The sequence below is a fragment of the Cucumis sativus genome, chromosome 2 (genome assembly GCF_000004075.3).
Source record: "Cucumis sativus cultivar 9930 chromosome 2, Cucumber_9930_V3, whole genome shotgun sequence".
Classification (NCBI taxonomy): Eukaryota; Viridiplantae; Streptophyta; class Magnoliopsida; order Cucurbitales; family Cucurbitaceae; genus Cucumis; species Cucumis sativus.
The window spans coordinates 20,879,944-21,102,105 of NC_026656.2; the positions used below are offsets into that span (position 1 = coordinate 20,879,944).

Sequence of the window (222,162 nt, forward strand, 5' to 3'; positions counted from 1 at the left end):
CATCTGCATGTGCTGTGGTTGTTGTTGTTGTGGCTGTGTTTGCTGCTGCTGCTGTTGTTGATGTTGCTGTTGCTCTCTTGCTTTTATTAATTGTGTCTAGAAAGTTCATTTACTGTAAGTATCTTTTGCAGAGGAATTTCATGTCATGAGGGAACATTTTAATGGTATTTCTGGTATCAAATAATAAATTTGCACAGAAAAAGTGACTCAAGTTTATTTTAAGAATGGTGTTTCCTCGTCCAATCTACAACATTTTCCCTAGAAAACAAAATCCATAAACAAAATATGTGAAAGAGAACCTACACATTCTAAAACTGCATTCTTTATACATATAGGATAGGATTAAGGAATAAAGGGCATGTCATGAGAAAACAATAATTTGCATGCACTTGGGAATTGCTTCAATAATCCCTTGTGCAGACGAGGCCATCAGTGGTCAAAACAATAATGGCAGGTATAATACAGACAATTTAAATATTTAATAAAACAATACTCCACAGTTGACCTATTGCCAAATCTGTCTATTTAAGTTAGCCCCAACGTCATATGCACAGAAAGGGAAACTGAAGTTGTGGGTTCCAATTTCAATCAAGAATATGAAGAAGGTAGTAAGTTTGACCAATACAGACTTAAGTCAACAACGGCATATCCAACTCCAAAATGTTAACAAGAAAGAAATTATTTCTTCAATGTGAAATTAGGACGAAATATTAATAGCTTTAAACAGGAAACTCAAATGCAGAAGGTACATTTCCGAGTTCAATTGTATCAAAAGAATGCAAGGCTATGCAACAAACCTCAATATAAGATGCAGCAACATCAGAGTGCTTCTCATTAGTTCTGGCAATGAATATATCCCAGAATACCGACCACCATTCAAACAGAAAGCCACCAGGCGCATCAATAGCTGTAACCCCATAACTCAAAAAATCATTATCAACGCGAACACGAGTAAATGGTAAAATACCAGTCCATACTGAACCAAAGAAATGAAACAAAATCCAAACATACTCACCCACAGGATCCGAAGAGACTTTTCCCTCTGCTTGAAAAGCCTGAGCAGTAGCCTTCAAATCTCTTTTTACCAAATAATCATGAATATAAACATCTAACCTGTTGCATAGGCGTACGCCCAGTAAAAGAACAAGATTCCAAGTTAGGGGGTTATTGAAATTTCATTTTCAGTAAGCAGATAAGAAACCGAAGAGATGGAAAGCAAACACTGAGTCACAAAACTTCTAACAACAGACTAAGAAAATGAAGAACTAAAATAAACCCAAACAAGGGTTCGTGTAGAGTAAACACAAATAATCGGCTAAATTGAAATCAACTAATTATGAGAAACCTGAACCCTAAATCCTCCATAAAACGAAGTAAGCCCAATGCCAAAGGTTTGGGCGCAAAATTTCAAGAAAACAAGTAGAAAGATCGAAATTTGTAATGCTATAAAGAAGCAACAATAAAATTTAAGAAACCCCAATACGAAATCAACAACGAAGAAGAGAAGAAAATCCATTGAAGTAACAAAAGAGATAGAACCCCAAGTAGAGAGAAAACGGAAATAAGAAGCAAAATACACTAAAAACTTACATTTTATCAGCTTCCCAGTTGGTCTGAGACATCTTTTACGAATCCAGACACTGCAGAGGAGTGGATAAAATCAAAACAAAGTGTTAATATCTTGAAAAACAAGTTCCTCCAGCTGTTTTAGAGCTCTTCCTGGCCAAACCCACCAAACCCAGAAGCGAAAAAACAAAACCCTTTTCGCCAAAACCTTAGATTAATCCAGAAAGAGGAAGGAAATTAGTAGGAAGTGCAGAAGAGAGAATCTACGCAAGAGAATAGAAGCAGAGCCTCTGATTCCAGCAATGAAAGTATAGAGAATGTAAGGCCGTATTATTATTACGTCTACCAAATTTTACATTTTTTATATATTTATATATAAATAATATATGTGTGTGTATATATATATATATATATATATATATATTTCAATTTGAAGGAAGGATCGAAATAGATACCTGCAATCCAAAACGTATTTTTGTTCCGAAGCTTTTTGCTTTTATTTCGAGAGAGAGATGAAAAATAATTTTGCTGATAATCCGTGGGCCTTGGACGAAATAAGACTTGTTGTTGCTCAATGTTTCATCCATACAAAATTACGGTTATAGGGTTATACCCGTATAGTAAAAACTAAAGAAATTGAGTTATATAATACCGAGAATTTAGGTAGAGAAGAAGGAGGGTGTTTTGGTACTTTCGGTCTGGCTTGATCTGCTGTTGCTTTTTCATAGTGGTGTTTAAACTTTAAGGTAATTACAAAGATGGCCCATGATACTTTTAATTTTGGTATTTGTAAAACCGCCTCGTGTTTTGTTTTAAATTAATATTTGGTTCCCATGCGTTGGGTCATCGCTTCTGCTTCCTCTCACTCTCACCCTTCCCCTTAACTTTTTTTCACCTTCTCTTCTTCCTTTTTCTTTTTTCTAATTTTAATTTAACTCATTTTCTAAATTACTCAAATAAATTCTCGACTTCCACAATTACCTAACTATCAATCGATAGAATCTGAAATTTGAAATTAATTCATGTTAATTTCTTTTATACTGGTGAGTGTTTGCATCAGTTTGTATACATTTTACTAATCGAACGAGATAACCTATCGACCTTACAATATTTTGGTGTTAAGAAAACTTAAATTTAATAATTTTAAGAGTGTGGGTAAGTAATTGAGAGAGATTATTTGCTTTATTCTTTTTGGAATGCTTTAATTTTATCATATTCCATTTGATTTGTGGGGTTTCTTTAGAATATTGTCTTTCAAATAAAAGAGACTTTGATGGAAATTTACTTAGGTATTTTGACTAAGATTTCATTATCCTATTCATCCTTACAAAGTAGTTTTTCTTTCTTCTATATGTTTTCACAACACTTTCTAGCTATTTGATAATTAAATATAATGTTATTATATGTTCATATTTTAAAATATTAAAGAAGTTATTGACAATTTTAATAGAAATGTGTTTGATTGATCTTGTTTTCTTAAAGTACAAAACAACTAACTTATTGAATAGTAAGAAGTTAATAATTAAATGAAAAGAAAGACATTTAACTTAACCTACATTTTTAATATTATTTGCGAATATAAAAGTGGATATTACGTATAGTTACGAAAAAATAGTAATTTTATATGAAATGACCAACCAAGTGTTTCTCATTGTTAGAACAATTAAATGATAAACCCTAATTGGCATGCTAACTACTTTAATTTTCGATATTTCTAATCGGAAAAAACATGTATATTTGTGTAATCAATATAAATTTTCTTTTTGATTTTTAATTTTCAATCGAGTTTTTTTACTAATAATTAATTGAAAGTTAAACACGTAACACCGAAGATTTGATTTGTGGGCACTTAATTCATAAAGTTATACCATCTTGAAGAGTATTTGGGTAGCTTAGATCAGAAAACATGTCAATTATATTATATATTTTTGCAGTCCAATAAATCAAGCTTATAATTATATTAAATAGTTAGCAAAATGAACTTAATTATTTATAAAATGTAAGAAAGTAGTGCAAACTATGTCATACGATACATGCATATTAGTCTAACTAGGTTTATTGTGATATTTTGTTGTATTTTTAAGTATTTTCATAAGAGTTATGTCGTTTAAAGAAATTTTCTTTATTCTATAACGTATACTATTATTGTTATTGTTGTTTTATGAGTTCATCACATGCTACGTCTCCTCACAAGTCACCAAACTAAGTTTATACAGATGCTAGTAAAATTTATTCTAACACCGAGGAAGTCTAATGAACTTGCAACAATAGATAAGAAAAACAAAACTACATTCAAATATTGTTGTTATTATCATTACTACAACCACTACTGATGTATGCACGTATGTGTGTAAATGTCAAAATTAAATAGAAAATCTAGTCTTATTATAATAGTTGAAACATATGTCAATTATCATCCAACTACATGCACGTTGGCTACTTTTCTAATATAACTAAAATAAAACGTTAGTTACTATTTTTCTTTCTCTTTTTCCTTTCATTTTTTAGACTATCAATGTAATTTTTTTTTTATATATGTGTATATATATATATATCATATGTCGTCATTAGATTAAAAATAAAACTAGTTAGATATAACTACGACCAACATATTCAAATTTTGTAATGACACATTTCCTAATATTTTTTTCTATTTTCATAGTTTAATATCGATCTATTTTAAGGATGCAACAAAAAAAAAAAACTAGTCGTAATAATTTCAACCAGTTAGACTAGAACCTCAACAAATCTCAGACGAATTTTAATTTTAGGTTTGATTTAATTTGTGTTATTACCTTATCGCTTTCTACACAAAACAAGGTAGATTAAAGTATTAGGTGATAAAGTGGTGTATCCTTGTGTATTTGTGTATTTGGTGTAGTCTATACCACAAATACAAAACACTACATCCTAAGCTCCTAACATTGTAGATATGTTTATTTACTTTCATTCCATTAGTAAAAACTACTTACATAATGTAAGAAATTTTCCCATTAATTACAACATTTTAGAAGTTTTATTATTATTGTTGTTATGTATTGGTGTACTAATCAGTAGAATGAAAATTGAGGAAGCTTTTGGATGCAATGGAACTACCCATTGAGATCACACAAACATATCCTACGTTAGGTTAATTATCTTATCTAACTCCAATGATTTCCCACATATGATGCGATTTTATTTCCTTCTGACGTTTTGAACTCGGTGAGTCCATAAATTTGTCTTGGGCCGGCCCATTAAAATTGAACCCAATTATATCCACCAGAATGCATTGGGCCTCGGCCATGTGTCTAAACTCCGTCGATTTGCCTCGTACACAGAAAGCACTTTTTTCTTCCATTCATAAAAAATCAATAATTTGAATTAAACTCCAACTTAAATAAATTTTAATCTAATTATAAAAAAAACTAATTCTTACACGAAATTACAGAATTCAATATCCAATTCACTTTACCAACTATAATCGATTTAGTAAATGTTCATGGGATTTTGTTGACTTAAAATTTTAATATCAATTCAATAGGTTGGTTTCGTTTTTCGATAGATTATACTCACTCCTGCTTAGGTTAGGTTGAGACGTATGATTAGATGAAATGAGATATATTTAAAAAAATATATATATATATATTAAAATAAACATAAAAAGAAATACGAGGTACTTTTGGGGGAGAGGGGGATAAGTAAATATGTGTATTTAAAAAAAAAGGGGGGAGAAAAAGAAGGAGCGTTGAATAGGAGCATTGAGAGGTCTTTCTCTTGGAATAACAATACGCATGGTGTCAGCTTAAGCCAAGCTGCCACCAAAAGCAACATACCACTGAGATCACAATGTGGACCCCTCCCTTCCTCAAACTGACCCCACTCTACTTCTTCCCAGTTCCCCCACATCACGTGACTCTCACACTCCCCCCGGCCCTTCTATTTTTAATATTATTTATTTATCGATATAGGTCATGAATGCGACCAAAATCTCACACTTGAGACTACATCTCACTAAAAGACCGTAGATAAAATAAGGTATATGTGTAGTATTTCTCATTGGTAGAGACGTTTTTGACAAAACCAAAGGCAAAAGTCTACTACATCAATTTGACAATTTCTATCTAAAAGGAATAATTTCACATATATTGAGATACGTGGAGATTCGCAAGACTGAACATGGATTGACTGATACGTTTGTACATCAATAAGAATAACTGTATATCTATAGTTTGAATCCCACGACCTCTAATTCGATAATTATAATGAAAAAATAGATATGTGGAAGATAATTATGGTGTCGTTGACAATTTCTGTAGTTAATATAAATAGTGGTGAGAGGCTTTCTTTTGTCCAACTATGGAAATAAACGAATAGAAAATGAAGAGATTTGAGAGGATAATAACAGGACATACATATACATACAGAAACAAAGCAGAAAACAAAATGTATACAACTCGACTAGTTTTTGTTGAACATATATAATAGTATAAAACATGTGATAAAACTGTGACGACCTGATCGACTGATCGAATAATTTTAAAATAGAAGAGAGTATGTATAATATATTTGCATGGGGGGAGGGGAAGAAGTAAGAGAGGGGGGAGAGGGGAGAGGGGAGAGGGGGATGGGATGGCATGCATGCAGAAGCTCCAGTGATTGATGAGTACAAATGCATGCCATGTCATGCCAACTTATACTTTTTTTTTTCTTTTTAAAGAAAAGAAATTTAAAGGAGAAGAAACTACACATCGATCCCCAATGGCACTCACTTTGAAAGCGAGTGTAGTTCACTGTGGTAGATGATAAAGAATGGGCGTAGAAAGGACGCGCAGGAGGAGATTAGAGTTAAATAATAGTAAAAGCATGCAAAGAAAATTAAAGAGAAAAAAGATGGAATAATGAGGTAAGAATGGACGTAAGGGCGTGGTTGGAAGCGTGTGATAGAGAAAGGGGTTTTTGGGATAGTGTGAGTTTTGGTTTCAAGTGGCGTATTGGATTTGGAGTTTAGCATTAGCTCACACCTTGTCTTATGGCGGCAGAGAGAGAACTGCTCAGAGCCCCATCATTGTCTCAATTATCACCTCTTTTTTCTTTTTTACCATACTATATTTACTTTACCAACTTACCCACTTACCCTTTTTCTTGTTTTACCCCCTCTATTACTAATATTATTTATTATTATTGGTTCATCATTGTATTATCCATCTTTTTTCTGTTTGACTTAAATGACTTTCAGTTGTCCACATATCTCCCCATGATCTGATAATATAGCATTATATATATACATAGATGAAACTTAAGAATATGAAAGGAGGGGTGACTTTGGAGTGAATATAATGGAACTAAGTTTTATTATTTTTCATCTTTTCACATCTCCATCTTATTCCATCTTTTTTACTGTAGTTTTGAAACATGTCAAATCTTATTAAATGTCTTCTAACTCTCAATAAGTTATTGTTTGGAGAAAGATATTATCTTGGATTGATATTAGCAGGTGAAGTAAACATGTGGTATATGCCATATGTTTCTAAATAAAAGAATATAATCTAGAAGCTTGACAAAGGGAAAACAAAACACGACATGACGAACAAACGAGAAAAACTAGAGTTTTATTCACCTTATCCGAACCTTCAACTTATATGTTAATTTATAAGCTTATTTGGAAGCAGCGCTAATGTGTTGATTAATTAATTCTTCCATTCTAGAGGGTCACATCACACTCTTTTTATTTCCTAGATATGTCTAAATCTCTCTCTCTCTCTCTCTCTTTTAATTGAGTTAATTAGGTGTTGCTCAATTAGATGGACAAAATAGAGAATGGTTAATCCATTTTATTAAACAAATAAAAACAGAAACAAAAAGTAATGAAAGGGGGCTTTGCAGAAAGGATGCCCAAATTTGAAACAAAATTGAGTTCGTAATTGGATTGTTAGATCAGTTGGACAGTCAGAAAAGGCTGGATGTGGGAATTGAAAATGGATAGGGCTGAATCACAAAATCATAAACACAAATGAGAGAGAGAGATTGACCCAAAAATGTCACTTTCCCTAATCATCATCTCTCTTATTCCTACACTTTTCCCCTAATAATTATCAAATTAATTCCAAACCCCCCTCTTTCCCCCTCTTTTATTTTGTAATATATTTATTACAATAAGCAACAAAAATAAAAAGGAGAGAGCAAATAATTAAGATTATTTGTGGACCTATTGAAAAATAGATACATTCTATTTGAGATTTCCCCCCCTTTTGTACAAAGCTTGCTTAAGATTCATTGACAACAACACATTAAAAATTAAGAAAAGAAAAGAAAACTCCCCATGCAAAATTGTTGCATTTACAAATCAACCCCAAAAAAGAAGAGAGAGAAAATTACAAAGCCCTTTGGTTAGGTGTGGAATAATGACTAATTACTCCTTCTCCATGTAATCTCTACTAATTAATCCAATCCTCAACAAAAAGCCTATAATAAAGCCTTCATTTTCGTATGGATTCTTTAAGGACTATCACGTAAGAAGTAGAACAATGCTTGCCATCTTTATTCCCAGCCATCCGCCATTGCTCGGCTACGTCGTTGGCGATTTTCATAGCGTCTGACGCAGTTCCGAGTAGTCCCCTTCGAGTAAACCCGACGGTGTACAACCCCCTCTCACCTTTCCAGCCGTTTGGAAATGGGGTTTTCGGCATTCCATCTTTAGTGAAAAAGTCACACCCCTGCTGCAATTCAATATCCACATATCCAAAACATGTATCAGTTAACCAAAACTCAAAATCTTCAATCCTTAAATCGAAAAGTTGATCATTCAAACAGAAACAAAGACGGACTTTTCGGGCAGAGACAAATTGGATTTAGAAAAAGAAAATCTACATAATGTTATATGTAAATATTGCATCATAAATATGGGAAAAAGCTGGAAAAGGGTAGAAAAAAACCAAATAAACCCAACTGACATATTCTATTTTGCATGGAGAAAAGAATAGGTTTGTAGGGTTGTGCAGTCTGTGCATGAGTCCAATGACCTAGAAAGTGATGGGTGATTCATATAGAGATAAAGCAAAAAACTAAAACTTTAAAGGCACGTTTGATTTTTTTTATTATTATTAAAAAAAACTAAGTTTCTGTATAAAAACCTTATTCCACCTGTAATAATCTTGAGATTTTTAACTAAAATTTCAAATGTTTATTTAAAAAACGACGAGAATTATAATAAAGAATCGAAGAAGTCGAAAATTTTATACTTTTGGATTTTATACCTTTAGCCAACTTGGCACATTGCTTCTATACCCCGTCGCTAAGATTATTGAATCGAACTCTTTCTCTTGTCCGTCTATGAACTTCGCTCCATTTCTCGTTATCTCTTTTACCCCTTCCATTACCTTCATTCAAAGAAAAAATTACGACCGTGTTCGAATTAAGTATACAAACAAATCTTCTGTCATTGCAAACTTTAAAAACTAATAAACTAATTGATTACAAATTTACCTTGATCTTTCCTGATCTAATTTGCGACAGGGCTCCAACGTCGAGAACGGGGGTCTTTCCAGTGGCGTTTTTAAGCTCGATTGGACCGGTTTTCGGTCGCCGGAGACCTAAATGATCTGTATTACCTAGAGTCAAGTTGGCTACTAAAAGAAGAATCTTATCCACCAGTCTTAGAGGTAGCCATTTCATCAGCCCCATGGCAATTCCAAATGTCGAGAATCCGAACATTTCTCGCGGCAACACATGAACCTAAACGTTAAGAATACGAATAAACGATCAAAATCGTAGTCTATTTTTTTTTCAAAAAAGTAATTTTCTGTAAAATTTACCGTAATTCATGACTTGAAAGAGTAAAAAGAACAAAGAAAAGAACTTACTGTGTTTCTAACAACCATATGTGGAATGGCATTTTGTCTACAGAGATCTAAACTAACTTCCATACCGGAATTCCCACAACCGACGACCAAAACCCGTTGGTTTTTAAATTCCGAACCGGACTTATACATACTAGTATGAACAACGGTTCGAGCAAACCGCTCAATCCCCACAATCTCAGGAATAACCGGCTCTGCATTTTCCCCTGTAGCGACGATGATCCATCGCGAAATGTACTGAGAATCCTGAGTGGAGACCTTCCAAAACCCAGAAACGGAGTCGAATTCAGCGGCGAGAACGGTCTGATTGAAGCGAGGATGGATGGAGAAATGAGAAGCGTAAGATTCCATGTAAGAAATGAACTGATCTTTAGAAGGGTACTTGGGGAAATTTTCAGGGAAACCCATAAGAGGAAGCTCACAAAATTGCTTGGGGAGATGAAGTTTGAGACGATCGTAAGTGCGATACTGCCAAAGAGAAGCAATACAATCGGATTTTTCAAGAATGAGGGAAGGGGTTTGATTGTGAGAAAGACAAGCGGCGGCGGCTAATCCTGATGGCCCTGCACCTACAATGATAGGGCCGTGAACCCATATGCATTTGGGGGGTGGTTCTTGTTTGTGATGATCATCTTCTTGGTCTTTGCAAGAAGCCATTAAAGTGAGTCTGTGTTTTGGTTTACTCTGTTTTTTGGGTAAGTGGAAAGTGAAAGAAGAAAGAAGGAATGGGAGAGATTTGAGGAAGTGTGGAGTATAAATGCATGTAAAGAGAGAGAGAGGGAGAGAGAGAAAAAGGGAAAGAAGGGGTTTTAATGGAGGCGTGAAGGTAAAGGAAAGGGATTTGGTTCAGTTTATCTCAAGGCTCTTTCTTCTCAGCGACTCTGTTGCAGAGTTTTTCTGGGAGGTGTTAGTGAATGAAGTGAGGTAATGACGAACCTTACATACATATAAATACATTCTTTTTTCTTTTTTTTTTTTCTTTTTTCCTTTTACTTTTTCATTATATATTTGTTTAAAATAAGATAAATAACCAAGCCAACTTTAAATATATAAAAATAAATAGAAATATTTATCATATAACAAAATTTTATAGAATTAAAATTCTCTTTATTTTTCTAAAGATTTTTAACAACGTTTTACCACCCATGACGAAAGGAAATAGAACGAGACTCATGAATTAAATGAGTTCAATTATAGTATTGTTTTTAGATAGGTTTGTAAGTCTTAGTTGGATTTTAGAAAGATTGGTTTTTTCTCTCTTTAAAATAAAGGTTGGTTTGGATTTTAAAACGTAGATTAAAAAGAGAGAGATAGTACAATTAAATAATAGTTTTTGCAAGTTTAATTTTAAAATGAGAAGAAAAAAACTAAATTAAAAGTGTTAATATGGAACTCACCTACTCACGATAATTATAAAAATTGAACTCAATAAACTCATATAATAAGAATAATTTATAAAAATCTATAAATTTAACGGTTAAATTTTAAATTTTGGATAAGTTAAAGGTAACTATTGTCATACTTTAAAGGTGATTTTTGTCATTTGTCTTTTTTTATCTATAGTTTATAAGTTAATTAAAAAAGAAAAACTAAAACTTCTAAACGTTAGATGTTCATCGTTAACCTAAACAACATATATTTCTTAATATTTTATAGTATTTATAAACATAACAAAATTTAGTGAACATTATTTTATGGTACTTATAAATATATATTTGTTTGCCTTGTTTATATTAGAAAGTTTAAAAATGAAAAGGATTATAGAAGAAAAGAAAATAAATTAGAAAGGAAAATAAGGAGAGTTAAATTGTTAATTCCTTTTGTTACATTTTTTTCCACCCACGCATTTTCAAATGCTTGAAAGTTACGCTCCAGAAATATCCCTCATTCCCGCCTTCTCTTTAACTGTCACAAATCACTTCTATTTCTTAATTTATATCATCTATCTATATATATATATATATTAAATGAAAGAGCCTTTTAATTTAATATCCAATTTTAGACATCAGCATTAACATTGCTAAAATTAAATTCAGATTTATTTAATTCCCAACTAAGATTTCTATTAGCAAAAAAAAAGAAAGAAAAAAAAAAAAGCATAAAATCACTCATAAATTTACAAGGAAACTCAATTAAAATGTTACATACATAAAGATAAAATTGTCGATATTTAAGCCTTATTGTATGACCTTAGCTTTAAGAACCTTAATTTTCTTTATTGAAAAAAGAGATCCTTACAAGTTACAACAATGAATAAATTTTACCCAACGATATAAATGCAACTCTTGACCTCCTTAAAGTTTGATTCGACACGAAAGTTTATATTTTAATTCGACAAGTTCATTGATTTTAAAATATAAAAATATATTTATTTGACACATAAGTTAATTTGTTAAATAAAAGATGGAGATGAGTTAAATACAAATCTAAAATTACAATCTTAGTTTATTTATTTATTTATATATATATATATTTTAGAATATTAAAGTATGTGGTTTTGTATTCAACAATCGTGATGGGAAGAAAAATAAAACAATATGGTTAACGATTATAATACAAAACGTGGGTCAATTTTTAAAAAGTCCATTTTAATTAAATATGGTCATAACTTAAACTATATAATATTAGAGGACCTTTAGAAATTTATCTATTGAAGTTCTTATAAAATAAGAATATTATATGTTGAAGTTGAGTTCAATATTTAAAATTCTTCAATTTTAAAACAAAGACTACCATGATTATTCTAATTAATTAATAGTGCCTTTCCACTTAAAAAATAAAAGTTAAAACAGCTTGTACCAACTTAATTATTATATATCCTTCTAATAAATTTTTTTATATCTAATTTTGATACTTCAAAAGTTTGCAACAACTTCATGAACGTATTATAATTCAATTACTCAATATATATCATTCAATCACCTAAATGTGATTTATAACCAATTTGAAATTTGTAATAAGAATTTTGTTTCTTATTTTACGTTTTTTAAATAAATTAGACAAGTTCGTCTATGCTTTTTTTCTCTCCTTTTTGTTTAATCCTTTCACAAGTTTATTCCTTTAGTATAAAACAATTTAGTGTAATAATTAGATCTTAACTACAAAATTTAAGTATCAATTTCCTAAATATATATTTTGTTTATCAATCCATTAAATTGAGAGATTAGATTCTAATTTTTTTTATTTATTTAGAAAAAAATATAGTTAACTAAATATGAGAAAGAGATGTTCATTAAATATTTAGTAAATTTCATAGTTTATTAGACAACGATAGATACAAATAAATATCTATTGATGATGATAGTATAATTATGTATCTATGTATGTGTATATATATAGAGAGAGATTTATTTATTTATCGTTTCTCTAAATATATTATTCGGTAAGGTGATAACATTATCTACATCAACAAAACGTTTGGTTAAAGGTTTTATGCAAAAGACAAAGTGGTAGAGTTGGTGTATAGTTATTTGGCCAAATACAATATGACATTCGAATTAATTAAACTAAGGTTAAAATTTGGCAGTTGTGTTAGTATATATGATATAGAGAGAGCTTATATCTACGTAGCATAGAAGACAAAATGGGTTTATCATCACAAGTCGTTTTTCGTTCTTACGTAATATATGATGTGTTCAACTCGTTTATTGTTCAAATAATTTTTTCATGCAATGAATGTTGAACCTTATAAAAATTGAAAAGTCCATTTTCACGTGAAATAGACTTAAAAATTTTAACATTAATTAGCACCACTCGTAGTTATCCATTGAAAAATGAACGTTATTCAAACAAATATCAAACGTTTGAAAAATTGAAAGAACAACTTTCGTTTTCGCAGACCTATTTCCATAGCCCCATTGATTTCCAACTTCTCTTCTTCTCATTTTTTATTTTAAACAATATCAATTCTCAATCCATTGTTTGGTAAGTCTTCACCCTCATTATAAAGAGATGGGAGAGTTTATATAAATTGTGTGGGTCACAAACTCAAACTCAATAATTATATCTCATCATCATTATTCTCATACAACGCTATCAATCTTTCTCAAAGTTTCTTCGTTGGATTTTTGTCAATCATTCAACTTTTACAAGTAAAGACCTAGACACCGCGCATGTTTTAAAATATAGTATTGCAGAGTCAAAAACAAAGCAAATTAGAGGACAACTACCTATATATAGTTTATCATAATATCTATAGTATATAATCAAAACAACAAGAAGAACACAAATTTTTTTATTCAACCTTAAGCAAAGTTAGTAAATATGAGAAATATTATTGGATATATGGTAATTGCTAACTATAAAATGAAAACACATCATATCATCATATCATAACTAAAGAGATGAAAAGAATTATAATTATACGAGCTAGGTAACATAACCGTTAACAAGTTCATAAGTATCTAACGACTTGAAGTGTACAAACTAAGATATAGTGATCGTGAGAGCAAACTATCGGAACATGTTTTCATTGAACATTGTTGGAAAACTTTTGTTAAAAGTATATATGAAAGAAAGAAGAAGGTTGGTAAAGGGTAACTAAAGAAGGACATAGGCCTACATGATATTGAGGATCTAGGGGTGGAGCTTATTCTCACTAACACATTACCTAACTTGATAGAGAGAAGAAAAATGTAGGGTTGGAAACTTTGAATCTAGGCCTAGCTCTTATTATTTTCCTTAATGGACTCTTTGCATGCCTATAAATTAAAATACCTACACATTTTCTTTTTTCCTTTTCATTAAAAACATATTTGAGTGTTTCTTTATATCTATATATAAAAAAATCTTCTTCTTTATTTTTTTTTTAAGTTTTAGGTGGAAATTTGTTTTGAGAATGTAATTAGCAAATATATATGATATACAAAAGTTAAGGGTACTTTTAATTATAGTCATTAAAAATACTATTTTCGTTTATTAACTTTAATGTACTTTCAAATGTTAATTTTAAAAAGTTTCAAATTTTAGTTCTTATTATTCACTTGTTTTTACTTTTTTATTTTATTTTATTAACATTTCCGCAATAAAATGTTGATAATATATTTATATTTAACACTTCCTTGCATCAAAATCATTAATCTTATTTAACTAAATTCGATAAAAACTAATTATGGCGACAAAAATTAAACAAAATTTGATGAAAATGTTGTTTTAATATATTTAGTATGTCGTAATCTTATAGATTAATATTTTTATAAATATTTGTACTAATTTTTTAAATATATATATATAATGAGAACAAAATACAAATCACCAATTATTGCCAGTAATTGACTAAGTCGATCAAGTCAAAAAAAAGAAAAAGAAAAGAAAAGAATGAGTGGATTATTCTTTTCAAATTTTATTATTATAGCTTTTGTTACACCACTGCAAAGTACACATAACAATCTTAAAAATTCTTAACTCACCTTTTTTTCTACACTAATTTCCCAACCTTCACAATACCCTATTTTGGAATCATTATGGATTTGGATTTGTACAATATCTCTGATGCAAAAACTAACTTTTATAAGAAACCCAATTTCCAAAAATTCAGAAACCTTTTCTCTTTTTTCTTTCTTCTTTTTTAAACAAAAAAAGAAAAAAGAAAAAAGAAAAACGACCTTTAAGTTTAATGCCAAAATAAAATGAAGAAGAAAAATTTGGAGGCTATGAGTTTTAGAGATGGGAAAGATCTATAGGACTTTTTCTTGGATCTTCATATCTCTAATTTAGCAGCTTTTTAGGCATGCCTTCACTTTGTTTTATTCCCCTCCCATACTCTTCTTTATCCTTAATTCTTAATCTAAACCCCTTTCTTCTTCAAATCATTCATTTTCTCTTAATCTAATCTTTTCTTTAGACTTTTTTTGACACCTTTTTTTTAAAAGAAATATTTTGTGAATTGATTGATCAATTCATATAGTTTACAACTATGGCTTCGTTGATTTAAATTCACTTAGAATGTAAAATCTAAATGAATGAGTTTTAGTTCGAATAAGTTGGTGGATGTAGAAATTTAACCTCCTAATCACCATTTGATAACCCATTTGTTTTTCTAAAAAACATACTTGTTTTCTTACCATGTTTTTTTTTTTAATTTCAACAAGTCCTTAAACAACTATTTTGAACAATATCAATAATTGACAAGAAATATGTATTAAATAAATATCGACTAAGATATAAAATAAACAAGAATTGGAATGTTCAATCTCTTCATGAACAATTAAATTTATGGTAATACAAGTTAATGTCATATATATAGCATAATCTTTTCAAAACATTAGATAGAAAGTTGAAGTGAAGTAATAACTTATTTTAAGAAACATAAATACTTCCACCACTAAACTAAACTAAACTACATGTAATTTAATAATTAAAAATAGAAAGGAAACAAAGAAAGAGAAACACTCTATGGATTGAAACTTTGTATATTTATAAACTAAAATATGAACACAGCATTCTCTTTAATGATTGGACTATGTGGGATGTTGCCTCCCTTTTCTTACCAACTTTGAGTGTTCCTTTGTCAAAATAAAATAATAAGTCTTTTTTAGGCAATTTTTAAAAATTATTTCTTCATTTTAAAGAATTTTCCAGAGGACTTGGAGAGAAATAAATGGATCATATTGTGATTGTGAAAAAGTGGTTTGAGATTTTTTTTAATTTTTGTTCTCAAGCAAATCATTGCTATCATGTGTTTCTCTTCATGCATTCTACCTTTTTTACAATTTTTATTTCTTAACTTTCGGCTCAATACAATTAAATTTTACTTTTAACAATCAAAGTGAAAATTTCATAATAATAATAATAATTTTTAATTTACCTTTATCGTATAGTTAATCCTTTGGTCGGTTATATCACTTCATCAATTCAGCTAGTGACTCTATAAATTCACTTTTAAGATCGATTCATTTTAAAGTTACAAAATGTATAGTTGGCTAGTAATTTTTATCTCACTTTTACTAATGGATGATGAACAATAATGATTACAAAAGTTTGTGTGTTATGAATTGCAATATAATAAAAATATAGAATATTTATTCTTAAAATGGAAATGAAATCATTATTCTTATAGATTATAATATATATTTTCTTTTGAGAAAGACATTTTTTTTCTTCTAACGATTGGAATGATGTGTGTTTGGTGCATATATTTTATACTAATTTAATTCATTATATACCATATCACTTAATAAATGAAGATTTGCTACCAAATCTTAGATTATATATCCTATTACCGACCTACCTAAGGGCTATATATAACAAGCATGATCTAAAATAAATAAACATTTAAGTCGGTCCTAATTACTCATTAAAATTCATAATTAGAACCATTTAATTTATTTCATCCCATCCTAGTTTAAACATACTTGTTAGTTTCTTTGAAATGAAATGTTAATTTTAATTGTCAAACATTAAGATTAATATGATTTAAATGAATACAACTTGTACTATATAAATATAAGTCAAATATTCAACTCTTCATCTTTTATACAATAAAAATAACGATAATTTTAAGTTATTTATATCTATTTAAAAATATAATTAGTCAAAGACGGAATATTAATTTTGTTCATTCCCCTCCTATTTATAGATGATTGTTTTCTCCTATGTTAAATAAATATTTAAATGTTTCTCAAATTATAAAAATTGAAAATTATTTTTTCTTTTTAATTTAAGTTTACAAAACTTGCTCATTTTTTTTATAAGGTAACATTAAATTTTATAAGTTCAAGTAGTACAAATAAATTTAATATTTTAAAAACTAATGAAAGTACACCCATTTATAAGTTAAAAAATACTATAATATCTAAAATGTCTCAAAATAAAACACAGAGTATAGTTTAAATTTAAATAAATATATACTAACAATGAATATAGTTGGAGTCTCTCAATCTTATAATAATAAAAAAATATTGCAATTGATAAATGGTGGATTAAATTACCATTTGTTTAAAAAAGTTTGTGGTAAGAAATCTTCATGTTAGTGAACTTTAAATTAACAATTTTTTCGAGTCACTCAAATTTTGGAGGATAATTAGTACTTTATTTCGTAATTCATGTTTAAATTACATTTCATAACAAATCTTATCACTATTATTTTATTTTTTATAGGTAAAAGAATCAAATATATCATAAAATCAAGACGAATAGTATGTTAAAATTTCATGATGTCTATATTTTTATAAAAGATTATTTTATATTAACTCTAAATCCTAAGCCCAAGATAAAATAAAACAAAAGAGATCTGGCAATTGCATGATATAGTAAAGTGGTTTAATACAAAAATTTTATTTTTTAATACAAATATTCTCAAAATTAAAATTAAAACAAAACATTCTCTTATTAAAAAGAAAAAAGAAAAAAGAAGAATTGAAAACAATTTTGGTAGGAGTAGGAATTCGTAACGGTAACGGTGGAGTTAGCGTGACCGGTGAGGTTGACGTCACGTAAGCAATGAAGACCGTCACAGCTGCCCAATCAGAGAATCAGGTGGGGTTAGGGTGGGTCCACTGAGCAACTTAAAGCCAATAGTATATGGGCAAGTGGACCCCACCGTGTATCTCTGACAAACGTAATGACCAAAACGACCCTGACAACGGACGTTTGAGTTTGATAGCCGGATAGAGCCCTCAGTTTTTTCCTTTTTGTAAAAGGATTGGTGAATTTTGATTTGACGGTAAAGGGTACTATCGTCATTAAAAAGAGCTTGCCACGTGTCAGTTATTTAATTCCAGGTTCCTTCTTGTGCAAATAATTTTTGACTGCAGTTTTAAGTATTAATGAAAAAAGCCTTCCGATTTTTTTTTAGATCCTCCAGTTTAATCCTTGAATCCGGACCGTCCGTTGCCACATCAATCACGCGTACTTCAATGTCAATCCCACGGTCAGGGTTACATCACAACGGACTTTTGATATGTATATATTTTTTCCTAAATAAAACAATTTATTTTGTTTATGTATGTATAATAAATAATGACGCAACGTTGATTGGTATAGTTGATTAAATGGATCTCCTGATCTGATTTGTTTCAATTTCCCCAAGATGATGACATCACTTCATATTTTTTAGTCTTCTGACATCTTTTCTATTGCCTCATTTTTCCATAATATTATTAAATGCCTCACTCATTCAATACCATAAAACGTGGATATTTATACACATAAATTAATTCCAAAATATTTAATTTCTATTGGGCTTGTATTTCTCGGCCCAATAAAGCACATCCAAAGCCCAAATTAAAGAATACCGCCGAAGGCCCTAATACGCTAATACAACGGATGGAGGCAAATATAATAATTACAATTATTAAGGAAAGTTACACCGACAAAAACATTTAAAAAATAATTAACGACACATCTTTTATGCATATTACAAATATGACAAATACGACAAGTAATTAGTTATATCATACAACTATTAGATGGCCATCGAAAAATTATCGACTTTTTAATTTCCTACTTTTGCAATTTTAGACCTTATTATCATAAACCTTTTTGCTATTTCGATAAACAGCATTTTTGAAAAATGACAAATACTGTGTAATTTTTTAGAATATATAAATGTGAAAAGTCTATTGACAATAAAAAAGTATATTGGTTATCCATTTTACTATATTTGTAATTATTTTAAAATGGTGCTAATAACTCTCTTATATATATATATATATTTTAAAAACAAAATTTCAATTAAAAAATTAATTAGGAAGTTTTTGGTTTTAACATTTAATTTGGGGGAGAGATTTGAAAATGTAAAGTATATTGGTCAAAAAGAAAATAAAGAAGAAAGAAGAATATTGTTTTATTAATTATTTGAAGGATTTGCTTCTTAAATGCAATGCCATCTATCTATCACTTTTGTTCATACTTTTTGCAAAAGTGGGGGTGAGAATTTAAATGGGTTTGCACTAAAAATGGGAATCTCAATAGAAAAAAAGACCTCCGCAAACTTGGAGAAAGAATTTACAAATACTTCACTTGCAATGATTTGCCTTGTGTGATGCAAAAACCTTCTTCTCCCATTTCTTTCATGGATCGAATATTTCTTTTTATCCTCTCGACAATAAAAATAGAAAATTGTCAGAATCATCTATCGTGATTTAGATATTAAAAGATATATATTCTTTAAATATATGTGGATCACCATCAATCTTAATGCATCTCAGCTAAGATATATGTCAACAATCAAAATTAGGTCATTCATAACTTTTTAATCGAACCTCTAACTTTGAAGTTGATATTACAAAGCATATTTCTTGTCAAAATTAAAGAAAAATATCATATTATTGTTGTTATAATGATGAGTTGGAATTGAGTCGAGACAGTTAAAACCCATTAAAAAAAAATGTAAGTGGGAAAACTTATAATCCAATATTGCAACACATTTGTGTGGAGAAGACATGGTTGTATGTTCCCAATTTGGGTACACCAAAAATCTAGAGAAGTACTTCTCAATCTATACATTCTCTTGAGACAATGATTGGTGTTTTGAGTTAAACTTAATGTCTCCCTTTGACCAATATAGATTGGGCATTACGGTAATTTAGGGTTTGTTTTCCTACTTTGGTGTAAAATCATTACATATAATGCTTGTACTTTTTATATATATATATATAAAATGTAGTAATTTCATTTTCATCCTACTAAATATTTGTATTATATATATATATATATAGATGAATGAAAGAACATTTGGGTTACCTTTCTTGTCAATATAATGATCATTACATCATATATGTGGGTTGACAGCCATTGTTCTTGTGTGTGTATATATATATATTCTAATTTTTGTTTTTAACTTATAACTTCTTATTATCAAAATATGCCTTTTAGGACAGTGAGCTTCAAACCGTTGATATGAAAACGATAAAGAAAATTATACCAAATTTGAATTTTGTGGTTTGATATATCACGCCGAATAGTAACTATTGTTGAGTTGGTAGATTTTTAACGAGTAAAATATTGTGTAGTTTGTTTTGTTGGAAAACAAACACTTTAGTTCAATTTTGATACTCTTTTAGTTCGAAATATACTTTATTTTTGTTTCGGTATTATTCTATGTGATATTAAAGCGCAAAAGTCAAATTCGTTATAATTTTTTTTCTCATCGTAGTTCACTATACTGGCTAGTTGAGTTGTTGGTTTATTTTTAGAAGCAAATTGTTGTGCAATTTGGTTTGTGGAATGTCAAACCGTTTGGTTTTAGTCGACGTTATTTCTTTGAGATTTGTAGGTGTTTTCTTACGTATCTTTTCTCAAAGAAAGATAATTATCTTCTTGTACAAAAATTGTTCTCATTGCCCTTATATAATTGGAGGTTGCCCTTCTTTTACCGTTAGCTTTCTTGTTGTATGGGAGCATATAGTTGGTATGAGGTGCTTATCGTTGCGAAGTTTACTGTGAAGTTGTTGCACATGTTGTAGTTGTGATTGATCAGTTGAAGATTTTAGATCAATTTATTACTTTTGTGAAAAGATTTGAAAGAACCATATCCTTGGAAGAGTTAAGTTTATTTGTATTAAGAGAATCTTACTCTTTATATAAAAGAATCCTAAGTACGTTTGTTTAAGGTGTGTTTCAAACAAGACTTAGAAAAGAAACGTCATAGTCGTTGTAGGGAGGGGTTTCTCAAGCTTAGAGGAAGCTAAGTTAGACACCAAGGAGTTTGTCGTACACGAGAGTCAATGTAGAAATGTTATATATATATATAAAATAGAGATTAGGCCTTTGTTGTAATCACTTAACTCTTTATTAGTCAAATTTCTTTTCAATCAACCACACCGAGTCCATACTTATTTTGCACTAAACTAGATTACAAATCTTAATATCTTTCCATTTTGTTCCCTTCTTAGTTTGCCTTGATATGTCACATTATATTACACAATATTATTTGTGTTGATTTTCTATATTAGATTAATCTAATTTTTACTTTCAACTTAATAACATTATAAAGCACAACTAAATTTTATCGACAAACATTATTCAATAAAAAAACATCATTGATGGAAAAATATATTGTCTAAACATAGGAGTCATTTTAATCTACGAAGACTTACTATTATAATAATGAATGGTGTGTAGTAGTCAGTAGTAATGAAAGTTATTGGATTCGATCATTAAAGAAATTGATGTCGGTTTGTTAAGAGAAAGAGAATATATTAGTTGATGAAACTAAAACAAATATAGTATGATTGTAAGAGTATATATATATATATATATATAATTTTGATTGTCCATATGAAGAGAGGTTTGAAATGATAATAGATAATATATGCAGGGTTAGAAGGAAACATATATGGGAAATGGCAAAAATAAAGTTTGAGAATTGAAATAAATAGAAGTAAATATATTTTTCTTTCTTTGTTTGTGTTCAAGGGAGGTGTTGACTGTTAAATGTTGTATTGTTGTATGCTTATCTCTCCCTTTTTCTTTTCACTACAAAAATCTCTAACTTAGATTCTTTCCCATCACATCACACCTACCTCTCCACCCCCACATTTCATCTCTTAACCCTACAAATGTGTACCTTATACTCATCTTTACTCAACTATACTTCTAACTTGTAATCAATAAACATATGTGATCATCATGGAATTAAATTGTTTGCTTCTAATTGAACCTTAACAAAATGTCTTGATGAGGTTTATGTTTCAACCAGAGACAACAAGGGTTTGCCTTCTTTTCATTTTATTACTCTCGTGTTAGGAATAGTGTTAGCTCATCGTATAGTTCGTTATAATGTTGGTTTTTGCAATTTTCTCTTGGAGAAGAAGTTGGGTTTTGTGGGCATTATTGTTATTGGTGACTTGCTGTTCCCTTTGCCTCTTTGAATTTTGATTTTATCGAGACTCACTTTTATTGTTATTCTACGTTAGCCGGCCGGTGTACTCTAACTAGTGGGAGTATTATTATGAAGAAAATAGAGATGTGTGTTTACTACATATATTATATTATATCGTGATCAAATTCACTCAATCACTTTTTAAAGGTGGAGATTGATCCGCCAAAAGTAAACTTAATCAATTAGCATATTGATAATTGACAAAACACTTCAATCTTTTAAAAAATAGACACATTTCATATTTATTTGAAGTTAGAAATTCGATTCTATTCGTACATAAAGAAAAAACACTATTTAAAAGTAGCATTATTAGGACTTCGTGTCTCCTATATTGTTCTCCACCATACCATACGTACTGATGAATCGAATGATATTAGGGTTTACTTTCGTGTACTTCAACCTCAATATAATGTCTTTTCTTCTATATAAAACTTCCAACCAATCAAAGTTGAATTAACACTCTTTCACCACCCTCTCTTGCTATAAGTATTAATTATGTTTAATAAACATATATAAGTAGCCTTTGTTTTGATTTGCGATTTAGACAATATTTTGGAATTGTACTTAAAACACCTTCTAAAAGTAGAAAATTTTGTTTATAATAATAGGATATATGTCACTACATTTTCTAAAGTCCAAAAGTAACAAATTTAGAAGTCAATAACCATTTAATTACTGTTTGATCTCACTAATTTTGTCATATTCACAATATGCAAAAAAAGTAGGTGTCATAGGCTGCTTTTTTCTAAATGTTTTTGTCATTTAATGCAATTTTCTTATTTAAAAACTATTATTTAAAAATAATAATAATAATTATTATTTTGAGGCTAACAAACATAGTTAGCACTAAACTACCTACAAATATTAAGCATTAAATGGTTTTGTTTATTTCTCTTTTTTACTCATTTATCTATTAATTTCTTCTTCCAACGAGGCATTTAACTACAAAAACTCGATTAAGCATTCCAAATAGTTTATTTGTTCATGAGGTTGGAAATTGAATCCTCAACATAATTGATGGTTTGTCCATTCAATTATACTTAAGATCGTCATAATATTAATTTCAGAAAACACTTAATAATTTTGATATTTCCAAAACTGGGGGGATTGAAACAAATATACGATGATCTACATATTTCAACGGTCAGCCCATTACGTTTCAAAATTATGGGCCTACGGCCCGATTGTTGGTCCAATGGCGACCATAATCTGATCTGGCCCAACTCGTTTGTGTATTCTGGGCCTCTTCAATGTCATTGACATTATTTACTATTATTATTTTCTTTTTAATACATTTTTTCAGGATTGTGGCTTAGGTGATCATAAAATTTTAGGGTAATTATATACTTCTCAGATATAATAAGTCTTAAAAAATTAATATAAGAAAACCTATTGGTCATATACTTTAAAAATTGAATCTAGATTTTGTTTGGTTTGTAACTCATTTTTCATATATATTAATAATAATTTAGGTCTAATTATTTTGAACCTTTGAATATTAGTTATTTTTCAGCACTAAGTATACAAACAAGTAAAAGCATGATAATTTTAGAAATTATAAGTTATTGTTTATTCCACTGCAATATAGTGAATTACAATAGTATATAAATGTATAAACGAAGTAAAAAAGGAAAGATTAAAAAGAAGTAATTTGGGGTTTGAAGTAATTTTACACTTGAAATTTTAAATCTTAATCTTTTGTAAAATGGTATATGAAGAAATGGTAAATTTGTCTATTTGGTTATTTAGTTATTTACATAGAGAAGCAGCGAGTAGACAGGGAAGTTGTATTGGTGGTTCGGAGTTGAGGGGCCGGCCTCGTCTGAGGAAGGGCGGCAGGGTCCCATCTCCGGCGAGCGGCGGGCCTCGGAAGATTCTCCGGCACGATTGTTTCGAGGGAATTGAGGCGCCACTGTGGGCACATTCTCTCTTCGCTCCATTTTCTCGAATCAACAAAATTGAGATTTTCCATTTCTACGCCACTGCTTTCTCCGCTCATTACCAGCGCCGTCATCACTCCGGCAGCTCCTAAAACGCACCGTTTTCGCCACCATTCTCCATTTCCATTCCTGTTCAATTCAAAAACGGGTGTTTGTTTAGTTTCAGATATTCAATCCTCAATTTCTAATTTAGTTTGATAGCTTATCGATCAATTCCTTCAATTACATTACCATAATTAATCGAAACGATCACATTGTAGGATATTATTTATTATTTGTTGGACTGATAGCAATTTTATTTTTTTGTTTCTTTGGAATCTAAGATTAATTACAAATGAGAATTCAAGAAAAAAAATTATTTTTTTGTTTGATCTAATTGAATGATGATATTTGCTCATCAATTTAATTGAGCTAAAAAGTAGGTTTTTGTGTTTTTGTTCTGAATGTATGGCTTGAAAAACTACCATTTTAATAACAAATTCGATACTATTTTGATAACAAATTAGATACGACCTTAATATGAATCATGTAGTGTTTAAAGTTAAGGCTACATCCACCCTAAATGTATAATCTTTGCTCATCAACGAAGAGAAGTAAAAGAAATATCGTTTTCTCTAACTTGCTCGACCGCAAACGACACAACATACGAGTAGAGAGGGACTTAACTACCACTTTTGAAAGCCTTTGGTGTATATATATACACACTTCAAAATATATAATTTTCACACGTGAGACAACTAAAATCTTTGATAGATGTGAAAACACACCAAAAAAATTCAAGTGATTTGCAAGTGTTACTCCAACCAAAATAAAATCTAGAATCCAATTAATTAAATCAAGAATCATTCAAAATTGCCTTTGGATATTGATGAACACTCGTATCGTTTTGATCTAAAATAAAGCTATTGAAAGACTTTGAAAGCTTTTAGACATAACAAACTTTCCATTGCTATAGAGAAAATAGAAGAAAGAAAGCTATATTGTGTGATTGGTGTTTGTAAACAAAAGATTTCAAATAGAAACGAAACGATTAATGAAAGAATTTTCTTACGGTGGGAGCAGTGGGGCGTTGGTGGATGCGGTGGAATTTTGATGCAAACGCGGCGGGGGATTGAGGTTGTTAAGACAGCAGGTAGTGGCCATACCCATTCTTTTCTTCTTCTTTTTTTCCTCTTTTCAAATGTATTTCTGTGTGGATTTTGGGGAGAGAGGGAGATGGGATTTGGAATAGTTAAAAAGAAGAAGGAGAAGGAGGAGGAGGCGGCGGCGGTGGAGGTTGTTGGTCAGCTCACGGTAGTTGAGAACGACGGCAAGGGAAGTCCAGAAAGTTTGGAATTCCCCCAAATTGGGTTAGAAATTTTAGTTTGATTGGAAACAATCTTCGTTTTGACAATTTTATGAAACAACTTTTTCAACTTTCGACTTCCTAACTTACTCCAAAGAACCTTGGAATAGTGTGGCCCACAATTTAATTTTTTTTACGTTTTGAAAAAATCTTTAGATTGTAGAACATTCTAAAAGGGTAGATACCATTAATTGAATCAGATAATCTTTTAGTCCTTTACTAAGGTTATGCCCCGCATTAAAAAAAAGGATTTTATTTTGAGAAAAAATATGGGTTTTTGTTTGTTTGTTTGTTTTGGGCATATTTAAGGGTGTAAAAGAGAAACAATTTTTAGATACCCAAATAATTAGGGATGGAAATTGGTTGCTTGCCGTCTTGAATGACTTTAAGAGACGCGTGCTGGGAAGCCTTTTCTTTACACCAGGACACAGCGGTCATTCTCTCTCTCTCTCTCTCACATTGCTTCAACTTCAACCCTCTCAATTCCCATGCCTTCATACATTTTATTTCACATCTTTTTTTCCCTATTTAAATCATGGAAATTTGATTCTCTTTATTCTTTCGCTTGCCATTTTTCTGCATCAACTATCAATTTTGTGCACATTTTTATGAAAGGAAAAAAGAATCCTAGTTGTTAACTATGGTATTGTGATTCTCATTTGAATTATAATGAAGAAATGTTTACATGATGACATCACCTTTCTGTTTCTTAGAATCTAAATACATTATATATTTCTCTATTTCCCTTCTTTCTTTCTCTATTGAAAAAATCACAAGACACTTACTTAAAACATGAAAACTATAGACCTTGGTTGGACATCCTTTGTAATTTAGTGTAGTGTTCCTATATTTAATGACAAAACTAAGTGGGTTGTGTGATGGGTTTTCATTTTTTTTATCTTTTTTGGAAATTAAATGCCTTTATTGAGAAGGCAAAGATGAATCCAAAGAGAAGTGACATCCCAATATGCACCACACCAACAATACCTAGAAAATCCTGCCTGTACCCAAAATAATTTCTTATAAATTCTTCTACAGTTTCGCCTGATTGAAGGGTCTCCTCAACATCTCCAAACTGAGAAGCAACCAATCCATATAAGGTCCATGAGACTGGGCATCCCCAAAAGTACCATCTCCACCATATGGGAATCCTCTGCCATTAATTTACATCATGTAGTAAGTTTCAAACTTCTACAAAAAAGCTATATGTAAAAAGAAAAGGTAATCGAGAGTGATTTTGAAAGGACTAAAATCACTCCCAAATATATATGCTTTTAATTATTCAAAATCAATTAATTTCAGTAACTTACTGTTCGAGGAATGAGGAACCCTGAGAAAACGTTCCATATTGCATAGAACGAAGCGGAAACTATGCTAGAGATCTGGTGGTTGGGTGTAATTGCGACAGCCATCATTCCGTAGAAAGTGAAGTACAATAAGGTGAAGTACATGAAGAATAGATACCAGAAGAACTTGATTGCTGTCCACTCGAAACCGATCATAGCATACACGATGACACTGTAGATGGTCGATTGAATGAAGACATATGGGAGCTCAATGACAATCTGCAAGGCACATCTCTTTATTCAGTTAACTCATCTTTTACAAAAAAAAAAGCTACAACTACAAGTGTAAGCAGCAGGTAGTAGGAATAATATTGTTAATGTAACCTGTCCGAACGCATATGGCAATGCTGAGTACATTCCTGCTGCTCTTTCTCTATAAAAAACTGTTCTCTCAATGGCCACAACTGGTTGAACGGAAGAGGAATTTTGTGTACCAATGAAGAGAACAGCGACATACATGGAACCTATTGCATTGAAAACATCTTGCCGTGTTTTCCTGCATTGGCAAGGGACTAAAGTGAAGCTACCAACTAGAGATTTAAGAAATTATGACGAAAATAAAACTGTCCAAACTCTTTGCCACTAAAGCTCTCTGTTTTTCCTCCATTACCTTCTCGAGCCAAGGTCCCAAAATATTGTCCCAAATAGAATGGCAACAAAAGTTGCAAATATAAGTCTCACGACGGTGTATGGTGGGTTACGCCAATAGGAGAGGTGCTGTTTCCATAGACATGCCATGCACTGGTTAAGGAAAGATTGAGAGTATTGAGTAGGAAACAACAAGTCCTTCGAACCTGGTGAAGGCATGCTCAGTTCCTTGATCAAGGCTTTGTTTCTCCTGTGTCATAGTCATATCTGTATATTATTAAATAATCTAAAGGAAGATGTAACATAGGACTTCCTTTAATGCCATTAGTTTCCATATGGCATCAAATAAATTGCATAAGACAAACTTTTGACCCAATGAAATCTTGGTGTTTACTCATTTAGACAGTGGTGGAAAACTTTAGTCATGATTAGGAACATAATTAGAATGTACCTATATAGTTCTGAGTTCCTATAGATGTCAGTGAAGTTAACCCCAAGAGCAGCTTCCTGTGCTGGTGAAGTGATATCTAACATCCAAGTTGCAGGATTGTAACCATCCTTGATCTTTGGAACTCCTTCAATTCCCTTGATGAAGAAAAATCACCGTGTTTAGAGATTTAAAAAAAACATGGTATTGATTTCAACCACAAGTATGGATTATCCTCACTTCAAAGTATTCAATTAAGTGGGAAGAATGGCGACCAATCGGACCAACGTATATTGCTTCTCCTCCTCTTTTCAAGAGAAATAGCTGCAATGAGGCATTCCAGGATTTTTTTTCCCTATTAATTCCATTATGAAAGAAAGAAAAAAAAAATTAACCAACTTCTCAAATGAAAGGGTGTTCACCTCATCAAAAGCATCAAATATATCAATACTTGGTTGGTGAATAGTGCAGACTACAGTTCGTCCAGTGTCAACTGTGTTCCTCACAGTTCTCATGACTATTGCTGCTGCCCTAGCATCAAGACCAGAGGTTGGCTCGTCCATGAAAATTATAGATGGATTAGCCACGAGTTCAACTGCTATAGTTAGCCTCTTGCGCTGTTCAGTTGTAAGTCCATTAACTCCAGGCAATCCAACAAGAGAATCTCTCAACGGGGTTAACTCCATGAGTTCCATGACTTCCTTGATAAACATCTGAAATGCACAATCATTGAGTTAATAATCATAAAATAAAAGATATACTTGCAACTTTTTCTTAAGAAAGGAGAGAATAAAGATGGATACATTTTTAGTGGCTGAATCAACATCAGAGGGTAATCTGAGCCATGCGGAATACATCAATGATTCATAGACTGTAACATGTGGAGAGTGGATATCAGTTTGCTCACAATATCCTGAAATACGAGCAAATGTTTCTTGCCTCTTTGGAAACCCAGATATTGTGACTTTTCCATCTGTAAATCCACCAGTTTTCCTTCCAGCCAACACGTCCATTAGAGTCGTTTTACCGGCACCACTAACGCCCATTAAAGCTGTTAAAACACCTGGCCTGAAAGCACCACTGACGCCCTTTAGCAATTCCAATTTGTCCTCAACGACACCTTGAGCTTTCATTTCCTAAAAAAAGTTAATTTCGAAAGAAGCGTTAGTTTTAAAAAATTCTGACATGGTTTCCGTTTGAGAAAAGGTGGTTGTGTTGCTGTAACGATCATTTAATATACCATTGTGCATCATGGTTCACTGAAATTCAAATAAATACCTGTGGCATGTCTACAGCATATCTGATTTCGTCAAAAGTGATAGAATGGGGTTCATAAGGAAGAACCATCCCTCGGTTGTCATTATGTTTAACTTCATTGGTGCTCCCAACACTGGTAGCCAATGTCCTGGACGGCATATTTTGACTTTCTGTTTCTGCATTATAAAGATATTCATCAGGTATTCTAATGGATAAAGCTAGGCAAAATATCAATCTCAAATCGATGACCCACCAAAGAAGATGTTTGTCTTTTTTGGTTGTTCTATTTTTCCAGTTCTGTTCGCATTTTTCTCAGCCAAGGTATCTTCAGATAGCACCGCTTGCGCCTGACCAAATGCTGCAGGAAATTAATCAAACTGTCAGTAACGTGTACAAATTAAAGTGTCAAAATTGTACAAAGTGAATGACTTACGATCTAAGTAATGCAAGGCCAAAATGAAGAGAAAATTGAAAACCAAAACGTATCCAATTGTTGCTCCTACTCCAATCCAATACCAATAAGCTTCTGGGAAAATCCCTCGAGACTTCAAGATTGAAATGCCCAACGGTTCTGAGGAATTAGAAGGCACCTGCAGTACACAAATTCCACATGTTTATCGGTTCTTGCTGATGAAATTTCTATACAATGTTACATCTATGAATCAGAAGATCATTTTCGTACGTACATGCCTCCAGCTATTCCCAAGAAATTCGTTTACTGCTATAGCATTCTGTCCATACATCATTGGTGAGACCCAATAGCCCCACAACCACCATGAATGTACATCCTCTAATAAGAAAGGACAGATTAGTTTTTCTTTACAAGTCAGAAATGTCGGTCACAATATATTCTGTAGGTTGTATTCAAAATAAACATGGAAGCTACCTCGAGCCACGATAAATCCACCCAAAACCATAACTACTGGTAGAGCTAATGTCGCACATGTGGTAGCCACGATAACATCTCTTCCAAGACCTGCTGCTAAGCGAAATAATCCTGATGCCATTTGGTTGATGCAGAAAAGTAAAAGAAACTGTTTGAAAAACCTGAAAATGAATGTTCTTTGACGTTTCGTGAACTGGATAAAAGATTGGTCTTGAATTGTAAAATTGGCTAATTTTACTTACCGTTCAATGTTTGGATCAAACCCTATGACATAATATGTCATGACGACCCAAATGCCAACTTCTAGACAGGTGATTGGGATCTTGAGTATCCATGTTGGCAGAGCATATGCCCAAGATGGATAGAAGAGAAGGTCTCTTTGCTTATAGAATACAGGAAGTTTCACAACAGTCATAGCGAGTTCAGAGAATCCATTGAACATGATTACAACAAGAGTAAAAAACAGGGCACCCATATAAATCCCTCCATCGATTTCAGAATCTCGATGCAGCTCGGTTCGTAGGAAGAGTGTCATTGTTATCAATGCCATTATAATAAGCTGAAAGGAAAAAATAAGTGAAGTTGAAAATGAGAAGAGCTCAAATATTATACATTAATCTCGTGTGGTGTATTTGAGCAATTTTTTTTAGGATAAATGCCACTTACTTGGAACAATTTGAAAATGTATACAAAAGAATTCCTCTTCATTAGCAGAAGTTCTCTGGAAATGCAGGCTTTCAACACCTCCTTTTTGCTAACACCGTATTTCTTAGAAGTTAAAGTAGCTGGGTGGCATTTGGACCTGTTGAACGGAGTGGCAAGCTCATCTCCCAGTTCTCGACCAATATGAAATGACTGAAATGCATCAGAAAATTCTTTAACTGAAACAAATCTATATGGTTCATCTCGAATTGCCCAGTACTGCTCTTGGTCTTTCCTTGAGGTCACCTAGCATGAATGAGAAGAGAACGTTCAGTATGATAGCATATAGAGTACAGTGTCTCCTGACAAACCAATGTAAGCGCAAAAGAGGTAATTACTTCTTGAAGAAAATCAGCCACCCCTTTTCTCTCTGGACACTTGAAGCCCATATGTGCAAAGAAGGTGAGAACATCTTCTCGTGGGCCTTGGTACACAATATGCCCATCTGACAGAAGGATTATATCATCAAAAAGATCAAATGTCTCTGGTGCTGGTTGGAGAAGAGATATAACAGCGGTTCCGTTAAGTATATGGATTGATTGCCTGAGAGAATTCACTATCTGGTACGTTGTTGAACTGTCTAAACCGTTAGAAATTTCATCCATGAAGAGTGCCCTAGCTGGTCCAACTAGCATCTCCCCTGTTTTTATTGGCAAGAAATTTGAGAAATAAAAAACATTTTGACAATTTTGAATTTTATGAAAGTGGATAAAAAAACTCCACAAAAAAGACTCCTGTATTTTACCTGTTGTAAGACGCTTCCTCTGTCCTCCAGAGATACCCCTTATCATTTCATCCCCCACCAAAGTATCAGCACACATCTCAAGTCCTAAAATCTGCAAAACTATACTATCAGATAGAGTGGGACAGAGTACATGCAATTCAATCTTCTTCTATGGTTGAAAGACGGTTCATCACATATGCAAATTTTGAGTTCGTACCTTGAGGATATAGTCTGTAATAATATTAGTTTCTTGCCCTTCTAGTGCTTCTGCCTGCAAGTTTTGAAGCATTGATTACAGAACTTGTAAAAGACCGAAAACTTCTTTTCCATTATGATGTGCTTCTTTCAATTCAAACCTTCATGTAGATATCAAGATCAGGGTCAGGTTTGATATTTGCAGCCTTTTCTCTCCTCGAAAGTTCTGCCAACATTTCTGAAAAAAAAAAAAATCAATTTGGAAGCAAGTAGTTAGCATCTTCAGCTAATATAAAATTTATCGTGGGATTTTAGCAACTAACCATATCGTGGTCCGACCCCTTGACATCTTGCTGAAAAAGCCAATGTCTCCCTTACAGTCATCTCTCCAATATGCAGATCATGTTGACTTATGTAAGCTGAAGTCCTTTGCGGTACGAACTCCTCCATTCCATGTCCATTGTATGAAACTTTACCAGAAAACTGGAACCCACAAGAACTCTCAACACTGTGGCATTAAAAGTCTCCAAGTATTTAGTTTATACATAAGGTTTAGGATTTGATTCTTACTTTGAGATCTTTCCCAAGTTTTCCAGCCAAAGCCAATAGTAAAGTGGTTTTTCCAGAACTTGGGGGACCCAAAAGCAACGTCATTCTGCAGAATAAGAACAACCAGCGTTATGAATAATGAAAAAGTGATGGTTACAAACAATCTTATCCTCCAGATTCAAACCATATTCTTGTTCGTTTACCTCTTAGGCTTGATGATTCCACTGACATCATGAAGCACTGATAGGGATTTCTTCTTACTTGGAAGGATGTGAAGATAATTTAGTAAACCCTGCAGACAACAGAAAGCAAGTAAAAAATGAGATATAGTTTTTAAGACATAGATATACTAATCTGAAAATTTATTTGATTACCTCTAATATGTTGAGAGAGAAATTGAACATTGTGGGCAATGCTCTTCTTCCCACATAAACTTCTGCTTCAACATTTAGATGCTCAAACCGAACTTCAATTGTTGGGATTTCTAGACCAACTCTGTGTTTTAATATATTGGAACATTAAATTTATTAAATCTAAAATTTGAAAAATATTGTAAAATAGATAAATAAACAAATAAATGATAATCAACAGCTCAAAAACATAAAATCGCAACGAACAGTAAACTTCAACTTGTTAAATCAAACAATGGCTATATAAATCATAAGCATTATGGCATTACTAAATCATCATACCATAACAAAATTCGAAACCAATAGACTGTAATTAGTACTTCTCGTAAAATATGAAGACATTACGATTTCATTTCATCATCAAGCATTCCTCAACATACTGTTAGAGTTTGTGTGAGCTTCAACTCAACGATTTCAATCTACGAAGCTATTCCAGAGCACAAAAATAGCAATGTAAAGAAATATAATAACTTCTTCCATTCCAAATCATTAATCATGAACTAACCTTTCAATCCGGCCTCTAAGCTTCAACAGAAACTCCTCATTATCTTCCTCAGCAATCTTAACAAGCCTTTCCAAAACATGTCTCCTCTCCAACAATCCAATCTTCCGTATATCGATCTCCCTAGCTTCACCTTGCTCCTCTTTCAGTATCCCTCTCCGTATCCGCAAATAAGTGGGAAGCTTCTCGATGGCCGCCCATTTCAGAGCCTCTTCGTCGTCGTCTCCACAGGAAGACCTGGAGAAAACTTCCATGGCACAGAATTAATAACAATTCCCCTGAAACAAAACCTTTGAAACTGCTTCCACTGCAAAATGTGTAGAGACGATGATGGAGTAATACAATGGAGACTAGAAATTTGAAGAATCCATTGGAACTATAGGTATGTGGAGTAAGGAAGTTGGAGGGTAATGGCGGTGGCTCTTGTGAGCTTTATTTCTCGAGTAGTAGGATTGTTTGCTGATGAGATATGGAGGACAAAGAAGCCATAATATATATAAATAGATATTAAAGAGTCAGCTCAAATAATGGTATGTGTTGCGTTTTATTATGGTCATGTGATTCAATGATATGATTTGATTAGCAACAGAAAGAAAAAGGGTGGAAAAAGGGTAACACTAATCAATGAAGTCAATCTCATGCATTCTCATCTCTTTCTTTATAATTTTTTCAAATATATATTTAACTTAACTTAACTTAACTTAACAATCTTAAATTGTATTAAAAATCATGATTGTTTTTATGAATTAATCTGTAATTCTAGGGTATTCATATATAGGATTTTACAAAACTTTAATCCAAACTTAAAATGAGTTTCATTATTTGGAAATTCCACTGGACTTGCTTTGTCTCATTTTTCATATCCTTCCATCAATTTTTATTTAAACATATCACTTACCCACATGACTCACATGCTACCACATATACCGTACTACACTTCTTTGTTTATCTTTAATTACACTATTTTTTTTTTGTTTTGTTTCTTCTTCCAATAAATTTTGTTTACCCTTGTCGAAAGTAAGGTCTAAAGCCTAAGGATGGACCAAGTTCGTAGGTAATAGGAAGAGCGCGTGAAAGAATATACATGATTCAAAAGAGAAATTGTCAGGACGTTGAGATTTGGATTGATCAACAAACTGACAACCAAAAAATAATTGAATTGGACAAGGATGGATATTCTACGACCTCAAGTGTCGGAACTGATAAGAAACCTTTAGGCATTGGATCTAAGCATCATGTTAAACAACAAGACTCAAAGAACACAACCTCTTCGGCCGCAAAACAAATTTGATTTCAACTCCTAAAATAGGCTAGATACATTGCTTAGATCATCTAAAAAACCAAGGATCCGACAAAGTTAAAAACTCTCGTCAATTTTTTATCTTCAAAGCACTCCACAAGCAAGATAAATCAACCTTCACTTAAATGCTCAAAATATTCGCACATTCTATCACAATTACACACAATAGCAAAAGTTATATATTCTAGAATTTTCAGATTTTATTCATCCTAATTTTTTTAAAAAATGTGAAAATTACAACCCTATTTATACTAATTTAATTTCATTCCATTTCAACTACTGTAATAAATAAAAACACATAAATACATAATTTCTTAAATATTTAATATTATGACTTTTGGGTTGTCAAAATAAATCTTCAACTTATTCATTTGATTCAATTATGATTTCTTTCTCATCTTCTTCAAGAAGATTTGTCCTCAAATCTAATGGATCTCTTTCAAATGTAACTTCAAGTAGTCATCTTCTTTGCTCTTGAATTCACGAACAACAAAGTTCAACATAAAATCTCTAAAATCACTTCTTCTTATTTTTTCAATCATTCCAAATTCTTCTTTTTAAAATATGAAAATTACAACTCTATTTATACTAATTAAAATATGAAATGAAAAGTCCGGACATTTAATTTTACACCATTTCAATTACCATAATAAATTAAAATACACAAATACATAATTCTTTAAATATTTAATATTATAATTTTTGAGTTGCGAAAATAACTCTCGTGGTTGAAGATGATGAAGTTGTAAATAAGGTGACTGGACGGGTAGAAGTGAAAAGTGTGCAAAGGAAAGAGTTAAAGTAAGCAATCTTATTAATTGAATTGAATATGGAAATTAATGATTACATTGTCGATAAAATTGGGTGGTACACAGATTCGTACCAATCAACATGGGATTAGTCCTGTTAATGAAATCGCAATGCTTGATTTACAAATGATATTTTATTTAAGTAGAAAATCGATGAAACCTATTTTGTATTTTATTCAATTAAATTAATAATAAGGTCTATATTAAAATGAAAACTAATCCAAAATTAGACAATAATTAATAGCCTGAGGGAATCAAAGCTGAACCATGTAGGAGAAGCATAGTCGGGTGGACAGCATTACCTGACCTTAAGTTTAACAATTATAATAATAATTAAGATTCATAATTTAAAAAGTGTTTAATAAGAAAAAGAAAGTGTAAATTAGTTAGAAAGAATCTGAAGGGGTTTGAAAAGCAATCTTCCTCGGGAGGGGGAGTGGAAAGTGATAGTATTGAGTATGGTACGATGGGTTTCTAATTATGTGGAAGAGAGGAAATTGGGATATAGTAATAAAAAGGAAAACGACAGAGTTAGAGTTAGAGTTAATATTATTAGTATGGAGGGAAGGCAACATTAGAAAATATTGATGAATGTAATAATTGGGATTAATCATAAAATTAGGGCAACGGGTACAAAATCCCCACGGATCCGGAGAAGATCGGTCGGTCCATAGTCAACTATTTCTTTATTATTCACAACTCATTTCCAAATTAATCTCTTTATTTTATTATATATATATATTTTTTATTTTCTCATTGTGTATATATATATATATATATTATATGGTACAATGCATCTGATGTGGTAAGGTAAGGTTACGTTATATTATTATTGTTATTGTTATCATTATCATTAGTATTATAAAATTATTCTCTTTCATTAAAAGTTTCTTTTGCTGCTTCCTCAGGCTATATATTTCATTGCATGTTCGATATTATTTGGATGTAAAGATATCGCCTATCATGTGAGTAAGATAGAGAATATTACTTGTATGCAATATTCATTTCAAAATTTTAATGATATATATATGGACACTTAAGTGTTAAAATGCGGTGAAATAAAGGAAATTGCTTGTTTATTATATATTATATTAAACTTGTTTTCGTTTGTTAATTTTAAAATTTTGGTATTATAACATATGGTTTAGAGACGTAAGTTGTTGTTTTTTCACTGATTAATATTAATTTTTACTTGTTACATTTTATTTTAGCTAATGTATAGATGGTAAAATGTACGATAGTTAGACAGTGGAAAAAAACTCTATTATAAAATGTTGATTGTAATCCAAAAAAAGAATAATGAAACTGAATAAATCAAACTGTACACTCTCTATTGTTGATTAAGACATCTATAACTACGAGTTAGTTGAAATATATTCACTTTGATTAATTATATATATAAAAAAATAGATATATATATATAGTCTTAATTAAGATAAAATAATTAGTTTTCAAATGACTTGACCTAACGACTTTAATGTTGAACGTTCTAATTCAAAAAAGAAATAACAAAAACAACATTTTGCTTATGCGACAAAACACTCCACCGTCGTATATCCTACCCACCCGACGAAAAGAGTTAGAACCCTAACAGGATTTTAACTTTTAATGTTGATGTTTTGATTTTGAAAGATATCTTCAAACAAAAAATGATGTGTTTAGAGAGAGAGAGAGAGGAGTGTGGAAGGTGGGGGGGAGGAAAGAATAAGGGGTAGAGGATTGTGCAGGGAATCATGGGGGAAAGAATCCAGCATTCCAGCTGTTCCTTCCCATTCGTATCATCTACCTGTCCCTTCCCATTTCTCACACACCTAAACAATCTCTTTGTCAGTCAGATCCTTTCCTTTCTTTTTTATTCTATTTTCTCTTTTCTCTCTCTTTTTTTTATTACATGTATTTTGATTTCTATTTTTTTTTTCTACTGACTATAACTATATCCTGATTTCTATTTTCTTTGATTTAATCTTCATGTTTAGCTTCATAAACACTCACCATCGTCAAAATCTTGGTACAACCAAAATATTCTGCAGATGCCTTTTCTTTGTTTAATTGTTTTTAATTGTGTCTTTGAAACAGTGATATACCAATTATTTGTGGGATTAAATCAAATATTTGGTGTTTGATGTCCTTGCATTAAATAAAATTATTGAAGTTATTTTGACAAATGGTCCAATATTATATCAACACACTAGGTAGATTTTATACCTTGTAATCTCAACCACTTTTGATTATATGTTTATGTGTTGGGTTGGTATAAAAATTTCAGATTAATCCATATGTGTGTGTGTGTGTGTGTGTGTGGAGAGAGAGTCTACTTTCAAGGCTTCTTACTTAGTTACAATAATCATGGAGAAGGAAAAAGAAAATCCAACCATAAATTTAATTATACATGACAAAATTAAATTAAAATTTATATAGTTTTCTAAATTATCTTAGGTCACCAACGGTAAAGATCTTTATAGCCCATGAGCTTAGGCCCAACCCATGCACCTCATTTGTCCGGCCCATTGGATGGAGGAATTCTTTCATGTTGGGTCATATGGATTGACCCAATTCAATCCAAAATTTTAATATTATTAAAATATGTAATATAACTTATAAATATTATAATTCATAAATATGTAGTTGTAATAAATAAGGTGAATTTTGATATTTAACATATTTTAGTTATTAAAATGTGTGGTAGACAAATTTAATTATTTTAAGTTAATAAATAATATATTAAAAAATAATAATATCTTGAATTCGGGTTGGGTTGAAGATATAAGTTATCAATTTGAATTCAGGTTGATCCAAAAAATCTTTTTAATCCAACCCATTTACACCTCTATTTATTATGAATCTTAAGTAATACGTAACTTTTTCATCTTTTTACAGATAAAAAATCTCTCATTATTTGTCAAATTTTGATTAAGATAATATTAAAGTAACAAAATAATGTATATGTATATGTATGTATATTTATACATTTAATAGGTCCATGAATTTAAAAAAGTTGCATCGACCTATTAAAAACAAAATTAGAAATTCAAAGACTCACAAACGAAAGTTTATGTACTTATTAAACGAATTTAAAATTAAAGATTCACGTATGTTAGGTTGTGCTTCATGTTGTTCCATAAACTTTTTCTTTAGATTAGACCATTGAATTTTAATAATTGTTTTCTAAAAATATACTCTTTAAGATATATATAAATAAAAAATATACATTTGAATAAGAAAATTTAAAATTTATTACAAATTATAAATTAAATTTACACCCACTAAAGAATATGAACAAAAAAAATAATTTGGAATAACAAAACTTTAAAAAATATTTACAATATCATAGTGAATTTAGATTAGAAGGTGAAGTACAAATTATTTAGTTATATTTGTAAATATTGATTGGTATTAGTGGTTCGAACTATTACTATAATGTGCACGAATAAAAAGGTTTCAATATTCTCACGCGCGCGTGGACGTTTCTCGATACTCATCCGTCGATCTCCACAATCTTCAGATCAGGAACTCTATTCCTCCAGGGTTCACACCGGCCAATTTCAGATCAAATCCAATCCCTCTTTCAGATTCAAGTTCGGAGATTGATACTTAATCATGTCAACCGCCGTTGTCCTTACGCGTTCTAGCTCCTGGGCTCGCGCTCTCATCAACATCTCTCCCTACACTTTCTCCGCCATCGGTATCGCCATCGCCATCGGAGTTTCCGTCCTCGGCGCCGCCTGGTATTTCTTTACGTACACTTTGTCTTTCTTTTTACGAATGTTTATTTTGTCGATTTTGTTTTTGAATGGTGAGAATTTGCGTTTTTTCGATTTTGGTAGGGGGATTTACATCACGGGAAGCAGTTTGATTGGTGCGGCGATCAAAGCTCCTCGTATTACTTCCAAGAACTTGATTAGGTGAAGCCCTGACTCTATTTGATGAATTGTTCATATTGCTTTTGGTTGAATTCTTACTTTTATGGTAGGGTCCGGATATGTAATTAGGGGTTATGAAATGTTTAATTCTTGGACTGATACAACTGGGAACGAAGAAAATCGTTAGAATTTATTATCATTTAGAACAGAATTGAGCGTGAGTCCAGTGTTTCTGGACGAATATTGTTGAATGTAATATTGTACATTCCTTGTTCTTGTTTCTGTGGCGATTAATTTGACTATAACAACTTGAATGTTGCGTTCTTTCAGTGTAATTTTCTGTGAAGCTGTTGCTATATACGGTGTCATTGTTGCCATTATCTTACAGACCAAGTTAGAGAGTGTGTCAGCATCTCAGATATATGCTCCCGAGTCTCTAAGAGCAGGATACGCAATTTTTGCTTCTGGAATCATAGTTGGCTTTGCAAACCTTGTTTGCGGGTTTGTTGCCTTCTCTCTTACTTTACTGTTTCAATCGAAATCCTTAAATTTTGTTCTTTTAAAGTTCGTTTACTTTTTAGTTTGATGGTTTATTCTGATGAATCATTTCCGATGCTTTATTTCAAGGCTGTGTGTGGGAATCATTGGAAGCAGCTGTGCATTATCAGATGCCCAGAACTCCTCCCTTTTTGTGAAAATTCTTGTAATCGAGATCTTCGGCAGTGCACTTGGGTTGTTCGGAGTAATTGTTGGGATAATTATGTCAGCTCAAGCCTCTTGGCCTGCAAAGAGAGGTTAATGATATGCCTCTTGAATTTTGAACACGACGAGATGTTAATGTTCAATTACGATGGGAAGGGTAACTTGTTTTTCTACTCTTGAGCTCTGTACTTTACCCCCTTCGATAGATAATGATATTCTTCTTGTAAAAGCTAGAGTGGGAAGTTTGTATGCATCTTTTAATTGTCTGGGTTTCGATCCTCTTCCCTTGGGAAACCATTTCTTCATTCTGATGTTGGTTTTAAATATTCTTCTTTTTGCCTTCTTTTTTTATGGGAAAACGTCTTTATATATTGTTCTGGTTATTTGAAAATACTGGAAATATTCAATAAGAGGAAGCCAATGTAGTAGGATTGCTTCCTTTTCTAGACGTGTGTAACATAATTTCTTGCAATTTACTTCTTGAATCTTTGTTGAACCAGTGATATTTATTGTTCTTTTATTGGATAACACTCTCCTAATCGTTAATCATATGTTCAAACAAGGATATTGATTTGCCAATTCAATCAGCTATTTTGTAACTTAGTTTCCAAATAATCAACTTGACTTGCAAAATTTGTGTAGCTGCTATATACTCGAGAACTGATATTGAACTCTTATATGATGGTAATGGATATAGTTTCAACTAAACTCATTCCTGATCAATGATGCCAAAGCTGAATTTGAAGACCGACTTTTGTCGTATAGGTGATTTATTGTACTTCTTGATGGTACAATGTTATGAATACAATTAGGTGTGGTCTGAGAGAATGGACTTTATGATTTAATGAATTGATAAGACATGAATTCATTTAAGCTTTGGATTTCTAGACATTCTTTTCTATAGACTTCCTGGTGGTATCTATTAGTTGAGGAACATCATTGAAGAAAGGCATGTTTTTCTGTTGAAGTTCTAGGCAGTTCTCTGGTGTAGCTACCCTTGGATCGAAGGGTTCTCGATCAGGAAGAGCTAAACCTTGCTTCAGCCTACCCAAATACCTAGAATGCAGGACTTGCTTTGAGCTGACAGGCAGACGAACAGATTGATATTCTGCAAGGGCTGATTGTAAGTTCTCTGGTCCCCATTTCTCAAGGCATTTGCCTAAAACGGCTGCATCTAATATCGACATATTTGTACTTCTCAAGCCATGAGGAGTTGTAGGATGGGCTGCATCTCCAACCAATACTACGTTATCCCAAACTAGTTGTTCCATTGAATTTCTATCATATATGACATTGATGAAAGGCTCTTTTGTTTCTTTAACAACTTTTACGAACTCAGGAACCCAAACCTTCTCTGCTTGTTCGTGCATTTTCCTCACCATCTCATCTTGTACTCTCATCGTCATCGAGTTACCCTGCGTTTGTTTTGCTCATTCGTGTCAACCAACACAAACTAAAGAACTATTGTTGTAAAGCTTTGCTCATAAAATAGGCATCATATCGTCATTTAAGCAAACAATTACCTTGAGTTGTGGCTCTGGTTGATTGACATACCAAATCCAATTAAGTTTTTTCTTTGGAAGCTCGTAGAGCCCAATGTGAGTAGCGGATCCTAAGTCAAAATACAAGCATTTCCCAAGTTCAGGATATGCCTTTCGGATTCCAACTATAGTCTCTGAATTCTCATTTTTGGAACAATCAAGGACTCCTCTCCAAGCACAATATCCAGAATATCTACATTTATACAAGGACAATGAAGTTGTGAGCTTGAATTCAAAAATCAATGCAAAGTGGATGGCTTTAAGCATGAATGGTTGGCATGTTCAAGTGGTCGTTTTGAAACACAGTTGAATTCTTAGTCTTACACTTTTGAACACAATTTCTCTGAAATATTTGTACAGTTGAACCAAAATTTGGACGCAAAATAGAAATTGCCTCACTTTTTAATTTCTTTTTTGAACTTTTTGTTTGTGTAATCATCTAAATTATCAAAACAAAGCAAAACAACTTGATTGTGGGTTCATGTTGGGTTGTTGACTCTTGCTTCTTACTCCCTTTTCATGAAAAGAGTGAGAGCAAAGGGCAAAAACCGAAGGTGAAAGTGAGAGATCCAAATAATAAGGGAGACCAGTGAAAGCCAAAATATAACTACTAGTAATTTCACATGGATATATGATGTAACTAGAAGGTAAAAAAACGTAACTTTTTTTTATTGAAGAAAGTGATTTTAACTTTTTAAAAATCATTTATGCAATCTTTTCACGTTACCTCAACTGGAAGTTGGGAAGGAAGGTTTGAAGTACGGAAGAAAGACACCCATCAGCACCAACAAGCAAATCTCCAACTATTTCAACAATCTCACCACTTTGCAAAACCCTAGCTCTTATCTTCACACAAGATTTATCCTCAGACTTGCTTAATGAAAGGAAATGGTGACCCCATAGAAATATTTCAGGTGGAAGGTCATTGTAGAGAAGGCCATGGAGGTCAGCCCAAAGAGCTGCCCTAAAATTGAAATTCTCATCCCTACTTAAAATCCACCTCTCCTTAGTTTCCCTATCAACAGTTGCTTGATTCTATTCAAACACACACAAATCACAATTAAAACATGCCCCAAATGGATTATTTATATATAAGAAAAAGAACCCAAATGTAAAACTCTTCGAAACTCACTTGATCGACCGTAAGGGGGAGGGTGGAGTGGAGAAGAAGGTGAGGATCGGAAAGCCAGGACTGGACGAGGCTCTGCGAGAGAAGGTCGAGGCCGAGGCCAGCGCCGGTGGAACTTCCGGTAGGAGGAGTGGTTGATTTTTCAAGAACCTGAACTTTCCAGCCGGCTTTTAAGAGAGCATGAGCGCAGGAAATTCCGGCTATGCTGCCCCCAACGATTAGTGCTTTGGGGACTCTTCTCTCATTTTCATCCATTGTTGAGTTTTTGTTATTGGGCAAAGGAATAGATGAATCGGAGATTTTTCTTCTTCCCCAGTAATGGAGGCATGTGCGCCTTCTTCAGCTATCCTTCTTATATGAATATCTCACATTGTTTCTTTTTATCAGATTATTTATTATAGTGAAAATTACAAAAACAACCCCTGAATTTGGCTTGCTTACCATTTGCTTACCATTTTAATATTTAACATCTGAGTTTTATGAAATTTTAGTCAGTTAAAAGTTAAATTTGTTTCACTTTCATGGCTACAACAATTCCACAAATACTTTTGGCTCTTATTTTGAATCTATTTTTTACCAATATTATGGAAGTTGAAAGCCAAAAGATTCAACTGGGTGAAAAAAAACGTTAGATAAGATAGACTTAATTAAGGGAGATTAGGCAACCACCTTCATTTGGGGTTCAGGTTGATTAACATACCAAACCCAATTGATTTCTTCTTTGGAATATCAAAAGCAAAGTCGAAATACACACATTTACTAATTTCAGGATACGTTTTGTGGATATTCATCACAGTCTCCAAGGTTCTCCTTCTCTGAGTAATCAAAAACCACTCTCCATACACACAATAACCTGAATACCTACAATCAAATTCAAGTTATAATGAGTGTGAACGTGTACAAACATTAATGGAAAGGAAAGAATTTAAGGCCGTTCGGGGCACCAACAAGAAGTTAGCCTAAGCTCATTTCTACGTGGATGTAACAGTAAATAAAGTTGGAATTCAAAAGTTTGTTAGGACTTGAAGTGAGGAATAAATGTTTGACGAATGAAAGAGTGACAATCATCAGCTGCAACAAGCAAATCCCCAACTATTTCAACGATTTCATCAGTTTCCACCACAACTTTTGCTTTCATTTTCACACTGGTTTTGTTATTAGAAATGGTTAGTGAAAGGAAAAGATGACCCCAAAGAAATATGTGAGGTGGAAGTTCATTGTATAGAAGACTATGGAGATTAGCCCAACCCCAATGTGGTGCTCTGAAATTGAGAGTCTCATCATTACTCAGAATCCTTCCCTTCTGGTTGATGAACTATGTGGGGAAATTGTCAAAAAAAGAAGACAAAATTAGACGATTTGGGGATGAATGATTTTAAATTAAAAGAGTTTTGGAAAAAGTTGTTCTTCCTCCATGATGTCCAGCCTCTTTCTTTATTCTGATACCCACGCCTGTTGTGACTTTTTTACGCCCACAACTTTCATTAGAACCACCACAATCATAGGCTTTAGACGGGCGGCACACCACATTCAGATACATTCTTAGATTTACTCGGGTAGTTAGTGTGTTTGGATTAACTTTTAAAAGTGTGTAAAATTGAAAAAAAAAACCATTTAAAAAAAATTTAATTGTTTGGTAACTTTTCAAAATTGATTTTAAAAAAATGAGATAAAAACGATCCATTTTAAAGAAAATACTTTGAACCGAATTTTGAGAAAAATAGAACAAATGTGTAAATGTTTAAATTTTAAACTCCTATTAAATAAAATTTAATTTTAAAAAACATTATTTTTTCATAATTAAAGGAAAAAAAAAACATTCTAAGATTCTTTTTGCTAACGTTAATTTTGAATGGTTCAAACTTTTTTGGGAAATTAACAAAAGTAGGATAATTTTTAAGGGTTTAAAGAGTTTTAGGATGGATTTTAAAAAAAGATGAGATTTAGGACAAATTAACAAGGAAAAGTCTATATTACCCTTTAGTTATAAAAAAAACCTAAAAAACAATTTATGGAATTCCTTCTCCTTCTTCTTCCATTTTCTCACTTCCAAAAAGATAATTTCATTTTTCTCTCATCTCTCTCTATCCGTATTCCATTTTACCTCATTTTCACAAAACCTTTAATTTCCTTTTTCTTTCTTTCTCATTTTTCATTTACAAAACTATAAAAACAATGGTAGTTCCAGTGATTTCATTGTGTAACATGACTTGGGACTCGTGATCTTGCTGCAAAAACTGGATTCCGACGAGGAGGGGTAACAATTTGATTTTGAAAATAATAGTAAAAGTTTTGAAATGTGCAAGATAGGTGCGAGATGTGTACGACGAGATAGGTGCAAGATGTGTACGAGATACGTGCAAGATGTGTACGAGATAGGTGTGAGATAGGTGCATTCAACCATTCAATGAAAATGCACAACAACAAAGGAAATCCCTAAACAGAAAGTGTGTGGTTATAAAAAAAAAAAGACTGAGAAAGGAGAATCTTGCACGCCGCATCTTCGACGGAGAATCTTGCACGCCGCGTACAAACTGACCACCAATGGATGCCTTAACAGTTGGCAACGGTAAATGAGATGCGACAGCGACTGAGAAAGGAGAAGAGTTGAAGTCGGGCTGCCCTTTGTCTTAGTAGAAGAGAAAGTGAGGGAGAAGGAGAAAGCCGCAAGAAGAGAACGTGAGGGAGAAGGAAAAGGAGAAAATGACACAAAGTTAATTTTTAGGGTTTTTTAAATTAAAGGGTAATATAGACTTTTCACAACTCATTTGTCCTAAAAGTCTTCTTTTTTAAAATCTCATCTCAAAACTCTCACTACCCATCCAAATAATCTCATTTTTGGCAATTTCCCAACTTTTTTCTCCCAAAAGTATGTCAAAATTTTGTCATAATCTAATCTTTACCAATTATGTCGAAATCATCTTATCTTTACTTTTACTTTTATTGAATTGAAAGAAACATCATAATTGAATATGTCAACATTTTGTACCAAAAATAAATAACAAATATATCAACAATTTTGGCAACTAAAATCTTTCATACACGCCCTTCTTCATTAGCTTAAATACTATTTTGATAATTTCTACTTTTAAAATGTACTTTGGTTCAATTTGGTTATTGTACTGTTAACTTTGGTTTATTTTTGTTTTTGAACTTTCAAAAAGTGATGATTTTAATTTTCGACCAAAATGATCCATTTTTAAAAGTTTAAAGACTAAAATTTGAATTTGAAAATTCAATTTCTAACAATTTAAAAACATCTCTCGGAAGTTTCAAGGAAGCTTCGTTCTAAGAAAAAGGAGGAAGAGTGGGGATCCCTTGAAGTTGGAGAGACAAAGTTTGTTTCCTTATGAATAAGTGAAGTTTTGATTTTTGAGATTAATATCGAAAACCCTACGTCAATTAAATTCTTATCGTTTGGACGGAAGTGGGACCATAGATAATTAAACTATTACTCATTTTCGACCAAACCTCTTTCTATTCAAATTGTTCTATCAATGATTACGATAAAATATATTCTTACATTTTTAACAGTATGATTAGTGCTAGAGAATGAAGGGTTTATTGAATGCATAAAACCCAATTTGTTAAAGTTTAATCCAAATGAAGAGGATGGAAACAAGTGGAATTGTAATTTGTCATCCTTTCCTTTCCATTTTAATTTTGGATACATTCAATCATTATTCCAAATTCAATCATTTACAAATATTGGCCAATACTTCTCTTTATCCACATGACAATATTTTTCTTTAAAAAGAGGTGTGAGCTTTCTATCCTTTGGCTTCTGGTTCATTAAGTGAATTTACCAATTCATTTTTTGTAGTTTGTAGTAATTTTTTTTCCTAATGAAGATTATAAGTGTAGTTCAACATTTTTGTAAACTAAAATAATATATAACTTGTAAGACTAAATCATTATACATCACCATGGAAAGGTATATTTCTTATTTGGAGCTCTTGTAAGTTACGTGTAGTCGTAACTATATTCGGGTCAAAAGGCTCACAGTTTGGAAGTGTCAAACCTTGCTTTATCCGACCAACGAGTCGAGAATGCTGGACTTGTGCATGAAGAATAGGCAGTCGCAAAGACTGATACTCAGCAAGGGCTGATTTTAGATTGAATAGTCTCCTGTTACGTAGGCATTCACCTAAAATAGATGCATCTGATAATGTCATATTGGTGCTTCTTGCACAATGAGGAGTGGTTGGATGAGCTGCTTCTCCAACTAATACCACGTTATCCCAAACTATTTGTTCTAATGGATCACAATCATAAATGACATTGATGAAAGGATCTTTCGTTTCTTTAATCACTTTTGCAAGTTCAGGAACCCATACGTCATCCGCTCGTTTGTGTAATCTTTTCACCATATCATCGTTCACTTTCATGGTCATTGATCTTGCCTACATTTAATTATAGGCTTGTTGGTTTCAAGTGCCAATAAATAAATTAATCATATACTTGGAATAAATTTTTTAAGATTACGTTGAAATTTCAATAGTAAATACATATTCTAAACTGTGTTTGCTCACTTAATGATTTGAGATGATACAAATATTAGAACAAAAAACCGAGAGATCTGAATTATTAATGAAAAGATTAATAAAAATATATTTATAATTAACGAAAAGAAAATATGAAATATAAATTCCAACCTATTAATTAATGTCATGTTATCGAATCATAATAGATTTCAAAATCAGTTTTGTCATTTGTTACTAAAGGAAAGACAGTTATTCGAAAATTGAAATGATAATTGTTTTCATGCAAATGTCTATTTTGACTATCTGACAAATTACTTATTTAATCTTTTATCTATTGTAAGTTTCAATTATCAAATCATAGTTAATAACTTAATTAAATAGCAAGCATCTAAGAAGTACGAATACTTTCGGTTAGCTAGCATGTCCATACCCGACATGCGTTGAACATTTACACACTCCCACATTTGTTGGACATATATCGAATACTTGTTAATGCAAGATATATATGATAATAATAATAACCTTTTCGAGTGTGAAATGCATCTAACACGTTGACATGGATGTAATATAAAACCAAGAAATAGAAGGGGGAATGACCTTGAAATGGGGTTCTGCTTCATTAACAAACCAAACCCAATTGATTTTGTTATTTGGAATCTCAAACAGCAAAATATGAGTACCCAATGCCAAGTCCATATACAAGCATTTCCCTATTTCAGGATAACCCTTCTTCATCTTCATCACTATCTCCCGATTTTCTTTCTTCGAGAAATCAAAAACCCCTCTCCAACAATAATACCCTGAATATCTACATTATGCAAATGAATTCATTCTTCATTTTAACTTCTATATCAATATCAATAATGGAGATGGGATATGGGATATAGGATATAGGATGAATTGATTTACCAACCTCAATTTCAAGTTAGGAAGAAATGTTTCACGAATGGATGACAAACACCCATCAGCTGCAACAAGCAAATCCCCAACTATTTCAACCACTTCATCTGTTTTCGTTACTTTTGCTTTGATTTTCACTGAGGTTTTGTCATCGGAAATGCTTAGTGAAAGGAAACGATGTCCCCAAAGAAATATGTGAGATGGAAGCTCTTTGTATAGAAGGCTATGGAGGTCAGCCCAATGTGCTGCTCTATAATTGAAATTCTCATCGTTAGTCAAAATCCGTCCATCTTTGATTTCTCCAACGATTGCTCGATTCTATATGAAATTCAACTCAAATTCATCAAAATCGATGACAATGGATCTCAACTAATTCCTATATAAATCGAATACAACGTAAAAGTTACCCCAGCATTGAGTAAACATTCGATTTGAAATTCACAAACAGAGAACCATCGATATCAAGATAATACAACGATAAAGAGAATGATAAGAAGAGATTTGAACCTGCTCCGTCGTAATAGGCAAAGTGGATTGGAGGAGAAGTTCAGGGCGGGAAATCCACGACTGGAGGAGCTTCTGAGAGAGAGGATCGAGGATGAGTCCGGCGCCGGTGGAACAACCGGTCGGCGGCGAGGGTGATTTGTCGAGAACTTGAACTTCCCAGCCGGCTTTAATAAGAGTGTGAGCGCATGAAATGCCGGCAATGCTTCCTCCGACGATCACCGCTTTGGGCTTCTGCTCCTTCTCAACCATAACTTTGTTCGTCGTTTTGGTTAGCTCGAGGAGGAAGAAGAAGAAAGTGCTCAGTGACAAATAATTAGGAAGAATGTTTTGAATTAAGAATTAGTTAGAGGGATACTAAGGTATCGTATTTATATTGGAAGAATCAACATTTAACACCGATTCTAATATATATATATTATTTTAAAATTAATTTTCCTAAATCTAATTAGAATACCAATTAACTAGATGTCATTTTTTTTCATCCTGACCCTAAATATTCTAGGGTTATATTATATTTTAAAAAAATGCCAGGGTAATTATAATGTTTAACCATTTGAAAAATAATAATTAAAGATATAACAACATTTAAAAATAAATACAAATATAGCAAAACTATCGCTCATAGACTTGTATAACTAATAGACTCGTATGATACTAATAAATCAATATTTACAACATGGTCCATCGATAATAGACTTCTATCATTGATATAATTTGACAAATTTTGTTATATTTATAATTGTTTTTAAAATGTTGCTATATATTTAATTGTTTTGAATCTAATTGCTAAATTTGCAACAACCGCTTGTGTTAAAACTTTGTTAAATGAATAGTAGAATCTTTTCAAACTATTTCAAAAACGAAAAAAAAAACTCACACGCATGAAAAATACTCGAGGATTAATTAGCAACCATCATTCTAAGTAACAGTTTTTTTTTAAAAAAACTTAAAAGAAAAATGACAGTAGAAGAGAAAAAGACGATGAAAATAATAAAGAAAGACAAATAAAAATGAATGATAAATTCGAAAAATTTGTCAATTTTATTATGCAAACGGGACTGTTTGATTATATTTATGAAAAATGAAAAGAATATAATAATGAATATATTCATATATTCATGTGAGTAATGATAACAATGTATTGTTTAAAATGTTTGAACAATAATGATTGATAACACCATTTAACTAATGTATTTTATTATTTGAAAACACGGTTTAACTAATGTATTGTATGGTTTAAATTAACATATGAATAATATAGTAATATAAATGGACAATAACGTATTATATAGCATTTAAATATATGGAGTTTTAAGAAACTGAAATTGCATAACTAATGTAACATATTATTTAAAAAAAGATGGTTAATTAAATAGTAATGATGTATTGAAATGACTAAAATGTTTGAATAATTGAAATAAGTAAGAATGTATTATAGTAATGTTTTAAGAGAGGCGGCCCATGAATGGCACGTGCTTTGTCTGGCTCAACATCAATTATTTATATATATATATGTGTGGACGTTTTTCCCTATATTTTAGAGCCATTAACAAAAAAGTAGTCAAATATTGAAATGTTTTTTTTTAAACAAATGATAAAAATAGGGTAGGTAGTAAAGTAAATCTACAAATAAAGTTAGGGTCCCAGTTGAAACGAGTGGAGGATCACAAGAAAATTGATAATATATATATATGTACACACGTAATAGTACCTCTCATAACTATTATTATTATTATTTTAAAGAAAAGTGATGATGATCATTTATATTGTAATGTGAAAAGATGAGGAAGATATTAACATATAACAGAAATATAACTTGAGCAATCCAACGAGAATTAATAAAATATATATAAAGTAAATTAACTAATACAAAAATAAAGGAATGATTTGAAACATGCAGTTTGCATGCATATAAATAAAATAACAAACTTGATAAGAGATCTTATAAATTATGAGATAAATTGAAGAAGAAAACTCGGAGAAGTTCAAGAAGAAATTTTAAAAATTAAAATAAAATATAAGAATGATTTCAAATATTAAATTGAACGCATATAAACAAAATAACAAACTTACACAGGATAAGAAAAACACAAACAAATAAATAAAATCTTACAGTGTAAGTAACGGTGTAATTAATATATTAGGTATGTAATCTAAGATATACATAATATACCAAATGTTTCATATGTTTTGAATATATACAATATTAAGCACGAAATTTCTAGCTAGATTGTATCAGATAAGTTTTGTATTTGTCGGCTATCGAAAGTTTTATTCTTCACTGTCGAAGTCCCAATAAACCCTAAAATGTGTCACATTCAAAACTACGTTTTTATTTGATTGCTTATTTAATTGAATATCTAAAATATATATAATGTCTCATATGTGTTGAATATATACAATACTAACCTCGAAATTTTTAGCTAGATTATGTTAAAGAAGTTTTGTATTTTTGTCGGCTGTCGAATGTTTTCTTATTCACCTCCGAACTCTAAAATTTCGAAGAAAGAGTGACAACCGTTTTCGTAGAAGAAAAACATGAAAAGTTTTCCACTTCCTTCCAAAATCGTATCTCATGATTTTCTCCATTTATATATTTGACATAAATCAATTAAATAATATAAATTGATATTAAATTAATATGGGTCATCTCTTCTCCAAAACTACAATCCACTATTTTTTCCATTTAAATATTTGTTATAAATCAATTAAATAATAGAAAATAGATATTAAAGTAATTTAAGCCATACATTCATGTAATATACTAGCTCATTTAAGACTTTTATGAAATTTATTAATAATTTAGGTCATTCACCTGATATCATATAGCAATTTAGATTATATGAATTAAAAGAATCTTTAAAATTTTCAATATCATTTTTTTTAATTAAGTTTTAGATTCCATACTAAACAGACCGGCGAAAATAAACAAACAAATATATAAAGAATTTTGCTTCCAGATGGTGGCCTCATGATTTTTATTCTTCAAAAATTGTTTTAATATTTTGGTCAACAATAGCAATACATTTTAGTTTGCTTTTGTAAACCATAATCAAACACCAATTCAAAATCAAATTCAATATTTTTTGTGTTACTTTTAAAATCTATATGACCAAAAGTATAAACTAAATATTAAATATTAAGGACTAAAGAGTTAGTTAAATATTCATATTAATAAAACTAATTTAATTTATGGTGTATTTGACTAAAAAATATTTAAAAAATAAGGAAAAGTTACATAGTTAATAGTTAATTTATACATAAAGTCAATATAATTTAGTCTATCATAGTTAATTAAATAATATATAGCTTAACTAGTAGTTTTTAGTACTTGTTTAATCATAATAACTATTCTATAATTGTTATAATTTAAATTGATAAATTAATATCAATTCAAGTACATTTGATATTAACTGAGTAAAATATTGTGAGATATGAATTTAAAGAAAACTAGGCAAATTTATAAATTGAATAGTCTATATTTTAATAATAGAAAAACAACATCTCACACGTATATTTTAAAAAACAATGAAATATTTGATGAATATTCATCCAAACTTGGACGAATGAAAATTCTTGTTGAAGCGTTACGAAGTGATAAAGTATAGAGATTTTATCAACTCCGAACCAACAATACAATAAAGATGAACTTTTCAACCAACAATACAATAAAAAATTAAAATGGATCTAATTAACTTCTACGTATAAACTAATTTAAGATGAATTAAAATGTTTGTTACATTGACATTAAATAATAAATAGCTAATTGACAAAATATTTGCTTATATATATATAGATAGATATAGATTAGGTTTTTCTTTAAAAAAATATAATAAATCGACAAAATATCGACATTGTATAGAATAATTTTGAAAACGAAAAAAATCTACAGACTCACAATATAAAATAACAAAACTACCACGGTCAACACGTGATAGATCGGCCACACTTTCACGATAAACGATTGTGTAGACTTTGATACATGATATTAGGCATATCATGACTCGAGATGTCCAAAGATGAAAGAATTCTTAATTTAGTTATTAGATATTGGACCTTAGTGGCATCAAGATGGACCATAATGAAAGAATTTTGCTTTTAGTTATTTGATCTAGAGCCTTAGTTGCACCAATATGACTTAGGATTAATAAATCGTAAGGACATATATATGAAAATCCACTAAAAAAAATTATGATTATAGTATTCATGTCACTACATTTTTTAAAAGTGCTTTTGCAAAAATAGCAAAAAAATTGATGATAATAGAGGTAATGTTACAACATTTTTTAAATTTACAAAATTAACAAATTTAAAAGTGAAAACTTCTGATAGCCCTATGATTATGGTATGATAACTCTATGGTAGTCTTATGATCATGATAGTCGATATCACTAATTTTTCATATTTGTAATATGTAAAAATTTGGTGTCATGAACTATTTTTTTTTAAATGTTTTTATTATATGATACAATTTTCTCTTTTCTAAATTGCAAAAGTAATAAAATTATCTTCTGATAGCATACTTATATAGTTAATTATTTATTATATTTCCATTAATTAAAAAAAAAAGGTAAAGTCGATTACTAATATATATATTTTCTTACGTTTACAATTCTACTCTACATTTAATTATGAACTAGAAAAATGCTATGAATACTACGTTGAAGCTTAGGGTCTGAGATGGACGTGCTTTATCAACGTGGGATTCACAAATGTATGGAAGTTTTTCTTCGTAGAGCTAATGGGCCGAAAGTAAAGCAATGGAAGAAGGCCCGATTGACCGTTTTGGAGAACCGGACGATTTCCAAGTTTTCTACTCATCATTTGCAATTGATACGATCCAGCGCCTTTCATTCTTCTTCCTCTCTTCCTCCTGAACCTCTGAAACTTCTTCTTCTTCTTCTTCTTCTTCTTTGTATTTCTTCGTTTAACGGCAATGGGGGTGGGGCGCCAAGTCCCAATTTCGCTCGACGGAGTGAGGGATAAGAACTTGATGCAGCTCAAGAAGCTCAATACAGCCCTTTTCCCTGTTCGCTATAACGAAAAGTACTACGCCGACGTCCTTGCTTCTGGCGAGTTCACTAAGCTAGGTTTTGATACTTCTTCACGCCCCTTTAACTGCTTCTCTTCATTTCCTCATCTGGGGTTCTTTCTTTCTTTCTTCTTCTGTTCTTTTATCATTCTTTCTTGTGTGTTTTGCGGCGTTTGATTCTGCCGTCGATATTCTTGGATTTAGCCATTAGTTTTTTGGGAAGATAGAAGAGTGTTTGTGGGGTTTCTAGCATTGATTATGTGGTTTTAGTTCGTTTAGTTGCTGGTTTTTGAAGTCTTTTGACTCTGGATTTGGCGTTTTTTTTTCTCTGATCAGATGCTCTTTGGGACATTATATATAATATAGGATTTTGAATTGAATTTCCATTCATTTCCATTTCTAGCTTGCAGACTTCAAAAGGCAAACCAGTGTTCGTTGTAAGAAATGGCTTAGAGAAAAACTATTGGAAGCCAAAACAAAAGAATTGATTAAGTGGGCTTACGGCTTACCTTTCAAACGAGAGGTTCAGGGGTCCGACTTATGTAGGTTTTTGCGTGGTTTTAAAGGAATAGAGCCTTATAACTGATTTGCATTTTGAATTTGAGAGTAACCAATTGAAGGGGTTTAAACATCAATGCGTGATAATGCTTTCTGCTTTTAGCTTCTCTACTGTCTTTGAAAATTTTCCATTTGAGTTCTCTAGCCCATGCCCATGGTTGAGACTATTAATCTAAGCCTATACGTAAATTGTTTGAAAAATTAGATACCCATTAGCCACTATTGGTAGTTTTCTCAGATAACTGAAGCTGTCCTCTGGGTGTCCATTTTGATTGCTGTTGTGATCATGGTGAAACACTGTCAATTCTTGTTGCTTTCATTGTGTGGAAAGGGTTCTGTCCTTAATTCGTTTAACTGCAGGTTTTGTCTATTTATTTGTTTTCACGTTTGCTGGTTTGATCACATGGAACCTTAAGAAATTCGTTTGGTCCATTGGAAATACATTTTTTGGTTTCTTTGTCATTGTATTACTCCTTTTTCCAATGAATTTTTTAAGCGGTGATGTAGTTGGAATGAATATTTGGATCTTTATTGAAGGATGGTAGGAATGATCCTCGTATGCTTTCACTATTACATTTAATTATTGCACTTGCAGTTTTGTATGGGGGCTTTCTGAAACAATCCTAACTCTTAATTGTATTATCTTCATCCATATAAGTTTTAGCCTAAAAAACTGAACCTAGGAATGCATGTCAAGCATGAACTCATGGCAAACCTACTTGATTACTGAGTCCATCTAAACTTGGTAATTTTTTTAATATGCAACATTTGTTATCCCTAAACTAATTTCCTTATAATTGGTAGATATGATTTTCATGTGTTTCTGAAATAATAAAATATAACTTTGCACTTCACTGATCATTTGCAGTTTTGCAAATAAGTTAAAATCTTCCTTGCCAATTCACCAACACCGTTTTGATTTGATGGGGGAAGTTAAAATGGTTGTGCGTGTTCCATGACTTGCGACTTCTTTGGTCTCCACATACCACATGAATGTCTTATAGTTATTATTATATCGCGAATTCATCCAAAAATGATTGAAGTCAAATTTAATTATATACCACCAACACTCCCCCTCACTTGTGGGCTTGAAATATTTGAAAGGCCCAACAAGTGAAAATCGATTTTAATTGGGGAGGAAACAACAATGCAAGAGCTTAAACACAGGACTTCCCTGGACCACCTGCTCTGATACCATTAAATCGCCAATTCACCCAAAAGCTTAAACTGGTGGTTGAAGGCAAATTTACTTATATATCACCAACAGTTATAAGTCTCCTTTTCTTTTTCAGCTTTCACTTCATTTCCCATTCAATCATAATTCACTTTCTTCATCTATTAGTTTGAGGTTGCTTCTTCCGCGTCCCAACGTTTTGCATTGTGCATTTTCAATTTGGACTCATTGCCCTGGTTTTTCAATGGAAACTCGTGTGTTGGTGCAAAAAAGTAGCCTTGAAAAATGAACAATCTAGTTTCCTTTTAAAAGATTTCACATTATATCAGTAGTTTGACGACTAGTATAGTAGACCTGCAGGCTGATGCATGCCTAGTCCAGTTTAAGAATATCCTGTTTTTTATTTATACAAAAAAGATTATCCTGTCAATTCTGTCATACTTAAAACTGAATGAGTATAATGGTTACTTATTACCATTTCATCGACCTTTTTACAATTGTTGTTGTACATGAAGGAAAAAACTGCAATACTCCTTTTCCAATTGTGCTAAAGTATTGCAAAGGGCTAAAACTAAGTATTTCTATTGATTTTGCAGCATACTACAGTGATATATGTGTTGGCTCCATTGCATGTCGCCTTGAGAAGAAAGAACATGGATCTGTACGTGTCTACATCATGACCCTGGGTGTTCTAGCACCCTACCGTGGTCTAGGCATCGGTGAGTACCAACTTCATCACTTATAAGATTTTGTTTTGTTTTTGTTTTTGTTTTTTGTTTTGTTTTTGTTTTTGTTTTTGTTTTTTTTAATATCAATTTTAAATAAGAGACGTGGTATATAAGAAATAAAAAGGAAAGAGGTAAGAACCTTATGGCCAAGGAGGAGAAACCCTTATTGAGAAAAGGTTTATGATATGTTGATAATGGTATGCATCTCCCAAATTAATATACATGTGTATACACACAGACACACACACATGCTAAACTTTGATTCACAAGAGCTTCTTGTGAAGAGCGCTCCAACTTGAGTCTGTATACTGTTCAGAGTTCTCAACTGTTCTTAAGTAAAAAATGGTAGGTGTCGTGGCATTCATTTCTCTGTTTAACCAGTACGCTGCTGGTGTATTTTTACATGAGACAAGTTCGCTGAAAGGTTTGTAAGGTTTTTCTGTCTTGAACTATTATTCGGTTTCTTCCTAGCCAAAGATACCATAAGAAGTCTCTTACTGCACAATTTTAATACACTTTAGCTTCGTCTTACAGCCACCAACTGGAGAGAGCTTTAGGAAGAAAAAATTCTTACTTATCTGGAAAAACAGAGTAGGTATTAAAAACTTCAACCCACTAAGAGCATCTTCATACAGTAAAAAGGCAAGGACAAATAGATGGTCGAGAGTTTCTTCTTTTTGACACAGAGTGCAAGTGTTTGAGGAATGGGTAGGCAGTAGGCCACTGATGGAGTATTTCGTTCTTTGGGATTTTTCCTTCACATGATCTGATTGGCTCAAAGTATCTTCAACTTTTGTGACATTGAGAAACTTTTTGCACGCCTGATATAACTTCAAAAGTTCTCAGTTTTATCGCGGGGCTGAACCATCCCATCTTCTGAATTTTTTAGGCTCGCGGAGTTCACTTTTTCACTAAGATGGATTCAACTTTTGAATTTATCTGTTAAATATGTTTCTCATTATACAACCATCATAGGTATAATAAAGGACTTAAAGAAAACGAGTTCAATCTATGGTGGTCACCTACTTAGTATTTAATATCTTACAATTTTCTTTGGCACCCAAATGTTGTAGGTTCAAGTGGGTTGACTTGTAGAGTAGTCACGGGCTCACCATGTGTTCAAGCTAGTCCAAGCACTCACAAACATTAGAAACTACTGCTTAGATGCAGATGCCAGTTACAACTTTTGCATTCCAACTACTGTAATTAGTGCTTGCTTATTATACAACTAATGCAAATGCATTCCATTCCAACTACTGAATGAGGTGTGGGAATGGAATCGACCCAAACATTTTCCCTCAAATCTGATTTCTTTTGATTTGGAGCTTGAACCATTGGAAAGATATGAAGAGGTTGCCTGTTTTTTTGGCAGAATTAGACCATTGGTAATATCCTTTATTTATTGCATTTTTGGATCATCGATCACAATTTTTTTTCTGCTAAAGTCCATATTTGCTGCTACCTTGCAAAGGACCCTCCAAGAGCATTTCCTCATTTGTAAATCTCCTACCCCATTTGACTTGGAAAGTATTGTCCCCTTCTCTCAAAACCCAATAACTAGGCCACCAAAAGAGAGAGGAAGAGCAGCCATGTCCAACTAACTAGACGGCTGCCCTGATCTTGTTTGGCTCCACACTGAAAGAACTTTTATAGTCGGTCTTCACCAATCATTTTGCCATCTTTCAAGAGATTTTCTAATATTTGTTAGTTCTGTTAGATCATTGTTCTCTTGGTCATCTGGCATTTGCTAGTAATCATAGAATAACTGAAAAATTAAGAGAAAAAAATGATAACTTGTTCAAGGTGCACAAATTAAGTATTATTTCGGTAAAAGATTTTGATTTAAATGAGAGGTTTTGATTCTTTTTTGTGGCAGATTTTAGTTGCTTGGTTTTTTATGCTTTGGGTTTTATGCAGGCAGTAGACTGTTAAATCATGTTCTTGATCTCTGCTCAAAGCAAAACATTGCTGAAATCTATTTGCATGTCCAGACGAATAACGATGACGCTATCAATTTCTATAAGAAATTTGGGTTTGAGATTACAGAAACCATTCAGAACTATTACGCAAACATTACCCCGCCAGATTGCTATGTTCTTACCAAGTTAATCACTCAAACTCAGACCAAGAAGTAACCTTTCAACTTCGAGTTCATTCCTGAGTTGTCTCCTTCAAAATTGTTTTGAACAAGCTATGTTATGGGAGTTAAAGAGCTTTTGACATACAAATTTAGTTATATAAATTTAGTTAGTCAATTGGGGTCTGGATGGATTTTTGATAATCAATGTCATGGAAGTTAGAGGGCTTTTGACATACAAATTTTGTCCCGTCTCTTAAATTGAGTAAATCTTTCTGTGTGCTTCTTGAGGATCTTTAGAACAATCTATTTATTGCCTTTTCAATTATGGTCTACCTTTTCTCCCTTACTATGAAATGTTGACATTGTGATTGGGATACTGTTTTATTACTTCTGGAAGAGAGGTATTAAATTATTTTGACAATTCAAAAGTTTAGGTGGTTAGGTTAGAGTAGATCTAGCCATTCAATGATTTGAAGCTATTTACTCGTTGATTTTTGATAGGATAGTCGTCAATTGGTATCATTGTCATTGTTACATGATTAATTAATTGTGCATTCGTAATTACCAGAAAGGGGTTGAAGGTGGTAGTAAGAACATAATCTAACCTAACAACTTGGAAATTAACCGGCAAGAATACCAAAGTCTTGGTTCTCAATTTTCTGAGAAATTATTTAGTGAGCCTGACACAATATAATCGTCACTCTTGTACTATCAGAAGTACTTCAGCATGTAGATTTTCCAATGATTGATTTTCCTTGTGTTTGTCTCATTGGCACATTGGATAAATTATTCAAATGATGAATGATGTTGAAATGTAGAAACCTCTACTGGATGAATTTGCTCTCCCTTTGTGTAACCATTGTTGGGGGATTTGGTATTGATTTTTTCTTTTTTGCTTTAAATAACACATTTCTTCCTTTGGTTGGTTTGTTTTTTTCTTTTGATTTTATTTTAAATAACCCCACCTTCCAGAGACTATTAACCATTTTATTTATTAAGTTCATCCAAACCTTTGAACACAATTTCTAGATGGGTCCAAGATTAGAATATTGATGTCGATACTTCACAAGTATATTATTGTCATCCAAGAATATTTCTATTAATAAAAAATTATAACAATAATTAAATTGTTTTTACCTCTACATTAAAATTCCTTAATGTGTCGATCAAATTTAAGACGATTAGATTCTAATCTTGAAATGAACTTACTAATTTAAGCTAATCTAAAATCCTCATGTCTTAGAAAATGGAGAATATTTCTATTTCAAATGCTTCATAAGATCATCCGTCAAGAGACTTCCTTATCATTATATACATCTCTACATAAACAAACTTTTGTCTTTAGAATATTCTTGCCTGTTCTTTCTACAATCAAGATTGGAAAAAGAAAAAGATTGAAAAATGGGAAAAATATTTAAGATTGGTGATAGAGAATGTGTTAACCAGCATAGAGCCAGTAGGAAGTCCCAAGTGAGAATCACTTTCATCAATCACGCCTTCACTCATTGCTAAAAGCCAACTCTTTTAAGATAATTCAATCGTTTTATACACCAAAGTCTTCTTGTTTCTTGATGCTATCTTCTTCCCTTTCTTTTCGGTGCCCTTTTAAAGACGAATTCTCTTTCTTGTCTTCTACATAATTGATTGAAGTAACTATACTCATTCAACTGACTTTTTTTACACAACATTAATGGTTAAATATTCTACTTCTAATACCGCCGTTATATTGACAAGAACGAGAACTAAGAGGTTAGGATTTAGATGTATTGCAGCATGTTGCTTTTACTTCATCACGATACCTATCTCATTCGAGTTGATGATGTAGTTACAATATCTCTTGCCATGAAAAGTCGTACTCACTTTGGATTTATTTCTTTGTTCACATGCGTTGTTTAGCTAACTCTTTGTAATCCACAACCCTATTTAGACATAAGGATAAACAACGAAAACACTAACGATCTTTTGGACTCTAAACTTCAAGTGGGTGGAGTGGACTATTGCAGTTCACTCCATGTATGAGGTCTTCTTATGTATCATATATAACCTATAATCAAGTACAATAACATTTTTCTAATATCATCAAGTTATAACATGAGCTCAGCTCAATTGACACATGTTTAAAAATCTCGGATTTATATTTAAAATTCAGAATTATTCAAACATAATACTGGTTTTTATAGTACCTCTTACACTCTTTTCTTCTTTGACTGTCATCCTCAGTGGTTTTGAATGCAAACCCTAAGTTTTGCCCATGGTCGCAATCATAACTAACGAATTAGCTTGACCAAATGTGGCTGCCATGCCCAGAAAGAGTTATTAGCCCACCATCCAAAAGAATGGGTTCACATTATATTCAAAGCTGAACTTAAATGGTTCAACAACACTTAACGAAACAACCAACAACACTTGGTCCAATTCTTTTAAATCTAACGCCTAACTACAAACATAAAGGGATTCTCTTAACTTGGAACTCGTTTTTTTCTTTCAATTTGTGTTTATACGTCTGTTGGCTGTTTTAATAAATACTAGTTTAATTTCTGACTTTTGCTGCGTGACAAAATATCCATTCTATTCAATTGTTCAATGCATTAATAACTTCTTTTATAAAGTATCGGATCAAACTTTATTGTCTCGAAAATTTAATAAAGTAACATGTAATAATTAATATATTACTAGTTCGGTGTCTTGTATCAATTAAACAAAGCAAGTCCATACACAATTTTGTACTATTAGTGTAATACACAATTTTTTTTTCAACGCAAATATTATTAAGAGAAATTAAGTAAAATTTGGTGGACGATGGATAACAAAACAAAATTTCCAAAAAGTTGAAAATGAAGAATGGTTTTTAAAAATAATATTGTTGTTTCTAAAATTTGGCTATGAATTTATGTTTAATTTGTCAAGAGATTATATATTAATCAACTTATTTGACATTAAAATGAAATTACGGTCAACATGAGTTTTTAATTCTTTAAAAAAAAAATCAGAAATTTGTAATTTAACCCTAAAAGTTTGTAATGTGATCTAAGATTTTGACTTTGCTTTTGTGTTTATGGGGAATAGGAAGGAAGTTAGAATTGAGATTTCTACGATCTGATCTCGTGAATTTTTATTCTTTTTCCATATGGAATTTGCTCTTCGCCGCCCATGTGAATGCATGCATGTCATCTCTCACCATTTTACTCATTTATTTCTATTTTTCTTCTTATTCTTACGTTACAAATCTATTCTTTCTTTTTCTTAACTCTCTCATATTTCTATATCTTCAATTTTGTATTAACATAAATAAAATGTTCAAATTTAATTATGTATGTAAAGTTAAATGTTCCATCTTCTAACAACGTCATATATATATTGTCACAAATAAAATAACTTAAGAATTTAACAACAAACAGTGTAAAACTTTGTTTTGTAGTTATATTTTTTCAGTACTATAATTTAAATACTCGTAGAAGAAATCAGTTGTATGTGTCAATGGCGGAAACCCAACACATGGACGTACTTTCATCTTCTTCACAGTTCTACAATTTGGAACCAGTCAGCAACAAACCAAAAAGAAGATAATAAAAAACACGAAATTCATACATATCATATATAATTCCCATTTCCTTTCCTCTCTGAATTTTCAATTCAATTCCTGCAAAAAAAATCAACAAAAGATTTCACTCCAAATCAATTCCAAAACTCTCACTCGAAAAACACCCATAAAAATGGTTGTCCAAATTAACCACTCACTGCGTGTATTCGACGGTCACCAGCGGCGTATTTTTTTGAACGATCACTTTATACGCCATCCTTGACAACGTCATCGTTGTATCCGCCACCAATGCTTTCGAAGACGTCGAAACCGCACGATCCACGATCGTGATCATAATCGTCTGATCAGAAACACACGAGTCCGGTACGGCGGAACTAAAGCAACTCACTCGGTATTGTCTTCCACAAGCCGCTCCATTGTCCCATATTCCTTCTCCGGCTGCCCCGAACATGTTGTTCGTCGGAAACATCGACAGATCGTTTCCGAAACAAGCGGTGGCTGTGTATAAACAATTTCTCCTTTTCATTGATTGAAAATTTTGAAGAATAATGTGAGTGGAATAACTTACGTGTGTAAGGAGGACCATAAGTTGTTGCAGTGCCGACATCTCCATGGGATAGGTGGAAGAGGTGAGCGATGAAGAAGATGGAGAAGAGGCATCGTCGCGAGAGAAACAGAGGATTCGACATGTCGTTTCAATTATTCAATTCCTGTGGTAAAATTATCAAAATGCAAATTCAAAACCCTTTCTTTTTTTCTTCATTCCAAAAAGAAAAAAAAAAATCGAATATAGTAGTAAATCAAATTCTTTTTATATGTGAAAATTTGATAAAAACTAATTTTCAATTTCTAGACGCTCCGTTTTTCTTTTCGATTCTTTCTTGACGAAAATGCCGTATAATCGGTCACCGAATATCCATCCAATTGTGAGAAGCCACCGAGGATTTGCCGGCCCCCGTCGGTCCGACGTGGATGCCTTTTAAATTCCACATAAGTAATTGACACGTCAGGTCAGTATTTTCGACCGGCGATCGACGGTGGTTACGTGGAATTTCGGATGCATAAATTGTAATTTTTTTAATGTAAAAAAGAAAAAGAAAAGATAGGAATAACATACAAATTATATTGAAGATGGAAGATATTGATGAAGAAGAAAATTGATGGAATTTAAAGTGTAAATCTTTGAGTTTATTTGTTATGGAAGCGCTTTTATTGGCAATAACCATTTTGGGATTTTTAACCGAAGTGGGCTTTTCTTAGAACAATCTTAACCATGTACCCATTCTTGGAAAACAATCTCATGCTGTTTATTAGCAATTGAAATAATTCCTAATATATAGATTATAAATTTAATTAGTTATTATGACCTATAACTTTATTGGTCACCTTTAAACTTTCCTCCTTATCAATCATCTAAAAATAAAAACCCTCCTTATTTCATAAATAGGTACTTTAAACAATTAGTTATGTTGAGATTGATATTCACATTTTTTTATAAAAAAAAAAAAAAAAAAAGTCAAATCTTTGAATTTTCTCCTAACAAATAAAAAAAAAATAGATTATTGGAAAACATAATCTCATATGTGTTTTGCTTTTATTTTCTATTTATAATAAACAACTATTATATCTTTCTTTTTCTTAAAATATACCTATATAGAGAGAGATCCACTTACCTAGATTTCTTGAAGAGGAAAAGGTGGCAAAAAAAGTTGGTATTTTGGAAGGGTTAATATGAGAGAAATAGAGAGGGTTTTATGGAGGGATATTAATTGTTAATAAGCGTAAGATTAAAGAGATGGACTATAAGAGAAGGAAGAAGGAAGAAGGAAGAGGTAAGAAAGTTTGGGGTATTTGCTTCTAAGCATTGTATTTCATTAGCGTATAAGAGATAATCATATATATATACACATAATTGGATTGAATAATGAAATATGAATGGATAGACTTTTAATCACTTCCTTTACACCATCCATATATAATATATTCCACTCTTCTTAAAAGCTATCTATCTAGATTTCCCTTCAGTCTTCTTTCTTCCTCTTTTTTTCTTTTTATTCCTTATTATTGCATTACTTTTTTTTATTGGTAGGGATGTTTAGGAAACACAAATCAAAGACTGCGTGCGTGTAATATCACACTGTTCATTCTCCCTTTGAAGTTGTTGATTTTAAACACTAATTAGTATATGTAAAGTTAATATATATCATGTTCGTTCCAAGTAATTTAATGCTAAGACTAAATATTTGTTTGAATTGATTAAAAAAAATATTTAAAAGGATTTACATATAGTCAAACACTTCCAATTTTTTAAAGAAAAAATATATGATTTATTTTGAAAAATTAAACTAAAAACACGTCTTCTAATATCAAATAAGTTACATCAACTAAAATAATATTTTATATTACATAAGAACCTTCATTTGAGAAAATATACAATATGAATATTTTTTTTTCAAAATTTGTAAAATGAATACTTCTCTAGTAGTGTCTCTTACATAGAAGATCAAACCTTCCACTTTTAAAATAAAAAATCATATCAAATTTGTAGGATGAAAGTAAATATATAAGTTGAATAAATGTAAGTTAATTAAAATAAGAGTCTACGTTAAAGTGAGATAGGTAGGTTGGTTTTTTAAAGGATTGAGTTGATTAATCAATATATTGTTTGTGTTAATTTATGCTTTTAATTTGTTGCTAAGTAATTAATAATATTAATTAAAAGCATATAATAAAATAGTATTCTCCATTTTGTTGATTGCCTCTCCCACGTCACTACCATTTCATTCTTCTATGATTATATTTTCGTTGAAATTTTCACCTTTGATTTGAACTCAAAGATGAGATATATACTAAACCATTATTAATTTATCATAAGTTGCTATTTTTTTTTTAAAAAAAAAAGAAGATATATCAATCATTAGAATGTTTTGGATTAGTCTACTTTTTTTTTCTTATCATTTAAAGATAAATCCTACTAAAAATTTTGAGTTATCCCAAACAATATCTATACAATACAAAATGATTTGATCAGTTTTGTTTTCCTTTTTATCTTTTTGGAAAATTTTATTTATCTCATTTTTATTTAAGTTTTTTTGGTTTTGGAAGATTAGATCTTTACCTTATAAATTTATTTTCTATTTGATATGTATGTTTAAATTAGTTTCTATTGTAATTAGTGTATGAACTTTTATAGACTTTGACCTAATTTTCTCCATACTTCTTCTTAGAATGTTACTTCTAAGTGTTATAATTTTTCGTCTCCATCAAATTAGATTAATTGAAAAATCTACTTCATACTATTTTAGATTAATTAGCTAAATGTTAACCTAAATTTATCGTAAGTAAGCATACGTTGAAACATAAATTTTGAATGCATATTTGTGTTGAAACATACTAATCAAATAAAATTTATATGGATCAAATTGAGATGAACACAAAACTCAAGATTTGTAGGAGAAAATGGCATAATTATTTTGAAACATAGGAATGAAATGTGGATTTATATTAGAAATTTAATATTATTAATCGAAAGTAACAGAAAAGTGGAGAGTTTAGGCTTAGAAATGAAGTGTTCTATTTTATTTTTAAATTTATAATATGATTCAACGAAGGGACTTTTTGTGAACTTGTTGGGCTGGTAGATTAGAGATATTCCATACAAAAGCCGACTTAGCTATTTGATGTACTTTGGCCCAGTGGTCACTAAAAGCAAGAAATAAAAGACAAAATCCGACTTGATCATCAAATATTTTTAACTGATTATCATATTGGCCTATTTTACCTAATAACAGAAGGGAAAAGTAAATCTGATTTTTTTTTGTTAAATTTCTTCGCGTAGGAGGATTTGAATCCAAAAATTTTATGATCCCCAGTTGAATTAAGTTGTTGTTGAGCTATTAGAGGATAAGTATTTGGAATTGTTAGTTACAAACAGACATGCAAATGGACGAATGTACATTGAATAGTATGAAACAACCATATACAATGGCAGTTTTTTTAACCATTTGTCTAATGATTGCACTTTGGTTTAGACAAATGTGTGGAAAGTTCTGGAAATGGCACAAAAGGAAATGGGCAGTCCAGTCCGTAATAATGTTTTGGCCCTTTTGATCTCCAGGCCTGCCATGGTTGATAAACCATTCTACACCACAAGTTCTTCATTCTACAATTCTCCCACGAAAGTCACATCCAATTCCACTTCTTCCAATACTTGGTACTCCAATTCACAAATATCCTTCCTTTACTTCCTTTACTCATCTACTCCTTCTGTTAATTGTTGTGTGATTTCAACTCTTTTAACCCTTTCTGGGTTTCAATCAGCTGCTTGAAGTCTGTATTTACCTGATATTATCAACTGGGGAATTCTTTAATCGTTTATTTTTAGAACTGCCGACATTGGGTTCTTGCGCTTTGGCTGAATTCCTTCATGGGTACAGCTTCAACTGGGTACCCATTTGGAACTGCTGTTCATTCATATGGAAACTCTGCACTTTTATCTCGTAAATTGGAATTCTCGCGCTCTAATTTCCCTTTCCCTGCTGAATTTTCAAGAATCAATCCAAACTCCGGCTCTGTTTTCCATTTTTCTTCCAAGGTATTGAAGCACTTTAGCTCTTTTCTTTGTTGTGAAATTTGTGCATAATCGTTTGGTTTCTGTGCATGTGAAGTGATGATCATTAATTTTCAGTGCTGGGATGAATTCCTAAATCCCAATGGTTTCATTGCGTGTATTAAGTAGACTGTGAAGTACAGTTAGCAAATCTTTCCAATGTTAAACTAGTGAGGGTCGTTAACTTGTTTAGATGATGATGTTTTGAATATCTAAATCCATTTTCTGAGGCTGAATTCGCTTATTGGTTGATCAGGATTTTGGCAGTGTTTAGTTCTAGTGTGTGTTCATTCTATTTCAAAATTTGATTGTAACATAGTCTTCTTGGTGCAGTCATCAGTTTGTAAGATCCATAGTTTACCTGACATTGATAATATCTTCTGGGATAAAGTTCCAACGCCGCTACTTGATGTGATTGATAATCCTATCCATTTGAAGAATTTGTCTCTTAAGGTTAGTTTATGATTTCATACATATTTCTCCTTGTGGGTGCCAAAGATGATGTGGCTTCTAAACCAATCAAACACCATCGTGGCAGGAATTGAAACAATTAGCGGAAGAAATTCGTTCAGAATTGGCTTCCTTTCTTTCAAACGTACCAGCATCTTATAAGGCCAGTTTGGCAGTTGTGGAGCTAACTGTTGCCTTGCACCATGTTTTCCATGCTCCAGTGGACAAGATACTGTGGGATGCAGGAGAAGAGGTAGGAGTGTAGGACTATTTTTCTTATGCTCAATATTATTGAACTTTCTTCTGGAACTGAAATTGTTGTGAAGTAAAATATTGACACGATTATGCATACCGATATCGATATGCGACTTGGGAATGTAATGTTCATCTGCCAGACCGAGAGTGTGTGCCTAAACAATCAATATCATTAATTTATTTTGTCTTTTGCCAGACCTATGCACACAAGATTCTTACCGGAAGACGACCTCTCATGAGTACATTGTATAAAAAGAATGGTCTTTCTGGGTCCACATCAAGGTTGGAAAGTGAATTTGATCCATTTGGTGCTGCACATGGCTGCAATAGTGTATCTGCTGGACTTGGTACAGTGGACTGTTGATCCTTTTTTGTGGGGTTATAAATATTCTTTATCTATTGTTTCTTTTTTTAGTTTAACGAAATGTGGGGGTAGGAATTTGAACCATTACTTCAAGGATATAATGTCTTAATCAATTGAGTTTTTGTTTAGGTTAATCAATTTTTTTTATTGTTCTTATTGACTTATATATGACTTCAATTGAAAAAATCCTTATATTTCAGCTTTTAACAGCACATTATATAATCCTTTCCCTCAAGAAGGTGCTGTTAATAACCACATGTGATAATTAGTGTGTACACCCAACCTCTAGCATATGGAAATAATTACTTATTTTTGTTTATTTGCTCAAAAGTATTGTTTTTTATTCTTAGAATCATGTTTGGAAATTGTACAACAAATTTAATATGATCTCATTTAATCTTAGGCATGGCAGTAGCAAGGGATATAAAAGGTAAACGTGAAAGAATAGTTACGATAATTAACAATTTGTCAACTATGACGGGGCAAATATACGAAGCAATGAGTAATGTGGGGTATTTGGACTCAAATATGATAGTGATATTAAATGACAGTCGGCATTCTTTACACCCAAAACTTGATGATGGCTCTAAGACATCTGTTAGTGCTTTGTCTAGCACCCTCAGCAGGCTCCAGTCCAGCAAATCCTTTCGAAAGTTTCGTGAAGCCGCTAAGGTATTTTTCTGATTTTTCCGTTTTAATTGACCTAACACTTGGAGAATGTTCTTTGTCTTAATGTGGATGAGGAGTTGGTCTTTATTCGTATTGTTTTAGTTTTCTGAAAAGTCCTCAGCTTCATATGTTTTTTCCATGATTAGGGTGTAACTAAAAGAATTGGTAAGGGAATGCATGAATTGGCTGCCAAGGTTGACCAATATGCTCGCGGCATGATGGGTCCCTCAGGATCAACCCTTTTTGAAGAACTTGGACTCTATTATATAGGCCCTGTTGATGGCCACAATATGGAGGACCTCATTTGTGTTTTACAAGAAGTTGCATCACTTGATTCAATGGGTCCAGTATTGGTACATGTGGTAACTGAAGAAAACTATTCAGAAGGTTACAAGAGGGTTGCAGGCAGGCAACTGGATGGTATCCTTTTCCCTAACTCAACTTTTTCCTCTAGTGTCTTTCATGTGGTCATTGGACTTTTATTTTATCTTCACTCCTAAACTTCTGACTTATTTATTGCTTTAAGAGCATTCAGACTACCCTTTTTAGTGTAAGCTTCGTTTTTCAGCTCTCTGATGGAGAGTTGTCAAATCTGCTATTTCTTATTCTATCACTGGGTTTATGATTGACATTTAGCATATTAATTTGGACAAAGATGCTTCCCTAACCTTGTCGATTCTATTTATGATTGATAAGAAACAAATTTTATTATGTTTTATTCATTCTGGTTTCTTCTCATGACTCTAGGTTTATATAACATAGACCCATTGCTGTACGGAATTGATTCTCGAACGTATGGCGATTGTTTTGCGGAGGCTTTAGTTGTGGAGGCGGAAAAGGACAAAAGCATTGTGACAGTGCATGCTGGGATGCAGATGGAGCCATCAATTCAACTGTTTAGGGAAAGATTTCCTGATAAGTTCTTTGATGTGGGTATGGCTGAGCAACACGCAGTTACATTTGCTGCTGGTTTGTCATGTGGTGGATTGAAGCCATTTTGTGTAATTCCTTCGGCTTTCTTACAGAGAGCATACGATCAGGTCTCTCTCTCGAGCTGCTCCACACTTGCATTAAATGTGCAGTTGCCACTTCGAGTGTTCAGGCGTTTAACAATAGGAAGTTTTGAATTTGGTTTTCTAGGTGGTGCATGATGTCGATCAACAGAGAATTCCTGTACGTTTTGTCATTACCAGTGCTGGATTGGTAGGATCTGATGGTCCTACACAATGTGGTGCATTTGATATAACATATATGTCGTGCTTGCCAAACATGATTGTCATGGCACCATCAGATGAGAATGAGCTAGTGCACATGGTTGCCACGGCAGCACGCATTGATGATCAACCAGTATGCTTTCGATATCCAAGAGGCTCCATTGTCACCACTAACAACCTTGCCCTTGAAGGGGTTCCGATTGAAGTAACCACCTTGTTGATGCTAGTGTGCTTTTTCGAAGTCTCAATCTTCTTGTAACTTGAGAAAAAAAGAAATTAAAACTTGACATTGTTTGTAACACATTGCAGATTGGAAAAGGGAGGGTTCTTGCTGAGGGTAAGGATATTGCTTTGCTTGGGTATGGTGCAATGGTTCAGAACTGCCTTAATGCTCGGGCCCTTCTCTCAAAGTTCGGTGTCGAGGTTACAGTTGCTGATGCAAGGTTCTGCAAGCCACTTGACATAGCACTTCTCCGACAACTCTGTGATAACCATGCATTTCTAATCACAGTTGAGGAAGGTTCAGTCGGAGGCTTTGGATCTCATGTTGCACAATTCATTGCCCTCGATGGACGGCTGGATGGAAGAGTCAAGGTACGATTTCTATAAGCATTTCCTATTTCCCGTTTTAGGCATAGGCTGGTATTTCCTTAAAAGATCAAAGTTGAAATAGAAAATGTTTAGGCACTTTTAGCTCATTTCATATATGTAGAAAATAACTTCTAAGTCTGATTGTACGCTACAAAAGCCACACGAAATCAATGAACCGGGCCTAAGAGGAAAAAGTCAGTTTTTCAATCATATGCAATAAATTTACATTTCTGATGTGCCCTGTGCCACTTTCCTCAAACCATTTCACCTGCAGTGGCGGCCAATAGTTCTACCAGATAATTACATAGAGCAGGCATCGCCACAACAACAGCTCTCCCTTGCTGGGTTGACTGGAAATCACATTGCTGCAACGGCATTAAGCTTGCTCGGTCGTCCCCGGGAAGCATTACTTATGATGTGTTAGGATCTTGTATCTCTCAGTCCCTGCTGAAGGTGAAGTTTTTTAACAGTTGAATTTCAGCTAACCACAGAAGATGAGAAAAACATCAGTACCACACCACCAGCATTTTTAGGTATCAATTTGTTGTACATTCTGCATCTTTTTTCTGTGCCATTTTTAATGCGTTACTTCCCTGTTTTTTTACACAACCACTTTCACACAGAGAAATGAAAGATCTTTGATTCTCCATCCTTCTGTTTTTCTCATCTGATTACAATGTAAATGGTGATCAATCAGAAACTTGCATGTAAAGTCCAAATTTCTCCATCTGTTTCTCTGTTTGTGTAAGTAAATTCATGGATGATGGTGACCAACTCATAACTCTTCATTAACAATTTAACACAATCTCAAAGATAGAATCTGATTAAACCTTTTGAATTTTCTTAAGAGATTAACTCATGGTCCATGAATGTCTACATACTCCATTTGGTTGCCTAGAAAATGTGAGAAAACTTTACATCATATTTAATTTTTAATGCTTGGTTCTTAGATATGGAATATAGCAGACCAATAAAGAGTATTTTGTAAAACGAGTTTTGGGTTCCAGCATTTTTTAATGATGGAATTCCTTGACAACTTTACTGATAGGGGAAGAAAATAAAAACTATTGACAACTAATTTATGCATTAAGAAATGGCCTTGTTCATCATTATTTTAATTGTTGGTCTCGGCCACTATCATCTTATTGGTTCCGATGTCCATTTTCGTTTTAGCTTTTACCTCCAAATGAACAAATAACATTCGTCCAAAAATGACTTACGTCATCATTTAATATTATGTAAATCAATATCATATAATTACTTTTTATAATTAAAAAAGAAGAAGAATTATTTCATAAACCAACAAACCAATCCCAATCAATCTCAATCAAAGTCTTTCATGTTGCTATCAAAGTCCCACCAAGCCTTGTGCACTTCTGTTGCACAAGACAGGAGGGTATACAACAATTATAAACAGCTCAAGTAAACCAGTGAGCTACCAAATTAAAAGAACTATTACAATCAACAAAAGAGATGATTCTTGTTCAATTAACGATATCATATGATATAAAATTATATGTAAATTCGAGTATAATTCAATAGTTTAGTACATAGAATTATAAAAAAAAAGTCTCAATGATAACCTTTTGTCTTATTATTATTATTTCTTGTTTGTTAACATTAGACGTCTTATAGTACCTCAACCATAGTTTGTCACATGTTTAGATTAAATTTATAACATAGTTGCAATCAAGTGAGCAGATAAAGTATTATTTGGAGGTGGAAAAAAGAATAATTTATACACAAAAAGAAATGTATAGATAGATAGAGACAGGAAGGAATTGTTTTGAGTAGGCAATCATAAACACATAGCTGAAATCTCAAACTTTTCAATCTGTTATGGTATGAGTAATGAGAATCTGAGGTTTCGATATTCTCTAAGTTATTCCTTTTTGTTTGTTGTTTTTGGGTACATTATGTTCATTATGTAAATGTCGTTTTTGATCAAAATTATTAATGGCATATGAATTTCCCTTTCGTTCATCTGAATCTTTGACGATATCGCTCAATTATAATTGGATCGCACGCCATTTTGTCTCACCCAAACCTCCAAAATTAACCTTTTTTATATATATAAATAAACAATAAATTAAATTAAACGTAATTTTCTATTTCCTATTCCCTCATTTAAAATCAGCAAACCTATAATTTTATTTATTTTTTTTCTATATATATAAGAAAAAAAGTATTTAGGTTATTTCATTTTTAAAAATGTTAACTTCATTCCATTTATTGTTTTAGAAAATTACTCCTTTTTTTTAGAAAAAAACGTGGTCAGTAGCTAATTCACTTTTCTTTTCCAACAAAAATCTTGTTTTAAAATAAAATTATGAAAGAAAATTAAAAATTAAAAAAATAGAAAAGTAAGTTTTGTTTTTAAAAATAGGAAACAAAATCAGTTATTAATTAAATATATATGGTTTTGTTTTTAATAATCATATATTAAAAAATAAAATAAAAGTTTTGAAAGGGTCACCGAATCCGCTTTTAGTTTTTCAATTTTTGATTTTGGTTTCAATTTAGTTGTTAAGTTTGTAAATGTAACAATTTTATTAACATTTAAACTTAGTTTCGATTAGAAACTTTTGATTATAACATCTCTATTTTAAATGATAAAATATATAGATTAAAGGTTAATAGTTATTAGAAAATTACAAAATTAAAATCACACGAGATTGAATAAATAAACAGAGTTCTAAATTAAAGTACTTAACAAACTTGATGGACTAAAATTAATTTCAACTCAAATTCTACAACATGTTACATCAAATTCCATATTCATATCCGATAAACAAAAGGCATTGATTAGATAATCCAATGCACCATATTTTTTTATTCACTGTATAACAAAAACAATAGAAAAAGAAACAATTTATCTTCTTGAACAAAAATTACTACGTAAGAAATTTCTATAGAGTGATTGGGCTACAACTCGACACAATTTTTTTTTTCTTGATAAATTATTATAAATTCATAAGAATCCCAACATGTTATAATATATATATTCGAAACAGCTTATCGTGACAATCCAAGCTCCAAACTCGAAGTTATAAGCCATCAAATTCCATTTCAAATCACCAATAATTTAATTTTTTCCAAAAAAAAATTAAACAAAGTTATGAGCAATATTATTGTCCCTCTACCGGCCAACCTTGTGACAGACGTAGGTGATCCAGGATGGATGAGCAAAGGGGACAACGCATGGCAGATGACTGCGGCGACGTTAGTTGGACTACAAAGCGTACCAGGACTAATAATCCTATACGGGGGAGCGGTTAAGAAGAAATGGGCCATAAACTCAGCGTTTATGGCTCTATATGCGTTTGCCTGTGTGTTGGTGTGTTGGGTTGGGTGGGGTTATCGGTTGTCGTTTGGGGAAAAACTGGCGCCGTTTTGGGGGAAGTTGAATGTGGCATTGGATCAAGAGTATCTGTTGGCACCAGGTTTTGCTGGGAAGTTTCCAACCGCAACAATGGTGTTTTTTCAATTTGTGTTTGCGGCAATTACATTGGTTTTGATTGCTGGGGCTTTGCTTGGGCGTATGAATTTTTATGCTTGGATGTTGTTTGTGCCACTTTGGCTTACGTTTTCTTATACGTTTGTGGCTTTTAGTATTTGGAGTCCTGGTGGGTTTTTTGCTAAAATGGGACTCATTGATTACTCTGGTGGTTATGTTATTCATTTGTCCTCTGGTGTTGCTGGCTTCACTGCTGCTTATTGGGTATGTAATTACTCTCTTAGCTTTCCTATCATTATAAATTTTTTGTTTTTCGTAGGTGTTTTTTCATTTTGTTCTACGTTTAATTAGTTAATTTCTTATTTGTTTAGGTTTAGTTTGGTTATTATTTGATTTTTTAGCTTTTAGATTCTGAGTTCTGAAAACTCAGTCTATGAACATTTATTTCACCTCAAATTTCTTTTGTTTATTTTTAGTTCTGCTAATGTTTTAAAGAAACTAAACTAATTAGTTTTGAAAAACTGAAAAATTGTAAACTTGGTCCATTTTGAAACTAAATTTTTACAACTTTTGAAAGATGGTTGTGTTAAACTTTTAAAAATATAAACAAAAGGTAAATAAGAAAGTAAGAAATCTTGAAATAGAAAAGATATATAGGTGTGTTTAATTTTTAAAAATTAAAAACTAAAATTTAAAAGTCAATAACTAATACGTTAAATTTATTTTATTAAAATTATATATATAAATATTCTCTATTTTAAAAACAACAAAATATAGTAAAATTTTACACATATTTTAGTCTTTTTATATATTTTTTATTAAATAGTTTCAATATTTTTGTTATCTATACCACTTTCTTTCTTATAATATTTTTGTAAATAATTTTAATATTTTATAAATATTTTTAATATTTGACTATTTATAACAATTATTTCAACTTTTCAAAGTAAGAAACATAGTTTTTAAAATTGGTCTAAAAATTTTGATCCTTAAATAATAAATCACTACAAGTAAACACTGAAATAATTTTTAGAAATAGAAAACAAAAACCGAATAGTTTACAAATGGCACACAAACAATTGGTATCTGGGTTTTGAGATGAAACTGATATGTGTGTATGTGTGAGTGGACAGGTTGGGCCACGGTTGTCGAAGGACAGAGAAAGCTTCCCTCCCAACAACATTCTTCTCATGCTAGCCGGAGCAGGGCTGTTGTGGATGGGTTGGACTGGTTTTAACGGGGGAGACCCCTACGCCGCCAACATCGACGCCTCACTGGCTGTTCTTAACACCCACGTTTGCACCGCCACCAGCCTCCTCACTTGGCTCATCTTCGACATCATCTTCTTCAGAAAGCCCTCTGTCATTGGCGCTGTCCAGGGAATGATCACCGGCCTCGTTTGCATCACCCCCGCCGCAGGTCACTTCTCTCTGCAGAACTATTATCATCAAAATTAGCAGCTTATACATTCAACGTAATTTATGAAACATAATGTGTGTGTGTGTGTGTGTGTGTGTATCCAGGAGTTGTTCAAGGATGGGCAGCAATTATAATGGGAGTACTTTCAGGTTCAATCCCATGGTTCACAATGATGGTTGTTCACAAGAAATCCGCCATTCTTCAGAAGGTAGACGACACAATGGCCGTCCTCCACACCCACGCCATCGCCGGCAGCCTCGGTGGCATTTTAAGCGGCATCTTCGCCGAGCCACACCTCAACAACATCTTCTACGGAAACTACAACAAATACATCGGCCTTTTCTATGGCTTCAATACAAAACAAGTCAAACTCGGCTTCCGCCAACTTGGCGTCCAACTCCTCGGAATCATCTTCGTCACCCTCCTCAACATCATCGTTACTAGCCTTATCTGCGTCCTCCTCCAGTACATTGTCCCGCTCCGAATGTCGGAGGAGGACATGGCTATCGGAGACGAGGCCGCCCACGGTGAAGAGGCCTACGCCATTTGGGGCCAAGGTGAGAAGATGGATTCTTCTAAGTATGATATAGAGGCCCCAGTTTCCGCTAAACATAGGCATGCAGCTGGTCAGGTTGAAATGACTTGAGGCTTTTGTTTTTCGTACTTCTTTTTGTTTAGTTTACAGGCATCAGAGATTGTATCATCTATCTCGTGATTGATTAGTTGACTCGAATTTGGGTTTGCATGCTACTTGACCACAATAATAATAACAATAATGTTGCTCTCATTTAATGTATCAAACTTTCCTCATAGGTGGGAGCTTTGGTTTGGGTTTGAGAATTGGTTTCATATATGAAATGTGTTATATACATATATATATATAATAGAATAAAAGGTTAAATTTTATGTTCTCTTGTTTTGAAGATCTCATTTTATATATATATTCTTACTATTGAATTAAGATCTGAATTTTAATTTGTAATTAGGTTGGACTACAACCCTACAATTCTTCTAATGGTAAAGGTGACCTAACATGTGGACAAATTTGAAATTTTCTTTTTACTAAGTAAAATGATCTTTTACTTAAAATTAATCAAACTTGGTTTCAACCTTAGAAATCAATTTGCCTAGACATAAATTGCAATGACACCAAACAAAACAACCCTAGAGAGTTAAGGATCTCTCTTTGCATGCTTTGGCCAAATCTTTTATTCCTCCAAAGTGACTAAATTATTCAACTTTATCCGACTTATAATTTTAGGTTTAACTTAATTTTTATTCAAATTTATCAACTATGGACCAAACTTCTAACTTTTTCTCTCAGTTCAATAAATCTATCATTATGATCACACCTGGTAAAAAAGAAAACACAACATTTTTTTAAGTTAGATAATATATTTGTTTCCTAACTTTAATTTAGGAGCACACCTTAATTGGTCTTTTAAATTTTATTTTGATTAAACCGTAGGTCGTGATGAGTTGGAATTTGTTTTATAACATTATGTTTATAAGTAATTTTAACGTAGTGAAAAATTCATTTATTATTTTTTAAAAATAACTCTAAAAATATTTTTAATAACTTGAAAAGCATGTTTTGAAAATGTAAAATTAAATATTAAATAACTGTGATGATGACAAAAGTGATCTTCAAAGTCTATGTGCTTCGAAGAAATTTACCATTAACCCGACTTTAAAAGAGAGAGAGAGAGAATGAAAGGTTGGAGTCACGTGGATGAGTGAGCATCACACATGGCGCCACGTCATCGAATACAAGGCGGTGATTGGTGGACAGCGAACACTCTCCCCCAAAAATCCTCAGCAGTGGAATAATTGCTTATTCCAATCAAAATATCAATAACAATAAATTCTGTATGCTAAAAATAGCACATCTACAACTATAATATTCCGTACAACTAAGAGCTGATGGATATTTGAAAGTACAAAATCTGCTAAAGTTACATATAAAGTTATATGAACTTTATTTGGAAAGATTATGTTTATGTGTGCTATCATAATTTAAAAAGGGAAACGCAGTACGAGATTTAAGTACTCTTCTTTTTTTAATTGTATCATATTTCAACTTTAGTAGTTTGAATAATATAAAATATGTATTTGTCATCGTTAAAGTAAAAAATATGGTTAAAGTAAGTCTTGTAAAATAGTTTTAAAATATGAATAGATGATTTCAACATAACTCTTCCCTCTTTCTTTGTAAAAATAAATAGATAAGTGTTTTCACTAACAATGGATGTTTGCTCATTCAATCACTAATTTCAAAAAAACTATTATGGTATTTGCTAATTCAATCACTCATTTTAAAAATAACTATTAACTCCTTGATTTTAATAAAATAAATACTTTGTAAATTAAAAAATATTAGTTTAACTCAATAGTAATTAACTTCATTTATATATATATATATATATATATATATATATATATTCAAATAATAGAACAGAAAAAAAAGGAATAAACCTTGTCCACGAATAAGTAACTCATTCACAAATTGACCGCCTAACTTTTATAAATTGAAAGGCTTGAAATAAAAAAAAAAGTTTATTAAAAATTATTTTGCAATTACATTGTTTTAGAAGAACAACGAGGAAAAATAAAAAATTCCAATCAAATTACAGGATGTTATCACTTAATAGTAAATTATTCGAGATAGAAGAGTATGAAGAATTGAAACCTACAATCTCCATAACTTTTAGGAGAGTATCATTGCACAAGTGCTTTATGATTGATACAATTTCGTGTTTAAATTAAGATAAATATTATTTTAAAATTCAAACTAATACAAATTTTATAAAATAGATTATAAATTTAATTTTTTAATGAAAAGAAAAAGACCATGCCTTTCATATTTTAGAATAAAGTTGAAAAAAAAAATGAAATTAAAGTTGGTGAGGAGTTTGGTATGGTTTTATTAATTATTTTGAAATGAAGGTTTAATTTGATTGATTGGAATTTGGAATGTGTGGAGGTGTGAATGGATAAAGGATGAATGTTGGGTAAGTTGACCGTAGATGACTCGACTGCTTTCCCACATGTCGGTGTGGAGTGACTCATCGCCGGTGGAACTAACGACGGCGCCTTAGCTGTCAAAGATGGTGCCAAAATTTACACCTGGCCACTGCAAATACATCATCATCACCATAATAATAGTAATAATAGAACGCGGAGAAAATCACTCATTACATTTTTATCATAGCCTTCCACATTTATTACATTCGAACCCCATTCTATCACATAAGGGCCGCCTCACTGTCTTATTATGTGTCTCTTTCTCTCTTTATTTCTTAAATTTGCATTTAGAAGTTATATTATTTCACATTTCATGTTTTGAAAAAGTATTTACATAGCAAATAGTGTTTGTATTCTTACATAATTTTTTGTCCCATGCTCCCTAAGTTTCTAAACACTACTAACACAATGGTTAATTATTTATATTTTACTAACATATGAGAAATCTAATTTCGATGTAGTAATATAAATTTCACATTATTTGAGTTTATCTTTCCTTTTAGCACGTTTTTTTCCTTAAAAAATTTTAATTTATTCTAAAAACTATTTAGTATTAAATTCTTACTGGATAAATGGTAAGGCAACAAATAAACTCATCAAATATATAAATTAATAAATTATTTGATTATCGAAACACACTATGTGAATTTTAGTTTATTGATGATGTGAGAAATTATAAAAAAATATTTATCTATGTTAAAAAATAAATAGATGTACTTAATTTATCAATAATTTGTCAATTTTTTATGTTTTTTAAAAAATTTGTTATCTTAGCATCTTTTAGGTATAAATTTACTAAGTATTACTTCAACGAGTTTCTATATTTAAGTATATACTTCGTGAAAATGTCGTCAAAATCTAACTCAATTTAAACTAGGACACATTATTCTAAATGACCTTTTGTCAGTTTTCTTTTTCTCAATGATATTTTTGGAAGCATATTTTAGTTTTTTAAATTTAGCTAAAAGAAAAAAAAGAAAAAAAAATGGTATGAAAACCATGGGAATGATGTAAAAAATTAACTTAATTTTAGAACAAACGGAGAGTAAACTTTCAATTTAGTGTATTGACGGACGGATGGATCTTTGATACATTGAACCATTTTTTTCTTCTAAAAAGTAGCAGTTGTTGATTAAATGATTAGATACAAAGTTAAATTTATGTCTAATATGATGGAACATTCCTATTACATAATCATATTTAGTTGATAATACCAATTTAAAAATAGTGTACAATAGGCCAAAGAAGATTATTACAAAACATTTAATATTTAAGGTTATGTTTACCAAACTATTATTGTTTTTAAAATGTTTTAATTATTATTATTACTTTCTTTGTTTTAAATAAAAATTAATATAAATTTAACAAACAGATTTTTAGAGAAAAATTCGAATGTAAGAGTAATTTTGCAGAAATGAAAATTGGAAAGTGATTTTATATAAATTAAGAAAGGGGTTTGGTTATATATATATATACATATATATTAGTGTATCAAATGATTTGATAAATATACCTTTGAAAAATCTGTTTATAATTTAGTGATGAGTTCCAAATAAAATATATAGTTTTTCAGAGTTTTAGCAAACCCAAATTTTTTTTTTCTATTTAAGTTTATAAATACTTGTTTTATCTCAATTATTTATTTATTTATTATTTGCTTTTACTAGAAGTAATCTAAAATTTTCCATTTTTCTTTTACATAAAAAACACTGTACCTGCCTTTTCAATTTTAAATATTTTTTTAATAAATAAAGTTAAATCTTTTTGGTTTACCTTAATGTTTTTTATAATTAACAATTTGGAAAGTTCTTATCCCTAAACATCGTTACCTTGGGATTTAGAAAAACTAAACATCAAATATTAATCAGTAATTACCTACAACATGTAAACAGTTAAAATTCTCCAAGAATTCCTCTTCATCTCAAAAAGGTGCCATTGCAAAACAAACCCTAATTTAAACAAAACAAAAGGAAAAAGAGACAGCCGTTGATTACAACGAATGTCATGGATGTACGGCTGTGATGTAAGAGTTCCAGGTGATAGCTTAGTCATGGATCCAGGTTATAACAAACGAATCCAGATCATCAAAATAAAAAGAGGCCGAAACAAGCGGGCCGAAGTAACCAAATTCGTCGCGCCGAGTAATTGAATTTGCGGTCATCGCTAAACCCCGAGCCAAACGCTGGAAGGCCTGTCTTGTTCCGCACGGGACGAAACGGAAAAGTAAAACAAACCAAAATTCAACCAATCAACTTTTTTCCATTTTTTTTTAATTTTATAACTCTTTTTCTATTTTTTAATCTAAAAAAGAAACTTTAAGTCACTTACCATTTGATAGCTCTCCCCGCGTTCGCCTTCGCCGGTGATCTTCCGGCCGGTAACTGCGGTTTTCATCCCTGGACTCATAATATTCATACTATCAGCCTTTATCTTCTCTCACCCACATTCCCCTGCTTCTAGGTGATTCTCCGTTTATCCGATTACATTGAAACGCTCTCTGTTAGGTCATTAAGCTTCTTCCTTAATCTCTGCATGGCAATGCCGCATTGTTCTGTGGATTCTCTACAATGTTTTAGAACACGAGAACACGATCGCGTTAACGAGTTTTGTTTATAATCTTTCGTATTTGCGTCTTTTAACATTGACGATGAACATTCAATATACGTAATGTTTGTTGAGATTTGGTTCTTTATTTATTATGCCGGTTGGTTTACCTTTTTGGAAAAGGTTATTTAATATTTTAATCGATGACAGTTCATTGTAAGAAATTAGAGTTTTTGACGCCACCGATTGAGATTCACCTGATTGTTTATGTCAAATCTTTGTATTAATCATGCTTTTTGTTGGTATTATATTATATTTAAGAGAATTATGCTTGCTGGTTTTCTGTGTTGAGAATTAATGAAATTGTAACCACTATCACATGCTGCACACCAATACACTGTCATTCAAAGAATGTGGTAAGTTTGAAACATTTCGTTTGTTTCTTTCTCTTTTGTCTCCTGAGAATCTAACGCGGTTTTGGAGATCACATAGTATTTGGCTTATTCTTTCTTCTCTGTCCCTTTGCATCTTCAGGGGCTATATATACATACACATATATAAAGTTTTATGTCTTTGTACCTTATTGGAATTCCATGGTTGTTTCTTGTAATGTGAAAAAACTTAGCAGTTGCATCACTAGGTGAATATTCATTTTCGTAGTTGCTTTGATTGGGTTCAGTGATGGGGGCTCCGTTCGAGGGAATTGTAAAGGATTTAAAAGGAAGGGCAGCGTGCTATAAACAGGATTGGATATGTGCACTATGTTCAGGCGTCAGGTTCTTTTCTCCTCATCTTTAAAATGCAAATACAAGAATTGATTATGTATGGGGTCTTGAATTTCTTACAATGTTCTTATCTACTTGATGTTTTTTTTGTGTTTCCCAGGATTTTAGCTCCTACTATGTACATTTTCTTCGCCTCAGCTCTACCTGTTATTGCCTTCGGGGAGCAACTTAGTAGAGATACAGGTGCATCTTTATCTCTGCAATGTAGATAAAATTTGATCTGTTTTGACTATAAACTAGAAATGGGGTTCTTATTTCAATGTTTTTATCTTCGAATCCTAATTGTGCTTAGGTGGAAGATTGAGCACTGTGGAAACATTAGCCTCAACTGCGCTGTGTGGAATTATCCACTCAATCTTTGGGGGACAGCCTTTGCTGATTTTAGGTGTGGCAGAACCAACAGTTATAATGTACATTTACTTGTACAGTTTCTGCGAAGGCCGGCCAGATTTAGGAGGCAAGCTCTTTATAGCTTGGGCTGGATGGTAAGTGAATTAGTTTTCCTGGTATCAAACCGCTTCTACCCGTATCTTGGTGGAAATTTTGGGTTTTGCTTACTTTTTTCATATCTGTCGTAGGGTATGCATCTGGTCAGGAGTATTCCTGATTCTCCTTGCAATCTTTAATGCTTGCAACATCATTACCAAATTTACAAGAGTAGCGGGGGAATTATTTGGCATGCTTATTGCTGTTCTTTTCTTTCAAGAGGCAATAAGGGTATAATGATTGATTGACATTTATTACAAAAGGAGGAGAAGACGGCTTGAGTGAGACTTACTAAATATCTTAATTGCAGGGACTGATCAGCGAATTCCAGATTCCCAAGTCAGAAAAGCCAGAGCTCTTGGAGTACAAATTTGAATGGTTGTATACAAATGGTTTGCTGGCAGTAATTTTTTCTGTCGGTCTACTCTTCACAGCATTGAAAAGCAGAGGTGCAAGATCATGGAAATATGGCACTGGTACAAACTTGATTAGCTAGCATTTGCAAAATTTAAATTTACATTTGAAACCGTTCTTACTTTTTTGATATCTCTGTGTGCAGGCTGGTTCCGGAGTTTCATTGCAGATTATGGGATTCCACTTATGGTCGTGTTCTGGACCGCATTGTCATATGGAGTTCCCGGCAAAGTTCCAGATGGAGTTCCAAGGAGACTCTTTTGTCCATTACCATGGGAACCAGCCTCATTGTACCACTGGACTGTAGTGAAGGTGCGGTTTTTTTAAGCTACATTCCATTTCCCTTGCTGTCAAGTTATGGAAGCCCATAATCATTTGGTTAAACAGAGCTTTATTTATTTATTTTTATCACAATCCAATATATTTAGGAATACCATCAACTGGAATTAAAAGTCCACTTCACATGCTTGATTCGCAGGACCTGGGGAAGGTTCCAGTGACGTACATCTTTGCTGCTGCTCTGCCTGCCGTGATGATAGCAGGCCTATACTTTTTTGACCACAGTGTTGCATCACAACTGGCTCAACAGAAAGAGTTTAATCTTCAAAATCCATCTGCATATCACTATGATGTATTCTTGCTCGGGATTATGGTAAATATTTGTAACTTGGTTTCTTTTACAACTTGTATTTATCCTTTACCGAACCAGGCTCCCTTGCCCGCATCTGAAACTGCTGTGTCTTTGCTGTTACAGACTTTGATTTGTGGATTGCTTGGATTGCCTCCTTCTAATGGCGTCCTCCCACAGTCCCCAATGCATACCAAGAGTCTCGCAGTGCTTAAACGGCAGGTGTTTAAACATTGAATGCTAACAAAACTCACCAGTTCTGTTTGATATTCAGACCATTTTTAGTGGATTCTTATATTTTTATGTAAATTGCAGTTGTTTCGGAAAAAAATGGTAAAGAGGGCAAAGGAATGTATAAAACAAAAAGCGAGCAACTCTGAAATTTATGGAAAGATGCATGCCGTGTTCATTGAAATGGACGCAGCTCCTGTTGTAATGCTCTATTCTAATCACGTATCCCCTTCTTTCTTACTCCAAGAACGGGTTATCTCATGCACCTTATTTGCTCTTTTTTGCAGCCTAAAGATCTAGAAACCTTGACAAAGGCAGTAATGAATGCCGATGAAGGTGATCAAAAGGGAAAATTCGATGCTGAGAAAAATATTGATCCTTACTTGCCTGTTCGTGTGAATGAGCAAAGAATGAGCAACTTGCTGCAGTCTTTCCTTGTTGCTGCATCAATATTCGCTATCCCTGTAATGAAAATGATACCCACATCAGTTCTTTGGGGATACTTTGCTTACATGGCCATTGATAGTCTCCCAGGAAATCAGTTCTGGGAAAGGATGTTGTTGCTCTTCATTACACCTAGTCGGCGTTTCAAGTAAGTCTACTTAATTGGTTCTTAAGGTTCTGGCACCAGTCTTTAGTTGGCATGCTTTATAGTTTATTTAATATAACTGGGATTCTACTGTCTACTTAATTTTATGTTTCTTTTTCGTGTTCTAGAGTCTTGGAGGGGTCTCATCTATCTTTCGTTGAATCTGTGCCATTCAAGATCATTGCTTCCTTTACGCTCCTTCAGTTTGCATATTTCTTGTTGTGCTTTGGTGTAACATGGATACCTGTAGCTGGGATCATGTTCCCACTGCCATTTTTCCTCCTCATTAGCATAAGAGAGCATCTGCTTCCTAAGTTCTTCAAGCATAGCCATCTTCAAGAGTTAGATGCTTCAGAATATGAGGAGATTGAAGGTGCTGGACATCGCCCAATGAATCTCACAGCACCGGTTAGTTTAACTTTCTTTGCTATATTGGATCTTCCGTTGGCTTGAAATACGCTCCCTCTGTCAACGAACTTAGTCTAAATGTTCACTTCTAATAATGTCTGCATAGGAAAAGGAGCCACCTGATACGATTGCTGAAGAGAGCAATGAAGAATACTATGATGCCGAGATATTAGATGAGATGACAACTCATAGAGGAGAATTAAAGCTTAGAACTGTAAGTTTCAAAGAAGAAAGATCGTTTCAGGTTGGAAACAAATATCAAAGTCTCTAACTATTATTTTGACCAATTGTCTTTAGCTTAGCCTTAACTCATCATTATCCGACATTTGAATTTCAGGTTCATCCTGAAGATTCCCTTCGAATGTGAAGCAGATGAAAGCAAATAGGAAGGATAAAGAGCGCGTTTGATCAAAGATTCAATACAACGTTGATTATGACAATCGGTTTGCGATCAATATAGGAGAGTATACGGAAAGACATTTTTCTTCTCATATAGTGGACTGCTAACTCAAAACCAATTCATTATATAAAACTACACATGAAAGAAAAAAAGAAGGATAACAGAAAAGATTTAAATCAAGGATTTGAGATTTATTCAATTTACTGTAGGAAAAGCTTTTAGAGAATTGAATTCACAAGCTTTAGCCATTCATTGATTTGATTTATTCTTTGTGACATTGGACGGTGGGGATTGGTTAATAAGAAGATTAAGGCAAGAGAGAGAATGGTCTTTCAGACACTAAAATGTGTGCGAAGATGTAGTTTTTTTTTTTTTTTTTCTTTTCTAAATATTGTTTTTTTGTTTTTATTTTTTGTTTTGTTTTTATTTTGTTTTTTGGGGTTCATTTTATTATATGGCTTTTCAGCCAACTATAAATATATGGTGAATATAGAATCTTATATTACACCCGTTTCAAATTTTACCATCATGCTTTGTTTTATGTTTCCCTTTTGTTATTATTCCTCTGCTCGTCTGTGTGTTTGAATTTATAAGATAATAGCTTCTTCAAAGTTGGATCAATGTATGTATATAATCGAAGAGATACGGCTTAATAGGATTTGTTACATAGATTGTACAATTGTGTTCCTGAGTTCTAAATCATATAATCAAGAAATAGTTGCAAATATAGCATTCTATTATAAAATGTTACCATATATGATCTATCAACCATCTAGTTGTTGATTTTACTTTACTTACAATTATTTAAAATTGTTTTACTTGCCATGTTGTTCAACAATTTTCATTTTGTCCCTGCTCTCTGTACCTTTTTAAATTAAAATAAACGAAGTTGTAAGTTACCATTATTATAAAAAGTGTTATTCATTTAAGCCATGCTTATTCTAATGTCAATTTTTAAACATTTAAATTTAAATATGTTTGATGTCAGATATAGTAGTGGGTTGGAAATTAGTCGCAATATAAACAAAATAAAATTTGTGAACCAAATAAAACAGAAGCAAGTTCTGAATGAAATTTGAAAAGTAATTTAATTTTTGTTGTTTTTTCGATACCTAGAGAAAAACTAAAGTAATTTATTTAACCAAAAAGTATGAAAATAAGTGCTTTCTATTTATTTTTCTTAAACATGCTAAAACAACACCTTTTTATCCTTTGAGGGAAAAAAAATCTATTCAAACTTTACCTATTTTATTTTGGCAACAGCCCCTCTAATGCAATCAATATATTGAAAGGAATAGCTAAGGATAGAAAGAGATCAAATGAAAAAAAGGTAAAAATAAATAAATGAATATATATAGTTGATGGGATTTTAGGAGAAGATTTGAACAATTTCTATGCTATTTATGAGAAGAAAGTGAATAGATTGTATTTCATTTATGTTCATAGTATTATTACTCTCACAAAAGAAAATAGATTTTTTAAATTAAAAAAAAAAAAACCAACATTCTGAATATTCTTAAGCCATATTTGATTTGAGCCACTTCCTTGGTTTATGCATTTTTAAAATTTTCCCTTTTTAAAAGAGAAAAAACATCACTTTCAAACTTTTTATTTGATAAAATGAAAATTTGTATTTGAAGAAATGAAATAGTTTGATATCATGTTATTTAGTTAGGTTTATTTCTATTATGTAAAAGGGTTCAACGAGTCTTTGTTAGTGTGTAGTATTTAATGATCTCGTTTTATTATAACCTAATTCTCCAATGTTTCTTCATGTCTCTCTCCTTGCATCTCTCTTATAAAGCCTATTCGAGAATTGCTACAAGTCGACCAAACGTAAAAGAGGAAAAATCTTTGTTGGGAATGACTTACGAACTCTTAAGCAATTATAAAAAAAAATGAAGAATTTTTTAATATCACAATGTAAGAAGTTGATAAGGTATAAAATTGATGTTTTTTAGTAGTGGAATCCACAAACTCTTTGGATCAAATAAGTAGTAAAATTTACAACTCCTAGTTTACTCTTTTTCTATTATTACTTTTCAACTCCGTAGATCAAACAAATGGAGCGTACTTGTATACTGAAGTAGTGGTAGGGTTTGGGTAATCTATTGTTTGTAAAAATGAAATCCCTTTTCTTCCTTCTCTCCAATTTTCATTATTTATTTCATGACACAACTTTTATGGTATTCAACATATAACTATCTCAATTCTCAACCTCCATTTTTTGTAATAGAGACTTTTAAACAAAGATAATTAATAAAATTAATCTAAAATCACTTCTCAATTTACGCATTGGCAGCCTTTAAAATCATATTTCTCAGCTTTTAACATCAACTTACCTAAAATTGCATCTTCAACAACATTTTTAAACTTCTAACATATTTTCCCTCCCATTAAAATTTGTATAAACAAAATCTGTTCCCTAAAATTTGTATGAAACTAATTTTCATTAAACAAAAAAAATTTCGCTTTAAATCATATATTGTAATTCCTCGGTTTTGCCAATGTTCTTTTGTATAGACTATTGGGGAGAAGCTTCAACTTAGGGACGTTACTGACTTTTCACATTTTGAATGACCTGGGCCCTGAATCATGGGCTGTACAAGTTGGGCTTCAGTACATCTTTCTAAGATCGTGGGCCCAGCCCCTACACTTGAAATCCACGTTTTTTTAAAGAGCGAAAATTCGGAAATTTAAACATCTCGAACGGAACGGAAAATCTTCCATTGAACGGATAGTGGAGGAGAGGGAGAAATTTATCCTCGTTCACTAAACAGTTTACTCTATAGGAAAAAACCAACAAAATTCACTTATATACTTCTTTTTTTAATGAGTGAGAATTTAGAAAAATATATCGTTACCATTTGTGATAGTTCAAATAATACTTCTTGCCTTTACCCAAATATTTTTATATTTCAACAAAACAATAGATTAACTTCCTTTTTACTTTATATAATTCTGTTGATGAGATGAACATCTATTTATGAATTTGAAAAGTAGTACGCCTAATTGAAAACGTGAGTTAATCATACACACGGTACTTTGGTCATAACTTAGAAACAATATGCTAACTATCGTATAAGTGGGACATTATACTTCCTAAAGCTTGTTAATTCAAATATTATCATACCAACATTCAAGCACATGTTTTCAAATAAAATTAAAAGCAACATTCAATTATTACAAAATTTACGTTACCCGTTAAAATATATTAGCATTTTAAAGATAAAACAACTAGAACAAGTTTGGATCGAATTTTTATATTGTATGATATTGTCCAATTTAAACATAAAATTATTATACTGGTATTGAAATCGTTCTAAATTAAACTACCACGTACTAATAAAGAATATTGTTTTTGCGTGATAAGAATCACTTATTTTTCTAACTAGTTTGACAATATAATTTACGCTTAACTAGTCACGTGGAGGCATAATTTTCAATTTCACCTTTTCAACTCCTCCTTTCGTGTGGACTTATGGTTTTCTTATTTACTCATTCACCTTGAGTGTATTTCTTATTTGAAACATAACCAATACATGTAGTGTAAAGTGAAAATTTTAATTTTTTAGCTAACCTCTACTTTTCTAGTTTTGATGGAGAAGTTATAATTAAAAGAAAAATGGGTTTGTGGTCATTAATTGACACATTATTTAATTTCATACCCAAATTTGTGATATTTGATGAAAGAAGAAAGGATGGTTAAAGCAAAGTCAAAATGAGTGCTGAGTTATTTAGTGTGAGATGTTATTGAAGCATTTATAAAGTCAAGAATGTCACGATTCCAACATTCATCTTATGGTTTATTTATTTTTTATATATATAAGATTTAAAAAAACGCACACATCCATCTTTATAGTTCATTAGTTATTACCAAACTAAAATATTAGGACCACTGAATAGAATTAAATTCTTTTTTTAAAAATAATAATAATAACAATAAAAATATAATTAATTTCTTTTGTTATATTTTTCTCAGCCACAAAAAAAGGAAATATTGAGAGATTGGAACATAAATGTGTGCACGTGCAATTGCCCTCTGTCACTTTCCTTTTCCATCTTCGTGGTCTCAAATCAAAATGGCCGCCCAAGAGCCATTGAGTCGCCCGGAGTTCTTGAGGTCGGCCGCCGCCATATCGGAGCAACTTTAATCTGGAAACTGACGTTCCTTCTGAAATAAAGACCCATTCTCATTTTCCTTTATAACAATAATCACCAACTCTATAATCTCCCTCCTTGTCTGCACCTTTTTTTCTTTTTTTTTTTTGTTTTCTAACCAATTGATAAGATTTATAGGAAAAGTATTCCAACTCTGAAATTGTTGAAAATATTTATCTAACATTATAAATTTTATAAGCAATTTAAAATCATATTTTACATATATAGTAATAAATAAACAAAATAACACAATATGATACTCATCAAACCTCTTTTGATAATCCCAATCAGAACTTGAGAGAGGAGAAAAAGATGAATATGTATGGCATCTCAACTGCTTTTAATGTCAGTTATATAATGATACATCTTTCTTTTGATTTGTTAGGCCTAAGAGTAGGAAGGAGTAGTCAGAGATTTTATTAGCCTCTCACTTCAATAATATATATAGATAACATATTCCAACACCTAGCTAACTAGCTTATTAATTTAAGAGATGAGAATGATCTCACGAAGAAGTTAATTCATTGACTAGGCACAATAAGGTAAATACCAAATTTACAATAAATTCTTGTCTACCATGTTATGTCTAAGCTAGCTATTTCACCTAACAGGATCACATAATTAGAACACACTTGCTTGTACTCAGCTTGATGTTCTCATTTTACCTAACTCTTTTTTCCATTGAGTTCATTAATGATCTATATGATCTACTGCAGTGTTCCTCTTCATCTACTTCTTATAGAAAAAGTAGCAACTTATCTTCTACTATATTATATATATTTCATTAATTGTGAGAGTCTTGGGTAAATGTTTCTTTTAATTGGACCACTCAACAACGTTAACTAAATTTTAATAGTTATTACTTTTATCAAATATTTTATTTTTATATCGATTATTAAACAAATCATCTTTAAACTCTTGTGAAGTCGGTATAGGACAAGATTTGTCCATACATTTACTCTAGTAGATTTGAGCAAATATCCAAATATGTATCTAACAAGTAATCGAATCATGTACATACAACATTTATATTAGATAGGATTGTTTAGGTAGGAATTTGAGATGTAATTATAATAATTAAAGTATATTGAATGTTTGGAAAGGTTAAAAGAATAAGATAGGCATGAAAGAATATGGAAAATGGATTATTGGATGGAAGTTAAAATGGTGTATAATATATTGTGTGTGGGGAGGGGGGAATTTCCAAGTAGGCCTAACATCCCTTTTGGTAATCTTATCTTGAGACAACCTTAATTAATGCAATATGAACACGTGGCTACTCCCAACACCGTTAGATCTAACCAACAAAATCGCGTCGGTTGGCTTTTGTAACTCATAAAAAAAAAGGCCTTAATGGGCCATACTCACCCGGTTCAGATCTAACCCCAAAAACGTAAAATGATTATCGAGGCCCCCACACATTTTGGGCCCATAGGCCCAATATTTCGGCCCTTCACCTGACAGCCGCCATTATTGGCATTGCCTGACTTTGAGAGCTACGTGTCATGACAGTTACACGTGGTCACCTTTCTCACCTCTTGCTATTTCCAATTTTAAGTAATTTAAGAAAGATTTTGTCTTTTTATTTTATCTTATTATATATATATATGTGTGTGTGATTTTTTTATTTCATGTCTTAAATTACAATCTTTTTCTTTGGAGTAAAATAAAATAATGGTATATAATCTTGTTAATGTGATCTATTAGCATCAGCATCATGGTAGAACTCGTTACTGAAAATTATATCATGTATTAATTAATTATATATATGATAAAAATCGTTATTTAGATTGAAATATGAAATTTGATATTTTGGAAATTTAAGGATTAAAAATGTAACAAAATTTAAAGGTGTAAATTATATAAACCTAAAATCACAATAATAAAAGAAAAGAAATAGTCGGTGATGAGAGAAGGAGTTTTGTACTGAGAATAGCAATACAATAAATAGATGCATGTGTGGGGATCCCGAATCCACAGCAATGGCACATGCCCATCTTCCCCTTCATAATCAAATTCCTATCATCTAAATATAATTTATATTTATTATATATATTTCCCTAAATTTTCTCATATTTTTTGTTCTTTTTTAATTAATTCAAGATTCAAACATGGAGAGAATTATGTATTTGATCAAATCAATTTGATTTTATTGACTACAACTATAGGATCAATTCGTAATTTATTTAATTCACAAAATCTCAAACCAAACCAAACCAAATCTAGTTGTTTACAATTTCTAGTTTTTATGATTTCTCTCGAATATAGTTAACGTCAATGTATTCTGATTTTCCATTTCTGCTGATGTGAATATTTATTTCCATGGGATTCAGGTCTTCTGTTGCAATCATTTTAAAGGGAAGCAATGCCAATAATACATACGTGGTTTCTTTTCCTTTTCCCTTTTCTTCTTAGGAAATATGTGGTAGCTTTCCAGTCTTAAAAAATGTAGTATATTTTTTCTGTCACACTATCCATTTCATCATATTCTATGTCCCAAATGGGATAATATGAATTTATACATACCATTCAGGGATATATATAAATTCATCAGTTTTATTCTTTTCTCAAGTATATATACCCTTTTTTATAATGATGTCAGAGGATTCCAACCATATATTTTTCAATTCCTACCACATTTATGTTTCTAATATAAAAATACATAAATAATAATATTGCAAATATAAAAGCCTAATTATAATCATCAAAATACTATTGTTTAATCCACTCTCCAAACTAAGCCTATAAAGGATAAAGAATTTCAAAATAACCACACATTCTACTAATACTAGAAAGTCCACCATGGTTGATAACAGCTTGTCACTATTCATTAAAAGTAAATAGAAAACAAATATTTTTCTCATACATTTCTATTTTCTATTTGTCAAATACGTAAGCTAAATCATCTCAACTATACTCAAAACTCTATTCTAAAAGTTCCATTTTATTTCTTGAAGTTTGAAATTTGTTTCAAAATTAAACTAACACTTAAAGTTTTTGCCATCAAATTTATGAACGAAAAAAACTGTGCATATATATTTATTTATTACTTAAATGAACAAATCCAAATCTATAGGGAAAAAAATCTCAATAAATTTAGGAGCTACAGTTAAAAAGAATGTTAAATAGAAAAACGAGAAAACTGAGAGTGAAATTGCCTATAGATTTTAAGGACTGAAATTACCTCAGTTATAAAAATCTAACTATAAATTATAAATGAAATACATATATTAACGTGCAATACAACATCACTTGTTTAATTTTTGTTTTTTATTTTTTAGAAAAAGACTATAATTCAATGGATAAAAAACAGTAAGAAAATCAAAAGAGAATCAAATTATAAAAATGAATAATACAGAGTAAAGAACCAATCAATCTTGATTTGGGAATGTCTCTTCCAAATATAATGTCTCCATTTAATTAATGATTGAAAAGGAAAAGAAAAATGGGCAAAAATTGAGATGCGTGTCTGAACAGCAGCCGTCGATCACATGCTGTGTGTAGTCAGTGGAGATAAAGAAAAGGCGACGCGCTTTACAAGACATGAAAACGACAATTTGATCCACCGTTTTGGATTTGGATTTCGGTATTGCGAAGGCCATCATAGAGAGCCCACTTCACCATTTTCATTTTCATCCCCATAACCAATCACTATTCATCCTTCTCTTACCCTTTTTTTTTTTTGTATATAAAAGACAAATGTTTACTTTTAAGGAAAAGTATATTTTCATTTTTACTTTCAAAATATTGTATGTATTTTATCGGTAAACTTTCAAGTTTTGTTTCGATTTGAATGTGTAGAATCAATCTATGATGTATTTTATTTTGTCATATTTGAATCTTCTCACCCTTTGTTGTCGTTAATTTGACATTCAACCTGGAAAAACATGTAAGTATAGGACTTAAATCTAAGTTCATAGGAGTTTTTTATACCACTAAACTAACTTTTAAAATTGGTATTTTAATCATTTTTTTATATGTATGTAATATAAAAAACATAAGTCTAGAAGTGAGTTCAAGCTTCTTAGACTTATACTAAATTCATCGGTGATCCTAAAAATTTGGTGAGTTGTGAGTCGTGAACTTTAATAATATTTTGCTTTTAGTAAATACTCTTTTTAATCGTTATATTAACACCTAATAGTTAACTCATTGTAATTTACTAAATTCTTATCTACCTCACTATCAATTTAAAAGGTTAACTTCGTAATTATTTTATTTTAAATTAATTAACAACCATTGGGAAAAAATTAACACCAAGAATGTGAAATATTGAATTGCATTGAATAAGTGGAAATTAAAATAAAAAATCAATGGTAAATAAAAATATATACACTAGTCTAAAACATGAATAAAAATTAGACACAAATTTCATCGACATAAATGTATTATTTTAAAACGTTTAATATTTGTTTCGATCAACTAAAGAAATAAGTACTTTCTATTAAAAACGAATACGTTTATTTAAAATATGACTTTGAAATTTTTCAAAAGCTATTACGTAGTTGACAAACACTTTTTTTTTTTCAAAAGCTATTTGTTTTTAAAATGACTTATTTTCAAAATTAAAACAATTAAAAAAGCTAAGACATAAAGAGAATGTAAAATTTGAAAAGTTAAACTAAAATGACTAAATTTGATCCATTCTTTTCTAGATCGAGTTAATTTCAATATGTGGGAGTGATTATTTTTCTAATGAAAAGTACACAACAACAATGTTAATTTTTATTTAAACTTCTTTAATTAAAAAAACAATTGAAACTATTTGGAGTGACTGTCAAACAGTCTAATTTTTTTCAAAATGATTTAATTTTAAAATTAAACACTTAAGAATGTATTATCTATTATTTTTTATTTTTCTTCAAAGTATTAACTTATTATAACGTTGAGCGAAATTATTTTTTTAGAAAAAAAACAATGTAAAGTATTAAAGTAGTGTTTGGAAAAAATCATAACAAAGTAACTCGAGAAAATGTTAGTTCTTGTAATAAATTTAGTCCTAATATAAATTTAATCTTTCATTTTTATAATCTAAGAACATAACCCCTAATTATCATAATGTAACAATTAAGTTCCCATTTAACAAAAACCTTGTGAACTTTAGTTCCATGTTGCAACATGTAGTATTGTTAAGATTTTATGAAATTAGTGTCGAATTTTATTTTACACATGGTTTAATCTAATCATTAAAAAAGATTTACCTAAAAAGACACTTAATTATGATAAAGTAAAATTGATGGTAACTAAGATTAAATTATTACTTTTTAGAGGCAAATGTTTATATACATATAATTTATAATGGTTTAATTATCCTTAGTAGATCTTCTAAAAAAAAAAAAAACAATTAATTCTTATACATTTTTTTTACATAAATTTAAAACTCAAATTAGTTTAGATATTCATATTCAAATCTTTATTTTTGGTATTTTGCTATTATGGATCAATTTCACAATTTTGCAATTTTGTAATCATTATTGGAGCTCAAATAATTAAATTGAGGTTTAAACTAATCATCTTTTTTAGATTTATCCTCTAGTTTGGTAGAGTTTAAATTAAAACAAATACTTAGAGAATGTGAGAATGTAAAAATGAAACAAAATTGTTAGAACAGTAAAAAAAAAACCTCTTCAAATTACGGAACCAAAATAATAATAAGAAGATATATATATATATATATACCAAATTAAAAATTAAGTTATAGAAGTCAATTTTTGTAAGGAGTACATATTTAATTAAAATATTCAAAAAGTATTTTAGACCCAACATACAAATCATATACAAACTATAATATTTTAATACTACGTATAATTGTTTTGTAAATTTTCGAAATTATCAAATGTTTTAGATATAAGTACAAGTTTTAAAATATATTATCATCACCCAAATAGCAAATCCAAACCTATAGAAACTAGTGTGAACTTTTTTTTATTGAAATGAAATGACCTTATTGTTTTTTTCTTATTATTATTAATGAGTTAATACGGATCAACATATATATTTTGTTGTATAACGCCTTGTCATTTTTCCTTAGTCAGACTCGAATAGAATAGCTAATCAAGTACAAATATGAGTAGAATAGCAAAGGTGTGTTCGTCGTTGTTAATACGTTTGCTTGCAGCAATCGTGACCCTTACACGTCACAAAATTAGAAATATAAGATTTGGGTGAAGAAGATAAAATAAAAAAAAAGAATGTAATTGAAGAGAAGTGGTAAAAGAATAGTGTGGGTTTTAGAAATTTGTTGTTATTTAAAATGTTGAAGGCGGTGGTTGGAATGAGATGGTCCACATGGAGAAGGTAAAATATGGGTAATTAAATGGAAGGAGGCCCAGTAGGAAGCATCCACGGACTTAAGGAGGAGTAGCTCTCTCTCTTTCTTCTCTCTCACTCTATATGTATATAATAATATACATATTCATGGGATTATCTCATTTTCAGTACACTTTCGGGGCCCTACGACTCCTCGTGCTATGTTCCTCTCTTTTTCTTTCAACCTCCGCATCTCATCCTTCTTTGTTCCTTCCCCCCACCCCATTTTTCCGGATTATTTCATCTCTCCAGATCTCTATTTTTCCTTCCTTTCTAAATTACAATTCAACTGCTATAAATTTTGAAATATATTTATACATGAAAATCAATTGATGTATTATGTGTTACGATAAACCGTTCAAATTATAGAGTTCAAATCCTACCATGAACTGTTCAAATTATAACATCACTTGAATCATCGTTATTATTTTTTGTTTGATGGAGCACGTATTTGAAGCAGACGGCATTCATCATAAACACAAAAATAATAAACCCATTCTTTCTTTCTATTTGTTTCAAAAGTTCTCTTCTTTTCATAATTATTTTTTTAATTAATTATCGATTCTCAAGTTTTTGTTAATTTTTAACAAACCATTATTTAGGCGGATAAAAATACTTTTTATAATGACTAAAGTGATAATGGTTAAATTCAAGTAAAAGAACAATACATTGCATATATGAAAGCTTGTAGACTAAAATTGTAATTTGTTCAATAAAATTAAATGTTAGAAAATGTTTTTATCACGTAAACTTACACTCTCGTTCAAGTTAAATAATGATGGGACGTTTGTTTTATACCACAACAAAAAAATGTAAAACTTTAAGATTTGAATAATCAATTTTAAAAGTAGAAATTGATATCATTAATGAATTAAATTATGCTCGTGTTGAGAGGAAAATGAATGAAAGAAATAGATATTACATAAAATGAAATAAAGAACGTTATATTTTGCTTATTTATTAATATGCACTAGCTATGATATATGTCCTACTATATCAAATACTCAAGTAGTTATTATACCAAGCTTAGTTAATTAATACAACTTCTAAAATTGAACGGTAAAATTTGATATTTGTCATAAAATCAAAACACTAAATCTAGATTCAAACAAATGGGTCTAAGTCTAAGATATTCTATTTTTTCAGTATTTTTTTTAATGAGTAATTTTTATTAAAGTCGTTCAAAACTTGACTATATTTGAAAAATTATAAACTATTCATATGACATAACAAAGATTCAAATGTTATAAACTTAACAAATCTAAAAACGACATTTTTGTTCAATATCAAATTTAAAATTAATACAAATATATGTTAACATATTTATTTTTTGTTAGTTCTAAGAATCAAGTGATACAAGAGATCAAATGACAGGTCAATCAATCCCGACACATAATTAAACTAAACATCATTGATTGATGTATATAGTAACACGATTTCTTAAAAAATAAATAAAAATAAAAGGGTATTTTATGTTTAAGTAATTAAAATAACTCTATGATTAAAAAGATCCCTTGGATATATTATAATTAAAATTAAAATATGCAATTATTCCTCGATTAATGCACATGGGGTTGCTCTTATATTTACAAACACTTGAAATCTCATGCCTCGTTTTTTAAACTTATTATGTTGGAGAGATCGTGTAGAACTCTTTGATGATTAAATTGCTACCTATTAGTGCACATGGGTGCTTGGGATACTTAGCCAGTGTTAGCCAGTGTAGTTGCTATTCAAACATTTTTTCGGAACCTAATTGCAAAAGATTTTCAAATGTATTCCATATTCTAATCATATGAGATATAATTCATTTAGTCATTACTTTTTAATTATTTTGGTTACCTTAATTACTTTTCAGCTAGTTTTGAATTTTTTGTTATTAACCTTTTATTGTTGAATAAAAATTCAATTTAGCTTGTAAATATCATCAATCCATCCGAAAACCTTTTCAAGGGGCATTTTGAAAACGACATATAATTGAATTGAGTGGGTAAAAAAATTTCACTCACCGTTTGGGTGCACCAATATAATTGAAAAGGTTTATTATCTCGTTGTTTATGTTAACTTATATTTCACACACCGTTATTTGCTTCATTTCTCCTAATTACTTTTTATCGTTTCAACTAAAATTTTCATATTAAGAAGTATTTTTTTTTGTGACATACATATGGATAATTTACTGGTATTTGTTGTCTCACTCTAACAATACGTGGGTGGTTCTTCTTTAAGCTTAGAAGAAGCTTATTGTTGAGTAGACCTCTTGTTGCTTCGTTGGGTTTCGTTTGCTTGTTTGAAAAAATTGTTCATTTTCTTTGGAAAGAAAAACTTACCTGAATTAAAAGAAAGAAGATGGTGCTTCATACTAATGAAAAATTGAAGCTTTCAAAATTATTGAAACCAAGTATTAAACTTCTCATTATTTATAAGTAATTTTAAATTAAACCAAATGACATAGCCAAATAAAATGAGAAAGAAGCAACAAAGCAAAGACTACGACAAGTCTCAAGTCAAAAAATGACTTCTTAAAACCAAAATGGAGCCTTGACCAATATCAAGTATAATGCTTAAAAACGCATATTAAGTTCACTCAGTTAAGACGTTTGCTAACGAATGAAAGTAGGAAGGTGTTTGAACACAGATAATTTAATCCAAGATTCATGTGAGTTTGAATTGTAATATTAAACTCATTTTACACCGACAACTTTTATTTAAACTATATTTTTCATATTTTTCACCTTTTACAGTTTCATTGTTATTCCCTCCAGTTTACACATATTTTTGGATAGTTTTTTTTTTGATTTTCCTGTTCCAATTCTCCTAAGAAAACTGTTTGGAAAATTTTGCTTCTTCATGCCTATTTAATTTTTTTTAGCTCAAATATTTGGGATGTGTGAAATTAAATTATTGACATTTTAAATAATAATTAATATATCGTGGGATTGACAATTAGAAATGTCATAAGACATACATAAATTTGCTCATAGTCATAACTTGTTTAAGGAAAATGTTTTCTATATTTACCACAGTAGGCAAAGTTCTACATTAATTGCCTATCTCTTTCACCTTATTTTTTTAATAACTTTGTGGGTCCAATCACATTAAATACTTTAATTATGAAATAAAATTTATAGTAGAGTATACTACAAAAATCAAACAAATGTTCACCCCATAAAAATTTCTACTAATTTATTTATAAATAATCCATTTCTCCAATTTTCCTTTTCAAAAATTCTCTCTTTTATCCAATTAACCCAATTTCAGTCTATTTGATTGAAGGAAATGAAAAAGTACCTTATATTATATTTTTTGTAAAGAAAAAAATAAATTTAAAAATTGGACGGGAGATTGGATTTATTAAGAGGGTGACAGAGGAAACCATGTGATTAACAACAGGCTTTTGTCCCATTTCCATCCCATCCAATGTCCCCAACATTTCTTTCTATCTTTTATTTATCTACTTATTTTTTACTTTCAAACTATTATAAATATTAAAATTACAGTTGTAATTAAAATCAAACTTTTGTTTATAATTAAAAAATTTAAAGGATTAATTTCTAAAAATAGTTAATATTAACTAGGCATGCTTTGAAAGATTTAGGTTTTTAAATCGGGTTATGTAATAAGTTTGTATTTGTATTTTGATATTGATTTTTAATAATAAGTTTATTTGATTCTCATTATTTTCGATGTAATATTGATTTATGCTGATTTTATGTTTCACGATTTCATTTATTTGCAAATTCCAATACTTTCAATCATATCCAAACGTTTTCATTTTCATTCAAAGAACGTAAATATAATGGGAATTATCACCATATTTTAGATGATTTTTGAAATTTAGCGTTACTTAATTATTTTATTTAGCCGAGGAAAAGGACAAGCTCCTGAGATTCAGATTTTCATGAATGGCAATTTCCGTAGTTCTACACCAACAACGAGGGCTTCCTTGTATCCTTCCATGCATATAATCTCCCTCTTCCCCTCCTCCTCTCTCATCATCTCTCCGCCCCCCCTCTCTCTCTCTCTCTTTTCCTCTCTCTTTCTCTCCCTATACAGAACGTCCAACAATGCAGAACGCCGCCGTCATCTTCTTGTCGGTGCTTCTCTCCGCCGCCTTCCATCCTGCTCTCAGCCTCGTCGACGGTAAGCTTCCACTGACGTCCCCGTTAGTCTCCGACCACACACTCACCGGAATATTGCGCTTTTCTTCCTTCCATTTTTAAAAAGACTTGAATCTACAATAATGAAGGAAAAAAAAGGGTTTTTATCTTTATCTTATTTTAAAACAAAATTATTTTTTAGGAGAAAAAACTTGGGTCTGAACCAAGTTATTTGGTCATAATTTATCATGAGTCTAATATTTTTACTCAATTTCTTTTTCCTAACTTTAGAGTAGGCTAGGAAAGTGAACTTTAGTTGAAGTGACGTTACCATTTTTGTCTGAGATCAGAGCTTCAAATCTATTAAAGAAAATTTCAAAATTAGGCTGAAGATAATACTTTCAACCCATAATGTACTAAATAATTTTTCGAGATGAAATTAAAATTTTAGTCGTGTAATTTAGAAATTTACCGTTTAGACCCCATAGATCTTAAATAGCTAAAGTTAGAAGATATCTCGATTTAAGTTTCCATACCTTATTGGTACTGAAAGAAACATCATAAATAGTCTTATAGTATTGCAATATTCTACTAGATTATAATATCTATGGTGCCTATATTCAACTATAGAAATTGAATTTTAATTCTAAACGATAAAATCAAATTTCCTCTAAATTAGAGACTAAATTTAATTTGTTTCTTCTTTTTTTCAAATCGTAACCGGACCTACCTACCTTTTTATAGAAACTTTGTTTTCTGTGATGTGACCTATTTTTTATCGGAATATTTATAATATATAGAATTAGGTTTGTTAAAATCAGGAAGTCGTAGTTGGATTGAAAACATGATTCTTTACTCTCTACGAAGAATGGAGAATCTTTTTAACTAAAAAGTAAAAATTTTAAAAATCCAAAGCTTTGATTCCTCACGTTTGGTGTAGGTTAGGTAAAACAAAAGTAAAAATATGGAGTACGAATTAATAATGTGTTATATTTTTTTCCCTTGAGCGTGAAAATTACTTTCTATGGATAAAGACCAATCCGGCCTTGCTGGAAATCCAGTCGGTCACGTGATAGCGAAATATCTACAATTCGAGACCGACACGTAAAAGTTGTGTATACAGAATTCACTCATGGACGGTTCTGATTGAATCAAAGTTGGGCCCCACTGCTTCGCTGGCGCTTTATAGGCTGATGGGGGAATTGGAATCCCCAAATCCCCCACATGCTTTCTACATTTATCTTTCTTTTTTATAATCATAAACAAAATCCCCATTTCCAAGTTTTTTTTCCTTTGAAACTTTAAACTTATGTTATAAAAATATTTCTTATAATAAAGTTTTTTTTTAAAGAAAATACAGTCCTTGTACTTCTTGGGAGTTGAATTTAATGTGTGTTTTTTATTTTTACAAAAATGGTGAGTTAATATGAACTCCACAGTTACACTGCAAGTGTGGTAATTTTCTCATTTATTTCTGCTTTCATAGGGACGAAGGATTCTCTATTTATCTTTTAATCTAACTTTTCACATTTATATATAAAAAATGATGATCCTATAATTCTACCCCACAACTTATTGACCCCAACATATTACACCCTCATATTCCACTTACGTCCCCTTCAGGTGTTACTTCTCATGTTAAAAGTGATGTAAAATTTGATACCATCACTCATGGGTAAAAAATTGGGTAAATCTGATTAAAACCATATCCATTTAATTCGAAATTCCATCAATTATTACAATAAAAACAATACTTTTTGGACACATAATTGAAATGAAATAAAAAGTCAAGTGTATTTTGATTAGTGTATTTTTGTTTTTCCTTGTTAATTTAAACTAACTTTTCAAATTTTCATTTTCTTTAGGGTATTTGCCAAATGGGGATTTCGAGAGAGGTCCGAATGCGTCGGACATGAACGGCACGGTGGTTAAAGGTCCATACGCGATACCGGAATGGGAAATTTCAGGCTTCGTTGAGTACATAAAGTCCGGGCAGAAACAAGGCGACATGTTGCTGGTGGTGCCGGAGGGGGCGTTCGCCGTTCGGCTAGGAAACGAGGCATCGATCAAACAAAAGATTAAAGTAGTCAAAGGACTTTACTATTCAATCACTTTCAGCGCCGCCCGAACGTGCGCTCAAGAGGAGCGTCTCAACATCTCCGTCGCGCCGGACTGGGGGGTTCTTCCGATGCAAACCCTTTACAACAGCAATGGATGGGACTTATACGCTTGGGCCTTCCAAGCCGAATCCGACGAGGTCGTTATTCTCATCCATAACCCTGGTGAAGAGGAAGATCCAGCTTGTGGCCCTCTCATTGACGCCATTGCTATTAAGACCCTCTACCCTCCTAAGGCCTCCAATGGTGAGTTTCTGTTTTGAAAATTAATTGTTCAAATCGTGGTGATTGATTGAGTACTGCAGCATTTAAGACCTTCTGGAATACAGTAGTTGTTTGAATTTATTGTCTCTGTAACAATGTGGGTAGTGTTCATTTATTGCTCTGTTCCAACCTATTATTTTCTACGATCCTTGGAGTTTTTCAGAGGTTTGATTTGGAATCGTCGTTTTGTATTCTACAGATAATCTGGTGAAGAATGGGGATTTTGAGAGTGGCCCATACGTGTTTCCCAACGCATCATCAGGAGTTTTGGTCCCACCGAATATCGAAGATGACCACTCTCCGATCCCCGGCTGGATGGTTGAATCTCTCAAGGCCGTCAAATACATCGATTCCGACCATTTCTCCGTTCCGAGCGGGAAACGCGCCGTCGAGTTAGTCGCAGGAAAAGAAAGCGCAATAGCCCAGATCGTCCGAACGATCCCTGGAAAAACCTACATCCTCTCATTCGTCGTCGGCGATGCGAGCAACTCGTGCGAAGGATCTATGGTCGTTGAAGCTTTCGCCGGAAAAAACACACTGAAAGTGCCGTATCAATCGAAAGGCAACGGTGGGTCGAAACCAGCTGCGCTAAAATTTAAGGCGGAATCGACGAGGACAAGAATTATGTTCTTGAGCACATTCTACACCATGCGAAGCGATGATTTCTCGTCGCTGTGTGGACCGGTGCTGGATAAAGTGAGATTGTTGAGCGTTAGAAACCCTAAAGCGTGAAGAAGAATGGTGAAGAAATTAGAGGAAGAATTTCGTTGGGGGGTTTGAATATAATAGTAGTAAGAAAGTTGAAGTTGTTCTTCTCTGTGAGTGGTTTTGATTGTAATGTTGAAGACGATGATGAAGATGAAAGAGAAGGGAAGAGCTCTGCTTTTGAAAAAAGAGGGATTTTAGCGGAAAAAATCAATAAATAAAAATATATAAAGTAATTAATACGATATTTATAATATTAATTATATATATATATATAAGCGATAGGGTTTCTATATAATAGTGTGATTTCAAGGAGGGGTTTTCTGTAATCGTGATGTGCAAAAAAAAAATCGACTTGAATCGATTTTTTTCTTACTTTTTAATGAATTACAATTACCATATTTCATGAATAACTTTGGTTTTTCTCTTTTCTTTTTTCCTATTCAAATTTTAAATTCCACTTTTCTTTTAAGTTTTCCTAACTATCAAATCTTTTCTTTTATTGTTAATTTTAGGATAAATTTTCCAATTAAAAATACACCTAATTATTAATGTGATAAACGAAAACTGTTGGATTTATATTTTTTAATGTATTGAGAAACAGAGAATGAAATGAAAGTCTTAAAATTTTCTCTTCTCTCTGAGTTAGTTTCCTGGCTGCTCTCGTTGGGGTCCACCTTTCACCGTTTCCGCCGATTTGAGAGAATAAATGCAATTATTATTGTTGTTTTAGAAAAATGGTTAAAAATATAAAATTTAAATTAAACGTCAAAAATAATTATAAAAAAAACTATAAATCCTTTATTTTATGTGATTATGAATTTAAAAGTTTAGAATAAATATGATAGATAAAAGAGGTCCTTTAAGCTGTCTAATATTATAATTTAGACCCTAATTCCTAACTCTTTGGATGTGCAAATTATTTGGGTGCACTTTTGGTAAGTTTGATGGTTGTAATTTATGTTTTGGTTGGTTATAGTAATGGGTATATTGCTTGACCGTTTCGATTTTGAAAATTCGAACCAAAAATAGTATGGTTATCATGGTTTTCTAAAATAGGTAAATATAAACTTTTCTTCTTTCATGGAAGCTTTTACTTAATTGGTGGGAGTTCTCTAACTTCATTTTCAAATTGTTTTGATAACTGTAGTCTAATCAAATTATTGAAAACCGAAGAGTGGTTGAAAGACGTGAAGAATTGACAATGGAACGAAATTTGGATCGTTAAACTTGAAAATAGTAAAAGAGAAAGTTGAGACAAAAAGCAGATCATCCAACTAGGATAAGATATCATTTCATTTCTATGTTTTGGTACCAATACTTTCCTATTCTATGCTATTATTTAGGCAAAAAATTAAAGAATAAACACACTTGTGCTCTTTCCACAAAAAGGATAATAATTATTGTGATATCGAAAATGGCTACCTAACATACTAATTTTAGGAAATAATTATAATTTTTGGTTTCCACCCTCTTATAACCAATTGAAAATTTTGTTAAGTTTGTGTTTATGGGTGAGGTGGTTTTTTATTTATTTATTTTGGATTTAACATTTGGGTTCTTTGTATTACTATTATTAAATGTGTGTATGATTTATTTGGTAATTAATTAACATACACAATAATTAAATCCAGTGAGAGAGATAATATGATATTGTTCACGGTTACGAAACAACATTTATTTAAAAACAATATAATAATAAAACAAAATAGAAAAAACACTAAAAGATGACATCACGTTGAAAAATATATAAAGGTTGGGTTGGATTGAGTTGTGTTGAATTTTGTATGTTTTATTTTCGTTGGGTTGAGTACATGTTACATTTTTTTAAAATATGAATTGAACTAATTTAATTCGAATTTCTAAAATATTACAAATATCTTGACGTTTGTAATAGATACTGATTTTTAATTATTAAAATATGTTGAGATAAAATTAAGTATTTTAAGTTAATAAATAATGTATTTTAAAAAACAAATAATCCAACCATCAAATCGTAGAGATATTTTATAATTTTAGTATGGGTGTATATTTTATAGTTTTAAAATTTACACATATGATATATGAATAGCAAACATCAGCTGAGGTCAAGGAGAGAACTTTTTCAAAATTAATTGAAAAGATTAAATATTTTAATAGTTTTATATTAGATACTTTGTTTTAGAAAAACTACTTTCTTTGAAAAATTGACACGAAAAGGACAAATTCGCATATCCAATTTGGAAAGCCCACCAAAGACTGGTCCAGGCCCACTAGGAAAAAAGCTCAACTAAGTCAACAATATCGTACCCACGTGTAGGGCTGAAATTCAAGCGGACATTTGAAGCGGGACTTCAATCCAAGGGCGCAGAAAATCGCGTCGAATAAAAGCCGAACCCCTTCCCTTCACCAAGTATAAATCGCCTACCATGACCGTCGTTTACACTGTGCTTGCCTTCTGCCCTCCATTTCCGCCCTCCCTTCGTCTGTAATTTTACGCACTTCTTTTCGTATTCTTGATCCTCAGTCGCTTCTACACGTTGCCGATGGTAAAATTTCTTCTCCATTCTCTTTTTCCTGCTTTGGTATTCGATATTTTCGACGTCTCTACTTATTTTCGGTTTCATTTCTTTGCTCAGGCGCTGCCAAACCAGGCCACCGTAGATTACCCTAGCTTTAAGCTTGTAATTGTCGGAGATGGTGGAACAGGTATGGACATCCGTTTTATTCAGTTTCATTTTCTCGTTATATCTTTCAGCTCAATTTTGCATGTGTAGATTTTAGGAATCAGAATTATATGATGCTGTTCCTTGGTTTGCACTGAACCCTAGCTGTTTTAGTAGAATAGAAACTGTGTTTTGTTCCTCCGTTTTTCATAGCGTATGAAATCGATTGGAGATTATACAAAAAACTGGTTATCGGACTAGGCTTTAGAAAGGCGAAACATGCTTCATTCGTATCTTTTGATCGGAGAGTGTTAGATCTATGAATTTCTCTTTTTACGGTTTTTTGTTTTTTTGCGATGATGTCATTAATCTCTAACGGTGGATCGTGTTTTGATCCAGGGAAGACAACTTTTGTAAAACGTCATCTTACTGGAGAGTTCGAGAAGAAATACGAACGTAAGAATGAGCTTTGTTGTTAATTATTGTTTGTCGTTTAGTGTATGATATCTGTAAGGGTTAAGTAGTAAAATAGTATCTGGCCTGACTTGATTATGTTATGTATAGCTACAATCGGAGTTGAAGTTCATCCACTGGACTTCTTTACGAACTATGGAAAGATAAGGTTTTACTGCTGGGATACCGCTGGTCAGGAGAAGTTTGGTGGACTTAGAGATGGTTACTAGTAAGTGTTCGTGTGTTGTATCAACTGCTTTATGTTCACAATAATGATTTTCAGTTATAATGTGCTGGTATATGCTGTTGGAGCGCGATACTTTTTCGTGTGTGTCTGTTTGCTGTATGACTGTTTCCATTGGATTTATGCATGTGATTCATGTGCAGTTTTTTAACCACCATGAAGCAATCTTGAATGAACTTGTTCGTTGTATAGTTTTTGTGCAAGACTTTAGGATTTGTGTTTTCCCGATGAGGCATTTGACTGCTGAATATCTATTAGCTGAAATTTAGTGCTTCTTTTTGGTTTTGATTTCTATTAGTCTCTACTATGGAAATTTATTGCAGTCTGGTCTATCCAGTTCTCCTGGAAGCCTCTAGTGCTTAGCTGAGTACAGTGGGTGGGAATGTGGGAATGTTACACGATTTTATCCCAAGATGCTTTTGAATGTTCATCAACCTTGCTGAATAGTTCATTGTAATTGATGCTTAAGATAAATTTTTTGGTGGATGATTCTGCTTGTCTGATGTGTCTCTCTATCCGACTTTTTGTTTAAAAAGTATGGTTAGGCTATAATTTGGCTGGCATGATAATGTTCAACACAAATAGGTAGTCTTAACTATCCCATTTGTTAGATTGATATTTGATTTTTCTAATTTCTTTCGTTTATTCACATGACCGACCATAAAGAAAATATTGGAAAAAATTGAAAGGATATGTATAGAGATACTTAATCTGTTCGTTATATAGAGTAGCACTCCTTCGGTTTCGGTTTGAGTTGTTTAGTACTTCAATTAATTGATTGTTTTTCCTTCTCTGTCTTGCACTCGTACTCTGCTTCAGTATTCCTATGATTTCAGTTAATTGTTCTTTCTTTGTTCTTAATGCGATTGTTTTGCCAAGCTTACTTTGAGTTCCTTGTTGCTTTGTTGACACTTGTTCAATTTTATCCATTCTGACATGTTTAGTTATGTCTGTTTTTCTTTTTCGTTAATATTAATATCCTTAGTTTGTGTGTATAATCAAACTGTGCTTGTTTCTTGTTTTTGAATTTTTCAGCATTCATGGGCAGTGTGCCATCATCATGTTTGATGTCACAGCTCGTTTAACATACAAAAATGTCCCAACATGGCATCGTGATCTCTGCAGGTATTGTGTTTCCAACCCTATGGCTCTGGAACACTTGAAAATTTGCTATTTTCCTCGGAGGTTTTGATATGTTGTGTAAAATGGAGGAAAATAGTAATTAGCCGTCTTTTTTGTATAGTATGTAAGTCCTAAAGTTTGGGTTTGTCGTGCATTAGGGTTTGTGAGAACATACCAATCGTATTGTGTGGAAACAAGGTGGATGTGAAAAACAGACAGGTTAAAGCAAAGCAAGTGACCTTCCACAGGAAGAAAAATCTTCAGTACTACGAAATCTCAGCAAAGAGTAACTACAACTTTGAGAAGCCCTTCTTGTACCTTGCCAGAAAGCTTGCTGGGTACGTTCGATCCTTTAAGTTTAGTTAGTTCTTTCTGACTTACATATATTGTGGTGCCCTCTGCTGACAAATGAATTCATCTGTTATGGAACTTGCAGGAATCCAGAACTCCACTTTGTCGAATCACCTGCCCTTGCTCCTCCTGAAGTCCAAATTGACTTGGCCGTTCAAGAACAGTAAGTAACTCGAACCTGATTAAATATTTAAAACCCATATCCCTTGCCATCCACACAGTATAGGATGTCTTTTGTTACCCCCAAGTTCTGAAGATGTGTTTTCTTGTTTTGTGTTGTATCAGGCATGAACGAGAGTTGGCGCAAGCTGCTGTACAACCTCTTCCTGACGAAGATGACGATGCTTTTGACTAAGTGCCTTATTTTATACAAAGGGCGTGCATTTGGGGCAAGCTTTTGCCGTATAGTGATTGTGGTTCGTACGGGTCGGTTGGTTGTGTCTCGCTATGTCTGTTTCATAGTAGGTTTTGGTTTTGGTTATGGTTTGATATATTTTAACTACTGTTATCGGTTTACAATTTTGATAAATGAATAGCATTTGCACTTTCTTTGTTTTATCGGTAATAGTAAATATTTCGAACAAAGCAAGAAGTATTATATTACTCTCCATTAACTAAAAATGGATTCTTTTAATACAAAATTTAGTAGAAGATTGAATAGAGTATTGACATCCAATCGCTCTCTTGGTCAAGATGGCTCAGTAAAGAGATATCTGAGCAAGGGAGCAACAACGGCAATGCTCAAACTGTTCCCTAGTAGTGCGTAACTGCAAAAGAGAAAGCAAATACCCGTGTAACTATTTTGATAGTTTGAAACGGTAGAGGAGAAAAACAAAATTTTACTTCACAAACTTCAAAGACTGCTGAATCAAGTGCACGTGTGTTTAGAGACTTTTCATCAAAATCACTTCAAAATATGCTTTCTCGATCATTCTAAAAAAAAAAGAAAAATATTGAGCAAAGCAAATGGAAAGTCTAATGCCAAATTTGATTTTGAAAATTTGAGGTGATTTTGGACCTAACATTGCTTTCGTATTACAAACAAACTTCTAAACATGCCCTACCAATTTCGAAACTCACTTTCTAATGACTTGAATTTTCATCTCATGAAATCTAACCCAGCTGATGAGTGATGAATTGTCAAAGCCATCAGAAATCTGGTAGTTAACTGTTTGTTTCCTATGTTTATATTATCAAAGGAGTAAATGAGAAAGGTCCAAAAAGCCAGTCAGATCAAGTGTTCTTTTGGAGTTAATGAGAAAGGTCCAAACAGTGGAAGAAAAACTCATCGTTTTGTCATCCTAACAAATGTGACTAAAAGAGGCCTCCAGAGTTGAACCTACAAGTAATGAGAAAGGGAGGTGGGCGGTCCAAGGGAAAATGAAATACATACCGTTGTCTAAGACCGATGTGTTGGGGAAATTGAAAATCTTCCGGAAAGGAATGCAAGTTAGCAACCTAAAATTTGATAAATAAATAAAAAAAAAAGAACAAATTCTACGGATTAATTAACAGCATCAGCTTGAAGCAGAAAACTAACGAAGAATTAATCATTTTATATAAAAGTCATCCCGTACCTCTCTAGGAGTAAAATATCTGAGCTTCTGCTCTTTAAGAGAATGAGCCTTGCCCATCCCTTCAGTCTGCATTACAAGCCGTCAGTAACAAAAGTAAGAAAAATTGCAACTCTTTTGTACCCTGCACAAGATGTAGAAGACTATATATTCCAAACTATTATGTCAAGGATAAAATTTTACCTCAAAAGGTGCCAAAAGCGAGCCTGTGCCCTTAACATATCGGTAGTAGCTTTTTGTGAAACAGCAGCATCGCCTTGAATCAGGATATACAATATCTAAACTGTTTTAAGGATATAGTCTATAGTCTACAGTGAGCACTGATAAAACTATACAGATCATACTAACACTATAACAATTACGATTAAACATAAAATATTTCTGGATACCCATAGCACTGCCCCATCTGTCTATCAAACTGGATGGGACGAGATATTGATTAAAAGGTTCAATAACTTGCTCATCGGCATCCTTGTTTTTCTCCAATGCAACCTCACTTTGAATACTACTGGCATCATAAAAACTTAACTCCTGATGGTTGGAATGGTCAAGAAACCTACATATTGGCTCGCAAGAGAGCAATAACTTATCAGAAGTTGCTTGGGATCCATGAGTTTCAATGCTTTCTAAGTTAGCATCACTATCAAGTAATGGGTTTGGAGACCAAAGAAGTTGATTATTATATAATTCCTTCTCAAAGAATAAAGGCTTCCTTTTGGCCTGCAAAGGTACAAGGACCCCATATAAGGTAAGTAAGAAACACATTTTCCCTAAAATATATTAAAACACAAATGATAAGATCTCTGCTTGAAACACTTGATTCACAGAAAAATAATAACGTAGATGAGATCCATGCTATGTCATGTACCGACAGTTCAACAAATTGAACATAAACCACTGTTATAATTGTGGTCATTGAAAAAAATGTTTTTTAAAAAATCTCCAAACCGGTGGCCTTTGTCATCGAAGATTCATGATTTCTCCTCACTGTCCTCAGCCAATCAACCAGAAAAAAGCCATAGTGAATTTAATCAAAGCATTCATTTTCTTTGCCAAATGGGTGATTAATATGAATAGATTCCATCAAGGTCAGAAGAACTCCAGGCATCGCAGTGGGGCAACTGAGCAACGACAGGCAGAGCGTCTAGAAAGAACCAGCAAAAGGGTATCATAGAAATGGTGTTAAGGTGTTATTAGGATATAAAGTTTTGTTAGCAATTGCTTAGGGAGGTCCTTATGATATTTGGTTATAAATAGAGTCGAAGGGGAAGGAAGTATGTAAACATTGATTAATTGGTATAGGGCTCGAGTGATGTCAAGAGGGAAGGCTTCACAAATACGTCGAATTATTTATGTTTCAAAATAGTTGATTATGTTTTGGTTTGTATCAGAGCACTCAACAAAGAAATGCATCAATCTCCATTATGTTGGGATTGGTGTGACAGTACCTTTAATGGTTTTTTTAAATTCTTTATATTTACGAATGTTCAGGCCAATTTATGCACACATCAACTAATCTTACAAGACAATCTGTCTAACCCTACAACATTTGGATGTCAAGGAAGTCGAAGGAAATTAATTCTAGGTAGGTGGTTACTATGGATTGAACCTATGACCTCTAAGTTAGTAGAGACTATGTCTCATTTTTTACCACCATATCTTTAATGGTTTTAGATGGATATTAAGCATGAAGTGAATAAAAAAATGATTTAAAGAATTTTAACCCCATTAAAAGTGAATTTTTAGCCTAAAGTTTAGGGAAGGGTTTTAAACGGTCCTTGGATTGTTGTGCTAACATAGAAAAATGGTTAGCAATTATAATCTTTATGTAGCATCGTCTAGGTCTATCTTCAGTGCATGGCAAAACGACTATTTTCCCTCCACTTTATTGGATCATGCAGTACATTTACTTGCTTATTCATTAAAGACCTGGCCCCAAAACAAAATACCACAAATACATATGTTCCTTTGTTTCGTTCTTCACTATCTCATTCTTCATTGTTGTTGAAGTAGGCATAAACTAATAAAAAACTTGAAAATCCACAACATCAGGAAACAAGGAATTGAATCTCCACCTCCCTTCTTCCTCAAGCTACCACGTATATTAGCTAAGTATTTCCATGCTTTCCTTTATTTTAATCTTTTGTGGCAGTTGTGATATTGCATTTATCAAGATAAGGATGGTGGTCGTACAATCAAAACCCTTTTTTCAGTTTTGTTATGGGAAATTTTCAGCAGTTTCAATATTTGGTAGGTCAGTTGGTGCCATCAGGAAAACTCAATGGTGCTCTTTTGTGAAACATTTGACGTGATTTTTATTTTTATTTTATCCATGAATGCCTAGGTTAGTACGACCACATCCATACTATTCTCATGTACTTGATCCAACAACATTTAGATGACAAGGTAATTTGTGGCACGGCTTAATCTAAACCCACTCTCACTAAGACCTTTACTATTGCCAACCCATGGTGGTCTGTAAGGTTGAGGGTGCAAATCATCAAGGACAGAATGTTAAACCACATAGCTACTGAAACAAGGAATGTTATTCGATGGAATAAAAAGCTCCATGAAATTGTCATATTGGGGAAATTAAATAGGAAAGCAAAGCGCTTAACAATAAAATAAAAGCTGGGTAAGAACAAAGAGAAATGGAAGCGAGGGATGTATGCTACCAGACAGAAGTACCGCGGTCTGGAATATGGGACACCGAATTGCATTGGGCTTAAAATAAACTCTTGTGTAGAAAAACCAGTCTTTTCCAATATCTCAATCATTTTTGTATGTGTGTCAGATGTCTGCAACAAAAAGGAAGGCATCTAAAATATGATGAAGAATCAGTCAAATAAATTCCAGTGCCCAGATAAGTTCAAGCAACATACCTCAAAGCCGACAACGTTTTCCATGAATAACATTACTGGTGGCCTCGATGCTTCTACCATCAACTCAAGAATTTTGAGGAATGAAAATGCCCGAGCATCGCCAGATTGCTTTTGTAGACCTAATTACATGGTGCACAATTACCCACTTTCCACTTTATAAAATGTATGATGTACATGAATAAAAATGTAGCAGGAAGATTGTTCAAGTGAAAGGCTTGTAAATCAGGTAATGGTGTGAGCGTGTGTTTGTATATTTTGGCTGGAGCTTATAAATCAATGAAATTCTATTTAGGATGTAACTTTTACAACACTGTTACTCTGTTATGGATAAAAGATGAAAAGAAAAGGCAATTAACTGCAAGAAGTTATGAAATAATTGGTTAAAACATGGAAAAAAATGAGCAGTATTTCCTTGATATCGTCTAAGAATTCCAATATCATTTCACAATTTAATATTTTATATATTGCTGCAGATATATTTAGATAAATTGTCTAAATATATTTCATCATTGAAAAAGTATATTTAACAAAATTTTACTGTACACTTCGCTTCTCATGAATCTCCCGTTTATGCTTAACATGACTCCTGCCGTATTCAAGTGAGAATGGAAAATCATTTAAAATAATTTACGGAAAATTAACTAAGAAACTCAACTTTGTAAAAGAATATTCTCGAAATTAGAATGTAAAGTCTCTACTATATAACTAGTTCAATTCCAAAGCATGTTCCCCCAATGATAGTTGACAAGTAGAAATTTCTCACTTTATCACCGTGCTTTACGAATTACGAAGTTTACAAAACTGTAGACAATATAAACTATTTATTTACAATCAATCATCTGTAAAACATACCTTGTCTAGTATATGGTTGGCAAGGAGGTGAAAGAAGCCAAACATGAGCTTGGTAGCTGTCGATATCAGCAGCAGTCAGACTTTCAATGTTACCCTATCCAAATAAAGTGCTTAGAAAAGACTGACATGGCCAAATTATTTTAACATATCAAAGTTTATCCCAGTTTTATGCAAACTGAAGCAGCCTAAAATAGAAACCAATATATCACTAGTTGTTGAATAATGTCAAGCTGTATGCTCGGTTTTGTTCTTGCCAAAGATAACAACCTAATAAATGTTAGCTTTGATTCCAAATGCAGATAAACTTGCACAAAGATAACTGAATCAAACATTTGCATTACATCAACATTACAAAAATTCATATCATCTCTTCGCCCACCTGAACTTAGTGCCGGTGGTCAATTTATTGCACCCACAGGAATTAGGAGTGAAGTGATCTAATTTAGCACAAACCAAGGATAAGGAGAGGAGAAAAAGGCGCTCCAGCTGTTCAATTACACAACTCTTCAGTGTGGTTAGAAAGAGTGACCAAGGCAAGCCTAGTAAAGGTCTTGCTCTTGCCTTGCCTACTAATACGAACAGCTTTTCCTATTTCTCGAGTTCCAAATAAAGAACATAATAACTAAACTACGTATGGCAAATGACATTGGTCCATTAGTTGAGTTGAAGCAGCAGATTAACTTTAGTTTTACTGCAAAGGCAATAATTTAAAAGGGATCAAATCTCTAGTGACTTTTGATATGCACTGGGATATTCCTGCCTTGCCTCCAAGACCCATCACATATTCAAGGATCAAGTAACTACAGCTAAATTTTGATTGTGACATACAAGTTGAGGTGATGATCAAATAGGGAAATGGTAAAGATCTCTAAGCATGGTGTTTGATGAAGATACTAGAGGAACGGGATGATGAAACTTATGTCAAATAGAAATTTACTATTATAGATGATTTTTTCTAAGGATCCTAAACATCTAGACTCCAAATTAGATTATAGAACCAAAAACTAAGGATGCTACCATGCTGGACCTATGTAGTTGGGAATAATGAGAAGTCAAGGACTCTCCAGGGCTTGCTTTTTAATTTTAAGTTTGGTGTATTTCTAATAGCTCTCATTTGCTTTCTCAATCTTACCATTAGCTAGACCAAGGACACAGGTTTCTTTTGACCATAACTAAGCTTATAAGGAAAAACCAACACTCCTAGTTAAAGAAAATTTCTTCAGTATCTTAAATGTCTAGAGTCCAAATTTGATAATATATCCAAGAACTAAGGATGGCAGACCAGGGAAAATGAGAACTCAATTAAAGCCACCATGCCACCTGTGTTGTTGTAAAATTCAAGGACTGTCATCCCTTTTTTAGACTCAATTTTTAGTCCTTCTTGTAGTTCCTTTTTCATTCTGAATCTTACCAGTAGCTCAACGTAACCAAGCACACAGGATCACTTTTGACCACAACTCGTATAAGAAAAAAAAAAAAACACTCCTACTCAAAGGAAGTCTAGCCTGAACCGTTACATGTCCTGGTTTGTATAACGCTTATAGTTTGACAATTCAAAAGGAAATAAATAAATAGAAGAATCCACAACAGAAGTCATTTGAATGAGAGATTCCAACACAAATGCTTCATATAGTTACCATATTCTCCACTACGCTGTGAGTTCATGCTATATTTAAATTGTAATCATATCGCTATAAAAGTACGTTCATCAGAAAGAGTGATGTAATTTCCAACAAGATAGATCAAGCTTGGTTTCGACATTCAATAACCTCAACTTCAATCTACTACTTAAAACACGATCGAGAAGAATTGAATTAGCATCTCATTTCTGAATGAACAGAGTAGTTTCGTTATCTGTACTGAGAAGCAGCAAGACTAACCTCCTACAGAAACATAATGGAATTGTTTTCGGGACAATAAATATAATGGGGAAAACAATATCAACAGGATTTAGGACGCTTTTGCTTTGAAATTTCAAAAGGAACTCCGCAGCTGTAGACATTTGAATCAGATATTCCAACAAAAACACTTCATATACCTATCCTACTGTCCGCTTACGTTGTGAATTCATACTAGCTATACATCGTAATCTTTATTCTTATCACTTCAAAAGTATATCCTCCATTGTGCAGGAACTAATTTCTCACAAACTACAAAAGCTTTAGTTCCAATACTCGACAATTTGAGATTCAGTTTACTTCAAACGTCACTGGAGGTGATTTATTCAATTCCGTTGTTTCTAATGAGAAGCAGCAAAAACATAACCCTGAAGTAGAAAGCAAATCGTTCTAAACACGAGATAAAGAAGAAGATTCTGCCATACCTGGTATGGACGATCACCGAAATTGTGTTCGTATACATCGTTTGCTTTGTCGTTAATATCAAAAGCTTGTACCACTTTCGCATGGATGCCAGCACTCAGTAGCGAGTACCTCTGTTATAATTCAATGCACAAACAACGGCTATGTAAAGATGTGCGCCCGAGAAAGAGATGAAGGCAGAGAGAGACGTAGGGGAAAAGAGTACCATGCCACCAATGCCGCTGTAGAACTCGAGGACTCTCCATGGTTCGTCTTGCAGCTTCGGAAAAACCTTCTCCATTTACGCCTGATTATACCGCCCCGCCGGCACCCAATCTTTGTCCAGCAGTCGGGTTGAGACTACCGTGGGTCGTCTAACATTTTAATTATACTTATATCGATTCAGAGCTTGTGTTTTAAAATTAAATAAATAAAAATTAGGGAAATTGTTTTAAGGACAAACACTGTTCAGAATATTTACATAATATACATAAAAAAACGGATCCCAACAATTTTTTCGGGTTGGATTGAGAGTTGTTTTTCTTCTTTCTCTTTATTTCAAACAAAATTTTTATATTATTTTTAATAAATAGTTTGATCTCATCGGTCGAGTCAAACATACTTTTTACTTACACATTATTTTAGCTATAATTAGTGCTGCTATGCTACCAAACTTGTCCTCCAATTTATTCGTGTTAAAAGATTTAGATTTTGCTCGTTTCAATTACCCGACTAAAGAGTTTGATATTGCTATTTATTGCCACTACCTTTCGGATTGGGTAATTTACGTATGTCGTCTTTATTTAATGTGGTAGCCATTTATCGAGCTCCTTATTCGAAATTGAACCCTAATTCTTTGTCACCCGTCACCACCATAGTAAGCCACTATCCTACTATCGAAATTTGATAGGACATAAATTTCATCCCTATACATGTGTTTGTCTTGTTCACAACAAATGTGAGATATTATTGACCTATAATGTCAAATATATCTTTTTTATAATTTGGTTATTGGTTACTAATAAACCCACATAGGGATAAATATGATAGATAAAAGAAAAGGTAAGCTTATCGATCAAAATCAAAACTGTCTATATTCTTACAAAATTTAAAAAGTCGATCAACAAACTGGTTTCAATCGATCTATGTTCACTATTTGAATAGATAACCATTGACGTAACTGATGAAATATTGGATGTTACGTGGTACGACTACAGTTTAGCTAGAGATACAAACCTTAGCCCATGATACAACATAGAAGATATATTTCTCAATGGAGTTGAAAAGGATAAATCAAATGCTGAATTTTTTGTTTACAAGGTGTATTTTATTTACATTTATTACAATGGGCTGACAAAAGGACCAATGGGCTACTTTATAAGCCCAAAAGCAAAGGAATCCCGTTAAAGGTGAATCCATTAAAAATGGAAGAACTCTGAAGTCCAGTGAGCATCTTAATTCTCTTCTATATTAACCTACACAATACTTCCTTCTCTCCTAGCCTTCGCACTCATCTGGGTTTCACTTTATTCTGTGGTTCTGCGTTTTTCAGGTGATATTAGGGTTCCCACACTTCAATCTCTAACTCATCGACATTTGTTTCCAATTCTTCTTTGATCTGCTTTTCATTTACTATCTTCAACTATCTTTCATTTTAGGTTGGGTGACTTTATTGTTTGCCCCCTTTAATTTTAGTTTCGTTACGTTCTTCATGCATCATAATGTATACTTGAACTCCATTTCATTCAAGTTCACACTATATTTAGTATGAGCGATTAGTTATTTTTATCTGCATGTTTTCTTTGTATTATATAATATAAAATCTGTTTAGGGTTTAAGGATTTGCACTTGATTATTGAATAATATGCTTTACCGGGGATATTGGTATGGACCAAATTGGTTTACTGATAGTTTTTTCTTTACTGTAAATCCAGTTATCGGTTGCTTTTGCTTCTTGCGTACCCACACGAGTGAGTGTCTAGAATTTTTTTTTTTTTTTTTGTCAATATTTTGCGTCGTTTTCACGTTGACGAAGGATTGCTGTTTATTTTCTTCATGGTTTAACTAAATGTTACCAATTTATTTTTCCTCCCTTTTTTGAGTTTATGGTCATGTGAAAATTCTTGTGGGTTCGACCTGTTTTCTTTTAGTTATCCATTTTGATCCACTTCTAAAACTCATTATATTTTTCCTGCAGTTGATTTCAATCATTCGTTTTTTTATTTGATTGTCGATGGAATTTGACCATAGCGATTTCACACTAATGTTTGATGGAGAGAATTCTAGTTGATTTGTCATGCTTTAATACTTAGTATACTATATTGGAAGTGCAAACAATGTCTGCTCATCTACCTATATTCGTGAAACATGTTCCTTCCTAGGATGAAAATTTCTATGTACGTAGATTTAAGGAAAAAATAACTGGCAACAAAAGTATGGGAAGTACGTTTGTTATAAACGTTAGATGTCTATTTATTTTGGTCCTTTAAACTATCAGACACTCTATTGACGAACTATCCACGATAATCTATTTAGTTTTGGTTGCTATCAGCTAGGTATGTTTCACCGAGAATCTGGTCCACTCGTGCTTCCTTTCTTTTTATCCCTCCATTTCTTACTTAAGCGGCCACCCCCACCTCTCACCTTCTTTGCATTTTATTTTTTCATATTTTATTATCATTATCTATTTATCTCTTTTCCTCCATTTCTTCCTACTATATTTGTCAATTGGAATGGTGCTGACCTCTATTCAGCTCTTCAATTCAGGTCTATGGTCGTAGTGCAAATTTGAAGCTGAAGGAAGTTTAAGGAAGAAAATGACAAAGAAGAAGAACCTTTTGGTATTTCTGGATGTTTCAATTGATGGAGACCCCAGGGAAAGATTGGTTTTTGAGGTATTTACCCATTAAGACCTGCATAACTCATGGATCGAGAGCTTTGAGTCCTTGGTTGCGTGATACTTATTGGAGCCTTTGTTTGTTTAATTTTCTAATGAGAAATTTTTAGTTTAAAATTACAAAGGTGGCTACTCTTTTTGAACAGAAGAAAGGGTTAAGTTTACTGTTGTGGCCAGTGTTAACTTTTTAATATGGTTATTTTTGCAAGAGTAGATACTTATTCTTTTTTTTATCATGCATGGTCTTTTCAGCTCTTTTATGACGTTGCTCCAAAAACGGCGGAGAATTTTCGTGCACTGTGTACAGGTAAATCCTATGCTGAATATTAATGATTTTCTTAATGCAAACGCCACATTCCTTCTGTCACATCATGTTCGTAGTGTACAGGCGATATCATCTTATTCATATATAGAATTATGCATGTGTAGCAATATTCCCTTTTTTTACCTACTAATGTTGGTGGTCATATCTTTGTGTAAAATTAAGTTTATTTAATTTAACAATTATGGTGAACGCCAAGGACATGCCCTTCTTGGTTATAACTATTTACGTAGTTTTGGATTACTCATGTTGTATAACATTGTTTTATTTTACTTTTAGGAGAGAAAGGAATTGGCCCTAAAACTGGAAAACCACTACATTATAAGGGATCTTTTTTTCATCGGATTATTGGAGGTTCTATGGCACAGGTATGTTGATTTCATTGGGATGGACGTTTCCCTTAAATGTGATGGACTTTATATTGGCTTGAATGCTATGTTTTCTAGAATATGCCTTAGAAGTGGTCTGTCTTTTAGTCAGTTACCCTTGTTTATGCTGTAGGCTACAGGGCTGATGGTCAAGAATCCTTTTCTTGTGATGTAGTTTTAAGGTTGTACTTGTTAAGTTGTCCATCACAATTTTTACTTAGTTCTCATCTATACCTAAGTAATTTGTAGACATGTTATATATTTTCTTTAATATGAATTAATGGTTATTTTCTGTATCTTTCCAGGGTGGAGATTTTGTCAAACGAGATGGTATGTATTTTCTTTGGCCTGTTTATTTTTCTCATTGTGTTGTCTGTTGAAGTCATGTTTTTTTCTTACTGTTCGTTCATTTTACCTTTATTCTAAGGCTACAGCAATAAGCTTAACTCTGTAACTGGGTAGAGATGCCCTAACAATCTTTCTAATTGTTAACTTTCCTTTTTGGTTTAGTTTTTTTTTTTTTGAAGTTGTGCTTGCTGGGGGAGTAAAATGAATAAGTTATTCATGCTTAATAGGTGCTTCCAATTGATTGATTCAGCTGGCTGCTTTTTAAACCATAGTAATTATTGCGTTAAACTGTTAAACTGTAACTTGTATTTTTAAGAAAAATGAATTAGCTAACTTTGTAAATTCAATTAGGCAACACCTATTACTTTTTATTTCCTCTCCATCTCTTGACTTAGGATTTGGATTAATGTAGGATAGTTTAATAGTGTATTTTGTTTTGTCCCTTCAAAAAGGAGAAAAGGATGATCTGGGAGAATTTTGTGAGAGGTTTTTGCTAGAATTGATGAAAAAGAAAGAAACTGAAGAATTTTTTAAGATAAGGAACTCCTCTTTTATGGTGTTTTTGATGCTATAATTAATACGGTTTTGACTTGGGGTAAATGTTTTCCCTTATTGAACCACTGTCGCTTTATGACTCTCCTTTACAATTGGGAGAAGTTTTTGCATGTTTGTGTGTGGATTGATAGCTACCCTCCGATTTAATCTTATTTTTTGAGAAACCAAGACTGTATCAAGTAAATGTGAAATGCTGGGCTCTGATAACTACATCTTCCTAGGTGGAGTTACAAGCAGTGGTTTCTTTGAAAAGTTGTTTGAGTTTGACTATTCTATAGAGATTGTAAGAACGTCAACCTTTGACCATAGAGTTATTTATTATTATTATTTTTCGGATTGATAGCTGCCCTTGATTTGATTTATATTTTGAGAAACCTTGTTGAAGATTGTATCAAGTACATGTGAAGTGTTTGACAGCTGATAACTACATCTTCCTTTGTGGAGTTAGAAGCAGTGTGGTTTCTTCGAAAAGTTATTTGAATATAGTCTTTTTGTTATTCTGTAGAAGTTGTAAGAATGTGGACCTGTGAGCAGCAGTATTGACTGTTGTTAGTTTTTTGCACGATAAATTAATTTTCCCCGCTCTTATCTTACTCAGGTACAGTTGGAGAGAGCATTTATGGTGGAAAGTTTCCAGGTAAATTTTGCATTTTCTAAACATTATTTTGTTGCTTTTCAGGATGAAGTTTCAACATGGTTTCATTTAGCTTGTATTTACTGTTGTATTTAGTGTATGGTTTGGTAAGGGACAAGAGATCTGTTTGCTGAAATGGGCATTCACTTTTTCATTTGTTTCATCCCAATGTGACTAATCTTCAAATTCTGAGTTTGAGAGTTTTGAAGGCAAACATCCTTGTTTTTGGCTTAAGTAAAATATGTTTCTTTTCTCAAGTTTTGGTATTACATATGAGGACCATGCATATAATTTTTTGTTGCTATGGATTTCTGTCACTGATTCTTTTTTCATCCTTTGATTTTTTTTTACTTTGCTTGCATGGTTGCTTTATTGTTGAAATGGTCTGGTCTGCTAATGAAAGTATTGGTGATTGTTGATTTCTATGGTATTCTATATCTATACAGTTCATTTAGATTCATTTCATTGTCATGATAAAGAATATTTTGTTAAATAAGAAAATGCAGGTCACGGAGCCCCACTTGTTGTTTTCCATGAGGTTCTTCCCCTACATTGATAGGTTTCCTTTTCATCCAAGTATATTACTGCTTTATATTCTTTTATAGACATTTTACTGAAATAACTTCTTCACGTGATACCAATCTTGTTTCAGTACTCTTGTTTCTTAATATGATATTATCTTAATTCATCTGTTGTAATTTTATGGGATAGGTCTGCAGTGTCTAACGCTATGTTTATTTTCTGACTGTTACTGCATGGGTTTCTTTAAGTGCATCTCATGCTTTGTATATAGATTTTCAGATGCATCCTTCTGCTTAGATACAATTGATTGTTCTTACAAGCTATTGAAAGAGTTTTCATGAGCATCTTATTTTGGTAAAATTGAGGGTAACAAACGTTTGAGATTGGTACAGATGAACTTCCTCGACTAAAGCATGATGGACCTGGTCTTCTATCCATGGCTATTGCTGACCGTGACACTTTAGGCTCCCATTTTCTTATCACATTTAAGGCTAATAACCATCTTGATAGGTTTGTTACTGCCTATTGTGGATATTTTTCTTTGTTTCTTGTACATTTATTTCTAATACTATTGTGCATATTCAATGGAGGTGACTTGAACTTTGATGAATTGCAAATATTATTTTTGTTGACTTGAGCTCTCAGTCTGCCTTCTATTCTGCTCTTTTAGGAAGCATTTAGTGTTTGGAAAGCTTGTCCAAGGTTTTGACGTACTGAAAAAGATGGAAAGAGTGGATGTAGAAGATGGCATTCCAACTGTTACAGTGAAAATTGTTAATTGTGGCGAGTTTAATGAAGGTAAAAACTACCAAACATATCGATGACTTGTTATTTATTTTATTAATGTTAATTATTTTTTGTGAGATAGTTTGTTGACCCTAAGCCCATTCTGTAAACAGCAAGTTGACTTTTTAATGCGTTTTCCCCCCTTTTGAGTTAAATTCTTTGTACTATCATTGAACTTTCCATCTAATTATCATTTTGCATGCAGAAAAAAGAAAGATAAATAAAGTGAAAACAGGAAAAAATGCTTCGGATGATGATAGTCAAGAAGAAAAGCGAAGAGGAAAGCCGAAAAAATCAAGGGAAAGGAAGAGGAGGAAGAAAAAATACGACACGTCCGATTCAGATAGTTCTTCTGATTCAGAATTAGACTCAGACTCAGATAGTGATTCTGACACCGATTTGTCATCATCCTCATCATCTTCTGAAAGTTCTTCCAGTGATGACAGGTCTAGAAAGAGAAAGAGAACTTCTAAGAGAGGAAGATATAGGCGTGGGAGGAGAAAGGATAAGAGACGCCGAAAGAGGCGGAGGCATGATAAGAAGTCGAGAAGAAAATCTAAAAGGTTCTTGATATTTTCACTTAAAAGTACTTTTCTATTATTTATTATTCAAGAGAAAAATTGTTTGTATAATTTCACATATTTTCAGATGCAGCTTTAGGACATCAATTTTGTACCCCCATCCAGTTGGTTCGTATAAAGGTCTAGAAGGGAGTTGGTGGGGGGGGGGGGGGGGGGGGCGAACTTGGAGAAGTTTGATAGATAGGGCTTTTGAGCTACATCATAACAGGTGCAGCTTTAGTTTTCTCTTAATTTAGGGCAAATGACATGATGTTGGTCTTGAGTAAGGTTGATGCCTTTTCCAGTTATGGATCTACAATGGGTTATGGTGGAGGTTTTTTAATCATATGATTATTATAATGTTTTGTTTTACTAAAAGCAACTTTGTTGAACGAGATGTAGAAAAGAAAAGAGTTCACTCTAAGTTTGGACAATATCTTCAAGCTTGCGAAAACAAACAAGATAGTGTAATTGGAAAGGGAAAGGGTGTACGTCTAATTGCTAGAACAAAAATAAACCTTTCCTAGAACAACTCAAGGGAATTTTCCTCACTCACTAACACATCATTCTTTTCAAAGTATATGGACTAGAAGAAAGCTGTAACATAGGCAATCTCTTATAATTGTTGCTCCCGAAATTTCATTTTTGGTTTGATACGAAATTGTGAATTTCAAGTAAAAAAAAATGGACGTACAACACTTGAGCCTGGTCTTTGGGATGGGGGTGAAGAGACCTTTGATGTCATTTGAAATAGGGATGACCTTCCAAGAGACTTAAAACTTAGCTCCAAGAATTGCTTAGCGCAATAGGAAAGAAAAAGAAAAAATGTGATTTTGAGACCCTCTATTAAATATTTAGAATTGCTCTGTATTTCAAGACATTTCCTTCGAGTTGGAAAGAGAAGATTAATTGGTGCTGGGGGCTTTTAGGACATCAATTTTGTGATGTGTTTGCTAGTTAACTTAAGAACTTCTAGTTTCCTCCAAAGATTAAGTTTCTTTCAATCGATTCTTATGCAAGATGGCCATTATTTAACACTCAATTTTTTCTCATCACAAGGGACTTGGACAGTCTTTCAGATACTGAAAGTGATAGCAAGAGCAGAAGCACGTCTGAGCAAGATGGCCTTGATGTTCAAGGAAAAGATCTGAACCGCAAAGGCATATCCGGGAAATCTGGTAATTTTTTCCCTTCATCCTCCATTGTGATAAATTATGAAGTTGGGCGGTTTTTCATTTCGTATCTAGTTTTTCTCAATCATTATTTGATTTACATGCATTATTCTGGGTGTTATGATGTCTGGCAGCTGAAGATGTACCTCAAGCCTCAGATGCCCGCCACAGAAGGAGAGGAGAGGCGGATGTGGTGGAAAATGATGGGGAGAGATCCCCCAAGGAGAATGGTGAGCGGAGGAGCAATGGTGTTGCTGCTGTGGATTCTAAATCTGACAGAAGCTTGGAAAGACAGCCTGATATTGTAGATGACCACCCTGGAAAATCTAGGTCCACTCTCCATTCTTGTCACACCTCCGTTATTCTTTGTAATTGTTCCAGATCTGGTATTTTATTAAAAGTTGATGAGCAGGAGTCGAAGCATTAGTCCTAGAAGGACAATGAGTAAGAGTATGAGTATTAGTCCCAGAAAGACTCACAGCAAGAGCCACAGTGTTAGTCCAAAACAAAGTATGAGCAGGAGTCGAAGTGTTAGTCAAAGCCCACCACAAGCACCATTGAGGAGCAAGAGCATCAGTAGAAGTCCTGTTCGAAATGGAAGCAGGAGCGTCAGCAGAAGTCCTGTTAGAAATGGTAGCAGAAGCCCAGGTAGAAGTATTAGCAGGAGTCCAGGTAGGGGAAGGAAAGGTAGGAGTATCAGTAGAAGCCCATTACGAAGCGGGCATCAGAGAGGTATTAGCAGAAGCCCCGTGAGATCCAATCCACAAAGAAGTCCAAGCAGGAGCCCACCTAGAAGAGCCTCTAGAAAATCAATTAGTAGGAGTCCTGCAAGAGTTTCCAGAAGTGTAAGCAGAAGTCCGGTGAGATCCTCTCGTCAGAGTTTGAGCAGAAGCTCAGGTAGGGCACCATCCAGGAGGAGTATCAGTCGAAGTCCTCGAGCACCAGCTAGGAATCGAAGGAGCTACTCTAGGAGTCATACCCCCATCCGGAGGCCAAGGTCTCCGACATCTGATAGAGGGATAAGTGCATCAAGAAGTGTTTCTCCAGAAGGGTCTCCGAAGCGCATCAGAAGGGGGCGTGGTTTTAGCGAGCGTTATTCATTTGCTCGTAGATACAGAACACCTTCTGCATCTCCTGTCAGGTCATACCGTTACAGTGGAAGAGTTGAACGTGACAGGTGAGCTTTTTGATCAGCATTCAGTTTGTGTTTATCACGCTCCCAGTTTTCTATGCTTCTCAGTGAAGTGCTCAGATAATTGATCTTTTAAATGCTTGCTTTTGTTATTAGATATTCAAACTACAGAAGATATTCTCCTAGGCGCTATAGAAGCCCTCCTAGAGGAAGATCTCCGCTAAGGTCTGTCGTCTCTACCATATTTCACTATTAAAGTTCCGAATTAAATTCATGATCACTGGTGATTCTTCCCCATTTGATTGAATACCACACCGTATTTTCAATTTTGAGGCAATCTCTTACCCATGGCCAACTTAAAAGCTTAAATCTTTTAAACCATTACAAATTGCTATGGTCGTGCCAACAGTCTTTGATTTTAAGTTGCTTGATAACTTCTCATTTATACAGATACAGGAACAGCAGAAGAAGCAGGACTCCCTCTGCATCCCGTAGTCCGCGTTACCGTAGTCGTCGTTATAGCCGTAGCCGAAGCCCCATTAGGAGCCGTTCCCCAGTTGAGGGATCCAGGTCTCGTTTGTCTCCTAGAGTAGGTAGGCGGAGATCTCTTTCAAGGAGCAGATCCCCATCGAAATCAAGGTCCCCTGCTGATTCTCAATCCCCCAGAAGAACGAGCAGAGATAGGTCCAGGTCGCCTTCTGCAAGTCCAGTTGGGAAAAAGGGTCTGGTTTCTTACGGTGATGGATCTCCAGATTCAGAGAGGTGAAAAGGATCATTGAAAGAAAGAAGGTGTTCCAGCTCTCCCCCTCTTGTTCCTCGAAGGAGAAAAAGAAAAAACAAACCTTTATGATTTCGTGGAGACCCATCCAAAATGGATTCTAGGCTACTGTATTAAAATCCCGGCTTAGATTTGTATCAGAGTATGCTTCCTAGGATATGTAGTGAAATAATATTGCCTTGGATCGTTGTTTTTTTTTTTTTTTTTTTGGTTTTGGTATTCAGACTTTTTGTATGTTTGTAGGTCGTTAGCCAGTTTGGTGAGATATTCTATATCTTACGTTGATTATTAAAATTTGAAGATTCTAGTTGGCACAATATTTTGGCTTACCTCTTCTTTTTCTTTATCGGGATAAAGCGTCTTTCATTATTTGATGTTACCTAAAGGACTCGGTGGTGTTTACCAGTTTCAAACTAGAATTTTTGGTTTGAAATTGTTGTTTTAAAGAAAGTTTTTACCCATCTAGGTTGGCCTGTTGGGTTGGGGGATTATTTATGTTTTCTTTAGTAAACAGTTATAGAGATTCAACGTCAGCAAACCTCTCATGTCAATTGCACTTATTTCTGTTTTTGTTTCATGTTCAATTTCTTGTTTCGTTTCAATTGTCATGAAATAGAATAGTTGCAAGTTATGTATTTGTTGAAACCTGAAGGATCGAAATGGATGAGTTTCTTTACTGGCTTCTGACTTTGGGAATGTTTTGATGAGTCCTAGATACGTAAACTTTAGTTCTTTGGATCCAATACTAAAATTTTCTTACCAACTTAAAGTTCAAATTACACGGATAACGTAATGTTTAATTAAACGATATAACGTAATGTTCTTTTAGATGTGCGTCAACTTGAAGATGGCAAATCATTAAAAAGAAAAAAGAAACCTCTAAAATTTATCAGACAAAAAGCATATGCACTAAATTTATATGTACATTACCTTTGATTTAATTTAAACCCAAATCGTTATACCAATTAAATATCTAAAATGTAATATAAAAATCAAGTAGTGGCGACAGCATCTATTTTATATACAAATGAATGGATTTGAAGGTGATTAAGAGATCTATTTTAGTCCCATCGCGTATTATTCCAAAGATCAAATACCAACTTGGTAATACACAAAGGATTTCTTTTAGTACCAAAGAGTTGACAACTTTTCTTAAAAAAAAAAAAAAAGGCAATATCTTTTTCTTTATGTTTTAAATATCCATTTTTAACCAAAGTAAAAGTAGTGCTTCATAACTTTAGTTTTGAAAAACAGCATAATCGATTTTGCAAAAATGGTCAATTTTTCATTAAGAGGAATTTGACTTTTTGACTTGGGGACCAAAATTTCCCTCCCAAGTGCATTAAAACGACATACTTTCTATTTGATAGGAATATAAGGTGAAATAAAATTATTTTCTTTGATATTTTTCGCATAAATAACATATATATATATTATTCATTGAACACCCATCAAATCAGAAAATACAGAAAAATCTTTTCATATCCAAAATTTAAGAATATTTTTTTTAGTATAGCATGCAAATGATGGGAGTGAATGAATAGAACAAGAAAATATGTATTCGGCAATATTTTGGATTGGACTATTGATGTAATGAGAAGCATTAATTCTCATACTACAAGATTTCTTTTTTCTTCTTAAAAATAAAAAAGAGAGAACAAGACGCCAATTTGGAAAAAAAGTTATTTCTCTTTTGTAAAGAGAACCTTCATTTTATCTTTTTAAAGTTGGAGCAATTGCTATCTTTAAAATTTTGATTATAATGTTGACTTAAAGGAATGTCCTCACAAGAATATAAAATTATATAATCCATGAAGATTCTCTCAGCTGAAAGAAAATATATTGTTTTTTCTAAAAAAAATCCATTTTCATTTTCTCCTAAGAAAACTCCTTAAATTAATTTCAAATTGACACTTCTAACATTTTTAATTTCAAATTTTAACTAAATAGTTTTTTTTTTTTTGGCTTTAATACAGGCGTGCTTTATTAATCTCTACTGTCTTAAAAGAGGCAATGTAGGAAGTATTCATACATGTCTTCTTTGCTCTTATATTTTTCACAAATTTCTATATTGCTATTTTTCGTGTGGTCGTGACTTTTCAAATGTAAGTATCAGTATAGAAGAAATGAGAAGTGATATTTAAGAGACAATAGAGGTAACTTTTTCAATTTTTAAGTTTAATATAATATTTTAAAAATAAGTATAATTAATGTTAGCAGAAAATAACTTCATGTGATCCAAAGTTTAGAGAAAATATATACATATAAAAAGATTTACTTGAATGAAAGTAGTAATTAGTATGATGAAACAATGAATTATTTCGTGTGACTTCATAGTAGATATGTTGGCAACACGTATACTTTTATTTATTCATTAGATGTTAAAAATCACAATTTAATAAACAATTAGAACTACAATATTTTATATACATTACACGTACCTCCATGTTTTTGTAAAAAAATTATAACATTTTGAAATCAAACTCAAAATCTAAAAAAAATTTCAACATATCTTGAGGGTGAGGTTTGAAGAAACGATGAGTTAGATGGTTGAATTGAAATGAAGGATTAAAAAAAAATGTTGGGAGAAGAATCTTTTCAAAATAGAAGAAATCAAAGGAGATCTAAAAAATTCATAGCTGTCTTGCATAGGGCTTTCATTCTATAATTGACCAAATTCTCGTATTCCTTTATTATCATTGGGGTTTATAATGAAGGTGAAGAAAAGGTACAACATACGTGTTGCGTATTGAGTAATAGTATAAAATGTGCTTCACATTAATCTGTCCATTTCAAATTTTGGATAAAATCTCTCCCTTTGTCACATTTCATTTCCTAAAGTTTCTTTTAACCTTTTATTTTCATATTTCCCATCTTCTGTTACTTTTCCTTTTCACACTTTAATAGATTCTTTAAATATTATAACCCTTATGCTATATATATGAAAGGGAGACAACAACTAATTTACATCTTATTTTGTCATTATATATATATATATATATATATATATATATTTTTATATATTTCCTATTTTGTTCCTTTACACTGTTACATATAAAATAGTGTACTGTTCGTGTATGAGTGTGATTTAATAGTCATATATATGTGAAATCATAATTACAATCAAACGATGGATATATGTTTGATTAATTAGACGTCAAATCCTTGATCTCAATATATAACTATTTAGATGAACATGATGTATTCTAATTTACAAATAATGTTTAAATTAATTAACAATCATATACTTTAAGCGTACTAAAATAAAACTATAAATTTCACATGCATCACACGTCTTATTAAAATAGAAGTAATAGGTATATATATATATGTTCATCTTAAGAATATTATTGACGCTTTTAACAAAACAACAATGTGTTTGGAATAACTTTGAAAAATGATTTTTCTATAAACACCATTGATAAAAGAATAATAATAAAATAAAAGTAAAAAAGGAAATACCTTGGAAAAGTGATTAATTCAGTAAATAGCTTCGATTGAATAACGAAGAAAATCAGATTCTTATTATAATTGAAATAACAAAGAATTCTATATCACTCGTTTGGCTTGGACTAAAAAAAAAAAAAACCAAACTTTTTGAAAAGTTGTACCCAACCAATTATGTCATATTTCTACCATTTCTTTAAACTATTTTAGCTCATATTCTTTTCTAAAATTTTGGGAAATTTATTATGGATAGTAAAAAAAAAAAAAAAAAAAAAAAAAAAAAAAAAAAAAAAATATATATATATATATATATATATATATATATATATATATATATATATATATATATATATTTATAAAATATAATAAAAAAATAAAAAATGATGAATTTTACTATATTCTATAAAAAGTTTCAATACTATGTTATTTTTGAAAATGTACTAACTTTAAATAATAACTAATTTTGTCCATAAATTTTTAATAAACCTTAATTGAGTCCTAAGCTTGTTTTTGTTTATGGTTGTTCAAACTTTTATTTTAAAATCTAATAACATTAACATTATTACTATAAATTTTAAAAATATTTTCACAATGAGTACAATAGAAAGGTAAAATAAATCTCTTTTTCTGTTTTCCCCTTTTAAAGAACCTCTTAATTAAGTCTTAAATAACACAGTGCTAAAGAACATTGTAATATTTGCGAACCCTAATTTTATTTTATGCATTGAGGAGACGACACGTTTTATTTGATAAGATGACAATTTTCATTTCCAAAAGATTTAATTCTAAAATTGAATTTCATTTCTTTTGGGCCAATAATAATAATATCACATCGATTCCAAAAAGAGTTGCTCTCATCAGCTCTTTCTCCAAAAAACAAAACAAAAGATACTTATCGCTAAAAATTTCATTCCACTTTCAAATTACATTTTGAATAAATAAAGTCCGATTCACGATAACATTTTAAAAACTTTTTCATTTAAAATAAATTTTCAAACTTTAAAGTGAATTTATAATAAATTTCATGTGACGTAATTATAGTATTTTAACAAAACTTAACCATTTACAATTCAATATAAAAGAATTTTATTTCATGAAAACAATGTTTCTATTAACTGATTTGTAATAACCAATTTAAAATTAATTCTTAAAAATATAATATTTATGACAATTATTACATATATATTTCACCTAAAAAGAGTATATATGCAACTAAACACTCACTTCATTCATCTAATTTCTAAACTAAGGCCCAGAGATTTGGAAGGTGACAAAAAATCATATGTTTTGAATCATTACATTTTCTTTTGAAAAAAAAAAATCTCAAAAATCTAAACTATATTCATGAAAACATCATTACATGATTGAAAAGTACTTTACGAAATGCTTTTTCTTTTTCCTCTCACCGGATATTTACATTTCCAAACACGTAATTATTAATCAAGAAATTTTTAGAAGATTTGAGGAAAGAAAAGGTTGAAACTTGATGGTTAATATTTGAATTAAATTTATAGTTAAAAGGTAATTCTGCATTTAACTCAAAATAGTTCTTCCTTTTTTTAAATGTCTATTTTGATATCTAATTTTTTTTTAAAATTATATTATTATCTTTAACATTGTTTATCGACTTATTTAACGAACATTAAAGTGAGCTAGACTCAATAACATTAATATAATATTTGTTTTCAAAGTCAAAGACATGATCCCTACAATTGTATTAAAAAAAGATAACGATTATTTCTTTAAAGTTGAAAGTTTTTTCTTTTTAACAACTATTCTTCTTAAAGTTGATGATAATTATCATCCATACAACTACCACACTTCACGTAAGGTTAATCTATTTTATAGACATACAACCGTGTAACCTTCCTAGATTAATTTAAAATTTTAATGCATATTGACTTAAAGTATATCAAACATTAATTTTATAATTCATTTTTTTTAAAGAACATAACTTCACACGTAATAATGTCACATTTACGAAGTTTTAAACGTTAAAAGAACATTTATCATTATTTTTTAACGATAATTGACATATACTCTGCTACTCCAGGACGGATGTTGCACTAGAAAATGAGAATAAAAGGGTAATGAAATTGTAAATTTCATGCATGCCCCACACTAAAAACCAAGTCAAGTAAAATGGTAGAGTGAAAATGGAGGGAGTGCGAATGAGTAATTACTGAGGGAACCCATTGTAAGAGAGTAGCCGTTGTTTCTGGACTTTCTGGGCCACATTGGTTCCTTCGGCCATTTGAAGTAAATATGAACAAAACATCAGAAAAAGAAAAGTAAAGAGAGAAAAAAGAAAAGATAGAAAGAAGAAGAAGAACAAGGAAGAGAAAGCAGTGTGAAGGGAAGACGAAAGGAAATAGCTTTTTACAAAAAAGAGTGAAACTAGAAAAAGCACTTATGCTTTTTGTTTGTTAAACACTTGCACCCCTAAATTGGTATATAAAATACCTTAAAACCCTCTTCACTTTCTCTTCTTCACATTCATATTTTGAAATAAAACTTAAACAAATCCATTGTATTCCAGATCTTTCCTACTAATTCTTCTCTTCATCAATGCTTGGCTGAACATTCAACTTTTGGGTCTGTAATTTGATGGGTGTCTTTTCATTCTTTATGTACTGTATTGTGTTGTACTGTATTTGTATACCCTTTTCTTTTTTCTCTGTTTTTTGTCCTTTTGGTTGAAAATTTTCATTAGTTGCTATATTCTTGTGTTGCTGTAGTTGAAATGCTTTACCCTTGTGGCTTGTCCTGCATTCAAGGGCATAGATTCTTTTCCTCTCGCTCTCTTGCCCTCGCAATCTCTCTTTTTGTTGCTCCCTCTGTGGCATTTATAAACTGAAGAGCTGTGTCAGCTCAGCTCCTTCGTTTTCTGTATCGATGCTTTAATCTCTTGTGGATTCTTTTTTGCCCATAAAGAGCTCTTGCCTTTTTCTTCCCCCACCCACCCTTTTATCTCTCCTTTTTTGAGATGCCCTTTCACTTTTTTTTTTAGTATTTTAGGACTGCGTTACAGGAGTAGCTAATGTAAAATCGATGGGTTTTAGTTCCATTTCTCCCTTCCCAAATGCATATAAATACAGTTGGTCAATTCTAAAACTCTTCATTGCAGGAACTAATTCCAACGCCTAACTTGTGGCCCGTGTTGCTTTGCTTCCAACATTTTTTTGTGGAAAAACAATGAGCTATAACAGCTCTACTGTGGGCTCTGGTTTGTTCATTTTCTGTTCATTTTGTTTTATTGGTTTACCGTCCTTAAGAATATATGGTTTAGCTTTCATTTATGCATCTGGGGTTTTCCCCCCTCAACTTTTTGCTCCATTATGTCAGGTAGTAGAACTGGCAGGATGACCTTCGAGTTTGGGAGGACCCATGTGGTCAGGCCTAAAGGGAAGCATCAGGCAACTATTGTTTGGTTACATGGCCTAGGTGATAAGGGATCAAGGTACTAATGACTTGTCTTCTTTATGTTCTCCTCCCTGTTTGGCCGGCTTATTAGAGTTATTTTGCTAATTTTTGGTTGACTTACTTTGAATGAGGTTAAGAAGAAATTATGGGGTACTGATTTAGTATGAAACACTCACTTTGAACTCTATGGTACATTACATGCAAGTTTCAAACTTTCCATTCTAATTCGTGGATTATATCTCAGTAGAAGACTTTCTTTTTGTCTTCCATGCCAAAAGGAAAGAAGTGGCCGAGTGAGAGAATGTCAGTGTCTTGTCCTTTCTTCTTGTGTATGTTCATATATAGAAAGTTTGACAAATTCTATATGCCTTTACTAGAGATTCTTATTCTGGTTTTTTTTATGGGGGAAGGTAATGGTACATTGCTTAAAAAAATATTGCTAGTTGGCATTTTTATGTCATATCTTTGATTCTAAGCTATATTGAGGTGTTGCCTCTATATGACAAATTGATGAATGGGGACCACATCATGTTTTCTGTCCTTAAGAATTAGAAAAACCAAAATTCAACATAAAATAATGATTATTATTATAATTTATGAGCCTAACCAATATCAAACATTCACATCATGAAAGGAGGGCTGGTTTCTTCATTATTGGGTAACCAACAAGAGTGTGGTCCCAGTTTCAAATGTTTTTGAATCTATTTGGAGGTTGTTTTCGATATTCTTTCATCGTAATCTGCAAACTTGACAAATCCTTTCAGAATTGTTGTTATTGAATTTTAGAAAGCCCATCGGCATAAGCATTTGTATTTAGTTGGAATGATGGAAGTTATGGCGTAATGAGGACATCTAATTTATTATTGAATTATTTTTAATCTTTTCAGTTGGTCTCAGATCTTGGAAACTCTTCCTCTACCCAACGTAAGGCTACTTGTACATGAACCTATACCTTTCTTTCCAAAGGAAATCTCAATCTAGTTCCACTATGTTCCAGCATGTAAACTTGTAGTAAACTTGATCGATAAAGTTTTAGGTGTTGTTTAATATGATCAACTAACAAAGTATATTACAAATTCGGTTGCAGATTAAGTGGATTTGTCCTACTGCTCCTACTCGGCCCGTGGCATTATTTGGTGGATTTCCTTGCACTGCTTGTAAGATATTCATCTTGGAATTTCTAATTATCGATCTAGTTGAAAAAAGCCCGGACTTTAACAAAACGTAGTTATTAGAGGGTGTTAGGCTCTCGAGATAGGCTTGAAGCCTGACTCAAGGTGAATAAGTGCCTTGTGTCTGGTAAGTTGATTTGTTCACTCCAGGCTAGGAATTTTTTTAATCTCAGAAGGTACATAAGTCAATATTATATAATGGGTTAAAGGGTGTTTGGCCCACAGGTTAGGCTTGTATAACTCATGGTTAATAAGTCATCCTGTTGGCAAGTTGATTTGTTTGTCTCATGCTAGGAATTTTTTAATCTCACAAGGAATTTAAACTCGTATTATATAAACTCAAGTTGATGAAACTCACCTTCCTTCTATGTGCTAGTGTTCTGTGTTTACAAATTAGAGAACTTGTATCAAACAGAAATTATTCAAATCTAGATTAACTTGAAATTATTTTGTGCAATTCAGAAATAAACTACCCAAATCTCGTAGACAAAATTATTAAATCTGGGAGCCAAATATCTCCTTAGCTTTTAGTGTAAATGAGAAAAATATAATTGTACCTGGAATTAGTTCAACTCAAATTTTTAACATTATGAGGACCTCCCCTGTTTCGTATCAGGGTTTGATGTGGGAGATATTTCTGAAGATTCTCCTGATGATTTAGAAGGCTTGGATGCTGCAGCATCACATGTTGCTAATCTTTTGTCTACAGAACCTGCTGATAGTATGTTTCTTCTTGAAAAGCATTTTAACTATCAACTCAACTATTATGTGCTTACCTGTTGAAACTGCTGATACTTAACATCTTCCCCACATTATATCCCCCCCCTCCCCTCCCTTCAGCTGAGCTGCTGTTTGTTACTTAACTTATGCAACTATTCTAGCATTACTATATAATAAGTCGCTAATCATTTGACCACCCTGCACATTGACCTAATAGTCAATAGAGCTAGCGGACAAAGTAGAGACATTGGAAAATGAGTTCAAACCTTCCGTGATTACCTGGTTGGGATAATAGTGTTGTGGTAATCAATATTTGTAGGGTAAATTGGTTGTCCTATGAGATGATTAGTTGAGGTGTGGGTACTCTAATCTGAACATCACAAAGATCCAAAACGATAATAATAATTAGAGTCTTTAGTTTTCAACTTTATCATGGCTATAGGGAACTATTATAGTCATTATTTAACTTGATCATCAGTATGATACTCCCCTGGTTGGTCAACACATAAGGGAGATGGAATTGCTTATTAGATTACCCAATATTGTTCTGTGAAGGAGTCAAACCGGAAATTCTTATATGGTTTCGAAATGAAGCTCAGTTATGGTTTATGAATTGTAGGTAGATGGGTATAGATATAGATTTCATCTGCCGTCTCAAATCATTTTTGCAGCTGATACTTGGTGTTTGATGTACAAATTTGCTTTCTTCTCACTCTATCTGATTTAAGATACTTGGAGGACATTCTGTAACCCTCCATTGCCACCCTCACAATCCAAGAATTCCTTTTCTCACTTGTTAAGATGTAGTTGTGCCGTTTTTTCCCTTTTTCTGGAGTTTTTATTAATTCTACTATGCTTCAACAGTTAAACTGGGTATTGGAGGCTTCAGTATGGGTGCTGCAACTGCAATTTACTCTGCATCATGCCGTATTCTTGGGCAATATGGAAATGGAAACCTATACCCCATTAACCTAAGTGCAGTTGTTGGGCTTAGTGGCTGGCTTCCTTGTTCAAGGTTTTACTTTTGTTATTTGAACTGTAAAGAGGCAGAAACACACAGTACAGCCTACATAAGTGGTATTTATTGATTAAGTACACTTATTTTTTTTCATTAAATGCTTTTTGTTGTAGATCTTTGAGGAACCAGATCAATGTGTCACATGAAGCTGCAAGGCGGGCTGCGTGTCTACCCATTTTACTCTGTCATGGTTCAGGTACTTGTATTGTTTTTGTATGTTGATAGAAAGATAGTTACCCACAATGGATGCCGACTGAGCACCACATCCCACTTGCTGATCCATTCATTTTTATATGTCGTAATTTATCACTGATTTGTTTGCAATGCTTTTCATCACCGTTCTTGTGAGAAAAATGATTTCTCTCAGTTCCCTTAATCCTACTGACTGCTTATGGACGTGGCAGCAAACCAATTTATTTAGCTTCTCGCCTTTCAGGTTGCACAGCCATTATTCCAAAAAACATCTAGGCTTCTGGATGCTGGTTTAAAAGCCTTTAGTTTATGCAAGTCACTTAGCCATAGGAATCTTGAGATTTTCAGTGACTTAACTCAAAAGTGTTTAAGAGAATGATTTTTGAGATTGTAATGATGGATGCAAGACTCAATTGTTTTTCTCCATCGACCAAAAGTAACTCTAACCCATCAGATCAACATTACCTGTCTTTCCAAATGCCCATGCTTAATTTTTTGCTTTTATTTACATTCCAATCAAGTTGGAACTGCTGCTGGATTGAAGTGTCCTATATCAAGTGAATTTTATTCAAGGTACACTTAATTACCATGAGAATCAGTTTCATATTACATGCTGTTGGTTACAGGTGATGATGTCGTTGCTTACAAACATGGCGAGAAATCTGCACATACTTTAAGCTCAGCTGGATTTAGAAATCTAACATTTAAAACCTATAATGGGTATGTTAGTATCTTGCTTTCTAGTGCTTCTTGTTTTGTTTGTCTGATAACAAGTAACAAAAAGATGGGATCTTGCCATGCAGGCTGGGACATTACACCATTCCTGAGGAGATGAATGTTGTCTGTAATTGGCTGACAGTAATTTTGGGGCTCGATGGCTTAAGGTTAGTTGACCACTAAAGTTGTTACGGAGAAAAGCATGGAGATAAACGAGGAAGACCACTTTTAGGTTTGTAACAAAAATGGTAGAGATGGTTGAACGTAGGGGCGGCAGTGTGAATGGCCATAGGTATAAGTTCTTTAATTTTGGTTATTTCGTTAGTAAAGAATAAACCATTGCCTTTCTGGTTTCTGGTTTCTAGCAAATCTGATAGAGTTATTATGTATGCTTTTCTTTTTCTCTTTTGTTTTTTTAGCCTAAGTGTGGGGGTATACGAATCTGAGAAAAAATTTCAATGTTGTAATCTAAATATAGACCCTTTTTCTAAATCTACATATGGCTACCTACTAATTACCACATATCACAGTCAAATGTGCAATCTTCTAGTTCTTACAATTCTTGATCTTTCTTTAGTTTATTAAGTTTTTCTGTTTATATGAATGAAACATGAATGATTTATTTTGACTATTTAGTTGTTTTAAAAAGTTAAAACATGTTTGTTAGAAGTAGAACATATTTACATAAATAAATAAATAAATAAATAAATAAAAAATCACAAATCAATCATATAGAAAAACAAGTAAACTGTAACCTGTGTCTTTCTGTAATGTTCTTCTGTGTCAACCAATGGCTTAGGATTAGGCTCACCCACCTGCAATGTAGTTGGATCAATAATTTTGTAATGGCAAATTACTTTTGTCATTAATTTTCAATAAATATTTAATTTTACGCTTTGAAATACTCTTCTCATGTCATCAAAATTAGTTTTGTAAAGACGAGTGATATAAACTATTCTAGAAGCACTCTCCTAATCATGTACTTTCGATAGATGATGGCTATTGACTTCAAAACCACGCAAATGATAGAAGAACTAGTACTGATGCTTTACATTATGTTTATACTATAAATTTATTTATCACTTTATTTTATTTTTTCTGAAGGAATTACTAGTGCAAACTATATAATTGATCGATTTAACTTAGGATATTAAGAAAAGAAACAGAGAACTTAGAAGTCTTTGTAAAGAAAATTAACATACAAAGAAAAGCAGAGTCCAATCTCTTGAAAAGCTAAAAAGACGGTTGTTTTTTTCTTAGGTCAAAAGCAATAAATTGTTGAATTGATCCCAAAAAAGAAGCTAGTATTGTTCATCATTTTTCCATATGAAGCATCCAGATAATTAGGAGAGAAAAGTGAAGAGTAAAACTTTTAAGAATCAAATCGTAGAGCATAATGAAATTGAGGCATATGAAGCATCCAATTAGTTAATAGCATACAAAAATACAGAAATATTATTCTGGCTTATGAATATGTGTTATACAAAGTGAAAGATATATTTAACCTGAAAAGCTTCTCCAAATGTTTCTTTGGTATTGCATTCATGAAAAGATTAAGGCCTAAAATCCAAAGCAATCCTGATAGATAGATCATAGCTACATGGATACTGCATCTTCAAGTGTGTTCAAGATCAATTCACAGAGAATGTACAGAATTCAACTATCTTCCTAAATCCCAAATAGGAAAGAACATACCTCATTCTTAACCGAACTATTCAGTTTGAGGCTTCACCACTCCCTCTCCCCATGCATAATTGGGCCTTAGGGTGTGTTTTTTCAGATTTTGCCATTTTCTCTTGATTGAATAGTTTGAACTCTTTATGCTAATCTAGTCTAAATCTACCTCTAATACATGGTAATAAACTAAGTGAAAATAAACCTAATTTCGAAGGAAAAAAAGTCAATTTTGGGCAATAATTCGTCAGAAACTCAAATATTTCGCAATTAACGTTATCATTTGAGATTATTACGTCAGAAGACAGGTACGGACATATAGGCCAGTTTAGTATATTGGGCTACTAATGTTTAGACTGAGATGGGCCAAGTCCAACAACAGCCAATATCAACTAATGAGGAGTTTTCGTGGCCCAGCCTAAGCCTAATCACAAACCATTTCAAAGCCCAGTTTGAATTTACAATTGTTTTTTTTTTTTTTTTAATTATAAAGCTGCAAAATCTTTTCATTTTTTATGTTTACATAAATAATTACAATATATTGGGTGATTTTTAAAACAATTGTTTTTAAAAAATATATATTTGAGTTAAAAAGGGGAAAAAAAAATGAAAGGTGAATATTATTATGAAGTGTTAATTGGAGGGAAGGGATTGAGAGATGTAAAAGAAAAGGGAAAGAAAAGGAAGGAATGAATAGTTGGGGACTTTGAGAGAATAATGTAAAAGATTTTGGAGGACTAAAAAGTAAAAGAAAAGAGGCAACTTTTATCATTGTTATGACGTTTTAGTTTTACTCCCCATTCCTATTTCCTATATAATACATCTTCGCCACGCCACATGCCCACCTCACGTGCGTTCATCCCAACTCCCCATTTACCTTAAAAACTTTTATTTTTAAAAATTATTTTACCATACTGTTTTCTTTTTTTTTTTATCATTATTCTTCTTCTACAACTTTCTAACCCTAATATTAGTTCGTGAATATTTTAGATCAACGATAATGTTTCTTACTCTATTCCTCAGAAGTTGTAGGTTAATATCTTTATTATATCTCATTTATTATATGAAAAATAGACATCTAAGCTAGGTAATAAAATTATTTTTTTTTAGAAAAAAAGATACGACTTGGGTCAGTGGATACACCCAAGTATTCCCACTAGGTGAACACCCTTAAAGCATTCTCATCATTTTCCATAGTTTCATTCAAATAAGTGCAAGAAACATGATGATCCAAAAAAGGGTTAGAGATAAGTTCGAACATGAAGAGAAACAACTAAACAAAATCATTACAATTTAGAGCTATAACAAAAGGAGAATAATTTGAAAAAAGTTTGTTTTTGGAAGACCAAGAGCTAAGGAAGTTGCAAATATTCTCTCATATATTTGTAATGCTTGCACATTTGTTGTTGTAGATGATGTGGTTCCTCTCCAACCAAATACCCCAAACAGTAGCCACACCCATATTAAAAAAGATAGTGCTTTTCTTCTGCCTTGTATTGATGGAGCAAAGATTCTAGCAAAGGGTGAGACATTTCAGGCTTAGTGTGTTTCCATCCCATGTAGAGCTCAATTTTCTTCCAAAGAGTATTTGCAAAGTTGGAATGGAGGAAGAGGTGATCTACATTTTCATTATCTCTATCTCTTTGACAGAAGGTACACCAACTTGGGCTAAGAATATTTTTTCAGCCTATTCTGAAGTTTTTCGCAGATGAAGATACCGTCTTGAAATAACGTCTACATGAAGACTTTGCATTATTTTTAGAAAATTTTGAATTAGAACAAAGTTACTACATATCCACTCTCCCGTTAGATTATTAAATAACTACATCTTTAATTTATTTTAAATTTAGAAATAATATTTCATTGGATTGACTTTTGAATTTCATAAGTTAATTAATATATGTTATTTCAATTTATAATTTTCTATGATAAAAAGTTAATTTATATCTCAAATCTTTTGCCAACATCATATAAAATTTTAAACTTATATTTGTATAATTTAAACTTCAAAATTTAATAAGAAAACCAATGTAGACTTTTATTTGGTAATTTATATATGCTCTCAATTTATTTACTTAAAAGTTTAAGATCTAAGACCTAAGACCTAACAAGTGGAAGTCAATTTTAATTAAGATGAAAATAACGTTACAAGAGTTTGAATATAGAATCTTTTTAGACAAATTACTCTGATAATATGTTAATTTACATAATTGATCCCAAAAACTTAAGCTATTGGACGGAGATAAATTTTATATTGTATCCATTCAACAATTTCATTCAAAATCAACTCAAAATGATCTTGACATGATTTTTTTCTTCAAAAATCCACCAAAAGTAACTAGAAAAATATTATCACAAAATTCTTATAAATAAGTAGAGAAAAAGAAAAAAAAGAAAAAGAAAAACAAGAAGATAAAAAAATCATTACAAATTAATTTCTACTATTCAATTGATACTATATGTTTTCCACTAAATTTTAGGTTAATCTCTTGTAAGGGGTGTTTTATACATGTGTTAAAGTCATATATTAATGATTTAAAAAGAAAACTTATTAGAGTTTAACTTGATATGTTACGAAAAAGTATAAGATTAGAGTGTGAATGTATATGGTTAGAGCGTATTTCGTACAGTAATAAATGAAAAAATGCTTACAAACCTAGTTTTATAGACACAAAATTAAAATGGTATGAATACCCAATAGTAATGACTAAATTATAATTTAACCTAAATTATGTTTTTATAGAGACAGCTTGGTTAAAGCTTTGTTTTCTTGTTTTTCAAAATTTCAAATACGTACATACTTGGTAAGTATTTATTATTTTTCCTTCAACTCCTAAGAATCATGCATATATATATATAAAAAATAGCTTAAGAAAAAAACTTTGAAAACATAAAAAGAGTGGTTTCCGTTTCTACTTTGTTTTTTACTCTATTTTTTAAAAATATTTAAATAAAATCATTTTTTTTAAGGAAAAATTGTCAAGTGGACAAATTAGTGTTTATATTTCAAGATAAAATTAAGTGTAGAAATTCAGTGATTTTTCGTCTAGGTAAAAAAAACACATTTTATAAAATCAATTTTGACTTATAAAATGCACTTAAAAATTAACAAATTAAAATTTGTAAATTTAAAATGGAGAGAACAAAACCATCAATTGATCATACATTTACTTTAAAATATTTTTTTAAAAATGGCTATAAATGAAACATTAACTTAACAAATACTGTCAAAATGAGCATATTATCGTCTAATACTACGTGACTTGAATGTTGAATAATTTTCTAATATATTTGGGTAAAACGTCACGTAAATAACTAAATTGAAAGAAAAAAAAAGAAACAAAATATGAGTTTCGAATATTTAATTAGAAAATAAGAAACTACGACAACAAAGTTTATTACAAGAAAACAAGCACATCAATTTAAACTTAAATAGTTACCAAACGAAACCTAAAATTTTAATTACGTGTCATCCTACCTTCCATCTATTTCTTTTAAATTAATGAATTAAATTTTGACCAATCTCATTCTCCTTTCAATATTTTTCCATCTTCTAAAAAACAGTACATAGTATAAACGTTCAATTTTAATTTACGTACTATCAATAAATCTTAGATTATTTTCTTTCAGTAAAATAAAATATCATTAGTGAATAAAAATTAAATTTGAGAGATGAAATTTTGAAATTGATTACAAGTAGTATGCATAGACTAAAGAAAACTAAATAAAAGTCTCAAATGATAATTTTAATTTGAACTTTTAAAAAAACCTATATTTATACATAAATTAAAATTGTAAAAAATAAAAAGAATATTAAAAGGAGAGAGAGAGAGAGAGAGAGAGATAAGAGAGAGAGAGAATACGTTAGGGTATTTGGAGTTAGGGGTGTGTCGTGGTTATGCATGGAAGCGTTTCTCCCAAAAAGAGAATCGAATCAGTACTCTTCTCCCTATTCCCTTTATTTTTGCTTTTTCTCAGTTTTGTTTCAGCTTTCCTTTACCATTCCCCAAGAAATTAAACACACACACACACTAATTTTTTCTTTTTAATACTCAATTTTTTTTTACAAAAAAGAACCCAATTCCACATAATACTAATAATAATAATAATAATAATATACCCTTAATTAATTATATAAATTTAATATACCCTTTTCATAGTAAGACAATTGTTTATTTACGACAACACTCAATATATAATTTTCATTAAGGAAGTAAATTAATTAAATGAAATTTGAAAGAAAAAAAAAGAAGAAGAGAGGAATTAATTGGTGTTTGAAAAAGGTATATTAGAGAGGAGAAAAGAGAAAGAAAAGATGGTCAAAATTCAAAAATTTGAAACTCCTCGAAAGCTTCTTCTCTCTCCCACCACCATCATCATCATCATCAGTTTCGACTATCTTTATCGAAACTCTCTTAACCATTTTTCTTTTAATTTTAATTTTTTTTTTTTTGCTTTGATTTTGAAGCCTTAACACTACATCTCAATCCCATCTTTCTTTTTTGAAAATATATCACTTTAATTATTTTCTAATTTATAGAATTTGTAATTTTTTAAAAACTAAAATTAACTAAGGATGTTGATGCATGTGGGGTCCTTTTCGGATGAGTTTATAGAATATTCATTTTGTCTGATAATTGAGAAAGTAGAAATTTTGTTCTTCCTTATCCAATTTCATCAGATTCAAAATCTCCAACAAGTTGATGTGTATAATTCTGATGAATTGGAATTGTTTGTTATGAAACCTAAGGAAAATGACAATGGGAATTGTAAAGAAAAAAGAAAGAAAAAAAACGGATGTGGTGTTTGTTTGTGTTTAATTTAATTAGCTTTTTATCCCATTTTAAATAGAGACATTTTAAAAAATAGCATAATATTAAAATTATTGGTACAATATAACAAAATATCATCCAACACTAGAGTTTAGCCTATTTAAAATTTTAGTCTATTTTATAAATAGTTTCATTATTGTGTGCAATTTTTTATTTTATAAATTTCTCTAAAAGTAATTTAAAATTCTCTTTATCTACTTTTGTAAAATTTATAATATTAAACTCGAAATCAATAACAAATTTTCCAATGAAAGATTATTTCAAACACACAAAGTAAAAAATAAAAAAAGCTAAATTTCAATTGATTATTTATTCAGCCTTCTATTTTTCATCTTAGTTTTTACAAACGGTGTGAGTCTCTAATTTACGTGTAATACACACATTTCATCTTAAATTTTTTTTCAAAATTGTCAAAATAAATTTAATTTAATAGTAATGGAAAGACCTTTTTCGTTTAGAAGTCGGAGATTCAATTTTCTATCTTGTAGTGTTTGAATGAAAGAATTAAATATCCAGACACTAGATAAGAAAAGAAGTACCAAAAACTACATAAACGACCTCAAATCATCTCATGAGCTCTATCATCAACTTATGAGCTCTATCACTAAAAATTGGATGTTGAATTCTAATGGAAGAAAGTATGAAAAAAAGAAATGGAAGAAAATATGAAAAAAAGAAATGGGTAAATAATAAGAGAAAAAAAGGAATTGATTTATTTATATAAAAAAGGAAAAAAAAAAGACCTAAAACGGCCACTGAGTCAGTGAGTAATTGGTAAGCGAAAGGCAAAGCCAAAAACCTCGTTTTATTCTTCTCGATTTTCGAGATAAAAAAGAAAAGAAAAGAAAAGAAAAAACAAAAATCCAAGTTCTTCACCGGTATAAAAACCACCACCACCGGCTAATTCACCAGAGAAACGTGATCAAGCCATTACAAACCAAACCGCCATCACCTTCAACTTCACGCACAAGGTAACCCTTTAATTCCGTTACTCATTGTTTTTTCTTCTATTTAATCACATCCTAAATTTCCATAAATTAACACTAAATTTTCAGCAAAAAGGAAAAGAAAAAGATCAACAACAGGATGAGTCGGCCGGGCGATTGGAATTGCAGGTCTTGCAACCATCTCAACTTTCAACGGAGAGATTCGTGTCAACGATGTGGAGACCCTAGGGCCGACTTCGGCGGCGGAAGCTACGGCGGTGGAAGAGTTGGTGGTTCTTCATCCTTCGGTTTCACCACCGGCCCCGACGTCCGCCCTGGGGATTGGTACTGCACCGTCGCTAACTGTGGCGCTCATAACTTCGCTAGCCGCTCTATCTGTTTTAAGTGCGGCGCCACCAAGGATGAAACTTCCGCCGCCGCTTACGACGGCGATTTGCCCAGAATGAGAGGCTTTAACTTCGGCGGTGCCTCCAACCGTCCTGGATGGAAATCTGGTGATTGGATCTGTGCCAGGTAGGGTTTTTCACTTTTTCTTTAAATTCCATTTCCATCCCCTCCGCTTTCATGAATTTTCTATTTTAGTCCTCAACTTTTCAAATCTTTCCAATTTTCTCAATTTTATTTTATTTTACTATTTATTTATTTTGAAATTGATAAAATTTGAATTTTATTTATTTATTTATCTTGTTGACGCTAATTAATTAACTGCGAGCTGCTCAATCTTTCAAGTAATATACAATTCTATGATCACATTAAAATTATAATAATACATATACATATTATTATTTTGTCGTCTATGACCCTTACTTAATTAGCTTCAATCAACTTCAATAGCTCAAAATATTTGTCTATAATTTTAGCTATTGTTGTTATTATGTCGATATCTTCATCGCTTTAATAAATTTATTGTCGTTTTCTCATCGATATCTTCGTAACTTTAACGAACTTAGATGGAATGTTAATGCATATACTTAAAGTTATATTATTTTCTTTTTATATAAAAGATTAACACTATTTATTGAATTAAAGGTTTGGACTAAGTTGCCTGTTCTTTTAGAATTTAGAAATTAAAATAAATATTTTGATAGTTTAGAAGATGACTCGTTTTAAATTTGGATGTATATGGAACGACAGATCGGATTGCAATGAGCACAACTTTGCGAGTCGAAGGGAATGCTTTAGATGCAATGCGCCAAGGGATTCCAACAGCAAGTCACCATACTCGTAAAGGTAATTAATTAATTTCATTCAACAACATAAGCAAATTACCATATTTATAAAATTTGACCCGTTATATATATTAATAAAATTCATATTATATATATATATAAGTGGCATTTAATTATTAGTCATTCTAATATCATTATTTTGGGAATATTTTATTTTACAGGTGGTGCCAATGGAAGGAATAAATTCTAGCTAGAAAGAAGATGAGAGTTTCCCATGATACCTGGAAGGAACGTCGTCGTTTTGATTTTTCCTTTTTTTTTTTTTTGTACCCTCTCTATTTTTCAGTTTCAAAAGTGATTTAAGTGTCTCCTTTTTGACGGGGGAGCTTTAAATTTAGAAGAAGTATGAGATTTCTGCATGCATGCAGAAAAAAAAAAAAAAAAAAAAACTTTGGCAGTAGCATTTTAATTGTTGAGGCCCCCTATCTTTGTATCCAATTTTCAAATTTATATTAGTACCTATTTCAAAAAGGAAAAAAAAATTATATTAGTACCCATGTTTTATATTTTATTTAATTGGTAAACTTTCACTTTATGTTATGTTCTTGTCTCTCTCAAACTATTTTTTCTAATTTTATGTATTTATTTAGAATTTTTTCCTGATTTTTTAAAATGTACTTTAATAAATTTAAAAGTCGTTAATAATAATTCACTTTGTGGTTTGATATTGCACTTCAAATTAGTAATTTATATTTAATTAGGATTTCTACCTGTATCATTTAAAATTGTTTTAAAACGTTGATAAACTATGGAAAAAACACAAGGAAAATATAGTGCACTGAAAGGAATTAACTACAGGAATTCATGAAACTAAGAGATATGTGTGAGAGAAAGTTTCATAGTGTTATATATATATTGTTCATATATTTAAATTATAGACAAAGTTGTTTGGTATGTCTATGTATTTGATATTGATGTGATAAGTGAATTGACGTTTACTAAATAATATAAAAATACGGATGAAAGTAATGTAACAAAAAACCAACAAATATTATATATTAGTAGGAGAAGCTTCAATGTGTGAATTAGTAGATGCAACAATATGGAATGTTAGTAGAGATTAAAGCTTCTTAGATAAAAGGAGAGAAATGCTCCTTCATTAATTTAATTTCTATACATATATATTTTAAAAATATTTGTATATATTGACATTTTATGGATACACTCTTATAAAATTAAAGATATCAAATTGGAAAAGGAGATTTAAGACCTTAATTACAATCATTACTTTTTAGGGCACTTCAAAATCTATCTTTAGGGAGCAGTTTAGGAATTTTAATTCTTAGACAAGAGAGATTAGATAGATTTAATATAGTCAAGTGGTTCAAAAGAAAGAAGAATAACCAAAAACAAAAGAAAGGAAGAAAGAAAGAAAGAAAGAAAAAGAGAGAAAAGAAAAAGAGAAACATTATGATTTCAGAATGAAGATGAAAGTATATACATTATATGGAACAATAACAATAAGTTCAATGTGGTCCAAAAACTCCATTCCCACTTTTAATAAAGCTCCCTCTTTGTGTGACAAAACTAGAAATTCCAAATATGTGCAAGAAGCACTTTGTTTAAACTATCCTTTTGAGGTTTATTATTATAGGTTAACAAGCCAATTAACTTCCCAAATTAGTTCTAAGTCTTTAAATATATATTGCCCCTCATAAATCATATTACTATTTACTCTCCAAATAAGTCTGTATCTTTATTATTATTATTATTATCATTTTGGACACGTTTATCTATTTTCTTTCAAGAAATTAAGGATTTGAGACAATTTTACGTGGATTGAATTATACCTATACCATTCAATTCGATCCGATCCAATTTGATATTTTTATCCGCTATTAGATAACGTAAATTAAGTGATGAGATTATTAAAATATATACTTCACTAAACCCTCCATTTCTATTTTTGAATGATGATTCCACCTACTTTTTGTCAACCCATGTCTAATTAATTGGGTGGTTTCAACAAAATCATTGGCTTTATATTAGGATTAACGGATAGGGTTCACTTGGTCTAATTCAAGCCAAACTAAATAAAAAAAAAGAGAATCTAATCCAACCCAAACTAATAGTAATAATTAAAAAATTTGGGATTAGATTGCATGTTTTAGTTTGCAAACTTTTTAAATTTTCGTGTCAAATAACTCACTAATCTTTTAAAAGTTTTCTAACACATTTAAATTTGTGTTTTTAATACAATAAAAAATTTTAAATTTCAATTATATCTAGTAGTAATAGGTCCATCTATATCCTGAAAATGTTTAACTTTATGTCTAATAAATTTATTAGTTTAACCACATGTTGAAAAGTATTAAGAATTTTATTAGACACAACATTATATATCGAAAGTCACGACCTACTAGATATATGTTTTTCAATATTTATTATATTAAAAAACCATTTGGGTTTATCTAGTGTGAAGTTTGATCAATTTTAGTTTTCATATAAGAAATCTTAAATTTAGTATGTATTACTTATTTATTGTTGATTTTTAATTTCTTTTAGTTATTTATCAACTTTTTCCACAAAAATTGTTATTATTATTTATAAAAATTCGATACAAATTAACTTTAACTAAATTTAAGATTTATTACAAGTACAAATATAGGAACCAAAATGTAGTATATTCTTAAAAAAAAAATTTATTAGACACAAATACAAAAGTTTAGAGAGAAAACATGTAATTTATCTCATTATTATTATTATTATTATTATTAATTTGCCATCTAATTAAGAAAGCAAAAGAAATTGACATAGGATTCCATAGCTTTTGAAAGTAAAAAATTAGGGAGAGGGGTTCCTTATGCTCCCCTTCATTGACCTTTTGGGAATGTTTTTTTTAAGTGCAATAGATATTGTCAATTGGTCAAAAAGTAGTAAACACAAAACATATTTATTAGTGTCTCTGCCTACTACATTCCATTATATAGCTTTTAGCAAGATTCTTTGTATACACTTTAACACTGAGCTTTATGTTACTTCATGCATATGCCTTTAATTATTATTATTATTATTATTATTACTATTATTCATTATTCATTATTATTATTCTTTTGTTGGTGTTAGTGAAGGGGTACGTACCTCTCCTCTTCATCTCCCTTTCAATCATGCATGCCAACTAGTGTTCTTGTTTTGCTAAAATGGAGTTTCTTTTTTAGTGCCATATTCCATTTTCAGCTATCCATTTATAACTCTTGTATCCCTTTTTCTTAACTCTCTTTTATTCCTTGAGAAAACTGAAAAGCAACATTTATTTATACATGCATAGTCACCATGTTGGTTAAAATTTCAGTTGTTTTTATCAAGGGTAGGTTAGGAATTTGAAAAAATCATTGTGTTATATGATCCTATTTTGTCTCATATATGAACATTCACCTTATTTGCTAATTAAGTATAGTTTAATAGGTTAATATATATATTATATTAATCAAACAGTTAATGTGAAAAGTAGTTGGAATCATTCATTTGTTGAACTCAAAATCTATACATACATATATTCGAAGAAAAAAACTTGGGTGTTACTTGGCCAACACATATCTTGGGTAGATTGTCCATTAACATTCTATCACGTGACAAATAAATTTTCTTAAAAACCTTATGTGTATAAAAAGAGAAGATGCGTTACTCTTAATCGATAATTGCATCTTATCTAACGATCTTGGAGCAACTTATATGTATTATAGATAGATTGTACCAACTCATTACTCTTAATCTAAATTGTATCATTTTTAGATGATTATTCACAAGAACGTTCTTACTTTTTGCTAAATTGTACTTTTACCATTGTGTGGTTGCCTGTTAGGTGTAGTGTCAAGACATGTCTCTCAATTATTTATTTATTTATTGTTGCGTCTTTAGGTTGTCCATTCTAAATTAAGTAGAAGTGCTAAATTTGATGGATCTTACTTATTAAGTTGCTTTGAATATGGAAGGTTGGTCTAAAGGTATATAATTTTGTCTTTGTTTGACAAAAGTTTCTAACACATAGTTATCTTAATAAGATACACTTTTGAAATTAAAAAGTAACATAGCATTTCAAACAATTGGGTATATTTAACAAAATTCTTGAATACTTACCCAAGATAAAACAACATCATATATTTTTTAAATCATATATTTCTTTTGTAACAAGTAGAGAAGAATGAGGCTATGAAGTACACGAAAACATGTCTCAACACATATAACTATGTAATTTTCAATAAAACAAAAGATTAAAAAAAGAAGAAACACGAAATAATCACACTAATGAAGAAACCAGCTACCATTTATAGCAATACAAAGTAGTAACTCCTTATAGAACATAAAGGCAAGTAATAATTAAGAGGTAAATAACAATAATAATTACATCATAAATTGCACTATTTATTTTGATGAAAGGATTTTGTTAAATATTTATTGACCACTTCGAATGGAAATACCCAATCAAAAGAGCATTCTTCAGAATATGAAGTGTGAGCCAACCCTACTATATAAGCTTGGCAATAATTGTGAACTTTTGAATTATTATATATCTTTTTTTTTTTTACAAATTAAAAATATATAAAGAAGTCTTTGTTGCTAAAATCAAATCTTATCTGTTCAATCTAACAAAGACAAGACATTGGAAAGAAGAGCTTGTTAAAGAACAATGGTAGAGAAGCTCTTTAATCATGTGGTTAAATGATGCCAAGTAGGCCCAAAATACACTAAAAAATTTAGAGACTATAGAGATATTATTACTAAGTAGAATGTTTAAAGACAGGTTAGGAAAATAACTTAGATTTTGTATTATGTTTTCAAATTCACCTACCATGTTTTTTTTTTTTAAAAATAGTTTTTGAATTATGCTATTCATACAGTACAAATTTTGAGAATAAATATACTATGTCAGGTTGAAAATCAATTCATTTTCTATTTAAATTCAAATATCGGTTAGGTTAATTATTATATAATAGATTATTTGAAACAAAATAATAATGATATAATTTTTTTTAACGTTAGAAACAATCATAAATTAATTAATTACATACTCCACAATTTTTTTTTTTGAATTTTTGGATTTGTATTTAATCTAATATTTAATAGTTAATATAACTAGTTTTATGTTTATAAAACTTAGGTTTGATACACCACACACTTCATGTTCGTGTTGATCATTATTTTTCATTTGGATTAGAACATACCCAAGTTTTATTATCTATTTTCGACTAATGTTTTTAAAGTCTAAGTAAAAACCCTAATGAGAAAAAGAATTAGGTCACGACTAATTATATAAAAAAAAAATCTTAGAATATAATATGAAATTGTTACTCAACAATTTGTATTATTGAAGTGTCGTGCAAACTGTAATGGTCAATGAATTCAAAAGAAAGAAAAAAGAAAAAAAAATTTAAGAACCCACTTTGTTATCCAATAAATGAAAATCAAAATGGGTTCAACTTTTTAAAGTTTGGTTTTCTTTCTTTTTTCTCTCTATTTGAATATACGTGAGAGCATTTTTGTAAAGCTCTTTTTTACTAAAGTGTTTTGTTTTCTTTCTCCAACCCCCTTTTGTAAATTTTCTTAGCTTTATCGATATACCAAACCACATAATGAAAAATATAACTTTGTAGAGGTCAAAATTAAATTAAATTAAATGCATGCATTATGCCAAGATTCTCTTTAATTTTTATGAAGGCTGAGGGAAAGTGACTTTACTACAAAACCCCAATTACTTAATTGCCTGCTCATCTCCTTTCCTTTTCAACTTTAATTTACTATTAGTATATGCACTACTCACACTACATACTTCTAAACAATTTTCTTTAATTTTTTTATAACATAATCCGTTTGTTTAATTAGTCATAAAGTAGTTGATTAAAATGTTAATTACAAGTTTAGTTTTCCAATTTTGTTTTTTTAGTCCATGAACCTTCTTTAGGAGTGTTCCAATAATTTTTTAAGACTATGGTTTTTATTGTTCGCAATTTACTTATGAACATCACAGATCTTTTTGTATTGTCATTTTCTTTTCATGAGTGTTTTTAAAAAAATAAATCATGCCAAAATTTAGAAACTAAAAAAAATAAATTAGAAACCTTATCTTTCTTTTTAAATTTTGGCGTGGATGATGAGAGTACTATTGATCATTTCCTATCTTTTTCACACCATGAAAATGTTTGGATGCATCCATTTTATTTCATATATTTTTCTTTTAAAAAATTGTATTTAGTTTAAATTTTCAAGTGTTTAATTTTAAATAAAATAAATTTAAAAAGAATTAGAATATTTCACAATCATCTTTTAAATCTGACCTTAAACCATCTTTAATCAAGAAAAGAAGGGAAATTAACCTCAAAATAGTCTTTTCCTCTATATTTACAATAAATATTTGAATATACGTTTATTTATTTATGATTATTAGTTCAGAATATGTGTATATATATATATTATAATATTGGATTAATGAAGTGGGCTACTCGTGTTAGTGGTACAAAGGACGTTTGGACCTAGAAAAGTTGACCCACCGGGATGGGCCTCAATTCCCAACAGCCCACTTAAGATACAACCTCCTGCTAATCCAATAAACAACCATATATAACTACCAAATATAATTAAGGCTGATATTATATATCAAGGTAAATAGAGGTAGTAAAGTGAAAAGAAATTAAACATATACATGTAACATAAATGCATGGATAGGTGCGGCTTGACTTAATTAGAAAAGGAATGAAAGGTGTGGAAGATTTAACCGTGTTTAAACAATATGAATATAAAAGGAATGAAAAATAGGTTGTGAGCAAATTTGATGGAAGGAGAGATGGTCAGTGGAAGAAAATAAAGGTAAGAGTTGAATTGTGTGAAGAAGATTGAGTAAGATGGAGGGTTTGTGGAAATTGGTAGAAAAAGAAAAGGGAATTAAGCCTTAAACCAACCTTTGGAGGATATTCTTGTTGTACAATGGAGCTAGGAATCAAATGATCTCTTCTGTAATGAATTAATTACGATGCTTTGTTCTATATATAAAAATGTGTAATTGCCACATCATTTAGGGTTTAGGGTTTATGTTTTAAAATTAACATCAACCTTTTCCCTTCCACACAATAGTCAGTCACTTTTTCTACAAGAGGATAAGTAAGGTTAATTATGAGTCACTGTTCTTTCCATGCTCAGAGATTTTCGTGATTTGGGGAGGATTTCAAATTAAATTATATATATAAATCACAATAAATAAGGTAGACTATATATTAGGGCACACCAGCTCATTGACAAATCACAAACGCCAAGTCAAGTCAATACTACCACACAACTACCCTTTTATGTAAATTATTTATTCATTCATCAAAATTAATTACTCTCACATTTTGTTTTATTATGATAATGTCTACACAAATTACAACCACATTTAATGTTTCTTTTATAAAATTAAATGTATTTTTTTTTAAAGAAAAATCAAAAGGTAAATTAGCACCTGAATAATTGACATAACTATTTCATCTTACGTTTGACTAGGGTTGGGTTGGGTTGAGTTGGTGGTTCCACTTTCTTTTATTTAATCATTTGATTGTTTTGATTCCCTTCTGATTTTGGCGTGTAGCATGTTTTTCTTCCTTATTGGTGGATTGTGTGGTGGGTGAAAAAAAAGTGTGTGAACTTTAGTGGCGAGTCGAATTTATGATGACAAAGGTTTTCTGATCAAGAAATATAAATGAGATTCGTAATTATCGAAGATCAAATGCAATTTGATTGATTGCTCAAGTGATATCTAATTAAGGGAGAGGTTTTCTTAGTTTGTGTCTATAACAAACATCAGTAAATGGTTTTCACTGTTTCATGTGTCGCTAAGTACAAAATATGTTGAAAATATGTTGAGATTTCCCGGTTGATAGTCATAAGTTGGTTAATTATGAATGAGAATGAGTTGAGGTTAATTTAAAAAAAGTTGACCTTTTAAACACTTAAATAATTGGAAAGGTAGCAGTTTTTAGAGATAATAATTAAAGGGGAAAAGAAAAGGAGAGAAAGAAAAATGAAGAAGAAGCGTATAACTTGAATTTGTGAAAATTGATATGGAAAAGAATTATGTTTGGTAGCAAATAATGATCGAAGGAAACTGATCAGGGAAGGTCGGAAGAAAGGAAGAGACTAATTTATTTAGGATGGTTATTCACTGTGCATGTGTTGTTTATATAATTGACGAGTACAAATTTTGTCATTATAGTATTTTTGTTTAAATAAAACTATAAGAGGTTTTGTGGAAGATTCATCTTGATATGTTGTAGCCCACAGTCACATGGGGTGTGTACTGTTTGTGTTGACAGCTCTGTAATTTTTTTGTAAGCATATGAACTGAAAAAGAAAGGGAGAAAATAATGATTTCTACTTCAAACTAAGATCGTGAAAGAGAGAGAGAGGAGAGGATAAAACAAGGAGAAGGGCCAATGGTATAATCAAATTGTATTTTAGATTTCTTGAGAAGATCTGCCACCAACAAGTATGTTTAATTAGCTGATCATGACGTAGTGAGAGTGACGAAATTTTTGCATTATTTCTTCCTCCACTAGGTGGTTCTAAGCATGCATGTGTTCCAGGAATATTTTAATATTTCTATTTATCTTTGCTTCAATCAAATATTACTTGCCTTTCTTTTCCTTTGAATTCATGTACCATCTATTTGAGAGGTTGAGTTCGAAATAGTATTTATGAAGTTTATATGTTTGTGTTTGGATGGTAGAATTGAATTAAGTTTCAATCTTTACTCATTTTAAAATTTAGAATATTAGAGATACCAACTAAAAAAAATACTTACATTATGGACTCACACACATTAAAGACAACAATTTATCTATTAAAATAAACATAACACAACCTTCCCAATGAGATGCAGCCCATAGAATCATTTTACCTTCTCCCACATTTAATTAATTCTATGTTGGAGGCTCGTGAATGAGGACTGAAATAATATTTCTATATTCACGATACAGCTCAAAATCAACAGCTACACGTACAAGGATATATAAGTAGCATAATTAACCAAAAGATCAAAGAGGACACAAAACAAACAAACCATCAATTAGATATTTAACTTAAACACCACTAATCAACCTGCTTAACACTAGCTAGGGAAATGCAGAGAAGCCAGAGAAGATGGTTTGAAGAAGTGTGAGAAGAATGAGGCAGGATGCAGCAATGAAGGAGACAATGGCCCATGGCGTATTGAAATAGTTATGTTTTAGTGAAGCTTTCGCCTTGTTCCACCTTCTATTACAGTGCTTATGCAAATCTTTACTGATATCGTTGAACTCGGAAGAAGTTGGGCTACCAGATATAAATTTACCGAGCTTGTTAAACAATTTTGAAACTTCTTTATAACTGCCACCAATATTATTGATTATGACTCCAGAGTTCACAAGTAAACGTACGTCTTTCTTTGTATTTATTAAATTGTCCATAAATATGATATATTGGGTTGCATACATCTTCCCATTTCCTGCCTGAAATTGCTCAAATGCTACCAAGTTTCGAAATAGAAGTTCAAATTCGTCGCAAATATTCAAAGGTGGGATTTCCAAAACCCCATTTGTGAAGGTTATGTTCATCAAGGATTCAACATTTTTTGCTTTCTTGACGGTGACACCAGACTCATTGAGCTCAGTTATGGAGGGAGGAGACAAAAATTCTTGATCACTGTTTTCCTTATCAGGGTTTTGACAAAGTTCGCAACACAAAAGTCTGCTGAAGAAGCTTAAGAAACTATAATTGTTCTTCTTCTTGTTCTGGATCATATCATTAGTAGTGGGCGGGGGAATGAAGTATAAGCTTAAGAAATGGACCAAGTGCTTTAGATCCTTCTTAACGAAGTCGTAGTCGAAAGAATAAATCTTATAGTTAAATATGAACCCAATCCGAAGAGCACAGTATGTCAAATCTATAAAGGACACATGAAGATTATGTCGTGGTATCATGTCAAACACATGTTGAAGAAGAAAGAAAGGAACTTGATTTTCCAATTTGATCAAGTCAAACATTATAAAATCGGTTATTTCGGGAAACAGTGATAAAATATTTACCTTGTCACTGATTAGAGGGAATTGATCATCCTGATCAAATTGATCGTCATACATTTGTATAAAAAATTCCACGATGAAACAAGCATCCATAAGCATCATTATAACAAAATTATGATCGTCCATGTAATCTATAGGTTCTGAAAAGCAGTAGCGAGTCTTTTCCACCCAATCATGAACTTTTTCCACCAAGACCTTCAATGTTTTAGGTTGAAATGATCTACTTTTTGTCATAACGTCTTCTTCTTCCTTGATCTCAGTATTATTAATACGCCGCAAAAAGTTAAAAAGGCCGTAATGCTTATACTTTTGTGTGCCTTTAGAATTATTTTGACATTTAGAATGATGAAAAGGGCCTATGGAAATGAATTGAGGGATGTATGCTTTGGGATTCATGTCGCATAGTTGTTGGGGAACTCGATAGATGCTACAATCCATACTAGCAGGATGCATTTGGTTCAATATTTGTTGGATGGATATCACAACGTTATCACGGAGATGTTGTTTTGCCTCACTAATATGTGGTATATTGTTATTATGTACTCTCTTAGCTTTGCCTTTATGCACTCCAATCTCACTGCTCTTCGCCATTTCCACTTCAAACACGTCCACGTTTTCCACTCTCCTTTGAACAAAGATATGCACACATATATATATTTTAAAAACAAACTAAATAATAATAGTGATAGATTTGATTTGATTAGAATTTGCTACATTTGGCAATTTTTTTTAATAAAAATTTTGCTTTATATTTGGTTATTATTTCTTATCATTACAGTTACCCATTTTTTAAAGTGTAAACTAAGTTTAGAAATATATTTATGAAAATATACTTTTGCATTTGGAATTTAAAAAAAAAAGAAAAAGAAAAAAAGAAACTAAGAAAATTATTACAAAAAGTGTAGACGTTCCAATTAAACTCTTAAACTTTCAATTATAAAATTGATGTTAGCAAACTTTTACAAACATTAAAATTGAGCTCTCAAATTTACTAGTTATAGAAATTGGATTCTCACGTGATAAAAATTGACCTTTCAATCTTAAACAATTGTTACCCAATTTGTACAATCATATAGATTTGGGGTTCCAAATTTTAACATCTGTAAAAATTCGAGGGTTCAATTGTGCAACTACAACTACCAACACTTTAAGGGTAACTTTTGCAATTTGTTCCTAATAATTGTTAAAAAAAAAACTCATAATTTCAAAAAACGAAAAACCAAAAACTAAAAACTAAAAATTAAATAGCAATCAAATGAAACGTTTTAAATAACTCATCTTTATTTTACAATATTAATTTTGATAAAAGACTATCGGATTGAAAATGAACAAGACTCTACTAAAAACGTCAAATTCCTTACATATTTTATGCATGATAGGTCTCGTAAATTTTGTAAATATGGACTCGACAAAAATAAAAGAGATTTAATTATAAGAAGGAAAAGTGAATTCAAACGAAAAGCTAAAGAATACAAGGAATAAATATTACAATAACTGTAAAGAGATATAAAAGGAGGAGTTTAGATAAATGAAGGGAAGAAAGGAAATTAGAAGTGAAAGAGGATACCTGCTTGCTTGTGTACGTGCAACTTGTATGGAAGGAAGAGATAAATTTGGGAATTAAGAATAATCAAATATTTAAGATGATTAAGAGAAGAGGGGGTTGTGAAAGTGAAACTCTGCTTGCACACACATATATATAACATGATTTAACCTTTGATTTCGGTTCGTTTACCTTTATTTTACGTAGAATGTGCTGCATGTTATTATATATAAAATTGTCACTTCACAAGGACCAACTTGTGATCATTTTAATATAATTTTGTGGAAGGATTCATCTTCATGTGGTAGCTTTGTACTTACATGGGTGTGGGTGTGGTTGGCAGCTAATTTGGTAAATTTTTAAGGAAATTGCAAAGGATGACTATTTTAGAAATAATAATTAAGGATATAACAACATTTTAAAAAAATTAAAAATATAGCAAAACTATCACTGATAGACTTGTATCGCTGATAGACTTCATATGGTATATCAGTGATAGAATTTGACAACTTTTGCTATGTTTACAAATTTTTTAAAATTGTGCTATATACTTAATTAATTTAAATTTAATTGCTAAATTTGCAATAATCTCAAATTGTTAAGTATATGATCAATATTAAAAAATGGAAAACACAATTAATTCTATTCCAAATTGGGTTGGTGAGAAGTTTGTGTGAGAAAAATAGAGAGAAAATCAATGGTATAATTAAGATACAAAGAAATGATCTATATACTATTAGACAGAATTTATAATAGACTTTTTTGTATTTATAATTTTAAAAAAATTATTGCTACATATAGTTAATTATATTATTAGAGTTTACTTTATTTATTATATTGTTTCATAAATAGCATCATTATTGTTGAGATGTCTTGTGGTGACACTAACTATGTTTAGGGTGATGACGTAAATGAGAGTGATGAAATTTTTGGTTTGTTGCCGAAAGTGTGTATAAATTTGCATATAATTGAAAATGCACAGCTTAACTTGGGAAGGAGACTATTGGGTTATCAACTTTTTTCTTAATGATATATATAGACCTGACTTCTCAGCTTCATTAGTTACAACTTTGGGAGATTTGAATTGGAGGAAATTTTCATTTTGGGGGCAAACTTGTTCAAAATTCAACAACTACTGCGACTACTATTTATATCAAATATATAAAAAAATAACAACTAGTGCTTATAAAAAACAACTAGTCTTTATATATATAAAAAAGACAATTCGTCTTTATAGAAAAACTACAACTAGTGTTTATAAAAAATTACTTTAAAAACAACTAGTATTTAGTGTGAAAATTAGTAGTAATAATATATCAAATAAGAAGAACACATTCAATGCCTTTAAATGTAAAACAAAACAACTAGTACTTATTAAAAGAACAACTAGTATTTAATGTGTGAATTAGTAGTAATAATATATCAAAGAAGAAGAACCCATTCAACTTTAAATATAAAAAAAAAAGAAAAAGAAAAAGAAAAAACTAGTATTTATTAAAGTAAAAAACAACTAGAATTTAGTGTGTCTATGTGTGTATTTATACATGAAAAGACATGAGTAAAGTGGGAATAATGTTTTTTTTTTGTTATATTTGTAAATTAAAAAAAATCATTGTTAAATATACAATTTTTAATATAATATATATTTTCCCTATTTTTGCAGCTTTTCCAATGTATATTTTAATCTTTCAACCAAAGAACTCACTAAACTGAAAAGAAAAAAGATTTGCCATATATTAGAAAATTATTGTATCAAAAAACTCATTTTTATATATTTGACATTATTATCTTACATTATTATGTGTTGATGTTAAATAACAATTTAGTTTTTTAACTTTATTGTATGCAGCAATTTAGTTTCTTTAAATTTAATTCTGTAACAATTATTAGTCTTTAAATCTTATTATATAATAAGTTTAAACAAATTTATAGCAATTAAATTTTTGTTGTAAAAATGACTTTGTAAATTTAATAAAATGTTTACATAAATAAATTGATAAACTATTCCAAGACTAGATAGTTTTATATACAAAGTATAATGTTTATGTCATAAAATACTAAGATAGGATTAAAATACCAAGAGAAAAAGGATGTGAAATTTGAACTCAATGAATAAAAAGGAGTGAAATTTAGTGTAGTATTAATTTGTAAAAATGAATTCATCTCGTTGTTTTATTCATTTCAATCTATTCGAGTATTTAATAATCATTTATGGTCTTTTTAGTCCATTCAACACACTTAATCTTTTTCTATAATTAATTCGTTCTGTTTTTTTTTTTTAATTTCTCATCTTTGTTATTTTAGTATTTTTTTTTATATATTCTTAAATATAGTAAACTAAATCAAAAGTTTAAATTCTATCAAAACATTCATCTATCATTATACTTTTATGAATTTTGTCATTTTACATTAATTTTTTTTTATATTTCATATTTTTTCATCTTATATATATATTTTGCTTTATAATTTTTTTAAAACCAAATTATAAATATATATATAAGTTTCAAAACATCCAAGGAAAATTAATATTCTCTACAACCAAATTATAGAAGTTGTTTATACAACAAAATCATACAATAAATATGTAACACAATATGAGGTGTAATAGTTACTTTAGTACTCATTTTGCTACAATGAAATTATTTATAACCAAATGGTTTAATGAGAGAAAAAAATTGTTGATTTATAATGTTCTGTTGTAGAAAGAAATTATACAATTGTGTGTAATCAAAACATCAAAAATGAAAAGATAAAAAAAAGAAAAGAAAAGAAATTCTCTCAAAATAGGGGAAAACAAGGTTTTGCTATTTTCATTTATTATGGTGGTGAATAATGGTTATGCTTTTCGCTTATCAATATTTTCATTATTACGCTTAACTTACACTCCATGCAATCATGCCTTTGAAATTAAAACCTTAATTAACAATAGTTTCATTATTATGCTTTACACCACTCACTCCTATATAAAAAGAACAAATAAGTGTGTTTTGCTTTCTTTCTCCAATTCCCTTTTGTAAATTTTGTCTAAGGATCTACATGAAAATATTTCTTTTTCTATTTTAATAAAGTGAAGATGATGAGGATACCAAGAGAATGTCTAACTTGGTGAAGATGTACTTCAAATGTACCTATTAATCTTTCGGTATCTTTGATTTAAGATTTTAAGTGTTCAATTTTAAAAATAAATAAATATAAAAAAAAAATTAGAATGTTTGAAATCCGTAATATATTACCTTCAAACGAAAATTAACCTCAAAGTAGTTTTTTTCTCTATATTTACACAATTATATGAATTGAAGTTTATTTATTGAATATTATTAGTACAGAATATATATATGAATGAAATGGTGGGATACTCATGTTAGTGGTACAAAGGACGTTTGAACATAGAAAAGTTGGTAGACTTTTGTAATATATCTTCTGTAATTACGATGCTTTTTTGTATCTCTCTTAATTGGTAGACTTTTCTCTATTTTTTTTCTCTTTATTAGTACTATTTATTTAAAAAAAGATGCAACATGGAAGCATACAGCAATATGTTATTGGACTACACTTTGCGTTTACTAAGATAAGTGCATATACAAGGAACCATCCAAGTATTTTTTTTCCCAGTAAATAATACCTTAGTGCAGTGGAAGAGAAGTGGAGAAACCTTACATGGCTTTGTTCAATTTCCAAACCATTTCTCTTATTTTTTCTTTTTAAATAAACAAATTAAATTTAGGAAATTTATTGTTTTTTTTTTTCAAACGTTTACTTCCAACAAATTAATACACCAAAAGCATATCACTAATACAACAAATTAAACTATATATTTCCAAATTAATAAAAAGTGGAAGAAAAATGGGGTATGATTAAAAGACAAAACAGAAAAATGGAGACGTAGGATAGATTTTGACTAGAAAGTGGATAAAAATAGCAAATATTGTTTGAAGGCGACTGAGAACAATAATGAAGGTTGTAACAAAGCTTTGTTGATATCGTTGAATTGCTCAAAATACACATTAAGATCACTTGACCTATTCACAAATTTATCGAGATTGTTAAACAATTCTAAAACTTCTTTATCGCTATCACTGATATCGTTCATTATGATTTCTGCCTTCTCACGTAAACTCACGTCTTTCTCTGTGATTATCAAATAATCCATAAATAAGATATATGAGATTATAATTACATTCATTTCTTGATAATTTTTTGCGTCCAGATGCTCATATGCTATTAAGTTTCGAGTAATGGTTTCAAAGTAAATTTCCATAACCTCATTTTTGAAGGTTGTTGGTTATAAATGGAGACTTTTTTGCCTTCTTGACGATGACACCAACCTTAGAGATCTCAGTAATGGATGGAGGAATCCACATATTTTCCTCATGCTTCGTCTTGTTCCGACCAAAACATAAGCCTGCTCTACTCAACAAATTATTCTTTCCCTTTGTCCAATATTTTGGCGAGTAGGTCCGTTTAAAGATTGAATGAGTCCTCTGTTTTTCTCCGTTTTCTGCATGAACCTTCTTCTTCTCACTTGTTTCTTTATTAGTCATGTTCAAATATCGACAACACGAGTAGGAGAAGCTTAAAATTCTAATCTTCTTGTCTTCACGACATTCATCAGCTGAACTTGATATGTAGTATAGCTTTAAGAAATCCACCAAGTGTTTGGGGTCAAACTTAGACCAGACAATTCTTTCACCAAGTTGTACATAATTTTCTGCACACCCTAGATGAAGAAACTGAAATGTAAGTTCTAGAAAGGAGATGGTGGAAAATTCATTATTTGGGATTAGAGATTTGAGGTTGTTTTCTTTTGGTATTAGCTCAAACAAACGTTGAAGAAGGAAGAAAGGAAGTTGATTTTCGAGCTTTATCAAGTCAAAATATACATCAGGAATTATTCCTTGATAAAATAGAAGATCAAAACGTTTGGATCAATTTGAGGGGACTTATGATCATCTGAAGTAGTATGTTGGTTATGAACAAGTATAAAGTATTCTACTATGAAATAACCATCCACACACATCATCTTAACAAACTCATGGTCGTCCATGTCTATTGGATAGATATAACAACCACATGCTTCTTCTACCCAAGATAATTGAGCGATTTTCGTAAGCTCCTCTAATGATTTCTCCTTATGATCATTGAGACGACGCAGAAAGTTACGAAGACCTTGAAACTTATAACGTTCTGTAACATTCAAATCTTTAGAACCATGATGAAAAGGGCCGATGGAAATGACTTGAGGGACATATAGGCTGTCTAATTCATTTGGCATAATAATTTGGAAATTCTGTAAATACTGCATTCCGTGTTAACAGTAGACCGTTGTTCCAACTTGCTCTTTATTGATATCATAATATGACCACAATGCTTTTGTTTAACCTGGTCACTACTTTTCGTTTGAAACTTGGTCATCATGATTCTCACTATTTTCCATTTCCATGGTTTCAAATCTCCTTAAGAACAAACAACACATCCAAATTATATATACATTTTAATAATACTTAACGAAATAACAAACACCAATAATGCTTTACCCTTCCAAACAAATCTCAAGATCCTACTTAGGCTTAATGAATCAAAATCAAATTTTGTTTTTTTTCTTAAATTTTTTTAAACAACAAACCTGCCAAAAATATATATACAAACTCAACATATATAACAAAATTTCTGCATAGATGATAGTAGTCGAACAATATCTTTATCATCTTCTATCAATGTTATATGGTAGATTCGTTTTACTGTATTTGCAAACAAAAAGAAAAAAAAAAATGAAAACACTCTCTCTACATAATCCCATCTATTGCTTTTACAAATATTTTAAAGAATTTCATTCAACCTATTATTTTCTATTTAAACTTAAATACATCTATGTTTTCAATCCCTCCTTAAAAACAGTTATGGGAGAATAAGGTAAAGTTGATACTTGAAAAGAAACACATCTTTATAAGTTATAATATTGCAATAATCATTGGCTATGCTATTTCTTTTCCCAAATAATTCTGAAGTGTATTAGGTTTGTTAAATGTCATAAGCAAAAATAAAACACTAATTGACTTATATTTTCTTGTATTTTTTTAATGATAAATATACAATATCTCTTAAAATTTTGTAAAAATGGATAGAAATAGTTAATTTAAAAAAAAAAGCCCAAAATAGACATTTAATATAAAGGATGTATATATATAAGAAAGCAAAATAAAAATAGGGAAAGATATGTAGAAGAAGTACCTTAATTAGACTGTGTGGAAATTGAAATGGAAGAAATGTTGGTAGCAAACGAAACTGAGGGATCGTAAGAAAGGAAGAGAGAGAGAGAGTTTAGTTTATGTAGAATGTGTTGCATGGTTAGGTTATTATATAATTCTCATTTCATAATAAGAGATTTTGTGGAAGATTCATCTTGATATGTTGTAGCCTGTACCCACATGGCTGGTAATTTTTTTAACTTTATGAATTTAAAAAAAAAATTGGAAACTTAATCAATTCTATACTAAATCAACTTCGTGACAAGTTCGTGCCATAAATAACCTTAAAGTTGACTTAGATCGATCTTTCTTTTTCTAATGTATGGCTGAAATGGTTGCTTCTGTTGCCAACTATGTTTAGGTTGGATGACATAATGAGAGTGATGAAATTTTTGGTTTCTTCCACTAAGTGTGCATGGCATTGTCTTATTTTAAATCTGCATATACTCAAAATACATAACTTAACTTAGAAAAATAAGATTGTTGGATGATATTTATAGATCCAGCTAGCTATCCTCCTCAGCTTAATTACAACTTTGTAGAAAGCAGCTAGCAACCATTTGATAGTTTGATTTCAAGAAGGTAGGGATATTTTAGATAATTAAAAAATCATCCAGCCCTGGAGCTTTTCTGTTATTGTCGGTACCCTTTGTAAAATTGCAAAGGAAAACCATCCAGCCCTGAAGCTTTTTCTGTTATGGCAGGAGAAATGGTTTCATGTATTGTTATTTCTATATTATTAATGAAACGATGTCGATGAGAGTGTTAAAAGAGTGTCCACTTAGTAAAAATGATCAAATGCATCTACCAACTTTTCGTATCTTTAAAAAAAATATTTTCAATAATTATAATTTAGAACAAAATGTGATAAGTCCATCCAATATAATTCTGAATAATTTTGTCATCAACTTTCTACTGTACTGCTTTCATAATTCAAACAAAATTTTGAAAACTTGTTTTTGCATGTTTTTAGAATTTGGCCAAGAGTTCGAGTGTTTTCCTTTAAAACTTTGTTTGTTACAATTTTTTTCCTAATTTTTAAATTTATCGAATACTTAATTATCTTTTTGATTTCACGTTGTGATTCACATCATTTATTAGAGGTAAAATCAGGTTTGGGTTGGGAGACATTCTCAACTCAACCTATATTTCTGGATTATTTAAGTTGGCAATTCGAATAACCCGAATTTAGTATCTAACTCAACCCGTAAAATATGGGTTGGGTTGTCGGATTGTATAGTTTTTTTTTTTTGGTTTATAGTTTCTAATGGTTATAAAAGTTTAAAATGGTTACATTTAAATTTCAGACATATATAATTCAAAATTTTATGCAATAAATTCAAAGTTTATATACCTAATTTTTTTTGTTAAATAATATAATTAATTAATTAATTAATTCGGGTTGGATTGAGTTGAATCAAAATTTTCAACCCTCCAACCTAAGACCCAACCCAAGTCGAAAAAGTAATTTTTTTTTAACCCAACCCAACTAAACTCTTATAATATATGAGTTGAGTAATTCAAGTTATGCAGGTTCAATCCATATTCTTCCACTCCTTATCAAACTTTAAAAATAAAATCTATTAATTTGTCAAATTTTAAATATTTGAACAGATTTATCGAAAACATAATCATAATCATAGTGGACGAATTGAAGGGGAAGAAATGTAAATTAAACAGTTATTGATAAAAAGAACAATAAAGAAAACAATTTTAAATTTCAAACAAAATATATGCTTATGCTCACAAACACATATCTAGGATGGATACAAATAACATGATCTTAATTTATTTGAAAAACTTAAAAGAAAAGAAATACACACATATAAAGTACATGGATTGATTTGAGGTATAGCTAAGGAATATCAGGTTTAGATTTAGGAAAGGCAGATATAGCAGAAAATACGGTTTGCAGAATGGTAAGAACAAGAAGGACGGTTGCAGCAGAGAAAGAGATAGCAGCCCATGGTGTATTGAAATAGTTATGTTTGAGTGAAGCTTTTGCCTTGTTCCACCATCTATCACAATGTTCACGTAAGCCTTCGCTAATATTGTTGAAGTAGTTATCATTAGGTGAGCTTGACACAAACTTACAGAGATTGTTAAACAGTTGTGAAACTTCTCTATCACTTCCACCAATATCGTTGATTATGATTTTTTCCTTCACAAGTAAATTTACATCTTTCTCCGTGCTTATCAAATAGTCCATAAATGTCACATATGGTATTACATACGTGTTATTCACCTCTACTGGAAAATGCTCGAATGCTAACAAGTTTCGCATCATAGGTTCGAAGTAATCATCAATATGCAAAGGTGGAATTTCCAAAATTCCATTTTCGAACCTTATGTTCATCAAACATTTGGTGTTTTCTGCTTTCTTGATGGTTACACCAGCTTCACAAAGCTCGGTTATGGATGGAGGGATAATAACATTCCACTCTTTCATATCACTGCTTTCTTGATCATGCTCACACCGATGGTGGGGGACAAAGTAAAAGCTTAAGAAATCGATGAAGTGCTTCGGTTTTATTGATAGGATATCAGATGGTTCATAATTTTCTAACCAACCCATATTAAGATACTTATAAGTAAGCTGTTTGAAGCAGTTGGGGTTATCATTATGTTTTGGTATTAGGTCAAATAGATGTTGTAGAACGAAGAACGGAAGTTGATTTTCCAACTTAATCAAATCATCATCTATATCAGGGATTCTTTCTTTGTAGAATGACATAGATACATTGTTTTCAATTTGAGGGAATAATGATTCATGTGGCTCCTTGTATTCTTCATAATCAAGTATAAAAAACTCGACTATAAAACAACCATCCACAAGCATCATTTTAATGAAATCTTCATCGTTCATGTTTATAGATTCTGCGTAGCAATTTCGAGCTTCTTTCACCCAACTTTGAGCTTTTTTCACAAGATCATTCAATGATCTAGTTCGCTCCTGTTGCTCCAATGACATCTTATTAACACGATGTAAAAAGTTATTAAAACCTTGAAGCTTATATTGTTCATTGGCTATCAAATTCTTGTGAGCGTGATAGTAAAAGGGGCCAATGGAAATGAGTTGAGGGGCATAGGCTTTAGGATTCATCTCACATAGTTGTTTGGGAACTCGATAGATGCTACATTGTTTCTCCTGAGCGGAAGGCACTTGATCCAACATTTTTTCAATGGATATCACAACATTATCACAAATAAGTTGTTGTTGATCAACTCCACTAATTTCTACCACATTGTTAGACTTTTGGTTTGATACACCATGCACTTTATGTTGACCACTATCTTCCATTTGAACTCCGAACATACCCATGCTTTCAAATCTCCTCCAACAAATTAAACAATATAAATTTAACTAAATATATTGAATAAACATAGGGATGATTGAACATTGAGATAAACTCCATTTCTACATCTATAATTTTTTTTTAACCAAAAGAGGTAGTCTCTTTTATACAAATTAAACAATATAAATTTAACTAAATATATTGAATAAACATAGGGATGATTGAACATTAAGATAAACTCCATTTCTAATCTATAATTTTTTTAACTAAAAGAGGTAGTATCTTTTATATATATATAGTTACTGGAATTTGGAGCTTCTCATGTTTCCTAAAGTTACTGTAGAAATAACGTCGACAAAACAAATGAAATTCTATTATTAAAAAAATCACACAATTATTATAAAGGGTCTAGAATAAATAATTATATTTAATTTACACCTAAATTATCAACTATTTTGCTGTGGTGATGAAAAATATATAAAGTTTCTATAAATCATCCACTAACCTAAACGAACCTAAAATGCGTTTAAGTTAATGGACACAAATATATTTAGTATTATATCACTTAACCATTTTTTTTATACTTTTATGTAAAAATTTGAGGAAGAAAGAAAGAAAGGACATTAAATGAAGGGAAAGAGTTGTACCTTTATGTGGAAAATTTGATGGAGGTTGGATAGAATGAAAATTAGTAACCAAGAAATCTGAAAAGAGAGTTTTGAGAAGAAGATTGAGTAAGAGAGATGATTTGGAACTTTGATAACAAAGAGGGAATGTGTATATATATATAATTAGACGGAATAATTAAATGTTTTCATGTGGGACTTGGGAGAGTAAAAAACACTACGAGACCAAGTACTTTGTAAACTTTTGCATGTGTAGTTTTTTAAATTTTGAAATGAATAAAGAGAAGCAAATTACTTCCTAATGAAGCTTTGTAAAGAAGAGTTAAAAAAAAAAAAAAAGTGGATGGAAAGCCACTTGAACGGAAAGAATAATAATAATAATAATATTTAAAGCAAACATAGATATAATTTAAAGTCACAATGTTGATGATAGATATAATTTAAAGTCACAATGTTGATGATATAGTTAAATAGTTTATGTACGTAGTTCTATATTGTTAGGTAGATTATAAGAATATTAATGATACACATTATACATTATAAATTATACCATGATCTATTAAATTATAAGTGGTCGCTAAATGTGGTAGTTCAAAGTTTATGATCTAAATATTGTACTAATTAATTTTGAAAACATGATTCCAAGTTTTGATTTTGTAATTTTAAAATGCATAAATGTTAATGAATATAAATTTCAACTTATAAACTCAATTCATATTTTGTGTTTATTGAACTCAATTTATTAAAAAAATGTATTACATAACGTGTATCTTTCTATTTAAAATGTGTATTTAAGATTTTATTTTAAATAGTTGTTTCTATTCATAACAATTATATAATGTCCGATAAATTATATAATATTATGCAGTAATAATTAAAGAAACTTTTCAAAATAAAACATACGTTGCCAAGTTGTAGTTTAAGTAACATATTGTTGTAGAATGATATTTTGGTGATTAAAGGTGATTCATCAATTCCCCACCCATGCTTTAATTACAAATACCAAAATAATAATAATATATGCTCATGAATTAATCATATTTAACCTAAGTCTACAAATATATTTATTTAATGGATAACTAAGTTACAAATATTTATTTTCAAATATAGTTACAAATATAAGCTATGATTGGAAGGTTATAATTAGTGAAATTGGTTAAGTTTATACAATAATACAAGAAACACACGGGTTTTCCAATAACGTATGTAATTGTTGGGAAATGGTTCAAAATGCATTGGGAGATCACTCTCGATGAAGAGAACATCATAGTAATAAGAGTATTAAGAAAAAAAATTTGTTGTGGGTTAATTATTGAGGTTTGGGTATGACATATTAAAAATTAAATTTGTAAGTTGGAAAGAGAAGAAATGGAGAGGAAGGGCACTTCGAAATTTTTTGACATTAAATTTTATAAAGAAAAGAATGTTTGCTTAAAGGAGGGGAACAAAAAAAAACCAAAAGCAATGTCTGAAGGTTAATTAATTAAAAGAAGGTGCTAAATGCTTTGACGGAAAATATTACTAATTAAAATATTAAAGGGAAAAAGATAAAGAAAATGGGAATAAAATGAATAAAATAAAGAAAAGAAATAAGTTGAAGCATGTGTGAAATCAAATGTAAGATTTTGAGAAATAATATCATTGGGAATAATCTTCTTTATTGCTCTTGTACCTTTCTCTTCGGTTTTCCTCTAGTTCATTTATGTACCTTTTTTTTATTATTAATGAAAGTCATTCGGAGAGTGGGAGATGACGTGGATGTCACATGATGTTAACCTAGTTGAGATGATCAGATCCATGGTGTGTTGGGCTTTTTTAACTTAATTTTAGGCCGAAGGCAGGTGGAGGATAGCTTGCAACACAAAGGTTGGAGGAGAAGATGCCATGTTCCTCTTTGATGGCAATCTACACATGTATAAAGGTAAGTATTTCTCCTTTATTCTGCAGGTTAAGAAAGAAAGAGAGCAAAAGAGAGAAAGGAAAATGAAAGGATTTACCCTTTTCTTTTTCTTCTTCTTCTTCTTCGTTCTCAGTCTTACAAACCCTAAGGTTTCTTTATTGTGAGTTTTGGTTTTAATGGAGTAGACTACACATACCACGGATGAAGACGAAGGAGAAGAAGGAGACAACAAGATTTACGTGGTTCGGCCAAAAAGTGCCACATCTATGGGATGGATCTCTTTCCTTGATATTTTATAAGATGAGTAAAATGATTTTTCTTCTTCTTAATTTTCTTTTCTTTATATGTGAAGGATATGTAGGTGAAAAACTAGCAAATATTTTGAATACACCTTTATATTTGTAGGTGTTTACAGTGAAAAAAAGAGAGTAAAATAACATAAAATAAAACTAATTTGTTGGAATTCAAGTTTCTACAAATTCCACCTTACATCCAACTTTAATAGCTTTTGAGATCCTTCCAACCTTCTAACTTTATCATCATTTTTCACGTAAGTTGAAGTCTACTAACTCAAAGCGTTTTTGTAGCTTCATCTTTGGAACGAGCTTGGTGAGCATATTGGCAGCATTTTCAGAGGTTTGTACCTTCAAAACTTTTATTTCTCCAACTTCAATTTTTTTCTCGAATGAAATGAAATTTTATATCTATGTGTTTTGTTCTGCTGTGGTATTGTGGATTTTTTAATAGGTGAAGGGTACTTTGGTTGTCACAATAGATGTTTACAATTGACTGTTTGATTCCAAAATTCTTCATCAGTATTTTAAGCCACAATCCTTCTTTTATTGCTTCAGATAGGGCTATGTATTCTGCTTCTGTTGTTGAGAGAGCAACTATAGATTGTAGGGTTGCTTTCCAACTTATTAGACTAGGACCATGGAGAAAAACATATCCGATTAGACTTCTTCTCTTATCACTGTCACTAACAAAGTCATAATCCACATAGCCAATTAGCTCTAGGTCTGATTTTGTGGCATTTTGGTTGATTAATTTTGCACACTTAGACTAAATTAGATAACTTAATATCCATTTAGTTTCTTCCCAATGCCTCTTTCCTAGATTAGCCATGTATCTACTAACTAGGCTTGCTGAATAGGATAAATAAAGTCTTGTAGAGATCATTAAATACATTAAACTTCCCACTGCTTGGCTATAAGGCACATTCTCCATTTGTTGTTTGTGTTCAATGTATGTATCACTAAAAGAGTTTGCAGCTGATAGCTTAAAATGTTGTGCATTAGGGAGAGTTACTGGTCTAGCATTAGTGAGGTTAAACCTCTTGATTACCTTCTCACAGTAGGTCTCTATCTCTACTGATGTCAATCCCTAGGATCTTCCTTGATTCCCCTAAGTCTTTCATGTCAAGTTCTTTACTTAAAAGATTTTTTACATGAACTAAATCTTCTTTATAGCTTTCGACAAGAAGCATATCATCCGCATAGAGTAAAAAATAGACCTTGTCCTTATAGGTTGTTGAGTTTATATAGACACACATATCATATGAACTTTTTGAAAACCCAAACTAGTTATAAAGTCATCATCTTCTATACCAACACGTAGGTGATTATTTCAACCCATAGATTGACCTATTTAATAAGCAACAAAGATCTTTCTTACCTTGAATCTCAAAACCTTTGGGTTGAACCATGTAAATAGTTTCATCTAGATAGTCATGAAGAAAGGTTGTCTTTACATCAAGTTGGTCCAACTCAAGGTTGTTTTGAGCAATAAAGAATAGAAGAAGTCTAATAGAAGTATGTTTAACAACATTAGAGAAAACTTCAGAATAGTCTATACCTTCTCTTTGAGTCAAATCCTTTGTTACCAGTCTTATCCTGTACATAGGTTGTGAGCCTTTTGTAGTTCCTTCCTTCAGTCTGTAGATCCATTTAGATGCTATTGGTTTCTATCCTTTAGGTAGGGAAGCTAGTATCTAGGCATCATTTACATTTAGTGAATTAATTTCTTCATTCATCGCTTCAATCCACTGTCTAGCATCACTGTCATTTACAGTTTCCTCAAAGGAACTTGGATTCATAATCATTAGGAGCTGATACTTCTTGATACACCTGATACGTTTGATTGAGACCCTTTGCACCTGATACTCTTTGATACTTGATACCTTTTGATACACACCTGAAACATCTTGATACACATAATAATACTTCTCGTTACACTTTATTCTTCTTCATACACTTGATACCCCTTAGGCCTTGATAGTTTGATACACTTAAAGACTTCACTTATAAGTTTGATACACCACTAACAAACTTGTTGTGCTTCATTAGTACATTCAACAAATTTGATACGTTTGATGTACATGATATATTTGATACATCTGATGCACTGCAGATACACTTAATATTCTTTACTTATACATTTGATTGATTAAATACACTTGATATGCTTGAAGTCCTACTTATACACTTGATATACAATTGTAAACTTGATTATATACTTGATAATGATTCACTTTACTGATATGCTTTAATAATATATTGTTGATATAATTGATAATTATACATTGAGTTACCTCATTCATATACTTAATAATACTCTAATGAACTGCATAAAATTTGAAAAAATGAAAAATTACGTAGTAAGTATATTAACCAACTAATACATATAATATAACTATCACAATACTAATATAAAAAACTGAGACAAAGTAAATCCAAAACAAAATTAATGTAAAAAATAAAACAAAATCATTTGAAATAACTCAAAATACACATTGAAGAAAGTAAAAAAATATCATAAATGAAGTTAAATTAGTCCGATCAACAACCATTATATTTCATATTGCAATTATTGTGATATTGATATTCTAAAATCAAGATTAAAATAGAAAGAATAAACAATTTTTCTAGTATAAGAATAAGTAAATAATTAGGACCTTAAAAAGCAATAATATTGATATTCTAAAATCAAGCTTAAGACAGAAAGAATAAGTAATTTTTCTAGTATAAAAATAAATAAATAATTAGAACTTTAAAAATTGGGAGAATAAATAAATAATGAGTATGACATTAAAAAGAGGAAAAAAATAAGTTATTGAAAGATAGTTTAGGAATAATAACAAATTTAAGATGGAGAGTATTTTTATAAGTGGAAATTTTGTCATATTTGCAAAATTTTAAAACAATGTGGTATCGTATGCAATTTTTCCAATATTAATCAACCATTTAATTCGACATTATACCTCAACGAAACTACAACATAGAATCATCAAACCCACTATTACAAACTTACCACTAAAACCCAATAGTCATCATGGTAAGGCAGAAACTGCAACTTAGAAAAAGTGGAATCGACGCACGTAGATTGGAACAAAGAACAGGCAGTGGCTGCTTCACGGTCAGCGGACAAAGAATGCAGCAGCGGCACTCCACGATGTGCGGCGGTCAGACGCGAGGGAAAATTGATCTGGGTCAGTCGGATGAGGAAACGTGACAGCATAGTGTGATGGCGTGACTGACTGACGTCAGCTACAGGTGCGGCGGCAGCGAAGCTTCGCAAACGGAGGCAGATCAGAGCAGCAATGAACCAACGATTCCAATCTAGACTGCGCGACGGAGGCTGTGACCTTGATGGAACCGAAAGTGGAGTCCTGCATGAGACAGATTTATGTGCGAACGGGACGTGAGGCTTGACGCTTGGCTTGCGCGACCCGAACGACGGACGTTGAATGCTGAAGAACGGCCGAAGAACTGAAGAGAAAGTTGGTCGGACGAAGCATGAAGAAAGACAGCGGTTGCTTGGTGGATAGAGAACAACGGTGAGGTTAGGGAGAAAATAACAAAAAGAAGATGGAGAATTGGGGAAAGAGATGCACGAAAATCGACATATTTATAACCTATAGCAAATTTTTGGATTCTATCACTGTAACATATCAATAGCTACCCGTGATAAAATTGTTGTAAATATTCGGTAAAATTCGCTATAGATTGTAAATATTTTGTAAAATTTGCTATTTTTGGAAATTCCCCTTATATTATTATTTAACCACTATCATTCCCTTTCTAATTCCCTTTTCTTTTTATTTTCTAATAAAAGACCCCCTCATTTCACATTAAATATCAAAACACAACTAAATTTCCTTAAAACATGATAAATTTAAAAACTTAAGTTAAGAGAAATACCTTAAAATTTTGGGGTGTTACACTTGTTCTTAAGCTATTTCAGTTTCTGCACAAGTTGTTCTTCAGTTTGTTTTCCACTTGTGTTCTCTACTGGTTCTTCTTCAGTAGCTGTAGTTTCCTCCATAGATTGAGTATTATTTCTAGTATTCTACACCTCAAACTAAGTAATATAGGTTTATGTGGCATTAGGATTTTTTTCAAGATTATCTTTTCCTTGCAAAAACATCCCTTTTTTTTTTTTTTAAATGAACATCCCTACTGATTATAAACTTTTTGTCAGTGGTGTGCTACATCTTGCAACCCTTTACCCTTTGTGTGAAGCCAACAATTTTTTTTTGCCTTGAGAAGAGAGGCTTTTGGTGGTGATTGTTTTTTATCGAAAATTTTTACTTTAATGATCCAATGGTTGATTAATATATATTATTTAGAGACATTAATTTGTGGGTTTTCCCATTTCTTGTTGCTCTTGTGAATTTTTGTTGGTTGTATTCTAGTGTATACAGATTATTGTTTGGAAGGAGAACAAAAGAAGGACAATAAATTTAAACAAATTTACTCTTCTTATTTTATTATATTTACAAGGTAAAAAAGGAAGAAGTAAAATTGAATAAAACATCTTTGCACCAACAAAAAAAAAACAATTAACTAATGGACGAAAATAAACTTAATAGAATTTCAACACACTTTAACAAAGGTAAATTCCAATACGAGGAAACTCTTAAATAATCAAGGAGAATAACTATATTCAATAGGAAAAAATAACAAATAAACCATACGATTGAATCCTAATTTCATGGTTAGGCATGAGAGGTTTGAGTAGCCAGCCAGGAAATGTAGATATAGCAGACAATATTGCAGCAGATCAGAAAGAGAGACCAAGCAATACAATCGATGGCATCAAAACACAACAGTATATATTTGTATTTGTTTCTATTTTCACTTTTGCATCTCTCTCCAAATTGGAATCTATTATTACTATTAAATCATTATTTCTTAATATTTGTTTAGAGAAAAAATTTAAATGATAAAAACGATTGAAAATATTTATAAATGTATTAATAAAATATATCATTGTCTATATTGTCTATTTGTGATAAAATGTAAGATAAAGTACTACTACCTATCTCTTCTATCTATAGGTGAATGATCTAAAAAAAACTATTATCAAATTTAGGTATTTCACAACTTTTGGTATATGTTTAAAATTACATAGTTTTTCTAAATGTTGAAGTAACCATATTTTCAATCATTATTATAAATGATGATAAGAACAGTAAATCCCTTATCTTCGTCAACTATAGTGCTAGTACAATTGCTTTGAATCTAAATGTGTTTATTTGATTGTAGCTGAAATTTATGTTTAGACCTTTTGTTTTCTCTTCCTTTATTTTCATGTTCTGTTTTCTCTATATTACTAATAAAGTAGAGTTGACGATGGTGTTAAGGGAGGGTCCACCCAGTGAAAATGTCTTGATGTACCTATTGACTTTTCCTATCTTTACAAAAATTGTTTTCAATAATTATAATTTATAATTTTGTTATAATGGTTTCAAAATTCAAACAAAATTTTGAAAATTTTTTTTTGCATTGTTTTTAGAATTTTTGACTAAGAGGTTTGAGTATTTTCCTTTAAAACTTTGTTTTTTACAATTTTTTTTTGTCTGTTTTTTAAAATTTATCCTTAATTTTCTCATTGATTCCACCTTATGATTCTCATAATTTAATAAACAATCACTTGATTTTTAGTTAAATTTTAAAAAAAAAACTATTAATTTGTCAAATTTTCACTACAAAAAAAATATGGCCTTTAATGTCGGTTCAAAACCGACATTAAAGGCCTTTAGTGTCGGTTGACAACCGACATCTATGCTAGCATTATTAAAGGTCTTTAATGTCATTTCTGCTTTGATGTCGGTTTAAAAACGATATTAAAGGCCTTTAATGTTGGTGTTATTGAAGATCTTTAGTGTCGGTTGGCCTTTGATGTCGTTTTAAAACCGACATTAAAGTCTTATTTTTTGATCTATTTTTATAAATTATTTTTTTAAAACCGACATTAAAGTCTTGTTTTTTTATCTATTTTTATTTAATTGTTGCATTATTGTCCATTTTTTATAAACCGATATTGGGGTATGTGTAGATAAATATTTTTTTCTCATGCCAACAAATCAATAAAATTAATATTATTTTAGAAACTACAATATTTTTCTTTTACATTTGTATACACAAAATGAAATCTTAATATTGTGTTTGTATATACATTCTACAATAATACATGAAATAAGATCCTAATATAGGATTTCAATAAGAAATCCTAAACGTCTGCACAGTCTTCAACTTTCAATGATCGCTTCCATCTACACAATCGCTTAGCTTGGCTGGCTATCTAAGACCAAAATATGAAGATTAAATCCAAAATCTGCAAAATTATGTTGATAAAGGCCAACATTTGCACCATCCATAACAGCATCACAATAATTATGTACTTCTAACGGTTCGTTAATAAATAAAACAAAAATTGCATGTAAGGCCGAGAGGAAATCAAGCTTTTTTAGGATTTAGGATTACTGCCCAGAGGAAGACCAATGCAATAAAACCGTACACATCTAATGCTATAGATACCTCTCTCTAACGTAATGCAACTTCCCTAACATTAAATTTAAATATTTGAATTGATTTATTGAAAACATTACAGTGGAAAAGGGACAATAAAACAAAGAAACTGTAATATGTATAAATAGTATTCATCATCTTAGTTTTCAAACATGAAAAACTAAAAGTCATAACAATTAAAGTGGAAGAAATGGAAATTAAACAATTATTGATAAAAAGAACAAAATAAAGTTAAAACAAACTTAAATTTCAAACAAAATATATGCCTCTGCTCACAAACACATATCTAGGATGCATAAAAATAACATGATCTTTATTTGAAAAACTTAAAATAAAGAAATACACACACATAAAGTACATGGATATTGATTTGAGGTATAGCTAAGGAATATCAGGTTTGGATTTAGGAAAGGCAGATATAGCAGAAAATACAGTTTGCAGGACGGTAAGAATAAGAAGGATTAATGCAGCAAGGAAAGAGATAAATGCCCATGGTGTATTGCAATAGTTATGTTTGAGTGTAGCTTTTGCCTTGTTCCACCATCTATCACAATGTTTGCGTAAACGTTCGCTGATATCGTTGAAGTAGATGTTATTAAACGAGCTTGACACAAACTTACAAAGATTGTTAAACAATTGTGAAACTTCTCTATCACTTCCACCAATATCGTTGATAATGATTTTTTCCTTCACAAGTAAATTCACATCGTTCTCTGTGCTTATCAAATAGTCCATAAATGTTATATACGGTATTACATATGTGTTCTGCACTTCTATTGGAAAATGCTCGAATGCTAACAAGTTTCGCATCATAGGTTCGAAGTAATCATCAATATGTAAAGGTGGAATTTCCAAAATCCCATTTTTGAATTTTATGTTCATCAAACATTTGGTGTTTTCTGCTTTCTTGATGGTTACACCAGCTTCAAAAAGCTCGGTTATGGATGGAGGGATAATAACATTCCACTCTTCCAAATCACTGCTTTTTTTGTCATGCTCACAACGATGGTGGGGGACAAAGTAAAAGCTTAAGAAATCGATGAAGTGCTTTGGTTCTATTGATTGGATGTCAGATGGTTCATAATTTTCTAACCAACCCATCTTGAGATACTTACAAGTAAGTTCTTTGAAGCATTTGGGGTTATCATCTTGTTTTGGTATTAGGTCATATAGATGTTGAAGAATGAAGAACGGAAGTTGATTTTCCAACTTAATCAAATCATCATCTATATCAGGGATTCTTTCTTTGTAGAATGACATAGATACATTGTTTTCAATTTTAGGGAAGAATGATTCATCTGGCATCTTGTATTCTTCATAATCAAGTATAAAAAACTCGACTATAAAACAACCATCCATAAGCATCATTTTAATGAAATCTTCGTCGTTCATGTCTATAGATTCCGCGTAGCAATTTCGAGCTTCTTTCACCCAACTTTGAGCTTTTTTCACAAGATCTTCCAATGATCTAGTTTGCAGTAGTTGCTCCAATGATTCTATCTTATAAACACGACGTAAAAAGTTAATAACACTTTGAAACTTATATTGTTCATTGGCTCTCAAATTCTCGTCAGCATGATAGTAAAAGGGGCCTATGGAAATGTGTTGAGGGACATAGGCTTTAGGATTCATCTCACGTTGTTGTTTGGGAACTCGATAGATGCTACATTGATTCTTGAGAGCAGGAGGCACTTGATACAACAAGTTTTTAATGGATATAACAACACGATCACAAATAAGTTGTTGATTAACTCCACTAATTTCTATCATATTGTTAGATTTTTGGTTTGAAACACCATGCTCTTCATGTTGACCATTATCTTCCATTTGGACTTCCAACATTCCCACGTTTTCAAATTAAATCTACTTCAACAAATTAAACAATGTATATTTTAAAATTTAACTAAATATATGGAATAAACATAAGGATAATTGAACATTAACATAAACTTCATTTCTGCGTATCTATAATTTCTTTTTAACTAAAAGAGGTAGTTTTATATATATATATATAGTTAGTGAAATTTCGAGTTGAGAATTCTAATATTTCCTAGCTAGGTAAACAACCTGGACCAAAAAATGTAAGTTTTTTAATTAAGAAGTCACATTATTATAAGGGATTTAGAGTAAATAATTATATTCAATTTACACCTTCTAAATTATCAGATATTTTGTTGTGTTAAAATAATTAAAATTAAACGTGTTTAATGAAAAATATATAAAGTTTTTCTTAACCATCGACTAATTTAAGATATTTAAATTAATGAATGAAAGTATATTTAATATTATATCACTTAACCATTCTTCATTCTTCTTATACTTTTATATGTAAAATTTGTGGAAGAAAGAAAGAAATTAAATGAAGGGAAAGAGTTGTACCTTTACGTGGAAAATTTGATAGAGGTTTGATAGAATGAAAACTAAGGAAGAAAGAAATCTCAAAAGAGAGTTTTGAGAAGAAGATTGAGTAAGAGAGTTGATTTGGAACTTTGATAACAAAGAGGAAATGTGTGTGTATATATATATAATTAGAAGGAATAATTAAATGTTTTCATGTGGGACTTGGGAGAGTAAAAAACACAATGGCAAGTACTTTATAAACTTTTGCATATGTAGTTTTTAAAATTTTGAAATGAATAAATTGATAAGCAAATTAATTACTTCCAAATGAAGCTTTTGTATAAAGAAGAGTAAAAAAAAAAGGTGGATCGAAAGCCATGTGAACGAAAATAATAATAGTAATAATAATAAAATTCAAAGCAAGTGTATAATTTAAAGTCATGATTGATGATATAATTAAGTAGTTTATATAAGTAGTTCCATATTGATATATAGATTATAAAAATATTAATGATATACATATAAATTATAATATGGTCTATTAAATTATAGAAAAATTGCAATAGATGACTATTTTAGCAATAATAATTAATGATATAGCAACATTTTAAAAAAATTGTAAATATAGCAAAACTATCACTGATAGACTTCATATGGTAGACCAATATTTGTAACATGATCTATGAGTGATAGACTTATATCATTGATAGAATTTGACAAATTTTACTATATTTGTAAACTTTTTAAAATTATGCTATATACTTAATTAATTTGAATTTAATTGTTAAATTTGTAACCATCTCTAAATTATAATCGCTATTGGTGTGGTAGCTCAAACTTTATGATCTAAATATAGTACTAATTAATTTTGAAAACATAACCCGAATGGTAATTTTAAAATACATAATTATACTCGGAAGTTAAAAAAAAAAGTTTAATAAATATGGATTTCAGCTTATAAACTCAATTCCTATTCTGAATTTATTGAACTCAATTTATGAAAAAAGAAATGTATTGGATATTTCTTATATAAAACCAAGCAATACAATCGATTGCATAAAAACAGAACAGAATATATTTGTATTTGTTTTTGTTCCACTAATCTTCACTTTTCCATCTCTCCAAATTGGAATCTATTATTACTATGATATGATTGTTATTAGAAAATAATATCATATTACAAAATCTACTACTCCTATAAATATTCATTCTCATCAATGAAAACAGTAACCAAATTCAATATAAATTCATCGATAATTTACATAAATAATTCCTTCTTCTTCTTCGTATTCTTCTTCTTTTGTTGTCTCTCGTCGTCACATTTTTATCTTCTTCCAGATTGTTTCCTTTCGTCCCTTCTTCTTCTTTTTCAATGCCTACCTCCAGCTCCCAATCTGATTCCATCTCTACTGAAACTCCTACTAATCTCATTCCCACAAAATCAACATGTTCCTATCTCAACTCTCTTCTTACTATCAAATATTTGCAATCTTGTACTCCTTCGATTAGACTCCACAAACTACCTTATCTGGAAATATCAAGTATCCTCAATCCTCAAAGAACATTCTCTATTTGGTCACATTGACGATTCTCTTCCATGCCCTTTCAACTTTTTTCCTTCAACACCTGCTGGAACCACCCCTGAAATAAACCTTGAGCATCTTCAGTGGCTCTCCCGTGACCAAGCTCATATCAGCCTCATCAACACAACCCCATTCCCTTCAACTCTTGCTCATGTAGTCGGCACAACCTCATCCAAAGCTTTGTGGTTCTCTCCAGAAAAGAGACACTCCTCCAATACCATATCCAATATTCTTGATCTCTGATCTGCCCTTTACTCCATAAAGTAAACTCCATCTGAAAAAATCGAGCAATATACTTCTCGAATCAAAGCCCATGTCAACAGGCTTGTTGCCGCCATTGTCTCTCCAGAAGATGAAGAAATTTTAGTTCATACCTTAAATGGACTTCCCGCAACCTTCAATGTCTTTCACACGACAATCCGAACTCGAAGTGGTACCATCTCCCTTGAAGAACTTCACACCCTTCTCATCTTTGAGGAATCAACCATAGCAAAATCGTCCGCCATTGAAGCCATTCTTACCGCCATGGTAGACGTGCAAAATTTACACCCTTCATCTAGTGGTAGCTGCAAACAAGGAAGACGACATGGTAACCCTTATTTTAATTCTTAAAATCACACAAATTATCGTGGATTCTGATGAGGAAACGGGTCGTGTGGAGGAACATTTTTCAATCAGCCCAACATCTCAAATCGGCTCAATTCTTCATTCAATCCAAACCACCCATCATTCAATTTCTCTTCTCACTCTCGGCTCATTGGACATTTCCTCACTCATGGGCCCACTTTTGGGCCTGAAACCAATTCTAACAAGTTGAACGCATATTCGGTCAAATTTGTCAAAAATTCGGACATGGCGCTCTCGATTGCTACAATTGTATGAATTTCTCTTATCAAGGTAGACATCCACCATCTCAATTGGCGGTAAACTCTATGAATTCTCAATCTCCTGTTGAAAATACTAATAGTTTATGGTTACCTCACAGTGGATATAATGCTCATATGATGAATGAGTTGGCAAATTCAATAATTATAATGGTGAGAAAACTGTCACTGTGGGAAATGGCTAATCTTTAAACATTCAAATTACTGGTACTGGTAAACTCTCAACTCCCTCTCACACCTTTAATCTTTAAAAATACTTCATGTTCCGCAACTCGCTACAAATCTCTTATCTGTTCAAAAATTTTGCCTTAATAATAATTGCATTTTTATTTTTGATACTGACTCGTTCCTCATTCAGGATAAAGTCATCGACTTAACTTTGTATACTGATGAAAGCATCAATGGTCTCCACCCTATTCCCAGTACTTCTCATCTATCCACATATACTATGCATTCCAAAATTTTAAATTTTCATGCAAAACAGAAGAATTCATCATTGTGGCATTTTCATTTGGGTCATCCTGCTCCAAGGATTCTTAGTTCAATTTTATCTTGCTTTGGTCTATCTATGTCTTTTTCTCTTTCAACTTGCAGTTACACTAGTTGTTTAAAAGCAAAAATAACAAAATTATCTTTTCCTGTGTCTTTGTTCACTTCTCTTACACCACTTGAATTTGTTCATAGCGATGTATGAGGTCCTTCTTCAATAATTTCTTCCGATGGAAATTGATATTATGTTAGTTTCATTGACAATTTTAGCAAATTCACATGCCTCTTTTGTATTGCTTATAAACCAGATGTTCACTCTATTATTCAAAAATTTGTTCTCTTCATTGAAAATCAAATATCTCAGAAATTGAAAGTTTTTAGATTCGATGGTGGTGGTGAATTTTGCAACAATTCCTTATAATCCCTCTTTGAATCCAAAGGTATTTATTATAAAAAAATCATGTCTTTATACACCTGAACAAAACGACATTGCAGAACGTAAACATCGTCATATTGTTGAAATTGCAATATTTTTAATTTTCCATTCCACTGTTCCCCTTGAATTTTGGCCTTATGTTTTTTCTATGGTAGTTTTTCTTATTAATTGAATGTCCTCCCCCTTACTTAAAATGTTTTCACAATTTGAAATGCTTTTTGGTCATACTTGAAATTTGCATCATTTAAAAGTTTTTGGATGTGCATGTTATCCACTCCTCAAACCCTACACCAAACATAAACTTGAACCAAAAACCACACAACACGTTTTCTTAGGTTATATATACTCCTAATTTTAAAGAATATATTTGTAATAATCCATCAACCAAACAAACCATTGTTTCACACCACGTTATCTTTCATGAAACCGTTTTTTTCTTTGCCCAAACCACTACCTCTTCCTCATCACAAACTCAATCCCTTTATGATCCCAACTTACTACTCACCTTACTCAACCTTCCACATCCTACATCCTCACACTCTATCTCCATATAATCTCCTACTACTAACCCTCATACTGCTGACATTACTTACTCACCCTTTATGGATATTAATGTCTCTCATCAGTCTTTGCATGTTTCATCTATTGTTGATAATAGGAAATAACATAGAGGTTGTCACCACCAAAGCACCAGCTCCAATTTCTCCTCAAAACACTTATGCCATGCAAACTCGAGCAAAGTCAGGAATTTTTAAACAAAAGGCATTCCATATCACCACGATTCTTCCAACTCCAACATCATACACTGAAGCTTCCAAGTGTCCTGAATGGAGAGATGCAATGTGTGAGGAATTCAATGCTCTTCAAGCACAAGGTACTTGGTCTTTGGTCCCTCGCAATCCATCCATGAATATTGTTCATTGTACGTGGGTCTTTCACACAAATATAATCCTGATGGATCAGTTGCTTACCACAAAGCATTTCTAGTTGTCAAAGGTTCTCACCAGGTACAAGGTTTTGATTTTGACGAAACTTTTAGTCCTGTTGTCAAAAAGCTTACTATACTAATTATTCTTGCTTTAGTTGCACAATACAATTGGTCATTGACACAACTAGATGCCAAAAAATGCTTTTCTTCATGGTGTTCTCCAGAAAACAGTATAAATGTCTCAACCTACTAGTTTTCATGATAAAAAAATTTTAAACCATGTGTGTCTTCTACACAAGAGTTTTATGGCCTCAAACAAGTCCCCCATACTTGGTTTGAACGATTTACCTCTAATTTGTTTACTCTGGGTTTTGTTGCTTAAAATGTTGATCCATGTTTATTCATTAGACCTGTCAGATCCTCTCTTACTTACTTACTCCTATATATTGATGATATTATTGTCATTGGTCAGACTCCTCTTATATTTCTTTTCTCAAAAACCAATTGGTACTTGAATTCAAAATATCTAATCTTGGTCCTTTAAAGTATTTTCTTGGTCTCGAAATACAATTCTCCACTAATGGCATTTTTGTCAACCAAGCGAATGTTGCACAACACAAATGTCTACCTCTCTTGCCCTCTACACCACTGCACCCCCTTGTAATGATCCTTCCATATACCGCAACCTTGTTCCTTACAATATCTTACATTTACTTGACTCGATATCGACTTCTCCGTAAATCGTGTCAGCCAATTCATGCACAAACCAACAATAATTCACTTTTCTGCAGTAAAACGCATCCTTCGATATTTATGTGGTACTTCCATCCTGGGCATACATTTTCGCAAAGGTTCGTCTCCAAATCTTTTGTGACCCTGATTAGACAAGTGATACTTTTGACCGACGATCCACCTCAGGATTCATTACCTTCATTGGCTCTAATCCAATCTCTTGGTCTTCTAAAAAGCAATCTATCATTTTTCGTTTCTCCATCGAAGCAAAGTATCGTTCTCTTGCCACTACTACTGCCGATCTTTACTGGCACCGACAACTTCTCTGTGATCTTCATGTTCCTCTCACAACCCCACCAACATTATGGTGTGATAATGCTTCCGCTATATCTCTGACTGATAACGCTTCCGCTATATCTCTGGTCCATAATCATGTTTTTCATGCTAGAACTAAACACATTGAGATTGATTACCATTTTGTTCGGAAAAAAGTTCTTTGTAAAGACATCTTGGTTTGACACATCTCTTCCGACAAACAACTTGATGATATACTCACAAAACCACTTATGTCTCCCACATTTCTTCACCTTCGAAACAAACTACTGATTGACTCGTCTCAGTCTTTCGTTTGAGAGGGGATATTAGAAAATAATATCATATTACAAAATCTACTCCTATAATCCAGCTCCTTATTGTAAATTGATTTGTAATTATTCTTTACCATATTTGTATCATCAAGCATTATATAAATATTCATTCTGATAAATGAAAATAATAAGCAAATTCAATACAAATTCATTGATAATTTACAATTATTTCTTAATATTCCTTTGAAGAAAAAATTTTAAATGAAAAAAGCGATTGAAAATATTTATAAATATATAGTAAAATATTATCTTTATTTATATGTAATAAAATAATGTTAGATAGATTACTACTATCAATCTCTATTTATATCATAATGAACATATATACATAAATTCCTCTATATTCCTCTGTGTTAAAATAACCTTTACGTTAATATGTACTTTTTAATTTAACGTTTTCCTTGTTTTTTTTGCTGGTTATGAACATGAAAATTGAAAGCTTTAGGTTTTGGGTTGAGTTTGAGTAATATATTCTTTCAAACTCTTAAAAAGAATTATTCCTAAAAGACAATCTTCTAGAAAAATATATATAATATTCTTTCTAAAAACAAACTTCAAGAAAAATATATATATTATTCTTTCCAGAGGAAACAATCAACCCATTTTAGAGTAACTTTAGCTTTTGTATGAAATTTCTGAAGAAGTACATATGAAAGAAAATTAAAAATGCACTTTGATGGTTAGTTAGGGTCCGTCAAAAAAGAGTCATCCTTAGCACCTATGTCTCAATTTCTTTTTTTGAAAATAATACATATATCTACTTAAAATTTTGTTCATATTTTTTAGGTTATAATAATACTAATAATTATATATATTAAAAGAAAATTAATTCTAATAATAGACACTAACTTCAAATTTTGTTTGAAACTAACAATATCATATAACCAAATATAAATAAGAAATTAATATAGCATTATTATTCATCCGGCCATGTACATGTTTTATAATAATACTAAATATATTACAAAATAATACCCATAAATACTCTCTAAATTTATATTGGATGCATAGGTATATAAATTGTTTACAGGAGCAACCTTCTCGCAAAGGGTTAATTAAACAATTATGTAATCTCTTTGACCAACATGCTCCTAAGCTATCATCTTCCTCACATGCGTTTCAAAACCTTCCTATATGATGATTTTCGGCAAATCTAAATACCAATTACCATAGTCTATAAATCTTAGAAATGATAAAACTTATGTAAGCAATCTAATTGGGTTGACGATAATTTTCTTTTATGAAAATTTCAGGTACCAACGGTTTTGTAATTGAAACATAAAGCTAATTAAGTTACTTTCACACACATATATATATAATATATATAATATAATATAATACAACATAACATAACATTCGTAGAATAATAATTATTGTTATTAGTAGCAGTATTATAAAAATTATATTACTAACTAAAACAAATCATCAATATGAAAAATTAATACAAGCATACTCCATACGTCCCATATTTTATAATACTAATAATTTTTATTATTTTATGCTACAAAATACTCATCATCACTGCTTCCTAATGTTTCATTTTTATTACATAGAATTTAACGTGAGATATATATTCGATATGGATGTAAAATGTATACTCTTATTCCTCTAGCTAACATTATTCAACAATGTAGCAAATACAGAATATAAAGGTATACTAGAATTAAGTATAAGGGATAGAAGCACTAATATGCATGGTACAATCTTATAAGAAATTAAAAAAATAATATTCAATAAAAATAAATAATATAGAATCCTAATAACATTTGTTTAACAGTATGCATAAGAGAGGTGGTTTGAAGCAGCTTAGTTAGGAAATGCAGAGATAGCGGAGAATATGGTTTGAAGGATAGTAAGAATAATGAGGAAAGTTGCAGCAAAGAATGAGATAATAGCCCATGGCGTATTGAAATAGCTATGTTTGAGTGAAGCTTTAGCCTTGTTCCACGATCCATCGCAATGCACACGTAAAGCTTTGCTGGTATCATCGAAGTAGGAAGGCAATGGAGTGGTGACAAGTTTAGTAAGACTGTTAAACAATTCTGAAACTTCTTTATCACTACCACCAGTATCGTTGATTATAACTCCAGCCTTCACAAGTAAGCACAAGTCTTTCTCTGTGCTTATCAAATCATCCAAAAATGTCACATATTGGATTGCATACTTCTTCTGATTTCCTGCCGGAAAAATCTCAAATGCTAACACGTTTCGTATCAAGACTTCAAAAGTACCTTCAATAACTATAGGTGGGATTTCTAAAACCCCATTTTTAAAACTTATGTTCATGAAGCATAAATTGTTTTTTCTTTTTGCTACTTTAATGGTGACACCAGCCTCGCAGAGCTCAGTTGTGGTTGGAGGACTCAACCTCCATTGCTTACTAATTTTCACATGATCAAACTTCCTATTCCAGTTATTAGGGGGCACGGGGAGGAAGTAGAAACTTAAGAAATCAAGCAAGTGCTTTGGATTTTTATGATACAAATTATTGATCTTATATTCACGCACGAACCCAAACTCCTTAAGAACCATGTATGTAAGATCTATCAAGGAGATAGGGCTATCTTTATAACCTCCAATAATGGAGGAGATATCAACTTTATCTTTTGGCATCAGGTCAAATAGATTTTGAAGAAGAAAGAAAGGGACTTGATTTTCCAACTTTATCAAGTCAAGAAGTATTTCGTAGAATACTCCGTAGTAGAATAATGATAATTCTGCATTGAATAATTTGCCATCTTCATGGAATGAACCATAATATAGTAGAAAAAACTCGACTATGAAACAAGCATCCACAAGCATCATTATAATAAACTCCTCATCTTTCATCTTTATTGGTTCTGCATAACAATTCCAAGCTTCTTTCACCCAATCATGAGATTTTTCCACAAGGACCTTTGAGCTAATATTAACCTGGTTTTCTTCCAATAATTGAATATGGCTATTAATTATACTTATACGACCTAGAAAGTTAAAGAAACCTTGAAGCTTATAATGTTCATTGGCTATCAAATCCTTTCGAGTACGATAGTGAAAAGGACCGATGGAAATGAATTGAGGGACATATGCTTTATCATTAATCTCGCGTAGCTCTTTGGGGACTTGATAGATAGTGTTACATTTTGGATTAACTCGAGGTAGTCCTTCCAACATTTTGTCAATGGATATCACAACATTATCACGAACATTTTGATCAATATTCTCACTCATTATTTCAATCTCACTATTTTCCATTTATTGGAATTGAAACACACCCACAGTTTCCAAATCTCCTACAACAAACACCCTGCATACATACATTCATATATTTTATTATATATTAAAAACTCAACTAAATATGGACTATACATTATTACCTATTGTTGATCAGCATTCAAGCATCCATTAAATATCTAATTTTTTAAAATTATCGCCAACAAACTAAACACTATATATTTCTTTAATTATTCTGTTATCAACCCTATCATAAAAGTATTTTAAATTTCAAACTAAAAATAAAGGGAAAAGTAGTCATGCATAAATCAACATAGGGTACTTTGTAAAACTACAGACCCCTAAACTTTTGGCTTAAATTTTTAAGTTATTATAAATATTTTTACAAAGTGTTAATTTGAAAAATCGTAACAAATAACTTGATTGTGTTTTCGTCATATATATATATAATATATTATATATATATATATTATATATATATATCAAGAAGCAGGTGGGCTAACGATTTCTAACTTTGCAGATTTGATTAAATATAAAAGGTATATTAACTATAATAAAAGGAAAAGAGAGAAAGAGAGAAAGAAATGAATTGAACGAAGATGTACCTTATAATGTGAGGAAATTGATATGGAACAATATGTTTGTAGCAAAAACGAAACTGAGTGAACGGAAGAAAGGAAGCATTTATATAATAATTGTCATTTCGTGTAAATGATACAGCTGAAGTACTGTTCAAATCGTTGACGTTATGAGGTAAACTCCGATTCTGACCCTCCTTGAATGTAGAGATCAGTTTTTTTTATTTTATTAAGTTGTAGTCGTAATGTCAAATCTTTCATTTTCAATCTTTGGTTTAAATGTATAAACTATGTTATCTGATGTCGTTTTCCATCTTTCTTCCACAAAGGTGTGTATGGCAAGGTCTCATATTAAATTTGCATATATTAGAAAATACGCAACTTAATTAACAAAGGTAAGTGGAAGATTAATTATTGGGTGATCAATTTGTTAATGGGATTGTTTTTATTATATATATATATAGAGTCTCCTCCCACTTAATTACCACTTTTAATTTTGGGGATTTCAATGGGATCCGAGGAAAATTATCTTTTAATTAGTATGAATGGTTAATTAGTAGTATTCAAGTTTGGTTATAAACTAATTGAAGTTTATAGATTTATTTGGAAATACCTGCAGTGAAGGCTGATGAATTGAGAAAACATACAGACATCAAATCTTTTGAAACTGACTACATATATATAGTTTAACCAAATATAAATATGAAATTAATATAGCTTTCGTGTCATGTTTTATAATACAATTAATAATTATTAGTAGTTGTAATATTATTATTTATTCAAAAAGGAAAAAAAAATTATATGAAAAGATTTAAACTGATAATAGGTATGAAGGAAAATTTAATACTACTTCAACACACTTTTAACAAAGGATAAATTCTTTATGACCATATATCTACACACGTGTTGCACTTTATATAATAAATTAAAAGGAAAATAATACTCAATAATAATAAATAACGAGATGAACCAAATTAAAGAGAGAAAAAAGCTAAAATTGAAACCCTAAATTATATTTTGTTTTAACAATATATATGGCTGGAGACAATGTTTGAGTAGTTAGCTAGGAAAAGAATATGGTTTGAAGGAGGGTGAGAATAATAAGGAAAGTTGGAGCAAAGAAGGAGATAACACCCCATGGTGTGTTGAAGTAGTTATGTTTTAGAGAAGCTTGGGCCTTGTTCCATCTTCCGTTGCAATGCATACGTAAAGCTTTGATGATATCATCGAAGTGGGAATGACCTGGGATGATTACAAATTTAGAGAGACTATTAAACAATTCTGAAATGTCTTTATCATTGCCACCAAACGTGTTGATTATTACTCCAGCCTTCACAAGTAAATGCACGTCATGTTCCGTATTTATCAAATCATCCAGAAATAATACATAGAGAATTGCATACATCTCCTTATTTCCTGAAGGGTAATGACCAAATGCTATCACATTTCGTATCATGACTTCGAATGTACTGTCAGTATATATACGTGGGATTTCCAAAACCTCATTTTTGAAACTTATGTTCATGAAACATAATTCTTCGTTTTTTGCTCTTTAATAGTGACATCAGCCTCGAATAGCTTAGATATGGATGGAGGACTCAACCTCAAATACTCATTTTTTTCATGATTCGTTGCCTTCTTATTTGAAAAACAACACGAGCTGGCCGAGACACCAAAGAAATCATTCTTCTTCTTTTGCCAATGAGCTGGAAAGAGGAGGCGAAAGAACCTTAACAAATTGTTGTCGTTTTGATCACTATTTTTTTTGTCTCATTTTGCTTGTTCTGCTTAGGATCATCATTAGGGGGCAAGGGAAAGAAGTAAAAACCTAAGAAATCAAGCAAATGCTTTGGTCTTTTATGATACAAATCATTGATCTTATATTTACGAACAAATCCAAACTACTTGAGAATCATGCGTGCAATATTTATCAAGGAGATAGAGTCGCCTTCTTTCTTTCTAGGGACATCATGTTTTGGTATCAAGTCAAAAAGATTTTGAAGAAGAAAGAAAGGGACTTGATTTTCCAACTCTATCAAGTCAACAAGTATTTCAAAGAATATCCCTCCGGAAGAATGAAAATTCTACATTGTCTTGAAGTTGAAAGAATTTATCCATTTTATCTAACTGATCCTCCATCTTTGGTATTGCATAACAATTCCAAGCTTCTTTCATCTTACCATGACATTTTTCCACAAGCTTCTTTGATGATTCAATCTGTTTATAATTAATCTTTATACGATGTAGAAAATTATTAAAACCTTGAAGCTTATAATGTTCATTAGCTATCAAATCATTTCGGGTGTGATGGTGAAAAGGGCCGATAGAAATGAATTGAGGGGTATAAGCTTTATCATTCATCTTGCGTAGCTCTTTTGGAACTTGATATATAGTGTTGCATTTTGGATTTAATTATCCAAGGTTGTTCTTCTAATATTTTGTCAATGGATATCACAATGTTATCATAAACCTTTTCATCAAACTCACTTGTTATTTCCCCCAATATGTGTTCATCACATATGTCATTTCCATCTTTCATTTTAATCTCACTATTTTCCATATTCCACAGTAGGCACCCCAATTAGCTAGTTTCCAAATCTCCTTCAAACAAACACCCCGCAGAAATCATCTTAGTATATTTAATTATATCATTATAAAATGGACAAATTCCATAAGTCGTCTTTAAAGTAAGTAATAAATGTAATTATATTCCACCTTTAAAATTTCTACAGTTATTCATATTTCTCATATATTTACATTATTTATATCTTTTAACCTTAAAATTTAGAAGAGTGGGCTATAGAGCCTTAGAATTAATTACTTTGGTAAATATAAAAAAACAACTAGTATTTATACTAAAGATATCAAGAGGTGATTATTGATGACAAAAGAAAATTCATAAACGAAATGAAAATGTTTAAGGTTCGAAAACTAAAATGAAAAGAAGAAAAGAGTAAAATAATATTTAGTGTATGTACACATATAAAAGAAAGTTAAATGAATTAATTAAGGGATGAAAATAAAAATAAATTTATAGTACCTTAGTGTTTAAAATTGATGGATCGGAATGATCTTATGGTGAGTAGCAGATCAAGAAATGAGGGAAGAAAAGAAAGACAGAAATGTGGGAAGAAAATTAAGAAGGGAGTGTGACTAAGAGAGGGTTGTGAAAGTGGAGCTGGAGCAAAGCACTTCTCATATAAAACCAAGTACAACATTTATTGGTTTGATATCTCTCTCTCTATATATATAGGTTTTAGTGTCAATGTTGCCTTACTCATTTCAAGTCTATTGGAGTACATAGTAATCATTTGTGGCTTTTTTTAGTCCATTTAACAGTTCATCTTTTTCTATAATTAATTCATCACTTTTTTGTTTTAATTTTTTCATCTTTTTAATTTTATTTTCTTTTATTTAATTAAACATTTTCACCAAAACAAACCAAAATTTTAAACTCGGCCTATCAGGGATACAATCTATACATTTACGAGTATTATCATTTATAATAATTTTTTATTCTCTCTTTTTCATATTTAAAAAATATTATTTCATCCTTTTTCATCTTTATATATATATTTTTTTATCTTCTAACCAAATTAAATATATATATAAAAGTTTCAAAACTTCCAAAGAAAATTGTATAGTTTTTAAATTGCAATGAATGGTTCTAGGTTATAAATATTTTCAAACAATTATATCTTTTGAAATAATTTTTCTTTTGACTTTTGACTTATTAATTTTTAAGTTAGATAGGTGATGAGTTGTAATAATTTCATTGAATTATTAAACATTTATTTAAATACTTTTATGATTTTATAATTTCTCTACATTTGATTATTTTATGGATATTAAATTGAAACCTAGCTTATTAATTTGGTAGTACCAACCAATAATTCCATTGTTATACTTTGTTGAGTATATAAATTTATTTATTTCTAGAAAAAATTCACCCATTTTAGACAACCATAGTTTATGTATGAAATTCTCAAAAAATAACGTGAAAGAAAATAATCAACTTTGTGATTATGGTAGCTATTGATTGGGGTAGAGGTTAGTAGATTAATTGTTGTTAAATAACATGACGTTCTATTTCAAAATCAATTAACAACATGACAAATAGTCTAACTATCTTATATAAGAGCGTTTAAAATCCTTTTGATTTTTCTAAATTCTAAGCATGCATATGGCCATTTTAACCAACTCCCCCGTTCTTCATGTTTTATGAGTTTACACACAACTCTAATAATGACCCCATCATATTCCCAGGGGATGTAGGAAGTTAACAAAACTTTGAAGCTTAATTATTATTGGTATGCAGTTATCAAATCCTTGCTTTACTACATATAAGCAGTTGATATAACATTTTTTGTATGTATATTACAGCATTATTACTGCCACATTGTAGGATATGTTAAACATTCTATCAGGAGGATCTTACATTTTTTAGGTATAACTTAGGTTGCACTTATCCAAGCGATGAGTAAAGTAATTTGAAAAATTGAGGCAAACGACTAAAGCTGATCCAACCTTTGGCTGATACAACAGGCAGATTTAGTGTAAAGACACAGTATGTGATCATCAGTTTTTTATTCATTTATCTTCACTCTATATACAAATGAACCAAAGAAGATTATAGGGTACACTCAAACACTTCAACAAGGTCAGCACAAACCTAACATCATCATTATATCCCGAATTCAAAAGCTTTCGTTCATGTCCACAAATAATAGATATCCAAAAAGAAAAAGAAAAAATAACTTGTGGTGCTATTTTTATCTTTCCAAACACCAATAAGCTAAGTGGTTAACATTTTAATTATTTCAAAGTATCAAATATCCATGGAGTGGGACAACTACGCTGTAAAACAGCTTTGTGGGAGACCAATATTATTCCATGGCAACCTAAAGTCATGAAATTTTACAAATATGTAAGCTAGAAATATACATTAATTGATAATCACAAATTAAGCACGCAGTATTCGTAAAAGAAAATGTGAGTTTATTGCAAATGACTAGGAAAGTTTGTTTTATTCAGATTTGATTTTTAATTAGTACCTTCTACTCGAACAATAGATTTCGTATTTACAAATACACATGTAACATTAGAACTGATATGAAAAGAAAAAAAATGGGTGCCCCCCCCTCTTTGAATGGCATATGTCATGGGCTCATATCCTAATATTCTTATGTTTTGGTTTTGATAATTTTGCTTATATTTCAGTTAAATATAACTCATCCTTTCTAAGTAAATAATTAATGAATTAATAGTAATAATATAGAAATGAAGAACCCACTCAACTTTAAATATAAAAAAAAAACAACTAGTATTTATTAAATATATCATGAGGTCATTGATAATAAAAAAAAAAAAATCATAAAAAATTATTTTAACTTTTATTATTGTTATTTAATCTTAAAATTATAAATAGGCTTTGAGTCACGGTCAACTCATCGATAAAGAATTTTTACATGTCATCGATGTCATTAAATATTTAAACAATGACTATTTTACCCGTAAAAGTCTTCTAATTATTTATATTTTATCCTCTCCTTTTCATAATGGTCAACTCATCGATAAAGAATTTTTACATGCCATCGTTGTTTGTACGATTGGGTTGTATATCCCTTCATTACATATGATGGATGTTTCTACGATATACTTATTATTATTATTGCTTATTATATTTGACTTCCAATTATTTGATTTGATTTAAACCGTGTTCCTCCACGGTAATCATGCACACGAAAACATAATAATGAAACTTATCTATTGCCTTTACAACAATCCATACTGAATCATAGCAAAAAAATCTAGGCAAATATTTGAAATAATGCATGGAAATACCTAGGCATAATTTTACATGTCTAAAAGAAATAAAACGTGCAGAAACTATAATCGAATTCAATTTATCTAGGCATCTAGGCATAATTCAGTACAATGTACAAAGAACTTCTTCAAACATTATGAAACACCCCAGCAGAATCAATCATCTACCAACAAAACCATCTCCAAAACATTATCTAGATCTCAAAAAATACAATGGTTGTTCATACCAATTATATACCTACAAAGTTTTATACACATACAAAGTTTTATATCAAACATGAACTTACATATTTTTAAAAATGAAAAATAAAATTACAAGTAAAGTACTAAGGTAGAATCCCAAACAATTGTGCATTCGATATCGACAAGCTTGTGGGTTATTGATAGGAGGGTAAAATTTCAGCAATTCCTACAAGTTGTAGGCCCCCAAACAAAAGGTTTTCATGAACATGAACTTTTACTTCAAAAATATCGAACTCTTCCTAAGAAAAAAAAAAATGCACACACATTCATATCTGTTTAATTATAAGCCAATCACATATATATAAATGTGATACAAGAACTATGAACTTACCTCTATGCTGTTTTACGTTGTGTACAAGAACCATGAATTCTGCTTTATACATTCATATCCAAATATATTGATTTTTTTGTACTTTACTTTAGGTACAGTGTGTGTGTCAATATGTTATGTAATGTAACGTTAGAAAAAAGAATGAAAATAATATCTAAAAAGACATGTTTTACTCCATATTTTTCTTGAGAAACATTTTTTTTCCTTATCAACAAATTATTATATGAACATTCCAATTCAAATCTTTTATTTATGCTTCATGTATAAGAGTATCACAGAGAACATCTATGATTCCTTTCACATGAAATTGATGCACAAAATTAATACTAAAAATGAGAAAGAAATTTATATTCATAATTCCACGACATAAATATAGTAGGATAATAAGAACTAAATACTTGTGAGAAGAAAGAATCTATAGATTCTTTTTTAGCAATGGAAAATATCTGCATTATAATTTCACATTAAACAAACAACTGTATATGATATTTAAACATAGTTGAGGAACTAAAGAAATTTATATGACCATATCTATCCACTTATAAACCCATATTCTTTTTTACTTTCAATCTACTTTGGCGACAACTATTTTAGATCCTTTTACCTCTTGACCACTTGGGTTTAATGAGTTTTATGGCAGAGAGGTAACTAATAAGAAGGAAATGGTTGGGATGATTATTAGAAGAAGGTTTCTCAAGTTTAGCAGATGAAGCAACGATAAGGCCTTCAAGATATGACTTTGGTTTCAAAATGTTCACAATTGTCCATCCCAATATTTCTCCAAATAAGAATGTAAATCCAATATTCACAGGCATGAACCACCTATATATATCAACTTTAAATAGCTTCATATTATATTAAGTTTAACAAAAGGGATATCATGATAAGTGGAGTAGGTTTACGCTCCACTTATCATGATTATCAGAAGTAGGTTTAGTAATGGTGAAAACATCTCTTTTTGGCATGATAAGTGGAGTAGGTTTGGTGCTCTTGTCAATAGATACCCAAGGCTTTGCGCTCTCTTCCAATCAAAAAAATTCAAACGAATATGTGCATTTTGTTAAAGTTGATAGCATGAGGTTTCATCTCAAAGTCAATTGAGGAGTAGCTCTCATCTACCTTATATGGAGTATAAATCTCCTTTATTTTTTCAAGGTAGGACTCTCAACTTCTCCAATACATTTCTATATATACGTATAAATATAATATAATAATTATATTATTAATGCTTTGTTTTTTTTTCTATTAAAATGTCAGTGGTAACCACACGTGAGTTTCATACTTTTCATTGTTTATTCCATGGTGGATAACGATGAACACTAATACTATTATCTACTATGGATAAATTAATATTGGCTTTGAGGTGGCTTTGCAATTGGTCGAGCAGGGGCACCTCTAGGAACCTTCTTCACATCATATTTAACCGATGAGAAAGCACAGATCACAGTGAGAATCATTGTAGGATAAACATAAACAGCTTTCCCAAGCCGATTCCTTCCTTAACAAGATCCAAAATTACCAAATGATATCAATATTTTGAAATAAAATACCAAGCTAGGATACAAAATAGACTATCTTGCAGTCCAAATTGATTCCTCTAAAATGGATTCTCTGGTGCTCAGGAGGATATAGCAAATTCTCAAAGTTATCCCTTAGGCAATTCCTTGATCCATTTTCTTAATTGATTTTATAAGAATAATGGAAACATTTCAAACCTATGGAAAAGGCTACATATTAATTCAATTGAGATCCATAAACCATAATCCTTTCCTTCTACAGAAGAGCCCTTAATTCGCAAGAAGTGGAAACACATGAACAAAACGAGCATTGGACCAAAGGTATCAATAATAGCAATAATTTTGTTATATTTGTAAATGTTTTGGTTTGTTTACCCTATACTTTCGTTCTTCCCAATTGTAAAATAGAATGAATTTCAACAAAAGCCTGTAAATATGTAAAGGTGTTCTCTAACAAACTACAGACAAAAAAATTAGTTTCTCATCTAAAAAAAGAAGAGGGTAAAGAATTTTTAGTGTAATTATCTTCAAGAATAAAGAACGATTCTTTTCATGGATGTAGGCTTTGTTTGTCGAACTACAGTTAAAACTGTGTAGCATCTCTTCTAACTCCCTTATATTCGTATTGTTGTGTGTGTGCATCATCTACTCACCAAACCGTAAAGAAACAAATTAGGGTTTGTAATGGGAGTGAAGAAGAAGGAAGAATAAAAGAAAGAGGTATTTTCTTTTCATTCCTTCCCCCTTTTCTTTAATTCGTAACTTGCCGTGAACCACGTGTATGGCTGACCACCAACAAAGGACGTGGCTTCATCCCCTCTAAGTCTTGTGCTACAAGATGTCTATCACTTCCTTGGGCCTAATTCAAAATAGAAAAGCCCAACACCATTAATATGTACTTTATAATTTAACATTTTCCTTTTTTGTTATCGGCTATCAACATCAAAATTGAGAGCTACGTTGGTTTTGGGTTTGGGTTTGGGTCTGTGTAGATTAATATATAATATATTCATTCGAACTCTTACAAAAATTGTTCCTAGAAGACATTCTTCAAGAAAATATATATATATATTATTCTTTCTTAAAAACAAACTTAAAGTTTCCTGAAAAAACAATCAACCCATTTTAGAGTAACTATGGCTTTTGTATTAAATTTCTCAAACAAGTATATATATGTAAGAAAATAATGAACGTTGATGGTTGTTAGGGTCCGTAGAAGAGTGATCGTACCTAGTTTAAGCACATTCCCACCTAATGATTTTTTTTTCTGAAACTATGCGTGTAGATGCACCAAAGTATCTTCACTACTTCTACTATGTATCTTCCTTAAAATATTACTTTCATATATGTATTTAAAATTTTGTTCACATTTTTATAATAATGCGAATTATTATATTCATTTAAACAAAATAAATTCCAATAATTGACACTAACTTCAAATTTTGTTTTAAACTAACAATAATATCATATAACCAAATATAAATAATAAATTAATACACCATTCATCTCATGCACATGTTTTATAATAATAGTAATTATATTATAAAATACCCATAAGTACTCTCTAAACTTTTAGTGGATGCATAATAGTAGATAAATGGTTTGAAGGAGCAACCTTATTGGAAAGGTTGTTTGTTAAATTTTTTAAATACAATACAATAAACTAAAATATTTACGAGATAACAAAATTTTGGATTTTATATATGATAGAAACGGATAGACTTCTGCTACTGTTCATCAATAATACTAATAGAAATATATTAGTGTTTATGAATGTGTATTATTGATAGAATTTGAAACTTTTTTTATATGTTGTAAATATTTTGTCAAATTTGTTATTTTTGACAATTTTCTATTAAATAATTGTGTAACATCTTTCAGCAACATGCTCGTAAGCTATCATCCTCACACGCCATTTTAAAACCTCTATATATGATGATTCTCGATAAATCTAAATACCAACAATAGTTTATAAATCCTAGAAATTATAAAATTTATGTAACCAAGCTAAGTTCGATGACGGTGACTAAACGTTAATTTTCATTTTAGAAAATCTTAGGTACTAACAGTAACAGTTATATAATTAAAACATAAAGCTAAGTTGCTTTCGTGTGTGTGTGTGTATATATATATAATATGACATTAGTAGAATAATAATAAGTATTATTGGAAGTAATATTATAAAATTTCTTAGTAGCTAAAACAAATCATCAATATGAAAATAGTTAATATAAGCATACGTCCCAAATATTTTATAATACTAATAATTTTTATTATTTTATTCTATAAAATACTCATCATTACCTCCTATATTTTGAAATGTTTCAATTTTATTACGTAGACTTCAATATGAGATATATATTCTAATATGGTTGTAAAATGTACATAGTACGTATGAAAGTCTATTTAGGATTTTATTGGTTTACAATATATACTCCTCTAGCTAACATTTTTCAACAATGTAGCAAATACAAAATATAAAGGGATAGTGAAAGCGTAAGGGATAGCTTAGTTAGGAAATGTAGAGATAGCGGAGAATATTGTTTGAAGGATGGTAAGAAAAATGAGAATAGTCGCAGCAAGGAAGGAGATAATAGCCCATGGCGTATTGAAGTAGTTGTGTTTCAACGAAGCTATGGCCTTGTTCCATCTTTTGTTGCAATGCTTACGTAAATCTTTGCTGATATCATCGAAGTGGGAACAAACTGGGAAGGTTACATATTTAGATAAATTGTTAAACATTTCTGTAATGTCTTTATCACTGCCACCTAAAGTGTTGATTATTACTCCAACATTCGCAAGTAAATGCGCGTCTTGCTCCGTGTTTATCAAATCATCCAGGAATAACACATAGTGGATTGCATACGCATTCTTATTTCCTGCAGGGTATTGATCAAATGCTATCACATTTCGTATCACAATTTCAAAGGTACAGTCAATTTCTAAACATGGAATTTTCAAAACCCCATTTTCGAAACTTATGTTCATGAAACATGTATCTTCGTTTTTTACTGCTTTGACGATGACACCAGCCTCGCATAACTCTGTCATAGATGGAGGACTCAACCTGAAATGATGCTCACTGTTTTCTTCATTAGTCGTTGTCTTCTTATTTGAAGAATAGCACATAGCCGAGACATTGAATAAATCATTATTTTTCTTTTGCCAATGAGCCGTAAAGAGGAGGCGAATGAACCTTAACAAATTGTTGTCTTTTTTATCACTAATTGTTGTTATCACATATTGCTTGTTCTGTGTAGGATCATCATTAGAGGCCAAGGGAAAGAAGTAAGAACCTAAGAAATCAAGCAAGTGCTTAGGTTTTTTATGATCCAAATCATTGATCTTGTATTTACGAACGAACACAAACCCCTTAAGAATCATGCTTGTAATATCTATCAAGGAGATAAGGCCAACTTCATTTTCTCCAGTAGGGATAGCACGTTTTGGTATCAAGTCAAAAAGATTTTGTAGAAGAAAAAAAGGGACTTGGTTTTCCAACTTTATCAAGTCAACAAGTATTTGAAAGAATTTTCCTTGGTAGAATGAGAAGTCTACAATGTCTTGAATTTGAAAAAAATGATCTACTCCAAATAGATTACGACCATGACCAAGGGGATCAATTAGTAGTATAAAAAACTCGAGTATGAAACAAGCATCCACAAGCATCATTAAAACAAACGTCTTCTCCTCCATCTCTATTGGTTCTGCATAACAATTCCAAGCATCTTTCATCCAACCATGACATTTTTTCACAAGCTCCTTCAATGATTCAACCTACTTATAATTAATATTTATACGATGTAGAAAATTATTAAAACCTTAAATCTTATAATGTTCATTAGCTGTCAAATCATTTCGAGTGCCATGGTGAAAAGGACCGATGGAAATGAATTGAGGGATATAGGCTTTATGCATGATTCATCTCGCGTAGCTCTTTTGAAAGTTGATATATATTGTGACATTTTGTATCAACTCGAAACCGTTCTTCCAATATTTTGTCAATAGAACTCACAACATAACCACAAACTTTTGGATCAATCTCACTGATTGTTTCTCTGTGATAATTAGATATGTCGTTTCCATCTACCATTTCAATTATCTCACTATTTTTCATTTATTGGAATCGAATATAATTGTACACACCCAGACCCTGCACAAGTCATCTTAGCTTATTTATATCATTATAAAATGGACAAATTCGAAAAGTCATCTTTAAAGCAATGGAATAGATGTAATTATTGTAAGATTTGTCGTTGGGAATCTGACGTGGAGCATGAGACACACTAGGATACCTGCGAGGTGCCTATCAACGAACTAACCAAAGGCTGATATATAGAGGGATATGAGTTTATATAAATTAAAAATCCAAGTCACTGCATCCAAATTTGACTCAATTTTTAAAAGTTTCTTCCCAACATATAACTCAAAAATGGATGTTTGAATAAAAAGTTTAATTTGAAGCGCAGGTATATGGACAAAAATGAAAATTTTTTAAATAATCAAAAGAACCAAAAAAACAAAAAATGACAAGTACTGAAAAATTAAAATAATATTTCATCTATATAGATATATAAAAGAAGAATGTAAGGAATTAATTAAGGGAATTAAGAAATTAAGAATAGAAAAAAATAAGTACCTTTGTGTACAAATTTGATGGAAAGAGATGCTTAGTGGGTAGAGAAGAGAGAGAGAGAGCTATGGAAAGAAGATTGAATTGAGAGAAGGTTATGAAATAATTAATTGAAGGAAGAGTTACAGCAACCCCTTCTTATATAAAACCAAGCAATACAATTTATGGCATCAAAACAGAGCAGAATATATTTGCCTCTTTGTTTTTTGTTTCACTAGCCTTCACTTTTGCATCTCTCCAAATTTGTATCTATTATTATATCACTATTTCTTAATATTCCTTTAGAGATTTTTTTTTAAATCACAAAAACCATTAAAAAGTATTATAATCTCTCTCTCTGTATATATGATAAAATGTAACATAGAGAACTACTATCTATATGTCCATATCATAATAAATATATATAACTATACTCTTATACAATAATTTTGTTATATTTATAAATATTCTTTAGGTTAAATATACTTTTTAATTTAACGTTTTTCTTGTTCTGTCCTAGTTATGAACATAAAAATCGAAAGCTCACAAAATTTTGAATTGAGTTTGAGTTTGAGTGTAGATTTATATTTCGAATCAAATTCTAAAAAATAAATTATTCCAAAGACAATCTTCAAGAAAAATATATATAATATTCTTTCTAAAAACAAACTTCAAGAAAAATGTATATATTATTCTTTCGAGAGAAAACAATCAACCCATTTTAGAGTAACTTTAGCTTTACTGAAGAAGTACGTACATATGAAAGAAAATTAAGAATGGACTTTGATGGTTAGTTAGGGTCCATCAACAAAGAGTGATCGTTAGCACATTCCCCACCTATGTCTCAACTTTTCTTTTCTTTTTGAAAATAATGCAATCCGACTATATTCCAAGTTAAAATATTATTTACATATATGTATCTAAAATTTTGTTCATATTTTTTAGGTTATAATAATACTAATAATTATATACATTAAAAGAAAATTAATTCTAATAGTAGATACCAACTTCAAATTTTGTTGGAACTAACAATATCATATAACCAAATATAAATAAGAAATTAATATAACATTATTCATCCGGCCATGTACATGTTTTATAATAATACTAAATATATTACAAAATAATACCCCTAAGCACTCTCTAAATTTATATTCGATTCATAGTTGTATAAATTGTTTACAGAAGCAACGTTCTCCCAAAGGTTGTTAATTAAACAATTTGTGTAATCTCTTTGAGCAACATGCTATCATCTTCCTCACATGTGTTTCAAAACCTTTGTATATGATTATTTTCGACAATTCTAAATATCAATGACCATAGTCTATAAATCTTAAAAATAATAAAATTTACGTAAGCAATCTAAGTTTTATTATTTTATTCTACAAAATACTCATCATCACCACTTCCTATATTTTATGAAATATTTCAATTATATTACGCATAGACTTCAATATGAGATATATATTCGATACGGTTGTAAAATGTACATAATACATATGAGAGACTATTTAAGATTTTATTGGTTTACAATATATACTTCTCTGGCTAACATTATTCAACAATGTAAGCAAATACAGAATATATAAAGGGATACTAAAAGTGTGTAAGGGATATAGAAGCGCTAATATGCAATATGGTACAATCTTAATAAGAAATTAATAAAAATAATATTCAATCAAAACAAATAATATGGAATCCTAATAACATTTGTTTAACAATATGCATGAGAGAGCTGGTTTGAAGCAACTTATTTAGGAAATGCAGAGACAGCAGAGAATATAATTTGAAGGAATGTAAGAATAACGAGGAAAGTCGCTGCAAAGAAGGAGATAACAGTCCATGGCGTATTGAAGTAGTTGTGTTTCAATAAAGCTTTGGCTTTGTTCCATCTTCCATTGCAATGCATACATAAAACTTTGTTGATATCATCAAAGTGGGAACAACCTGGGATGGTTACAAATTTAGAGAACAGTTAAACATTTTTGTAATGTCTTTACCATTGCCACCTAAAGTGTTGATTATTACTCCAGCTTTTGCAAGTAAATGTGCGTCTTGCTCCGTGTTTATCAAATCATCTAGAAATAACACATAGTGGATTGCATACTTCTCCTTATTTTCTGCGGGGTATTGATCAAATGCTATCACATTTCGTATCACGACTTCGAAGGTACTGTCAATATTTATATATGGGATTTCCAAAACCCCATCTTTAAAACCTATGTTCATGAAACAAAAATCTTCATTTTCTTTTGCTTTGATGGTGACACCGGACTCACATAGCTCAGTTATAGATGGAGGACTCAACCTGAAATAATGTTTACTGTTTCTCTCATGAGTTGTTGCCTTCTTATTCGAAAAACATCTCAAGGCCGAAACACCAAAGAAATCATCATTCTTCTTTTGCCAATGAGCTGGAAAGAGGAGGCGAAAGAACCTTAATAACAAGTTGTTGTCGTTTTGATCACTATATTTTGTCTCATCTTGCTTGTTCTGCGTATGATCGTCATTAGGGGGCAAGGGAGAGAACTAAAAACCTAAGGAATCAAGCAAGTGATTTGATTTTTTATGATACACGTTATTGATCTTATATTTAGGAACAAACCCAAACCACGTACGAATCTCACTTGTAATATATATCAAGGAGATAGGGCGATCTCCGTTTTCTCGAAAGGAGGAGAACCTAGGGACATCTTGTTTTGGCATCAAGCCAAACAGATTTTGAAGAAGAAAAAAAGAGACTTGATTTTCCAACTTTATCAAGTCAACAAGTATTTCAAAGAGTTTTTCTTGGTAGAATGAGAAGTCTACATGAAGCTCTAACTATTTCTTCAACGTTACAAAAATGATATGTATGTAGCTTATGTTAAAACGTATCAAATATTTTGTTCAGCTTGAGAAATAATTATATATATTAGGTTTAATTTATTCTCCATCTCTTTACTATTGATGATTCTTCCATAAGAACATTGATGTGAAAATAGATAATACTTTTATTTTAACAGATGATCACGTCGATGGCACACCGAGTAAATTCTTTCTTTTTTACATTGAAGAATTATAGGGTCTTAATCCTATATAGTTGCCCGGAGGATCATAGTTGCATACAACGAACTGAGACTTCCCTTTACAAGCCACTCTTGCACATCCAAGATGCACGGAGGTTCGCCACACCACCTGAGTATAGTGTCCACAGTCGCCACCCTTGCATGAGTTCGATGCATAGTCGTATAAATGCTTTTCTCCCACCCACATCTTTACGCCATCCGCACCGGTGAACTCGGGGTAGTAACCTACGGCTATGTTTTCACCGTATGGTCCAGTAGAGTGAATCAAGGCACAATCATTTTTCCTTTTGTTGGCGTAGGATTGAGCGTAGGCAGCGACAGTGTTGTTCCATGTCATGGGACCGACACCGACTGCCGCCCGAGCTTTGTTGTGTAGGGAAATGTAGTCTTGAGGAGCGTTTTGGGCATGCGTTAGGAAGAAGAAGAACGTGAAAATGGGAAAGAAAATGGCCATTAATGGGTTTTGACTTTGAGTTCTCATTTTCATATGTAGAAAATGAAGAAAATTATGATTTGTATAGAGATGAAGAATTAAATATGGAATGTGATGAAGGAGAGGGAGAAATGTAATTGAAACGGTTTGTATTTTTGCTTTTTATTGACCTTTATTTATTAACCTCTATTTATTTTCTTTTTATTTCTGTTTTTATTTGTTACATTAATATACAACGTAACTAAGGGCTAAGAATGCCATACATATGATGAGTTTGAATGTCAAAGATGTTAACAGGAATTGGACTGCCAATTTTTCATGTTTAGTTACACATTTTTTGTTGTAATATTAGTTCAATGAATTTCATAAGTTTTAGTTTTTGTGTGTTTTCCCGTTTAAGGATGGAAGAATGTAATAACATATTGCAATTTTGGAGGTAGAAATTTGAATTACATTCACCCTATTAACTGAGAAGTTGATCATCCCTTAACCACATGTTATTGAACTAAACAAAAATAGTTACCTTTATCTAACAAAATAAAACATTGTTTTTTTTTTCAAAAAATAGTTTTTCTTACGAGTTCAATATATATGAACGGGAAGAGAATTTGAATTACTTTATCTCTTAATTGAAGAGTGTCTTAAGTAATAACCTATTCAACTATTATACATGCATATAGGTTGGCAATAACTATTGAATTATATGTGTGTTAAAGACTAACACGTTTTTTTAGTTTGTCACGTGAGGAGAATTCGAGCCACTTATTTCTTAACTGGAGAGTGCCTTGTTAGCATATTCAATTGCATGCATAAGCTGACAACTACTAAGTTATGTTAAAACTAACAAGTTCTTTAGTTTGTTCAACATGCGATGACGTAGCAATTTAAATTTGAGTTTTTCATACGTTTGTATTCGAAAAGAAAATTCTCATCTTAAGTTAAGGTAAGAATTTGTTTTAATTTGAGTGTAATCTTGTGTTATATATATTTGATATATATAATCCATTTCTACACGTTAAGGTCGGTTCATGGTTTTCATTATTGGAATAATTATAATTTGTGACAATTTTAAAAATAATAATTAAATATATAGCAACATTTTAAAAAAATTACAAATATAGCAAAATCTATCAGTGATATAAATCTATCGGTGATAGACTTATATCACTGATACTCTATCAAGGGATAGATTAATATTTGCAACATGATCTATCAGTGATAGACTTATATAATTGATTGTTATTGATAAACATTGACAAATTTTTCTGTATTTATAATTTTTTTTAAATGTTGATATATACTTAATTATATTAATCTAATTGTCGTATTTGCAACTATCTCTTAATTATATTTTTATAACAATCTATGAAAAACTCTTCCCCATACGAGTAAAATTAAATTCTTAACTTCATTTTGAAAAAAAACAAACAAAATTCTTAAAACTACTTTTTTTTATACGATTTTTTAAAGGAAAAGGTAACTCCAAGTTTAAATTTTGGATTTTGAAAACACAAAGTGAAAAAACATTTATAGGTAAAAATTAAGTATATATATATAAGCTTAAATTTACAACCATCAAAAACAGAAAATGATTATCAACCATATCCAAAATTTTCTTTAGATAACCTACCCTGTGGGCAATGCATGGTTACGTTGATACATCGTGCACTAACCTCACGCAAATGCAGGCCTTTAATTTCCAACGCATGTTTGTAGTGAACATGTGACTTTTTTTTAGCTTAGTAACCAACAAAGTATTGGATGTCCAAACCTCACTATTTTTTCAACGATACAAAAAAATAATGATAAGAACAAACAAACTAACATAAAGGTATGTACGTAGCTTATGTTAAAACGTATCAAATACTTTTGTTCAACTGAGAAAATATTAGGTTTAACTTATTCTCTTCCTTTACGATTGATGATTCTTCCATAATTGTTAAATAAGAACGTCGACGTGAAAGTAGACAATATTTTATTTAACGAGTGCAAGTAAATTCTTTCTTTTACATTGAAGAATTATAGGGTCTTAATCCTATATAGTTGCCAGGAGGATCATAGTTGCATACAACGAACTGGGACTTCCCTTTACAAGCCACTCTTGCACATCCAAGATGCACGGAGGTTCGCCACACCACCTGAGTATAGTGTCCACAGTCGCCTCCCTTGCATGAGTTTGATGCATAGTCGTATAAATGCTTTTCTCCCACCCACATCTTTACGCCATCCGCACCGGTGAACTCGGGGTAGTAGCCTACCGCTATGTTTTCACCGTATGGTCCCGTGGAGTGAACCAAGGCGCAATCATTTATCCTTTTGTTGGCGTAGGATTGAGCGTAGGCAGCTACAGTGTTGTTCCATGTCATTGGACCGACGCCGACTGCCGCCGAGCTTTGTTGTGTAGGAAATGTAGTCTTGGGGGAGTTTTGGGCATGTGCTAGGAAGAAGAGGAACATGAAAGTAGGAATGAAAATTGCCATTGGAGGGTTTTGACTTTGAGTTTTCATTTTGATATGTTAGAAAATGAAGAGAAAGATGATTTTTATAGAGATGAAGATCAATTAAATATGGAATGTGATGAAGGAGAGGAAGAAATGTATTTGAAACTGTCTGTATTTTTGCTTCTTTGTTGACCTCTATTTATTAACCTCTATTTCTTTCCTTTTCATTTTGTTTTAATTTGTTACATTAATATACAACTAAGGACTAATAATGCTGTGCATCTTAAGAGTATGAATGTCAAACATGTTAATTACACATTATTTTTGGTTGAAATATTAGTTCAATGAATTGCATAAGTTTTAGTTTTTGTGTGTTTTCCCCTTCAAGGATGGAAAAATAGATAACATTGCAATTTTGGAGGTAGGCATTTGAACTGCATTCACCTTATTAACTGAAGTTGAACCCTTAAATTAAACCTCCCCACGTGTTGAACTAAACAAAAAGTTTACCTTTAACCAACAAATAAGACATTGTTTTTTTCTACCAAAAATAGTTTTTCTTACGAGTTCAATATGTGAACGTTAGGAGAATTCAAACTACTTTATCTTTTAATTGAAGTATGTCTTAACCTATTTAACTTCATGCGTAGGTTGACAAAAACTATTGGATTATACATGTTAAGGCTAACAAGTTTTTTAGTTTGTCACGTGAGGAGAATTTGAACCACTTATTTCTTAATTGAAGAGTGTCCTAACCTATTCAATTGCATGCCTAAGTTGGCAACTATTGAATTATGTTAAGACTAAAAGTCTTTTAGTTTGTTCAACATGGGATGGCGTAGCAATTTAAATTTGGGTTTTTCACATGTTTGTATAAATATTCAAAAAGAAAATTCTGATGTTGAGTTAAGGTAAGATTTTCTTCTTGGACAGACCATATTGAGTGTAGGCTTGTGATATATTTTCATTTTTGTTGTTAAGTGTTTTTATTGCCACTTCCAAACAATCTGCTGCTTTTTTTTTTCTTGAGGGGAGAGTTGAACTTTAAGCCTAATATAGATGCTATACCAATTAAATTAAAATATCGATGCAGGACTTATTAGGAGAAGGGAGGACGAGAGAGCACATACTTTTATTATAATTAGTGTCAATTTTTAATAATAATAATAATTAATATATAGAAACATTTTAAAAAATTACAAATATAGTCAAATATATTAGTGATTGACATATTTCGTTAATAAAATTCAATTAAAAAATAAGTGGTTCTTAAAACTAATATTACATTACTAAAATTCATCCCATACAAGTAATTTAAATTATTAACTTAACTTTCAAAAACAAGAAAACAAACAAAATTCTTCAAACTAATTTTTCTTTTTAGAACAAAGTATTACTCCTAGTTTGGAATTTGGATTTTGAAAATCTAAGTCTAAATTTTTTGCTAAATAAAGAAAAGTAGAAATAATTGAATTTGTGATTAATTAAAAGAGTTGAAATATATTTTAAATTAAAATTGAAGGGGCCAATTTTCATTGGAACTTTATGTAGGATTAAGGAAGATGATTCTTCCCTCTTTGAAAATTAATTCTCTACTTGTTTATAAGGTTTTAAAATTTGAAGGATGCCTATGAAAGTTACTTACAATATAAAAACATTGAATTAGTTTGTGTTTAAATTTGGATTTGGATAAAAGTTCCATATGATAATAATCATGTTGATGATTTTAGGTCGAGGGTGGTTAGTGATTAAACGCCGGAGATAATTGAAAACACATTCTAATATTAAGCTCACAAGTTCTCTCAAGAAACTTTTTGGATATATATGGTTGATAATCATTTGACAGATAAAAAATTATCAAGTTCCAAAAGCACTTTTAACAGATATAAATAAAAAATTATACTAACGTCTAATGTTGTATAAATAATGTTGTATGAACAAGTCGTTCCGTGTATCGGTGAGTCCCGGCAAGCACCAGTGCATACAATCGTCATGCTTCTTTTCACCACCACCACCGTCTAATGCTGTATAAATAGGAAGTAAATTGATTGCAAGCTAAGGGCTTAACAAGCCCTTGGAAAAGCTTTTCTTGTGCCCCTCCAGAACTTTGATCGCGAACTGTATCGTAGACCAACGTTTCATCTTTTGGGGTTCAATTAGATCAGTTATTGTCAATTGGGGTATATATATTTTTGTTTTTTCATTTTCTAGCTAGTATAGGTTTAAAGTTTTTCATATATATTTTCTTTTTGAGGTTCATCAAGATAACATCTTGAAGGCTGGTTGAAAATTGATGAGATGACCAAACATAAAAGTCATTGGAGTTACATTTTTCTCTCTCTTTTGGGTCATAGCTCAAAACTTTGTAGTTATGTTTGAATAATTACTTTTGAGACTAATTTAATTACTAAATTTTGATGATGATTTTGTAATGATATTTTGTTTAAATTCTATTAAACGTCTATTAGATTTAATTCGTGTTGATACAAAGTATTATTATTTAACTTTAACGAAAAGAACTTTTAGGTAATTTTTTTTAAAATGGTATACATTAGCTGTCCGATGCAATCATTATATATGCATAAATATAGAGCTAAAAAATGGCATTAAAAATAGTAATCTCAACTGCAATTAAGGGTGCGAAAAATTAATGTCTTATCTCCACCCATGAAAATTAAACCAGGAAAATGAAGGCAATCTCTACTCACAAAGTTGGCGTCACGAAAAATATCAATATATAGTGATTTATACTTCATGGGTTTTCATTGGATATATTAATCACTTTTCTCAACACATTCAGAATGTTTGGAAAATACAACGTGCATGTTTGTAGGGAACAAGTGGATATATGAAAGGTTATTTTAGCTCAGTAACCAACAAAGTACTATTAGAGGCCGAAGCTCTAACTATTTTTTCAACCTTACAAATATAATAAAAACTAACATAGATATGTACGTAGCTTATGTTAAAACGTATCAAATATTTTTGTTCGACTTGAGAAATAATATATATATTAGGTTTAATTTATTCTCCATCACTCTACTATTGATGATTCTTCCATAAGAACGTCGATGTGAAAGTAGACAATATTTTGTTTAACAAGTGATCATGTCGATTGCACACCGAGTAAATTCTTTCTTTTTTACATTGAAGAATTATAGGGTCTTAATCCTATATAGTTGCCCGGAGGATCGTAGTTGCATACAACGAACTGGGACTTCCCTTTACAAGCCACTCTTGCACATCCAAGATGCACGGAGGTTTGCCACACCATCTGAGTATAGTGTCCACAGTCACCACCCTTGCATGAGTTTGATGCATAGTCATATAAATGCTTTTCTCCCACCCACAACTTTACACCATCCGCACCGGTGAACTCGGGGTAGTAGCCTACGGCTATGTTTTCACCGTATGGTCCGGTAGAGTGAACCAAGGCACAGTCATTTTTCCTTTTGTTGGCGTAGGATTGACGTAGGCAGCGACAGTTTTGTTCCATGTCATGGGACCGATGCGGACTGCCGCTCGAGCTTTGTTGTGTAGGGAAATGTAGTCTTGAGGAGATTTTTGGGCTTGTGTTAGAAAGAAGAGGAACGTGAAAGTGGGAAAGAAAATTGCCATTAGAGGGTTTTGACTTTGAGTTCTCATTTTGATATGTTAGAGAATGAAAGAGAATCATGATTTTTATAGAGAATGAAGAATTAAATATGGAATGTGATGAAGGAGAGGAGAAATATATTTGAAAACGTATGTATTTTTGCTTTTTGTTGACCTCTCTATTTATTTCCTTTTTATTTCTGTTTTAATTTGTTACATTAATATATAACTAAAAGGACTAACAATGCCATGCATCTCATGAGTTTGAATGTCAAAGATGTTATAGAAATTGGCTGCCAATTTTCCATGTTGAATTACACTATTTTGGTTGTAATATTAGTTCAAAGAATTTCATAAGTTTTAGTTTTCGTGTGTTTTCCCCTTTAAGGATGGAAGAATATAATTACATTGCAATTTTGGAGGTAGGAATTTGAAACGGCACATTAGCCCTATTAACGAAGTCGAACCCTTAAAAAAAAAAAAATACCTTTAGCCAATAATATAAGCATTGTTTTTTTTTTTTCGAAAAACAGTTTTTCTTACGAGTTCTATAGGTGGACCTCTTAGGAGAATTCTAACTACTTTATCTTATTAATTGAAGAGTGTCTTAACCTATTCAACTACATGCATATATAGGTTGGTAACTTTTGAGTTATATGTGTTAAAGGCTTACAAGTTTTTTAGTTTGTCACATAAGGAGAATTCAAATCGCTTATTTCTTAATTGAAGAATGTCATCTTAACCTATTCAATTGCATGACAAAAGTTTGACAACTATTGAGTTATGTTAAAACTAACAAGTTCTTCAGTTTGTTCGACATGCGATATATGGCGCTGTAGCAATTTAAATTTGAGTTTTTCATGCTTGTATAAATATTTGTAAAGAATATTATCATCTTTGAGTTAAGGTAAGATATTTTGTTCTAATTGGACAGACCATATTGAGTGTAAGCTTATATTTTAAAGTATTTTTATTACCATTTCCACACAATTTGCTGTCTTTTCATTTTTTTTTAGGAGGATTGAACTTCAAACCTAACATAGATACTATACCAATTTAAAATATGTTCATTTTGACATAGAAGGACTTATTAGAAGAAGGGAGAAGGGTGCAGGAGAGCAGACTCTTCTTCTCAACTCCTTTGTATATAATCTAGTTCTACACATTATGATGGTTTTAATTATTGGATAATTATTACTAGTATAATAATTAAGTATATAGCAACGTTTAAGAAAACGGCAAATACAATAAATCTATGATAGACTTATATCGCTAAGTAGACTTTAATTCTTATTGATATTTTTTGACATAACTTTGAAAAATCAAGAGCGGTGATTTCCTATCTTTTTGGTATAGTCTTTGACATAAACATAGTCCTCTTTTTCTACACAATACTACCAAAAGATACAACTCCATCAAAGATATGTGGAATGCTGAAAATTTGAAATGGGACCTTTTTCGAGAAGACCGTGAGAGAAGTGTGTAGACACATTTGTGGAATGAGATCAAAATCATCCTCAATTCCCCCTTGCTTGATCATGGCTAGGATCCTTCCTATTTGGAGCTTGAATACCAATGGTAGCTTCATGATTGCCTCCATTAAAAGGCTTTACATAACAGTAATCAAGCCGATCTTAACAATTCTAACGAGCAAATTTATCAAAATCTTTGGAAGTCGATCATCCCCAAAAATGCAAATTCTTTATTTGGTCTCTCTTTCATGAATGAATGTATCAACACAACTGAACATTTACAAAGGAGACTTCCATCGTGGAGCTTGAAACCATCCTTGTGTCTTATGTGCAAAACCGCCGATGAAGACAGAAATCATCTTTTATCTCTTGTCCACTTGTAAATGGTATATGGAAAAATGTTGGTGTTCTGCTTAACCATTCCTTCATTTTTTAGAACACTGTCTCCCTTTGCAAATATATGTGCAAATCAAAGGTGAAAACAAATAAGCAAATTATTATCTTCAACACAGTAGTTATCACCCTTTGATCCATATGGAATGAAAGAAATAAGAGGATTTTCAATGATTTAGAAAGATCCCTTGTGATTTAGGAAGATATTCAAGCTCTTACGAGTTTTTGGACCAATCGTTCTCCTCTGTTGAGAAACTACTCGATCAGTAGCATTGCTTTAAATTTAAATGCTTTTTAATTCTGACTTGTGAGTCTCTTGGACTTCTCTCTAGCACTTTTTGTACTTTTTTGACTTCTCATACTTTTCTCTCTTATATATTAATGAAGCAGAAATAACAGGGTGCTAAGGAGGTGTCCACCTAGTGGAGATGTCTGGTACATCTGACTCATCGTATATCGTTTTTTTTAAAAAAAAAGATAGTCGACTATTTTTGTTATATTTGTAAATTTTTTAAAATGTTGCTATATAGTTAATTATTTTGAATCTAATTGATAGTCTCAATTTTCTTTAGATAACCTACCCTGTGGGACAATGCATGGTTACGTTGATACATCGTGCACTAACCTAACGCAAATGCATGCCTTTAATTTCCAACGCATGTTTGTAGTGAACATGTGACTTTTATTTAGCTTAGTAACCAACAAAGTATTGGATGTCCAAACCTCACTATTTTTTCAACAAAAAAATAATGATAAGAACAAACAAACTAACATAAAGGTATGTACGTAGCTTATGTTAAAACGTATCAAATACTTTTGTTCAACTTGAGAAAATATTAGGTTTAACTTATTCTCCGTCCCTTTACGATTGATGATTCTTCCATAATTGTAAATAAGTACGTCGACGTGAAAGTAGACAATATTTTATTTAACGAGTGCAAGTAAATTCTTTCTTTTACATTGAAGAATTATAGGGTCTTAATCCTATATAGTTGCCAGGAGGATCATAGTTGCATACAACGAACTGGGACTTCCCTTTACAAGCCACTCTTGCACATCCAAGATGCACGGAGGTTCGCCACACCACCTGAGTATAGTGTCCACAGTCGCCTCCCTTGCATGAGTTTGATGCATAGTCGTATAAATGCTTTTCTCCCACCCACATCTTTACGCCATCCGCACCGGTGAACTCGGGGTAGTAGCCTACCGCTATGTTTTCACCGTATGGTCCCGTGAGTGAACCAAGGCGCAATCATTTATCCTTTTGTTGGCGTAGGATTGAGCGTAGGCAGCTACAGTGTTGTTCCATGTCATTGGACCGACGCCGACTGCGCCCGAGCTTTGTGTAGGAAATGTAGTCTTGAGGGAGTTTTGGGCATGTGCTAGGAAGAAGAGGAACATGAAAGTGGAATGAAAATTGCCATTGGAGGGTTTTGACTTTGAGTTTTCATTTTGATATGTTAGAAAATGAAGAGAAAGATGATTTTTATAGAGATGAAGATCAATTAAATATGGAATGTGATGAAGGAGAGGAAGAAATGTATTTGAAACTGTCTGTACTTCTTTGTTGACCTCTATTTATTAACCTCTATTTCTTTCCTTTTCATTTTGTTTAATTTGTTACATTAATATACAACTAAGGACAATAATGCTGTGCATCTTAAGAGTATGAATGTCAAACATGTTAATTACACATTATTTTGGTTGAAATATTAGTTCAATGAATTGCATAAGTTTAGTTTTTGTGTGTTTTCCCCTTCAAGGATGGAAAAATAGATAACATTGCAATTTTGGAGGTAGGCATTTGAACTGCATTCACCTTATTAACTGAAGTTGAACCCTTAAATTAAACCTCCCCACGTGTTGAACTAAACAAAAACGTTTACCTTTAACCAACAAATAAGACATTGTTTTTTTCTACCAAAAATAGTTTTTCTTACGAGTTCAATATGTGAACGTTAGGAGAATTCAAACTACTTTATCTTTTAATTGAAGTATGTCTTAACCTATTTAACTTCATGCGTAGGTTGACAAAAACTATTGGATTATACATGTTAAGGCTAACAAGTTTTTTAGTTTGTCACGTGAGGAGAATTTGAACCACTTATTTCTTAATTGAAGAGTGTCCTAACCTATTCAATTGCATGCCTAAGTTGGCAACTATTGAATTATGTTAAGACTAAAAGTCTTTTAGTTTGTTCAACATGGGATGGCGTAGCAATTTAAATTTGGGTTTTTCACATGTTTGTATAAATATTCAAAAAGAAAATTCTGATGTTGAGTTAAGGTAAGATTTTCTTCTTGGACAGACCATATTGAGTGTAGGCTTGTGATATATTTTCATTTTTGTTGTTAAGTGTTTTTATTGCCACTTCCAAACAATCTGCTGCTTTTTTTTTCTTGAGGGGAGAGTTGAACTTTAAGCCTAATATAGATGCTATACCAATTAAATTAAAATATCGATGCAGGACTTATTAGGAGAAGGAGGACGAGAGAGCACATACTTTTATTATAATTAGTGTCAATTTTTAATAATAATAATAATTAAGTATATAGAAACATTTTAAAAAATTACAAATATAGTCAAATATATTAGTGATTGACATATTTCGTTAATAAAATTCAATTAAAAAATAAGTGGTTCTTAAAACTAATATTACATTACTAAAATTCATCCCCATACAAGTAATTTAAATTATTAACTTAACTTTCAAAAACAAGAAAACAAACAAAATTCTTCAAAACTAATTTTTCTTTTTAGAACAAAGTATTACTCCTAGTTTGGAATTTGGATTTTGAAAATCTAAGTCTAAATTTTTTTGCTAAATAAAGAAAAGTAGAAATAATTGAATTTGTGATTAATTAAAAGAGTTGAAATATATTTTAAATTAAAATTGAAGGGGCCAATTTTCATTGGAACTTTATGTAGGATTAAGGAAGATGATTCTTCCCTCTTTGAAAATTAATTCTCTACTTGTTTATAAGGTTTTAAAATTTGAAGGATGCCTATGAAAGTTACTTACAATATAAAAACATTGAATTAGTTTGTGTTTAAATTTGGATTTGGATAAAAGTTCCATATGATAATAATCATGTTGATGATTTAGGTCGAGGGTGGTTAGTGATTAAACGCCGGAGATAATTGAAAACACATTCTAAAGTATTAAGCTCACAAGTTCTCTCAAGAAACTTTTTGGATATATATGGTTGATAATCATTTGACAGATAAAAAATTATCAAGTTCCAAAAGCACTTTTAACAGATATAAATAAAAAATTATACTAACGTCTAATGTTGTATAAATAATGTTGTATGAACAAGTCGTTCCGTGTATCGGTGAGTCCCGGCAAGCACCAGTGCATACAATCGTCATGCTTCTTTTCACCACCACCACCGTCTAATGCTGTATAAATAGGAAGTAAATTGATTGCAAGCTAAGGGGCTTAACAAGCCCTTGGAAAAGCTTTTCTTGTGCCCCTCCAGAACTTTGATCGCGAACTGTATCGTAGACCAACGTTTCATCTTTTGGGGTTCAATTAGATCAGTTATTGTCAATTGGGGTATATATATTTTTGTTTTTTCATTTTCTAGCTAGTATAGTTTAAAGTTTTTCATATATATTTTCTTTTTGAGGTTCATCAAGATAACATCTTGAAGGCTGGTTGAAAATTGATGAGATGACCAAACATAAAAGTCATTGGAGTTACATTTTTCTCTCTCTTTTGGGTCATAGCTCAAAACTTGTAGTTATGTTTGAATAATTACTTTTGAGACTAATTTAATTACTAAATTTTGATGATGATTTTGTAATGATATTTTGTTTAAATTCTATTAAACGTCTATTAGATTTAATTCGTGTTGATACAAAGTATTATTATTTAACTTTAACGAAAAGAACTTTTAGGTAATTTTTTTTAAAATGGTATACATTAGCTGTCCGATGCAATCATTATATATGGCATAAATATAGAGCTAAAAAATGGCATTAAAAATAGGTAATCTCAACTGCAATTAAGGGTGCGAAAAATTAATGTCTTTATCTCCACCCATGAAAATTAAACCAGGAAAATGAAGGCAATCTCTACTCACAAAGTGGCGTCACGAAAAATATCAATATATAGTGATTTATACTTCATGGTTTTTCATTGGATATATTAATCACTTTTCTCAACACATTCAGAATGTGTTGGAATACATTTATGTTGATACAACGTGCATGTTTGTAGGGAACAAGTGGATATATGAAAGGTTATTTTAGCTCAGTAACCAACAAAGTACTATTAGAGGCCGAAGCTCTAACTATTTTTTCAACCTTACAAATATAATAACAAACTAACATAGATATGTACGTAGCTTATGTTAAAACGTATCAAATATTTTTGTTCGACTTGAGAAATAATTATATATATTAGGTTTAATTTATTCTCCATCACTCTACTATTGATGATTCTTCCATAAGAACGTCGATGTGAAAGTAGACAATATTTTGTTTAACAAGTGATCATGTCGATTGCACACCGAGTAAATTCTTTCTTTTTTACATTGAAGAATTATAGGGTCTTAATCCTATATAGTTGCCCGGAGGATCGTAGTTGCATACAACGAACTGGGACTTCCCTTTACAAGCCACTCTTGCACATCCAAGATGCACGGAGGTTTGCCACACCATCTGAGTATAGTGTCCACAGTCACCACCCTTGCATGAGTTTGATGCATAGTCATATAAATGCTTTTCTCCCACCACAACTTTACACCATCCGCACGGTGAACTCGGGGTAGTAGCCTACGGCTATGTTTTCACCGTATGGTCCGGTAGAGTGAACCAAGGCACAGTCATTTTTCCTTTTGTTGGCGTAGGATTGAGCGTAGGCAGCGACAGTTTTGTTCCATGTCATGGGACCGACGCGGACTGCCGCTCGAGCTTTGTTGTGTAGGGAAATGTAGTCTTGAGGAGAGTTTTGGGCTTGTGTTAGGAAGAAGAGGAACGTGAAAGTGGGAAAGAAAATTGCCATTAGAGGGTTTTGACTTTGAGTTCTCATTTTGATATGTTAGAGAATGAAAGAGAATCATGATTTTTTATAGAGAATGAAGAATTAAATATGGAATGTGATGAAGGAGGGAGAAATATATTTGAAAACGTATGTATTTTTGCTTTTTGTTGACCTCTCTATTTATTTCCTTTTTATTTCTGTTTTAATTTGTTACATTAATATATAACTAAAAGGACTAACAATGCCATGCATCTCATGAGTTTGAATGTCAAAGATGTTATAGAAATTGGCTGCCAATTTTCCATGTTGAATTACACTATTTTGGTTGTAATATTAGTTCAAAGAATTTCATAAGTTTTAGTTTTCGTGTGTTTTCCCCTTTAAGGATGGAAGAATATAATTACATTGCAATTTTGGAGGTAGGAATTTGAAACGGCACATTAGCCCTATTAACGAAGTCGAACCCTTAAACAAAAAAAAAAAATACCTTTAGCCAATAATATAAGCATTGTTTTTTTTTTTTTCGAAAAACAGTTTTTCTTACGAGTTCTATAGGTGGACCTCTTAGGAGAATTCTAACTACTTTATCTCTTATTAATTGAAGAGTGTCTTAACCTATTCAACTACATGCATATATAGGTTGGTAACTTTTGAGTTATATGTGTTAAAGCTTACAAGTTTTTTAGTTTGTCACATAAGGAGAATTCAAATCGCTTATTTCTTAATTGAAGAATGTCATCTTAACCTATTCAATTGCATGACAAAAGTTTGACAACTATTGAGTTATGTTAAAACTAACAAGTTCTTCAGTTTGTTCGACATGCGATATATGGCGCTGTAGCAATTTAAATTTGAGTTTTTCATGCTTGTATAAATATTTGTAAAGAATATTATCATCTTTGAGTTAAGGTAAGATATTTTGTTCTAATTGGACAGACCATATTGAGTGTAAGCTTATATTTTAAAGTATTTTTATTACCATTTCCACACAATTTGCTGTCTTTTCATTTTTTTTAGGGAGGATTGAACTTCAAACCTAACATAGATACTATACCAATTTAAAATATGTTCATTTTGACATAGAAGGACTTATTAGAAGAAGGGAGAAGGGTGCAGGAGAGCAGACTCTTCTTCTCAACTCCTTTGTATATAATCTAGTTCTACACATTAATGATGGTTTTAATTATTGGATAATTATTACTAGTAGTAATAATTAAGTATATAGCAACGTTTAAGAAAACGGCAAATACAATAAAATCTATGATAGACTTATATCGCTAAGTAGACTTTAATTCTTATTGATATTTTTTGACATAACCTTTGAAAAATCAAGAGCGGTGATTTCCTATCTTTTTGCTATAGTCTTTGACATAAACATAGTCCTCTTTTTCTACACAATACTACCAAAAGATACAACTCCATCAAAGATATGTGGAATGCTGAAAATTTGAAATGGGACCTTTTTCGAGAAGACCGTGAGAGAAGTGTGTAGACACATTTGTGGAATGAGATCAAAATCATCCTCAATTCCCCCTTGCTTGATCATGGCTAGGATCCTTCCTATTTGGAGCTTGAATACCTATGGTAGCTTCATGATTGCCTCCATTAAAAGGCTTTACATAACAGTAATCAAGCCGATCTTAACAATTCTAACGAGCAAATTTATCAAAATCTTTGGAAGTCGATCATCCCCCAAAAATGCAAATTCTTTATTTGGTCTCTCTTTCATGAATGAATGTATCAACACAACTGAACATTTACAAAGGAGACTTCCATCGTGGAGCTTGAAACCATCCTTGTGTCTTATGTGCAAAACCGCCGATGAAGACAGAAATCATCTTTTATCTCTTGTCCACTTGTAAATGGTATATGGAAAAATGTTGGTGTTCTGCTTAACCATTCCTTCATTTTTTAGAACACTGTCTCCCTTTGCAAATATATGTGCAAATCAAAGGTGAAAACAAATAAGCAAATTATTATCTTCAACACAGTAGTTATCACCCTTTGATCCATATGGAATGAAAGAAATAAGAGGATTTTCAATGATTTAGAAAGATCCCCTTGTGATTTAGGAAGATATTCAAGCTCTTACGAGTTTTTGGACCAATCGTTCTCCTCTGTTGAGAAACTACTCGATCAGTAGCATTGCTTTAAATTTAAATGCTTTTTAATTCTGACTTGTGAGTCTCTTGGACTTCTCTCTAGCACTTTTTGTACTTTTTTGACTTCTATACTTTTCTCTCTTATATATTAATGAAGCAGAAATAACAGGGGTGCTAAGGAGGTGTCCACCTAGTGGAGATGTCTGGTACATCTGACTCATCGTATATCGTTTTTTTTTAAAAAAAAGATAGTCGACTATTTTTGTTATATTTGTAAATTTTTTAAAATGTTGCTATATAGTTAATTATTTTGAATCTAATTGATAGTCTCAATTTTCTTTAGATAACCTACCCTGTGGGACAATGCATGGTTACGTTGATACATCGTGCACTAACCTAACGCAAATGCATGCCTTTAATTTCCAACGCATGTTTGTAGTGAACATGTGACTTTTATTTAGCTTAGTAACCAACAAAGTATTGGATGTCCAAACCTCACTATTTTTTCAACGTTACAAAAAAATAATGATAAGAACAAACAAACTAACATAAAGGTATGTACGTAGCTTATGTTAAAACGTATCAAATACTTTTGTTCAACTTGAGAAAATATTAGGTTTAACTTATTCTCCGTCCCTTTACGATTGATGATTCTTCCATAATTGTTAAATAAGTACGTCGACGTGAAAGTAGACAATATTTTATTTAACGAGTGCAAGTAAATTCTTTCTTTTACATTGAAGAATTATAGGGTCTTAATCCTATATAGTTGCCAGGAGGATCATAGTTGCATACAACGAACTGGGACTTCCCTTTACAAGCCACTCTTGCACATCCAAGATGCACGGAGGTTCGCCACACCACCTGAGTATAGTGTCCACAGTCGCCTCCCTTGCATGAGTTTGATGCATAGTCGTATAAATGCTTTTCTCCCACCCACATCTTTACGCCATCCGCACCGGTGAACCTGGGTAGTAGCCTACCGCTATGTTTTCACCGTATGGTCCCGTGGAGTGAACCAAGGCGCAATCATTTATCCTTTTGTTGGCGTAGGATTGAGCGTAGGCAGCTACAGTGTTGTTCCATGTCATTGGACCGACGCCGACTGCCGACCGAGCTTTGTTGTGTAGGGAAATGTAGTCTTGAGGGAGTTTTGGGCATGTGCTAGGAAGAAGAGGAACATGAAAGTGGGAATGAAAATTGCCATTGGAGGGTTTTGACTTTGAGTTTTCATTTTGATATGTTAGAAAATGAAGAGAAAGATGATTTTTATAGAGATGAAGATCAATTAAATATGGAATGTGATGAAGGAGAGGAAGAAATGTATTTGAAACTGTCTGTATTTTTGCTTCTTTGTTGACCTCTATTTATTAACCTCTATTTCTTTCCTTTTCATTTTGTTTTAATTTGTTACATTAATATACAACTAAGGACTAATAATGCTGTGCATCTTAAGAGTATGAATGTCAAACATGTTAATTACACATTATTTTTGGTTGAAATATTAGTTCAATGAATTGCATAAGTTTTAGTTTTTGTGTGTTTTCCCTTCAAGGATGGAAAAATAGTAACATTGCAATTTTGGAGGTAGGCATTTGAACTGCATTCACCTTATTAACTGAAGTTGAACCCTTAAATTAAACCTCCCCACGTGTTGAACTAAACAAAAACGTTTACCTTTAACCAACAAATAAGACATTGTTTTTTTCTCAAAAATAGTTTTTCTTACGAGTTCAATATGTGAACGTTAGGAGAATTCAAACTACTTTATCTTTTAATTGAAGTATGTCTTAACCTATTTAACTTTCGTGGCAGGTTGACAAAACTATTGATTATACATGTTAAGGCTAACAAGTTTTTTAGTTTGTCACGTGAGGAGAATTTGAACCACTTATTTCTTAATTGAAGAGTGTCCTAACCTATTCAATTGCATGCCTAAGTTGGCAACTATTGAATTATGTTAAGACTAAAAGTCTTTTAGTTTGTTCAACATGGGATGGCGTAGCAATTTAAATTTGGTTTTTCACATGTTTGTATAAATATTCAAAAAGAAAATTCTGATGTTGAGTTAGGTAAGATTTTCTTCTTGGACAGACCATATTGAGTGTAGGCTTGTGATATTATTTTCATTTTTTGTTGTTAAGTGTTTTTATTGCCACTTCCAAACAATCTGCTGCTTTTTTTCTTGAGGGGAGAGTTGAACTTTAAGCCTAATATAGATGCTATACCAATTAAATTAAAATATCGATGCAGGACTTATTAGGAGAAGGAGGACGAGAGAGCACATACTTTTATTATAATTAGTGTCAATTTTTAATAATAATAATAATTAAGTATATAGAAACATTTTAAAAAATTACAAATATAGTCAAATATATTAGTGATTGACATATTTCGTTAATAAAATTCAATTAAAAAATAAGTGGTTCTTAAAACTAATATTACATTACTAAAATTCATCCCCATACAAGTAATTTAAATTATTAACTTAACTTTTCAAAAACAAGAAAACAAACAAAATTCTTCAAACTAATTTTTCTTTTTAGAACAAAGTATTACTCCTAGTTTGGAATTTGGATTTTGAAAATCTAAGTCTAAATTTTTTTGCTAAATAAAGAAAAGTAGAAATAATTGAATTTGTGATTAATTAAAAGAGTTGAAATATATTTTAAATTAAAATTGAAGGGGCCAATTTTCATTGGAACTTTATGTAGGATTAAGGAAGATGATCTTCCCTCTTTGAAAATTAATTCTCTACTTGTTTATATAAGGTTTTAAAATTTGAAGGATGCCTATGAAAGTTACTTACAATATAAAAACATTGAATTAGTTCTGTGTTTTAAATTTGGATTTGGATAAAAGTTCCATATGATAATAATCATGTTGATGATTTTAGGTCGAGGGTGTTAGTGATTAAACGCCGGAGATAATTGAAAACACATTCTAAAGTATTAAGCTCACAAGTTCTCTCAAGAAACTTTTTGGATATATATGGTTGATAATCATTTGACAGATAAAAATTATCAAGTTCCAAAAGCACTTTTAACAGATATAAATAAAAAATTATACTAACGTCTAATGTTGTATAAATAATGTTGTATGAACAAGTCGTTCCGTGTATCGGTGAGTCCCGGCAAGCACCAGTGCATACAATCGTCATGCTTCTTTTCACCACCACCACGTCTAATGCTGTATAAATAGGAAGTAAATTGATTGCAAGCTAAGGGGCTTAACAAGCCCTTGGAAAAGCTTTTCTTGTGCCCCTCCAGAACTTTGATCGCGAACTGTATCGTAGACCAACGTTTCATCTTTTGGGGTTCAATTAGATCAGTTATTGTCAATTGGGGTATATATATTTTTGTTTTTTCATTTTCTAGCTAGTATAGGTTTAAAGTTTTTCATATATATTTTCTTTTTGAGGTTCATCAAGATAACATCTTGAAGGCTGCTGTTGAAAATTGATGAGATATAAAAGTCATTGGAGTTACATTTTTCTCTCTCTTTTGGGTCATAGCTCAAAACTTTGTAGTTATGTTTGAATAATTACTTTTGAGACTAATTTAATTACTAAATTTTGATGATGATTTTGTAATGATATTTTGTTTAAATTCTATTAAACGTCTATTAGATTTAATTCGTGTTTGATACAAAGTATTATTATTTAACTTTAACGAAAAGAACTTTTAGGTTTTTTTTAAAATGGTATACATTAGCTGTCCGATGCAATCATTATATATGGCATAAATATAGAGCTAAAAAATGGCATTAAAAATAGGTAATCTCAACTGCAATTAAGGGTGCGAAAAATTAATGTCTTTATCTCCACCCATGAAAATTAAACCAGGAAAATGAAGGCAATCTCTACTCACAAAGTTGGCGTCACGAAAAATATCAATATATAGTGATTTATACTTCATGGGTTTTCATTGGATATATTAATCACTTTTCTCAACACATTCAGAATGTTTGGAAAATACATTGTTATGTTGATACAACGTGCATGTTTGTAGGGAACAAGTGGACTCTGGTTATTTTAGCTCAGTAACCAACAAAGTACTATTAGAGGCCGAAGCTCTAACTATTTTTTCAACCTTACAAATATAATAACAAACTAACATAGATATGTACGTAGCTTATGTTAAAACGTATCAAATATTTTTGTTCGACTTGAGAAATAATTATATATATTAGGTTTAATTTATTCTCCATCACTCTACTATTGATGATTCTTCCATAAGAACGTCGATGTGAAAGTAGACAATATTTTGTTTAACAAGTGATCATGTCGATTGCACACCGAGTAAATTCTTTCTTTTTTACATTGAAGAATTATAGGGTCTTAATCCTATATAGTTGCCCGGGGATCGTAGTTGCATACAACGAACTGGGACTTCCCTTTACAAGCCACTCTTGCACCAAGATGCACGGAGGTTTGCCACACCATCTGAGTATAGTGTCCACAGTCACCACCTTGCATGAGTTTGATGCATAGTCATATAAATGCTTTTCTCCCACCCACAACTTTACACCATCCGCACCGGTGAACTCGGGGTAGTAGCCTACGGCTATGTTTTCACCGTATGGTCCGGTAGAGTGAACCAAGGCACAGTCATTTTTCCTTTTGTTGGCGTAGGATTGAGCGTAGGCAGCGACAGTTTTGTTCCATGTCATGGACCGACGCGGACTGCCGCTCGAGCTTTGTTGTGTAGGGAAATGTAGTCTTGAGGAGATTTTTGGGCTTGTGTTAGAAGAAGAGGAACGTGAAAGTGGGAAAAAAATTGCCATTAGAGGGTTTTGACTTTGAGTTCTCATTTTGATATGTTAGAGAATGAAAGAGAATCATGATTTTTTATAGAGAATGAAGAATTAAATATGGAATGTGATGAAGGAGAGGGAGAAATATATTTGAAAACGTATGTATTTTTGCTTTTTGTTGACCTCTCTATTTATTTCCTTTTTATTTCTGTTTTAATTTGTTACATTAATATATAACTAAAAGGACTAACAATGCCATGCATCTCATGAGTTTGAATGTCAAAGATGTTATAGAAATTGGGCTGCCAATTTTCCATGTTGAATTACACTATTTTGGTTGTAATATTAGTTCAAAGAATTTCATAAGTTTTAGTTTTCGTGTGTTTTCCCCTTTAAGGATGGAAGAATATAATTACATTGCAATTTTGGAGGTAGGAATTTGAAACGGCACATTAGCCCTATTAACCGAAGTCGAACCCTTAAACAAAAAAAAAAAAATACCTTTAGCCAATAATATAAGCATTGTTTTTTTTTTTTTTTTCGAAAAACAGTTTTTCTTACGAGTTCTATAGGTGGACCTCTTAGGAGAATTCTAACTACTTTA

At 31.3% G+C, this 222,162-nt stretch overlaps 25 protein-coding genes and 4 long non-coding RNA genes across 54 annotated transcripts in view; 11 read left to right on the plus strand and 18 right to left on the minus strand.

Moving 5' to 3' along the window:
• Nucleotides 1–2,098, minus strand: part of LOC101221759 (transcriptional corepressor LEUNIG) — an 8,381-nt gene extending 6,283 nt beyond the window's left edge. For 2 of the 3 annotated variants that reach the window (XM_004138698.3, XM_004138697.3), the window contains exons 1-4: nucleotides 1,591–1,889; nucleotides 1,016–1,113; nucleotides 798–907; nucleotides 1–96 (exon numbers count right to left, since the gene is read on the minus strand). The exon at nucleotides 1–96 is cut by the window's left edge and continues 282 nt beyond it. In XM_004138698.3, coding sequence (XP_004138746.1) covers nucleotides 1–96; nucleotides 798–907; nucleotides 1,016–1,113; nucleotides 1,591–1,622 — 336 coding nt within the window. In that variant the 5' untranslated portion in view covers nucleotides 1,623–1,889. Of the gene's footprint in view, nucleotides 97–797; nucleotides 908–1,015; nucleotides 1,114–1,590; nucleotides 1,890–2,021 lie in introns of those variants that run through there. The other variant, XM_031881314.1, reaches the window with a different exon arrangement.
• Nucleotides 2,099–7,714: 5,616 nt separating this feature from the next.
• LOC101221527 (probable indole-3-pyruvate monooxygenase YUCCA4) lies at nucleotides 7,715–10,330 on the minus strand. 2 transcript variants are annotated; one of them, XM_004138696.3, is made up of 4 exons: nucleotides 9,408–10,330; nucleotides 9,031–9,279; nucleotides 8,802–8,924; nucleotides 7,715–8,261 (listed from the first exon to the last, which is right to left on the minus strand). In XM_004138696.3, the coding sequence occupies exons 1-4, from the start codon at nucleotides 10,059–10,061 to the stop codon at nucleotides 8,025–8,027; spliced, it is 1,263 nt and encodes a 420-aa protein (XP_004138744.1). In that variant the 5' UTR covers nucleotides 10,062–10,330; the 3' UTR covers nucleotides 7,715–8,024. The 2 variants fall into 2 exon arrangements, with proteins under 2 accessions (XP_004138744.1, XP_011649797.1); XM_011651495.2 differs by having other exon boundaries at nucleotides 7,715–8,264.
• Nucleotides 10,331–26,140: 15,810 nt separating this feature from the next.
• LOC101221289 (pleiotropic drug resistance protein 1) lies at nucleotides 26,141–33,570 on the minus strand. Of its 5 annotated transcripts, none has more exons than XM_031881539.1 (24): nucleotides 33,102–33,567; nucleotides 32,561–32,681; nucleotides 32,390–32,478; nucleotides 32,208–32,292; nucleotides 31,961–32,120; nucleotides 31,799–31,875; nucleotides 31,660–31,713; nucleotides 31,464–31,554; nucleotides 31,057–31,358; nucleotides 30,683–30,964; nucleotides 30,259–30,575; nucleotides 30,017–30,177; nucleotides 29,817–29,920; nucleotides 29,564–29,720; nucleotides 29,384–29,488; nucleotides 29,152–29,300; nucleotides 28,677–29,009; nucleotides 28,296–28,586; nucleotides 28,114–28,197; nucleotides 27,898–28,031; nucleotides 27,469–27,696; nucleotides 27,183–27,354; nucleotides 26,823–27,077; nucleotides 26,141–26,665 (listed from the first exon to the last, which is right to left on the minus strand). In XM_031881539.1, the coding sequence occupies exons 1-24, from the start codon at nucleotides 33,350–33,352 to the stop codon at nucleotides 26,408–26,410; spliced, it is 4,260 nt and encodes a 1,419-aa protein (XP_031737399.1). In that variant the 5' UTR covers nucleotides 33,353–33,567; the 3' UTR covers nucleotides 26,141–26,407. The 5 variants fall into 5 exon arrangements, 4 of the variants coding, with proteins under 4 accessions (XP_031737399.1, XP_004138743.1, XP_031737401.1 ...); XM_004138695.3 differs by having other exon boundaries at nucleotides 29,152–29,306; XR_004214738.1 differs by lacking the exons at nucleotides 26,141–26,665; nucleotides 26,823–27,077 and having other exon boundaries at nucleotides 27,214–27,354; nucleotides 27,469–27,575; nucleotides 27,653–27,696; nucleotides 29,152–29,306; nucleotides 33,102–33,570.
• A 5,026-nt stretch (nucleotides 33,571–38,596) lies between these two features.
• LOC101221052 (V-type proton ATPase subunit c''1) lies at nucleotides 38,597–40,274 on the plus strand. Its single transcript, XM_004138694.3, has 4 exons — nucleotides 38,597–38,932; nucleotides 39,032–39,109; nucleotides 39,398–39,568; nucleotides 39,695–40,274. Exons 1-4 carry the CDS (start codon nucleotides 38,805–38,807, stop codon nucleotides 39,864–39,866), a joined length of 549 nt encoding a protein of 182 aa, XP_004138742.1. The 5' UTR covers nucleotides 38,597–38,804; the 3' UTR covers nucleotides 39,867–40,274.
• A 192-nt stretch (nucleotides 40,275–40,466) lies between these two features.
• Nucleotides 40,467–42,868, minus strand: LOC101211079 (aurachin C monooxygenase/isomerase). The gene is made up of 4 exons (XM_004138821.3): nucleotides 42,443–42,868; nucleotides 42,038–42,345; nucleotides 41,293–41,503; nucleotides 40,467–41,184 (listed from the first exon to the last, which is right to left on the minus strand). The coding sequence occupies exons 1-4, from the start codon at nucleotides 42,692–42,694 to the stop codon at nucleotides 40,654–40,656; spliced, it is 1,302 nt and encodes a 433-aa protein (XP_004138869.1). The 5' UTR covers nucleotides 42,695–42,868; the 3' UTR covers nucleotides 40,467–40,653.
• Nucleotides 42,869–46,058: 3,190 nt separating this feature from the next.
• On the minus strand, nucleotides 46,059–48,684 carry LOC101210831 (2,6-dihydroxypyridine 3-monooxygenase). The gene is made up of 4 exons (XM_004138820.3): nucleotides 48,331–48,684; nucleotides 47,837–48,141; nucleotides 47,521–47,731; nucleotides 46,059–46,842 (listed from the first exon to the last, which is right to left on the minus strand). The coding sequence occupies exons 1-4, from the start codon at nucleotides 48,577–48,579 to the stop codon at nucleotides 46,354–46,356; spliced, it is 1,254 nt and encodes a 417-aa protein (XP_004138868.1). The 5' UTR covers nucleotides 48,580–48,684; the 3' UTR covers nucleotides 46,059–46,353.
• Nucleotides 48,685–53,135: 4,451 nt separating this feature from the next.
• On the plus strand, nucleotides 53,136–58,234 carry LOC101220663 (N-alpha-acetyltransferase 50). The gene is made up of 3 exons (XM_004138692.3): nucleotides 53,136–53,420; nucleotides 55,691–55,813; nucleotides 57,740–58,234. Exons 1-3 carry the CDS (start codon nucleotides 53,267–53,269, stop codon nucleotides 57,955–57,957), a joined length of 495 nt encoding a protein of 164 aa, XP_004138740.1. The 5' UTR covers nucleotides 53,136–53,266; the 3' UTR covers nucleotides 57,958–58,234.
• Nucleotides 58,235–61,237: 3,003 nt separating this feature from the next.
• Nucleotides 61,238–63,298, minus strand: LOC105434664 (EG45-like domain containing protein). Its single transcript, XM_011651496.2, has 4 exons — nucleotides 63,117–63,298; nucleotides 62,012–62,153; nucleotides 61,641–61,941; nucleotides 61,238–61,542 (listed from the first exon to the last, which is right to left on the minus strand). The coding sequence occupies exons 2-4, from the start codon at nucleotides 62,130–62,132 to the stop codon at nucleotides 61,536–61,538; spliced, it is 429 nt and encodes a 142-aa protein (XP_011649798.1). The 5' UTR covers nucleotides 62,133–62,153; nucleotides 63,117–63,298; the 3' UTR covers nucleotides 61,238–61,535.
• Nucleotides 63,299–65,542: 2,244 nt separating this feature from the next.
• LOC101220427 (probable 1-deoxy-D-xylulose-5-phosphate synthase, chloroplastic) lies at nucleotides 65,543–70,369 on the plus strand. The gene is made up of 10 exons (XM_004138691.3): nucleotides 65,543–66,037; nucleotides 66,386–66,505; nucleotides 66,591–66,755; nucleotides 66,954–67,104; nucleotides 67,525–67,793; nucleotides 67,937–68,210; nucleotides 68,538–68,830; nucleotides 68,931–69,209; nucleotides 69,314–69,598; nucleotides 69,870–70,369. The coding sequence occupies exons 1-10, from the start codon at nucleotides 65,870–65,872 to the stop codon at nucleotides 70,017–70,019; spliced, it is 2,154 nt and encodes a 717-aa protein (XP_004138739.1). The 5' UTR covers nucleotides 65,543–65,869; the 3' UTR covers nucleotides 70,020–70,369.
• A 2,344-nt stretch (nucleotides 70,370–72,713) lies between these two features.
• On the plus strand, nucleotides 72,714–75,377 carry LOC101210590 (ammonium transporter 3 member 1). Its single transcript, XM_004138819.2, has 3 exons — nucleotides 72,714–73,316; nucleotides 74,186–74,471; nucleotides 74,576–75,377. Exons 1-3 carry the CDS (start codon nucleotides 72,714–72,716, stop codon nucleotides 75,115–75,117), a joined length of 1,431 nt encoding a protein of 476 aa, XP_004138867.1. The 3' UTR covers nucleotides 75,118–75,377.
• A 3,954-nt stretch (nucleotides 75,378–79,331) lies between these two features.
• On the minus strand, nucleotides 79,332–79,930 carry LOC116401988. The gene is made up of 2 exons (XR_004214329.1): nucleotides 79,824–79,930; nucleotides 79,332–79,686 (listed from the first exon to the last, which is right to left on the minus strand). It is a non-coding gene; the product is annotated as an uncharacterized LOC116401988 (long non-coding RNA).
• LOC101220188 (probable boron transporter 6) lies at nucleotides 79,829–84,503 on the plus strand. Of its 3 annotated transcripts, none has more exons than XM_011651499.2 (14): nucleotides 79,829–79,955; nucleotides 80,719–80,815; nucleotides 80,925–81,007; nucleotides 81,117–81,309; nucleotides 81,403–81,541; nucleotides 81,621–81,786; nucleotides 81,870–82,036; nucleotides 82,203–82,376; nucleotides 82,479–82,574; nucleotides 82,668–82,784; nucleotides 82,871–83,175; nucleotides 83,301–83,580; nucleotides 83,687–83,824; nucleotides 83,918–84,503. In XM_011651499.2, the coding sequence occupies exons 2-14, from the start codon at nucleotides 80,721–80,723 to the stop codon at nucleotides 83,945–83,947; spliced, it is 1,983 nt and encodes a 660-aa protein (XP_011649801.1). In that variant the 5' UTR covers nucleotides 79,829–79,955; nucleotides 80,719–80,720; the 3' UTR covers nucleotides 83,948–84,503. The 3 variants fall into 3 exon arrangements, with proteins under 3 accessions (XP_011649801.1, XP_011649802.1, XP_031736484.1); XM_011651500.2 differs by lacking the exon at nucleotides 79,829–79,955 and adding an exon at nucleotides 79,982–79,999; XM_031880624.1 differs by lacking the exon at nucleotides 79,829–79,955 and having other exon boundaries at nucleotides 80,603–80,815; nucleotides 83,687–83,794.
• A 3,376-nt stretch (nucleotides 84,504–87,879) lies between these two features.
• LOC116402195 lies at nucleotides 87,880–88,545 on the minus strand. Its single transcript, XR_004214647.1, has 2 exons — nucleotides 88,411–88,545; nucleotides 87,880–88,154 (listed from the first exon to the last, which is right to left on the minus strand). It is a non-coding gene; the product is annotated as an uncharacterized LOC116402195 (long non-coding RNA).
• Nucleotides 88,546–98,436: 9,891 nt separating this feature from the next.
• LOC101219952 lies at nucleotides 98,437–102,049 on the plus strand. The gene is made up of 3 exons (XM_004138689.3): nucleotides 98,437–98,593; nucleotides 100,416–100,913; nucleotides 101,131–102,049. The coding sequence occupies exons 1-3, from the start codon at nucleotides 98,518–98,520 to the stop codon at nucleotides 101,661–101,663; spliced, it is 1,107 nt and encodes a 368-aa protein (XP_004138737.1). The 5' UTR covers nucleotides 98,437–98,517; the 3' UTR covers nucleotides 101,664–102,049.
• A 1,956-nt stretch (nucleotides 102,050–104,005) lies between these two features.
• Nucleotides 104,006–107,009, plus strand: LOC101219711 (GTP-binding nuclear protein Ran1A). The gene is made up of 8 exons (XM_004138688.3): nucleotides 104,006–104,164; nucleotides 104,255–104,324; nucleotides 104,681–104,737; nucleotides 104,846–104,963; nucleotides 106,014–106,103; nucleotides 106,259–106,438; nucleotides 106,537–106,614; nucleotides 106,737–107,009. Exons 1-8 carry the CDS (start codon nucleotides 104,162–104,164, stop codon nucleotides 106,804–106,806), a joined length of 666 nt encoding a protein of 221 aa, XP_004138736.1. The 5' UTR covers nucleotides 104,006–104,161; the 3' UTR covers nucleotides 106,807–107,009.
• A 16-nt stretch (nucleotides 107,010–107,025) lies between these two features.
• Nucleotides 107,026–114,445, minus strand: LOC101219472 (tRNA (cytosine(38)-C(5))-methyltransferase 2). Of its 3 annotated transcripts, none has more exons than XM_011651502.2 (11): nucleotides 114,286–114,445; nucleotides 114,083–114,193; nucleotides 111,760–111,815; nucleotides 110,908–111,026; nucleotides 110,701–110,823; nucleotides 108,415–108,745; nucleotides 108,209–108,303; nucleotides 108,029–108,094; nucleotides 107,845–107,909; nucleotides 107,532–107,630; nucleotides 107,026–107,218 (listed from the first exon to the last, which is right to left on the minus strand). In XM_011651502.2, exons 2-11 carry the CDS (start codon nucleotides 114,163–114,165, stop codon nucleotides 107,140–107,142), a joined length of 1,116 nt encoding a protein of 371 aa, XP_011649804.2. In that variant the 5' UTR covers nucleotides 114,166–114,193; nucleotides 114,286–114,445; the 3' UTR covers nucleotides 107,026–107,139. The 3 variants fall into 3 exon arrangements, with proteins under 3 accessions (XP_011649804.2, XP_031737320.1, XP_004138735.1); XM_031881460.1 differs by having other exon boundaries at nucleotides 111,760–111,853; XM_004138687.3 differs by lacking the exon at nucleotides 107,532–107,630 and having other exon boundaries at nucleotides 111,760–111,853.
• Nucleotides 114,446–115,462: 1,017 nt separating this feature from the next.
• On the plus strand, nucleotides 115,463–124,461 carry LOC101210345 (peptidyl-prolyl cis-trans isomerase CYP95). Of its 7 annotated transcripts, none has more exons than XM_031880760.1 (15): nucleotides 115,540–115,611; nucleotides 115,994–116,029; nucleotides 116,813–116,953; nucleotides 117,208–117,262; nucleotides 117,557–117,645; nucleotides 117,951–117,975; nucleotides 119,147–119,185; nucleotides 120,097–120,214; nucleotides 120,375–120,502; nucleotides 120,696–121,053; nucleotides 122,110–122,228; nucleotides 122,357–122,552; nucleotides 122,635–123,399; nucleotides 123,511–123,579; nucleotides 123,805–124,461. In XM_031880760.1, the coding sequence occupies exons 3-15, from the start codon at nucleotides 116,876–116,878 to the stop codon at nucleotides 124,118–124,120; spliced, it is 2,355 nt and encodes a 784-aa protein (XP_031736620.1). In that variant the 5' UTR covers nucleotides 115,540–115,611; nucleotides 115,994–116,029; nucleotides 116,813–116,875; the 3' UTR covers nucleotides 124,121–124,461. The 7 variants fall into 7 exon arrangements, with proteins under 7 accessions (XP_011649805.1, XP_011649806.1, XP_031736620.1 ...); XM_031880761.1 differs by having other exon boundaries at nucleotides 115,545–115,611; nucleotides 116,826–116,953; XM_011651503.2 differs by lacking the exon at nucleotides 115,994–116,029 and having other exon boundaries at nucleotides 115,463–115,611; nucleotides 116,826–116,953.
• A 5,032-nt stretch (nucleotides 124,462–129,493) lies between these two features.
• LOC105434665 lies at nucleotides 129,494–136,655 on the minus strand. Of its 2 annotated transcripts, none has more exons than XM_011651515.2 (4): nucleotides 136,517–136,655; nucleotides 136,327–136,428; nucleotides 135,577–135,636; nucleotides 129,494–129,823 (listed from the first exon to the last, which is right to left on the minus strand). In XM_011651515.2, the coding sequence occupies exons 1-4, from the start codon at nucleotides 136,519–136,521 to the stop codon at nucleotides 129,685–129,687; spliced, it is 306 nt and encodes a 101-aa protein (XP_011649817.1). In that variant the 5' UTR covers nucleotides 136,522–136,655; the 3' UTR covers nucleotides 129,494–129,684. The 2 variants fall into 2 exon arrangements, with proteins under 2 accessions (XP_011649817.1, XP_011649816.1); XM_011651514.2 differs by having other exon boundaries at nucleotides 136,327–136,434; nucleotides 136,517–136,649.
• Nucleotides 129,888–135,356, plus strand: LOC101218992 (acyl-protein thioesterase 2). 4 transcript variants are annotated; one of them, XM_011651511.2, is made up of 10 exons: nucleotides 129,888–130,029; nucleotides 130,707–130,805; nucleotides 130,925–131,039; nucleotides 131,890–131,926; nucleotides 132,090–132,159; nucleotides 132,791–132,895; nucleotides 133,759–133,909; nucleotides 134,026–134,108; nucleotides 134,731–134,824; nucleotides 134,908–135,345. In XM_011651511.2, exons 2-10 carry the CDS (start codon nucleotides 130,775–130,777, stop codon nucleotides 135,002–135,004), a joined length of 783 nt encoding a protein of 260 aa, XP_011649813.1. In that variant the 5' UTR covers nucleotides 129,888–130,029; nucleotides 130,707–130,774; the 3' UTR covers nucleotides 135,005–135,345. The 4 variants fall into 4 exon arrangements, with proteins under 4 accessions (XP_011649813.1, XP_011649812.1, XP_011649814.1 ...); XM_011651510.2 differs by lacking the exon at nucleotides 129,888–130,029 and adding an exon at nucleotides 130,036–130,174 and having other exon boundaries at nucleotides 134,908–135,356; XM_011651512.2 differs by lacking the exon at nucleotides 129,888–130,029 and adding an exon at nucleotides 130,245–130,621 and having other exon boundaries at nucleotides 134,908–135,356.
• A 5,463-nt stretch (nucleotides 136,656–142,118) lies between the features above and the next one.
• Nucleotides 142,119–144,043, plus strand: LOC101219235 (uncharacterized RNA-binding protein C17H9.04c). The gene is made up of 4 exons (XM_004138686.3): nucleotides 142,119–142,298; nucleotides 142,383–142,787; nucleotides 143,409–143,504; nucleotides 143,665–144,043. Exons 2-3 carry the CDS (start codon nucleotides 142,414–142,416, stop codon nucleotides 143,500–143,502), a joined length of 468 nt encoding a protein of 155 aa, XP_004138734.1. The 5' UTR covers nucleotides 142,119–142,298; nucleotides 142,383–142,413; the 3' UTR covers nucleotides 143,503–143,504; nucleotides 143,665–144,043.
• Nucleotides 144,044–152,197: 8,154 nt separating this feature from the next.
• On the minus strand, nucleotides 152,198–155,268 carry LOC101210093 (UPF0481 protein At3g47200). Its single transcript, XM_004138817.3, has 2 exons — nucleotides 155,096–155,268; nucleotides 152,198–154,153 (listed from the first exon to the last, which is right to left on the minus strand). The coding sequence occupies exon 2, from the start codon at nucleotides 154,117–154,119 to the stop codon at nucleotides 152,581–152,583; it is 1,539 nt and encodes a 512-aa protein (XP_004138865.1). The 5' UTR covers nucleotides 154,120–154,153; nucleotides 155,096–155,268; the 3' UTR covers nucleotides 152,198–152,580.
• A 7,737-nt stretch (nucleotides 155,269–163,005) lies between these two features.
• Nucleotides 163,006–165,381, minus strand: LOC101209850 (UPF0481 protein At3g47200-like). 3 transcript variants are annotated; one of them, XM_031880692.1, is made up of 2 exons: nucleotides 165,260–165,381; nucleotides 163,006–164,639 (listed from the first exon to the last, which is right to left on the minus strand). In XM_031880692.1, the coding sequence occupies exon 2, from the start codon at nucleotides 164,636–164,638 to the stop codon at nucleotides 163,172–163,174; it is 1,467 nt and encodes a 488-aa protein (XP_031736552.1). In that variant the 5' UTR covers nucleotide 164,639; nucleotides 165,260–165,381; the 3' UTR covers nucleotides 163,006–163,171. The 3 variants fall into 3 exon arrangements, with proteins under 3 accessions (XP_031736552.1, XP_031736550.1, XP_031736551.1); XM_031880690.1 differs by having other exon boundaries at nucleotides 163,006–164,648; XM_031880691.1 differs by having other exon boundaries at nucleotides 163,006–164,651; nucleotides 165,260–165,372.
• A 1,622-nt stretch (nucleotides 165,382–167,003) lies between these two features.
• LOC105434666 lies at nucleotides 167,004–171,178 on the plus strand. 2 transcript variants are annotated; one of them, XR_968774.2, is made up of 3 exons: nucleotides 167,004–167,159; nucleotides 167,324–167,774; nucleotides 170,481–171,178. It is a non-coding gene; the product is annotated as an uncharacterized LOC105434666 (long non-coding RNA). The 2 variants fall into 2 exon arrangements; XR_968773.2 differs by lacking the exon at nucleotides 167,004–167,159 and having other exon boundaries at nucleotides 167,177–167,774.
• A 3,153-nt stretch (nucleotides 171,179–174,331) lies between these two features.
• On the minus strand, nucleotides 174,332–175,777 carry LOC105434757 (UPF0481 protein At3g47200). Its single transcript, XM_011651895.2, has one exon. It carries the CDS (start codon nucleotides 175,775–175,777, stop codon nucleotides 174,332–174,334), a length of 1,446 nt encoding a protein of 481 aa, XP_011650197.2.
• Nucleotides 175,778–177,392: 1,615 nt separating this feature from the next.
• LOC116402039 lies at nucleotides 177,393–178,707 on the minus strand. Its single transcript, XR_004214393.1, has 2 exons — nucleotides 178,248–178,707; nucleotides 177,393–178,147 (listed from the first exon to the last, which is right to left on the minus strand). It is a non-coding gene; the product is annotated as an uncharacterized LOC116402039 (long non-coding RNA).
• Nucleotides 178,708–183,795: 5,088 nt separating this feature from the next.
• Nucleotides 183,796–185,223, minus strand: LOC101209604 (UPF0481 protein At3g47200). The gene has a single exon (XM_031881202.1). The coding sequence runs from the start codon at nucleotides 185,221–185,223 to the stop codon at nucleotides 183,796–183,798; it is 1,428 nt and encodes a 475-aa protein (XP_031737062.1).
• Nucleotides 185,224–196,009: 10,786 nt separating this feature from the next.
• LOC105434758 (UPF0481 protein At3g47200) lies at nucleotides 196,010–198,533 on the minus strand. 2 transcript variants are annotated; one of them, XR_004214380.1, is made up of 2 exons: nucleotides 198,337–198,533; nucleotides 196,010–196,576 (listed from the first exon to the last, which is right to left on the minus strand). XR_004214380.1 is itself a non-coding variant. In XM_011651896.2 (2 exons), the coding sequence occupies exon 2, from the start codon at nucleotides 197,430–197,432 to the stop codon at nucleotides 196,206–196,208; it is 1,227 nt and encodes a 408-aa protein (XP_011650198.1). In that variant the 5' UTR covers nucleotides 197,433–197,850; nucleotides 198,337–198,521; the 3' UTR covers nucleotides 196,010–196,205. The 2 variants fall into 2 exon arrangements, 1 of the variants encoding a protein (XP_011650198.1); XM_011651896.2 differs by having other exon boundaries at nucleotides 196,010–197,850; nucleotides 198,337–198,521.
• A 2,821-nt stretch (nucleotides 198,534–201,354) lies between these two features.
• Nucleotides 201,355–201,831, minus strand: LOC101209357 (basic form of pathogenesis-related protein 1). Its single transcript, XM_004138814.3, has one exon. It carries the CDS (start codon nucleotides 201,829–201,831, stop codon nucleotides 201,355–201,357), a length of 477 nt encoding a protein of 158 aa, XP_004138862.3.
• A 1,985-nt stretch (nucleotides 201,832–203,816) lies between these two features.
• LOC116402141 (basic form of pathogenesis-related protein 1-like) lies at nucleotides 203,817–204,290 on the minus strand. Its single transcript, XM_031881203.1, has one exon. It carries the CDS (start codon nucleotides 204,288–204,290, stop codon nucleotides 203,817–203,819), a length of 474 nt encoding a protein of 157 aa, XP_031737063.1.
• Between the last annotated feature and the right edge of the window lie 17,872 nt (nucleotides 204,291–222,162).

Bases quoted from the DNA above. Each gene is read 5' to 3' on its own strand.
- LOC101210093 (XM_004138817.3), bottom strand. From the start codon at position 154,119: ATGGCGAAGAGCAGTGAGATTGGAGTGCATAAAGGCAAAGCTAAGAGA.
- LOC105434758 (XM_011651896.2), bottom strand. From the start codon at position 197,432: ATGAAAGATGCTTGGAATTGTTATGCAGAACCAATAGAGATGGAGGAG.
- LOC101219472 (XM_031881460.1), bottom strand. From the start codon at position 114,360: ATGGAGAAGGTTTTTCCGAAGCTGCAAGACGAACCATGGAGAGTCCTC. The intron at 110,824-110,907 runs GTATGTTGCTTG...TTTTTGTTGCAG, and splicing joins AAAACGTTGTCGGCTTTGAG to ACATCTGACACACATACAAA. The intron at 107,910-108,028 runs GTACGGGATGAC...ATCAAATTTTAG, and splicing joins GATATTTTACTCCTAGAGAG to GTTGCTAACTTGCATTCCTT.
- LOC101209357 (XM_004138814.3), bottom strand. From the start codon at position 201,831: ATGGCCATTTTCTTTCCCATTTTCACGTTCTTCTTCTTCCTAACGCAT.
- LOC101220663 (XM_004138692.3), top strand. From the start codon at position 53,267: ATGGGGGTGGGGCGCCAAGTCCCAATTTCGCTCGACGGAGTGAGGGAT. The intron at 53,421-55,690 runs GTTTTGATACTT...TTGATTTTGCAG, and splicing joins TGGCGAGTTCACTAAGCTAG to CATACTACAGTGATATATGT. The intron at 55,814-57,739 runs GTGAGTACCAAC...GGTTTTATGCAG, and splicing joins CTACCGTGGTCTAGGCATCG to GCAGTAGACTGTTAAATCAT.
- LOC105434665 (XM_011651514.2), bottom strand. The intron at 135,637-136,326 runs GTTAAATATATC...ACTACATTGCAG, and splicing joins CATTTGGAGAAGCTTTTCAG to GTGGGTGAGCCTAATCCTAA. The intron at 129,824-135,576 runs GTTACAGTTTAC...AAATGGCCGAAG, and splicing joins AACATTACAGAAAGACACAG to GAACCAATGTGGCCCAGAAA.
- LOC105434664 (XM_011651496.2), bottom strand. From the start codon at position 62,132: ATGTCGAATCCTCTGTTTCTCTCGCGACGATGCCTCTTCTCCATCTTC. The intron at 61,942-62,011 runs GTAAGTTATTCC...GTTTATACACAG, and splicing joins TTATGGTCCTCCTTACACAC to CCACCGCTTGTTTCGGAAAC.
- LOC101219711 (XM_004138688.3), top strand. The intron at 104,964-106,013 runs GTAAGTGTTCGT...TGAATTTTTCAG, and splicing joins GGACTTAGAGATGGTTACTA to CATTCATGGGCAGTGTGCCA. The intron at 106,104-106,258 runs GTATTGTGTTTC...GTCGTGCATTAG, and splicing joins TGGCATCGTGATCTCTGCAG to GGTTTGTGAGAACATACCAA.
- LOC101220188 (XM_011651499.2), top strand. From the start codon at position 80,721: ATGGGGGCTCCGTTCGAGGGAATTGTAAAGGATTTAAAAGGAAGGGCA. The intron at 81,787-81,869 runs GTACAAACTTGA...CTCTGTGTGCAG, and splicing joins ATCATGGAAATATGGCACTG to GCTGGTTCCGGAGTTTCATT. The intron at 83,581-83,686 runs GTTAGTTTAACT...ATGTCTGCATAG, and splicing joins CAATGAATCTCACAGCACCG to GAAAAGGAGCCACCTGATAC.
- LOC101219235 (XM_004138686.3), top strand. From the start codon at position 142,414: ATGAGTCGGCCGGGCGATTGGAATTGCAGGTCTTGCAACCATCTCAAC. The intron at 142,788-143,408 runs GTAGGGTTTTTC...ATGGAACGACAG, and splicing joins GGTGATTGGATCTGTGCCAG to ATCGGATTGCAATGAGCACA.
- LOC101209850 (XM_031880692.1), bottom strand. From the start codon at position 164,638: ATGGGTATGTTCGGAGTTCAAATGGAAGATAGTGGTCAACATAAAGTG.
- LOC101210345 (XM_011651503.2), top strand. From the start codon at position 116,876: ATGACAAAGAAGAAGAACCTTTTGGTATTTCTGGATGTTTCAATTGAT. The intron at 116,954-117,207 runs GTATTTACCCAT...TGGTCTTTTCAG, and splicing joins GGGAAAGATTGGTTTTTGAG to CTCTTTTATGACGTTGCTCC. The intron at 122,229-122,356 runs GTAATTTTTTCC...GATGTCTGGCAG, and splicing joins AGGCATATCCGGGAAATCTG to CTGAAGATGTACCTCAAGCC.
- LOC101218992 (XM_011651511.2), top strand. From the start codon at position 130,775: ATGAGCTATAACAGCTCTACTGTGGGCTCTG. The intron at 130,806-130,924 runs GTTTGTTCATTT...CCATTATGTCAG, and splicing joins CAGCTCTACTGTGGGCTCTG to GTAGTAGAACTGGCAGGATG. The intron at 134,109-134,730 runs GTACTTGTATTG...TGTTGGTTACAG, and splicing joins TTTACTCTGTCATGGTTCAG to GTGATGATGTCGTTGCTTAC.
- LOC101211079 (XM_004138821.3), bottom strand. From the start codon at position 42,694: ATGGATGAAAATGAGAGAAGAGTCCCCAAAGCACTAATCGTTGGGGGC. The intron at 42,346-42,442 runs GTGAGTTTCGAA...GTGTTTGAATAG, and splicing joins TCCCCCTTACGGTCGATCAA to AATCAAGCAACTGTTGATAG. The intron at 41,185-41,292 runs GTAATTGTTTGC...AAACAAACGCAG, and splicing joins AACCAGAGCCACAACTCAAG to GGTAACTCGATGACGATGAG.
- LOC101221052 (XM_004138694.3), top strand. From the start codon at position 38,805: ATGTCAACCGCCGTTGTCCTTACGCGTTCTAGCTCCTGGGCTCGCGCT. The intron at 39,110-39,397 runs GTGAAGCCCTGA...GCGTTCTTTCAG, and splicing joins ACTTCCAAGAACTTGATTAG to TGTAATTTTCTGTGAAGCTG. The intron at 39,569-39,694 runs GTTTGTTGCCTT...CTTTATTTCAAG, and splicing joins TTTGCAAACCTTGTTTGCGG to GCTGTGTGTGGGAATCATTG.
- LOC101219952 (XM_004138689.3), top strand. From the start codon at position 98,518: ATGCAGAACGCCGCCGTCATCTTCTTGTCGGTGCTTCTCTCCGCCGCC. The intron at 98,594-100,415 runs GTAAGCTTCCAC...CATTTTCTTTAG, and splicing joins TGCTCTCAGCCTCGTCGACG to GGTATTTGCCAAATGGGGAT. The intron at 100,914-101,130 runs GTGAGTTTCTGT...TGTATTCTACAG, and splicing joins CCCTCCTAAGGCCTCCAATG to ATAATCTGGTGAAGAATGGG.
- LOC101221289 (XM_004138695.3), bottom strand. From the start codon at position 33,352: ATGGAAGTTTTCTCCAGGTCTTCCTGTGGAGACGACGACGAAGAGGCT. The intron at 32,121-32,207 runs GTAAGAATCAAA...TGTGGGTTCCAG, and splicing joins AACTTGGGAAAGATCTCAAA to TTTTCTGGTAAAGTTTCATA. The intron at 29,307-29,383 runs GTGGGTCATCGA...TTTATAATGCAG, and splicing joins AAAGACAAACATCTTCTTTG to AAACAGAAAGTCAAAATATG.
- LOC105434757 (XM_011651895.2), bottom strand. From the start codon at position 175,777: ATGGAAGATAATGGTCAACATGAAGAGCATGGTGTTTCAAACCAAAAA.
- LOC101209604 (XM_031881202.1), bottom strand. From the start codon at position 185,223: ATGGAAAATAGTGAGATTGAAATAATGAGTGAGAATATTGATCAAAAT.
- LOC101220427 (XM_004138691.3), top strand. From the start codon at position 65,870: ATGGGTACAGCTTCAACTGGGTACCCATTTGGAACTGCTGTTCATTCA. The intron at 66,038-66,385 runs GTATTGAAGCAC...TTCTTGGTGCAG, and splicing joins TTTTCCATTTTTCTTCCAAG to TCATCAGTTTGTAAGATCCA. The intron at 69,210-69,313 runs GTAACCACCTTG...AACACATTGCAG, and splicing joins TTGAAGGGGTTCCGATTGAA to ATTGGAAAAGGGAGGGTTCT.
- LOC101210590 (XM_004138819.2), top strand. From the start codon at position 72,714: ATGAGCAATATTATTGTCCCTCTACCGGCCAACCTTGTGACAGACGTA. The intron at 73,317-74,185 runs GTATGTAATTAC...GTGAGTGGACAG, and splicing joins GCTTCACTGCTGCTTATTGG to GTTGGGCCACGGTTGTCGAA. The intron at 74,472-74,575 runs GTCACTTCTCTC...GTGTGTATCCAG, and splicing joins TTGCATCACCCCCGCCGCAG to GAGTTGTTCAAGGATGGGCA.
- LOC101221527 (XM_011651495.2), bottom strand. From the start codon at position 10,061: ATGGCTTCTTGCAAAGACCAAGAAGATGATCATCACAAACAAGAACCA. The intron at 8,925-9,030 runs GTAAATTTGTAA...CTTTGAATGAAG, and splicing joins TTAGATCAGGAAAGATCAAG to GTAATGGAAGGGGTAAAAGA. The intron at 8,265-8,801 runs GTATAAAATCCA...ATTGAATTGCAG, and splicing joins ATGTGCCAAGTTGGCTAAAG to CAGGGGTGTGACTTTTTCAC.
- LOC101210831 (XM_004138820.3), bottom strand. From the start codon at position 48,579: ATGGTTGAGAAGGAGCAGAAGCCCAAAGCGGTGATCGTCGGAGGAAGC. The intron at 47,732-47,836 runs GTTGGTAAATCA...TGCATAATGTAG, and splicing joins CTTCCTAACTTGAAATTGAG to ATATTCAGGGTATTATTGTT. The intron at 46,843-47,520 runs GTCATTCCCCCT...AATTAAATGTAG, and splicing joins AAGCAGAACCCCATTTCAAG to GCAAGATCAATGACCATGAA.
- LOC116402141 (XM_031881203.1), bottom strand. From the start codon at position 204,290: ATGGCAATTTTCATTCCTACTTTCATGTTCCTCTTCTTCCTAGCACAT.